Source organism: Balaenoptera physalus (assembly GCF_965194825.1).
Source record: "Balaenoptera physalus genome assembly, chromosome: 1".
Classification (NCBI taxonomy): domain Eukaryota; kingdom Metazoa; phylum Chordata; class Mammalia; order Artiodactyla; family Balaenopteridae; genus Balaenoptera; species Balaenoptera physalus.
In genome coordinates, this window is record NC_138882.1 from 93,563,014 (window position 1) to 93,809,756 (window position 246,743).

Sequence of the window (246,743 nt, forward strand, 5' to 3'; positions counted from 1 at the left end):
ACAGAAACCAAGTCTGATTGACTAAAACAAAAAATAAGTGCATTGGAAAGATGTCAGCTAGCTCCAGAAGAAATGGAAAAGCAGGAGGAACAGGCTCTGGAAATGGGCAGTAAGCAGAGAAAGCTGAGCAATGAGGTACTCAGATAAGGTCCCATGAAAGGAGCAGCCCAGTGGGGGGGTGCCACTGGACACCAGGCACTGACCCACTGGAACCACCACTCTAGGGCATAGGACGCTGTTGCCCAATGAGATGAATTCCAAACCATGGTGGCTTCTTTGTGTCCCTCACTCCAGATGCAAAGTCTCAGGTGATCATCCAGTGGGCTAATCTTAAACTTTTTGTGCTCGTGTCCAGCTTCTGGAGAACAAGGATACTTGCTGGATACTTTCTAGTATCAGTTCTTCAGAGTCTCTACTGTATTAGGAAAATTCCCCAAATATAGAAAGGGAACCAGCTGTTGGACAGCCCCCAAAATGGCAAATGTCCACTATGGTTGTTAAATGTTTGCCATGATGAGTAAACCAATTAGAACTTAATTGACGGGGGAAAAATTTATTTTGAAACATAGGATCCATAGAAGAAAAAATGAACATGCTTGATGATTAAAAAAAAAAAAAATTGATCAGAAAGGATGATTTCTAATGTCACTCCCAGGCTTCGGTGCCCCCTGCAGGCAAGATAGAGGAATAAGAACTGAACTGATTTTTCTCAAGCTCTCTGTTTCATCAAATACAGTTGTCCCTCAGTATCCAAGGGAGATTGGTTCCAGGACCCTCTGTGGATACCAAAATCTGCAGAGGCTCTTGTCCCTTATATAAAATGGTGTTGTATTTGCGTATAACCTACGCACATCTTCCCTTCCATATACTTTAAATCACCTCTAGATTACTTATAATAGCTAACACAATGTAAATGCTATGTAAATAGCTGTAAATACAGTACGGATATTATGTAAGTAGTTACCAGTACAAGGCAAATACAAATTTTGCTTTTTGGAACTTTCTGGAATTTAAAACTATATATATTTTTGACCCGTGGTTGGTTGAACACACAGATGCAGAACCTGTGGCTGTGGAATTTGCCTTGCACTGACTGTATATGCCATAAAACCCTGGACTTATAGAATTAATCACTGGTCAGGAGTAATTAGCCATAGCTAATTTTAGGTTCTGCTGCATATAAGAGAAAACAAAAGGAATAATAGCATAAACATGATATGGAGTTTTCTTTTACATAAAAGAAATCTGGAGGTGGGCAGTCCCAGGCTGGTATGGTAGTTTCATAGTGTTCATGAATGCAGGCCTCTTTTATTTTTGCTCTTCCATCCTTAGTAGTTCAGGCTTTTATCCACAGGGACACTTCCTCAAGGCTGCTGGAGCTCCAGCCATCATGTCTGCATTCCAGACAGGAAGTAGGAGGAATAGTGAAGGGACAAATGGCAAAAGGGCACATACAAACTGCCCTCTTAAGACTTCCTGAAAGTTGTACTTAACAATGTCTGCTTACATCTTATTGACCACCTCTAATTTCAGGACAGCCTGGGAAGTATATGATCTTTTAGCTGGGCACTTTGCCACCCAAATATTGAATGGGAAGCTAGCAGTCTTTTCCTCCCCAAGGAACTCTCAAGGTGATCAGAGGTAGGCAGAGGTCTCATTTGGTGCCCATCAGCTCTCTGCAGTTAGGTTTGTGGGTATCACTTAGGATCAAGGAAGCCTCAGTGGGGAAGACCAGCACAGATGCCTTAGGAGCTACCTTTCTGAAATGCTTGGAAGGTGGTTATGGGTCCTTTGAGAAACTTCCTAGAGAATAACAAAAATAGTGAACATTTGTTGAGTGTTTACCTTCTGCCAGGTGCTGTGCAAAGTGTTTTATCTCCACTCTCTCACCTCATTCTTACAGCTACTCCATGAGGTAGGCACAAATGTGCCCAGACTACACTTGAGGAAACCAAGGATTAGTGGCGATAAGCATTTTGTCTGATCAGAGTTAGCAAGTGGGAAAGCAGGGGCAAAACCTAAAGGGTCTGTCTGACTCTGAGACTGATACACATACACACACAGCAGCTGCGCCGTCCCATACGGCGGTCGCCGGCCACACGTACATTTAGAGTAAAATTAATTAAATGGAATTAAATTAAAAATGAAGTTCCTCAGCCCCACTAGCCACATTTCAAGGGCTCAGTAGCCACAAGTGGCTGGTAGCTACCATATTGGATAGCGAATATAGAGAGCATTTTCAACATCACAGACAGTTCTATTGGACCCCCTCGTGCTACCTGGATGGGTCATTCCTGGATTCCAGCTCTCATCATAAATGACGTGATGAGATATTCTCTTCTTTTCTCTGGCCCCCTTTCCTGTTTCTGTAGCCCCATCTTGTTACACATACAGCCCAGCCATGCAAAGAGATGAAAGAAATTCTGAAAAAGAAAATACCCATGAAAGTTGGAAAAGCGGTGGCATGTGTGTTATTTGTGCTGCTACCGTACTTAACTTTGGGGCAGGGGAGCCACTGTGGAGGGCAGAGCCGGCCTGGGGTGGAGGGTGCCCCCTGCAGTTCACAGTCAGCTCAGCTCACAGGGTGGCCACGAGACTGGCCTGAATTCCTGAACGCTAAGTTGCAGCCCCCTTATCTCTCCCCTCCTTTCTTTAGCTCTTCCTCCCTCCTTTTCCCATTTTGGCACATGCCAAATGTGCTTTCATTTAAACCTGCTCTGTTAAAACTTTGCAAAGCTCCCAGCTGTTGCGAAGTCAGATTTTTAAGAACACATTTGCATCTTTTCTCAGTTGCTGCCTTAATTACATATCATAAAGGTACTTAGTTATAGAAGAATAGCTGATGAGTCTGCACTATCATAAAAAGGTCTTTTGCCAAAAGCCGTTTCCTTTGTCAGGAGAGAACTTGCTCAAAGACAGTGAGAAGCCATGATTCATTCTTATGCCGCAGTGTTACTCTAAAAGATTCGGTTCACTGCCGCACAAACTTTAAGCAGTGACAGAGTTCTCAGCCGTGTTCTGCAACCAACACCTGTGCCTGGACTGGAAAAGTGTGATAAGAGAAGACCGGCGTCGTTTGTGACTGGTTTATCAGGGTCAGGAAGCTTTGTGAGCTGACTGCCTATTTTTGCAAATAAAGCATTATTGGGACATAGTCATGCTCATTGGTTTACCCATTGTTTACGGTGGCATCCACGCTACAACAGCAGAGCTGAGTAGTTGCCATGGACTCCACCTGTAAAACCTAAAATACCCTCTGCCCTTTCACCAGCCCCTGGCTTAGAAGGCAGGAGTTGGGGTAGATCAGAGGTCTCAGTCCTATCCTGTTTGGGTGTCTCTATTGGAGGGTTTGCATGGACCCTGCCCTCCCACCTGGTCCGGGGCACCATCACCTCACCCCTGCATGACTGCCCTGGCCTACTTCCTCCCTACCTGTGTCTCCCTGTCCCCTGCAGTCTATTCTCGATTCTCCAGGGACTGGTCTAGTCACTGCAACCAGAGCGCCCCTTTGAAACATAAGCCCTTTCTTGTCACTGCCTTGCTCAAAGCCCTCCAAGGGCTTCCATTTCATAGAGTAAAGTCCGAAGTCCTTAGGGTGACCTGCAGGCCCCTCCATCATCTCCCCACCACCCACCTTGCCCCACCTGGCTTCCCCTGCCCCAGCCAAAGCAGCCTCCTTACTTAGCCTTGAATTACCAGGCCCTGTCTCCACTCACAGGTAGAGGGGGCCAGCTGGCCCCCAAAATGCCTGTCCACAGAATGCCCTGTTGCCGGGAAGTAGCAACCCCGTCAGACCCCTGGCATTCAGGGGTAGCCTCCTGACTGGTTCTCACCGATGGAACATAGCAGGAAGCGGTGCTTGTCACTTCCGCTGGGGGTGTGGTCTTAAGAGCCGTCCGTGCCTTCTCCACTCCCCATCTGCCCCTTAATGGGGAGGTCTTCGAGGCCCTTGGAAACAGGAAAGCCGCAGGATAAAAGGCATTTGAGTCTCTGGACCCAAATGGAGACTGCCCGTCACCAGCAGCTTAACAGTAGACTGGAACGTGAGCAGGAAATAAACATTCATTGTTGCCATCCTTTTATTATGGAGTTTTAGGATTTGTTTGTCATGACAGCATTACCTGGATTAAGACGGGGCCTTTGCACTTGCTGTTCCCTCTGCCTGGAAGGCTCTTCCCCAAATAGCTGTATGGCTTTTCACTTCCTTTAGGTCTCTGTTCAAATGCCATCTTATCCTAGAGACTTTCCCAGCTGACCCTAAATAAAAGAGAGCAAATCACCTGCTACCCCAGCACTATCCACCCCGTACTGTTTTATTTTGCTTCATAGCACACACCATCACCTGACATAGTCTCTATTTACTAGCTCATTGCTCAGTGCCCGAGTTGTGTGCCGTCTTTCTCACTCCACTAGAATGTAAGCACCCACATGTCCCCGGGGCTGAGCACGGTCCCTGCTACAGCGTAGAGGTTCAATAAATGTCTGATGAATGAATGAATGAATGAATGGACCAACAATCTCAAGGATTAGTGGGGAAAACAATAAGATTTAGAGTAGATGGTCGGGTGGGGAGAAGAAAGGATGTGGGATGATTCCTTTTGCAATTTTTTACATTAAGTATTATCTGATGCCAAAGGCAGTGCAGACACCTGGCGTTTGGAGCACCTGCTCTCATGAGTGTGTGGGCACAGGTGGCAGCATACCGTGAGGGCTGCTCTGTCACAGGGAGCCCAGGGTGCTCAGGGGATGGGCATCCAAATTAGCCTGTGGGGTCAAGGGACGCTGGCCAAAGGAGACAACACATAGAAGGAAATGGCTGTGAGAAGAAGCCAGAAGAGGAGATTCTGGCACATGGGAAAGCAGGAGACGAGCCCTGAACACTCTGATGCGGCGTGAATTTGGGGCAGGTGGGGAGTGAGAGTAGGGGTGGGCAGCAAGGCCTGTGGGGCCGGATCCTGAACAGACTTGCTTGCTATGCTAAGAAGCTTGAACTATATCCTGAAAGAGATGGGAACCAGGCAAGAGAGGGCATAATCAGAGGCGCATTGTATGAGGCTCTTTCTGGCAGCAGCCTGTAAACGGGATTGGCAAGGGCGTGAGATTAGAGGCTAGGTGAGGCAACTCTATGGAGACGCCCTGGGGTGGTCCAGGATCCCCGCCCCTCTCTGCTGGAAGACAAACAGCACGGCCTAGCTCTGGGCAATGGGAGCCTGGGAATCTGTTTCAACTTTCTCCCTCCCTGTGCCAGGTGACGGGGTGGGTACCATCTGGGTCTAGTTTCATAAAACCATGGGCTCCAGGAAAAGGCAGTGACTTCAAGCAGTGGCATCTCTGAACCCTTACTGCATTCTACCTTCCCTCGCTATCCAGCAGGGACCCTGCAGGGATGGTGGACCCTGATGTATCACTGTCACAAACCAGTGCCTATGAAAACGCCGAGAGCCTTGGGGTCCAGCTGAATGGAGGATGTTTGGGAGGCCCCGGGCACTCAGGTCTGCCATGTCATAACCTAAGTGTTTAGGGTCTTGGCACCTGAGGGGTCTCCAGAGAGGAGATATTTAGATGACGCAACTGCATTTCAGATGAATGGGGTTGGCATTCTCCAGTTAGGAGAGGCCAAGGAAGATAGGGGGATGTCAGCAGGGGGCAGCTGCAACCGCTCAAAGGTCAGCAGTAGCCCTTCGAGACTCTTGGTTTGCTCCCAGGCACTTGGTGGCTTCCACACATCAGCATCCACACAGCACTAGAGCTCTGGATACGTTCATTTCCATCATCTCCTGAGCTCACCCTCCCCTGGAGCACTTGCTGAGGATCCCAGGAACGGGAGGAGGGTGGATGGGGTCTCCCAGGGTTGTAGCTGAGCAGTGGGTGAACTGCAGGGGTCCCGGCTTCCAGCAATGACTCATGAAATCTGGGAGACGGTCAGGTCAGCCCTTGTTTCTCACATGGTTTGTGCTGTGAGCGAGCCTTCTGTGTTCAAGGCGCTTGGGGAAGTTGCCAGGCTGAAGTGAGGAGTACAGGCGCTGGATGTGTCAGTGAGGTCGGAAACAGAGGAAGCCATGTGGAACGTGTGACGAGTGCCTGAAACAGGGCATTATTGCCCAGGACTGGCTTTTACAGCTCTCTGTGACTCTTGTTGTTCATGGGTGGCATGGGAGTTTGAGTTAGATGTTTAGAAGGGCCCACGGCCATGCGGATGAGTAAAGTGGGCAGGTGATGACCAGTCTCCATCCAAAGGAGGAGCCACCCTTCACCTCCAGCCACTTGTTGCCATGGGGCTCTGGAGGCCAGTGTCATCAGATCTTCTGACTCTTTAAGAGAAGGACAAGGTCCAGATTGTTACGGGCTATCTCCTCTATCCGTCACTTTTTCTAGGTTAGGCTGTGGTAACGAGTAGCCCTCAGAGTATCACTGGCTTGTAACAGTAAAGGTTCATTTCTGTTCCCGCTACATATCAGCAGCAATGGTTCTGCTCTGCGGTTCCTCTCTTTCCAGGATCCGCACTGAAGAGCAGACCCCATCCTGGGTGTGCTCCCAGGTGGCAGAGGGAACTTCTGCTCACATCCCATCCACCAAAGCAAGCACCTGAGCAATTGAGGAGAAGGGTGATTTCCCACCCTCTCACCCCCCCCACAGGGAGACATAGCTCTTCACGTGGCCACTGGTGGGAGGGCAGAGGGTAATTGGGGCAAGAGTATGATCCGCCACGCTTCCTCTTTTTAAACGTTGGCAACTGCACCAAAAGCATCATAAAACGTGGGCAGAGCCAAACAAACACAGGGAACCACAGGCTACTAATTTATAACTTCTAATTTATGGGGTCACAGATGGAGTGAACAGTGTCGCTCTCTTGCTAAAACACAGACACTGGCTCAGAATCCCCTTAATAGTCCTCTCAAAAAGAAAAAAAAAAAAAATGGTTACAACACCTTAACATTATGGGTGAATCTGTACTGGCTCCTAGTAATCACTACTTCCTTTTTTAGGTACTAATAAATTCCCTTTAAACAATTCTTTCATAAATACTACCCAGGATCCAGGTTGCTTGCCATTTGTGGTTTTCAGAGTTCACCTTCTGTTTTTTTTTTTTTTAATTTATTTTTTTCTTATTAGTCATCCATTTTATACACATCAGTGTATACATGTCAATCCCAATCGCCCAATTCATCACACCACAATCTCCACCCCCCACCACTTCCCCCTCTTGGTGTCCATACGTTTTTTTCTCTACTTCTGTGTCTCAATTTCTGCTCTGCAAACCGGTTCATCTGTACCATTTTCTAGGTTCCATATATATGCATTAATATACAATATTTGTTTTTCTCTTTCTGACTTACTTCACTCTGTATGACAGTCTCTAGATGCATCCACATCTCTACAAATGACCCAAGTTCGTTCCTTTTTATGGCTGAGTAATATTCCATTGTATATATGTACCACATCTTCTTTATCCATTCGTCTGTTGATGGGCATTTAGGTTGCTTCCATGACCTGGCTATTGTAAATAGTGCTGCAATGAACATTGAGGTGCATGTGTCTTTTTGAATTACGGTTTTCTCTGGGTATATGCCCAGTAGTGGGATTGCTGGGTCATATGGTAATTCTATTTTTAGGTTTTTAAGGAACCTCCAAACAGTTCTCCATGGTGGCTGTATCAATTTACATTCCCACCAACAGGGCAAGAGGGTTCCCTTTTCTCCACACCCTCTCCAGCATTTGTTGTTTGTAGATTTTCTGATGATGCCCATTCTAATTGGTGTGAGGTGATACCTCATTGTAGTTTGGATTTGCATTTCTCTAATAATTAGTGATGTTGAGCAGCTTTTCATGTGCTTCTTGGCCATCTGTATGTCTTCTTTGGAGAAATGTCTTTTTAGGTCTTCTGCCCATTTTTGGATTGGGTTGTTTGTTTTTTTAATATTTAGCTGTATGAGCTGTTTATATATTTTGGAGATTAATCCTTTGTTGAAAATCCTCAACAAAATACTAGCAAACAGAATCCAACAACACATTAAAAGGATCATACACCATGATCAAGTGAGATTTATCCCAGAGATGCAAGGATTCTTCAATATACAGAAATCAATCAATGTGATACACCATGTTAACAAATTGAAGAATAAAAACCATATGATCATCTCAATAGATGCAGAAAAAGCTTTTGACAAAATTCAACACCCATTTATGATAAAAACTCTCCAGAAAGTGGGCATAAAGGGAGCCTACTTCAATATAATAAAGGCCATATATGACAAACCCAGAGCAAACATCATTCTCAATGGTGAAAAACTGAAAGCATTTCCTCTAAGATCAGGAACAAGACAAGGATGTCTACTCTCACCACTATTATTCAACATAGTTCTGGAAGTCCTAACCACAGCAATTAGAGAAGAAAAAGAAATAAAAGGAATACAAATTGGAAAAGAAGAAGTAAAACTGTCACTGTTTGCAGATGACATGATACTATACATAGAGAATCCTAAAGATGCCACCAGAAAACTACTAGAGCTAATCAATGAATCTGGTAAAGTTGCAGGATACAAAATTAATGCACAGAAATCTCTTGCATTCCTATACACTAATGATGAAAAATCTGAAAGAGAAATTAGGGAAACACTCCCATATACCACTGCAACAAAAAGAATAAAATACCTAGGAATAAACCTGTAGAGACAAAAGACCTGTATGCAGAAAACTATAAGACACTGATGAAAGAAATTAAAGATGATACCAACAGATGGAGAGATATACCATGTTCCTGGATTGGAAGAATCAATATTGTGAAAATGACTATACTACCCAAAGCAATCTACAGATTCAATACAATCCCTATCAAATTACCAATGGCATTTTTTACAGAACTAGAACAAAAAATCTTAAAATTTGTATGGAGACACAAAAGACCCTGAATAGCCAAAGCAGTCTTGAGGGAAAAAAACGGAGCTGGAGGAATCAGACTCCCTGACTTCAGACTATGCTACAAAGCTACAATAATCAAGACAATATGGTACTGGCACAAAAACAGAAATATAGATCAATGGAACAGGGTAGAAAGCCCAGAGATAAACCCACACACCTATGGTCAACTAATCTATGACAAAGGAGGCAAGGATATACAATGGAGAAAAGACAGTCTCTTCAATAAGTGGTGCTGGGAAAACTGGACAGCTACATGTAAAAGAATGAAATTAAACACTTGCTAACACCATACACAAAAATGAACGCAAAATAGATTAGAGACCTAAATGTAAAACCAGGCACTATAAAACTCTTAGAGGAAAACATAGGCAGAACACTCTTTGATATAAATCATAGCAAGATCTTTTTTGATCCACCTCCTAGAGTAATGGAAATAAAAACAAAAATAAACAAATGGGACTTAATGAAACTTAAAAGCTTTTGCATAGCAAAGGAAACCATAAACAAGACGAAAAGACAACCCTCAGAATGGGAGAAAATATTTGCAAATGAATCATTGGACAAAGGATTAATCTCCAAGATATATAAACAGCTCATGCAGCTCAATATTAAAAAAGCAAACAACCCAATCCAAAAATGAGCAGAAGCCCTAAATAGACATTTCTCCAAAGAAGACATACAGATGGCCAAGAAGCACATGAAAAGCTGCTCAACATCACTAATTATTAGAGAAATGCAAATCCAAACTACAATGAGATATCACCTCACACCAGTTAGAATGGACATCATCAGAAAACCTACAAACAACAAATGCTGGAGAGGGTGTGGAGAAAAGGGAACCCTCTTGCACTCTTGGTGGGAATGTAAATTGATACAGCCACTATGGAGAACTGTTTGGAGGTTCCTTAAAAACCTAAAAATAGAATTACCATATGACCCAGCAATCCCACTACTGGGCATATACCCAGAGAAAACCATAATTCAAAAAGACACATGCACCCCAATGTTCATTGCAGCACTATTTACAATAGCCAGGTCATGGAAGCAACCTCAATGCCCATCAATAGACGAATGGATAAGGAAGATGTGGTACATATATGCAATGGAATATTACTCAGCCATAAAAAGGAACGAACTTGGGTCATTTGTAGAGATGTGGATGCATCTAGAGACTGTCATACAGAGTGAAGTAAGTCAGAAAGAGAAAAACAAATATTGTATATTAATGCATATATATGGAACCTAGAAAATGGTACAGATGAACCGGTTTGCAGAGCAGAAATTGAGACACAGAAGTAGAGAAAAAAACATATGGACACCAAGGGCGGAAAGTGGCAGGAGGTGGGGGTGGTGGTGTGATGAATTGGGCGATTGGGATTGACATGTATACACTGATGTGTATAAAATGGATAACTAATAAGAAAAATGATAATAATAAGTGAGTTTAGTATGGTTGCAGAACACAAGATCAATATACAAAACAAATTGAACGTATTTCTGTATACTAACAATAAGCATGGAAAATAAAATTTTAAATGGAATTTTTCAACAGCACCAAAAATATAAAATACTTAGGAATAAATTTAACCAAACATGTACATGACGTGTACACTAAAAACTTCAAAAACAAAAAACAAAAAACCCTGCTCTTAGCAGCAGTGGGAGCAAAACTGCCAAAAGCCAGGCTCTGGGTCCCCCAACTGTACCCACAACCTACCTCAAAGAAAACCAGTACTGTGTGATCCCAGGATCAGGGAACCACCTTGGGGATGGGGGCGTAGCTCCTGGTGTTACTACCTGTGAATCCTCCCAGCTCCCCAAAGCCTAGCTTCAACAAGGCCAAGGCAGCTCAGCACCACCCTGGAGATCAAGGCCCCGAGCCTCTGAGCTCTTTCAAGTCCATGGTAGAGCCAGCAGCCTTCAGCTCTAGCACTGAGGACCTCTTGCCTATGCTGCACCTGACGGAGAAAGACATCATCCTGAGCAGCACCACGGCAGTTCCACTACCAGATGTGTGTCCACTGGGGTCTGTGGCCCTCACCAAGGAGAGCTCAATCAGGAGGCCGCCTGGCACCACACTCCTCAGCCCTCAGACTCTGAGCACATCCAGCAGTCCCTCCCCAGGAGCCCCTGTCCGAATCCCCAAGCACCAGCAGGTGCTGCCCCCGCACTTGCACACTGCAGACTTCTACCAGCGCCTGTGGACAGAGACGCTCTCCTTCATCTTCTTCTATCTGGAGGGCACTTAGGTGCAGTACCAGGCAGCCAAAGCCCTAAAAAAACAGTCGTGGCAATTCCATACCAGATACATGATATGTTTCCAGAGGCACGAGGAGCCCGAGGCCATCACCGTCCAGTTGGGGCAGGGCCCCTAAATCTATTTTAATTAGGAGAAGTGGGGATCATGGAAGAAGGAGGACTTCACCTTTGAGTGCGCCGGCCCCTCACTCCACCCCACCCCTCTCCCTGGCATACTGATCCTTCTGCCCAGGTGAGGGCCCTGCCCTGGACGATTGATGGGGCTCCCCACCCCACTTTACAAAGCAGTGGGCGGGCCCCGAAGTTTTCCCATCCTGCTGGCCCAGGAGCAAGGGCTGTCCCCCACCTCCCCAGTAAGGGACATTTTTTGGTAAACCTATTTTCATTTTGGAAAATATTTATGAATAAAAAAATTTATATAAAAAAAAGGAAAGATATACCCTGTTTGCGAATTGGAAGACTCAGTACTGTTAAGCTGTCAATTCTCCATAAATTGATTCAATATGATCCCAAATAAAATCTAAGCAGATTATTTTTTAGCAATTGTCATGCTAAACCTAAAATTGATATGGAATTGCAAAGAACCTATATTAGCCAAAATAATTTTGAAAAAGAAATTCAAAATTGGAGGACTTGAACTATCTGAGTTCAAGTGTTGTTTTAAAGCTACTGTAACCAAGATATATTGTCTGTAGTTGCTTTCTCACTATAATGGCTAAGTTGAATAGCTGTGACAGGGACCATATGGCCCACAAATCCTAAAATATTTACTATCTAGCCTTTTACAGAGTTTTCTGACCCCTGTGATAGATGATGTTTATATATAAGACATACTCTTAGGTACAATTCCTGGCCCAAAAGGTATTATTCTACCACTTTCTCTGCTGCTCATTATAGCGTATTAGAATGCAGGTTAGTCAACATAATTTTAGAAATAATCTTTAATCCCAACTAATATATTTAAGAATATAAATTGTTCATAAATTATGATACCTTATAATTAATAATATATTGTTTGCAATATCCCTTACAGCTGCTCACAAAGCCATGGTTGAAAACTGCTCCTAGCAGGATGAATATAATTGCACATTAAATTTGTATGTAAATATGTAAATGAGGCATAGTACCACTAGACCCATTTTAAATACTTTTTTTAAAAATTAATTAATTAATTTATTTATTTTCGGCTGTGTTGGGTCTTTGTTTCTGTGTGAGGGCTTTCTCTAGTTGTGGCAAGCGGGGGCCACTCTTCACCGCGGTGCGCGGGCCTCTCACTATCGCGGCCTCTCTTGTTGCAGAGCACAGGCTCCAGACGCACAGGCTCAGTAGTTGTGGCTCACAGGCCTAGTTGCTCCGCGGCATGTGGGATCTTCCCAGACCAGGGCTCGAACCCGTGTCCCCTGCATTAGCAGGCAGATTCTCAACCACTGCACCACCAGGGAATCCCCTAGGCCCATTTTATAAATGAGTGGCAAATGCATGTTAGAGCCTGTTGTAGGTGGTTAGGAAAAGCAGACCAATGAGACAGTGGGATGAATAGGTACAAACTGGTGATGGATTGGGTATAGGTAGTGAAGACAAGTATTGAAAAAAGTAATTCTGAGGGTTATTGGAGTCTGAGTTTTTAAATGTAGTTGCTTTTGACCTCATGGGAAGATTGTGAAGAAATATTTATTTAGCTGTCGAGAGCAGAAAGGCTATGAGTTCAATTTGCAACTGCTTAAAACAATGCGTTTCAGATTAATGAACTTGCCAGGTCATCCTGCTGGAATGTAGACTGATTCAGTAGTTTTGGGACAAGTCTCAAGTTTCTGCAGTTCCAAGAAGTTTCCAGGTGATTCTGATATGGCTGATTCAAGGAGCATGCTTTGAGTAGCTAACAGAAATTCAAGTGTAGGTTTCTTCTGGAAGATAAGGGGAAGGTTGTAACAGGGAGTGATTTTTATGCATGGAAGGAAAGAGTCTATTGGTCTCCTCTAGAGGCAAGATTGTAAAGGGCCTGCAATCTTGAGGAGATCCTTAATGCAGAGAAGAGGAGGGTCCAGGGCAATCAAGGAGAAAGAATAAAGAGAAAAGTCAGGAAAAAGAGAAAGACAAACCAGGTGAATTTAGTGGCATTAAGGAATCCTATGGAATACTGAGTTTCAAGGAGGAGGTCAGTGGAATTCCAATATGTAATTCATTCATCACATTATCTTCCCTGGTCCCTTTTCAGGTCCTCTCTTGGCTGTAGTAGATATTGATGGATTGTCTGTCCAAAGCTTACCCACTCCTTTTGCTAAAAGGGCCTCTCCTTATCAGTGTGAGGTCCATAAGAGTTGCCATGTTTTTATATAACCCCATGCCCCCTCCCTACAGTTGATTGGTCCAGGCATGAACACCTGATCCCAGTTGGGCCAATCATAGCTCTTCCCTAGGATAACTTGAAATAGGACTTGATCATGACAAGAGTTGTTCCGTACAGAATAGTTTCTATAGTGGTGAAGGTGTTAGGTACAGAATCTGCTAGTTGTTGCCAGCCATGTTAGAACCAGCACAGAGGAAAATTAAAGACATGTGACGGAAGAGAGCCCTGGCAGTGTTCCAGCTGTTCCAGCTATTCCCAAGCCCAACTATATGCCCTTTTATTCCCCGTAATTTGGTTATTCAACACTCCCTTCTATGACCCTGAAAATTCCCTTCTTGCCTAAGTGAGTTTGAGTCACTTTCAGCAGAATTCTGACTAATACCCAGCAAACCTTTTCCCAACACGTTTCCTCATATACATCACTTCCCAGGGCCTCTGCACCCTGTTGACTGAAGCCTTCCCCAGGTGCTTCCACAGGGTGACACTAGGCCAGAGCCAGCTGCTTGACAAGGACCAGAAACTCCAGCTTTGGTCTTGGTGGATGTGCATGTGTCACTGAACACCAGTGTACCAAATCCACGTGTTCATGGCAACAGCCGAAAAGAGCCCACGAAAGTATAATCTTCAGCACACTGGGCCTGTTCCGGCAGATTGTTAAGACCCTGGGCCAGAGCTTAATGTGCATGAGTATTTGCAAGGCACAATTTCCTTTTTACTCATTTCGACTAAATTAAATTCATTTTGGAATTCTCAAAGTCATTACTTGTTGATTTCTCCTGTCACCCTTACTCCACATTCTGGTTGCATTTCCTCCCAAACTGAAAGTCACCCCCTTCTCTAGTTTCCTGGGTGCCTCAGATCCCTGGAGAGGTTCTATCCCTTGGCAGTTTGTTATGGTTCATAGAATAAGTTAACTCCTTCACTGTTGGGAAATTAAAAAAACAAAAAATAAAACCTGCTGTTCTACAAAAAAGCAAAGAACTTCCCACTCCCTTCCCCACCTCCACTACACACACACACACACACACACACACACACACACACACACCAGGCCTGTCTGAGGGCAAGAAGCCTACCTCCTACCACCCCTTCTGCAGGCAGAAATGCTGGCATTCGTGAGCTGTCACTCTGAGGAAGACAGCAGCTGTGTTATTCTCTGATTTATAGAACAGATTTGCATTTCCTTGCCTTTGAAGATTGCCTATAATCTGCCACATAAATATTTGAAAGACAGGATGGTGGAAACAGACCTAAGCAGCTTAATCGAACACTTGGCAGGTAGAGGACTTGGGCTGGTGTTCATTTCAAATGTCCCCATTGCCCCGGGGCCTCTTGTTGTGTGTATACAAAATTGAAATTCAATGTTTAAACCCAATCCTACAGTCAAAAATCCCACTTGGAGGAAAAGCCAGAAGAACGCCCGTTGGAAAATAGGTTTCATTTCATGTCTGGTCTCTCGGGCCAAAAGCCTGTTTGGCTTCCTTAAACTCTGCTCCAAGAAACAGGGGGCAAGGAGTAGAAGCATCTCAGCCACTCCGGAAGCCCCACCTGTGCAAATGGGGTGATCTGAACTCCACCCTGCCCTGCAGCAGCCCCGAGGCCACGGAGAGCCAGCTTCACCAGGGAGTAGGAACACAATTTCCCAAGAGTAATTCGGGGTTTGGCTGTCTTAGGGAGCCAGAAGACCCTGGTCCCAGGGAGCCAGAAGACCCTGGTCCTAGGGAGCCAGAAGACCCTGTTCGAGGAGCAAGGAAGCTTCAGATTTTCCATGCCTCTTCCCCCATGCAGCATTTCCCAAAATGTGGTACAGAGTGCAGTTTCTGGAGTTATTATAGGTTCCTATTAGATGGCCATAGTCAGAAGCTCTAAGTCCTGCAGTAATAACAATCATAATTTGTATAACCTAATTGTTTGAGCAGAATATATGCATTCTTATTTTCACAGGAGTCCTATTAATATACTATAGAATAAGTAGAAAATAGCAAATTATTCCCTAATCTGATTCAATAAATATGTGTTGATTCTCCTACTTGGCCTAGGAGAGGGACTGTCAAAGGTGGTCTTCATCCTCAAGACAGACCACCGATGCCACTCGTGGCTGGGCCCCTTATCTGATGTCATACAAAGTTGGTGGAGGGCTGAAGGAGGAGGTGCACCAAGATAGAAGGACTTTTGTAAAATTCTGAATGGGAGAGGGCAGATGATCCAGTAAACAGAGACGCAGACTGAAAGTCAGGAGACGTGGTTAACCCCATCCTGCCGTGAGTTCTGTGGTCCACGTCCTGAGTTCAACCACTTCCCCTCTCTAGACCTCTGTTGGCTCATCTGCAGAATGAGGCAGTTGATCTTAGGGACACTCCCCCCACAACTCCCTTTGCTGTTAATATTCTACAACAGACTGGGTTAGAGTCAAGATTCAGGTACGTCTGAATGATGGAGTGACATCTTCCCACCTGGATTTCCGGAGCTCCAGAGAAAGAACCCCAGCTGGGGTTGCCTGCAGACTTGGGACAAGGAGAGGAAGGAGGCAGGGAAATTGGTGACAAAAGTCAAATGTGAAGCTCCTAAGAGATGGTTTAACCTCAAGGAGAACAGAGCCTGGCAGATTCAGCGGCACAGGTCCAAGTCAGGAGGAATCAGTGGTCCTGGGGCCAGTGTGGTAGTCTCTATGGCAACCAGCCACCCTGGAGGCAAGAGGACAGCTGGGGTGTCTCGCCCTCCTCCCAGCCCCCCGGATGCCGAGCGACCCTGTTCTAGGGCCCGGTAGTATTGTCGCACTGGGGGCAGGGAGGTGTTTTCCTTCTTGTACTCCCAAACTGACTGCCAAGAGCCAAAGGTCCAGGAAGGCAAAGCGATTTGCAGACATCCCCAGGGACTTCCAGAAAAGCTGTGGCTCTGAGACACACCAGGCAGGTGGGTGTCCTGGGGCAGTGAACAGGGACAGGGTACTGATGTGAATGTGGCCTCATCTGGACACTCCACGAGCCTACCCTAGTTTACTTAAAATGGATCTGGGGGGCTTCCCTGGTGGCGCAGTGGTTGGGAATCTGCCTGCCAATGCAGGGGACACAGGTTTGAGCCCTGGTCTGGGAAGATCCCACATGCCGCGGAGCAACTGGGCCCGTGAGCCACAATTACTGAGCCTGCGCGTCTGGAGCCTGTGCTCCGCAACAAGAGAGGCCGCGATAGTGAGAGGCCCGCGCACCGCGATGAAGAGTGGCCCCCGCTTGCCACAACTAGAGAAAGCCCTCGCGCAGAAACGAAGACCCAACACAGCCAAAAATAAATAAATAAATAAAATTTAAAAAAAAGAAAAAAAAGAAAAAATGGATCTGGGGAGGTAGCTGCCTGGAAGACGGAGGCAAAAAGACCAGCCTCCAGAGGAAGCCCCGTGAGCACGCCTGCCATCACAGCTGACAGAGGAAGGGGGAGGAGGACCCACCGCTCTGGCCTGGCCGGGCTGTGACGGGCATGACTGGCTTGAACCTGGCAGAAGCAGGTGAAAATCCCCAGAGAGGTTTTCACTGTTGGCAAGAGGAGGAAAGAAGAGGAATGACCAGTCTCTGAAATGGAATGAGATTTGGGGACCACATCTATCGGTCCATCCTCATGCCCACCTAGAAGCTGGGCTACAGAAAGGTGGGAGAGATTCCTACACCAACAGCCCAGAATCTCAGGCCCTGCCCCTTCATCCCGCAGAGCTGTCACACCTAGCAGCGGCCTTGCCCTGCTTCCACGCGAGGGAGGAGCAGCTGGGCCCGCCCTGGCACGATGGGGGAGCCTGTGAGCCCATGGGGGACACAGAAAGACACACACAGAAAGCAGTTCCATGGTTACCTTGCACCTGTCTGTTCATACCCCCAGGTAGCTGTGGCCGAGGAAATCTCTGCTACACAAATTAGGCAGAAGTCTTTGACCCGATGTGTGGGTCCTTTGTCAGAATCATGGTGGCTTTCCCTCTCTTCACAGGCTGATCCCACAGCTTGCCTATTGTCCTGTGGCCTCAGCAGCTGTGCCTCTGACCTGGGTGGGGCTGCAAGTCTGGGCAGGAGAGGCTCTGGGAAGCCGGAGTTGTTGCCAGTCATCTGTTTCCAGCCTGGGGTGGGACCTGGGCTGGGCTCCAGGAGCAACATTTGATCAGTCATTAGGCACAGACTCTGCTCCAGCCACACCATCACCTCATTCCTGCCTCAGGGCCTTTGCACTTGCTGTCCCTCTACCTAGAGTACTTTTCCTCCTGATCTTCACCTGACGTGTGCTCCCTGTTCCATCAGATGTTACCTTCTCAGAGAGGCCTTCCCTGACCACCCAGGCTAGTGTAGCCCCTGTTCTCTCTCTGCTATACTGCCCTGTTTATTTCCTTTTTGACACTCCCAACAATCTGTAATTCTCCTGTTAACCTGTTGACACGTTCACTGTCCCGTTCCCCACCGGAATGTTGGCTCTTTGTGGGGAGGGGTCTTTTGTTTCTTATTCACAACTGTCCACAGCTTCCAGCACGATGCCTGGTGCGTGGTAGGCGCTTAACAAGTACCTTGTTGGACGAATAAATAAATGAATGAACGCCACAGCAGCCATGATAAACTTACCCCCACGCTTCTCCCTTCTTCACAGAAACTCAGTGTTGTTTGGCAGCCTGTCCTACTCATTACCATGAGTTATGAGCCATCATGGTGTCCCTTTCCCTGTGCTAGTAAGTGGCTACAGAAAGAACAAGTAATAGAATTCTGGCCAGAACCATGAGCAGAAGTCTACTAGGTGAGGGTCGGAGGTTCTAAAAGAGGTTTTCCCATCGTAAAAAGAGCAGCAGATACTGCCATTTGATCTGGATACCACGCCTGAGTGCAGCTGTAGACCCTGGGTCCTCTATGGCGTTATTGAAGAACAGTACTTCCTGTTCTGGGCATAATACATGTTCCCATTTTTAAGCCATTGTAAGCGGCATCTTTTGTTCCTTGCTGTCAAAGGCTTTTGAACCATAGAGACTATGGCATATTCTGGTCCTTAGTCCTAGCGGCTGCCCCTGGCCGGTAGACTGGAGCCTCGGCTTTTATCCCCTGGGTGTAGTGTTAAGTGAACATGAATTAATGAACTAGTTCCTTCCTTACCTCATCTGTACAGCCAACAAACTTCACTGAAAACATCTGTGCTAGAAAGAGAGATGGATGAGGCAAGGTCCCGGCCCTGAAGGAGCCCAGAGCCCATGGGAGGAAAGCTTGTGAATAGACTGGCAATCCGGAGGGCGCCTGCTACAACAGGGGTCTGAGAGGTGCCACGTGGAGTCGAGAGCAGGGGAAACAAGTGTCTGAAAGCAGGAGGTGGAAGGGTGACTACAAAAGAGGTTGTGTGTGAGCTGAGTCTTGAACAAAAAACAGGAGTTGACCGGATGGACAAGCTGGCAGAGGGAACAATGATACCCCCCGTTCTAGAAAAGTAAAAGAGTAAGCAGGACCACTTTTTAAACACCTACAATGAGCCAGGCACTGTGCTAAGTGATTTAACATACATTTCCCCTCTCATCCTAAGGATAAGCATTTCAAGGCAAATACTGTTAACCCATTTTACAGTATGGAAACTGAGGCTCCAACTAGTTGTGACTTACCCAAGGTCATGCAGCCAGAAAGTGGCAGGGTCAGGCTTTGAACATGGACTGTCTGGCTCCAGATCCCATATTTTTTCTACTAGCCCAGCACTCTTCCTACAGAAGTGGACCCAGCAAACACACATTTGTAGTCTGACCCGGTGACCCACATGTGGACGAGACACGGCTCCATGAGCAGCAGAGAGAAGCGAGTGAGAGGCCATTGGCAGAAGGTGTGCTCTGGGTGGGGTAGAGGTGAGGCAGGTGGGTGGTTGACGGAGACGGTGGGCAGAAAAGAGAATGTAGGTGACCTGGAAATGCCTATCTCTCTTACACTGGGTTTATTTTAAGTTGCATGGCTACAGTCAGGGTTGCCATCTCCTAACCATTTCCTTTTACATCACCCTTACAGCTAAATATTATCCTAAAAATGTACCAGCCCACACATTTTTGTTAACCAGCCTGCTACAAATATTATACAGATGGCAAAATAAATAAAACTCATCAGTAGTTATGACTAGCCTCCCTGAAATGGTAAGTGGCCTCCGGCTCACAGAGACTAAGCTTTGAGAAGACTGCCTTAAATAATGAACAGGAAGATGAAACAAACTCCCCGTCTCCAGGCACTGCGTGGCCCTGCAAGTTAGCACCCCAGATCCTGCAGACACTCTGGTTTGCAAACTCTCTTTTTCACGAAACAAGGGGTATGGCAGACACCCATCATCATAATAAAATAATGGCACCAGCTAATTTCCCAGCAGGGAAGGATATAATATTACAAGCCCGCGGAAGCCAACCAAGTGGTGATGAGGTAGTTCTGTTTTACATTACATTAAATGTTACTATTTCTGAAGGGAGTATCTGTGGAGCACTGGTGTAACCCATAGCAACCAGCTAATAAATTGTAACTTCCACTGCCTCAGCTTATTGTAGGGGTGGAGAACAGCAGGAAAAAAAAAAAAAAAAGACCAAAATTTAAAAGAAAAAAGCAAATGCTGGCAGAAACGCCACATTTTCCCCCTCTCACTACCTCCCCTACACAGACACACACACACGCCACCCCGCACCCCACCGCAAATACAGGCTGCATCAGCAAACTCTGGCAAAATTACTTAAGGTGAAGCGGGACAATGAGCGGTTAAGGGTTTAGAATTCTTGACCTTCATGTTTATATATATGGTGCCTCTTTTAACGCTCAGAAGATGTACTTTAAATGTTTCTGACTCTGGGCCCCCCCCTCTACGAGGATAACCCTGTGCGTCATTTCACAGCCTCTACGGAGGGTGACAGTCCTCAGCGTCAAGGCTGCACCTCGAACTGAGCCGCTAAGCTCACCTCTTCTCTGTCTGTCTGCAAATAGCTCATGCCTAATTGCCCGCGTACTTCAAACTCACAGCTGGCTGCTGGGCCTCCTGCTTTGCTACCATGTGCCTACTCTCCAACCCCAAGTCCCATAGATTCCTCCCACCCGTTAACTCCTGTTCCCAGAGCCGTTCAGTCTTTCACCCACCCAATCAGGCTCTCTGAAACTTAGGCGCTGGATTCCTATTTACACGGGGCACTCTGCGGCCTTCAGATAGTCTGTTCACATGTGGGCTGATTAACTGTGTACCCGCCCCCATCTGTCTATGTGAACAACGGTGAACTTAAGGAAATTGCTTCCTATTCTGAAATGCCCGTCACTCAGCCTACTGGGAGGAAGTGACCGACGCTCATGCCACCTGAATAAGTGTCCCTGGGCATCTCCTTTCTGCCTGGCCATCTCCGCTCTGCATGCAGAAGAGGGGTGTGAGGGAGTACACCAAGGCTCAGACCAGAGGGAATTCCCTTGTCTACTTCCCCTAGGGGACCAGCACAGGGTACAGAGACACGTGGGGCTTGGAATCAGGCCGTCAGGATCAAGAACCACCTCAGGTACTTACTAGCTGAGTGTCACTGGACAAACCTATTTTGCTTCTGGGGGCTTAATTTCCTCATCTGCAAGGGAGGCTACTCTATCAGTTAGCACACATTTGGCGGCAGTAACTGAAAACCCAACTGACAAGACTTTAAAAAGGAGGAAAGATATTTTCTCACTTGGCCATGGTTAGGGCAGGCTGGAGGCTCTGCTTCTACTTCCCTGTGATTCTCTCCTGGTGGGTCCCTTTTCTCCCCACATTCTCCTCGCCAGAGCGTGTCTCTCTACTGCAGTTTGTGTGTTCGTCTCCTCACCTAGACCTGACCCCCTCACTCATCTCTGAAAGCCCCCTGCCTCTAGCTCAGTGCCTGAATGTGGTCGGGATGGAGAGATGGGTGGGTGAATGAATGAGTGAGTGATTAGAAACAGTCCCCCTTCTTATAGAAGGAAAAGGAAATTGGGGGAAAATGAAAAGCTGTAATAAGTGTGAAAATGCTCTGTAAACTGTGAGATGCTACAAAAACTTTAGGAAATGTTATAAGTATTCATTATTACAATCATGAAGCTTCCTGCTATAGGAGCAGCCTCTTGGATGTTAGTATGGGCTCTAAGGCACACCATACTATCGGCGAGGTTTTTAATGGGACAACGGAGGGAAGAGTTTTTTTTTTTTTTCAGGAAAAGTAGATTACTTTTGGCCCCTAAAGAAAAAAAAAAAAAAAAAGACTTTAACACCCACAGTGTAATTATTAATTACAAAGGTCAAACGTTGTCTTTACAATGAAGAGATCTGATAGACATTCCCTTAGCCGAATTTTTAAACTTGGCATCACAGACAATGAGGGTAACTGACGTTATGGCCTCCTGATGTGGGCAGTGGGATGCACACAGCTTCGCCTGTGTAGTATTCTTGCCTCAAACACTCAGCCTGAATATAATCATGAGGAAACAATCAGCAAAACCCAGATCATGGGACGTTCCACAGGATAACCAGCTGAACTCTTTGATAATATCAGTGTCATTAAAAAAAAGTCAAAAGGCAGGGCTCTTTCAGATGAATGGAAACTAAGAAGATATAAGAACCAAACTGCAATGAGTGAACTTAATTGGATCCTAGATTATAAAAGTGCTATAAAATATATTTTTTAGATAGTTGGACTATATATTGGATAATACTATTGCAATAATGTCAAACGTCTTCAGTGTGATAACAATATTTTAGGAGAGTGTCATTATTCTTAGTAGTTACGTAGTGAAGTGTCTTGATATCCATAACTTACTTTGAAATAGTTTACAAAAAAAATACGGACACAAATACACTCATGTAAACACACACACCACACACAACAAACAGTCAGGCACACATACACACAGAAAAAGCAAAAGTGGCAAAATGCTAACTAGTGGATCTAGGGGAAGGGTACAAAAGTATTCACTGCACTATTCTTTCAAATTTTTTGTAGCTTTGAATTTTTCACTTTAAAACACTGGGCAGAAAGACATTAGCAGAGAGCATGAAAATTCTATTTACTTACTTAGACACTATTCTAGATAGACATTTACGTTTTGTCCATTTTGATTCTCTCAATTTTTATTATTATGCATTTGTCTTTGGAATCCTTTTACCTAGGCTAAATTAGAAAAATGAGGGTAATGTATCAGAGCACATATATTTGTAAGGATACATCATTCTTTCGAAAACATCATCTGGGCTCCTGCTGTGTATTCCTTCTGTGCCTCTTATCTCTCTCTCTCTCTCTCTCTTTCTATCCTCTCATGTCTTCCCATCAGCGACCTCAAGTGCCCTATGCATTTAAACGACCTTGGTCCCTGCCCTCCAGCCCTGTGTACCCTACACAAGACTTCCTTTGAGCAGAAGCAAGGGAAAAAGCACCAGTCACAGCCCCAATGCCTACCTTGTATAAACACACACCTGAGACTTGGACAAAAAAGGTCAGCGGGGCTAAAATTTAGCCTTGGTTTATCCAGTCCACAGTACAGGTGGTATTTGGGGAAGGATCGTGGTAGAGGGAGGGGCTCTGAATTGAAAGGCTTGGTCTGGCCCTGGCTGATAAAATGTAGATCAGGCCAAGCCCAGGATGCTAGACCATCTGGCAGAATTTCTAGGAAGGGCTGGTCCCTGCTGTGTCTTGTCTCCGAAGCCGGAAGAGGCCAGGCTGTCCTACTGGCCATTGGCAAGTGGCCCTTTGTCCTCTGGGATATCCAGTCTTGGCTGTGCTCGTTTACCAGATCCACACACCTCTATGGTATTTGGCTGTCTTGTGACTTCATTCCTCAACTTTCCTCTGGTACACTCCTGCTCCCCAAGCAGGCCCCGACTTTTCCACAGGCAGGACCAGCGAGGTCCTGATGGTGACACAGAGGTCCTCTGGCACCCCACCTCACGGGGTGCTGCCCCTAGTTTTAGGACCGTCTGGCTTGATTTACCCATTAGGCATAGAGGACAAAGAACCTTAGGTCCACAGTACTTTTAGGGGCCCACAAAAATGTTTTAATTTCTTTTAACATCAAAGGGGAAAAAATAAGCTGTTAGGGTCAAAGATTATATTCTTTATTCCAACATAGTCATAAAACGTAATTTGTAATATTTTTATAGAAGAAGACCTGCTCCCTACACCCCCCCCCCCCAAGGAAAGCACGCCCTGGAAGGTCATGACACAGCCCTGGGGGCTAGTTGCCTCTACTCCCCTCCCTCCCCCAAACCCAGGGCGCCCAGAAAGACAAAGTCCCAGACGCCTCAGCACCTCTGTCCACCTCTGTCCACGTTCCTTCGCTCTGCTGCTGTGCCTTCCCCACCTCCTCTCCCCACTGCAGCTCTAGGACTCATGTTTTCATGAATCTGCAGCCAAATGAGACAAATAAGAACAATGTGATGATTTCTTCACAAAGTTAAAATTATACCAAGTACAGGACAGTCCTTTTTTCTGAAGTTGTGTATTTTTTTTTAAATTTTTATTGGAGTATAGTTGATTTACAATGTTGTTAGTTTCAGGTGTACAGCAAAGTGAATCTGTTATACTTACACATATATTCACTCTTTTTTTAGATTCTTTTCCCATATAGGTCATTACAGAGTATTGAGTAGAGTGTCCTGTGCTATACAGTAGGTCCTTATTAGTTATCTATTTTATATATAGTGGTGTGTATATGTTAGTCCCAACCTCCCAATTTCTCCCTCCCCCTCCTTTCCCCTGGTAACCATAAGTTTGTTTTCTATATCTGTAATGAAGTTATGTACTTCTGATTTCTCTTTCTTTCTTTCTTTTTTTTTAAATTTCAGGTGCTAAAAGGCCTTTCATCTATAAAATTATGATAATGGCAGATGATATTTTATATGATCATTATCTCACAAAATGTAAACGTCAGGGCTTCCCTGGTGGCGCAGTGGTTGGGGGTCTGCCTGCCAGTGCAGGGGACACAGGTTCGAGCCCTGGTCTGGGAGGATCCCACATGTCGCGAAGCGGCTGGGCCCGTGAGCCACAATTGCTGAGCCTGTGCGTCTGGAGCCTGTGCTCCGCAGCAGGAGAGGCCGCGGTGGTGAGAGGCCCGCGCACCGCGATGAGGAGTGGCCCCCACTTGCCGCGGCTGGAGAGAGCCCTCGCACAGAAACGAAGACCCAGCACAGCCATAAATGAATAAATGAATAAATAATTTAAAAAAAAAATGTAAACGTCGGTGACCCAGTAGTGGCCCTGCCCTCCTCAACGAGGCCGTGAACATTGTGCTGGTCTCTGACCAGCACTGGCTGAGATTACCTGAGCTTATTTTCAGGACTTACCTCTCATTGCTCATCCTCCAGGATGCCCTCCCTGGCCCTGGGCCCTAGGCTCCGTAGGTCCCTCCACTGTTTCCACCACGGCATTCACTTCCTCTCATCCTGTTAGCGTTTTCTCGACCGTAGCCACGACTAGGCATCTTCTGGAAGGCAGGCCTGCACCTTACTTCTGTGTGTCTCCTCCGCCTGGCACGGTGCCTGGCACACAGTAACTGCCCAATCAGTCTTTGTTGAATGAATGAAGAAATAGGCTAATTCCCAGAAAATTAAGTTAATGGATAGAATTTCTCCAGTTTTTTGTTTTTTGCTCTCTACATTTTTATTAAATCTTTGGCACCTGCTATTGCTTGTCCACTGGCCAGTGCTAGCAGATGACAGAGAGAATTAGCAAGTAGCAAGTGAATATTAATGGACCCGGACATAGCCGCCGGTGCTTAGTTTGACAGCTTGTTTTTTCTATGGACAGGTGTTTGGGCTTATGGTTGTGGTTTTATATTGGGTGTTAGTGTCCGTAAATTTAATTAAATTTAACATTTCTAAGCAACTTAAGCATACAGTAGCTAAATATCTAATTTTGTGCTAAATCATAGGCTGTATTTTGGACTTAAATATATCAATATTTTATGGTGTTCTGCAAAGGGTACCATGACTGATGGGAGCTCCACTGTATAAAACATTAGAGACTAGAAGATAGAGAACCACTGTCCTGGTGCAAATGTGGGCTCTGCGGGCAGATTTTAAACAGAATGAGGGGTGGGGGGGTCTTCCCTCGTGGCGCAGTGGTTAAGAATCCACCTGCCAATTCAGGGGACACAGGTTCAATCCCCGGTCCGGGAAGATCCCACATGCCACGGAGCAACTAAGCCCGTGCGCCACAACTACTGAGCCTGCGCTCTAGAGCCCGCGACCCACAACTACTGAGCCCACGTGCCTCAACTACTGAAGCCTGCGCACCTAGAGCCCGTGCTCCGCAACAAGAGAAACCACCTCACTGAGAAGCCCGCGCACCGCAATGAAGAGTAGCCCCCGCTCGCCGCAACTGGAGAAAGCCCGCGCGCAGCAACGAAGACCCAACGCAGCCAAAAATAATAAATAAATAAACAGAATGCGGATTCTTTTCTGTTATAGGGAGCCTAAAAGAAGGGGGGGGGGAGCGGAATCCAGGAAGAAGGTTTGGAGAGGTTTGTACAAGGCCGGGGCAAATGATCTGTCCCTGTTCCTCCCTCCCATGGCTTGGGTCTGAGAATGTAATTCTCTCTTGTTTGTTCTTGCTGAGGCTTTAGGTGCATCTATATTAATGTCTGTGTGTGTTGAGGGTGTGGCAAATAATTAAAACAGTTATTATTTGGTAAAAAAGAACAGGCTTCGGTCCGTCTACTAAAGATGGATCTCCCCACATTCAGCTCTGATCCTGTTACCTATCTATTGAGAATATCCCCAGGGGCCGCCATTTGCAACCTAAGCATACCCTCATTTCTTGGCCCGGTATTTAAGGTGTCTCAAATCCTGACCCAGTGTAACTTTTCAACATTATTTCCACCCCTCCTCTACACACTTTCCATACACCAGCTGAACCGGATGTTCTACTTGGCTTTCCAGACCAGTCCATTTTGTGGATTCTGCCTTTCCTAGTACAGATTCCTAGTTTCTAGACCTGGAAAGCCCTTCACTCTGTCTCTAAAAATCCTACCTACTTTTCAAGACCCGGCTTCTATTCTACTTCCTTCATGGAGACTAGCCCACTTTCCCCCACTGGATGCTATCACTATCTTCTTTGACCTCCTGTATCTCTTTCAAGGCACTTAACATATTCTGCATTCTAGAAGAGTAATTTTATATTTTATTATTCCCATCCCCCAATACAAACACACATAGATTTGTTATAAGTAATTTATGGTAAGGGAGTTTTTTTCATCTGTGTCTAATACCATGCCTGGCACGTTGTTCTCATTTTATCTGTGTTGCATCGAATTGAATTGGTGTCCTCAATAAAGCCAAGCTAAATTCTGCATCTATTTTGCTGATATTCTGGGTATCAAATTTCTTCCAGTTGCAAAACACAGATGAACCAACACAAAAGGGCAACATCAATAAGGAAAATAGCTGATAATATCTCACATACTAAGATGGCAGGAGGTAGGGAGGCTCCTGGGTTGAATTCAGTGCCTCAGTGATGTCATGAAAGACCTTCCTTCTTCCATGTGGGCCCCCCTTAGACCTGGCCGTAGTGTGGCTGTTTCAGACTCAGGTTCTATACACAGATAACACAGCGGAGCTAAGAGAAGAAATATCCTTTCTATGATTATCTTTTTATCATAAGGGAAAATCTTTTCTAAGAGACTGCCAACAGATCTCCCCTCACATGTTATTGATCAGAATTGCAACACATGTCCAGGCCTACAACAATTGCTGGCAGAGGGACCAGAATTATCTTGATCAGCTCACACTAATCAAGATTCACAACCTTGGTCAGGGAAAAGACCCAGACTCCCCTAAGCACATGGCCACCATGTATCTGAACAAAACTGGGTTCTGTGTCAAGGAGGAAGTAAGAAATGGCTTTGTCTAGGCTCAGTAGTGCCTACCAAAGTCACTCTACATTACAGGCTATACAAAGCCTGGATCTACCAGTGTCCTAAGTCCTGGAGAGTAATGGGTAGGATGGGAACGCTCATCTCTCACAGGGAGATCATACAATGGCTACCATTCATTTCTACCCCTTCCTCCTTGACCTTCCAACACCCCTTCCCTTATCCTCAAGTTCAGCCAATGACCTTGCCAAGAAAACGTCAGCAGTGAAATTTCGTATACTTCTACCGACATCTGCTCACTAGTTTACATCAGTTTCCACGTATTGTGCCTTTCCTCCCACATTATGTATGGTCCATTCTTGTTCCCAGCTAAGGCCAGTGCCTCCACTTATACCCTGCGTCTTATTTCCACTCAACTCAAGGACGTCATCCGGCGAATCTGCTTTCTGTCTCCTGCATCACTTGATTTTCCTCTCTCTACTAAATCATTCCCATCCATAAACAACATGCTCCCAACCTTAAGACACCTTCCTTGATTGCACATCCTTCTACCACTATGGATGCATTTTCTTATTTTTCTTTTATATCAGAATCCCTCAAAGGGGATTTCTATGGCCATGGTTCCATTTCCTCTCCTCCCATTCACTCTTCAATTCCTTGTAAGCAGGCTTCCACTCAACACTCCACTAAAACTCTTCCTCTCAAGCTAACTAAAACGTTCATGGACTAAATCCATTGGTCAATTCTCAGTCTTCATCTTATTGAATCCATTAGCAGTATTTAACATAACTGATTCCTTCTTTCTACCAGTAACACAGTCTGCTACTTGGTACCAGGACACCACACATGCCTGGTTCTTCTCCTTTTGCACCGACTGGTCCTTCTCGGTCACATTTGCAATCCCTCTTCCTTTCTGGATGTTGCGGTGTCTCGGGCCTCAGTCCTTGGACTCCTCTTCTGTACCTATACTCACACCGTTGGTGCTTTCAGTCTCATGGCTTTAACTATCATTGATATGCTGATGACTCCCAAGATGTGTTTGCAGCCTGGACATCCCCTGGATTCTAGACTCATACATCCAACTGCCTACTTGACATCCCAGTTTGAATGTCCATAAGACATTTCAAATTTCACGTGATTGTACCAGTTATCTATTGCTCATCAGAAACCCTAAAGCTTAGTGGCATTTTGGGCTGGACCAGCTGGATCACTCATGAGACTGAAATGCTCTGGAGGCTTTACTGGGACCAGATGGTTGAAGATGCCCTCATTTACATGTCGGACCATTAGCTGGAGCTCTTGGTTGTCCTGCATATTCCTCTCCAGCAGGACAGTCTGTGTTTCTCACATGGCTGAGGCAGCCTTCTAAGAGGGCAAGTCCCAGGGTACAAGCCCCAATGCATGACTCATTGGGGGCTATTGAGGCAACAGTCTCTCACAATATCCAAAACAGAACTCATAGCATTTACTCTAAATGGCAATTTCATTCAGGCCAAAAATCTCACAGACATTCTAGAACTCCTCTCTTGTTTTCACACTGCTCATGGAATCCGTCATCAAATTCTGTCAGTTCCTCCTTAAAAAACATATGCTGAATCCAACCCACTTCTCACCACCTCCTTTCTTCTGCCTGATCGAGGCCACCACCGTCTCTCACCTGAACTACTACTGCACTGGCCTTTAACTAGTTTCCCTGCTGCCACTCTGACCCCTATGGTCTATTTTCAACCCATCAGCTTGAGCACTCCTGTTAAAACCTTAACTGGATTATATCACTCCTCTCCTTAAAACTCTTCCAAGTTTTTACAGTGATCAACAAGTCCCTACGTGATTGCACTCCCTGTTACCACCCTACCCTCCTGCACATGCGAACCATTACCTCTCTGGCCTCATTTCCAACTATTCTCCCACCCCTACTCAGCTGCAGCCACACCAGCCTCCTAGATGCTTCTTAGCCCCACCTGGTGCACACCTGCCTCAGGGCCTTTGCACTTGCTGTCCCCCCCTGACCAGGAGGTTTTTCCCTCAGACATCTGCAGGCTAGGCTCTTTCACCTCCTTCAGCTCTTTATTCAAATGTCACTTTCCAGGGAGTGTTGGCCACTGTATTGAAAATTGCAAATCCCCCCTCCTCCAGCACTCCTATCCCCTCCCAGATTTTATTCTTTCCACAGCCCTTTTCATCATCTAACATCCTACCTATTTTACTTATTTACTTGTTTCTTGTCTGTCTCCCCCTCCTAGAATATTAACTCCATGAGATCGGGATTTGCTTTTTGTCTGTTTTTTCTCCCAGCACCTGGAACACAGACTGACATTTAGTAGGTGTTAATCATATTCGTTAAATGACTGAATTCTTTAAACATTTACTACGTGCTACAGATTTTACCCACCGTATTACCCCTGAGCTCCCTGTGCTAACCCTGTGAACGAAGCACTCCAATACCTCCTCACATGAACCAGGTGCTATTATCTCCATTTTGCAGATGAGGAAACTGAGGCTGGTAGGGTAAATAAATTATCTAAGGTCACGTAGCCAGTGAAGGAAGAAGCTCTTCCCCGAAAGCTGAACTGTATTGCGGTGTCCTCTCACAGCCCAGAGGTGGGGTTGGCAGCTCTGGGGCCCTCCGGGCAACATCTTTGTGTGGTGAGCCTTCCGACTGCCTTGCTGGACTTCCATTGCTGTTCCAAATCTGCAGTGTGAAAGAAAAAAGAAGGAGGAGGAGAAGGAAGAGGAGGAAGAAGAGAAGAAGAAAGCATTGGGAGAGAAAGGGATGGAGGAGGTGGCGGAAGGAGTGGAGTCCGGAGCCATCCAGCTGCTTCCTGCCTCGACAGTAGGACACGGGACCACCTGGGAAGCACCCACGGGAGGAGAACTCGTGTGTGCTCCCCACCACACACCCCAGCTCCTGGTGCTTCTTTCAAGCCCTGGCAGTGAGGTCTGTCCTGGTTTTCCCTGATGGTCACGACCGAATCCCTAGGTTGAAAACAAGCCTTTTTAATAAGCAGCAGTTGCTGAGCTTTGAGAACAGCCCTAACCCACCCCATCTCCGTTCCCAGGAGGCTTTGCTCTCACCCTCCCCACCCCCTCACCCTGCACCCCTAGCTGGCCTCAGGCAAGATTAGGCCTCTCTCAGATCTGGGGTGGAGCTTGGAGAGGGTTGTCAGCTCTCACCACTGCACAGACCAAAATGGCTCTGCGGTGGGTGAGGATGAAAGGGAACCTCTGGCTGGCTGACATCTGGCGGCCAGGAGTGGGCTGTGGGCTGGGAGAGCCCAGCTGAATTCCACAGGGCAGCCATTGTTGCGATGGTCTTGTGACTGATACACACACGCACATAGTTAAAAAAAAAAAAAAATTCTTTTTTTTTTTTAAACAGTCTAGGACCAAGACAGACAGCTGTGGTTGGTAGAGTCTGGAGAAAACTAGCAACTACTGTGTTTGGGTTATCATATGACAGCTCACAAAGAAAGGGGCTTTGTTCTATGATTGGTTTCTCTAGTCAATTAAATGTGTAATATCTGCCATGAGGTCCCTGCTGTTTAAGTAGAGATACTTCAGATATGTTTCTTAGATACATGTGTGGTTACTTAATTTAAGGTTCTTTCTTCTTTCTTTCTTCTTTCTTTCTTTCTTCTCCCTCTGTCTCTTTCTCTCTTTCTCTCTCTCTCTCTCTGTCTCCCTCTTTCTCTCTCTTCCTTCTTTCTTTTCTTTCCCTCTGCTCCTTCCTTCATTCCTCTCCCTTCCTAATTTTTCTTCTTTGGTTCAGTCTTTCTTTTCCACGTTCTTTTCTTCCCTTTCTGCTTCTCCCTACCACTTTTTCCATAAATAGAAAATTATAAGTGAGGAAAAGAGTGGAAAGAGGACCAGGGGGCGGGGGGGGGGGCGGGTGTCAGAGAAATGTTATAGAAATCACAAGTGATTATGAAAGAAGCTTGTTAATATCCATGTATGGTCATTTGTGCTGTGAACTTAAGGCACACTGTGGGCTCCTAAACACTGTCAGCTTTACCCAAAGCCACCCAGTAGAAATGCTGTCTCTGATTAAGTCCCAAGGGCCATGAGGTCTGGGCTGGGGTGGAACTTGGGGATCCCAGGGAGATGGGCAGGGGTGGTGGAGGGCATATGTCCCTTGCCTGGGGACTTTGTGGAGGGAACTAAAAAGGAAGGCTCTTGGGCACAAGTAGGAACAAAAAATTGGACCTCCTACTTGTTTGCATGGACCACCCATCCAGAGCAGCTGGGCAGAGAAGCAGATGCCATGCATAGAGTCACCCAGAGTAAAACTCATGAGATGCCCCAACCCCTGGCTGCTGTGGCTTCCTGGAGCTCAGGGGCTGGGGGTCCACTCTGTGGGCTTGAGGATACAGTCCAGGGTATTCACGTAACCACTCCTCCATCTAGCCACTAGAGCTTTAGTTGAGCGCCGGCTAGGTGCCAGGCTCAATGCAGGGAGTGGAAGACACAGTTCTATCAGACAGTCTCTGACCTCAAGAAACTCGTTAGACAAAATACACAAGTAAACACATAACCTTAATCAGTGGAAAAGCGCTAGCCTAGAGGTCTACACAGAGCTCTCCTAGATGATGAACTCAATGCTGGGAGGAGGCAAGCAAGGAGAGGGGAGAAAGTCTGCTTCATAGAGAAGCTGATGCTTCAACTGTTCCTACTAGAAGGGTGAGCGTTTGCCAAGTTGATGGTAGTGGAAGGAGAAAGGGCATAAATGGCAGATGACGGCATATATAAAGGTGCGTCCAGGAAACCATAGGTAACTGGGTGAGACCAGATCATATCATAGTGGGAAGAATCAAGGGCATAGAGAAGTTGGAGATGACCCCAGGGCAGGCGTGGGGATGGGGGTATTGGAGGAGGGGCCTGTAACCCATTCTAAGGGGTTTGAATCTTCTGTAAGCAATTGGAAGCTCCAGAAGGGTTCCACCTGCACTTTAGAAAGATGTGTACTTTAGAAGGATGCATGGGCTGGGAGAAACCATGAGAGTGAGAAACCATGACAAGAGTCTAGAAAGAGGTGACAAAGCCTGAGCAAGGGCAGAAGCCATGAAAACAGAAAGGAGCACACAGCTTTGAAAGATGTTAAGGAAGGAGGTAGAATCGCCAGTCCCTGTTACCACTTGGACCTGGAAAGTGAGAAGTCTAGAATTTGTCCCAAGGTTCTGACTTGTCCAGTGAAAAGTGGTATCATTAACTGAGATAGGAAATTGAGGAGAAAAAAAAATAGTTTAGAGGGAAAAATGACGAGCTAAGTTTTGAGCATGTTTAGTCTAAGGTCTGATGACATCCAGGTAGAACATTTCAAAAGGTGGTTTGCTCCATAGGGATAAAGCTCAGAAAAAAGGACTGGGCTGAAAATTACAATTAGGAAGTTGTCTACTGAGAGAGAAGTAGAGACCATGTGGGGACTGGGGGAGAACGGGGTCATAGAGAGAGTACACGGGGGCGGTGAGCTATTCTGACCTTTTTCCCATACCCCATGTCCAATCCATCAGGAAGAGCTGTCAGCTCTCCCTTCAAAGTATATCCCGAATTCACTTCTCACCACCTGCATCACCACCACCCTAGTCTAAGCCTCCATCATCTCTCACCTGGACCTTGCAATGATCTACTAATTGGTCTTCTTGCTTCTACTTTTGCTTCCCTGTAGCCTATTTCCTATACAACAGCCAGATTGGCCTTTTAAAAAAGTAAAGTAAGTCATGTCACTTTAATGCTGTAAGCCATCCAATGGTTTGCCTTGACACATGGAATAAAACCCAAATTCCCATCCCCACATGATCTGCCTTTGCCTTCTTTCCTGAACTCACTTTCCACCATTCTCTCTCTCTCCCGCTCACTCTGCTTCTGCCACACTGACTTTCTCTCCCTCAAATGTGTCTCAGGGCCTTTGCACATGTTTTCCTCTCAGCTTGGAATACTCTTCCTCTAGATCTTTCTACAGCTTCCAGTTCTCTGACAAAATTTTCCAGTTTGAATTTCAGTACGCATAGTTATTCTATTGGCTGTGTTAGATAACTCCAATATCTTAAGGATGTGTGGGCCTGTTTTAGTTTTCTGCAGTTTCCACTGGTTCTCACTCATACTGTCTTATTTCCTGGTTATATATGATTATATGCTGGAAATTTCATTTTAGAATAATAATAGGATCTCCCTCCTGAAAGGATTTTCATTTGCTTCTAGAAGGTACCTGGTGCTGCTCCCAGTCTGCAACTCCTTTAATGGAGTCCTTTCTAGGCTCAAGGTCTCCTGTCACATCCAGATGACTTGAAGCCAAGTCAACAAATATTTATTTACTAAGCACATTCTTTGTGCCAGGCATTTTGCTAGGCATTGGCATACACTAGAGGACAAGGCAGACCAGATTCTGGCCCACGGGGAGCTTACATTCTCAGGAAAAGACAGACAATGAACAGAAAAATCAACACAGTGTAAATTCTACAAGGATAGGAAGCATGCCTGCTTTCTCCAGCACTTCAGGGCATAGAACAGTGTTTTATGTTAACTAAATATTTGCTACATTTAAAAAAAAATCCTGTCCCAATGTTATTTTTCAGTATTATTCAATCACTGGTGTTTCAACTGTATTGTTGGTTGACTGCTCTTTTCCTCTTAAATATGTATTATTTTAAGCATATAAAGGGTTAAATAGACTTGTGTGTCAGCCTGGAAATATAATCACCATTTATTATCTTACTCTTATGGGGAAATATGTTCTGAGTTCCAAATAATTAACTTCAAAGTGAACTTTTGGAAACTGTCAGCCGGTCCCACATACATTTGGGTGAGATTGGCCAATGTCTTTGCACTCTTTTATAGAAACAGGCAACATGCCAGCCAGATCAGGCCAGACAGCCTGGGTGATCAGTGGGGTAACAGATGTCTCAGAAAGAGCACCTCCACATCCAAAAGGCTCTGTTCTACTCTAAGCTCATGGCTGTTTAATCCTTAGAATCTTAGGTCTATGGTGACACACCTTCCCCTGTAGGAGGACGAAGGCTCTATGATCAAACTAACGTTCTTTTTTTACAAGAGAGGCCAAGCCAAATTCTTAAGAGTCCTCCACCTGGGCAACAGCATGGTTGAAAGTGGCAGCCAGCCCTGGCAGCCAGCCCAGCTGCCCTGGGACACTGAGAGAGTGAGACAGAGATTGGGGTCAGCCAATCTAACTCAGAGGAATCACTCCAACGTGACAAGCGCCACAGCGTTCAGCCTGAGCTCAAAATCCTTGCCTACCCAGAGGCTCTGGGTTATTTCCATTCTTTAGCAAAGGGAGGGAGTGCAGAGAGAGAAGAGCACAGGTGGTGAGCCAGAGTTGGGTGTAAGAAGCCCATCTAAGGCTGTTGTTGGGTTTAAACAAACAAACAAAAAAATCAGGACTTGCTGAGATTTTGGAAAGGAGGAATGAAGAGCAATGAAACGCTCAAGGCTTGGGGTGGGAAGGATGGGGAGCCTCTTGACATGGTCAGGACGAGGTTTAGAATGGAATAGTGGTGGAAATGATGGGTTCTTCTAATTCTTTTGATCTAGGTGACATGCTATTGTAGTTGAGGGTCCTCCCAATCAAAATCAGAAATGGACTTGGATAGAGGAGATGGACCTTGAATTTCCATTTATGATGGAAAGATCCATCATAAAATTTTGAGCTGGAAGAGCCCTTAGAACTCATTTAGTCCAGTCTCACACTGATGCTTGGAAACTGAATCTTCTGGGATGGGGCTTGGGAATCTGTATTTTAATGCTTCTGGAGTAATTCATGCACAGCAGTTTGGGACCTTCTGACTCATCTGACCAACCCCATTTTACAGAAGACAAAACTTGGGTCCAGAGAGGTCAAAAGACAGCATAAGCAGCAGAGTCTGGACTGAAAGCTCGAATTTCTGGCTCCCGGTTCCCGGATCCTTGGACTGTGTGAAGTTTATAATCAGTGAAGAGAATAGCTAATGAGTACTGAGAACTAAGTACCAGGCATTTTGCTAAGTTCTTTCTACATATCAGCTCGTTTAATCCTCACAAGCTCCTTGCGACGGCAGGTGCTATTGCGATCCCTTTTTGCAAACCAGAAACCTAGGGTGAAGGAGGTGAAGTAACTTGACCAGAGTTGAGTGTCAGTAAGTGTAGATCATACAAACCCAGGCATTCTTCTCCAGGTCCACTGTTCTCTGTCAGCCGGAGAATAAGCGAGCACAGCTGTGGGGTTTTGTGGAGGAAGGGGAATGTTCTCTGAATGAATCTTACTTTTCATCCCGGATGAACCAGCCTTCAGAGTTCCATGGGCGGGTGGGTACAAGTCCAGACCCTTCTTTAATGCTAGATGGCACCCCTTGGGTTCTGAGCACCCACCTGTGGGGAAAGCTTAAGCGGCCTACCCCTTCACCACCCCATCTCAAGAGAGAAGAGTCAACTCTATAGTTTTTAAAGACAGATGGTATCCTGAGTAAGCTATTCCTAGTCTTCAGCTCTGGGGATCCTCGCCCATGCAGGAGGGTAATCACCAAGAGGGAAGCTTCTACCAGGAAGATTGTTTAGTGGCACTTTGAGCTCTTACTTGGCTGTTTAGTGAAGGCATTGCTATTTCCACCCAGCATTTCAAGATGCATTAGGAGCAATTAACATCAGTGCTTGTGAGCACGTAGGGTCAGGCTATATTTAGGCGAAATGCCTTGCCCTCAACTTTCTTTCAGCTGACAAAAGAGAACTAGGTTAATGCCCCCTTCCTTTTTTTCCTTTTTTTAAAAAATAGAACTTTCTGTCAGTTGTGGTTTTGTATTAGTCTTTCGATTGCAGCCACAACAGTTCTGGAGACGTCAAAACAGATAGAACCACTTGGCCATATTTATCCACAAAGAAATTCTGTGCTGTTGCTCCCAAGAGTGTTAATTTTTAAACACTAGCTTCCAACAAATAAAATTAGGAAGAATTCAGTGAACGTCTGGATTTCCTGCTTTTCCTGAAAAGTAGGAAAATCAGGCAACACTGGACCTTTGTTCCCGAGTGCAGCGCTTTGCTGGAGCTGTGCTTCTGTAGGCTTCTTCGTTTGACTCCCTGGGGGAGAAGATTGAGTTTTCCAAAACACTCAAACTATCCACCCGATTCCAGACCAGTCCAGGAGAGGCTTCAACATTCCAACGTAAGATGTTTTGAAGCACGTTGCTAATGTTCAGCCTGGGCACCTGACAGATTTGCTGACTGGGGACTTCTGTCCCCTCTTCTCCTTGGATGCTTCTCGCTCCCTTGTGACTTGAGTCTCTCTCGGCCTGTGGATGATCTCCTGAAAGGGCCACTGTTCAGCACTTACTTCATGTACTTGGTCCTCTGTCCGAAGGGCAGAGGCATTCTTTTAATTGTACTTTACTCTCCCCGCCTGACAGTTAGCACAGCTCTTTGAATATCAATGTGGAAATAGGAAAGATACTAGGCTGGGAACCAGCCATAACGTATCTGGGGTGGTGATGGAAGTCCAGGGTTGACAGATCATCCAGAGGGATGCCAGGGGTCTAGGTGGTAGGAGGTGGGGTGGGTTGAGAAGGAAAGAACTGAGAAGGGATAATTGAGTACAAGGTTCAAAGACAGAGGAAGTGGCCTGGGCAGAGGACTGGGGTTTGAATGCTTGGGAAGCGTGGTCTTGGAGAAGGGGTTGGGCAGCCTGGTGGGGCTGAGAGCTCCATTGCAGGCTGAGGTGGATCTTCTGGAAGAATCCTCGACTCTCCTCTTTCTTGCCCCTTCCATATCCAGTTCTCCAGAAAATTCCATTGAATCTACTTTCAAAATGCTTCCAGATGCCACCCATTTCTCACAACCTGTATCTCTGCCACCCTAGCCTGAGCCACCATCCTCTCTCACCTTTTCAGTGTCCCTTCTCCACTCCTATCTCCCAACACTGTAGTTCCTCCCCAGACTGCCCCCAAGCCTGCAAAGTCCTACAGGATTTTGCCTTTGCAACTTCCCTGATCATATTTCTCCTTCTCCTTCCCTCCTATGCCGTTTCAGGCACACTAACACACCTTCTATTATCAGAGTATGTTAAGGGGCTTTGTGCTTGCTGTTCCTTAAGCTAAGCTTGGAATGCTCTTCCTCTAGAAATATCCAGGGCTCACTCACTCCTTCTAATTTGATCTCAGCTCAGATGTCACTGCCTTTGTGAGACCTTCCCTGACCGCCTACTTAGAGCAGAATCTTCCTCCTTACCCCATACACATACATGCATATTCCCTTATCCCAGTTTTCCTCAGAATACGTCACATTATGCCATATATTTCTTTGTCTCATTGTCTGTGTTTCCCATGAGAATGTAAGCACCACGAGCGAGAGCAGAGAGTTTTCTTGGCACATAATAGACGCTCAATAAATAAAGGAAGGGGTCTAGCAGATAAGGAGAAGTGAGAGATGCCGGAGTCAGGGTTGTCTTGGGGGAAAGGGGTAATATTTAACACAAGAAGAGATTTTCAATACAATACTTGGAAGATGTGATAAGTATTTAATTTAATTCAATTCGGTTGAAGTATTAATACTGTAATTATTGTATGCAGATCACAGTGTCAAGAGCTGTTTGGGGTAAATGATAATTAAAGGGCAGATCCTGCCCACAAGAAATTTATAGCCAAGAGAGAGGGGTGAGGGCAAATAAGACCCCTTAGTTATTTTTGCATCCCCATGGCATGACCTTCATTACCCTGCAACCTGGTGAGGGGAGGGGGTAATTAACATTTTTTTTTTTTTTTGGTATCAGTGGATTATCAGACTATTTCTTCACTAAATACTGTCACCATCACACTGTCCAATGGGGTGAAAAATACCTTACAAAGCCATAGTACCTTTCTGACTTCTGAACTCCACTCTACCCTTACCCCCCATCCCAATTACATTTTGGACATCTTCATTTGCATGCCTCTTGAGCATCTCAAGCTCAGTACATCCAACCTGATCCTATGTATTGTGATCTCAGCTGCTGAGGTTGCACTGGTTTTTCTGTTCCATTCCTCACCCTCAACCTGGCATTCCACAGAGCCTAGCTCCTGACCTGCTCATTCCTCTCCCTCCCTGTTGCTACTTCTGTGGCCCTGGTCACCATCATCTCTCGTCTGGAGATGTCGAGCCTCCTGTAGAACTCCTCTCCCATCCATCCTCCACACCTAGGCCAGAGTGGTCTTTCTAGAATGTACATCTGATAACAATACCGCCTTACTCAAAATCTGCAGGGGCTTTGCTATGGCTCTGGGCTAAAGTCCACACCCCTTAACACGTCATATGAAGCCCTTCAGGTTCTGACACCTGATTTCTTCTCTGCTCGTTTCTTGCCACTTCTTTCTTACAGACTAGTTTGGGCCCAAGAGAGACTTCTGATCCCCTACCTGGGCCACTCTCTCTCTCCCCTCCGGGCCTTCAAGGATACTGATTCCAGGGCCTGTGAGTCCTCGCCTTCCTCTTCTCTCTCCCCCTGGTGCCTCCTTCTGCTCTTTTGGATTCTACCTAGTTTTCATTTCGTCTGAGAAGCCTTCCTGGCACCTGGCCTGATCTGATCAAACCCCCCCTCCTCCTCATGCCCTGAGCCCCCAACACAGGGTCGGAGGACTTGCATGTGCTTCCTCAACACTGTTCTTTTCCTGCCATACCTGTTTTATGGTTTCCTTACGAGACTGCAAGCTCCAGGAGGGCAGGACTGTCCTATTCTACCTTGGTTACCTCGGGTCTGTGCTTACTCAGTACGTGCATGTGTTGGACAAGTATTGAATGAATGAAAATGCACTTGCTTGGATACGAGTGTTCCTCATAAAATAATTATAGCTTACATTTACTGAGTGCTTAAGATGTAGCAGGCACCATCCTAAGTGTTTTACAAGTGTGCCATGGACATCTCATATATCCCTATTAAGCATAGGCCATGTCCTCGTATAACAGGTGGGTAAACTGAGGCACAGGGCTATTACGTAACTCGACCAAGGTCCTTAGCAGGGAAGTGGAGGAGCCGGGGTTAGCAGCCAGACTGTTTCCAGAGTCCAATTCAGTCTCAACGTCTAGGAAATTCTGTCTTAGAGTGAAGTGCAATGTGGGGTTCTTACTATATGAACAGATTCAAGGCTCCTGCAGAGGGCTTTGTTTTTGTTTCCCAGAGAGGGGACGCGCCCCCGGTCCGCCCTCTTCCAGGCTCAGGGGTCCTTTGCTGGGCTTTGGGAAGGGCCTGTGCATCCAGCCGGCTGCCGGGTAGTCTGCTTGTGAGCCCCCTGATTAACTTTCGGAGCTGCCCGGCCCCCACGCCAGCTGCGCCCAGGTCCTCGAGCGGGCTTGCTACCCGCAGGTGCGGGTGGGGCTCCACCAGCCGCACCCTGGGCCCCCGCCCGGCCCCCAGCGCGTCCGCCCGGCCCCGGGGGTGGGGGGGAAGGGGCGGGCCCGGGGGCGGTGCCTCTAGCCGAGGCCACCGCCCTCGCCCCGCGCTCGGCTGGCCTGGGTGCAACGGGCCGGGTGGAGGGGGCGGGGACTGGGGAGGGGCCGGAGCGCGGCTGCTGGTGCCGTTGCGGGAGCAGAGGGAGGAGGCGGCGCGTCCCTAGAGGCGTGCGCCGGGACAGACGGACCGACTGACCGACGCGCGGAGGGAGAGGGCCGGCGGCGAGGTCGGTATCCGGCGAGCGCGCGGGCGGCGCGGGGAGGGGCGGCAGCGAGGGGAGCCGGAGCCCGGGGGGAGGGCGGCGGGAGGGGCGGCGGTGGGCCCGGCGGCGGCTCCGCTCGGGGGGTCGGCCTGAGACCCCTCCCCTGGCAGCGAAAGCGGAGCCCCGGGCTCCCTTCTCCCTCCTTCTCTTTTCTTCCCAATCAGCGAAAAATAAACACCCGGGAAGGTAAAACAATAGCGGGGCCACCTGGGACGCGGCGCGCGCCAGGCTCCCACGTTTGGGGCGAGGGCCGGGGGTGGAACGGGGAGTGGCGGCCCCACCTCGGAGCCTCTTCCCGATTTGCCCCCGCGGAGGGTGGGGCTACCCGCGGCGCCGGGGCTCGGTGGGAGGCGGAAGGAATTCCCAAGAGTGAAGCATTTGGTGAAAGTATTGCAGGAACAATCGGGCTTCCCACAATTGCTCGGCTCTGTGCGGGGAAACTGAGGTGGAGGCTAAGGTGGCGACTTGGCCAAGGTCAGACTGCAAAGGTTGACCGTCCTGGTCCAGGACCAGGTGCCCGGACCAGCTTGGCGCTCAGCCCCTCTCGCTTTTGCGGCGGCCGTGCTTGCCTTTGATAAATCTCTGTTGTGTTTGTTTTAGAAAGCTGCTGGCATTGTGGGACCGCTTCAGGGCTGCCGAACGAACGCCAACTTGCTTCGTGCGTTGCGGGCAGGTCTGGGGCAGGTGGCAGGCCCGTGACCCATCATCATGCATGGAGACAGACTTTTTGATGAAGAAACCCAGAGCAGTCGAGGCCGGCTAGGGCGATTTGGCTGTCAAAGGTTTTGACAAAACCTGCCCTGTTCCCTTTGGGGAATCCGAATGAGGGAAGATTACAGACACCTTCACTGAGAAGCCAAGGACATTTCTGTATAATCAGTGGATGAAAGGATTTTCTCAGACTCTTTTTTTCCTTTTCCTTGAGGATTAATCCACCGCAATCTACAATTACAGCGGAAACCACAAGGCACAGGATGTGGCAGGAGCCTCCAGCGCCGTCCGAATTGTTCTGGACCCTTCCTTTAGCCTAGGGGAGTTTAACACTTGCCACCCGCCGCCCCTCCCCCACTCCCTCCTGCTGAGCTCTTTAACCTGTTCTCATTCCCAGAGTTAAGTTCTGTTTCCAAAACTGTCTTCTGGAGCTATAAGTGGATTGCCAGAAATGAGAGATTAAGTGCTGGGAGAAGAGGAAGCGCCCTGTGTTGTGTCTCCTCTCGGCTGCCGACATGAAGTGCTTCTTCCCAGTGCTGAGCTGTCTGGCTGTGCTGGGTAAGTGGCTGCTGCTTATCAGCACGATCGATGTGAAAGTTTAACCTGCTCTTGGCTCCTGTAATTCCTTGTGGTTCTTTCCCATCAACACTCGGTTTTGGGGGACCCCGGGAGGCAGCGGCGTGTGTCACAGGTTGGAATAGAGCCCCATTTCTGACCCAGGAGGAAAGGTGGCACATCGTTTGTTGTCTTTAAGAAGGAACATTTGCTGTCCTTAGTGTCTGTCCCGGGCCTCGCCGTGGGGTCCCCCATCTATGTCGACGCTTTAGGGACTCCATGTGGATCGTGGATTGGTTTCTTGTGTTTTATAAACGTGGTGCTTCAGCATCTAAATGTCTGTGTCAGTCCACGTCAATTCCTAATCCGAAGTGGCAACGTTATTCCCACTCTCAGGAAAGTTGGTTTGGTGATAACAATGGTGTTGTTTTTGTTTTTTGTTTTTTTTGAGGGGGAAGTAAGCATGGGTGGAATAGGGGTTGAAGGGATACTTTGCCCTACCTAAGTGATCAGTGGACTAAAAATGTTTGAGGGTCTAGTCATATGTCCCCTCACCAAAGAAGCTCAGATCGTAGTTCTGGGGGGAAGAGAGACTGGAGGACTGGTGCCTGGTAGGGGGCTGTGCTAGGATCGGGTTTTGTGACCCCACAGAAGGTTAGGATGGTTAGATTGGGATGGAGAAACTGTGGCCTGAGAGGTGAACCCTTGGCACCTCTCTTAAGATTCCCTCCCATTGAAGAGGCCTCCCCTTTGCCCGACATTCTCCGATTCAACAGTGCTTTCCATGCCATCGAATGCTGTCTTACTCTTAAGTGTGGTATCTCAGGACACATCTTGGGTCTAGGATAAGCTCCCTGGCCAGGTTCTGATGCATCCTCTCCCTCCATTGCCTTAGACCTGGCACGTGAGCACACCCCGCTGCCCTCTGGGTTCAGCTCAGTCCCCTGCATTCAGAAGAGGTCATCACTGCTGCTTGTGGTGTTTGCATCTCCACATCTAGGTGTCTTGCATTTATGGGACTTACTTGTGACCTACCGGCAGTGGAGATTGCTTTCATGTGTTGTCTACACCCTTGCAAGTGTTCACAGAAGAGTGGAAAGAGAGTGCACTTTGGAGGTGGAGAACTTGAGTTCAGATCTCAGCCTGACCATGACTGACGTCTGAATCACAGTAAAATGGGGTGTACCGCCAAGGGCTATCTTGACAGTTAAAGGCTATAAGGTGTTCTAAAGGTCTTGACTGCTTTGAAAAATGTCGGGAGCACGTAAGTATGTTCCATCAGTGGTTCTCAAACTTGGAAGCATGTTAGAATCACTGGGGGAGCTTTAAAAAATCCCGATGTCCAGGCAGCGACCCCAGGCCAATTAAACCAGATTCTCTGGGAAGGTGACCCAGGCATGAGTCTTTTAGCTCTCCTAGACAATTCCAGTGTGGAGCTGAGTTAGAGAACCGGTGTGTGAGTTCGTCACTGCCAGCTCTGTCCTCCCGTTCTCAACACTCACGGGGACACCCAGTCTGGCAGCAAGTTTAGTCAGTCGTCTGCTCAGGTGTGGGTCAGGATACGGTGTCTCTGTGTCTCCTGTATGCTCAGGCAGAGTCAAGAAGACAGGTAGCTCTCCATTCGCCAATCCTAAATATTGTATTGGTGTTTGTCATTCACTTAGTGTCTGGGTTTAAATCAGTAATTAGTGATTCATGTGCATACAAGAGGACAAACAGGGGAAGCCCTCCGGGAGGCTTGGGCATGGGTTCGATGGTGCGGCTAAGGCGGGAAAGAGGGCTGAGTGGAAGGGTGGGGCCCAGGGCAGGAGAAGGAACCACCGATGGGCAAACAAGGCAATGGGACGTTTGTGCCTTTTGTTTCTCCTGGCTGCTCCAGAAATGTAAGGCTGCTGGCTGGTTCCCCTTCTGTTCACCCTCTGGGCCACTCTGGAGTGGAGCCCTGGCACCGGGCACTAGTATCTTTCCTCCACTCCCAGCCTCAAGTATAAACAGGTGCCATGGAGGAAAATGAGTGTCAAGGTGGTGTCAAAGGGGAACGGTGGCAGAAGACCACACCTGGGTGAGAGTGGGGAGGTTTAGAACTGTGGACATGCCTGGTTTTTTGATTTCCCCACTGGTGAAATCTCACCTTTTCTTATCACTCGATGACTGGCAGCATGGCAGGGAGGGGGCCTCGCTACTACTTTGTTAACCTTGGAGACTAGAAGGTCTTTGTGGAGGGAGCAAAACCCAGGTTGGGCTCTTATTTCTTGCTTGCAATCTGGTGTGATCTGATTCATGTGTCACCATTCTGGCTGTGTAATGAAAATTAATGTGTAATATGAATTGAAAATAGCAGAGACTCTCAAGGTTTTGTGTCCAGGTGGGTCACACACTTGGAATAAAATTTTGTATGTAAAAAGTAGGACCAGTTTAAGTGCTCTGCAAAGTGAGACTGATACAGGTGCTGCCAGCCTCCAGAAGTGGCAATTTGAGAAAACCCTGTGACAGTATGTGAGGGGTATACAGGGTAAATCTGAGATGCTTGTGACTCCCTCGACATCATCAGACCCGTGCGTTCCGCCCCCTTCCTTTACCGATGTCTAGGATTTGGATCAGGTTCCTCCTTTTCTGCCTGCTTGGGTACCGATTCCTGCCCTCTTGACCACCGATTCCTGCCCTCTTGACCACTGTGTCTTGTTTCATCCTGTTGCAGCTCTGGGTGCCCCACCCAACTAGGGAACCATCGGCTGCCATGGCCACCCTTATTCCAGTTCTAAAGCCATCTTAAGCATGGGTTTGGTTGAGCCAAGAGGATAGTAGAGTCTCCGCTACTGAGAATGGACGGAGCCAGAGGGGCAGAAGATGAGAGAGAACAGGGGCTGGTGTGGACGTGGCTTGAGTGTGGAAGAGGGAATGAGGAGAGAAGAGGGTGGTTGTATCTGTGCCTAGGCCCGGGGCAGGGAGCAGCCTGTGTGAGCGACAGGGACATGGAAAGGTGACAGCACTGTGGGGGAGACAATAGGATTTGTGTCTGCAAGAGCAGGAAGGGAATAATCAGGAAAGTTGAATATAAACTTTAAGCACATAAAGCAAATTTCGATTTTGCGTAACCATGAAGAGTTAGGCCTTCCAGACCAGTGCTGATGTTGCAAACAAGCTGAAATAGCTTTGAAAGTGTTAGCAATGAAAAATGTAAGTGATTGGGACATCCCTGGATCAACACAGAGAACTTGTAGATGTCAGATGGTCATCTGTGTTCTTCTCCAGTGGGAGAGAGATTCATTCGTAGAGTTTGAAAAGCCTCTTGTTTGAATAGGTTGGGACTGAGGAAGCGATCACGACCTTCCCAGTTAGTTAGGGAAGGCTTCTTAGGGGTGAGGCCAGAGGGTGCTTCCAAAAGAGATTGAAAGGGACTTTGATGTTCTGGGGGGAGTGAGCTCAGAGGCAGGACTGGGTGATCAAAGGCAGAGGAGAAGGAGGAGGAAGTGGAGAGCAGCGAGGTGGCTTGGGGCAGTCGGGGAAGGGTTCTGAAGGAAGAGGATGGGAATCGTGATTTACAGATGAACAAACACCACTGTCCCAACAGTTGTCCCAGAGGCAGTGCCCTTCCCTTTTCTGGGGACCATTTGACAAGGGTGCCAGAGAAGGGAATTCTTGTCAGGACTAGGCTAGCTAAGATGCCTTTCAACTGTGTGAATCATTGAGCCACCCCTGGGCACCCAGGGCTGTGTTAAGATGTCCCAATCCCCTCCATTTGTCATTGAAGCAAGAGAACGGTAGTCCTACCACCTCTCCTAACTCTAGCCCTTACTGTGAAGCAAGTCCTATCTCATTAAATCCTCAAACAATCTTGCCAGCTAGATACCTTATATTATCATTCTTTCGTAGATGGGGATATTGAGGTCCAGGGAGGTTAAGGAACTTGCCTGAGGTAGATGACTGTACCAGTTTGAAATGGTGCTCCACAGGGGTGGGGACCAGGTCCTTTCTGTCTTGTTCGAAGTGCAGGCCTCTATTCCCAAAGTCATCTCATGGTCCAAGATGGCTGTGCTAGCCCCAACCATTAGGAAGGAGGAAAAGGGTTGGTGAAGGGCATGCCCTGGTGAACACATTACTTCTGCTTATATCCCCATTGGTTAGAACTTGATCACATGACCATACTTTGCTGCAACGGAGGCTGGGAAATGTCATCCTTAATTCTAAGTATCCAGCCAAAACTGGGGTTCTATTATTGTAGGGGAAGGAGAGGACGGATTTTTGGGGGATCAGCTCTTGGTCTCTGGCACAGTTACAAAGCTAGGAAGTGGCAGAACAGGGTTTTGAAATCAGGACCGTTTGGTTCAAATCCTGTGTTCTTGCATCTAACAAGTTGCCCCTCTGAGTATGAGGCCCCGCCCCGGGCCTCCAGGAAGCCTTGTTGGGAAGGCATGAGCTGGATGAACCAACACTTGTTACATGGGAAGCAACACAAATCAGCATATAATTGAATGCTCAATATTGTGGTTTTAACAGTGGTACTGTAGTGTTTATAGAATGCTTATGTGCCAGTCACTGCCAAACACTTTATATAGCATGATCTTCTGTATAAAGTGCTTAGGGACCGTCTCTGTCCAGTTCATTACTGTAGCCCCAGAACTCAGCCTTGTGCCTGGCACAAAGTAGGTATTCAGTTAAATTTTTGATGAATGAATGGTTTCACAAGGTAGGTGTTGTTTCTATATTGACTCCCTCGATCAAGATTAGGAAATTCAAGGCTCAGGGAGTTCAAATCATTGTGCTCAAAGGGAAAGAGCTAGAAATCGGCAGAGCCTGGATTTGAATCCAGGTTGTCTGGCTATAGAGCTCGTGCTTTTACTCCACTGACCAGGGGTTCTTAACCTTTTTTGTGCCATGGATCCCTTTGGCAGCCTGGTGAAGCCTATGGACCCCTTCTTAGGATAACATTCTCAAATGCATAAATAAAAACATAGGATAACAGAGAAAATCAATTATATTGAAATGCTGCCATCAAAATATTTAAAAAAATTTATGATACAGCAATGTGCTCCTTTAATAACACATTAAACAACAAGATCTACCAGCAGATCTAACAGTTATGTAATTTTGCTGTAGTGAAGGGTGAAAATGATATTTTGAGGTATCTGCATCCACTGTGATGTGATATGAAAGTATGTGTGATTTGTATTGTGACAGTCACAGGTCCTGGAAACATTACCATGATGCTTGCCTACATTCACAATTAAGGAACAGTTAACTTAGAGGTTCGTGAAAATAAAGATGTAATTTTTTTTCCCGTTCAAGTTCACATACCTCCTGAAATCTGTCCATGGACTCCCGGGAAGTTCAAGGTAAAGTTCAATGTAGTCACTGGTTGTTGTTTCCCATAGGTCACTGGGAAAGACCTATGCGTGAGGAGTTGGGCTGGGCTTTCAGAAATGGGCAGTCTTTGGACGGAGAGGGCATTCTCTTCCCATTAAGAGTCCTACGAATGCAGAAGAGTCGGCAGTCATATTGGTGGCATAGTGGTGGCATAGGGATTGGAGAAATGACTGTCAGTAGTTTTAGGGACCAGTTCATGCAGGATGATGCCGGACACAGAGAATTAGTTCAGATTGTAATGAGTTTGGGATTTGGGCTTAGACTGGGTCTGTGGAGCTCAGGCAGACCACTTCCACTGAGCCCTAGCCTGGGAACTGGAGGAAGTGGCTCCACTTACTGGTCTCCCATGGTCCCTGGCCTTGTGCATCCTGAATTATGGCTCCTTGATTATTATTTGTAGGTTCCTTTGGGAGTTCCTCATTCACCGTGATTGGACACCTGTTTCTTTGCTGCTTCGATGTGAGCACAGCTATTCCTTGTAAACGGTTGGATTTTAATTTAAGGAAATTTAGGACACCTGTGTGTGAATGGCCCTGCTTTTCAAAGAAATGAATGGTTGCATCAAAACCAAGCTTTATATTTGTAGAAAATCACATGTTGCCAAATTCCCTCATCGAGACCCCTTTATTAAGTGACTAATTGTGGGCCACAGTGGCGGGCACTTAACAAAGACCATGGCATATGGGCCTCCCTTAACTGGAATCCCATCCCAGCTAAGTGGGATTTTGTTTTTATTTTTATTTATTTATTTATTTTTATTTTTTTAAAATTTTTTTCTGCCTTTATTTTTTTATTTTTTATTTTTAAATTTATTTATTTATGGCTGTGTTGGGTCTTCATCTCTGCGCAAGGGCTTTCTCTAGTTGTGGCAAGTGGGGGCCACTCTTCATCGCGGTGCGCAGGCCTTTCACTGTCGTGGCCTCTCTTGTTGTGGAGCACAGGCTCCAGATGCGCAGGCTCAGTAGTTGTGGCGCACGGGCCCAGTTGCTCCGCGGCATGTGGGATCTTCCCAGACCAGGGCTCGAACCCGTGTCTCCTGCATTAGCAGGCAGATTCTCAACCACTGCACCACCAGGGAAGCCCTTGTTTTTATTTTTGAGCTCCACTTTCAGGAACGTGAAAATCACAAGATTTAGTAGCAGGGATTGATTCTAGAAATTTGCTTCCAGGCCACCATCAGCCCAGTCTCTACATCTTCCGCATCTGTAATTATAGTAGCAGGAGAGAATGATGAGCCTGGGGGCACTGCAAGATTCTGAATCAAAGATTAAATTATATTAACTCTACTCAGGCTGGGAAGTGGTCAGATGTATCTTAAAAATAGGCTTATAATAGGCCTATTTGTAATAGGCTTTATGATCATGAGAGTTGAAACAAAGGTTCTGCCTAACCCTCTATTAACCCTCTAAGATATTCACCCGAATACCCTATTTCCCTTCACCCAGGTGATCCAGGCTTTGCTGGCACACAACCATGTTCCTCCCCTCTAGGAGATGATCATCTAAAGCCTGGGGTAAAAAAAGTGGTAAATCACTTTGCAAGTGGACAAGGAGACAGTGATATACCACGTGCTCTCCAAGGACAGTTGTCTTGTTGGGGAAGGAGAGGCGAGACAAGTTTGGTCTTGCTTTCAGCTTAGCAGGAGGAGTGAAGGGAATGCGCTGTCCAGGAGAGGGATGCGACTGGAGTAGCTCTCGAATGGTCAGTCTGGAAGGGCTTTCTGGATGGGCGGGAATTTTAGGCATTTTTTTAAGTAATAGGAGAGTGAGGTCCTGGCAGAATTGTGGGGTGGAGGACACCAGGGCACCAGGGGCTGCTTTGAGAAGACTTCTAGAGGGGTGGAGAAGCCCGGGTGTCAGTGGGCCTGGGCCCTAGAGGTGCTGGTGGGAAGAGCTGGAACAGTCGGTTGGTGTGAGGTCTAGGTATTTGGATCAGAGACAGATGGCAGATACCAGAGAGCTGTAGGTGGGTGTCCTAGAGGACCAGCGGGAGAAGTGGCAGGGAGGGCAGGGGGCATTACTGGAGGTGGGGGGTCCAGAGTGGAAGTGAAGGGGACCTGTTTCTGTACCGAAGGAAGAGCTTTTGTGTATCCATCAAAACATCATCAGAGCAAAGACATTCTAACAAAACTGTGAACTCAAAGAGACTGGTGTCCAGTCTTCTCGTGGGACCTCTTCCCATCAACTTACAGGTCCCCAGACCTTCCCTTTATTAAAACAGAGGGAAGAAATCTGATACCAGCTATGTGTTCTTTCCCATTATGATTCTTTTTTTTTTTATAAATTTATTTATTTTATTTATTTATTTTTGGCTGCGTTGGGTTTTTGTTGTGGCATGCGGGCTTTTCGTTGTGGTGGCTTCTCTTGTTGCAGAGCCTGGGCTCTAGGTGCGCGGGCTCAGTAGTTGTGGCTCGCGGGCTCTAGAGCGCAGGCTCAGTAGTTGTGGCGCATGGGCTTAGTTGCTCTGCGGCATGTGGGATCTTCCTGGACCAGGGCTCGAACCCGCATCCCCTGCGTTGGCAGGCGGACTCTTAACCACTGCGCCACCAGGGAAGTCCCCCATTATGATTCTTTGATGTAGTGGAGTATGTTCAGAATTGCCTTAAGTTGGTGTTATTTTCATGTATTTGTTTCTGCTTTTGCTTGTAACACCCATTTTCCGCTACTCTGGGGTACGGTCTGCTCCTCCTTTTCCATGGCAACCTCTGCAAACACTTTCTCTGCTCTCAGCTGGGCACTGGCTTCTGCTTGTGTTATGCTGGTAACGGAGCCATGTCATGAGATGGGCTGACTACCTCCTTCTCAGGGACCCCCTTTATTAACTCCCCTTCCCCCAAGAGCCACCTAAATTTGAAATCTTCTGTCTCCCAGCCAGGCAGCATTTATTAAGTAGTATTAATCTGTTTGTTCTACGTGATAATCAGTGTGACCCCTCACATTTGATACAGTAGTCCAGTTTTAAAGCAAAATTAGTTTGGTGCTCTGGGTTGCCGGTGACCAAAGGAGACATAGCCTGGACGCATTAGGTACCTTAGCCCTGTGTCTGCAGCTTAGGGAAAGTGGTATCATGGTGAGGTGATTTTGAAACCTGTAAGGTGGCCAGCTTCCTCACCCCAAGTGTTAACTTTGAGAGCCCTAAGGAGCTTACGTAACTTACCTAGGGGTTTTTGCCCATTAACTGGTTGCATGGGCAACCTTAATTTGACTTTGCTAGGAAGGGCTTTTAGGAGGAGGAGGAGGAACCGGAGACCTGTGTGTGAGTAACCATCCTGGCTTCAGGGCAAACCACACCTTCCCTGTCCTGGCCAGTTACCACCTCCCCACCCCACATACCCACCCTTTCTAAAGACTTACAGAGAATGAAATTTCACAACCTCTTAGATGTTAACACCCCCATCAGGAAGGAAATCTCGATTTTCACTGAAGATTTGTCATAATTTAAAACAACAAATAAAGTGCTTCAGGGTAAAATGTTACATAAAAGAAAGGTACTGAGCTGTTAGTTGCAGTTTCACAAGACGGCTTATATTTGCTTGCTTTATTTCTTTGACTTCTAATTTTTGGACAGAGTGACGTGAATATAGTTCTGTTGTAAAAATCCAAACAGTACGGAGAGAAAGTAAAAAGTGAAAGTTTCCCTCTCTGCCCTGTGCCCCTTGTTGAGTCTGAAATATATTCTCTACAGTTTGATACACTATGTTCTCTCAGGCTTTTTTTCTATAATTTCTCTTCGTATACTCACACAAATATAGATTTTTGGGACATAAATGGACTCATACAGAACATATTGTTCAACAACTTGATTTTAAAGGGGTGATGTATTCCACTATTTTTTCAGTCTTAATGTTATGGCCATATCAGAACTGATTTGGCTCTTTTATAGCTAGAAGCAGCTGTAATTGGTGAAATCGTTGGGGAGTAGTGAGCCTTATTCAATAGCTCTATAACAGAATAATTTTGTCTTGCTGTATCAAGAGCAAGAGTCATAATAAAAACACTACCCTTAAGTTTTAATGTACTGAAGAGAAATAATTGACTTGTTCATTCTGAATATTTTCTCTAGAAACACATAAATTTAACAAATTAAGCACACACATACTTTATTGACTGTCTTAGTTATAATCTTGAATTAAAATAAAGCCCATTCAAAACTTGTTAAGAGGACAGTTGTAAATACTGGATTTTGTATCCAATTCAATCAACTGTTCTTATTTGTTCACAGACTAGGGAAAAAATGAGAAGTTTTCCTGCGTTTTCCACTCCCAAATGATTCTTCCATTTAGAGTGAACTGGACTGGAATAACCTTTAAGGTTGCTGGCCACCGGACCTTCAAGGCCTTAACCCAAAGGAAGAGAACTGTTTTTCTTTAACCCTGCAGGAGCAACTATTGCTGTAAAAAGATGATCATTTCCAAGTGTTGGGTTACTTCTCAGGTTCACTGGTGTGACTTTCTTTAACACCCTGGGGGCAAAAGCAGGTTTCTTGGATGGTTCACCTTTAGACCTGATTTTTAAAAGAGTCGCTCTTTTGGAGGGATGGTCGTCGGATTCACATATCACAGCCAACCCTTCTTAAACGTCAGGGTTTGACCTGGCTACCACCCACCCAGAGACCACTGTTGTGTTAGAATCTCCTTCCAGTACTTTCCTGGAAAGACTTTCATCTGTTCCGTCGACAAATATTTGAGTGCCTGTTACAAGCGATCGTTGTTCTGTTATCTCAAATACCAAGAACTAAAAGCTAAAATCATGATGAACATTTGAAGTAGTCACCTGATAGGTATTTTTAATCTTCAATAAATAGAAAGATTAATGAAAGACACTCTGATGTAAGGGAACTCTTTTCCTAAGGTAAGTCTTCTATCTTACTATTTCTTAAATCTTTTCTTCCTGTTTTGTTCTCCACTCTTCATTAGCAGCCGTGAATTACACATGCCCTGGGCAGGCCTGCTGAAGGGCCTATAGGAGTAAGAGAAGGGTACCAATGATGGCGGGAGCTTGGGGGTGGGGAGAGTTGTAAGGGCAAATATCCTGAGCCCTGGCTATGTGGCACGTGCTTATTAACTGCTGGGGATGTTGTATTGGAATTGGGAGTTGCATACTGAGCTCTGAACTTCTAGGAAGTCAGAACAAAGGAGACCTAGAATAGTCACATACTTTGCCATCAGATAGGAGACAGCCTCCATAGCCAGCTTTCTGCTGAGGACCCTGGTGTTAGGGGTACGGTGGTGTTAAGGCTGATCACCCGTACGTGGTACTTGGCCTCCCTTAACTCCTGTCCGGAGCCCAAGGCTCGCACCACGGTTGTTTTCCGGAAGCTGCTGGGTTAGCTCAGCCGGGTGGCACGGGACACACTGACGGACTCTTCCAGGTCTGCACCTTCCCAGGGGCCTTCCCTCGACCTGGGGTGAACCCTAAGAAGCCCTGATCTGCGCTTCTCTCCCTTGTCCCTGGTATTTCCCCCACTCTCGCCCACGTCCCCTAAGTCTGCAGGTCCCAGGCAGGTTGTAAGCTGTGCCTGGCGGCGACGGCTTGAGCCCCGGAGCAGGCAGTACTGCTCCCCGGAGCCTGTGCGCAGGGCCGGCCTTCTCCCCACGAGCAGCTCTTCTCAGAGGCCTTTCTGGTTTTCCTCCTCAGTGGTTTTGTTCCGCGGTGGTTTTGTGTTGGTTTGGAGATGGGCGGTCCGTTGGGGGGTTCTGCTTCGCAGATGGACACGTCTGTCGGTTTGTTAGAGGAGGGACTGTGCGGATAGGTGTGTTCTCGGCTCACCCCCAAGCTGGACAACCCTGCGTGACCCTGTTCAGAGATGATTTGCTAGAGCAGTTTCTTAAGGTCTTCTGACGTTTCAGTACAGTAAGGTAGCCTGCTGGAGAGTTCTGCAATCTGTCTACTGGTATTGCATTACAAAAAAGCAAGATTGCGTTCGGAGCGCCGGCCCAGGTCTTTCTCCTTCCCTGTGTCAGGACGGGGCATGACTCTTAGCTGGGTGTCCCCTCACCTCTCGGCTGGGGGGAGCGGCATCCGTCGTGGCCCCCTTTCTCTCTCACACTCCGAGTCCGGATCCTTCCACTTCACCCCTCACCCCCAAGGGTGGATTTCTAAGAAGGCTGAAAGTAGATGGAAACGGATGTGGCTCTAGACTTGAATTTATTTTAGAAGACTCTTTGCAGATCTCATTATGCATAATCCCCTTATTTTAAAGGGGTTATTATTCTGGAGGGGAGGAAAAGACTGATGGCCTGGGTGGGGAGAGAGTGGAAGGAGGCCTGGAAAACTCTCCCAGCAGACGAGAAAGAGACTCTGGGTACGTTGTCTTTGTTTTAATTAAAACGTTACACAACACAAGTATTGCCTTCCCACTCTTACCCCACCACAGAAGAGCTGTAATTTCCCATATTTGGAATCTAGGGAGAGCCAGGCCACACTTGAGGACAAGGCCAGATTCAATCTACACTTTGGGGGAAAGTAAGTAACTGTGAGAGCCGGAAGGGCTGAGGTATTTATGGCGAATCTATGGTTAATGTATGTGCTTCCTTGTCATAATTTATTCAGCAGCCCCTGATGTCCTGGGGCTGGTGCTATGCCCATCCGTAATCTGACTCTTGTTTTCTTCTGCATATTTTCCCTTTTTCAAATGTATAGGCATTCAGCTTTAATCAAGTAGGCTTTTCCTCTGTCATCTGTAACGGGGAAGGACTGAAGTCAGGTGGAGGATTTTAAGGAACTAATCGCTTAAGACGTTCAGAGCATAATCTCCCCTAGCCCCTGATCATCCTGCCTGCATCCCAGAGATTGGCAAGGTTCCGCAGAGGAGGCAGGACAGGGACTTTGGCGTCCTTCGGAGAGACCGGGTGTCCTCCTTGCTGGCGACAGAGTTTTGTTTGCCTTTGGCATGGGGACAGGGCCTGCTGATCATTCGCTATGTCAAGAGAGTTCAAGACGTTCCATGAATGTGACCAGTGTTTTACCAAATCTCTGTGCTGGTACAGCGAGCAGTGACAGGCCAGACACGCATGAAGATACTGTCCAGGCTCATTGATGTCTGAGCAGTGTGTCAAGGGCTGGCTCTCACGGAGATGCCGCAAAGTAGATAGGAGGCCTGCTGGATAGTGGTGTTCACCGATGTTTTTCATGGACTTACGTCAGGTCAATCAAAAGATCAGGGGTGCGGGGCCTAAAGCGTTCACGTGCTTTGCTTGGAATTTGAATGTGACGTCATGTAGGTGTCACTTATTAGGCTGTATTGGATTACAGCTGCTCTCCAAATTGTCATTTCCTTATTTTTTTTCCCACCCGCTCTCTAATGTTAGCTCTGGTTCTCGCTGCCAGAAGTGTCCTGCAAAAGAATTTGGTGAATATTACTCGCTGCCAGAAGTGTCCTGCAAAAGAATTTGGTGAATATCACTCTAAGTGCAGCCTCTGATACTTTCTCTTAATAGGATAGTAAAATCCCTAACAACGTAGACTAACGAGGAAGATTAGTTTGAATTAGAAAAATGTCCGAGTTACCAAATATTTCTCCAGAACTTCACTGTTAGTACTTTTGAGTAAATACTGTAACTCAGACTAGGCTAATAGAGCACCTAATAAAGATCCTTGGGGCATCCTGCTTTAGGAGAGAAATAAGAATGATTTGCACTTAACGTACCAATTGTTTATGTAAACGGCGTTTCTGAAATACTAGACTGTGCTTAAAAACAGTTTGTTCTATTAAGTATTTTAAATAATCCCCACGAAACTCCATGTACTTATGCTGCTGGCAGTTTCTGTGTGGTTATACGGACCTGTTTTTCGAGGACCTGATTCAGCCTTATCAGCAATGTTAGAAATTCCAAGTTGGTGAAGTCCCTGACACTTATGTCCCCAAATTAGTTAGATCACTTTGCCAAATGCTTCCACAGCACCTGCACTTGTCTACTGTAACATGAATTAATAAGTTTAACGAATATCCAGTGCATTCTGCTATGTGTTTGGCTGTGTGTTACATAGAGGAGACACAGCCATCCTTGTGGTTTATAGGCGTGCAAAGAAGTCAGGCAGTAAACACATAAATACACATATAATTAATTATAATAGTGCAGCTAAACTGTGTATTCCTTTCTTTAAAAACTGAGATGACTTTTTAGTCAATGGTTTAATGCACTAGACTGTAAGTTCCATCAGGACAGGGATTATGGCTGTGTAGTTGGTCATGGTGTCCCAAGCCAGTTGCCTGGCACAGAGTAAATATTAGGTTGAACTGTGTGACATTGCCGTGTTTGTAGGTCAAAAGCGGTCGAATATCAGCAGTGTCACACAGTTCAACCTAATATTGCTCTGTCACTGTGTATCGAATGTTGCATACGTGTCATAATCGATGAGTTCTGAGAGTGGCTATATTCAACACAGTTTTCTTTAGCCAGTGAAATCCCAGCTACAGTATTTGAAAAGGAACTCCAAAACTTCCAACAGGTAAAAACTCATGGACCTGTGATGTAGACGTAGGGCATCTGTGAGACTTCAGAGCCTTGTGTTCAGTATATTTTCTATACAGTTCTTTGTGTATTTTCCACTCAAGGGTGGAGGCATGTGCCTTTGGGGTCTGGACTGCTGTCCGTAGCCCAGAGAATCTGGGAGAGTGTGCTGGAAAACTGAGCTGGGAGGCAAGGATAGGAACAGGGTGGCCTGAAGAGGAAAGAGGGTGCAGAGACCTGTGAGCCCAGCTGAAGGAGCCATCCCTGACCCTGAGTGAAGGGAGGACTTGTTTTCAGAGCCCAGACCTCCTGTGCTAAGGTATTCATGGTCCACAGACTTGTGGTGCCCATGATGTGCTCAGAGACCTGCTAGGCACTGGCAGGCCTCATTGGGAACCTCCTTTGTGCCTGGCCGGCTGTGGGCTGGATGTAGACCCCTGGCCCAGTGGAGGCAAGGGTTGAAATGAGGAGAAGGCCCAGCTGGGCCCTGCTGGGAGAGGCCCAGCCCTCTGGCCTGGTGCCCGCTCCCTGGATGTGGAACTGGGAATCAGGCCCAGCCTAGGGTTTGGACCAGAGCTTCCCAACCTCCTCTGCTAAGTACTTTTTTGCATCTGTTTGGATTTCATGGCCCTCTTTCCATTTTCTATGCACAAATGTCCAATTGTGCCACTCTATTATAATGCTCACTGTTTTCTCACACCCACAGGATAATTCCTAGTTTGGCTGAATTCCACCGGTATTTGTTGAGCATCCATATGTGCCAGTGCAGGATGGGTGTGGCAAGGGAGGGAAAACGCAAGGGTGCATGACGCTGGGCCCTGCCTGTGGCAGACACTGTTGGTTACCTACACAACAGCCATTTGTTTTCTCTTCTTGTTGGCAGAGCCCTGATTTCCTTTGAATGTCATGCCCCCCTCCCCGCCTCCCTGCCAACTACTCAAGGAAAGGTAACTCTGCTTTAAGCTCCATGGTAAAAGCTGATTGATCCAAGTCAGTCATGGATGCCCGTAGTCTAGATATGGGCGTGTGACATCGTTTTGGCCAATGAGATATGAGAAGTCCTCTGGGGAGGGTGGGGAGTGGATTCTGGGAAAGACGTTTTCTCTCTTAAAAGGAAACACAGAAGGGACAGCTCCATGCACTAGATTCTTGGAAATGAGGCAGCCATTTTGTCACCATGAGGAAAGCAAATCTGTTGAGTCCATCAGAGGGGAAAAGATGGGAAGAACCAGCGTCCTTGATGTTAGAGCCACTGAAGAATGAGCAGGCCGACCTTGCACTTTCTGTCATCACTGTTTCAGCCAAAGGAATTGTAAGCAGTTAGGGTAAGGAGTCCCTAGAGAAAAAGAACCAGCCATGGCTTTCTTGACATAAGAGAAGCCATTTTTGGCCTAAGTTATTTTGGAATCTGAGCCTGGCCACAGTGCTTGCCCTTGAACAGACCTCAGTAGTTAATAATCTTAAGGGAACAAAAGAATGCAAGAACTGTTATCAGGCAAGAGATAGTAAGTATATAGCAAAGATAATAGATCAGTTATAAAGACTCCCAGTTCTCTTTCAATAGTAAAGATTAGCCTGAAGCGCTCAACCACCAGATCAGCTGGAACCTTAGGGATGATGATGTTGACCTTTTCTGACCCTCGTGACTTCAGTCAACTAAAGCTTAGACTCTCAGCCACCCAAGCCCCTCCATGAATATGCATGTACCCTGAGCTTAAAACTATCCTAATCTTGCTGTTCGGGGTGACACTGCTTTGGGAAAGACCCCCAGTGTTCTCCTTACTTGCTTCAAGTAATAAATCCTTCCTTCTCCTGATCTTTGGCTTGGTTGTGTCTTTCTTGGCTCAACACCCACCGAGAGGCAAACGCAGTTCTTCGGGTGAGAGAATTGATGTTTTCCACTACGTACAGTTGAAGGCAACCTATATTAGACACTCCCTCCAAGGAGCAGGAAATAGGATTTATTCTTGTAAAACAGTGCAACGTAGATTCTCATCAGAAGGCACACTAGGCAGAGACAGCGCTTAGCCCTGTGGTAAACCAGAAGAGAAAGAGGTTAAGTATGTTAGTGGGAAGGACTCAGCCGAGGAGGTCGTATTTGGAATGGATCATGAGGTAGGATTAGGATTTGCACGGGAAGAGCGGGTGGCATGAACAGACGTGTGGAGATGGGAGTGGACATGGCTGTGGCAGAGAACAGGGCAATTATGTCCTGCCTAGTTCCATAGGCAGACTCTAGAGCACTGCAGATTGCAGGCTTAGAAGGTGACCCTTGATTTATACAGTGGGGAGGATTGTGGGCCCTTGAGCAGGGGAGAAACTAAGAAAGTGGACCTCGGAAGGGAGGATTAGGCAGCCGTGTACCAGGTCGATGGGAAGGGAAGAAAATACAAGCCGAGTGACCAGTTTAAGCTCCTGGAATAATTCAGTGGTTGGTGGTGAGATCTGAGTTGAAAGTAGTAGGAAATGGGGGAACATATCAAAGGAAAATTGTAAAGGAAAGTAACTGTTAAAAGAAGGGAGGATTGAATGAAGAGATGATTGAATCTTGCATCTAGAAGATGACTGTAGGAGTTTGAGTGTGATGACTTGATATAAAATGGAAATTTGGAAGAGGGGACCGAATTTAGGAAGAATGCTGTCTGTTTTTGCCACTGGGGTTTTGAGGTAATGATGGAAGCGCTAAGTGATGAGACCTTGAATTCATTTGAAAATAGGGGCTTGACCTTGGGAATGAGAGGTCTTAGGACTTAGACGATGTGGCAGAGACATCAGCTCGCCAGATGTGCAGGCACTCCTCCAAATTTTTGCAGATTTTTTGACGCTGTGTGACTAATGTGAGCCAGTGAACTGGGTGAGGAAGCGACAGGTGTCATCTCCTGGCCGAGGCAGCTAAGAGCCTGTATTCCTTTATTTTGTCCTCCCCTGCCATAGCATCCTTGGGGCCCAGGGCCAGGGGCCGGGGGGCGTGGCCACAAAGGGAGGAGTGCCATCCTTCCAGGATCAGACTTGGATTGCTCCACCTTTAGCTGGGGATCCTTGTGGAAGCCAGGTCTGGAGCTGTAACAGGGTGGCACTGCTGACTGCTGTTTGTGATGCAGGTGATAGATAAGTGGTCTTCAGGTGACACTTTTCCACCTACTTCTGACTTGATTTGCTCAGAGATCTGTGTTGAAGGAGCTAGAGCTTGCTGGCTGAGGTTTATCCTCTCTCTGGGGCTCTGAGTATTTTTGGAGGGTGAGTTTACTTCCACCCCGAAGGCCCTTTAGCTTAGGGAGATCCTTGTCCCTGAGCCATGTCAGCGAGATGGCTGCTGTCTCCCATCGGTCACCAGAATGTCAGTGGCTTGCAGAGGGGAACGTTTTGGTGACTGGTATCCACAGGTGACCAGCTTCAGCATCTCAATCATCCAGCTAAAGGTGGAGCTTCAGGAAAAAGTTCCAGACCTCTAGACTAGACGAAGAATGAGGTACGAAGCCCATCTTTTTCACCTTTCCTAGCCTGAAAAGATTCCAAATGTGCCTTTTCTTAAAGGCTCAGGAGCGCGGATCTCGGCCCTTGGAGCACGGGAGTGCTTTGTTCAGTGCCGAGTGCATTTGGCCTGGCTGACTCAAGTTGTTTTCCGAAGGGCAGGGGCCCCGACGCAGTGCTGGGAGGCATTTGGCATCTGGTTTTCGTCAGGCAGCGAGTAAAAGTGCAGATGCTGAATCTGATCTTGCTTTAAACAAAGCAGAGTTAGACACAAAGGAAGGGCCTTTGTGCGGCGCCTCTCCTGCTCCGATGTAATCTCTGCTGTGTCCTGTTTCTCCTCTAACTGAGAACTTTGACTCTGCAAATAAATACTCAGAGGAAAAGCCTTCAGACCTGGGGACAGCCGGCATGGACCACCGGGGCTCTTCTTTATGATTTGAAAATTTAAAGACAGGGAGAGACTGTTTCTCTTTTTCCTGTTTCTCATGGAGAGTTGGTGTTTTTATTTTTCCTCCGCTTTCAGCAAAATAGGGCTGTCGTATATATTTGTCGATGCTGTCCTGTTCATGGGCTGTTTTTACCCACCGCTCTCCCTGCTCCCTCTGACAGGCCCAGAAGGGCCAAGTCTAGTCCCAGGAGGCGCTGTCTGTCAGCCTGGCCTTTCCTTTGTCCATCCATCCATCCGTCCACCCGACCACCATTCGATAAGCGTTGGTTATTCAGCCAGCGGTGCGATTTGGAGCAAGTTACTTAACTCTTCTAAGCGCCCATTTCCTTATCCGAAAATAGCAGGAGCCACTCATTTGGGTTATCGTGAGACTTGAATGGAACCGTCGGGGAGAGTCTTAATGTAGGAGATGCTCCGTAAGTGGTAGTTATCATCGTTGTTCAGGACCAGGGTGCCACCCTAGTCAGCTGACGGCCTCAGGTTGCCTTAGATACGTGGTCATTTGGAGGTTGGATTTAGGCCACAGTACATACTGCTGAGTCATCAAGGCACCACCTTTGGACCACATTGTCACCTCCCTCGGGATATCTTGCTGTTCTTGTTGCAGTCTTGGCGAGGCCATTGTGGCTGAAATCTCTGAGCCTTTGACCAAATGGCCCCTGGGCGTTGCCCAGCTTTGGTGTTCTCTCACGCTGGCAGCATCGGGTGGCTCTGAGGGGTCCTCCCCCCATGGTCTGGCGGTGCTGCCTGCGTCTCCCCTGCCCTGCAGCAGTCACCTCTTTTGCCACCTGCCACACCTCCGCCTCTGATGTCCCCCCATGTGTCAACCATTGTTCCCTCTTCTCCATCTCCTCCAGCACCTGTTCCTGTCAACACTGCTGTCTCTTGCCTGTTCTTCAAGGTTTCCTTCGTTTTGCGTTCTCTCCCGGTATTTTAGGGAGCGGTGTTGACATCCTCTGTGTACCGTACTGGGCTTTACTCCAGAGAACCTGCACTGGCCCTGTGAGTGTCAAGCAAAAAGGATGTAATTAGAGTGTCCTGGAGAAAGGGAGTGGTTTATCACCGGGTGGCGGGGAGGGTTTGCGGAGATAGCAGCCTTACCTGACTTGGTGTCACCTGAAACACAGGCATCTAACAGGCAAGAAGGCTCTACCAGGCTTTCCCGAAGGACCCGCAGTCTTGTTCCCAGTTTCCTTTGTTGCCCAGCTTAGCTGTCTGCAGCTAATGCCCTCTCTGCATTTCACCCCTGACAGCTCACTTGATTCTGCCTCTGGCAACTTTAGTTTCCTGTGGGTTCTCGTCTATGGCCACTTTCTGCCTCATTCCACCTCCATTCAGAGAACTGAGGAAATTCTCACTTTCATTATTTTTTTCATTTATTTCTTTTTTAAATTTTATTTAATTAGTGGCTGTGTTGGGTCTTCGCTGCTGCGCGCGGGCTTTCTCTAGTTGCAGCAAGCAGGGGCTACTCTTCGTTGCGGTGCGCGGGCTTCTCATTGCGGTGTCTTCTCGTTGCGGAGCACGGGCTCTAGGCACGCATGGGCTCAGTAGTTGTGGCGCGAGGGCTCAGTAGTTGTGCCTCACGGACTCTAGAGCACGGGCTCAGTAGTTGTGGCGCACGGGCTTAGTTGCTCTGCGGCATGTGGGATCTTCCCGGATCAGGGCTCGAACCCATGTCCCCTGCATTGGCAGGTGGGTTCTTAACCACTGTGCCGCCAGGGAAGCCCCTCGCCTTCGTTATTTATGAGCGCAAGCTAACCCTGTCTTGGCTGGAAAATGTTTTGTGCCAAGAGGAACTTTCAGAGTAAAATAAGACATAGTAAAGAACTGGCACCATGAATTTCCAAGCCTTTTAAAGTTCCTAGAAGTCCTTTGGATCCATTCCCTCTTTTTGACCCACCTCCCCCCGCACCAAGTCCCCCGCTTCCTCCTAAAGATACTGACGATGGCATTTAACCAGAAACCAGGGAAAGGAATGCTCTGTCCTGGCGCCTGCGGGAAGTGGCTGGAGCTTGTGTTCTGTGTCGCAGAGCCCAAGGGTTCAAACGGGTGGGGACGAACCCGCAGTGTGTCATAAAGGAGACTTTGTCCTGCCCCAGCTCAGCTCTGTGTTTAAGCTGACGACTTTATAGGGAGATGATGCAGTTGTGGGAAAGCACTTCTGTGACCCCTCGTTAAAGTAGAGGAAATGAGAGACCTGGAGGCCACAGCCAGGCTGGCCTTGGGCAAGATGGTCAAGCGCTGGGCTGTCCCACCCACCTCTGTGCTGTCCCCAGCCTCAGCCCCTTCCCCAGCAGCCGCCCCCGTGAGCTCCCCCCACCCGCCCCGCCCCACGCAGGCCGTGGCCTTTGTCCTTCACGCTCCGCGGCGTTTCAGCTCCTCGCTGGGCCCTCCGGCTCATCCCTGACACCGGCCGGTTGAAGGCTTACGGGTCCGTAGAGTCGCTGACTTACACCGGGGAGGGCGGGTGGGCAGAAGCTGACACTTACGGACCCCCACGTGGTGCCAGGTCTGTGCATTCACTCACATCCTCCGACTTCATTCTTGTCGTTTAGAGCCAGGGGACCGTGAGGCAGCCCCGGTACAGATGGCTGTACAGATGGCACAGTTGAGGCACAGCAAGGTTATGCGATTTCTCCAAGTCACAGCCAGCACGGGCCACTTCTTTGAACTCTAGTTAAGGAAAAGGAACCTAGTATTGTTTTGATTTGCTTTATTGTGGTATAATTTACATACAACAAAATTCACCGATTTTAAGTGTATAATTCGTTGAGTGTTGTTGACAAGTGTAAACAGTCATGGAAACCACCATCACAAACAAATGTAGAATGCTCCCATCACCCCCAAAAGCTCCCGCCCCACATCTCCAGGTCCAACAATCACTGATCTGATTTCTGTAACTGCAGTTCTGCCCTGTCCAGCATGTGGTCCACATGGAATCCTACAGGATGAAGTCTTTTGAATCTGGTTTCTCTCACTCATCAAAATGCTTTTGAGATTCATTCATGTGGTTGTATGTGTCTGGCTCATTCCTTTTTATTGCTGAGTAGTATTCCATTGTACGGATGTATCACCGTTTGTTTCTCCACTCCCCAGCTGATGGACATTTGGTCTGTTTCTAGTTTGGGGCTATTATGGATAAAGCTGCTCTTCTGTGTGTAAGTCTTTGTGTGGACATAGGTTTTCATTTCTCTTGTGTAAACACCGGGAGTGGGCCATATGGTGAGTGTGTTTAACTTTATAAGAAACTTCCAGATCGTTTCCCATAGCGATGCACATCTCACATTCCCACCAGCAGAGAATGAAAGGGACCTGGTACATTTGACTTCTAATCTCGGACCTTTCCGGTCATACTGTAGTGTCACTCGCTGCTGAGGTTTTAGTGGCTGATAGTTACGTTAACGAGTCCCGAGCCGGCCCTTCTAAGAGTGGGTGTCTGGAGAGGTTTCAGTGTTTGGAGCCAGTTGATATTGGAAAGGGTTTATGGAGCTGCCCTCCCACCAGTCAGGGCAGCCTTCTCCTCTGACGGCCATGTACTCCGTGGACATCCTCCTTTGCTGGCTTTCCCACTGGCCGTCACCTCGGTTCACAATTCAGAGTCACCCGTGGATTTGTGATGCTATAACCGGGGCCCTCTTGCAGGGTGGACACTGGAACATTCTACACATGTGTTGTTCACTTCCCCAGCCATCATGGCCCCGTGGGATAGCTTCAGGCCAGAGCTGGAGTTGGAGACGCCCTCTCCCCGCGACGGCAGGGGCGGGAGCCACTGGGAGCTGTGGGCAGGCTCCGCGCTGGAGGGCGTTTTGCTGGGGCCTGGGCAGCTGTTTGGCGGCGGCAGTTTCACGGGCATCTCAGGGCTGGAGCTGGCTCAGGATGCTCCCGAACAGGCACCCAGCGACCGCAGTGGCCTGGATCGTTTTCCTGTTTTGTGCCGAGGTTTTGACAGAGCCCGTCAATGGTAGCGGTGGATGCACTTTGCCCTGGTGCGGCCTCGGGGGGAAATGGAGAGGAGGAGTTTGAGGACCTGTGGTTGGGTGTACTTTTTTCTTTACTTGTGTCAGCATTTCCTGAGTGGTGTTCTTGGTAGGGGTCAGGATGGAAGGAAGCACAGGCCATCCTTTCTAAAGGAGTGATATCCGGAGTGCGAGCGCGCAGCTGTTTGTCCTGCAGCACGTGGACCGTGGAGGGGCCTCGCCACGTTGGGGCCACAGGTCTGGGGAGGTCAGAGCCCACTGGCAAAGCCGCCTGTGGGGGCAGAACGAGCCCTGCCCTCGCAGTGGGACGCCCTGGCTGCTGCCCTTTCCTTGACTCCTACTGGCTTGATGACCTTGGGTGAGTCACTGACTCCCTGGCCCTTAGCTCCTCACCGAGGAGTAGGAACAACATCCCCGTTGCCCAGGGATTTGGATGCCAACCGCCCTGCCCACAGGGAGTCCTCCTGAGTGCGTGCAGTCCCTTCCTGCAGCCGTAACCTGGCCTCAGCTCCCCTCCCTTCCTCTCCCCCGCATCTGATTGCTGCCTAGCACCCCCCCGCGAGGACCAGGCATGGATGGGTGCCCCTGGGGCAGGCCGGCACCCGGTGACATCTGCTGAGAATGGTCAGCCTCTGAGCACCCGGCCTGGAAACTTCCTGCTTGCTCCCTTAGACTGGCAGGAATAGATGCACAAAAGAGCACAGAGCTGCTGACGAGCGGTCCAGAGTCGAGGACACAAAGGACTGCAGGGGAGTGGGTCAAGGCCCCTGAAGGTCCTGCCACAAGTGCCCATCCAAATGAGATCTCAGTGGCCCAGGGGTGTGAACAGAACAATTGCCGGGATTCCAGCGCAAGGAGGATGCTTTAGAAGAGGGAGGCGTGGGACTTCCCTGGCGGTCCAGTGCTTAAGTTTCCGTGCTTCCACGGCAGGGGGCATGGCTTCCATCCCTGGTTGGGGAACTAAGATCCCTCATGGTGCCATGGGAGGGACGAGAGCGCTGATCTGGGAATCTGGAGACCTGGCCTCTCTAAGTCCCTTTGTCAGGAACTGGTCGTGTGACCTTGGACAGGTTGACCTCAGCTCTGGAGTGCATTGCCTCTGCAGAGGAGCTGGCGCCACAATCCCGGCCCCTTTCACTGTTCACACTGTGCTTTCCGGACCTGTGGGCTTTGTTACTGGCTGGTAAACGCCTGTGGTTAATGAATAATTGCTTCAGGGGCAGAGGTGGGCGAGTGACGACTATGAGTGAAGATGTGTGGGACACACGTGTGTGAGATGATTTTAGGCAACAACATTCCGAGGAACTTGGAAACGACTTGCTGAGTGGTTTTTGCTGCAGGCTCGATGGCAGGCGGCCCTGGTGGCCCCCGGCTCACACCTGCCACCCTGAGCTCCCAAGGCCCGCTGGAGCCGTCATTGATGACGCTGCGGCCGAGCCTCTGCCCTGCACCTGGCGCTGCCACGCCCTGCCTTTCAGTACGCTGCAGACATCCTGCGTCCCAGTTCTACACCACTGGCTATAATTCTGGTTGAGGCTTTCCCTTTTCCACATTTTCTTAATCCAGTTGAGCTAATCTGCCTTTTCCTACCTATGTGACAGGAATTTTTAGCTCCCTCTCGGGTCAAATTTTGCTGTGTCTAGAATTCCACTCTGTGTTTCTTTGGGGATTATCTTTTATATCCCAGGCATCCTGACCAACTCCATTGCTTGGACCCCTGCCCTGTAAGCGTGGGGACTCAGGTCCTACCTGCTTGGAGGCACCCAGAATTCTAATATGATTCATGATGGTTACAGTTTCACTCAAAAGCATACAGTATGACCTCTTATCCTTACTGAAGTCATTCCAGACTTAAAAGCCTAAGGACCTTTTTTTTTTTTTTCACTAAAAAGTTTTTTTTTTTTTTTTTTAATGAGGTAACAGGTAATTCTTGCACATATTAAACAACAAACTTGGGAGTATGAAAACAAATGTTCTGTAATTCAAAGTAAAATTTCATGGAACAAATACTTGAGTGATTTTGAATGGTGATCATCCTATCAATCGTACGTTTAAAATCTGATAACATTTAATTAGGTGCTACAGTATTGTAAAGGGTCATCAGAAACACCAATTTGAGAAATAATGTTCCTAACTCTTCTGACTTAAATCACAACACAATTTGAAAGCCCCCTCTCCCAGCTTCCTTTTGTCCTCTTCTACCTGTGGCTCCAGGCTCTGCCCTTTCTGAAGGTTGCCTTCCTTCCACTGTTACATGGGCTCCTCTTTGTTGCATTTTGTTTGCTCCAAATGCTGCTGCTGCTTTTCCTTATTTTAATTTTTTATTGTGGAAAATTTCAAATATAGACCAAAGTGGAGAAAATAGGATAATGAACCCCCATGCACCTATCACCCAGTTCTAACAATGATCAGCTCATGGCCAGTCTTGTTTTATGTGTACCCTTGCTCACTTCCATATCCTTTCTGTATTATTTTCCAGAAAATCCAAGGAAAACTTGTTCTATTCCCATGTGTTGTTGAGAACTCTTGCCCACTAAGCTGCATTTATTAGTAATGTACTTTCTCATTTAAAAATAATTTTCAGAATAACAAGGAGATAACATTTCATCCCCATCAGATTGGTGACAGTGTAATAGTTGAACAATACCAGGAGATGATGAAGATACAAAAAGAATACTTAGACACTGACCTTGGGAATATAAAATTGGTGCACCAGTGTTGCAGAGTCATTTGGGCAATGTCTCCTGTGACCAAAGATACCCCTAGACAGACATTTACAAGAATATTTATTGCAGTGAAATGTTGGAAACGTCTGAAAAATTCATCAACAGGAAAATGAATTTAAAATTTGTGATACATATGGTGAATATTCCTACAATGAAATGCGATCTGCAGCAATCAGAATGAATTCACTAGAGTGACATATGTCAACAAGGATTACTCTCAAAAGTGTTTTGTCAAGTAAGAAAGATGCAAAAGAGTACATACAGTGTGATGCCATTTTACAAAGTTTTAAATCATGCAAAAATTATTAATATGTTTTTGGATACATACATATTATAGTAAAAGCATAAAAATGCATGAGAGTGATAAATACCAAGTTCAGAATGTTATTTCTGGGGTGAGTAGGGGTAATTGAATTGGGAAGGGAGTGAAATAGAGACTTGATCAGTGTCTAATGCTTTCTTTCTTTCTTTCTTTCTTTTGCAATTAATTAATTAATTAATTTGGCTGCATCGGGTCTTAGTAGTGGCATGCGAGATCTCTCGTTGTGGCATGCAGGCTCCTCCTTGCGGCGTGCGGGCTTCTCTCTAGTTGAGGCATGCGGGCTCCAGAGTGCGCAGGCTCAGTAGTTGCGGTGTGTGGGTTCTCTAGTTGTGGCGCAGGCTCAGTAGTTTTGGCATGAGGGCTTAGTTGCCCTATGACATGTGGGATCTTAGTTGCCCGACCAGAGATCGAACCCACGTCCCCTACATTGGAAGGCAGATTCTTAACCACTGGACCACCAGGGAAGTCCCATAATGCTTTCTTTCTTGAAAAAAAATCTAAAGCAAATGTGGCAAAAATGAGGATATGACTGTCTTGGATGTATACAGGTATTTATTATTCTCTATACTTTTCTATATATTTTAAATACTTTCTCATTCAAGAAGTAAATTTAAGAAATGTGTAATTGTTCTTCATCTTCTGACGAGCTTGAGATGGTCACTGTGTCACATGATGTTGTCAGCATCTAAACCAAAGCTCAAAAACTTGTCCAGTCCTGAGAAAATGCTTATTTTCTTTGTCATCTAATGACATTAGATCACAGTTTCTCCCTAAATTTAATGGATTCCTAGAAGTCCATGACTCCACGTATTTTCCAGACGCTCATATTGATAGTTAGCAAAAGCCAAGTAATGAAGCCCTAAGGATTTGACTTAACAAGCTTATAGAAGAAGCAATTGCATTGTATTTTCTTTTTCCTGTTGGAGAAGGTGAGGACAATGTGAAGAGGGGAGACTGAGGAGGGCATCCTGTCTTGCCTGTATGGGGACTGGTCCTAGATGCAGCTTCTTCCCTTTCATCTGCAGTTGGTTAACACCTGTTTGCACTGGAATAGGGTGGATGGACCTTGGAAGAGGGAGGGTTTAGATAATGAGAACTGGTTGACCTGATGTGTCGCAGGATTAAGGGCCCATCTATAGTGAGACAAACCCCTCAAGACCTAGTCCCTGCCCCCCATCTTCACCTCTGCTCACTGCCCACCTCCATTCATGCTCCCCTTCCAGCCAGAGCCCACACCAGCCCTGTGAGTGAACTCATCCTTTGTTCTCTGGCCTCTGGCTTTGCCCGTGCCCTGTCTTCTCACGTGGCATGAGTGCCTATACCTGCTCCTGGGCTGCCTGCCTGACTCCTGCTTCCAAGACTCAGATCAAGGTGCCCTCCGTGTGACGCCCTCCCTGACTCCCCGGGCTGACCCCGCCTCCCCCAGTACCTGTACAGCTGGCTGCTTGTGTGGGGCTGGTGCTTAATTCCACCTGTCGTGCAGGTGGAGTGGTTCAGAGTACAGACTCCATGTGTGCCCTGGGCAGAGTACTTAACCTCTCGGCGCCACAGTCATCTGCAAATGAGGATAAGGGTGGCAGCTACCTCCTGTTGTTGTCGTCAGGGTTAAATGTTGTCATGTGTATGAGGTGTTTAGAGCAGGGCCTGGCAGGATACTTCTGCGAGAGTTAGCTGGTGCTGCTGTCGCCATTCTTCCGTTTTCTTCCCTTCCTCTTTCTTTTCACTCTTCCTCCTCTTCTCCCTTCCCTCCTTCCTCTTCCTTTTTCCTTCTTGTTTAGCTCTTCAACACCGGAAGATGGAAGACATTGGAAGCAAAACCTATAGGCGGGAATGAGTCACGGCGGGCTTGGGGGGAAAAGGCAAATTGTGGAAGGACAGGTAAGAGTCAGATTAGATAGATGGGGGAGCGAGGCCAGAACTTGGGAGCCTTGAATACCAAGAGGAGGAGTTGGACATGAAGGGATAGGCAAAGTGGAGCCCCTGGGCCATTGTTCCTGAGGCGGGAAACTGCCGTGGGGGACATAAGTGGCAGTAAGTTACTGGGTAGACTGGCTGGGGCAGAGGGAGAGAGTGGCAGTAAGGAGCCAAGTATTAAAATATGCGAAAGACCTTTAAGATTGAAGAGAAGACAGCTGGACAGGGCTGCTGATGGTGGCAGAGGAACAGGAGAGGCTCTGGTGAGGAAGAAGCAGGCTTGGGTGAAGGGGTAGAGTTAGGCTGCAGGAAGCCACAAAAAGAGGGAAGATAGCAGAGATAACATTTTTTGGTTGTTGTTTAAATTTTATTTTTAGTTTTAATACACGTGGAATGGCTTAGGATTTGGCGTCAAATTGGTGTATTTATTGAGCATACCTGCTGCGGATGCCAGCTAGAGACACCGTGAGCTCATACACTTACAGGCAGGACAAGAGCAGGGAAACATTGTGCCCAAGCATCGTCGTCAGAGTTCTGTGGCTGGGTTAGGTGTTGTAGCATTCTGTCCTCGACCTTTCTGCATGTTTCTAGTCCGTTTTGATGAAGGTAGAGGTCATACTCCTCCAAATCATTTAAAGTTGTGTACATCACTTTAAAACAAGAAAGGACAGCAAGTATGTGGCTTGATGAGGAAGAAAGAGATGGGCTGATGGTCTGGGTCCTGTTAGGACGGACAGGGATAAGTGTCCTTATCCTGAATAAGTTCTGAATCCAGTTGCACAAGTGTGGGAGGGGCAGGTGGTGGAAGGATGGAAGGTTTTAGCTGGCAGGCGTCAACCGAGTGATGTGGCCACCAAACAAATCTGTCTTATCTGCACTAAAGGAGATGCGGTGTCTAGAGCCGAGGGGTAGTGGTCTGCTCGCTCCGTGCTGACCAGACCACGCGTGGGGAAGAGCACAGAGTTCTGGGCAACACGCTTGGCGGGACAGAGGCAAACTGGAGCCCGTTTGTAAGAAACAGGGAGAGGAACTAAATCCATGTCATGCACAGCCACGAAGGATCTCCAGCTGTTCAGCCTGGAGACGAGAAGCTTCAGAGCTTCTAGATGGCGAGCTCCTTGAGGTTCAAGATCGTTCTGTGCGTCTCTTTGTAGCCTCAGTGTCTGCTTCAGTGTCCAGTGCCTAGAATGTGCTCGGTTATCGCCCATTGAATGGATAAATTGAGAGACTGGGTTTGTCCAGGACCCTGGAGCCCGATATCAGTTCACGGTAAAGAACTTTCCAATAGAGCTTCCCCGCCTGGGCTGCCGTCAGCGACGATGTGCCTCTGCGGGGAGAATGTCCACAGTCAAGTTTAGGTGGGTGGTTAGACCAGTGGGCCCCAGGAATCTATCATTGTTTACATGAGTCAGGACTTTTTGGTGGAGGGGAGGAAGGGGGAGTGGGTGAAGATGTGTAATCATTGAGGGTGGCCAGGAGCAAGTAGACTTGTAAATGAATCTGGTGGCAAATTTACTTACAAGTACACACCCCCGTCCCCAAAACAGTGCTTTTTACAATTTCTAGATAAAATGCCCTAATTTGAAATAGCATCGAGTAGAACTCAAGTTAATAGTGTGAACGGCAGTACCGTCTGCTTGGCTTCATGGCCCAGTAGATCTGCAGAGCCATTTGTCACAGTTTGTTTTAAAGCCAGGAAGAAAAATACTCCTGGATGCCATCCAGAACTTCTCGTGGAGATGCTGTCTTTGGAATGTGGAAGGGGTGGGTGGTGAGAAAGCTGCCCACTTGGGCAGAAGGAGGGCCATGTGCTGGGAGGCAAGAGACGGGGGTTCCAGTTTCCCTCGCTGGCTTGCTCATGACCTTGGGGGAGTCGCACAACCTCTCAAGCTTCGGCACCTGGTGTGGAGCGGCCCGGCAGACCGCGGCTTCTCCATGTCAAGGCTGGGCCAGGTGACTGTTCATTCTTTCATTCATTCAGCTAGTATTTTTGAGCTCCTATTAAGTGCCAGGCACCATTCTTTTTTTTTTTTTTTTTTAATTTATTTAGTTTATTTATTTTTGGCTGCATTGGGTCTTCGTTGCTGCGCGCGGGCTTTCTCTAGTTGCGGCGAGCAGGGGCTACTCTTGGCTGCAGTGCACGGGCTTCTCATTGCGGTGCCTTCTCTTGTTGCGGAGCACGGGCTCTAGGCGCGTGGGCTCAGTAGTTGTGGCTCGTGGGCTCTAGAGCGCAGGCTCAGAAGTTGTGGCGCACAGGCTTAGTTGCTCCGCGGCATGTAGGATCTTCCCGGACTAGGGATCGAACCCGAGTCCCCTGCATTGGCAGGCGGATTCTTAACCACTGCGCCACCAGGGAAGCCCCAGGCACCATTCTTGAAGCTGGGGATTCGGCAGTATTAGTGCTTTTTCTAGTCTAAGACCTAGGATGCTAAGCACATCACCATCCATTTCACTAATGTTACTGGAGAGCGCAGCATTTCCTTCAGGCGTAAGCACCGTATGTGGGAAAACTGTTCTGAGCTGGGGGAAGTTGTCACCAGCCTTCCAGCTGACGTGCTTGAAACCTAAAGGGTAAGTAGGGCTGACTCAGAAGTGCATGAAGATCAAGCCATGAAGCCTTGGATAGCTGAACAGGTGCTTCTAGAGGCACCTTCCAGCCTGGAACGAATCGTAAACCTGGGGTGGGGCGTTCTTCCCAGGAAAGATGGCTGTGGAGTGGGGCTCTCAGCGGGATGAGGGGTCCTGCTTTGTTCAGGGAGAGGCTGAGGGAGGCCTCAGAGTGGGGTGAGGGGTGATGTCAGCCCCTGTGAGGAGGGTAGGTACACGGAAAGGGGGTTCCCAGAGAGCAGCCAACTGAGTCATCCCACGAGCACTCACTGGGCACCTACCGTCCGAAGTGCGAAGGGCGCACAGAGATGAGTTGAGGTGAGGCTCTGACTTAAGGTGCCCTGAGTCTGCAAGGCAGGCGAGTGTGGAGGTAAATGTTAGTGCCGGGGGCTTCCCTGGTGGCGCAGTGGTTAAGAATCTGCCTGCCAATGCAGGGGACACGGGTTCGAGCCCTGGTCTGGGAAGATCCCACATGCCGCGGAGCAACTAAGCCCGTGCGCCACAACTACTGAGCCTGCGCTCTGGAGCCCGCGAGCCACAACTACTGAGCCTGCGTGCGACAACTACTGAAGCCCGCGCGCCTACAGCCCGTGCTCCACAACAAGAGAAGCCACCGCAATAAGAAGCCCGCGCACTACAGCGAAGAGTAACCCCCGCTCGCCGCAACTAGAGAAAGCCCGCGCGCAGCAACGAGGACCCAATGCAGCCAAAAATAAATAAATACAATAAATAAATTAAAAAAAAAAAATGTTGGTGCCGGGCAGGCACACCACACGGGGAGAGAGTGACTGACAGCCTAAGGGGGCGAGGAAGGCTTCCCAGCAGGGATGACAAATGAGCTGGGCCTCAAAGTGTGACTAGTTGGTTGGGTGTGGGGTAGAGAAAAGGCCACTGCAGGGGGGGAGCCTTGAAATCTTCCCGAGTTTACCTTCACGTTGTGAGTGGAGGGCAGAGGTTCTGTACCCAGATGTTGTTCGTTTGATTCTTTGTTCGCTGGAGGATCTACTACTTCAGCGCCCCCGCAAGGGAATGGTCATCCCCGTGTTTGAGGATGAGAATTCTTGGCGCTTAAGCTGCCTCAAGTCTTTTCTGAAACATCGTGGGTGTAAAACAAACAAACAAAATAGTCTTTCCTGTTGTGTGTGTGGGGAGTTGGAAAGGATGAGGGGCAGCGAGGTGGCTGACACAGCCCCCGGGTTCAGAGGCCTAGGAAAGTGGACGGAGATGTGAGTGCAGGAAGGCAAGAAAGGATTGGGGCCGAGTTCCTATGAATACACAGAGTTTAGGGACACTTGCATGAGGGGGGGTGAAATTAACCAAGGAGAGGAGGAGACCATGGACTCCTCTATTCCAGGAAGACAACTGAGTAAGGTAGACATCAGTGGGGCAGTTTTGGAGGAATAGGCATTATGGGCAGACACAATGAATTTGTTTAAACAAATTTCTGGAACTGGCGACTCGAGGGCTTTGTCAAGCTCAGTGCCTTAAAACCAATAAGAAGTGGGAACCTAAGGTGAGTTTGAGATGGGGCTTTGGGATTCTGCTGTTCAGAGGCAGGTTATTAATGCTTTGTAAGCAATCATCCCAAATCTGTGTCTTAAAAATTATTTTATTGTCTTTCAGGAATTCTCTGTAGCTCAGGATTCCGGGAAGGGTTTGGCTGGTGTCTGTGTCTCAGTGTCTTTCATGGTGGGGCCAGGCCACTGGCGAGCTGGAACAGCAGGGCCACCATCTAATTGTCTTCACGGGGTCCCTCCTGGGCGCTGACTTGGGTTCCTCAGCGTGGGGCGCTCAGAGCAGTCCGGCTGCTTACGTGGCTCTCAGCGCTCCAATTGAAGTCACAGAGGGTCACTACTCTCACAGTCATGAGCCCACCCAGCTTCAAGGGGAAGAAACACAGATCCCTTTTCTTGATGGGAACAGTGTCAAAGTCACGTAAGGCAGAGCTGGCGGGATGGGAGATCGTGTTACAGGCAACTTTGGGAAATAACACCTGGGCTCAGGTGGGGAGCCCGTATGAACAGGTGAACTCCCTAATAGTATGATTACAGCAGAGGAGAGTGGAGGGCACCCCCTGTGGTTTGGTGGGCAACCTGAGTCTCTGGGCAGGAGGCAGGAGGGGACATAACCAATTATTGAGGAGACGTGGGCGGGGACGGAGGAGGAGAGCCAGGTGTTCCGGGCGCAGAGCTGGGCTTGCTGTGGGAGCTCCGAGGCAGATGTGAACAGCGAGGAGGACCGGAGAGTGGTGGGTTTGGCCAGGACGGATGGCTCTTGTTTATCAAGTTGTTTTCTTCACTAGCTTGAGCCCCCTGCATCCCCCTCCCCTAGCCCCATTTTCCCCTTAGATTTTGAAATGACATTTCATTAGGAGAAGTTTTAAACTATCTTTGTCTTTTTTATTGTTTTCCTATTTTATTTTAGCATGGCATGTATTTTATTCATTTATTGTTGAATAGGTAATGCAATTAAAAATGATAGCTTAGGAGGTAGACTGTGCAGATTGTCTGCTTCTCACCCCATCCCCCCAGAGATCACCGGTGCTCGGTTTCACATGTTTCCTTCAAAAAGTATTCTCTCTCTGTGTTGCTGCTGTGATGCTGGCTGTGGGCTCCTTGCTCTCTGGCCTCCATTTCAGCCTCCACAGCATAGGGTGGGGTGGGGTGGGATGGGATGGGGGTGGAGGCACTTCCCTAGCTGGCACCCCCACTGCAGACCAGAATCTACCCACCTTCGCAAGAAGGCAGGGCCTGCGGGCTCAGGGCTGACTTCAGCCCTGGATTCTGTTCAAGCTTTTCTGAACCTGTAATTTTAAATGTTGCTTCTTAATTCAGGTCAGATTCCTTTCATGGTGGTTCTTCATTTCTACTTTGTATGGTTTCTAAGTGTTCTTTTACTCCCAAGATGGTGATTCTGATATTTGGTTTCATTCTATCATGTACATGTAAAATTTCCTGAAAGAGGAAAATATATATAATTAGGGGAGTCCTGGGGCTCTGAATTTTGGTATCACAAAATCACACAATCTGAAAAGGGACTTTAAGGCTTGTCTAGGTGTTTTCCCTTTTGTGTTTTTTTGTTCGGGTTTAAAATGTTTTTTAAAAAAGTTTTTTTTTTTTTTGCATATAGGGAATTCAGCACTAGACAGGAAACTAAAATATTGTCTAAAGCCCCTCCCCCCCGCCAAAAAAAAAAACAAACAAAAACCCAAACCAACTCTGCTATACTTCCTGGGATGGATGGTGACCTGCTGAGACCTCCCAGTTCCCTGGAGCAGGCGGTGGAAGTACCTGGCCCAGCTCTGGACAGGAATGCTTGAACCCGGGATATTCTAGATGATTCGAGAGTGGGGATGTTTGGTGCTATGTCCAGGCCTGGGGCTGACTTCTCCTTAGCTGGCTTTCAGGGGGACAGATTGCAGCTGAACTCTGCCCAGGACCCTGATGCAGCTCCTAGAAACCCGAGGCTGTGTCTGCAGTGCACAGCATCGATCCGTAGCGTTCGAGTCTATTTTTTCTCTCTGCATGTCCACAAAATTCATTACTTTACAATGAGCCTGTCAGGGATAGCTGCAGTGAAGAAATGCTCCACTCCAGTCCCAGGGCCTCATACTTTCGGAATTTTGCCTTGGCAAGTGAATCAAGTACTCTAAACACGCTAATGTCACGGTCCCTACCCGTGGGGAGTTAGAACTTTTTCAAAGCCCCTTTCTATCTGTTGCCTCACCTGTTCCTCACTGCAGCCCTTTATTTTTCTGGATTTGGCTGGAGGTTCTGTAAAAAGCATTTAAACAGCAGCTCCTTTGCCCCCAGAGAGTGCCCCCCATGCACCGGGGCCTGTTTTCTTGGCACTGCAGGTCTGGTGAGTTAATCCTGTCGGACAAGGGCAGCTCTGAGTTAATGAGTACAATCTCTCTTTCCCTCCTTGGAGCATGGATTTTTTTAAAGTCTTTCGTAACTTGGGAGAGACAGAAATATATGGCTGAAAGAGGATTGCGGGGCAGGATTAAAAACTAATCCTTCAGCGTCCACGTGCCCGTTTGCTGCCTTCCGGGTTTGCTCTCCTTCCCACCTCCGAGGGCTTCTCACTCAGCGTGTTGTGTGGTTAGTTATTCCACAGCGGTCTTGGAAGTGGTTTCGGAGATGCTGTTTCGATCCTGGAGGATGTGTCACCACACGACGACAGCCTGCTGTGCTGAGGGATGCGGACAGGCCCTGCCCAGCCCCACGCCGGCTCCGCATCTCATCTGGCCAACACAAAAGGCAACTGATAATTCCAGTTCTCAGCACTGGGTGGGCTGGAGACCTTTGGGGATGGTCATCGTTGTCTGGTATTTTCAAGGTGCAGCTCTAGCCAAGTGATAACCTTCACAGCTATATCATCAGAGCCCTCATCCCTGGGATCATTTTCTGTTTTGAACGTCTTGGTTGTCTTTCCTCTCTTTCCTCAATCAAGCCTTCCTTGGTTAGGTCACGTGAGTCTGGAGTCCTTGATTGCTTTCCAGGGATGGGCTCTGCCCTTGTTGACTTCTGCTATGTCTTGACCTTTGTGGTGACGGTACCCATTTGGGAGCTGCGGGGTAGCTGCAACTGATGGAGACTTGGAGGACTGAATGCCAAGTATTTGGGAGCAGCTTGGAAATTAACAGTCTTCTGGCAACTTTCTCAAATGGATCGATGGTTTATTATGGCCTCTGAGGCCCCTCTTGTCTGAATGCTTGCTATCCATCAGTTGTGTGACTGTTCTCTGCTCCCTCTGTCCTGCCAGGGGCTAGCTGGAGGAGATGATTTCTGGCTGCATGTGATGCAGTGGTCTAGAGAGCTGGATGGGCCCAGGGGATAAATTCTCAGTCCAATGATGACATCATCCACTTCCCCCTAAGCCTACCCCTCCTCTGTTTCCATTCTGCACGCCTCCCCCCCAGTTGCCTAAGATTTGGGGGTTGTTCTCAACAGCTCCCTAGACACCCCCGCCGTGCGCTCTTGACTCCTGATGTCATTTCCTTAGCATCTCTCCTGCCAGACCACACCCCCTCCACCCCCTGTGCTCTGCTCCAGTTGGGGCCTCAGCAGCTCTCATCTGGATCACTGCCGGAGCCTTCTGCTGGGGCCCCTTTCTCAACATTCCTGCCAGAACTATCTTCCCGAGACCTGATTCAGAAGATAGATAGGTAGATAAATAGGTGATAGGTAGATTTTCCCTTACTTACACCCCTCAGTGGCTCCCCATTGCCTGTGGTCCATGGGCCGAAGCTTCTTCCGCGTGGCATCCAAGCCACACCCTGATCTGCCCCTTTCTGCTGCTTCCTCTTGGTCTCCCTTTACCCCTCAGTTTCCCCCTCACCTGTCAATGGCAAACTGCTACAGCACTCTGGCCCCTCTGGCTCTCTCCTGTAGCTCTGCGCACACTCGGGCTGCTCTGTGCTGAGATCCTGCGATATGTCCTCCTGCCCTCACCCAGCAGGCATGCCCACTCCTCTCAATTAAAACCTGGCTCAAGGACGCTCCTTCTCTGAAGCCTTTCCTGACTTCCCCTGGTTAGAGGGGACCCTCGCCCCATGTCCTCCAAGTGTCCTTGACCGCGCCACGAGCACGTTGCAGCCTCCATTTACACATCTGTCTCCCCCTCCTAGACTGCGGGGATTTGGGTCTGCACAACGCCTGGCAAAGAAGAGCACCATCAATATTTGTAGAGTGGATGAGAAAGGAGCTTGGAGTCAGAGATTGTGGGCTGTGGTGCTGGCTCTGCATCTACTAGGACACTGCATTTCCCTGAGCCTCAGTTTGCTCATCTCATCTGTGAAATGGGGACAGTACACTTTTCTTACGAGATGGCTGTGAAGTTAAAATGAGAAGATACCTGGGAAAAGGCTAGTGTGGTGCAGATTTGGCGAGTGTCTGGAGCCGAGCAGGGACTCGGTCCTTATTGCCCACTTCAGCTGACACCTTGGGAGGAAGTCTCAATTTCGGGGTGATGAGTCTCATCACTACCTTGTGCTTCTGTCTCCTCTTCAGAGAGGGCTTCTCATCTTGCCCCTATTTCGGTGGGGGGTGCCTTACAGCAGGAGGGCTGGGTTTGCCACCAGGGGGCAAAGGCGTGTGAACCCTCCTCACTTTGTGGAGGCCTCAGCGAACGTTCAGAACCCAAATCCTGTTTGTCCAAGTTTCTCCAGGGCCTTGGATGGTGCGCCCGCTTGGCTGTCAGTAGCGATTGAGAAACGGCCCTGTGTGGGCTGTCGTGTCCTGGGCCCTGTGTAAATCAGTGGCAGCCTGCCTGTTAATGCCTGAACTTCTGCTTTCTCAGGATTTCTCCAACCATCTGTCACTCAGGTGCCTTCTTTGTTGGATCCTGGAAGGATGATTTTCATCGAGGCTCATGGTATCTGTTAATGCCGTGCAGAGGCATCCAGTTGGAAGAAGCAGGGGAGATGTGTTAGAGAGATCAACCTGGAATTGAAATTTTAATACCTTGGAAAAAAAAGAGTTTTAGGGAAGTGACTAAACAGCCTTAAAAGAACGGAGATGAGGTCAAACCTGTTCAACCAGGTCCTTGAACAGTAGGTAGCTCAAATAGAAGGCAACTGACTAAACATGTGACACGTCACACACTTGCTGGGCCACTTGGCCAGTCTGGCCCCAGCTCGTTTTGGCATCAGTTCCTCTCTCAGCCCCTTCCCTATTTCACATCAACCCCCTCCGCCACTTCCACAGCCTCTGACTCATCTGCACCAGAGTGTTCACCCCTCTTGACTCCTTTCTGGGGGGCGGTGAGGAGGAAGGTGGTCTGAGAAATGACTTAGGACCATTTGTCCTCGTTGCAGGAGCAATCCACGCAGAGTGCAGAATGGTTGGAAAACACTAAGTGCAAAGAAAACAGTCACTTGTTACCTTACTGCCTTTTAGCATTCTCTTGTGTGTTCGCTCAGAACTTTCCCCACCCATGTATGTGGGTGTGTGTGTGAGGGGGGGTCTTTACAAAAATACTTTCAAACCCTTTTAGAGCCTTTTCCTCCTTTAACTTAGTCGTGCGCTTTCGGCAGTGTTGGTGTTCATCAGTGTTTTTCTCTGTGATTTGTCATGGCTGCCTAGTATTTCACCGCACGGGGAAGTGCTGTAATTTATGTAACCGAGTCTCCCGGTGGACCTCTCCTTGCTCTGGGAATGCCCCAGGGGTGTGTTGCTCGTTCTTCTACCTCCCTCTGGAAGGTTCCTGTACTCTCTGCCAGCACAACCCTCCACATTCCAGTACTGTGTCCAGACTCCTCCTCCTCAGTTCTCTGCTCGGGGCTGCTGCAGAATTAATCTCTGCCACTGTGGTTCTGTCTTCCGTGCCTGTGCCCCCCAGTAAGAACAGGCAGGGCCCACTGCCTATCACCTGTTCACAGTCATGCTCGAAGCATGTTCCTCTAATTGAATTGGGAAAAAAAGATGCAACCCCAGGGCTGCCCACAGAGGAGGGCAGAGAGCAAGAGACTGAACCACCAACAAGGAAAGTCAAAGCTGAGAGAGGAAGAAGGGCCACGGATTGTTATTCTGAGTAACACGTGCCTGGGAAAATCCCCAGAAGCCGTGTCAGTGCACTTGACTCTTAAGTTTTAGTTGAGTGTAGATGTTGGTACTTTATTACTGGCCGCCCACACTCAAAGCAAAGTGGGCCCCTCCTCGAGTGGTCCCTGCTGCCCTGAGTGGTTGTATGCCAGGTCATGGAGTACAGATGCCCAGCTGGTCAAGTCTGGCTGGACCTGGGTGGGTTGAAGTGTGCATCCTAATTGGCCCCCAAGTCTACAGCTTGGGAGGGCTGGTTAAGAGTTGCTCAACCCTTGAGCTTGCTGTCTGGGTAATCTGCGCCAAGAGGCAGAGCAGGGAGCTGCAGGTGAGTGCAGCGGCAACAGTAGGCACGTGTAGGCTGCGTTGCTGGAGCCCAGAAACTGAGGCCAAGGGCAGGAAGCACATCCCTGAAGAGTGGAGTGGAGCTGTCTGGGGGGAGGGGGCCTAGGTCGTGCAGGTTTTCCAGTTCTGGGCCTTCCAAGGCTTAGCTGTGCTGTGATCGTACTCTCGGGTTGCTCTGAACCTCCACTCTGACTTGTACCCCCTTCTCCACCCTCCTCCCCAGCACACACTTGAGCTAGTTGAATGGGCTCAGCTTCCTGTGATTATCTGGTCACCATCCAACAGGACAGCCCGCGTGTGTTGGAGATGGCTGTGGTCTAGGAGAACGGTCATCTCTGCTGCCCGCCCAGCTGCTGCCCTTACTGTCCTATGCAGCCAGCCCCCAGCGCCCAGAGCCACCTGTCCTTTCCCACAGGAAGCTGGCCGGGAGCCTCTGGAACCAAACGCGAGTGTTCAGGGCTTTTCCTCACCTCGGGGAAGTGAGCACTTGGAGCCAGTGCCCTGCTGGAGTCATCGAACTCATTCACCCATCCATCAGTAATGTTTACTGAAGTCTCTCATGAGCCCAGTGCTGAGCTCTGCCCAGGGCCGCACAGAGAGAGACACAGTTGCTCATTGTCTAGTGACTCCAGCCCCGAGAGTCGCAGCACGGCCGGGGGACCAGAGGAGAAGGCTCTGGGCAGGGGCCTTGGATGGAGTTGAGAAGAGCATTTGTGTTTTGCACAAGGAGGCTTACTGGGTCGGAGCTGGAGGGGCTGCACCTGGAGTGGGAAGCTGCTCTGAGGCCCCCTGCAGACTACCCGTTCAGACCTGGGCACCCCTTGGCAGCAAGGCAACCTCCACTTTCTAGCTCTGTGTCTCCGAGGCTTGGGTGCTGAGAGGCAGAAGGCGGGGGGGGGGGGGTGGGGGGCGTGTGTCAAGGACCCCTTCACGTCAGGTCTTGTTCCTGATGTCACTGGGGAAGCCCCGGAAGGTCTTCTGCTTCTTTCTGCTGCCCCGGCGAGCCGGCATCCTTATGCTGCCCAAAGAAGCCCTTTGAGATTGTTCAGGAAGGACCTGGGCTCACTGGTCCTCTTCCTGATGGGACTGGCCAGCTTCCAAGAGGAAGAACAGGACGGCTGAGTGTGAGGGCAGCCGCGGAGGAGTTTTTCTGCCCCGTGTGCCGGGAGGGCGGGCAGACAGTAAAGAGACTGTTGTAAAGCCCAGCAGACACCTCTTGATCTGACTCAGAATCTGGATCAACCGAGTCATCCTAGGTCCAGAAATGCAGCCTAAACGAGCAGCGGTGGCAGCAGTCCTGAAATGTCTGCTTGTGAGAAGGACCAAGGCATCTGCTAGTTCTCAGTGATGGTCCTTTTACTAGAACTCACTGTAAGCTTGTGGTTCCTAGGCGCCTGGACTTGGCAGGGACTGCTGTGCCATGAGGCCGCCTTCTTACTGAAAAGAATCAGCCTGACACTCAGCCCACTTCTGTTATCTTTGAGACCGGATGGAAGGAAACAGTGGTCAGTAGATCTAGGGTCCCTACAGGGAGAGCATTTACAGGCAAGTAGTGTGATTCTATCTTTCAATTTTTTTCCCCTCTGGAAAACAGAAGGCAAATACTGGTACTTATATTCAACTATGATCATTTTCCATTGGATTTGCTGCCTTGAGTCCTGGTGGAGCTGGGAGAAGGGTCTGTCTCATAGCCATGGGCATGGTTGGCAGAGCTGCAGGACTCCCCCCTTGGCTGCCTGTCCTTCCAGATGTTGCTTCCATGCCATTCGTAGGTTGGGAGTGAAGGGGAATACGGGTGAGGAATATTATGGGGTGGGTAGGACTCTGGAGTGTTATCCCTGCCTTTTCAGGGAAAGGAGTGGAGGGTAGTGGCAAGAGGTGAGTGACAGGAGAGGAGGGGCTGAGGTGGAAGAGCAGGGAGGTGTGGTCTTTGGGTTGGTCCTCGTGCCAAGCACGTCATGGGATGAAAAGAACCATGGACATCCTGGAAGTGCCCAGGTCTTCCCTATGGTTTAAATAGTGAAGGAGAGGAGAGCTGGAGGATTTCATAAGTTCAGGTGAGAAAAGGACAAGAAATTGAAGGCATGTGAAAAAAGAAGGGCTTGTTTGTTATAGCCCCCACCCCCCCAAAAAAGAAAAAAGTAAACCTAAATAGCCACCAATATGGGAATAAATAAAATGTGGTGTAGTCCTGTTGTGGAATACTATACAGCTGTATAAAAGGAAAGACCCAGAATTATATTCAATCTCAAAAATGTTGAGGAGGAAAACTAAGGAACATTTCTGTATGAAAGGATGATGTTTACGTTAAAAAAAATGCTGATCAATAGTGTATATTTTCAATGGCTTTATATATATATTTTTTATATATGTAAATATATATATATCTATCTATATATATATATATGTATTTTTTTTTTCCTTTTTTAAGTCAGGAGTGATCCATCCTTAAGTCTTAGCTGTACCAATCTCTGGGGAAAGGAGGGGGAAGCAGGATTAGAGCTAGTAGTCAGAAGAGATTAAAAGCTTGTAATATTTTAACTAAAAATTTTAAAAATTTTTGTCTAAATCAAGTAAGTATTAGAATGTTAAAAAAACTTTTGAAGTCATAGTTTAGCAGTCCTCTAAGGTGGCAGCTTTAACATTTAGTAATGAGTGAATTAGACAACAGCTCAGAAGCAGGGACCCAGCCCAGGGTCTTGGTAGCTAAATGTCCTGGGACGGTGAGGCACCTGGTGACTCAGCAGACATCATGGAGATCAAAGTCAGTTTGGGACGAAGTGATTCATTCGTTTGCAGCCCTCTTTGCTGGTGCTGGAGCTGGCAGTCACACCTTAGAAGTAGCATCAATAATTTAACATTTATTCATCATTGTCTCTAGAACATCTCTTTTAGGTACCACTGGAGATTTAAACTAAAAAAAGAATGAAGGATTAAATGAGTGATATTTTTGTCCTTGAACTTAAAACCAGGTCAGGCCCTCATCTTGTCTCACCTGACTGTTAATTTTGGTCTCCCTGCGTCCGGTCTTGCCCTCTACTCTGTCCTCCACCTGCCACTCGAGTGATGATTCAGAAACACAAATCTCATCTGTCTCCTCCTTGCCTCTTCTCAGCTGCCCCGGTCCCAGAGGAGGGGTGTGACTTTATTTGCATGCCTTTCAGTGCCCTTTCCCACCTGGCACTGATGTGCCCTCCAGTCACGTGACAAAAGAGACCTTGGCAAACTTCTTGCTAATCCTGGGACATAGTACAATGTTTTCACAGGGCATGTACCTCACCTTGCTTCCTTCAAGACCCGGTTCAGATGTTACTACCTCTGTGAAGCCTGTTTGGCCTTACTTTCTCCTTTTGAGAGGTCTTAACCTTGCACTTGGCACCTCACTGCCATCACATCCTGTTGTATAGTATTAATTAGTTATGAGTATTTCTGTGGGGATTGTCAACTTAGGATAAAACTACGTCTTATTCATCTCTCCTTCATGGTTTCTGTGCTGGTCCCCTTCATATAATAGGTATTCAAAAAATGTTGGCTGAAAGTATAACACATGTTCTAGTTACCTTTGTTGTGTAACAAATTGTTTCACAACTCAGTGACTTAAAATAACCATTTTATTAGGCTCACAGAATCTGTGGGTTGGAAATTTGGGCAGGCATGGCAGGGGTGGCTTCTCTCTGCTCTACAGTGTTGGGGGCCTCGGCTGAGAGGATCCCAAGGCTGGGAGGCGGGTCACAGCTCAGGCCTGGAATCATGAAGGCTGGTTCCTGCCCTTGGCTGGCTACTGATTTCAAGCTCTACTGGGGCTGTGGACTGGAGTGCCCTCTCCATGTCTTGGACTCCCTCACAGCATGGCAGCCTCAGGACTTCTTCCACGGTGGCATCAAGCTGCAGAGTGGAAGCCGCATTGCTTTTTATGGCCGAGCCTTGAAAGTCACACCATGTCACGAACCTGCCCAGATTCAAAGGGAAGGGTATAAACTCCATCTCTTGGCCACAATGCAGAAGAGCATGTGGGACAGGAGATATTGTTACTGCCATGTTTGGAAAATACAAACTGCCATGGTTGGTGTGTGGGAGAGATTAGTTCCACAGCTAGAGCTAATATCACTTACAACTACTGCTACAACTACAGTTGCTGGCTTAATGCATATTGAGCACTTACGGTGGGCCAGGTCCTAAGGGTTTTAACTCATTTAATCCTTCAACAATACTGTGAAGATTACATAACATTACAGATAAGGATGCTGAGTCACAGAGAGGTTAAGTAACCAGCCAGGGTCTCCAGCTACTGCCTGTGCTGTGAGAGGCCAGAGAGGGAGAAGATTCTAGAATTAGCTCCATCCTTCAGATCTCCTGCTGTGTTGTGCCACTGCACATGTCACGTGGGTGTTGATGGCTATTTCAGGGGATGTTTTTGATGGAAGTAAGGACCTGGTTGCAGGTCTTTGTGCTCGTGGTCTGGGGAAGCTGAGCCATGAGCTGCCCTGACTCTGTGGCTCCCCCGTGTGTGTGGACCTTGGTCAGGCTGCCCCTGGAAGGCAGTGACATTGACCTAACGGGGCCTTCCTTGTTAAGGTGTTTTCCATAGTGTGTGTGTCTCCAGCCTGGCTTCGTTGACATATTTTTTTTTTTTATAAATTTATTTATTTTATTTATTTATTTTTGGCTGTGTTAGGTCTTTGTTGCTGCACGCAGGTGTGGGCTTTCTCTAGTTGTGGCGAGCGGGAGCTACTCTTGGTTGCAGTGCATGGGCTTCTCATTGCGGTGGTTTCTCTTGTTGCGGAGCATGGGCTCTAGGCGCGTGGGCTTCAGTAGTTACGGGGCACGGGCTCAGTAGTTGTGGTGCACGGGCTTAGTTGCTCCGCAGCATGTGGGATCTTCCCAGACCAGGGCTCGAACCCTGGTTCGAGCAGGCAGGTTCTTAACCATTGGCAGGCAGGTTCTTAACCACTCCGCCACCAGGGAAGCCCCTCGTTGACATATTAATACACATAACTTACTGTCCCTGATTGGGGCCCAGCAACTGCTGGCTCTTGTTGGTAAGGGCCAAGCTCTGTGTCTGTCTGTCCCCTGACCCGGAAAGGGATCAAGTGAGGATTCGTTTTAGCTCACGCCCCTTCTTGTCCTCCCTTGGCTGAAGGCTGAAACGTGAGAATCCCCAGCTTTGTCACTGGAGTGGCCTTCCTGACTGCTCTCTCGGGAGCCTTTCCGTTCTGTGAGGCCCTTGGGTGGCCTGGTTTCCACCCCATGGCTGGTCTGTTTGGCATTTTTAACATGAGACCTTGCACATTCCCCATCATAGTCTTCAGGACCAAGTTGGCAAGGAAACGCAGTGGGTGGTTTATCATCACTTATCGCTGATATTCACCAGGCACATTCAGGATGAGCCACAGACTAAGAAAACGATTAGCCATGTTCTTTGTCACGGAGAAAGTGCCTTAACCTGAAAAACCATTTCCTGCTCTGGTAAATGTGGCTATAATGAAATCAACCTCATTTAGTTGTTGTGAGGATTAAATGAGATGATGCATGCAGAATATGCCTGACACACTAAAGTGCTAATCATCCTCATTTACCTTCATTTTAAACATATACTTGCTTATTTTTAAAAATGGTAAAATAGAGGAAAGGAAAAGAGAGAGGGAAAAATCATTCACCATTCAGATTCAGCCCAGTATCATTAATGTTTTGTTTGGTTATTTTCCTAGGTACAGTATTTTTTTTTTTTTTTAACATAAATTTACTGTGTGGGCAGTTTTGCATTTTTAACTGAAATTCAAACATTAATCTTCTCTTTAATGCTTTTGTACTTGCAAAGATTTTTTCCTGTTTCTGGATTAGTATCTCACGTTGGTAGAAACAAGATGAAATTTTTAAATTTTCATTTGGTGACCTTCACAGTATTATTTGATCTCTAGGATTACCTGTGAGATTGATATATAGTGCATTTACATTATTCCCATTTTACAGATTAAGAAATATACTAGTGTGGCCGAGGCACATGCAGAATTTGTAACAACTGTGTGCTGTTTGAGCTCTGAGGATCATAGAGGTCACAACTGGAACAGGAGATGTGGAATGGTGAGCTAGATCCTTCTGACACTTTGACATGCTCACTTATGCATCTTGAACTCAGAAATTGGATCCTGTGCTTAGAGATGTGTGTCCCTGAGCCCAGGCATGTTCCAAAAATGCCCGGGAAGCTGACTTTCACAGGTGCAGCCAACCCCTCCCTGCTCACTAACTCCTGAATCATATTGCTCCTAGCCAGGTTGTCTAGGACTCAGCACAAAGGGAAAAGCGGGAGCAAACTTGGACAAGCAATAGCTTGAAAAGCTAGTTAAGTGATATCACGTGTTTATGGACTAGAGACTGCCAAAACTAGTCTAAAAGGATGTAGCCTTTCCCACTGACCATTTATTGTCTAAAGCAATGATTCTTAATCTTCTTTTCTGGGTCTTGAATCTCTTTATCTTTTGAAGTTTATAGACTCTTTTTCTAGCAGAACATACACGAGTGCATGTAATATAATTTTTCATTCACTCTTAAGACCCACAGGTGTCTATATTAGACACATATTGGTACAAAACAAATCACTCCAACACTTAAGACTAAAAGAACAGTAAATTCTTCTCAATTTTATTGTAAGTGTAAAACTGCTCTTATAAAAAAAATTGTCCTAAAATAAAAATCTTGATTGGAGAAACTGTGTTCTGCTAAACCAGTAGTTACTGCAATTGTGAGTATAATTCTTAAAGCAAAACAAAACAAAAAAACCCAAAACCAAATCAAAAAACCGACAGTAAACATTTATTATCTCTCACAGTCTCTGTGGATCAGGAATTCAGGAGCATCTTAACTGTGAAGCTCTGACGCTGGGGCTCCCAGGGGGGCGCAGTCAAGATGTCATTTGGGGCTGCAGTCATCTGAAGGCTTGGCCAGGGCTGGAGGAAGTCGTTCCAAGGAGGCTTAGTTATATGCTGGTTGTTGGCACTAGGCTTCACGTGGACCTGGTCACAGGGCTGCTTTGATGTCCTCATGACATGGCATTTGGCTTTCCTCAGGGTATGTGATCCCAGAGAGCGAGGAGGAAACCCCAGTGTCTTTTTATGACCTAGCTTTGGAAGTCACACTCCATCATTTCTGCATTTCCTTTTGGTCACACAGGTCAGCTGTTTTCAGTGCAGAGGGCAAGGTATGGGGGAGTAGCTTCCAGGCCCTCTCCAGGTGTGCCACCCTTCCAGCACATTGACCTGCAAGTTCTAATCCTGTCGTTTAGGGTTTTTATCTGGGGCTGGGGGGGCGGGGTGTTATTACATAGGCATGATTGATTAAATCATTGGCCATTGGTGATTAAACTCAACTTCCAACCCCTTTCTCCTCCCTGGACTTCAGGGGGGTGGGGCTGAACATTCCAACCCTCTCTTGAAAATATCTAAGGGCCTACCTTGAATTACCTCATTAGCAACAACTTCTGTACGGTCAGAGGCTCCTTGTGAATAACAAAAGACTCTATAACTAAGGAAATTCCAAGAGTTTTAGGAGCTCTGGGCCAGGAACTAGGGGACAAAGGCCAAATATATAGTCTTTCTTGTTACCTGGGCTTGGCTGCTTGCTGCTTGAAAGGCAATACAGGAGACACGTGTTGGCTGGAAAGGAAAGGTTGCTCTATTCAGGAGGCTGGCAAAACCCAACTCCGAAGATTCTGCTTGACCATGAAAGGGAGAATCATTTGCGGAGGGCGTCAGAGTCTTCGTTATCTTCCACTGTTTGCAGACTTCCTTTTGATTGGTTGGTGGTGAAGTAACAGGGCAGAGCTCCAGGAATCTTGTGCTCAGCCTGAAGTTACCATCCTCCGCCTGGGTGGGGACCTTAGTACCTGCAGAACTCAAACGTACTGTTTATGTTTTTTTTCCTTGAGGAGGAACCAGGACCCTGCCCCATGGCTGCTCCTTCTCAGTTTCTGCATTCCTTAATCACTTGCCATTCTGTTACCCAGTATTTTCTTTCTCGTCCTTTTCTTTCTTTGTTTTTTTAAGAGTTTCTTTTTAATTATTTTTATTGAGATATAATTGACATTTAACGTTATATTAGTGTCAAGTGTGCAACATAATGATTCGGTATTGTATATGTTGTGAAATTGTTACTGAACCAAACTCAGGTCTACTTGCTTGACGCACACAGCAAAGCCAATCTACCGACACTGGGTTGTGGTGAAGGAAGGTACAGCGTTTATTGCAGGCGCCTAATGCTCAAAAGACCCAAACTCCCCAGTGGCTTTCAGGGAAGAGTTTTTAAAGGCAACATCAGGGGTGAGGGTTGCTGGCTGTGTGATCAGCTCATGGACTTTCTTCTGATTGGTTGGTGATGAGGTAACAGGGTGATGTTTTGGGAACCTTCATCATCAGCCTTCTGGTTCCAACCAGCCTGGGGTCTAGTGCTTGTGGTCAGCATGTTGTCACCAACCCTCTACCTGCACGGGGGTCTTAGTTCCTGCAGAACAACTCAAAGATATGCGTCAGATTGTTACGTGTATCCCTTGAGGAGAAAGTAGGAGTCCAGTGTCTCTGTCTTATCTCTGAACTGTTGTTTAAGCTATCATTACTTTTCTTGCTTGACTGCTTTTCCTTTGTTTCTGCATTCTCTCACTTCTCTAATTAGTAACTGTTTGAGTCTGCTCTTTGGAACTTGGGGAAGGCCTTAGGAGACTAAAGCCTCTTTCTGTAATCAAGAAACAGGGGACACAGAGGGGCTTGTGTACCTAGGAAAGCCCTGCAGGATCCTGCTCAGTTTCAGAAGGATTACCACCAGAAGTCTGGCTAACATCCATCGCCACACATAGTTACAGTTTATTTTTCTTATAATGAGAACTTTAAAGATTTATTCTCCTAGCAACTGTCAAATATACAATACAGTATTGTTAACTATATTCCCCATGCTATATATTATATCCCCAGGAATTGTTTATTTTATAACTGAAAGTTTGTACCTTTTGACCACCTTCACCCATTTCCCACGTTTCCACCCCCTGCCTTAGCATAATGCCCCCAAGGTCTATCCATGTTGTCGAAAATGGCAGGATTTCCTCCTTTTTTATGATTGAATAATATTCCATTGTATATATACACCATATTTTCTTTATTCAGTCATCAATCGATGGACACTTAGTTACTTCCATGTCTTGGCTATTATAAATAATGCTACAGTGAACATGGATGTGCATGTATGTTTTTGAGTTAGTATTTTTGTTTCCTTTGGGTAAATACCCAGAAGTGGAATTGCTGGGTCATATGGTAGTACTATTTTTAATTTTTTTGAGGAACCTCAGTATTTTTTTCCATAGTGGCTGCATCAATTTATATTCCCACCAATGGAGCACAGAGATTCCCTTTTCTCCACATCCTCACCAACACTTGTTTTTTCTTGTCTTTTTGATAGTAACCATTCTAATAGATGTGAGCTGATGCCTCATTGTGATTTTTAGTGACATTTCTCTGATGATTAGTGATGTTGAGCATCTTTTCGCGTGTCTATTGGCCATTCGTGTGTCTTCTTTGGAAAAAAAACATCTGTTCAGATCTTCTGCCCACTTTTTAATCAGATTGTTTCTTTGCTATTGAGTTGTATGAGTTCTTTATAAGGACTTTATTTTCTTTAGAGCAGTTTTGGTTTTACAGTAAGATTGAGAGGAAGATACAGAGATTTTCCGTATACCTTTAGTCCCCACACATGCATAACTTGCCCCATTATCAACATCACTCATCAGAGTGGTATGTTTTTTAACCAAGAACGAACCTGTATTAAAACATCATAATCACCCAAAGTCCGTAGTTTACCTCAGGGTTCACTCTTGGTGTTATACATTCTGTGGGTTTGGACAAATGTAAAATAAATGACATATATCCATCATTGTATTGATAGTATCATACAGAGTATTTTCACTGCCCTAAAAATACTTTGTGCTCTCCCTATTCATATCCCTGCCCTCCACAACCACTGATCTTTATGGAGACTGATTTTCCATAGTTTTGCTTTTTCCAGAATGTCATTTACTTGGAATCATACAGTGTGTAGCATTTTCTGATCGGCTTCTTTCACTTAATAATAATATGTATTTTCAAGTTCCTCCGTGTCTTTTCATGGCTTGATAGCCCATTTCTTTTTGCTGCTGAATAATATTCCATTGTCTGTATGTATCACAGTTTATTTATCCATTCACCTACTGAAGGACATCTCATTTGCTTCCAAGTTTTGACAGATATGAAGAGAGCTGCTGTAAATATCCATGTGTAGGTGTTTGTGTAGACAGAGGTTTTCAGTTCCTTTGTGTAAATACCAAGGAGTGCAATTGCTGAATTGTGTGGTAGGAATATGGTTACTTTTACAAGATACCACAAGACTGCCCTCCAGAGCATCAGTACCATTTTGCATTTCTGTCGCAGGAAGGGAGACCCCTTCCAGGGCCCGAGAGTGGGCTCTTGTCTAACACTCGGAAATGAATTGTCCGAGGAGACACACGTGCTGACAAAGCAGGAGACTTTATTGGGAAGGGGCGCCCGGGCGGAGGGCAGGAGGGTAAGGGAACCCAGGAGGACTGTTCTGCCACGTGGCTCACAGTCTCAGGTTTTATGGTGATGGGGTTTGTTTCCGGGTTGTCTCTGGCCAATCATTCTGACTCAGGGTCCTTCCTGGTGTCATGCACGTCGCTCAGCCAAGATGGATTCCAGCGAGGAGGATTCTGGGAGGTTGGTAGGACATGTGGACTGGCGTCTTCTCTCTCCTTTTGACCTTTCCCGAATTCTTCCAGTTGTTGGTGGCTTGTTAGTTCTGTGTTCCTTACCAGATCTCCTGTTGTACAATAACTCATGCAAATTGTTACTGTCTTTGCCTGGCCAGGGCGGGCGGTTCCAGTCAGTGCTTCCCCTAACGTGTCCACCAGCAGTGAATGAGCATTCCTGTTGCTCTGCATCCTCACCAGCATTTGGTGTTGTCAGCATTCCAAATTTTGGTCATTCTACTAGGTGTGTAGTAGTATCTCATTTTTGCTTTAATTTGCATTTCCCTGATGACGTATGATGTGGAGCATTCTTTCATATGCTTACTTGCCATCTGTATATCTTCTTTGGTGAGGTGTCTGTTAAGGTCTTTGGCCCATCTTTTAATCAGGTTGGTTTTTTCTTTCTTTATGTTTTAGGAGTTCATTTTATGTTTTACAGTACAGTTCATTATCAGATGTGTCTTTTACAAATATTTTTCTCCCAGTCTGTGGCTTGTCTTCTAATTCTCTTGATATTGGCTTTCACAGAGCAGAAGTTTTAAATTTTAATGAAGCCCAACTTATCATTTATTTCTTTCATGGATAATGCCTTTGGTATTGTGGCTGAAAGGACATCACCATACCCAAGGTCATCTGGGTTTTCTCCTAGGTTATCTTTTAGGAGTTTTATAGTTTTGCATTTTACAATTAGCTCTGTGATCTATTTTGAGTTAATTTTTGTGAAGAGTGTAAGGTCTGTGTCTAGATTCATTTTTTTTTGTATGTGAGTGTCTAGTGGTTTGAACACCATTTGTTGAAGAGACTATCTTTACTCCATTGTTTTTCCTTTGACCTGTGTCAGAGATCAGTTGACTATATTTATGATGCTAATGTAAATGGTATTGTGCTTTTACTTTTAGATTCTATTTATTCATTATTGGTATATAGGAAAGCAGTTGACTTGTATATTAACCTCTTGTATCCTGCAATCTTGCTGTAATCGCTTAGTTCAGGAGTTTTTTTGTCAATAAAAACTTCTTTATTTTTACATAGGCAATCATGTCACCTGCAAACAAAGACAGTTTTATGTCTTCCTTCCCAATATGTATACCTTTAAAGTCTTTTTCTTGCCTTATTGAAAAGGAATGGTGAGAAGGGACATCTTTGCATTGTTCCTGATCTTAGTGGGAAAGCTTTGAGTTTCTCACCATTAAGTGTGATGTTAGCTATAGGTTTTTTGTAGGTAGTCTTTATCAAGTTGAGAAAGTTCCATTCTATTCCTAGTTTACTGTGAGTTTTCATAATGAATGGGTGTTGAATTTTGTCAAATACTTTTTCTGCATCTGTTGATATGACCATGTGGTTTTTCTTTTTTACTTTGATGTGATATGTTATAATACGTTGATTGATTTTCGAATGTTGAACGTTGAATGACATATATCCATCATTGTATTGATAGTATCATACAGACTATTTTCACTGCCCTGGCAGTGAAATGTACCTGGGATGAATCTCATTTGGTTCTGGTATATAATTCTTTTTATATGTTTTGGATTCGATTTGCTAATATTTTGTTGAGAATTTTTGCACCTATGTTCATGAGAAATATTGGCCTGTAGTTTTCTTATAATGCCTTTGTTGGTTTTGGTATCAGGGTAATGCTGGCCTGATAGAATGAGTTAGGAGGGGGTATTCCCTCTGTTTCCATCCTATGAAAGAGATTGTAGAGAATTGGTATAATTTCTTCCTTAAATGTTTGGTAGAATTCGCCAGTGACCCCATCTGGGCCTGGTGCTTTCTGTTTTAGAGGGTTATTAATTATTGATTCAGTGTCTTTAATAGGTATAGACCTATTTAGATCATCTTTGCTTCTTGTGTGAGTTTTTGTGGATTGTATATTTCAAGGAATTGGTCCATTTCATCTAGGTTTTCAAATTTGTGATCATACAGTTGTTGATAGGATTCCTTTATTATTCTTTTAATTTCCATAGACTCTTATAATTTCCTCTCTTTCATTTTGGATATTAATAACTTGTATCCTCTTTTTTTCTTTGTTAACCTGGCTAGAGGCTTATTGGTTTTATTGATATTTTCAAAAAACCAGCTTTTGGTTTCATTAACTTTCTCTGTTGATTTTCTATTTTTAATTTCATTGATTTCTACCCTAATTCTTATTTCTTCTGCTTATTTTGGATTTACTTTACTCCTCCTTTCCTAATTTCCTAAGGTAGAAACTTAGATTATTGACTTAAGATTTTTCTTCTTTTCTAATTCAATGCTATAAATTTTCCTCTAAGCACTGCTTTCCCTGCATATCATAGCTTTTGATAAGTCATATTTTAATTTTCATTTATTGATAGTTTAAAAGTATGTTTTTAAAATTTCTCTTGAGATTTTTTTTCTGTGACCCATGTGTTATTTAGAGGTGTGGTGTTTAATCTCCACATATTTTGGTATTTTCCAGTTATCTTTCTATTATTGATTTCTAGCTTAATTCCATTTTGGCCTGCCAGCAGATATTATATGATTTCTATTTTCTAAAATTTGTTAAGGGGTATTTTATGGCCCAGAATGTGGTCTGTGTTGGTGAATGAATGTTCCATGTGAGCATGAGAAGAATGTGTATTCTACTGTCGTTGGATGAAATAGTCTGTAGATGTCTATTGTATCCAGTTGATTGAAGGTGTTGTTGAGTTCAACTATGTCCTTATGGATTTACTGCTTGCTGATTCTGTCCATTTCTGAGAGAGAGGTGTTGACATCATCAACTATGCTAGTGGATTCATCTTTTTTTTCCTTGCAGTTCTATCAGTTTTTGCCTCGTGTAGTTTGATGCTCTGTTGTTATGTGCATACGCAGTAAGACCTGTTATGTCTTCTTGGAGAATTGACTCCTTTAATCATTATGTAATGTCCTTCTTCATTCCTGATAATTTTCCTTACTTTGAGGTCTGTCTAAAATTAATATAGCTACTCCAGCTCTTTTGATAAGTGTTAACATGGTATATTTTTCTCCATTCATTTACTTTTAATCTGTTTGTCTTTATGTTTAAAGTGGGTTTCTTGTAGACAAGATATAGTTGGGTGGTGTTTTTAATCCACTCTGACAATCTCTGTCTTTTAATTGGTACATTTAGACCATTGACATTCAAAGTGATTATTGATATAGTTGGATTAATATCTACCATATTCATTACTATTTTTTGTTGCCCTTGTTTTTTGTTCCTATTTTTGTCTCCCACTCTTTTTATGTCTTTTGTGTCTAGTCCTTTTTATACAGTTATATATAATACTTGGATCATTTTAATTTATAGAAGTGATACTTACTTATTGCAAAACAAAGAGTACAGAAATGTCTAAAGTAAAAAATGTTATTTTTGATCCCTGCCCAGAGGAACCTTCTATTGTAGGCTGAGAGGGAAGATGGAAGGGACAGTGGGGTCAGGAGATACCTTGGCCAGGGTCGGGGACCTGGGTCTTTTTGAAGGTAGCAGCATCTAGGAAAATGAGATCCGGACAGCAGGGGCAGTGCCAGGAGAAGGAAATGGGGAAGGTGGGGTATGGAATGGGAATTAAACTGCTGAGAAGAAAAAGTTAATTTCTATTTCTATGTTAAGGTCCACTTCCTAAGAGCAGCATTATTTTCAAGGGTCAGAGGCCCTTTGTGGGGTCGGAAGGGAATTCAGAAGATATTTAACAAGCAGGTGCAGCTGAATGTGTATGGGTAAAGTACAATCTAGTATCTATTTATTTATTTATTTGTCAGGACTGTTTATAACCGGCTTCCGACTCGAATAAGTTGTTTTGATCCTGATGCCCTGGCTCATTCAGGCCACTTAGCACTGTTTACCTTTCAGGGGAATAATGTGTATGATCCCCCGATCCAGTGCTTTTGTAAAGTCTGTAAATAGAATGCACTCTAGGTGAGCTCAGTATTGCATCATCATAGCCAGTATCTGATGGGCCTCAGCTGCTTTCTTCTGCCCATTCACTAGAGGAAAATAAAAACTTTCTTAACCCAAATCAACAAAGGGAGGAGCTCAAAGCTACTGAGAGTCTTAAATCAGGATCTGGTCTTTAATTTGGGCACCTGGCTGGCACTCTGTAGATAAAGACATCTCGACACTGCTCTGCGTTAGAGTTTTTAAAACTCCTAATGCCCAGGCTTCTGCACACCAGACCAGTTACACGGGGTGGGGCCCAGGCCCTGTTATTTTTTAAAGCTCTCCAGGTGATTCCAGTGTGGGTCTAAGGTTGAGAAGTAGTGCCCTAACAAAGATGTTGGCTCGTCCTGACCTGCTTCCAGCCTTCTTTGCAGCGGGTGGGGCGTGGTTGTGGCTGTTTTGTCCTATAACATTGAAATGCACGGAGACCTAAATGTTATGAATGTAGTTACATTGTTTTCAAAGTTCTGCATATCTGGAGTGCTGCAAACATTTGGTTCAAGTGTCATTATATATATATACATATTATTTTTAATTGTTATAGAAAGAGGACACATAGTAAAAATGTTACACACTAAATTTTAACATACTGAAAATAACTAATGAGCTGTCTTCTCCATGACCTTCAATATAATTGTGAATGCTGTCAACCAGAATGTATCAAGTAAATTTACGTACGTACCACTTCCATCTGTTGATTTGCCACCTCTCCCCACCCGCCTTTTCACTTTCCTTGCTTCTGTTGCTTAAGCCAAGGTGGGGTTCCATGTAAGATTTTGTTTGGGAGAAAAGACTGTGCACGAATAAAAGTTTATAAGCCACAGGCCTTTCCTTGTAGCGTCTGTTTTAGATTAGATCAGCTTGCTTTGAGGCTCAAGCATCCCCCGGGCTGGGCTTAGAGCTGCATCCCGCTAGGATTTGAGCTGTCTCGGCTGTTCCCCAGCTGGATCCGTTTCAGATAAGTTTATGATGGGGCAGCTGTGATTGCCTTTTGGAGGGAGAGTGGGAGAAGCTTTCATGGGAGTGGGAGTGGGCTGCAGCTGTGGGTGGAGGTGGGTGACCCCACAAATGGTGTCATCATCAAGAGGCCATTGGCGTGTCCTTGAGGGATCACTGGCCAAAATCCTGTCCTCTCTGGATCCAGAGCCACAGAATATTCCAGCCAGGAGGGGCCCTAGCTAGCACCTCTTTCTTAAGGACTAATTATGAGCTAGGCCCCATGCTAGGAGCTTTATATATGTTATCTAATTCAGTCTTTTGATAACTCTACGAGGCACACATGATTATCCCTATCTTACAGATGAGAAAACTGAAGCTTGGAGAGGTTAAGTAACTTATCCAAGATCACAGCTAATCTAATAAGTGACAAAGCCAGCATTGGCACACGTGCTAGTCCAGTCCAAAGCCTTCTTAGAAATCATTTTGTGGATGAAGAGATCAAGGTCCAAGAGAGGAAAAGCAGCTTGTCCAAGATGGCACAGCCAGCTCCAGTTCCGGGCAAAGCTGTGACTAGCCCTCCCCTGCTCTTTCAGCCACAGTGCTGTGCCCCCCTGCTGTCAAGGGGAAGGCCACAGGGGTGTGCCCCCCTCCCACCTTCTCAGTGGCTCAGGCAGAATCAGTTGTGCTGGCATGGAATGAGTAAGCAAACTCACTATATTTCCCGCCCCTGAGTCTGCGAGGGGAGACCATGTTAAGAGCATGGAGAAGGCAGGCAGAGGCCAGGCGGAGACGCATATCCCAGCCAGAAGGTGGGGCGGCCGGTGGTGAATCAGAGCTCAGTCTCCAGAGCAGCCTGACTTCCTTGCTACGGGGAGTCGGGGTGGGGGGGCGCCATCAGTTGCCCCCATCGGCGGTGTGTGGGCATCTGGGCGTCAGGGATGTGCGTCAACCCTTCCCATTCCTGTTCATGTGTACTCAGAACAGCGGCCTGCAGGAGCTCAGCTTTGCCTCCGCATATGGAGGGAAGAGGGTGTAACGAATGCTCTACATGGTGTCACGGGAGTAGCTACCTCTTGCAAATAAGGGTGCAGCACCAAAGAAAGGGCCCCAGGACTCCCTCCTACCAGCCCTCTAATCAAGAAAGGAGCGTTTATTTAGTTTCAGCCAGATTGCAAGGCAGTTGCTTTTATTTGTTTTCCTCTGAATTTGTGCCAAGGATTCAACTTTTCCTGCTCATTTTATTAAAAACTTCATAAAGGGCATTAATAAATAGATATAAAACTGCCGCATAAATGACAGAGGGACTAAATGAAATTCCCAAGGGTCAGCCATTGAATAAGTAACAGAACCATGTCCTTGCGTGGTCAAATTCCCATATATGCAAATTAGGGACAGTGCTTTACCACAGTGTTTTAATTAATATTTATAAATCAAAGAGCGCCTCAGAAAGGGCCAGTAAGCTACTTATATTATCACCATGTCGCACGAATAACAAACCCTTTGAACATTGCTACCTGCTTTGCATTTTGGTCTGAGAAGTCAGTGAACCTGTTGTGTGTGTCTCCCCCACAGGGGTAGTGTCAGCGCAGCGGCAAGTCGCCGTCCAGGAAGGACCCTTGTACCGCACAGAGGGCTCCCACATCACCATCTGGTGCAACGTCAGTGGCTACCAGGGGCCTTCTGAGCAGAATTTCCAGTGGTCCATTTACCTGCCCTCCGCCCCTGAGCGCGAGGTCCAGATTGTCAGCACCATGGACTCTTCCTTCCCTTACGCCATCTATACCCAGCGTGTCCGCAGCGGGAAGATCTACGTGGAGAGGGTCCAGGGGAACTCGGCTTTATTGCACATCACCGATCTCCAGGCCCGGGATGCTGGGGAGTATGAATGCCACACGCCCAACACCGACGAGCGATACTTCGGGAGTTACAGCGCCAAGATGAACCTCGTGGGTAAGGAGATAACTGTGTTCACGTGGCTGGTGTCCTGCCTGAGTGTCATAGTCAATGTGAGCTGCTATCATAAATTATCATAGACTGGACTGGGTGCTTAAACAACAAGCATTTATTTCCCAGTTCTGGAGGCTGGAAGTCCCAGATCAGGGTGCCAGCATGGTTAGTACTGGTGAGAGCCCTCTTCAGGGTTGCAGAATACTGACTTCTTGTTGTCTCCTTACATGGCAGAAAGGGAACGAGAAAGCTGTCTGGGGTCCATTTATAAGGGCACTAATCCCAGGGACTTCCCTGGCGGTCCAGTGGTTAAGACTCTACGGTTCCACTGCAGCGGGCACGGGTTCAGTCCCTGCTCTGGGAACTAGGACCCTGCATGCAGTGTGGTGCGGCCAAAAAAAAAGGTGGGGGGCACTAATCCCATTCATGAGGGCTTCATCCTCATGACCTAATCACCTCCCCAAAGCCTCATCTCCAGATACCATCACACTGGGGATTAGGTTTCAACACAGGGATTTGGGGGGGAACATAAACATTCAATCCGTAACACTGAGTCACTTCTCTTATAGCGCAGTTTTATTTGACTTTAAAAGGAGAATCCAAAGCTCCCCAAATATTTTAGAGGTCAACAGGTAGCATAAGTGAACCAGATTTGTGCGTTCACTTGTAAATAGTAGAAGGCTGAAGCTGAAACTTAAAGAAGATCTAATGCAGATGTTAAGAATTCCAGAGACGGTTAACTGACCCTCTAGTTGGTGAAAGGGGATATAAAAACATAAGGCAAGGACATTTGTGGTTGATAAGCTGAAGAACTGATGAGGAACACTAAGCAGGTAACACCAGGTGGAAGAGAGGCCAAACCTCTAGGAAATGATGGGCCTTTGTTTTTTTTTTTTAATTTAATTTAATTTATTTTTTATACAGCAGGTTCTTATTAGTTACCTATTTTATACATATTAGTGTATACGTGTCAATCCCCATCTCCCAATTCATCACACCACCACCACCACCTCTCCCGCCACTTTCCCCCCTTGGTGTCCATACGTTTGTTCTCTACATCTGTGTCTCTATTTCTGCCCTGCAAACCTGTTCATCTGTACCATTTTTCTAGGTTCCACATATATGCGTTAATATACGATATTTGTTTTTCTCTTTCTGACTTCACTCTGTATGACAGTCTCTAGATCCATCCACGTCTCTTACAAATGACCCAGTTTCGTTTCTTTTTATGGCTGAGTAATATTCCATTGTATATATGTACTACATCTTCTTTATTCATTCGTCTGTCGGTGGCCATTTAGGTTGCTTCCATGACCTGGCTATTGTAAATAGTGCTGCAATGAACATTGGGGTGCATATGTCTTTTTGAATTATGGTTTTCTCTGGGTATATGCCCAGTAGTGGGATTGCTGGGTCATATGGTAATTCTATTTTTAGTTTTTAAGGAACCTCCATACTGTTCTCCACAGTGGCTGTATCAATTTACATTCCCAGCAACAGTGCAAGAGGGTTCCCTTTTCTCCACACCCTCTCCAGCATTTGTTGTTTGTAGATTTTCTGATGATGTCCATTCTAACTGGTGTGAGGTGATATACCTCATTGTAGTTTTGATTTTCATTTCTCTAATAATTAGTGATGTTGAGCAGCTTTTCATGTGCTTCTTGGCCATCTGTATGTCTTCTTTGGAGAAATGTCTATTTAGGTCTTCTGCCCATTTTTGGATTGGGTTGTTTGTTTTTTAATATTGAGCTGCATGAGCTGTTTATATATTTTGGAGATTAATCCTTTGTCCGATGATTCATTTGCAAATATTTTCTCCCATTCTGAAGGTTGTCTTTTCATCTTGTTTGTAGTTTCCTTTGCTTTGCCAAAACTTCTAAGTTTCATTAGGTCCCATTTGTTTATTTTTGGTTTTATTTCCATTACTCTAGGAGGTGGATCAAAAAAGATCTTGCTGTGATTTATGTCAAACAGTGTTCTTCCTATGTTTTCCTCTAAGAGTTTTATAGTGTCTGGCCTTACATTTAGGTCTCTAATCCATTTTGAGTTTATTTTTGTGTATGGTGTTAGGGATTGTTCTAATTTCATTCTTTTACATGTAGCTGTCCAGTTTTCCCAGCACCACTTATTGAAGAGACTGTCTTTTCTCCATTGTATCCTTGCCTCCTTTGTCATAGATTAGTTGACCATAGGCGTGTGGGTTTATCTCTGGGCTTTCTATCCTGTTCCATTGATCTATATTTCTGTTTTTGTGCCAGTACCATATGGACTTGATTACTGTAGGTTTGTAGTATAGTCTGAAGTCAGGGAGTCTGATTCCTCCAGCTCCGTTTTTTTCCCTCAAGACTGCTTTGGCTATCCGGGGTCTTTTGTGTCTCCATACAGATTTTAAGATTTTTTGTTCTAGTTCTGTGAAAAATGCCACTGGTAATTTGATAGGGATTGCATTGGATCTGTAGATTGCTTTGGGTAGTATAGTCATTTTCACAATATTGATTCTTCCAATCCAAGAACATGGTATATCTCTCCATCTGTTTGTGTCATCTTTGATTTCTTTCATCAGTGTCTTATAGTTTTCTGAGTACAGGTCTTTTACCTCCTTAGGTAGGTTTATTCCTAGGTATTTTATTCTTTTTGTTGCAATGGTGAATGGGATTGTTTCCTTAATTTCTCTTTCTGATCTTTATTTGTTAGTGTATAGGAATGCAAGAGATTTCTGTGCATTAATTTTGTATCCTGCAACGTTACCAGATTCATTGATGAGCTCTAGTAGTTTTCTGGTGGCATCTTTAGGATTCTCTATGTATAGTATCATGTCATCTGCAAACAGTGACAGTTTTACTTCTTCTTTTCCAATTTGTATTCCTTTTATTTCTTTTTCTTCTCTAATTGCTGTGGCTAGGACTTCGAGAACTATGTTGAATAATAGTGGCGAGAGTAGACATCCTTGTCTTGTTCCTGATCTTAGAGGAAATGCTTTCAGTTTTTCACCATTGAGAATGATGTTTGCTGTGGGTTTGTCATATATGGCCTTTATTATGTTGAGGTAGGTTCCCTCTACACCCACTTTCTGGAGAGTTTTTATCATAAATGGGTGTTGAATTTTGTCAAAAGGTTTTCTGGATCTATTGAGATGATCATATGGCTTTTATTCTTCAATTTGTTAATATGGTATATCACATTGATTGATTTGCATATATTGAAGAATACTTGCATCCCTGGGATAAATCCCACTTGATCATGGTGTATGATCCTTTTAATGTGTTGTTGGATTCTGTTTGCTAGTATTTTGTTGAGGATTTTTGCATCTGTATTCATCAGTGATATTGGTCCGTAATCTTCTTTTTTTGTAGTATCTTTGTTTGGTTTTGGTATCAGGGTGATGGTGGCCTCATAGAATGAGTTTGGGAGTTTTCCTTCCTCTGCAATTTTTTGGAAGAGTTTGAGAAGGATGGGTGTTAGCTCTTCTCTAAACGTTTGGTAGAATTCACCTGTGAAGCCATCTGGTCCTGGACTTTTGTTTGTTGGAAGATTTTTAATCACAGTTTCAATTTCATTATTTGTGATTAGTCTGTTCATATTTTCTATTTCTTCCTGATTCAGTCTTGGCAGTTTGTGCATTTCTAAGAATCTGTCCATTTCTTCCAGGTTGTCCATTTTATTGGCATAGAGTTGCTTGTAGTAGTCTCTTAGGATGCTTTGTATTTCTGCAGTGTCTGTTGTAACTTCTCCTTCTTCATTTCTGATTTTATTGATTTGAGTCCTCTCCCTCTTTTTCTTGTTGAGTCTCGGTAAAGGTTTACCAATTTTGTTTCTCTTCTCAAAGAACCAGTTTTTAGTTTTATTGATCTTTGCTATTGTTTTCTTTGTTTCTATTTCATTTATTTCTGCTCTGATCTTTATGATTTCTTTCCTTCTGCTAACTTTGGGTTTTGTTTGTTCTTCTTTCTCTAGTTCCTTTAGGTGTAAGGTTAGATTGTTTATTTGCGATTTTTCTTGTTTCTTGAGGTAGGTTTGGTATTGCAATAAACTTCCCTCTTGGTACTGCTTTTGCTGCATTCCCATAGGTTTTGGATCATCGTGTTTTCATTGTCATTTGTCTGTAGGTATTTTTTGATTTCCTCTTTGATTTCTTCAGTGATCTCTTGGTTATTTAGTAACGTATTGTTTAGCCTCCATGTGTTTGTGTTTTTTACGTTTTCTTCCCTGTAATTGATTTCTAACCTCATATCATTGTGGTTGGAAAAGATTCTTGATATGACTTCAATTTTCTTAAATTTACCGAGGCTTGATTTGTGACCCAAGATGTGATCTATCCTGGACAATATTCCGTGTGCATTTGAGAAGAAAGTGTAATCTGCTGTTTTTGGATGGAATGTCCTATAAATATCAATTAAATCTATCTGGTCTATTGTGTCATTTACAGCTTGTGTGTCCTTATTAATTTTCTGTTTGGATGATCTGTCCATTGGTGTAAGTGAGGTGTTAAAGTCCCCCACTATTATTGTGTTACTGTTGATTTCCTCTTTTATAGTTGTTAGCAGTTGCCTTATGTATTGAGGTACTCCTATGTGGGGTGCATATATATTTATAATTGTTATATCTTCTTCTTGGATTGCTCCCTTGATATTATGTAGTGTCCTTCCTTGTCTCTTGTAACATTCTTTATTTTAAAGTCTATTTTATCTGATATGAGTATTGCTACTCCAGCTTTCTTTTGATTTCCATTTGCATGGAATATCTTTTTCCATCCCCTCACTTTCAGTCTGCATGTGTCCCTAGGTCTGAAGTGGGTCTCGTGTAGACAGCATATATATGGGTCTTTTTTTTTTATCCATTCAGCAAGCCTGTGTCTTTTGGTTGGAGCATTTAATCCATTCATGTTTAAGGCAATTATCGATATATATGTTCCTATTACCATTTTCTTAATTGGTATGGGTTTGTTTTTGTACGTCCTTTTCTTCCCTTTTCTTCTCTAAGTGTGTTTCCCACTTAGAGAAGTTCCTATAGCATTTGTTGTAGAGCTGGTTTGGTGGTGCTGAATTCTCTTAGCTTTTGCTTGTCTGTAAAGCTTTTGATTTCTCCATCAAATCTGAATGAGATCCTTGCCTGATAGAGTCATCTTGGTTGTAGGTTCTTCCCTTTCATCACTTTAAATATATCATGCCACTGCCTTCTGGCTTGTAGAGTTTCTGCTGAGAAATCAGCTGTTAACCTTATGGGAGTTCCCTTGTATGTTATTTGTTGTTTTTCCCTTGTTGCTTTCAATAATTTTTCTTTGTCTTTAATTTTTGCCAATTTGATTACTATGTGTCTCGGCGTGTTTCTCCTTGGGTTTATCCTGCCTGGGACTTGCTGCACTTCCTGGACTTGGGTGGCTATTTCCTTTCCCATGTTAGAGAAGTTTTCGACTGTAGTCTCTTCAAATATTTTCTCAGGTCCTTTTTCTCTCTCTTCTCCTTCTGGGACACCTATAATACGAATGTTGTTGTGTTTAATGTTGTCCCAGAGGTCTCTTAGGCTGTCTTCATTTCTTTTCATTCTTTTTTCTTTATTCTGTTCTGCAGCAGTGAATGCCACCATTCTGTCTTCCAGGTCACTTATCCGTTCTTCTGCCTCAGTTATTCTGCTACTGATTCCTTCTAGTGTATTTTTCATTTCAGTTATTGTATTGTTCATCTCTGTTTGTTTGTTTTTTAATTCTTCTAGGTCTTTGTTAAGCATTTCTTGTGTCTTCTCAATCTTTGCCTCCATTCTTTTTCCGAGGTCCTGGATCATCTTTACTATCATTATTCTGAATTCTTTTTCTGGAAGGTTGCCTAGCTCCACTTCATTTAGTTGTTTTTCTGGGGTTTTATCTTGTTCCTTCATGTGGTACAAAGTCCTCTGCCTTTTCATTTTGTCTGTCTTTCTGTGAATGTGGTTTTCCTTCCACAGGCTGCAAAATTGTAGTTTTACTTGCTTCTGCTGTCTGCCCTCTGGTGGATGAGGCTATCTAAGAGGTTTGTGCAAGCTTCCTGATGGGCGGGACTGGTGGTGGGTAGAGCTGGGTGTTGCTCTCAATGATGGGCCTTTGGACGTGGCTCTGAGCTGCCTGGGGCGCTGCTGAGTCAGGAAGCTAATGCAGCTGCAGGACCGTGCTCAGACCTGAAGTGGGTCTGTGTGTCCTTTGGCTCCAGAGTAAGGAATTTTGCACCAGCTGTCTCCCTTGGCCCCTGGATGATGGAGGGAGCTGGAGGAGGAGGGAGAGGGATTTCATTGTGGACGGCTCTGGGCCACAGTGTTTGCCAATGTGAAGGGTCAGAAATATCAAGTCTGTTCTGTTTTTCTGTCCACGTCATAATTTCCAGGCTTAATTGTGATAATAAAAACTAGAAATTAAGATTTCGACCCTTCACATCAGAGAGGGGGTGGTGTTTAGTCTCCACAGCAAACTGCTGACCAGGTGACCACAGGAGAAATCTCATCGCTTGCCTGACTCATCCCCATACCATGGCTTCCTTCCAGCCCACGAACATGGCACATGTTGACACATGAATCATATGAAAATTAAACCTACTAAAAAATTGAGGATGCTGCTGCTTCTCTCTACCACAACCTTTTTTTTAAAAAAAAAATAAATAAATTTATTTATTTATTTTTGGCTGCTTTGGGTCTTCGTTGCTGCGCGTGGGCTTTCTCTAGTTGTGGCGAGTGGGGGCTACTCTTTGTTGTGGTGCTCAGGCTTCTCATTGCGGTGGCTTCTCTTGTTGCGGAGCACGGGCTCTAGGAGCATGGGCTTCAGTAATTGTGGCACGCGGGCTCAGTAGTTGTGGCTCACGGGCTGTAGAGCACAGGCTCAGTAGTTGTGGTGCACGGGCTTAGTTGCTCTTTGGCATGTGGGGTCTTCCTGGACCAGGGCTCGAACCCATGTCCCCTGCATTGGCAGGTAGATTCTTAACCACTGCACCACCAGGGAAGTCCTTTTTTTTTTTTAAAAAAAAAGGAAGAAATAACCTTCCTAGAGCACTGCATTGCTGACATGGGGGTGGGGTGGCTAGAAGGGAGAAAATGAGCAAGTTGTATAGAAAATGTGAAACTTGAAGTTCCAGGGACTCTTTTTGTTTGAAGTTCAGTCAGAAGCCAAGTTAAAATGTCTGGAAGCAATACTACTGTGAACAACAAAATCTTATTTGACCTGACACAGAATTCCTTTTACATGTTATTTTCAGGGAGTTCATTTATTATGTAAACTGAAATATGACCCACTTTCTTTTAAGTCTACAAACATTATTTTACTTATGTATTTTTTTTATTGAAGTATAGTTGATTTAGAATGTTTCAGGTGTATAGCAGAGTGATTCAGTTATACACACGTATATTCTTTTTCAGATTGCTTCCCATTATAGGTTATTACAAGATATTGAATATAGTTCTCTGTGCTATACAGTAAGTCCTTGTTGTTTTCTATTTTATATATAGTAGTGTATATCTGTTAATCTCAAATTCTGAACTTATCCCTCTGCCCCCAACCCACTTTTTATCTGAGTTTTATTGAAATATCAAACAGGTAAGTGTAAGCGCCAAAAAATTGCAGTCCAAATCCAAACAGAAAATTCGTTCGGTTTCTGTGCCATCTGGGGTCCTCCTCCATGGCCACACAGGGACTGTCGAAGGCTGGTGGGTGGGGGCTCAGCCCCACAAGTGTAAGATCTGTGGCCTTGTGACCGTGTCCCGTGGCTGTTCCTGTGTTGCAGTGATCCCGGACTCCCTGCAGTCCACTGCTGTGCGCCACACTCTGCACAAAGTGGAGCAGGACCCCCTAGAGCTCACGTGTGAGGTGGCCACGGAGACGTTGCAGCACAGCCACCTGTCCGTGGCCTGGCTACGGCAGCGGGGCGGCGAGAAGCCAGTGGAGGTCATTGCCCTGAGCCGGGATTTTGTGCTGCAGTCGAGCAGCGACTACGCGCAGAGGCAGAGCCTGGGGGAGGTGCGCCTGGACAAGCTGGGGAGCAGCACCTTCCGCCTCACCGTCTTCCACTTGCAGCCCTCCGACCAGGGCGAGTTCTACTGCGAGGCCACCGAGTGGATCCAGGACCCAGACGGCTCGTGGTACCCGATGACCCGAAAGCGTTCAGAGGGGACTGTGGTCAACGTCCAGCCCACCGGTCAGTCTCTCGTCCCCAGTCTCTGTCTGGCAGGGAGGGTGGTCAGACAGGCTGTGCAGACTCTTCTGGCGACTCTGCCAGTACTCGGGGTACAGAGGGCCCAGGTATCCCAAGCCCTGACCTTCTCAGACTGCACTCCCCCGGCCCCTGAGTCCAGCAGGGCTCTAGACCAGAGCCAAAAGCTATTGCTTGACTGCCTCAGCTGGGCTGGGGGCAGGTGTTCCATGGGCCTTCTGTCCCCTGGTTTTGGTTGGAAGGTGGTGGTGTGCCGTCATGGAGCTGCAGCAAGTGCCCAAGGGTCTTTCCTTGTGTTGCTGCCCACCTTCAGTGAGGGGCTGCCATTGTCCTGGTGAGCGGAGGTGTGGTTTGTGGGAGATGAGCTGGGGCATCTGAGGTACAGGTGGGGGGCCCCCTTCAGGACCTGTATTTTGACACCCCGCCACCCCACCCCATCCCATTTGCTCCAGTCAGATGGTGGTGGTCTTGGTCTTTGCATAGCTTTCCTGCCACCTGTTCTTCTGCCATCCTAGGGGTGTGCTTCAGACTTAGCTAATAGCACAGATTCCCAGGCTCAGGCAGTACAGATTCCTGAATCAGGCTTCTGGGGTGGGACCTGGGAAGCTGGATTTTCAGTACACTTCCACTGTCTATGCTTTGTCAAGCGCAGATCTAGAAGTAAAAGGGCAGAAGCGATTCTCTGGACATCTAATGGGTGTGAGGGCTTTTACGAGAAGGGTTGGGCTCCTGCGCTGGGAGCACTTTATCTGCTCTGTAGGACCCAGAGCATTTAGCAGCTTCTGGAACTTCCGGTACTAAATCTACAGAAGGCACTTTATTTCATATTTATCCCTTCCCTTCCTGGATGGTTTTAAGAGCAGCTTCAAAAGTCTGGGCCAAATTTTAAGTCTTAGCACTTTCAAATTAGGTTGCATCAGTTAATCTTCTTTATTTTAATCTTACCAATTTGGAATGAGGGTTTTTTTGAATTTGCCCAGCAAATGTATCCAGACGAAGCCAGGAAAGGGAAAACTAGGTGAAAAAAAAGTCGATGACTTCACTCTGTGTTTGTGCTGCTCTGGTTCAGTGGTTGTAGCCCCAATGTTGCCCTTCTCTTAGTTGATTTCAGTCAACATTTAGTAAGTCTCTGCAACGCTGCAGATGTGGCGATAGGCCTCGGGGATTCAGAGATGAATAACGCTTGGCCCCTGCACTCAGGGACCTACAGGTGTGAAAGCCAGTGGCTGAGTGAAGGATGCCCTGGGAACATGGTGAATGTACAGCGTTCTTGCAACATTGTTTTCCCTGGGTGGGGTGGTTGAGGAAAATGCAGGAAAACCAACACATTTGGTGACTTGAACTGAGTCTTGAAGCTTGAGCAGACATCAGGAGGAGAAGCATAAAGGTACAGAATCGTTTGACCTGTTTGGCAAGCACAGAGAAGTCAAGGGTGAGCAGATGTTGAGTTCCGGATAGGAGTGGTGAGAGGAGATAGGAAAGGTGGCCTGAAGCCCACATGCTAGAATGTGAGCTTGGCCTTGACTCTGTGGTCCCAGCATTTCAAGTTGTTCTCCTTGGAATCTTAGGAGTCCTGTAGAGGTGCCTGAGCGGTCGCTTGTGGGTGTGGGCATGTGTGGGTGTTCGTGTGCATGGGAGCATGCCATGGGGTGCTTGAGGAGGGCGTATGAGGGCCGTGGTGTTCCCCCCTTGCCTGAACCAAATGTTTTCTGTATTGGGCAGCAAAAGACTTTGTATGAGGAAAGGAAGGTCTCCCCCCTACCGCCCCACCTGAGCATAGCTTGAAAACCACTGCTGCCAACATTTGGAGGAGGGAATAGAGATTTTTAAGCAGAGAGTGACACGATCAGACCTGAGTTTTAGAAGGGAACAGCCATGGAGGCCACCTAGTGTTGACTAAACAGGTTGGGTCTGGAGTAGGGAGACCAGGTAGGGAAGGGCTGATAAGGCCAGGGCTAGGTCAGTGGCCGTGACCTAGGAGGCGGGCAGTGGGTGCTCGAGGCAACAGAATGGAGAGTATTGTGGAAGGAGGAATCCGAGGCTGGGGCTCGGGGGGTACCTGGAACTGTGATAAGGAGGGATGAGGCAATGTGCCAAGTCTTGCTTGAGAGCCTCTGCTTCGCCTTCAGTGGCAGCACTGGGTGTCTTTGCATTTGTTCTTGTAAAATTTGGTCAAGGAGTCCATCCCGCAAGCGGACCTCCGTAGAGATGCTCAGCATGTGAAGCACCCAGCATGCCCTCAGACGTGGCACTCAGAGGCTGAGCTTGGGAGCGATGAGGGCCCAGGAGAGCTGTGGCAGTAAGAGGTGGTCAGGGGAGCAGGTTCGAGAGACAGAGTGGCCAGGCCAGCGGGAGAAGCAGCAGGAGGGATGGTGTCATGGACCCAAGGGAGGAGAGCTGGTCCAGAGGCTAAGACGTACTTGAGAAACGCCTTTAGTTGTGATGGGCGGGGGTTGTCACTGGGGACATTTGCTGGGTCAGCGAAGTGTGGGAGAAGGCCCAAAGCCAAATTTCAGTGAGCTGAGGAGTGAGGGGGTATTGGAAAAAGCATAAATCGATTTACAGAGGTTTAATTGACTGGGTGTAACAAGGGCAAATGGCTGTGCAGAAAAGAGGATGGTTTGCCCTGAATCTCATCTTCAACCTGGGAATGTGAAGGCCTCACCAAGCCATGGGGGGATTCCTGTGAGATCAGAAGACTCTTTGGCTGCCAGAAGAAGACAGCCACTGTTGCAGCCAGCCTAACTCTGAGGAAGTGGGAAGTCTGAGGTCTGGGACACCTGTTTGCGTGTCTTCAGTGGCATTTATGTGGAAGGGGTGCTTTTTTTTTTTTTTCTAAAATCTCTGATGTTGAGGTATAAATTACTGTAATCTGGTTGACCAGAAAGCCAGTATCTGGCAGATGACATGGGCTCCGTCCCACGTGGGTGTATGCATCTAGGCAGAGGCTGGCAGAGTGAAACCCAGGTCTCTCAGGTTGTTCTTTTGGGAAGGGAAGCTGAGGCAGCAGCTGTCACTTTAGAAGTGAGCCCTTGGAGTCGTTGAGGGTAATTCGCTTTGTCAGGAAGCTTGGGTAATAAAGGAAGAAGCCGATTCGCTGGAGAAAATGGGTACTGGGGGCAAGACACTGGCTCATGTGGGAGGAGAGGAGATGGAGAGCCTGAGGAACAGGTGGGTACAAAGCCAAACTTGAGCTGGAGAATAGGAATGTGGAAGCAGCACTCTTGTGATTGCTGTGTTTTTTAGGGAAATAGGATTCTCATCTGCTTGAAGAGTGCATGGGATAGGGGGATAAGAATGGGGCAAGGGCCTTAAAGATAAGATACCACTTAAAGATAGTGCTAACGGCTCGGAAATGCCAGTGTGGGGAAGACAGTCGAGATTGGAGCTAATGGATATACAAGGAATTCAAACATCCCTGTAAATGCGATTCTCCAGTCAATGTTTTCTTTAGAGGAACAGAGCTAGAACTGGGAGGGGAAGGACTTGGGCAGTACTTACAACTGCAGCCTCTCCCACCCAAGGCTCTGTGACTCTGTTTACCAGGACCCTTCACTCCTTTGTCTTCTGCCACCGGTGCCTGTGAGATAAGATCATTGTCTCAAGGCATTGACAGTCACCGTGCACTGTTACATGGTGTGTGGGACAGTTAGTGGCGATGAGCCCTTCTTTGATCACCACCTGCCCTCCGCCCCACCCCCCATGCCTGGTTCAACTCCCAGCTCTTTGAAGGGTGCTTGGGTTCACTGACCATTTCAGAGGTCATCTGGCTGTCCTTGGAAGTAGGTACTTTCCCACTCCATCTTTCTAGAGATTTGATCTGACAGGTGATAGATTAATGAAAAGACATTAGTTTTCACTTTTCCTATGCAATTTTGTTAGGGATTGTGTTACCTGTGTCTTATTTCCAGTATTCACTTGGGGGTGGAAGACATCTTTCTCTCTCTCTCTCCAGGCAGATAGATAGATAGATAGATAGATAGATAGATAGATAGATAGAATGTTTATTTGGATTGGGGTCAGCACCTGGGGCACTGGGTAATTTGTCTTACAAGTCTCAGCAGGGTCATGTCTATAATATCTACTGAAAATATTTGTAATCCGGATGCTTTAATGGAGTTCTGGGCATATAGATCAAGGATGGACCTTTGTAATCTGCTGTGCAAGTGAAATTAGGAGTGATATTGCTTGCCTACCTCAGAGTCTAACCTAGGGCATTATACGCTGCAGAGAGAGTCCTGTCGACTTGATTGGGATAACAAGCCCTTTAGACTCTCTGGGTCTGGCTACCTTTGAGTTCTGTGATATTCGAGAGTTTTTCTCTCAAGACAAGCGTGGAGGTGCCTTCCCAGTAGTCAGCTTGGTGAGAAGGTGTGGGTGGGTGGGAATTTGCTGATGCGGTTTGGAGAGCCGGGGCCCTCGGTCACCCAGCATGCATCCGTTTTGTTATTTGTTTTCTCAGACAAAGAGTTCACCGTTCGGCTGGAGACGGAGAAGCGGCTGTACACGGTAGGTGAACCGGTGGAGTTCAGGTGCATCCTGGAGGGGCAGAACACTCCCGACCGTTACTTTGCCGTCTCCTGGGCCTTCAACAGCTCGCTCATTGCCAGCATGGGGCCGAATGCTGTGCCGGTCCTCAACAGTGAGTTCACCCATCGGGAGGCCAGGGGCCAACTCAAGGTGGCCAAGGAGAGCGACAGTGTCTTCGTGCTGAAGATTTACCACCTCCGCCAGGAGGACAGTGGGAAATACAACTGTCGTGTGACAGAGAGAGAGAAGACAGTCACCGGGGAATTCATCGACAAGGAGAGCAAGCGTCCCAGGAACATTCCTATCATCGTCCTCCCCATCAGTAAGTGGAGGGATGTGCTGCTTCCTTCTCCTCCCGCTGGTCTGGTTCAGTAGCTAGCACCGTCTGAGAGAAGTCGGGGCAGAGGAGAAGAGCTATGGGGAGGGAAGGGCAGGGCGGGGCAGGTTCAGTCAGAGCTGGCAGAGAAAACCTGTTACCCCCTCTCCTTTCTCCAGCTCACCTGCCCACATTTAGCAAACCCTCCCCCCCTCGCCCTGGTAGGCAGAGCGTCAGGTGTATGTTTGCAGGCTGGAGGGGGGCATGGCAGATCCTAGCGCTAGCAGCTCTGTGTAAACGCCTGCAGTGCCAGCTCAGCCTGGAGGCCAACCAGGAATCCAGGACAGCTGTTTGCTCCTGTGTGGGAATTAAGTCCCAGAAGAAGTGGGTGGATGCCTGTCTTGAAATCTCACTTAAGAGGGTTGGTCTTTTATGGGAGGATTTTAAATGCTAAAGTGCATTATTAAGAAAGATTTGCTCTCTGGGTTTTGGAGGTATAGGGATTGGCATTACCCTAATTGTCTATCCCCTATCGGAATTGGGTTTTTAAAAGTCAGTGGATGGGACCTCTCACATCTTCCTGGAGCACAGGCTTTTAAAGCTTAGCTTATTTCCAAGGCTGCTTAGGTGGGCTCCCTGCCTCCTGGTAGCTGGCATTGTCTGGGTGGGTATCAGTCAGGACTGGGGACTCGGGAGGCTACCTGTGTTTGCTTATGTTGGGTTTAATTCTCCATAGTATCAGGATGTTCTCGTTAATATCTCATTTCTCTCATAGTTTTGTTTTTAGTAAAATGAGAAAGCTTAGAATGCCCTGATTTTAAGCAAGATGGTGAAGTTTTTTAAACTAACCTTTAACCTATTTCTCCACTGCTCAAGCTGTTCTTTCTCTTAGCCCTGTAATGATTCCCTTTACATTTTTATTTACACTTTTACATATTTAATGTAGCTTCAAGTGTGAAGAAAGGAAACAGACAACAGGGGTCTTGCCACTCTTTTTTTCTTTTCTCGCCAACAGGATGACTTTCCTTTGTGCTTTTTTTTTTTTTTTTTTTTAAATCTCTCTCTCACACACATCTCATTATCTTGAAATTCTTTTCTTTCTTAGACTGTTTCCCCCTGCAATGCCTAGCATGGTGCTTTGCGTAGGGTAGGTGCTTGCTGAATATTTGTAGAATGGAATTTGTTAAACTGGATGCCCACCCTCTTTAGTATTTTCCTGTCGGACTGCGCCTGCCTTAACCACGGTCTCTCTACTTTTAAATCTGCAACTAATTCCTCATTGTTCTGTAAGGATCCAGGGAAGGACAGCCACACTGTGTACCTCCCTATTTTTTTGTACTAAGAGATTTCCTCCATCCCCTTCCAAGAACTTGTTTGATGATCTGTGGCCTGCTATATTGCTTTTCCAGCAGATAACTGGGTAGTTAAAGTCCCCCAGCACCACCAGATCCTGCCCCAAGGCCACTTGGGTAAGTCTACCAAAGAACAACAGTGATCACATCGGTAATGGTGATAATAAAAACTCGGATTTTTAATGGCGCTTTTCCTCTCAAGAGCCCAAAGTGCTTCTGCGTATATCATCTCCTTCTCCGCTCCCACCCCTCCAATCCTTGGAGAGGCCAGGATTCTATTCATCCTGTGAATGAAGAGGCCAGAGCACCATACAGGGACGTGGCCGAGCCGGTTCTGATAGTGGTCGAGCTTGCATCGCATTAGAAGTATTTGCTTCTAACTCCAGATTCACTGCTCTGCGCTTAGCCTGTGCTCCGTCATCAACCTCCTGATTTGAAATTTCATTTGTAACCGTGCACTCAGATTCTCATTAGTTCTGTCCTAGTTTTCATTTAATCCAGAGAGTTTTAAATTGTTGGCTGCCTTTTCTCAGGCCTGAGAACACTTGTATATAGTCTTAACGGGCAGTCAGCACTGTGTCTGCATTTGCCTTTGCCTGGGCTGCGGAATCGTTTTGCTTCTCGTAGTTTAACATCTAACTGCGTGGTTTTTCCAGGCTCGCTCAAGTAACAGAGCACCAAACAGCAGCCCTTGTAACAAACAAGCCAGGGCTTATAGAAGATAGAGCCCACTGGGGTGACAGTAGGGGGTGGGAGTGATGTCCTGCAAGTCATTCTTCTGCCTAAGGCAAGCAAAGGGATTTTTTTTCCATTGATGCCGAAGTTGCCCTTCTTTAATTCCTCACTGATAACGCTGGAAGTGAGTCATTAATGAGTCTTCAATCTGAAGAGGAATATTGTTATTATTAATGATGATGATGAAAAATAATTACCCCATCTAATACTCTCAGTGTCGTGACCCTAAGAAGTAGGACTCTTAGTATCTCCATTTTGCACATAAGAAATGGAAGCTTGGGTAGGTTAAGTAAGAGCCCCAAGATTGCAGAGTTAGGAAGCAGTAGACCTGGGCCTGAGCGTGGTCTGCCTGCCTCCAAATCCTTGCTTTCAGCCACTACTGCTACAGACGTAGCTACTCGGGAGCCCCGTCATCTCCATGACTCATCTAGGTATGGCTCCTGGGAAAATTCCTCTTCCCCACCCTGTCTGTCTGGACCTTTTTTCATGTGAAACAAGCCAATCCAGAATGGGTGGCAGACATGTTCACTATAGCAAGAGCTCCATGCCTGGGCTCAATGCTCATCTTTGCATGTTTCTGCCTGTGAGGGAAACACACGGGAGAAAAGATTGATTCAAATGCATGGTCATGGGTATGCTTTTTCCCTCAGTAATTGGGTGTGCCTCTTAATCTGGGATTTGATTTACTGATTGATTTAAAATTGATGTATGTGTTTCATGTGGATGGTGCCCAGAAAACTGGAGCCGAATTAGTCTGGTACTTTCTGTTTTTTAATACTTAAGGGCTTTTGGAGCTCTATAGATAATTATACAAAATAATCTATGCATAATTAAGATAGATTAAAGTATCCACACTCTTTATAAAAACAAAGAGTTAATGGGAATAGTAAAATTAATTATGATCATGGTAACCAGTTTTTGAAAACCTATGTATTAGGTGATTTATAGACATTGTCTCATTTACTTTTTAATCTTTAAAGAACTGCACAATGTAGCACTCTCCGTATCTCATAGAAGAAGGCATGTAGAGCTTAAATAATTCCATTGAGGGAGTTCACATAGCTAAGTGAGTAGCAAAGGAGCGAAGGAGAGAGGAATCCTTATCCCAGAGTTTGATTGGCAGAAAGTCAAGGTCAAGAGCAGCGGAACCCCAGGGCTGAAGGTGGACAGCCGCAGGAAGGCGAGCCACCGGCTTTGGTCTGTTCCTGTGTGTTAATCAAAGTATGAAAGCTTGCTCCCCGCACACGCTGTGAAATGAGGCCATCTGTGCTCCATTACTGCCCACACCCAAGCAAGCACGTGTTGTCCTCCAAATACTTCCTGTCACTTTTTTTTTTCTACCTCCTGATATTGCCCTGAAGGACTCAAATGGCATGTATGGATGTTCAGCTTTTATTTGACTGCCGTAGCCCTAAATTATGGGACGATTCAGTGAAGTAGAATTTTCGAGGTATTCAACTTACTGAAAATCCGAGTCAAAAATTCTTGAACCCTGCTGAACACATTACAGTCATCCTTCAGATTCCGAGGGGGATTGGTTCCAGGACCGCCCCAAATCTGCGGATGCTCAAGTCCCTTTTATAAAATGTCATTGGATTTGCATATAACCTACGCACATCATCTCTAGATTACTTATACCTAATACAATGTACATGCTATGTAAAGAGTTGCCAGTGCACAGCAAATTCCAGTTCTGCTTTTTGGAACCTCCTGGAATTTTTTTTTTTTTTGGCATATTTTCTATCCATGATTGGTTGAATCCATGGATGTGGAACCAGGGGATATGGAGGGCCTGGTGAATTGCTTTGTGCCTTAAGGGTAATGTCTTTCTGTTCTGATTCAGTCTCAGGTCTTAGACGCTCATGATCCCACACGTTATCTTTGTATCCAGTAAAGGGCCTCCTAGGTTATCAGATCTAAAATCACAGGGAGCGAAACCCAGAACCAGCCAGGGCTTGCAGCAGCAGCAAGTGTCAGAGTGCTTGCATCCTCCAAGGTCCCCTTGTACCTGCATAGAGTGACATTTGTACCCCTCCTCCTTTGATGTCAGTGGGGAGGGCTCAGTGGAGCCCAGAAAGCCCCAGCGTGGCACTCTCTCCCTCTGCACAGAGAGCAGCATCTCGGTGGAGGTGGCCAGCAACGCCAGCGTCGTCCTGGAGGGTGAGAATCTACACCTCTCCTGCAGCATCCGCACAGCGGGTAGAGCCCTAGGCCGCTTCTCCGTCATCTGGCAGCTGGTGGACAGGCAGAACCGCCGCAGCAACATCATGTGGCTGGACCGGGACGGCACCGTGCAGCCTGGCGCGTCCTACTGGGAGCGCAGCAGCTTTGGGGGCGTCCAGATGGAGCAGGTGCAGCCCAACTCGTTCAGCCTGGGCATCTTCAACAGCAGGAGGGAGGATGAGGGCCAGTACGAATGCCACGTGACCGAGTGGGTGCGGGCAGTGGATGGCGAGTGGCAGGTCGTGGGGGAACGCCGGGCCAGCACCGTCGTGTCCATCACGGCTCTCGGTAAGTAAGCTCGGCAGTCTTTTCGTGGGCCCTTTGGGGTGATGCTTCCTTGTCAAGACTCTTGTAGGAGATAGATGGCACCTTCCAAAGGGTTTGATTGAAGAAAGTATTTATGGAAGTGTGGATGGGGTTCAAGGAACCAACAGTTGTTCTCCATGGTGGGCCCTGGGGATGGGCAACAGCTGGGCACTGTTACTACTCCTTGGTCTGGGTGGTAGGAGTGAAGTTGTAAGGATTCTGGCCAGGCGAGTGGTGGCCCCAGGTGGAGGAACAAAGGCCACTGCCAAAATTAACCTGGAAGAGCGGGAGCAAATCCTCTCCCTCCTGCACCCCAGGCCCTCCTGTACCAGGGGCTCAGCCCTCCTAAAAATTCAGAGCAGGGCAGAGAAGGGTAGAAAATAACCTTTTGCCATTTATTTAGCCCTTACTACCCTTCCTGGCTGAGTGTAAGCACTTAAGCTTAATTGTCCCTTGGAATCCTCACCTAGCCTACAGATAGACACTGTCATTTTACAAGGAGACTAGTGAGACAAGTTGGCTAATTTGCCCAGGACTATTGCTTTTAAGTGACAGACACACAATCTGAACCCAGGAAACCAGCAATCTGTCTTAAATTTTTTTTTCAAAGCCTGTGTTTTTACCTTTTCCTCTATAAGGCTCTTCTTAAAGAAAGCCATTTCCTGATTAGCATGAAATGAAAAGATACCTTGAAATTTGCTAAAACCAAAGAATATTAGATTTGCTTCTCACAGGGTAAAGAGGCTTCTATCAACATTTATCTGCCTAATAGAATCAGTATATTAAAAGACCAATCTGCTACTTTGCTGGGGAGGTAACCTGTCATGTTAGGTGTTTCTGTTTGTTAAGAGACTGTGACATCATTCGTCCTCAGTGACTTTGCATCCCACCCCTGGGACCATGCTGCCACCTTCCTCATAGGTAAGGCTGGTGGTGCTTTGGACCGTCTTACCCCAGTAAAGATGGCAACACCAAGTGGTTTTGCCCCCAACAAAGTCCTTTTTCACCACCTTCCCCAGATTAGAATTATTTTTACTTTAAATAAGCTTAATCCCAAAGGTTGACATGCTTTCTGCACTCATCATCCCATTCAGATTTCTGTCTCTGGAAACCTCATCCAGTGGTTGAGTTTCCAGGTCAGCTCACTCCCCGTGTCTCTGCTCAGTACCCTGTGTGGACACGTGGAAATGGAACCTGTGAGGAAAGTCCTGGGCGTCCAGCAGAGGGAGTCTTTCCCATCCTGTGAGGCTAGGAATGTCTGAGGGGTGGTTAGGGTTAGAAGTAATTTTACAGCATCAGGTTGTCCTCTGAGTTTTTTCATATTCACCGTATGTCTGTGGTTCCCATAGCCAGAGCTTACCAAGGGGCTCTGGCTAGGCTCTGCCGAAAGATTCATTTGGTGCCTTGTTTTTTACCTGTGAAGTTTAAAGTACTTTCCTTTATGTCTGTTTGTTTTTTAAACAAACTACATATTTAACAAAATATAGTATATACTGTGTGTCAGGTACTATTCCAAGTATTTTATAAATACTAACTCATTTAATCTTCACAAGGACCCATTTTACAGATGGGGAAATAGATGCAGAGAGAAGTTAAGTAACTTGCTCAAGGTCACATAGCTAGAAAGTGCCAAAGTTGGGCATCTGGCTCCAGGGTCTGTGCCTTTAACCACTGTCTTATGCTTCCTGGGAGTAAAGCAACCTAATAAGCCCCCCGGAATCAGTGACACACAGATTTATAGTGTGACTGCCATTTACTGGCAGCTTGATAGAGGACAATTTTATCTACCCTCTCTGGGCCTCAGTTTCCTCATCTGTAAGAAAGGGATGATGGATTCAGTGAAGTGTGATGAAAGCCAAGCAGTTGGCACCGTGCCTGGCCCATAGTGCTCAGGAAATATGGCTGCTGTCAGTTTTATGATCATAACGAATGTGTTAACAGTCAGTCGTATTTCAAGGCTGAAGGGACTCTGATCACTTCTACTGAGAAGTCAGTATTGGGGATTAGTGATGCTGGAATATGGAGAGACTCAGCCTAGCGCACCTGCAGGGCCCCAGCTCACCCCAGGTCCTCCTTGGTGAAGGTCAGTCCCTCCTGCTGTGGGTCCCTCGCTGCCTCTTTGCCCTGGATTCCGTGGGGAGGTGGGAGAGGGACCGGAGAGCAAGCCGGCGCTGCCCAGCCCGGGCAGCACAGGCACCTGCTCCACCTGCCTCCCCTGCTCCGGCACTGATGCACTGGTAGGCCAGGCACAGGGGCCGTCTGGGCTGGGGCAGGGTGCATCCACCTGAGTGTGATGAAGGAAATCGGCTCTTTTCTCCTGTTCAGCGTGGAATCCCAAGATATCTAGGGATGGCCCCGCCTACATGCACTCAGTCCCTGTGAGTGGGACTGATCCAGCACAAATCCACGTGAGGGTTTCATCGGGAAGAGTTTGCTAGTGCTGCTTAAGGAGGGTTGCCGCCGGCCTCTTTCTGTGGGGTCCTGTGAACTGCTGGGTTTGTGTGTCAACACGCTAACAAAAGTAATACTGGCCTGGGCATCCAAAGAGCCCCATGTGTGAGCCTTTGCTCTGTCATGCTAGCTTTTGCCAGGAGCCCTGTCACCGCGTCGCATGGCCCTGAGAAAGCCAAGTGTCTCCTCTGGCCTGAGTTTCTCTGCTCTCTCTCCAGAAACGGGCTTTGCAGTCACTGCCATCTCCCGCACGCCGGGGGTGACCTACAGTGACTCCTTTGACCTGCAGTGCATCATCAAACCCCATTACCCTGCCCGGGTCCCCGTGTCAGTGACGTGGCGGTTCCAGCCGGTGGGCACCGCCGAGTTCCATGACCTGGTGACCTTTACCCGGGATGGAGGAGTCCAGTGGGGGGACAGGTCCTCCAGCTTCCGGACCCGAACGGCCATTGAAAAGGCTGAGTCCAGTAACAACGTCCGGCTGAGCATCAGCCGAGCCAGCGACACGGAGGCGGGCAAGTACCAGTGTGTGGCAGAGCTGTGGCGGAGGAACTACAACAACACCTGGACGCGGCTGGCCGAGAGGACCTCCAACCTGCTGGAGATCAGGGTGCTGCAGCCAGGTGAGGGGCCCGGGGTCCCCCACGCCTGCTCCGGCTGAGGAGACCTGCAGGGAGGCGGGAAGTGTCGTGCGCTGAGCCCTCGGCCCGGCTGCTCTTATTTCCCAGCTTTCTAGTTTGAGAAATTTCAGGTGTGTAGGAGGTCGCAAGACTCGTATTCCCTTTTGGCGATGACCAGTTGTTAACATCTTACCGCGTTTGTTTCTCCCTGTGTGTGTAAATTTTTGTTGTTTTTGAACCATTTGAGGGTAAGTTGCCAACGTCAGGATACTTCCTTCTAAATACTTCAGTGTGTATCTCTGAAGATCAGGACTTTGTCCCACCCGACCACAACAGTGTAATCAGACTCTGGGAATTTGACGTGATTATAGGACAGTACTAGCATTTCCCCAGTTGTCCTGAAAATGCCCCTTACGGTGTTTTTTCCTTCTAGGATCCAGTCAGGGGTCACACATTGTATTTAGTCGTCATGTCTCTTTATTTTTCTTTAATTTTTATCATTTGTTAAATTTTTATTTATTTATTTACTTTTAATAATTTGGCAGTTTCTTTTCTTTTTTAAAAATTATTTATTTATTTATTTGGTTGCACTGGGTCTTAGTTATGGCTCTCGGGCTCCTTAGTTGCAGCTCTCCGGTTCCTTAGTTGCAGCATGCGAACTCTTAGTTGCGGCATGCATGTGGGATCTAGTTCCCTGACCAGGGATCGAACCCGGGCCCCCTGCATTGGGAGCCTGGAGTCTTATCCACTGCGCCACCAGGGAAGTCCCTGTCGTGTCTCTTTAGACTCCTTTAATCTAGAATAGTTCCCCAGCCGCGTGCGCATGCGTGCGCGTGTGTGTGAAGACATTGATATTTGTGAAGCGTGCAGGCCAACTAGACTGTTTTGCAGAAAGCTCCATCTCTTAATGTCATCTCCTATAATCCTTGCAACAGTGATGTGAACAAGGTACCACTGTCCCCCCCCGTTTGCAGACAAGGAACCTCAGAGGCAAAAGGGAAAATAACAGGTACTTACTGAGTATTTGCTTTGTGCTAGGTGCTTAGGGTCGGTTATTTTATGAGAATTGCACAACAGCCTCAGGAAAGATTAAGTGATCAGCCCAGGGTTGCCTAGCTGGCGAATGGAGCCAAGGTTTGAATCCTTGTCCTTCCTTCCTCGACACTTTCCCTGACCCAGACCCTGTCCCCCTGCCCTGGATTTGAGCGCACGAGAGCAGGCAGGCGGAGTCTCTCTCGCAGCAGGTGACAAGGATGCACTCATTTGGGGAGCCTTAGTCAGGGGGCGTTCTGCAAACACTCGCCTTCATCAGGCCCTTCCCCTAACGCGGGGCAGAGGGTAAGTTAGTGCTGCTCTTATGGTTTCCTCCGTGTCTGTACCTGTCTCCGGTTAGGGTGGAAGCAGGTGGAGGGTGGACCCCGGCCCTGGCTCCTGCTTCCCTCCATAGCCTGGCCCCAAGCAGGAGAGCACAGGCATGCGTGCAACGAAGGGTGGGGGCTGGATGGGAGGTGACTTTGCAAAGACTTTTTTCTGACTTTCTGCCCCACCCACTTTGCAAAGATGGTTTGAACACCTTGCAGAAAGGATTTTTCTGCCTGCTCACAGCCATGATGTGTGCCCAACCCGGTCTGCTCCACCACTGCAGATGGTCACGGTGCTTGTTATTTTCAGCAACGCGAGGTTACGAAATGGCAGTGTCTGGGCTTATCCTTCGCCTCTTCTAACCCCATAACGGAGTCTGTATCGAACCAGTTTGGAACAAGTGAACTGTATAAATGATGGGACAGTTCCTTGACCAATTAGAGCCTAAACTTGGACAATGAGATGCCGGGGAAGAGGCTGCTCTGCTGAAGTGGATTTTCAGGTTAATGGAAGGCTAAGCAGAGACCCCATTTTATGTGAACCCTTGTTGTGGAAAGTGCCGAGGGACCCGCTTGCCTGCCTCGCTGAGTAATTGCACCCTTTGTGGTCTCCTCTGGCCTCAGGGTCGGGCTGTGAGCCTCCTTGGTGCCCGTCACGTGGTTCCAGCTGCAGAAGGTAGAGGAAGTGCTGACCCCAGGACCTTGCCTAGCCCTGCCTTTTTGAATAAATCCCTAATAGTTGCTTGTTTGTCTCACGACTTAGAATCTAAGGCTGGAGTGACTCAGGGAAGAAAATGGAGTTAGGTCATTGAAGGTTCTAGTTATTTGGATTCAGATCAATTCATGGTGCTACTAAAGGGGAAAAGGGGCAAAGACGTATTAAATACGTCTTGGGTGCCAGGCTTTGTGCTTAGTACCTCTGTTTTCTTTTTAAATTCATCCAGCAATGAAATAATATAGATGCTTTTATGCCCATTTCGCTAATGAGGAAAGCCAGGCTCCCAGTGTTTAGGAGCTTTGATGGAGGCAGACCAGCTTGTCAAATGGAAAACAGATTGGTCGTTCTGATGTCCATATATCTCTTATTTTCCATTACATCATTTTATTGCCCCCTGGAGAATAGTCAGGGGACCCAGGATCTGCTGTGACCCAGACACTGTCTTCGTGTCTCCTGTGGCTTACACTGAGTCAGTTTGTTTGTGATTTCACTGTAAAGCAAGAGCAGTGGCTGGCGTGGGAAACTTGGGAGCCAGCAGCAGCGTGCTTGGCCTCTGCTCAGAGGTGCGTGGTAATGCACTTGGCTGGCCCTCTGGGGGCCGCAGAGAGCAAGGAGGGTGCTGAGGCTGGGTGGGCGTGGCCCCTGGGAAGGGCTGTGGCACCAGGGAGAGTGCATCCCCCTTAAGTGTTACAATCTCTCCTTATTAAATATTTATGCATTGAGCACTTAATATTTTCCAAAGGGCTTCATGTTCATTTTTACTCTTTTCCCCGCACACCCTGGTTGGTACTGGTGCTTTTATTTGGGGGAAGTAGAAGTGGAAAAATACCAGAGGGCTGACCGCGTGCTGGACACTTGGTGTAGATGACCTCAGTCACCTTTGCTGCAGCCCTGGGAAGAGCTACTGCTTTCCCATTTTATAAATGGAGTAACTGAGCCTCAGAGAGGTTGGGACTTGCCGGAGTCAAGAAATAGAGAGTGGGAAATGGGGATGGGAACCCAGGTATGAACTTTATTAAAAAGCAGTTGGGGTGGATGAGAGGGAGACTTCGGCCTTTCTTAAGGCCATATAATAAAAAATTATTCTTTCTAGGACTTCCCTGGCGGTCCAGTGGTTTAAGCCTCCACGCTTCCATTGCAGGGGGCACGGGTCTCATCCCTGGTTGGGGAACTAAGATCCTGCATGCTGCACGGCGCAGCCAAAAAAAGGGGGGGGAAAAAAGTATCCTTTGGGCATTCAGTTAATAGTATCATTTACAGAAGCGGTTTCTCTTTGTAGAGTGCTGTGTGGAGGCGGCTCAGCACCGGTAGCGGCAGAAGTAACAACAGTAACGATAGCAGCTAATCTCTGCTGAGCTTTTGTAGCATGCCCATTACCACCTTGAATGCTTTATATACAATAACATTCTTCGTTCTTAATTCATGCAATGCCGTGAGGGGGTGCTAGCTTCACCCATTTTGTAGGTGAGGACACTGACACGGAGGATAGATAAATTCTCCAGTGATTCATGATAAGTGGCAGCGGCAAGATGCAAAACCAGACAGGCAGTCTGGCTCCAGAGTCCAGGCTCTTCATTTTATTTTATTATGGTAGGTTTTTTTTTTTCCCCTCAGGAATTCTCTTTGGTACCATATACTTTGATTTAATCCCCGCTCTGTCTGGTTTACCATCCCTGAGCCCCTTTAGCAAATACTTAAATTTGTTCTTTTTAAGTTGGGGTCACAAGGTCCCTGCAGAGGTTCCTCAAGACACGGTTTGCTAATGGTATAGGAGTTTAAGTTGTGCCTCTTCGAATGCCTCTATTTGTTCTAACTTCTGCCACCAGGTGGCTCTAAGGCTTGGGGGCACCAGAGCTCAACCCAGTGCTGGCTTCTTTATGCTCTCCTTCCATACCTTGCCTCTCAAAACATGGATTCTTATCCCTGCTCTGGTGTTCTCCACAGGAATATCATCGCCCTCCCCCTGCCCCCAACCCTTTTAGAAGATGATTTTGTCCACTATTCTTATTCCAACAGCATGAGGCAGAAACCCAGGGACCGTTGGCTCGCTCATGCCAGTCCATTTATCAGCCCTCCACAGCTGATGTCACTGGCTCCCAAGAAGGCTCTGTGTGGTCTGTGCCCCAGACCAGTCCTTTTGCCAGAGCCACCTGCTGACCTGACCACATCACGGGTATTTGTTTCTTTAAAATCTCTGGCTGGATGGCCTGATGAACGTGTTGTGGATCTCCTATTGACCATTCTAGACTTCCTGTTCCAAATGCACATCCCTAAGGTAATCTTCAAGGAACGCCATCCCTCCTGTTTTGTTGTTGATCGGGCTTAGCCTTACTGCCATCGATGGCAGAGTGTGACCCCTCAAGGGGCATTTAGGCAAGCCTTTAAGCCAGGTCAACATATTCGATTCTTAGCTCCTAATCAATTCTTTTCTCTTTTAATTTTGAAGCATTGCTTTGCTTCTTTCTGATTTTCTTTAGCACCCAAAACACCCTCCAATTACATCTCCCTAAATACAGAGGAATAAGGGAAATGTCAGCACTCATATTCCAGATATTTACAACCATATCTTGGTTTGGCTATTAAATATTGCACGTTAAAATTGACGAAGCAGGGACTTCCTTGGTGGCGCAGTGGTTAAGAATCCGCCTGCCAATGCAGGACGCACGGGTTCAAGCCCTGGTCCGGGGAGATCCCACATGCTGCAGAGCAACTAAGCCCATGAGCCACAATTACTGAGCCCGCGCGCCTAGAGCCCGTGCTCCACAACAAGAGAAGCCACCGGAATGAGAAGCCTGCACACCACAACGAAGAGTAGCCCCCGCTCGCTGCAGCTAGAGAAAGCCCGTGTGCAGCAATGAAGACCCAACGCAGCCAAAAATAAATAAATAAATCTATTAAAAAAAAAAAAATTGACGAAGCAATAAACACACTTCCAGGAGGACAGCCACCGATGTAGAAAGCTGACTTGTCACTGGGTGTATTCTGCTGGGATTTTACTGATGGGCAGTCAGGATGAATATTCAGTACCCTCTGGATGCTGCCAAATCCGTTCCAATTTCTTATTGCTGACCTGGCAGATTGGCAGAGCTGAGGGCTTTTTCTTTGACTTCTGGGAGTCCAGGGCTTGTGACAGTGGCTCTCCTTGTCACAGTCTAGTAGGTGACAGGCTGCCCCATCCTTCAGAGGGATTGGCCCCTCCTTTCTTTCAGGAGAACCTGGGGTTCTCCTTCCGTCCCCTGTGCATGTGGCTTCTGCCCGCTGGCTGTTCACAGATAGAGTGAGCATGAGAGCAGGGGCCCTAGAGGAGTGCCCACCCCGCCCCCCCGCGCCTCAGGCCTCGTTGTCATGGTAACACCGGGCGCAACTATTTGGAGTCAGTGAGCAAGGGTCACTGCTGTGTCTGCAGACGGGTAAGGCAGACAGGGCAGTAACCCTCCTTCTATGAGGACAGGTGGGACATGCGCGCGCGCGCACACACACACACACACACACTTCCCCCACAGCTCTTCCTTCATTCTCTCCCAGTCTGTTGGCTGACTTGCGTCCCTCAGTTTGAAAAATCTCTGCTGTGCAGCCACTGGCCCCCTCTCCTCCTAACATGACTGATTACTGTCACGGATCTATAATAAAGAACAGAGTCTTCCTTTTCTCCCTCTGCTCCCTCACTGCCTGTATGCTACCCTCTGGCTGCTGCTTGCACCACTGCACAGAAACTGCTGTCTCTAGAGTTACCTGTGGCCCCCTCGCTGCCACACCTGTGGCTTCTCGAACTTAGCGCATCAGAATCACCTGGAGGGCACGTGAGCCCGCAGGTCTCTGGGCCTCACCTGTGGAGTTTGTGAGGCAGCGTCTCCACCCCAGGTGGTGCTGATGCTGCCCGGCCACAGGTGATCCGAGGCCTCAGAAGGAAACTCTCCGGAGGCAGAAAGAAAGGGCCCTTCCCTCCAGCAGGGAACAGCCCCGCTCTGGAAGTCGTGAGGTGCCTGAGAAGGCGGCTGCTGGGTGCGCTGGCGTCTGGGCTCGCAGGCGGGGTGCTGAAAGGTGGGGCCTGGCCCGCAGCCTCACACCCTTCTTCCTGCCTCTTCCTCCTGCTGACTCACTGTTGGCGATTAACCAAGTCCTCAGCATCTTGTCTTTCACCTTTGTGTGTATTGCCTAAGTCCATTTCACTCACACAGCCAAGTCCAAGGTTTCTCGGGCTTTCAGGTGCATCTGAGTCACCTGGGGGTCTTGTTAAACGGCAGAGTCTGGTTCAGGAGGTCTGGGGTGGTGGGGCCCAAGAGCCTGCATTTCTGACAAGCTTCCAGGCGACACGGATGCTGCCACTCCGTGGACGATACTTTCAGTAGCAAGTTTGCCACTTAGGTCTGGCAGTTCTCGATCTAATATGGAGCTTTGAACGTGGGACTGAGCCCGGAAACCGAAAAGAAAGGGGAATAGTGAAAATGTACTGCGTGTTTATTATAGACCAGGTTCTGTGCTAAACTCTTACTGTAGGATATTGCTTTTAATCTGCACAGCACTCCTCTCAGGTAAATGCTGTGATTGTTCTCATCTAGCAGATGAAAATACCTACGGTTCTTAAGGGGGCTGGGCTCTCCTAACCCCATGGAGGAAGGTGGTGCCAGCAGGCTGCGCACCGCCCAGGGCAGCGCTGGGCAGGATGTGTGAGTGCTTCTTAATTAGTCGTGCAGGCTGCTGTCTCCCCAGGGCTTCAGGAAAGGTCCTCCCTGTCCTTGAGAAGCGGGAGGAAATTCAGAGTGTAGAAGAGGAGCTGACCCCTTGCCTGCCTGTCAGACATGCACCAAATTTCAAAAATGCCTCTCTTTCAAGCTTTTCAGCACTTCACAATATTTTGACGTGGGAAGGAGGGAAAAAAATGGAAATGCTTTGAAACAATTCTCTTCCTTGGATTCTTGTTCTCAGACTGACCATGTGACTGAGCTGAAGTTTAGTCATAGGCATCCAGTTTAATATATGCGGTTACTATAGCAATGGAGGTTTCCTTAGTAACAGTTGCAAAAATAATCTGGCCCCAATTAATAATGCATTTTAAAGCTCTTTCTACTCTACACTGAACAACCCAGTTTTTTGGGCCCAGAACCAGATAATTCAGGTGGTGTCATTTGCTCTGATAGAGATATCATTTGCATGCGGTGAATCGGGTTGGAAAGGAATGAAAAGGGAGCTGGTTGTTTCAAGTATTAGAGGCAGCGGATATGAAAAGTCGACTGGCAAGCTAATGTGAATCTAGTTTCCAGAGCTTGGTTGCTTGCTGGTAAAGCCTGCCCTGGATTCCAGTGCCCTGGAGGACTTCGTGCGTTTGAAGAAGGGAGAAGGCAGGAGACTGGGCTTGTTCCCAAAAAAAGAAGAAACCAGAAGGGTAGGGTCGTGGGCCAGGGGATTTCTCTCAGACGGGTGCCGGCTGTATTCTTGATGGCTTGAGAAGGTCTGTAGGTACGTGAATCCAGCTTCCTTTGTGAAGAGTGTCCCCTGATTTAGCACCGGGAAACAGCCTCAGAATTGCTTTTGTAGTCATGGTATTGGGTGTCGGATTCTGCCGTACTTAGCTCGCTGAATCCTCTCGGCCACTCAGAACCTTTGTCTGTGGGTTACCCCAGTGCCCAGGTGACAGTCTGGGGCTTTCAGAAGTTTCAATTGCCTTGGTGCATGGAACTCAGACCTTGATCCTGTCTTTCCACACTAAGCTCTAAGTGAGCCAGCTAGCCAGCCCTGGCAGAGGAGGCCCAGGCACGACCATTGGGCTCAGTCCTGTGTCTAGATCAAGAGAGATGACCAGCAGAGGTGCTGGAGAAAGGCCCAGGCCAGCCTGTTCTGGCATCCCCTCTGGGCAGGGTCACTGGAGGAAGCCCAGCTTGCTCTCCCTGTCAGGGTCTGTGCCTTGTCCTGGGTTCCTTTCTCAGCTGACGAGTGATTTAGTCCTCGACAAGTGAAGTGTAAAGAGAAAGGTGAGGGTGGGATGATGCTTTTACTATTAGCTCCGTAAGAGGAACTTGGAATTGTGACTTTTTTCCTTTTTCCTCTTTTTCAGTAGGGGGAAGATGGTGGGTAGGGGAAGCAGAGCCAAGTATAATAATGATGGAATGGGTGAGATCTCAAATTACCTTCATAAGATATATTTCATTAGACCGTGGCTTCTTGCCACCTTAAAGGAGAGCACGGTCATTAATTAGCAGGTAGGGTGGCCCTCTGGAGTCTGCCCTCCCTTCTGGTTTTGGAGCAGGACCGTGAGGGGAAGGGGAGGCCGGAGTTGGCTCTGTTCTGTCCCGTTGTTTGTCATTTTCTTCTCTGCCGTCTCTCTTCCCATCCTCCAGGAAGAGCACCCCAGCATCCTCCAGCCACCTGCTACCGTATTCCTGCAGCTCACTCTCGTTCGCTCACCCGCTCGCCCGCTCGCCCGCTCGCCCGCTCACCCGCTCACCCGCTCACCCGCTCGCCCGCTCGCCCGCTCACCCGCTCGCCCGCTCACCCACTCACCCGCTCGCCCGCTCACCCGCTCACCCGCATATCCCAGCAAACACTGATGGAGTGGGTGCCCTCCAAAGCCCGAATCTGGGGGTGCGGTGATGAGAACATCTCCAGGCAGGACCGTCTTATTCTTCAGAGCGCCCCCAGCACTTAGCCTCGTGAGGGGCACGGAGTGGGCACACTCTAAATATTTGCAGATCAAACGGAGAAAGCTTGATCTCTGCTCTTGGGGAGCTCGTGGACAGCATGGGAGGGACGTAAGGAAAAACAAGCTGAAGATGCGTGAGGCTGCCGATGGGAGCACGGAAGAGGGGCATCTGACCCAGTGGGATGGGGGTGAGGGAGAGGAGGACTAGAGGCGGGTGAGCAGGGAGAAGGGCCGGAGGGGAGATGGTAGGAGACAGGCAGGGAGGGCAGCTGAGCAGAGACCGAGCTCAGGGCGGAGCAGCATGGGGAGGTGTGCTGTGGGTGTGACGGGGGAGGCTTGGAGGTGAGTGAGGACAGCGGGGCGAGGGCCAGCTCCTGGAGGGACTTTGTACTGCGAAAGGAATTTTTTTTCTCGTCTGTAAGCAGTTGGGAGCCATTAAACTTCTTAAGCAGGGAATTGATACGGGCTGGGTGTGTTTTTGCCGGATCCCCCTGGCGGCCATATGATGGCAGGGAGAGCTGGCAGGAGACCAGGAGAGACGGTGAGGACCTGAGCCAGGGAGAGGCAAGGAGGAGGCAAGCGGAGGGTTCTTTGGGGTGAGATTGGCTCTGTTCTGCTGTCCTCAGGCCGAGCCACGCTTTGGGGGAAGCCCACCAGTGTTCGGTACTCTAGGAGCCGTGCTGGACGAAAGCAGGCGGGGAGCCTGGAGGCGCGCCTTGGGCCACATTTCCAGGGGTGTGTGGTGATTCTGCTGAAGCACCCCCTTTTCCTTTGCAGTGACAAAGTTGCAGGTGAGCAAATCAAAGAGGACCCTCACCCTGGTGGAAAACAGGCCCATCCAGCTGAACTGCTCAGTCAAGTCCCAGACCAGCCAGAACTCCCACTTCGCCGTGCTCTGGTACGTCCACAAGCCCTCGGACGCCGACGGCAAGCTCATCCTCAAAACCACCCACAACTCCGCCTTTGAGTACGGCACCTACGCCGAGGAGGAGGGCCTGAGAGCCAGGCTGCAGTTTGAGAGGCACGTGTCCGGGGGTCTGTTCAGCCTCACTGTCCAGAGAGCCGAGGTCAGCGACAGCGGCAGCTACTACTGCCATGTGGAAGAGTGGCTGCTGAGCCCCAACTACGCCTGGTACAAGCTGGCAGAGGAGGTTTCGGGGCGCACGGAAGTCACTGTGAAGCAGCCAGGTAAGGACAGACGGTGCAGCCAGCCTGGGCCCGTAGGCTGAGTGCAGAGACTGCCTGGGGGTGGCAGGGCTCTGCGGGGTCCATGGTGGATGTGCGTGCGGTACAGGGCATCATCCTAGGTCACTGCAGGCCCACCCACTTCACCTAGTGGGTCCTGGTGCTGATGGCGAACGCAGAGAAGCATCCTCTGTCAGCATCTGCTGTTGTACACAGCATCTTCACCCGGGAGAGGCCCGAGGGGCAGCTGGGGGTCGCAAGGTGCGGCAAGGCAGGATCCCCGGCAGCGCCTGGATCTCATTCTGGGTTTGCAGTTTGCACCTTGGATCTCGGCCTGGTGCCAGCTGCATACCCAGGATTCCTGCCTGGAAGGCATTTTCTAGCTTCCCCTTCTTCCTTACCACGCACAGCTCACGGATGAGCCCTTCCTGTCTCTGAACGGAACCACCCCTTGGCCCCCTCTCAGACCCTGTGGGTGCAGCCTTTATTCCGTTTATATCCTGCTCCCTGGCAGATGGCGTCTGACTTCTGCCGGAGCACTTCCTAGGAGGGAGAGCTGACTGCCTCCACAGCCCTCAGTTCCACTTTTGGGCAGCCCTGGTTGTTGAAAAGTTCCTCCTCCCTGTAATTTCCCTCTCAGGTTTTAGGTCTGCCCGAGAACAACCCAAGATTAGTCTGAGTCATATCCTTTCCAACATGTGAAGGGAACCCTTTCTCCTTGTTGAAAAACTCTAGTTGTTTGAACTTCTCACATAGTGTGGCCCTAAGCTCCCTCTCCATCCCTCATTCCTGCGTGCCCTATAGTTAGTTGTTATCCCTACCTCTGATGCCCGATGGGCTGTGGGATGCTGTGTTGCCACCCTGAGTCCCATCTCCATGCCTTTGCTTATGCTACCCTCTCCTCCTGGAATGCACCCCTCCTGCAGCTTCTCCCCTGTCTTCACCCCATTCCTAAGACTTTACTCAGCACCACCTCCAGGAAGCCTTGCCTGATTTCTCCTATATCACCAGGGGTTCCGTATAAAACACATAACGTAATAATTATTTTCATTTCTTCTCCACTATACCGTAAGCATTTTGAGGACAGCTGCTGTGTCTTTGTATCTCCAGCCGCTGACGTGACACCCTTAATAAATACTGGTTGAATAAGGAATGAATGGTTGCTTTCCTTACACCCCAGGGCCTTTGTACTTGCTGTTCTCGTAACCTGGAACGTGTTGACCATAGATGTCCATCTATCTTGTTCTTCCTCACAGAGGCATTCCTAGCTCATTTTAACTAAAATGACACCCTAGTCACTCTGTATCCCCTTTCCCCAGCCCCTTCATAGCACATGTCACCACCTGGCATACCTATTCATATATGAGTAATTATGAACTACCTGTTCAGATTTCATACTCATGGAAATTCATTTATCATTGGTTATTATGTCCACTGTAGTGAACACTGTCACTTGTTCACTCTTAATATACTCAAATTCACTAGATGGGTAGCCCCATGACTGAGCACAGATCTTGTTCTCTTTACCATGCTATCCTCACGGCTTGTCTCCCAGGAGGCCTCAATAAAAGTTTATTCCGGGACTTCCCTGGTGGTCTAGTGATTAAGACTCCGTGCTTCCACTGTAGGGGGTGTGGGTTCGATCCCCGGTCGGGGTACTAAGATCCCGCCTGGCGCGGCATGGCCAAAAAAAAAAAAGTTCTGTGAGCAAATGGAACCAGATGTAGAAGTCCAGGTGTGGCCTGGCCCTTGCTGAACGCCATGGGGCTCGTCCCCTCCTTTCCTCAGGATATTACATTTCTCACGCTGCCCCAATCCGGGGATTCTCAATCCAGGGATTCAGGTCTGCCCACGGTGACATTTCATGCAGACCCTTCTGGTGCCTAAAATAGGAAGCTCTGGTCTAAGTGATTCCTGTTGGTATTTCCAGTGACCTATGTCCTGCCTTCAGGCCAGTCCCTGGGGCTTTTGAGAACTGAAGGTTGCCATTAGGCCCACAGATGTTCTTTCAGGTTTCTGTTCTTCCTGTCTTTTCTCAGTTCTGACCGCTTTCCCCATTGGGAGGTCATGGTCACCCCTCCCCCACCGCATTTCCTCTTAGTCATCATTCTGCCTTTCCCTTTTCTCATTTGTGCTGAAACTAAGAGGTTCTTGGTAGGTCCTAAATTTATCAAGGGAATTTCCCCATTGGAGATGACAGACTCACAGCAAGCTAACTGGGGCAGTGCACTAGGGCTGTAAGGCTTCTTGTCAAAACACAGTGAAATCTCTGCTTATGGGGAACATTAACACTATAAACAGAAAACTCACAGGGCACAGATTAAAACAACACATTCCCCCTTTTCCGTTGAGATTTTTAATTTGTGTGTTTTTCTCCCCCTCGCCCCGCTTCGTCTAGTCCCCACCCCCCCCCCCTTTTTTTTTAGAAATTCACGTTCTTTTATTTATTTATTTATTTATTTATGACTGTGTTGAGTCTTCGTTTCTGTGCGAGGGCTTTCTCTAGTTGCGGCGAGCGGGGGCCACTCTTCATCGCGGTGCGCGGGCCTCTCACCATCGCGGCCTCTCTTGTTGCGGAGCACAGGCTCCAGACGCGCAGGCTCAGTAATTGTGGCTCACGGGCCCAGTTGCTCCGTGGCATGTGGGATCTTCCCAGACCAGGGCTCGAACCCGTGTCCCCTGCATTGGCAGGCAGACTCTCAACCACTGCGCCACCAGGGAAGCCCTCCCCTTTTTTCTTAATAAGAAAGCATACATTTATAGAGCTTTTGGAAAATACTAAAAAAGCACAAAGGAGAAAATCTTTCAACGCAGAGACAAGCAGAGTTAATATCTTCCCAAGTATGTATTTTCGGAGACTGGTTATTTGAAATACATTCTCTGTTGTTTTTTAATTTTTTGACCTTTCATTACAAAGGTGAAATAAATGTGCATTATAAAACATTCTGACAGTATTAAAGTGGAAAAGTGAAAAGTGAAAGTACCTCCCCCTCCTCAGATATCACTCAGGAGGTGTCCTTCCCAGGGGCTTCTGTGCATTTACAGTTTCATAGCTTTTTAACCCCTCTGGTCCAAAGAGGCTTTTGGGCCCTTTATGAAATTGTATGTGATCAGAGTGTACCGCGTTTAATGACACTTTTTCTGTGGAGGAGAATCTGATTGGCTGAGGTTTCAAACAACCATCAGTATCCGTCTTTTCTTTACTGATGTCAGTTCAGTTCTGTTTCCACCTTGAGAGGGAACCCGTGTGGGGTTTTTTTTGGTAAAGAAAGTAAGAACCGCAATTCTTAGGGCCAGCTAGTGAACGTATTAACGTGGCTTTCCCCTGCAGTTCTTTTGAGGCAGACAGCCCAGCACATTCTAGCCATCATGTAGTCAGTTTTAAAAATTTGCTCTCCCAGCAGGGTTCTCACCATGCCCTTTGCTGTCCCTTCCCAGCCACCCCCTCCCCTTGGCCATGCTCTTTGTGGTCTGCTGTCCCTTGGACGTGGAGTCATCTACCGTGCACGCTCGTCCTCTCCTAAGCATCTGAACCGATGAGAGTTATAAATTAGGGGGCAGCTGTTACCGTAACATTGAACTCCATGAAACTCAGGCACTCAGACCCGTGATCAAGAACTCAGAACGTTCAGGGTGTGGGCCTGAGCAGTGCTTCTGCTGATTGAGCGGGCTGCTGTCCTCCTGCGTTTGGAAGGCACCTGCTCACGTCCGCCGGGAAGGGGTGCATGCAAGTGGCTCGTTGTTTTCTTGTTGGCAACATCTCTTTCCTCGCCTTTGCAGACAGCCGCCTGAAGCTCAGCCAGGCGCAGGGCAACCTGTCGGTTCTGGAGACGCGGCAGGTGCAGCTGGAGTGTGTGGTCCTGAACCGCACGAGCGCGGCCTCTCAGCTGCTGGTGGAGTGGTTCGTGTGGAAGCCCAACCACCCGGAGCGGGAGACCTTGGCCCGCCTGAGTCGCGACGCCACCTTCCACTACGGAGAGCAGGCGGCCAAGAACAACCTGAAGGGCCGGCTGCACTTGGAGAGCCCTTCCCCGGGCGTGTACCGGCTCTTCATCCAGAACGTGGCGGTGCAGGACAGTGGAACCTACAGCTGCCGCGTCGAGGAGTGGCTGCCCAGCCCTGGCGGCACGTGGTACAGACGGGCAGAGGACACCGCTGGCCAGACGGCTGTTCGAGTCATGCGACCAGGTGAGGGTTAATGCCCCCAGGCCTCCGCTCTCTTTGGTGGTTCCACTCTAAGTGTGATATTTTATGCACTGCATAAAATTAGTTAATTTTAAAGTGAACTAATTGTTAATTAAATTAACGCAATTAATTAGTTACTTGCAGTTAAATATTTGAGCATTTACATTGTACATTTGCATTCACAGTTGTCTGAGATTTTTTTTCCCCTAGTGAATGGAAAATTGCACATCTGGCTTTGGCCTAAGGTGATTCTGTTTCTTAACTAGAATAGCATTTGTCAATTATTTATTCCAGAGCCTAGAATATTTTCTTTTTAAAGAATACATTCAGATTCAGACAAGTGGCAAAAATCTTGCAACAGTAGCCATGTGGTTCAGAAAATTCAGCTTGTGGATTTTCAATGGAAAAGAATTGATTCATATGATTTAAATGGAAAATGAAGTAGCTGCAGCCTTTATACTCTCACTTCCTAATAATTGTATTGGTACTAATGACTGTTCTCTGTGGCCTTCTGCTTTTCTTTATTGTTGCTTCTTAAGTACCCAAATGCATATAATTACTGGGTAGAATTATTGTTCCACATTCAAACACATAATTAAAGCAGAGATTTGCAGGGTTCCTGTGTCCTGCGAAACATCACATCATCATTCATTCATATCAGAGCAGAAAGTCAGTGATCCCCTGAAGGACATGGAGCGGAAATGCACTGTGACCTCCATGCAGGGGAATGCTTTGTCTTGTGTTCTGAGCATCCAGGGTTCTGTTTGTGGTCGTGGGCACTGTTGGAAGCGTTCATAATGTTTTCACATCTAAGTAGAGCAGCTCTTTTTGTTGGTGGAATCCTGGAGCTTCACGGTTATGCCCGCCCCACACATCATGGAACACACTTCGGGGAGTGCATACAGCCTTTGTTACAGGAGAGGGACATTATCTCTCTCCTCCGTGTCTTGCCTAAGCTGGAGGGGAAATTGCCTCTACTCTGAGTCACTCATATTTCCCATGAGCTTTCTTCCCCCGTCCCCCTTGCTTAGAAGCTGCTGCGTGTCTTTTCCCAAAGGTAAATGGTAAGTACGGCAGCGGAACACTCTCCCCCTCCACCTCCCACCCATTTCAGAGATCCGCACACTGAGGCCCCAGGCAGCGTGGGAGGAGGCAGCCAGCTGCGTCCCAGCCCCAGTGAGGCTGTTTATGTTCAGTCTTCAAAACAACCCCAAGTGGTCGGTTTTACTGTCGAGGGAACTGAAGCCTGAAGAGAGATGTTGCACAGCCAGTACTTTGAGCAGACTGGGTGGTCGCCCAAATTTCTCTCCCGGCACACTGTGTGCTCACAATGTGACCCCTAAATCTGCAGCCCTGAGTCTGCCTTGTGTTCAGTCAGTTGAGTAGCCTGCCTCCCTCCCTCCCTCCCTCCTTCCTTCCTTCCTTTCTTCCCTGATTATATAAGGTGATCATGCTAATAACAAAGCATTTGGAAAACAGAAAAATATAGGTTTGAAAAGAAAATTTATCTGTGGGGACTTCCCTGGTGGTCCAGTGGTTAATACTCCGCGCTTCCAATGCAGGGGGCACAGGTTCAATCCCTGGTTGAGGAACTGAGATCCCGCATGCCCTACAACCAAAAAAAACAAAAAGTTATGTGTAATCTCACTACCTACATATCTTCATATTCCCTCTGTCTCTCTCCCTCTCCCTCTCTCTCTCTCAACGAAGTCAGGATCTTACTGTGTTATGTGATTTTTTTTTCCCCACTCAGCATTCTTTTGTGAGCCTTTCCCCATGTCATTGAAAGCATTTCATGACCACCATTTTTACTGGTTGCATAACATTCGTTATGTAGATGTACCTCAAAGCTTTTTTTCTGAGCTATAAGTTGAACATAGAGAAGACTTGAAATAAAAGAGCTCTAAAAGTTGGGTTAAGAATCGCCTTGCATTGCTTAGGGGCGACTGTAGTACGAAATATACAAACTGAAGGACTACCCTGGGTGATATTGTAGCTGAGTAGATTAGTAGTTGTGTTTGGCTCACTGGGGAAGAGAGAGAACCACATTCCTCACCCACAGCCCAGAGTCACTGGTCAAGGTCACAGCATGGGAGCATCAGCATGACCTCGGGGAGGGGCAGGGACGAAATTTTTTCTTGTAGCTTACACATGGAAAAGGAAGGAAAGAGTGTCAAAGGCTGACCAGGGAGATACTTTGGCCTCTTCTAGAAGGGGACAAACATGGGAAACCAATAACTTGAGTCATTAACAGAGACAAGGCACTTGAAGGGGCCCCCAAAAATTGTGAGCTTTAGATGAGAAGACAGCAAAGAGAGAGTAGATGGGAAGAGGCCCTTCTGGGGAACTGAATGTCCCACGGTCCCTGACCACCTTGCCATGATGGGTCCATTGCCTCACTGCACAGCGTCTCTCTCTGTTGGCATGTCAGCCTTGCTCCCTGGAGGGATAAGGCGCTGAGTGAGGGAGTTTGAGTCGCCTGTGAACTGATTTCCTGTCCTGCCGCTTTCCGCCCTCCAGCATCTCTCCCCAGCCCCGGTGATAGCTGAGCTGATGGCACCGTGCCTGCCACCTATAGCTGGTTCCTAAGCTTTTGTGTCCAGCGGTGCACACAAGGTTCCAGGTGTGCTGAGGGGGGTGGGGAGGGGCTTGTCAGAGCCCCACGGAAGCAGTGGTAACCAGCTTTGTGTTCACTGGCACGCTGATTCAGCCAGTTCATTGAAAGCCCAGGACAGTACTTGGGAAATGCTCCTATTTGGTTGTCATCCAAGTAGAATCCGATTTGGTCTCTCTACTTTCGTTGATGCCACATTGGCATCTTTCATGAGCATTTCATAAACAGAGCCAAAGGGAGGCCTTTTAGGAGGTAGGGAGTGAATTACTTGTTTAGAACCTACCCCAGTGAGCCAAAACCTGCAAAAGAAAGAAACAGATACAGCTGTCTGCTGGTGTCTGTGAGATGTGATTTACCTGCTCAGGTGTCTCTCCGTGGCTAGTCGGCATCTCCCACCTCTGTCAGGACACTGTCTGTGTTATCCTCCTGGGGGTCCATACTCAGGGTGAGGGGCCCTTTCAGGTTTATTGTCTGTTGTTTAGCTTCAATCCTTTGAGAATTATTACCTCCTTGGGTTAGTTCCCTGTGGTGTAGGCAATAATCTACATGCACCCGGTTTAAATTCAAAAGCTGCTGATGGGGTGAATTCATTTCCAAGGGCTGCCATAACAGATTAGCACAAGCATTGTAGCTTCAAACAACAGAAATCTATTCGCTCTCAGTTCTGGAGGCTAGAAGTGTGAAATCAAGGTGTCATCAGGGCCCTGCTCCCCCGAAGGTTCTAGGGAGGGGTCCTTCCTTGCCTGTTCCAGCTTCTCACGGCCCCGTGTTCCCTGGCTTGTGGCTGCATCACTCCAGTCTCTGCCTCTGCCTTCCGTGTCCTTCTCTCTGTGTGTGTCTCTGTGTCCTCTCCTCTTCCTATATTTAGGCCTGCCCCAAATCAGTACATGAGTGCATCTTCACTAATTACATCTGCAAAGACCCTGTTTCCAGTTAAGGAAATTCGGAGGGTCCAGGTAGACTTGAATTTGGGGGGACACTATTCAACCACTACAAGGGGTTACAGTGAAAATAAGTGTCCCTCCCTCCCTGGATCCCTATAAACATCCGTGTTACCAGCTCCTTGTGCATTCGTCCACAGATATTCCGTGCAAATATAAACAGATTCTTTTTTTTTTATTATTTTATTTTTTTTGGCTGCGTTGGGTCTTCGTTGCTGCACACGGGCCTTCTCTAGTTGTGGCGAGCGGGGGCTACTCTTCGTTGCGGTGCGCGGGCTTCTCATTGCGGTGGCTTCTCTTGTTGTGGAGCACGGGCTCTAGGCGCACGGGCTTCAGTAGATGCGGTGGTGGGCTCAGTAGTTGTGGCTCACGGGCTCTAGAGCGCAGGCTCAGTAGTTGTGGCACACGGGCTTAGTTGCTCCCGCGGCATGTTGGATCGTCCCGGACCAGGGCTCGAACCCGTGTCCCCTGTATTGGCAGGCGGATTCTTAACCACTGCGCCACCAGGGAAGCCCCTAAACAGATTCTTATGTTAGTATAAAACTTATTTTCTATTTTCTTCCACTCGATGATGCATAGAGTGCACCGTGTGCTGTACTCTAACAGTTTTTCTTGAATCTCCTTCCACCTCTCTGCACACAGCGCCCCCTTGTTCCTTTCAATAGATACATAGAATCCTCTTGTATGTTACTAGAACATATTTAGTGGTGGACATTTAGCTTGTTTTGAACAGAAATTAAAACAGCCTTGTCTCCCCCCAGATGCCGCCCTGCAGGTGGACACGGTGGTCCCCAATGCCACGGTGTCCGAGAAGGCAGCTTTCCAGCTGGACTGTAGCATCGTGTCTCGCTCCAGCCAGGACTCCCGCTTCGCTGTGGCCTGGTACTCCCTGAGGACTAAAGCTGGAGGAAAAAGGGGCAGCCCTGGCCTGGAAGATGGGGAGGAGGAGGAGGAGGAGGAGGAGGAGGAGGAGGGGGAAGAAGAGGAGGAAGAGGACCCCACCGAGCGGACAGCCCTGCTGAGCGTGGGCCCAGACGCTGTCTTTGGCCCAGAGGGCAGCCCCTGGGAGGGCAGGCTTCGCTTCCAGAGGCTCTCCCCGCTACTCTACCGGCTCACAGTGCTGCAGGCCAGCCCCCAGGACACGGGCAACTACTCCTGCCGTGTGGAGGAGTGGCTGCCCAGCCCTCAGAAGGAATGGTACCGGCTGACGGAGGAGGAGTCGGCCCCCATCGGCATCCGGGTTCTGGACACAAGTGAGTTTTTCCAGTTTTCAGGGGGAGGATGTCACTCCAGTTGATTCCAGCTGTCCGGAAGATAAAATCAGAGCTTGATGGTGGACTGCTAAGCCGTTTTCTTGCCTGTTGTGGGCATTTAGGATTTGACAAACCAGTTCATATAACTGACCCTTGATTGCCCTTGGGAAAAATAGAGAGAGGAATTAAAGTGATAATTGAAGTGATAATCTTTATAATAAGCTTGATGCTCCACCAGATTCAATTTTAGGTGGATTTCATTTATACAAGTGTATTGTTAGATGTTACCTTGTTACTCGTTAGAATGTCCAGCTTAGTCTCTTTTTAGCAAATCAGCAACAGGAGAGGAAGAAAAAATAAAATGAAGTCTGAGTACCTCACTGCCATTCTCCCTTTTTCTCAAGTTCCTGAGTCATTTTTATTTTGGAGGGTAACTTGGAGGATTAGGTGGATTTTGCATGATTAGTTGGGAAGACCAGCCTAGAAGGGCAATGATGTTATAGAGCATCTGGAAAGAGCTTAGCAGCAGCTCTGTTAGCCAGCAGCTATTGCTACAGAATGATCCAGAACCCAGTGTTTTTATCATACCGAGGGACTCATGAACAGAGACTGGAGGAAATACTTGCTGACCTGAATTATTAGTTCTAACGAGGAGCTCTTTGGGTTGACCTTCTGTCAAAATGTGGAATTTATCAGACTGAAAATGGTGTTTGTTATAGTAGAATTAGCCTATGATACAGAAATTAAAAATTGGCTAGAAATTTCAACTTCTCATCACAACATTTTATCAGATCATTTTGAGTTTTGTCAGCTTTTTCTTTTCTTTGATAACCTCCTGTTTATTAAATAGAACCTTAGGAAGTTGAGGTTTCGTTGGTCAAAAGTGTTTGATATCACCAATCTCACAGACCTTGGAAATCTAATAAGTGTAAGTGTGCGTTAAATTTTCTTAGTAATACTGATGAGCAACAGCTATGCAGTAGAAAGGAAAGCCGAAAAAAACCCACAAAAAACCCTAAATCGTACTTAGACCCCCTAATGATCTGCTGAATAACCCACTGTCCAAAAGTACAAGCGAGGGTGTTTAGACCACATTTTTTCTGCCCACTGTGGCTGTTCAAACTTAGTAAACTTCACAGAACATAGAGATCATCCAGCAGCCTTATTTTACAGAGAAAATGCAGCCTCCCAGAGCCCAGGCTCCTGTCACAGAGCAGCAGTCCTTGATGAGGTCAGGGGTGTGAGGTTTCATTCTCCTCTGTATCCAGGAATAACTAACACTGTGTTCTGTGCAGCCACAGATACACTGCAGACATTTGTAAGTGGTCCATAATGACTGTTTAATTGATAACATTAATCAAATGAGCATCATTTCTGGTAAAACTGCTCTCAGAAGCTGGTGGGTAGAGAATGTGTTCTGTTCCAAAGGACATTGGCAGCAGAAGTAAGTGCAAAGGGACATGTAAAATACAACCAGGAAGGAGGTTCAGGCTGACGTGGAGTCAGCGTCTTCACCACTCCAGATACAGCTGAGTTCACAATCAATAAATTACACTTTTTTTGTGTGGCTTTCCAAGCAATACAACTGACTCATAGTGGGAAATGGAGGCATGGCTTTGTTTGAACTTCCAGCTGTGTTGGAAGAGATGGCGGTTGTGAAAACAAGAATACCAGGGTAGTCTGCCCTCCAGTGGTGGCAGGAGGGGAAAGACAGGGTGGATGCAGGAGTGCTGCCAGGTTGCATCCATGCAGTTGGGTGGGGTCTTCAGGAGTGAGTGAGAGTCCAGGTTCTCAGCCCTCATTGTCCTGTCACCCTCTCGGTCCTTTTCAGGTTCCACCCTGCAGTCCATCATCTGCTCCAACGACGCGCTCTTCTACTTCGTCTTCTTCTACCCTTTCCCCATCTTCGGCATCCTTATCATCACCATCCTGCTGGTGCGCTTCAAGAGCCGGAACTCCAGCAAGAACTCCGACGGGAAGAATGGGGTGCCCCTGTTGTGGATCAAGGAACCACACCTCAACTACTCCCCCACTTGCCTGGAGCCCCCTGTGCTCAGTATCCACCCAGGAGCCATAGACTAAGGGGACCCCTGGCGGTCATAAGCCACAGAGGAGCTGAGGCTCTCCCCACTGCCTCTTGCTCTGCGATCAGACAGCGGACAGCACCCGACCTCTGGGGTGCTCTCACAGAACACGGTCGGACTTGAGAAGTGTTCGGAGTCGCCGCTCAGCCAGAGGCAGACTGCCTCTAGGTGGCAGTCTTGGTTGGTTAGCTATTTTCGAGCAGATGGCGCCATCCTGCCGAATTAGGTTGCTTGTTTCTGTTTTCGGTAATGTGGTGAGTAGCTCCCGGTGCCACGTCTACTCACTGATTTATATAGTATTCTCAGATATAGATGTTACAGGGGTTCTTATTCTTTGTAAGGGACGCTTTTTCAATCCCTTTGGTTTACGCTTTTTGGATTCCATAATGTTGTGGACAAATTACTCTTAAATACAACTGATGGCAGCAGGAAGGACGAACTTTATAGCGCAAAGGAATCTCTTCCAAGACTTTTTTTCATTTTTGCACACTTGAAAATGCCACCCATGGATCAAAATATACCCAAACATTTTTTACTTCCTTAACGAGACTTGAAAATTATGTGTAGTGTGGGCCCAATTTGTATCTTATATTTTCCCTCAGCTGGAGTTGTTGGAACCACTTTGTAGTCAAGATGAAAGCATTGAATTTTGCTTCAAAGAACTGTATGTACAAGATAAATCCTGCATAACTCCACTAGGAGTAGATAGCGCCCAGCCTAGCCTATCTGTTGGGGAGGCAATAGGCTTCATCCCAACCTTGCCAAAACATGAGCAAACTCTGTTGGAGAACAAGTCAGAAGCTCCAGACGGCACACACTTTGCAAGTTAAAGTGGGCAGAGGGCTGCTTGTAGCAGCTGCTGACTTTCAGATTGATCAGTCACTGATTAGTGAAAGAAGGAAACAAGGCTGGTTGTTGGCTTGGTCTGTTCTGCAAGGGCAGTCTCTGACTGATAACTGCGAGCAGGTGGGCTTCTATTTTCAGGTGCTTTGCCAAACTCTTAAGGGAAGATGGCCAGTGAGCCTGCAGAGGGCCCAGCAGCCCCCACATACACCGTCAGGAGGCACTGGGGCTGGCTGACAACTAAGGTTCGTGAACATTGGGACAGTCAGCCAGCAGTGAGGGGCGGGTTTCCAGAGGCAGGCATTGTAGAACAGGGAGGAATAACTACCTCCCTGGAGATATGAAGACTAGGTTTTCCTTCTTCCTTCCAATTAGATTTTTCTCAAGGATACTGATGTCTTTCCTCTTCGCCGTTTGACCTGCATCTCACTGCCATAAGAATATCTGCCCAGGTGAGGCCCAGACGCAGCCCTTTGTAATCTTTATGGATTACCTCATCTCGGCAGAAAGTGATCACATGCCTTTGTCTGTGGATTTTTTATCTTTCCCTTTCTTAGATCTTGTTTATGGCTTTAGGTGATTTGGTTGTTCACTGTCATGGCAGCTTTTTATTTGAATGCCCCTTAAAGCCTGGCGAAGGCCAATGTCATCTGTTATTTTACACTTGCTGGGCAAGATGCTGGGCTCTGGAGCATCATCGGTTGCAAGTGTTTCCTTTTGCCCGCTCCATGAAGATGTTTTTCTGCCCTGGCTTTCTCATATTTTGCTGGCCAAAAGGTCCATCTCCCTTCCTTATGAACTTGCAGCTTGAATCCCAAGGGAGTTCCCACTTTGGAAAAAGCCTCCAGGGATTCTGGAACTAAGTCTAACCAGAGAGATTAGTGTGAAACCCTGTTCTGAGACAGAACAGACTCCAGGGGAGGGCTGTAGGATTCCAGGCCATGTGGGTGCCGATCCTTGTTGGCGTCTGCAGGTGCGCAGGGGGCCTGGGTGCTCGGCAGGTGCTTTGATGTGTCACAGCCAAGGGGGAAGCAAGGCAACTGCCCAGCCGTTTTCTGAGGGGCTTACATAGGCTGCCTTCTCTCCCTCCCAGATACACCAGTCCTCTCCTGTGAGACTGTGTAGGCACCGCCACCTGAATCCCACTGATGCCTCACGTACTCGTCCGCATTTCTTGTGCTGCATCAATGCTGTAGCGGTACACAACAGGTGCAGTGTTGAGGAAATAAGGCGGTCTTTGGCCCCATTTCTTCATTTCAGGGTGTGGGCTTTCAGTGGGAAATTGCTGGCCCTTAATTCATAGACAGAGCCAACTCGAGAAGATGATGTACATTCCCTCTGTCTGAAAGGAAAGATGCCGGAGGGCTGGCTGGAACTGGGACGCATAATGAAGATCTGAGTTTGAATTGGTTCACAGAAGAAAGAAAAGCCAGTGCTGCACATAAGTAAGTGAAGCACTTGCAGGAGATTTGAAAGGAAAAAAAAGAAACCGAAGCCAGTATTTTAATAACTTTTTTTTTTTTTTCTGTGCATTTTCTATTGGGCCAGGGGATACTGTCAAAGGGTGAGCTTTTCAGCTTTCTATGAAAATCCCCAGGACCTTCTTTCTTTGGCCATTTCTATGGAAATGTGGCGTCAGATGAGTGATAATGGTGGCCTCCAGTGGCTGGGAAACCTCACTGCAAGTTGCCTACAGGAGAGACACGCAGAGGAAAACTGCTGACTGCTCTCTTATCTACATCTACGATGTTGCATTAATGAAAAACGACACTGTGCTAGGCCCGTTCCAGGACATGGATATGACCACACCCTCTTTCCCCAGGGTGTTTCTGTAGCAAGTTTTCATATTCTTTTCAAACAATGGTTTCTCTGCGTTAGCTTTTGAAGAAAAAAAAAAAGAGGTAGGGTAGGCAAACTGCCCATGCATGATGTAGAGAGCTGTTGATTTGTTTTTGTTTGTTTTTTTAAAGGAAAACTATTTGTAAGATGTTGCACTAAAATGTTTTATATACACTTCAGAGACCTGTAGTAAATTATGTTGAAAATATGGCTGTTTACATTGACTAGAGCCCACTGTCCTTCTTTCTCCTCACTAGTCAGCCACTCTGTCTACGGAGCTGTGCCCTGGAGGCCTGGAGTCCTGCCCCGGACTTTGGCTTGCTAAACTCAGGGTTTGTGAATTGCGGCTTCTATTATCACGCCCCACCCCCAGCGCAAGTGGCACCTTTGTACAAGTGATAAAAACCACCCCTTTCTCGAGACACTTTACTCTCGGCTGCTGAAAATGTATGTATATCACACATACATACATACACACACATCTACCCTGACTGTCAAGGCCAGCGTCGTGCACCGCTCAACACACAGGCCTGGAGGCCTGACAGGCCAGTTCAGAATCTAGCTTTCTTTTGGGTGGGAGTGGGGTGGAGGTGGGGAGACAGGATGCAGTGAGAGGAGACTGATAGAGGAGGAGAGCAGGAACCTGGGACAGCGTTCTCCTTGGTCTTGGCAGCAAGACCACACCATCTTCCTCAAACTCTGTAGTACTGTCCTGACAGTGAAATGCTCAGCAAGCCTTTTCCAGGACGGAGGAAAGCGCAGGAGCTGTGCATTGCTGTGCAGTGGGCCCACAGAGCACACCCATCTCTGTTCCCTGCGCAACGCAAATGCTGGGAGGTTTTGGGGGGAGTTCACCACATCTGCAAATTGAGAAGAATGACAGAATGATTAAAGCTATAGCAGCGACACGTGATTAGTCAGAACCCATCTGTAATTCTTTAAAATTCACAGAATGTGCAAAAGGAACTAGATGGAGGTAAAAAGCAGAAGGAGGTGCTTCCTTTTCTTCTTCTTCTTTTTAAAACTCAAGCCTTTCAAAGGCTTTAATATGTGCTTTCCTCTGCTCCCCAGCCCCATTTGCTGCATCCTTATCAACTTCTTGCAGCTGCTGGCTTGGTCGGGAGTTGAAATGTGACTGTTTATCTCTTGGGTACCCAGAATGGTTCCATGTTAAGTCTTATGTATTATTTTTGCCTAATTTTTTCCAAATGCTCTCTTTTTGCCAGGGAGCATTTTAAAAAGGGAAACAGAGTATTATGGAATAAAGATTACCCCCCCCCCCGCCACACACACACACAAACCCTTGGTGCAAATCCGCCCAGGGTTTATATAAATGAAGTGAATATACACTTCCACATGGGGCAAGGACGATTTTCACATATGCACGATTAGAATCAGTGTTTTGCTCTGTCTTTCTAGGATTCCCAAGCTTCTTGGGTGTAGTTCCAAGCTTGGCAAGAACTAGAGCCAGAGAACTAGAGTGACATGCTGGGAAGAGCGGCAGCCCATCCACGCCACATAAGCAGACTGAACGGGCCCTCCTCTTTTCCCTTCTAGTCCGTGATTCTTTACAGTGACGAGCAGATAAAACTGGACCTCTCAGGCTTCCCTGGTGGCGCAGTGGTTAAGAATCTGCCTGCCAATGCAGGGGACACGGGTTCGAGCCCTGGTCTGGGAAGATCCCACATGCCACGGAGCAACTAGGCCGTGAGCCACAACTACTGAGCCTGCGCGTCTGGAGCCTGTGCTCCGCAACAAGAGAGGCCGCGATAGTGAGAGGCCCCCGCACCGTGATGAAGAGTGGCCCCTGCTCGCCGAAACTGGAGAAAGCCCTCACACAGAAACGAAGACCCAACACAGCCAAAAATTAATTAATTAATTAATTTAAAAAAACCAAACTGGACCTCTCAACACTAGTCACAGGATGTAAAATACATCCAGCCCTCCTTTTGGTGGCCAGTCCTCAGTATATGGATAGGGCCTTTTGGGCCATCTGCCTAATGCGTTGCAGGTCCAGCCTTTCTGAGCCACTTTTGACTAATGAAGTCTGCTAGACCAGGCATATAAGGGCTTCTAAAAATGTTTGCTGGAAGCACAGCATCTCTCTTGATGAAAGAGCTGGCAATGGTTCGTTGGCCAGAGAAGCAGCCAATCAAGGAAGACCTACTGAGCCATTCCTTACCTGGTACCTGGAGACCATGACCTGGGGAATACTTCCCAGCCCCAGGTGACTGGGCAGTCCTCTCCTCAGCCCTGCTCTTGAGGGGGTTGACAGCTTTTGCTGGCCAGTCCAAACAGCAGTATGGCTGCCCATCCTGTATGAAAGGGTAAGAGTGGTACTTTGGACTTACCCTTGGTTGGACTCCCAGTTCTGCACCTTACTCTGTGTCCATGGGCAAGTCATTTACCTTCTCAGAGCCTCAGTTTCCTAATCTGTAAAAACAAGGGAAGCAATAAGATTAAACTAATGCAGGTAATGCACTTAACACAGGGCTTGGCTCATAGTAAGTACTCAGCAGATGTTTGCTGTTATATCACTTCCCAGCTCAATAACTTAGGGGCTCCCCAGTGTTTAAAGATCTGATCCCATCTTACCTTTCCAAGTTAGCCCGAGTTTTTACTAGCCCAGAGCAGAGGAGAAACTTGATCTTCTCACATTGTGTGCTACACACTGTACCTGCCTTACGTTCCCAATATCTTCAGATGATAGGGAATGTCTAAGCTCATGGTACAGAACATCAGTCCCAGAAATTTCACGGATATAGACACCTTTTACAATTTCATGGCTAATGTAAGAAATAATTTATGAAGGGCAATTCAAGTGTCTTGAGTGGTTTGGGGGTCCCCACCTGAGGATGATGGTAATGACACCAACAATAAAGCACACTTCCACCGCTTCACAACTGGCAAACATGTTGGTGTTTGTTAGGACATCAGGGAGTCCCGTTCAGGTGTCCAGTTCATGGGAGGAGTTTCCTGCTCACATGGTAACGAAGAGTTCCCTGAACTGCAATGGCTGCGCAGAGATCATTCTGGTGCCACTGTCTGAAAGAAAGGGGGCTGACCGGGAGGCTGATGCCAGTAGCTGGTTCTGGGAATACAGTGGTAACTGAGTCTGGGATCAGATGGATTTGAGGGGAGAGGACTGGCCAATAAGATGGGGAGTTCCAAGCGCCCGCTGCAGCACGAGGGAGAGAGGTTTGGGGAGGCCAAACGGCGAGGGAGTGAACAGCCCTGACTCCCCAGCCTGAGGGCCAGTCCACAGTAGAGATGGAGGAAGAGTGAAAGAAAGAGGAAACGGAGAAGGGAGAAACCCAAGGCTGGAAATCCCAGCTCCCAGCGAGGGAGTGTTGTGGTGAGGTCCGTCTTAACGAAAAGGTGGCTGCGCTTGAATGAGGAGAAGCAGGCACTTGTGTGTGTGTTGCGGGGTGGGGGGGGATTGGGGCCGCACCAGGGCACCCCACACAGTCTAGCAGTCGTCTAGAATGTTGCCCGTTTCCTTTTGTCTTAACATTTGAGGAAGCTGTCTTGTCCAGGGTCGTAGTAGCGAAGTGACTGGCAGGAAAAGCGAGGCTGCGCGACTGCGGCTGCTGGAAAGCGCTGAAGGAATAAAGCGCTTCAGAACCTCCCCGTCCCGGCACAGAGCTCTGCTGTCACCTCCAGCCGAGTGGGGCGCAGTTTTCGGGGAGCGACGGTCCGATACCCCCGGCTATGGGGGCGCCTGCATCACGTCCCAAATGCCAAGGAAAAGTGCGGGAGGTGCGGGAGGAACGAGGATAAACCTGGTTGTGAAAACGCAAGCCACTTTTGGGGGAGAGCTCCACCTAGCAGGGCGGGGGCGCTGCAGAAGGGCAGGAAGGACCCGGGGCCCAGACCGCGTTCTCGGGAGGGGGGAGGAGTCGCGCGCCAAGACGTCATCCGGGGCCTGGCGGGACGCGCGGGGTGGGGCGCACCGCGGGGCGGGCTCCCTCTCCCTCCGGCAGGCCGAGGCGACGCCCGGCTGAGTCCCTGTCGCGGAAGCTGGCCCGTCCGCTATGGCCGCGGGGAGCGCCCCGGGGTGGGCCGTGGGGGCCCTCGGAGTGGTCTGCCTGTTGCTCCGGTTGGGTGAGTGGAGGCCTCCCCCGGGAGCCCGCGGGGACCAGCAGCGCGGGGTGTCAGTGGCCCCAGGGCTCCGGGGCCGGGTGGACGGGCGCGGCCCGAGGCGGCTGCAAGGTGGGGTGGTGGGGATGGCGTGGGGCACGCAGCCCGCGCGCGGGATCTGGTCATGTCACCCACAGGTCTCCCTAGGGTGGTCAGCAGGAAACGTGGACCGCAGGCTCTGAAGCCTGTTTGGGAAAAAGAGGGGCGGGACTCCGTCTCGTTCACCTCCCCTGCGCTCTTTCCTCCCTCTGGGGATCCTTCTTAACCTCCATGATCCCCGATTCCCGCTCGTGTTCCTCCGGAAGGGGTGCCCTTTCGGTGCGACTCAAGTGACTAAGTTACTACTTCCAGCCCGAGGTGCCGTAGCGCAGAACTTGAGGGGAACTTTTTTCACTGCTTCCGCCGCCCGGGAGGGAGCTTGACTCGGGCGGGCCTCCCTGGCCAAGGACCGCGCTGTCTGCGCGCGCGCCGGCCTCCACGCTGGAGTGGACGCGCTGCGGTCAAAGCCAAGTCCGCCCGCGCCCGCGCCCACGCGGAGGGCGGCAGTTCAGAGCTGCCCTGAGGCAGGAAGGCGAGGGCCTCGATTCAGAATTCCTAGGGAGTGACGGCTGGTCCCCTTTCCCCTCCCTTCTGGACATGAAAGGACTAACATGTGAGTGTCTAGGACTGTGTTCATCCCTTTCACGCTTCGTCAGATAAATCGTCACGGCAGCGCCATGAAATAGCTATCTTTGTCTCCATTTTTTACCTCCTCACCCTTATCAACCTCCCCCCCCACAGGCCCCTAGTTAAGTCATAACCAAACCCCTGAAGCATAGTAACAACCCCCTTAACTAGTACTTGTTTCCTTGGAATTTCCTGCCACCGGCCCCTTAGCCCCCACCCCTGATGAACCTCCCCTCTCCACTCTGCGTTCAGCGTTTATTGAGTGCCTTTGGGGTGCATGCATCTATGGCTTACAGCCTGCGGAATGGGGGGTTGAGATACGCTCAAAAGTACCTACAGTGTAAGGCACAGAAGTAAATGTCGTAAGAGAGGTAGAAGTAAAGTGCTGTGGGCGTGCAGAGGGAAGACGGCAACATCTTTTGTGAAATCAAGTATCTTTTGTGAAGCAGAAACTTCATGGAAGGGAGGGTATTTGAACCTGGCCTCCATGGACAGGTGGTATGTGAACATGCCATGATGTGGGAAAAGATTCCAAGAGCAGGAGACCAGGAAAGAAAGGGGAGCAGGGTGTAGAGGGTGACCTTGGGCAGTAGGGAGTCATCAGTGTCCCTGGAGAGTTGCAGTGCCCACGGGAGCTTGAGGCCCCCTGGGGGAGCCCTGAATGTCCCCTTTGGGAGTTGGGATTCTCTTCTGCAGGCAAAGGAGACCTCTTTCTGGACCTGACAGGATCAGAGCCATCCACTTAGGAAGAATAATCTGGCAGCAGTAAAGAGAAATGATTGTAGTTGAGAGGAATCGGAGGTGGGGGACCAGGGCAGGTACCATCACAGACCCCAAAGAGCTGTGAGGGTTTCATATGCTGGTGGCTGTGGGCAGGAGAGAGAGGCATATACAGAGGTTGAAGGGATGAGGTAACTCCTCCAGAGGCACGGGTCTCTCCCTGGTCCCAGAATGTGCCTTTGGTCACTACTGCCTGCTCTATGCTCTCTCTTCAACTGAAAACCCAGTTTACCCATCAAGCCACACCTCCTCTAGGAAGGTTCTTTGAACTAGCTGGTTTCTCCCACCTAATTCATTTATTTATTCAGAGGTCATTTCGTTCCGCAAGCATGAATATCGCCTTCTCTGAATAGGCTTTGCGCTAAGGGAAACTGTGTAGGTCTGCAGTGAGTCCTTTGGGGGCCAAGCCCACCTCACTAGGGAAAGCTGCCTAACAGTGATGAACAGTATCTGCTCCCAGAGAGATGCCTGGCCTCTGACCTGGCCCCACCCCTCACAGTTAAAACTTCTGTAAGTTACCTTACTTCTGTGTGCCTCCATACCTTTGCCTTTAAAGAGAGCGCCACTCACATGAGAGAAAGGATAATAATAATATCTGCTTAATAGAATGATTGTGAGCATCAGTCATTCAACACGTACTTATGGACTATCAACTTTGTGTCAGCACTGGGAAGCTTACATTATAGTGGGGGAGAGACAGTAAGGAAATAAAGCAGTAAATATGTAGTTGTTGGGTGGTGGTGAACATTTACTAATATAGAGATTACTAGTGCAGAGGCAAGGGAAATGGCAGTGGTTAATAGTTCCTTTTAATTTTTTAAAATTCTGGAACATTTAAAATCTTTAGAATAGTTGCAAAAATAGTAAAGTGAACACTTACACACCTTTCTTCTTGAATCACCACTTATTAACATTTTATCACATTTGGTTTACATCTCTCTGTACACCCACACCCACCCAGTTAACTTTTTTGTTGTTGTTGTTAAATCATTTGAGAATTGCAGTTCTTATGACAATTTAACCCTGAATATTTCAACATAGGTCTTCTTTTTTTTTTTTAATATTTGTTTATTTACTTTGGCTGTGCCAGGTCTTAGTGGCGGCACGCATGCGGGATCTAGTTCCCCAACCAGGGATTGAACCTGGGCCCCCTGCATTGGGAGCGCATAGTCTTACCCACTGGACCACCAGGGAAGTTCCAACATAGGTCTTCTAAGAATAATATGTCTGCAGTTAAGCCCTGGCACCATTATCACAGTCAGGAAATACAGCATAATACAATACTGTTTTCAGATAGGGTCCAGAAGCCAATCTTGTATCACACACCAGATTTGGTAGTCATTCCTCTTTAATCCCCTTAAATCTAAAAATCTAAACTGTTGCCAGCTTCTTTTTTTCTTTTTCTCTTTTCTACTTTATGATATTGCCCTTTTTGGAGGGGTCTGGACTAGTTTTTTTTTTAATAAAAATGTCCCTCGATGTTGAAGTACATGCTTAGATTCTGGTGTAAACATTCCTGGGCAGGAATTCTCACAGGTGTGCACCTCATCAGGCTGCAGATGCAGTCCATTTGTCTCATTATTGGAGACGTTAATGTTGATGATTTGGTTAAGGTGAGGTCCACCAGATTTCTCCATTGTAGAGGAGAAAATACAAGCGTGTGAATACAGATTTTGCATGCTCGGTTCCAAACCACTGGAAATATCGCAATAAAGCAAGTCATACAAGTTTTTTGATTTCCTAGTATATTTAAAAGTGATGTTTATACTATACTGTAGCCTATTAAGTGTGCCATAGCATTATGTCTAAAAAAATGTACATACCTTAATTAAAAGATACTTTATTGCTAAAAAATGCTAACTACCATCTGACGGTGCAGAGTTGTCACAAAACTTTAATTTGTAAAAAACACAATATCTACAAAGCACAATAAAGCAAAGCACAATAAAATGGGTATGTCTGTAGTACCTGATTCTTTAAGTAACACTTTGAAATTGTGTGAATATGCTGTTTTCCAACAATCTTTCACCCAATGTTTTACAACCCAGTGGCGATTCTTCCCACTAAAATGTTTGTAGATAGCAATTTTTTATCCCTATTTTCTTTATACTTTATTGACATTCTTCAGTAACAAAGAACTTCTGCACCTCCCTTTTTTATTTTTAAAATTAATTTTTTTTTGGTTTTGTTTTTTTAATTTTTATTTATTTATTTATTTATTTATGGCTGTGTTGGGTCTTCGTTTCTGTGCTAGGGCTTTCTCCAGTTGCGGCAAGTGGGGGGCCACTCTTCATCGCGGTGCATGGGCCTCTCACTATCGCGGCCTCTCCCGTTGCGGAGCACAGGCTCCAGACGCGCAGGCTCAGTAATTGTGGCTCACGGGCCTAGTTGCTCCGCGGCATGTGGGAATCTTACCAGACCAGGGCTCGAACCCGCGTCCGCTGCATTGGCCGGCAGACTCTCAACCACTGCGCCACCAGGGAAGCCCTGCACCTCCCTTTTTAATTTTTTTTTTTTTTTTTTAGTACTAGTAAGGACTCGTGTATTATTTAAGATGGCATTCTTGTCATTTTTCATTTTGATGCTCAGGGATTCTGTATTTGGCAAGTGGGAACCCTTCCAAGTTTCAGTGTCCTTTTGCCATGTTTCCCTCAGTTTTGAGCACTTCCTTACTTTCTGGTGTAGAAGGGTGTTCTGGACTCATTTTGTACTTTTCCTGACTCAGCCTTGGAATCATTAGATTCCTTTTTCCTTTTAGTGGGGGATGGTATTTAGAAATTAAGACCTGGGTGCTAGGTGTGCTCAAGACTCTTGGAGCCATAGCTTCTAGGCCCTGTCAGTTTTCAGTGCTAGGAAATAGTTTTCACAAAGTCAGGCATTTATCTGGTTACTGCAAAGGCTAATCCAACAATTCAGTTCTTCCTTTTCCTCCATTCCATATTAGTACCTCCCTTCCCCAGGGTGAGAATTCTATTCTTAGTAGCATTAGTATAGTTTCCTAATCTACATTAAACACAAACTAATTCCATAATTGCTATGCCAATACTACTCCCAAGCACAACCTTTATTAAATACAGTTCAAGATTTCTTAGCAGTTCTTTTTATTCTTTCGTATATCCCACTAAATATGTATAGAACACTGTATTTTCAAGTTATTTGAATTTTTCTTCTGTGTGGTTATGTTATCAAAGTGATACATAGTTGCATTAATTTGTTTCTGTCTCTTCAGTTTTAGGGTTTCCCCCACCTTGATTTAATTTTTAAATATGTAAACTATTAACATGGTTCAAATCAAAACCATATACAGCTGGCCTTCCATATTTGCAGATTCAACCAGCTGCAGATTAAAAATATTCAGGAAAAAAAAAATTCCAGAAAGTCCCAGAAAGCAAAACTTGAATTTGCCACATTCTGACAACTATTTAAATAGCATTTACATTGTATTAGGTATTATAAGTAATCTGGAGATGATTTAAAGTACATGAGAGGATGTGCATAGGTTATATGCAAGTACTATGCCATTTTATATGAAGGATTTGATCATCCTCAGATCTTGGTATCCACTGGGATCCGGGAACCAATTCCCTGTGGATACTGAGGGATGACCGTAAAAAAATATGCTCAGAAATTCTATTCCCCCCCCCCTTCCTCTCCCCCCATAACATATAATTTGTTTCAGTTTTATCTTTGTTTCTTTTTGCAGTTATAAACAGATACATATGTTTATTTCTAACTCCCTTTTTTAAACAACAGTTAACATACTCTGTGTACTCTTTTGTACCTTGTTTTTGTCAGTTAACCATATGTCTGGAAAATCATTCCATATCAGTTCATAGAGATCATCCTCATTGTTTTACAGCTGCATAGTGCTCCATGGGATGGAGGTATGATATCTCATTGTCACTCTCTGGTGACTAGTATTTTATATAGTGTGGTCAGGGGAGAGTCTCTTTAAAAGGGAAACAGTTGAGTGTAGACTTAAAAGGAAATGATGGAGCAGACCAGGTTACCATCTGGGAGAGTAGTATTCCAGACAGGACAGCAGCAAAAACCCTGAGATAGGCTTCAGCCATTTAAAGAACTTCGAGGAGACCACTGTGCTGCAGAGTAAATAGGAAATGAAGTTGTACAAGTAGTCAGGGCTGGACCCTAGAAATAAAGTTTTGTGGGCCCTTTTTTTTTTTTTAATAAATTTATTTATTTATTTTTTGCTGCGTTGGCTCTTCGTTGCTGCGCGTGGGCTTTCTCTAGTTGCGGAGAGCGGGGGCTACTCTTCGTTGTGGTGCACGGGCTTCTCATTGCAGTGGCTTCTCTTGTTTCGGAGCACAGGCTCTAGGCACGTGGGCTCAGTAGTTGTGTCTCGTGGGCGCTAGAGTGCCGCAGGCTCAGTAGTTGCGGCGCACCGGCTTAGTTGCTTTGCGGCACGTGGGATCTTTCCGGACCAGGGCTCGAACCCATGTCCCCTGCATTGGCAAGCAGATTCTTAACCACTGCGCCACCAGGGAAGTCCCTGTGGCCCTTTTAAAGACTAACTTTTTTTTATTCCCAGTGAAATAGGAAGTCTCAGAGTTATGAACAGGAGTGAAATTGTGTTGAGTGTTTAAATGAATTATTCTGGATGCTGGGTGGAGGATAGTCCTTGCTGATGAAAAAAGAGAAGCAGGGAGACCAGTTAGGAGGCTGCGGGAACAATGACTGGGTGGGGGTGGGTAAGAAATGACTGGGGTTGGGGTGAGGAATTGGAGATAGCAGGGTGTGTTTTGAAGGTAGGGCTGGCAGGATTCGGCACTGGATTGCATCAGTGGGGTCACATGTGGGTGGACAGGACCTAGGTAGTGCTGGGCAAGTAGCAAGCTCAAAAATAGGAACTGTTGTATTAGTTAGCTCTCATTAGCAGAGCCTGCCTTATTCTGCTGTGGTTGACCTTTTATGGATCCTTTATCTTGCCAGTTGTCTCTCCAGCTAGATTTTAGACCCTTGTACGCAGGAACCGAGTCATACACTACTTCATATAAAGTTTCTTTCATTGATTTATTTTAATATTTTTAACAACACAAATTCTTAAATCTGGACATTAGATGATAAAGTATTGGTCAAACATTTCTCCATTTTAAATTATTATCTCACATTATTATGTGAGACTTGTTCATATGCTTTGCTTAATTAAGATTCAGAGAGCCTGTGAGGTTTTATTTATGAAAGGTAATCCAAATCAAAATAGTGTTGTGTTTTCCTCTCAAAAAAACTAGATCCAGTATTATAATGGGGTGTATATAATAGTTGCCATGAATTAAGCACATGCTCTGTGCCAAGTGCTGTGCTTAGAGTTTTAGATTTTTGGTTTCAGTTAATTGTCACACCAGTTTTATAAGGTAGAGACTGTTAAGGAGGAGAACAAAGTTGAGGTAGGTTAAGTACCTTGTCCAAGTTCACACAACAAATAAGTGGTAGAACCTGCTAGCACTTAGGTCTATTTGACTCAAAGTCTATGTATTCCCAACCCAAGAATAGGTAAGCAACTTTTTGATGATTGGTGCAGCCATAGTTAATCTCTTTTATGTAACATATATATTGTCCAATATAATTTTGCTAAAACATGTGAAATTATATAAGACAGCAAATTACCAATCACATAGATTGTATTCAATATCGTAATCTACAGTAGAGGGGTGGGGGAACCTTCTTTGGGCCATAGAATTCAGAATGGGGGTTTATTTATGTATTCATTTATTAACATTTTGCCATAATTATACTTTATACACCCATACTTCACTCCTGAATGCTTTGGCATAAGCCCAATAACATAATATTTATAAAAATTAACAGTAATCTCATAATATCACTTAACTTCTACTCTTATTCAAATTCCTCCAATTGTCACAAGAATGTCTTTTTTTAAATACCAGGATCTAATGAAATTTCACATTTTTGCATTTGTTGTTGTTTTTGTTTATTTTTTTATTTTTATTTATTTATTTTTTTAATTCTTTATTTTATTTATTTATTTTTGGCTGTGTTGGGTCTTCGTTTCTGTGCGAGGGCTTTCTCCAGTTGCGGCAAGCGGGGGCCACTCTTCATCGCGGTGCGCGAGCCTCTCGCTGTCGCGGCCTCTCTTGTTGCGGAGCACAGGCTCCAGACGCGCAGGCTCAGTAGTTGTGGCTCACGGGCTTAGTTGCTCCGCGGCATGTGGGATCTTCCCAGACCAGGGCTCGAACCCGTGTCCCCTGCATTGACAGGCAGATTCTCAACCACTGCGCCATCAGGGAAGCCCCCGTTTTTGTTTATTTTTGACAGGTATCTTTTAGGAATTTTGAAAAAGACTTACAACTACTTTTAAAGAACTAGATCTAGGAATTTGTTTTATTGCCATCTTTTTACTGTAATTAAAAAAAATTGAATTGTACACTTTATTGTTGTCATTTGTTTTTTCCCTTTTTAAATTGACTTACAATATTATCGATACATTCGTTTCAGGTGTAAACATAGTGATTCAATATTTTTTTACATTACAATATGGTCACAATAAGTCTAGTTACCACCTGTCACCACAGAAAGTTATTACAATATTATTGACTATATTCCCTGTGCTATACATTACATCTCCATGACTTATTTATTTTATAACTGGAAGTTTGTACCTCTTACTCTCCCTCACCTATTTCACTCGCCCCCTCTATCCATCTTCCCTCTGGTAACCACCAGTTTATTCTCTATATCTATGAGTCTATTTCTGTTTTGAATGTTTGTTTGTTTTGTTTTTTAGATTCCACATATAAGTGAAATCGTATGGTACTGGTCTTTCTCTGTCTCACTGGTTTTACTTAGCACAATACCTTCTATATCTATCCATGTTGTCATAAAAGGCAAGATTTCATTTTTTATGGATGAGTAATATTCCACTGTATATAAATACCACATTATCTTTATTCATTCATCTATCAATAGACACATAGGTTGCGTCCATATCTTGGCTATTGTAAATAATGCTGCAGTGAATATTGGTGTGCATATGTTTTTTTTCCAGTTAGTGTTTTTGATTTCTTCAGGTACGCAGAAGTGAAATTGCTGGATCATATGGCAGTGAAATTGCTGGATCATATGGCAGTTTCTATTAATTTTTTGAGGAACTGCCATACTGTTTTCCATAGTGGCTGCAACAGTTTATGTTCCCACCAACAATGCATGAGGGTTCCCTTTTCTCTGTCCTCTCCAACACTTGTTATCTGTTGTCTTTTTTGATGATAGCCATTCTGACAAGTGTGAGGTAACATCTCACTGTGGTTTTGATTTGCATTTCCCTGATGATTAGTGATGCTGAGCATCTTTTCATGTGCCTGTTGGCCATCTCTGTGGCTTCTTTGAACAATGTGTTTTCAGGTCCCCTTCCTATTTTCTAATCAGGTTTTGTTGTTGTTGTTGTTGTTTTTACTATGGAGTTGTATGAGTTCTTTGTATATTTTGGATATTAACCCCTTATCAGATATATCATTTGCAAATAGCTTCTCCCATTTGGCAGGCTGCTGTTTCATTTCGTTGATAGTTTCCTTCCCTGTGCAGAAGCTTTTTAGTTTGATATAGTCCCATTTGTTTATTTTTGCTTTTGTTTCCCTTACCTGAGGAGGCAGATCCAAAAAAGTATTACTAAGATGGATGTAAAAAAAGCATACCACCTATGTTGATTTCTAGTCTTATAGCACTGTGGTTGGAAAAGATGCATCATATGATTTTAGTCTTCTTAAATTTATTGAGACTTGTTTTGTGGCCCAGCATGTTATCTGTCCTAGAGAATGTTCTATGTGTACTTGAAAAGAATGTGTATTCTACTGCTTTTGGGTGTAATGTTCTATATATATCTCTTAGGGTCATCTGGTCTCATGTATCGTTTAAGGCCAATGTTTCCTAATTGATTTCCTGTCTGGATGATCTGACCATTGATGTAAGTGGGACATTAAAGTCCCCTAATATTATTGTGTTACTGTCAATTTTTCCCATTATGTTTGTTAATATTTGCATTATGTATTTAAGTGTTCCTATGTTGGGTGCATATATATTTACAATTGTTTTATTGTCTTGTTGGATTGGTCCCTTTATCATTATGTAATCTCTTTCTTTGTCTCTTGTTACAGTCTTTGTTTTATTTTTTTAAATTAACTAATTTAGTTTTGGCTGTGTTGGGTCTTCGTTGCTGCGCGCGGGCTTTCTCTAGTTGCGGTGAGTGGGGGCTACTCTTCGTTGTGGTGTGTGGGCTTCTCATTGTTGTGGCTTCTCTTGTTGCGGAGCATGGGCTCTAGGCACGCAGGCTTCAGTAGTTGTGGCTCACGGGCTCTAGAGCGCAGGCTCAGTAGTTGTGGCGCACAGGCTTAGTTGCTCCGCGGCATGTGGGATCTTCCTGGGCCAGGGCTCGAACCTGTGTCCCTTACATTGGCAGGCAGATTCTTAACTACTGTGCCACCAGGGAAGCCCCACAGTCTTTATTTTAAAGTCTGTTTTGTCTGATGTAAGTATTGCTTCCCCAGCTTTCTTTTTATTTCTATTTGCATGAATACCTTTTTCCGTCCACTCACTTTTAGTCTATGTCTTTAGATCTGAAGTGATTCTCTTATAGGCAGCATATAGATGGGTCTTGTTTTTTTTTTTTTTTTTTTTTAATCCACTTAGCCACTCTATGTCTTTTGGTTGGAACATTTAGTCCATTCATTGAAAGTAATTATTAATAGGTGTGTACTTATTGCCATTTTGTTAATTGTTTTCTGGTTGTTTTTATGATTCTTTTTTGTTCCTTTTTTCTCCTTTTGCTCTCTTTTCTTGTGATTTGATGACTGTCTTTAGTGTTATGTTTGGATTCTTTTCTCTTCTTTGTGTATGTATCTATCATAGGTTTTTGGTTCCCATGATGTTCATATATAACTATATAATGAGTCAATTTTATGAGATTATTTTAAGTTGATGATCTCTTAAGTTTGAACACATTATAACAACCCTGCGTTTTTGCTCCCCACCCCACCCTCACAGTTAATGTTTTTGATGTCATGTTTTATATCTTTTTGTTTTGTGTATTCCCTAACTTTTTATTAAAGATATAGATGATTTTATCGCTTTTGTCTTTTAACCTTCCTACTAGCTTTTTATGGGGTTGACCTTTACTGTATGTTTGCCTTTACCAATGAGATTTTTCCTTTTTTAGTTTTCATATTTCTAGTTGTGGTCTTTTCTGCTTAGAGAAGTCCCTTTAACATTCCTTGTAAAGCTGGTTTAGTGACACTGAACTCTTTTAGCTTTTGCTTGTCTCCTTCATATCTGAATGATAGCCTTTCTGGGTAGAATATTCTTGGTTGTAAGTTTTTTTCCTTTCATCACTTTAAGTACATCATGATACTCCCTTCTGGCCTGCAAAGATTCTGCTGAAATGTCAGCTGAAAGTCTTATGTGAGTTCCTTTGTGTGTACTGGTTGCTTTTCCCTTACTGCTTTTAAGATTCTCTTTTTATCTTTAATTTTTGCTGTTTTAATTGCAATGTGTCTTGGTGTGACCTCTTTGGGTTCATCTTGTTTGGGACTTTCTGTACTTCCTAAACTTGGATGTCTGTTTCCTTTCTCAGGTTAGAGAAGTTTTTAGCTGTTATCACTTCAAACAAGTCTTCTGTCCCTTTCTCTCTCTCTTCTCCTTCTGGGACCCCTATAATGTAAATGTTAGTATGCCTATTGTTGTCTCAGAGGTCTCTTAAACTATCCTTACTCTTTAAAGTTCTTTTTTTTTCTGTTCAGCGTGGGTGAATTTCACTACTCTTGTCTTCCAGTTCACTGATGCATTCCTCTGTGTCATCTAATCTACTGTTGATTCCTTCTAGTGTATTTTTTAAATTTCAGTTGTTGTATTCTTCAGCTGTTTGAGCCTTCTTCATATTTTCTAACTCTTTGTTGAACTTCTCACAGTGTTCGTTCATTCTTCTCTTGAGTTCACTGAGCATCTTTATGATCATTACCTGAAGTCTTTATTGGTTAGATTGCTTATCTCCACTCACTTATTCTTTGGGGGTTTGTCTTGTTCCTTTGTTTGTTATATATTTCTGTCTCCTCATTTTGTCTAATTCTCTGTGTTTATTTCTATGTAGCGGGTAGGTTGGTTACGCTTCCTGGTCTTGGAGAAGTGGCCTTATGTAAGAGATGTCCTGTGGGGCCCAGCAGGACTCTCCCCTTCCCCTTTGGTGACTAGAGTTATATGCTCTAGGGTGCCGCCTATATGGGCTGCATGCACCCTTCTGCTGTGGCAGAGCCAACTACTGTGGGCAGCTGACTCCACTGACTTCCCTGACTCCATTGGCTGCCAGGCCCCGCCTGGTGTGGAAGCTGCTGGCCTGCTGGGGGGTGGGGCTGGGTCCCAGCACGTCTCACTCTAATGTTTTTTAATTCATATAGGCTTTGATGGTAGGCATTGCTTTCTCTGTTTAAAAGCAGAAAGCTTGCCAGCATGCATCAGCCCTTGTTTGCACGAGTTTTCTGTCTTTTGGTTTCTTCTCATGTTGTTTTGTCTTGAGTACAGAAGGCTTTTTGAAGTTTTTACTTAAGGGCACACAGCACCTTAGATTCTGCAGTCACAGATAAAAGCTTCCATCTCAGGATTGAAGGTGAAACCTGGATACAGCCTTTTCCATTTGCTCAGACAAGTTTTAATATGAGGTGTGACTAAAATAGTGATACCGTCCCCCCAAAAGTGTGGAAAACATTTTAGCAGTTCCTCTTTGGAGATAAGTTTCAGTGCCCATCTACCAGACTCAAAGGAAAATGTCTTTTAGCTACTTTATGGGCATGGGATTCTCTCCTTTGGCCTCTTTGTTTTCTTGTTTTCAGTCCCTTTCCCTTGCGCGCATCGGCCTTCTCCTTCTCCATGCTGCTCGTGCCTGTGCTGATGAGCTCTTAGCCCAAGGACTCTGGGGCTCAAAATGAAACCAGTGAAAGTGAGGGGACCTCTTGCCCAGAATCACTGTAAGAAATCATGTCTGCTCCCTGCCCCCATTTGAAAGTTATTAGTTCAGAGTTCTATCCTTTGTGACCTTGATCTATTCTGTTTAGCAAGTATCCATCTCAGGGAACCAAATTATTTTGATAGGCTTGTTCTGAGGAAATGAACCCGTTTTGGTTCCTAGTGACTTTCACTTTTCATAATGTTCCCCTGAATGTCTGTTAAGAACAGTGTCTGAATTTCCATCAGCCTCTCTGGTCTGTAGTTTCTGAATGTTTTTCCCACGTAACAGTTAAAAACTAGAAGAAAAAAAAATGAAGTTTACTGTACACATTCAGAAAATAATAAGAAATTCATATTAATAAGAAACTAATAAGGCTGTGTCATCATAAATTAGTTGTAATAGAGTTTCTCAACTATGAACTGAGTAACTAGAAAATAATAGGGATTATAAAGAAATTTTTAATGAAATGGTCAATAGCATATTGAAATACCTTTAATCAGACTTTGGACAATAGATTTAAAAAGACTTGCAGAGTATTAAATAGCTCTAGTAAGAACCTTATTCTCCAAAGCATGCTGTAGGTCTCAGATATATCCTATCTAAGACAAGAACAGTCAAAGGCAAATGTGGCTTTTGAGCGTGATGTGATGTGGGTATCTTGAAAGAGCCGGCCAGAGTAGTGCTGTTAAATAGAAATATAATATGAAACAGGTAAAATTAATTTTAATAATATATTTTATTTAACCTAATATACCCACAGTAGTTTCATTTCAACATGCAGTTGATATAGAAAATGTTAATGAGAGATTTTACATTCCCCTTTTCATACTTGATCTTCAAAGTCTGGTGTGTATCTTATACTAACAACACATCTCAATTTGGACTAACCATGTGGCATGGGCTCACGAGCCGCATTGGCTAGTAGCTACTGAATCGGACTGCACAGATGGAGAGGGAAATGTCTTGTGAAAGGAGGATTTTTAAGTGCAAGAATAAGGGATTAAAAAGGCAAGTATTTTAGCATGACAGGAAACAGGGAAGTTCAAAAGGAAGTTGATTTAAAGAACAAACATCTTAATTCTGGATGCACTCATCCAGGAGACAAGGAATAGCTTGACAACTGAGAGCATACGTGAGACGAGTTCTGTGGAGTTTCTGGGATTGGGGGACCACGGGGTTTATTGTCTGTTGGGAGCCAGGGGGCTGCAGTTTCAGTCTGAAATAGATGAAGACAGGGCAGCCATGGTGGCATATCTGAGACCAGCAGATTTCTGCCTTTAGCACTCATGGAAGCAGAAATCACTGACTGGGACCGGATGCAGGTGGAATTGACAAGGAAGGACCAGGCATCTCACACTGTGGCTGACAGTGCAGGCTTTGGAGCTGGCCCCCTGTGTCTGGACACCAGCTCTGCCCCTGGACCAGCTGAGTGACCACGGTCAGCTTCGGAACCTCTTTGAGCCCCAGTTTCCTCAGCTGTAACTTAGTGGTTCTCACTCTTCGAATGCTCTTCCCCATATGCTCAAGCTCACTCCCTCGTTTTTTCTGGGCCCTGCTCACATTGCCAGCTGTGACCACCTCACATATAATGGCAACCTCCCTTCTCATCATTAATCCTCCTCCCCAATACACTGCTTTATTTTTCTCAATAGCACTTAACATCACCTGTGATACTTACTTTTCCATTTAATGTGTTCCTCCCTGCCCCCCGTCCCCACCGTCACCAATAATGTAAACTCCAAGAGGGCAGGATTCTGTCTGATTTGTTTAGTGTTGTATCCTAACTGCTCAGTACAGTGCCTGCGACATAGCACATACTCAACAAATATTTGGTGAGTGAATAAATGAATAATAAGACCTACCTCACAGAGTTAAGTTGAGGAATAAATGAGCCTATCCATCTATCTATCTATCCATCCATCTAGCTATCTCTTGGAACAAGTGCCTGGCACATAGTGAGCCTTCAGGAAGTGTGCTGCTGCCGTCGCTGTTGTTGAATATTATTATTGAGGCTGAGTTGGCCTCGGGCTCATTTGGATTGGATTTATTAAGAGCTAGGTTAAAGAAACGAGCTACACTAAACTTCCTTGAGTGAAAAGACTGTGCTCTTCTTTCGATGATCCTTGTACCTGGTGAGCATATTTCGTATGCCAAAACTGGGACATGGGGGCTGACAAACAGAATGTTTGTAGACTTAATGGGACAGATTGTGTGACACCAGCACTGACGTAGACACGTGAGGAGAGTGGCTGCTCTCCGTACTGTGAGCGTGTGTGTTTGTGTCTCCAGAGACTTAGTTTCCCAGGCTGCCACCGCTCCAGTACCCCAAGTGGGTGTCAACTGAAAGTGTGCTGTGATGCTGAAGTGAGAGGAACAAGGTCATGGTCACAAGCCCCTGTCTGCAGGAGAAATCCAGCTGCTCACTTGGGTACAAAAATGCCCAAGGCCCTCCTATCTCCCAGCTTGAATGAATCTTTAACCGAATTGTCGTTATGGTGTCATACACACGGGGGAAATACCAAGATTTATGTATTTGGGTACTGAAACTCAGGGGATTTTTTTTTTTTCTTTTCATCAAATGAATTTTTGCCTTAACTGCTAAAATCTGCAGCCATGTGGAACCTTGAAGAAATTTTAGCAAGAGAATGAACTATTTTAAAATCACATTGTTCGTTTCTAAGAAAAAACTCCAGAAAAACCTTTCCTCCAAATCCCAGAAGAGTGGTTAGCTCGTCTCTCAGCAATGGCATCAGTGAAAAAATTGCATCTCCTCAAACCTCAGACAGGGTGTTAACATTGATGAAGGGCTGATATCCTGAGTGGGTGTAAGCTTATCTGGTGCAGTGCCCTGAAGCCCACAGCATGTGGTAGGTGAAACCTAGCTAAACCTGAAGGGGACGGGGAGTGAGGAGCCAGCAGACCCTCCAGTCTTGCTTTGGTTCTGGAGGCAGGCAGTTGGGGAGGAAAGAGTTCTCTTCTGACTGCATACGAAGGGTCCCAGGCCATTTATTCTGCAGCTTCAGTTAAACGTCTCCACCTCTCCTTGCTGAGTCATGGTTCTTCAACCGGGTTCCACAGCGATTTGAGGTATTGCAAAGCTCAGGGTTTGGGGTGACTATCAAATATTGTAATTCTGTCAGGAAGCCCTGCCTTTTAGACTACATTTAAGTTGTATTTAAATCAGTTTAGTTAATTCACTCAGCAGATATTTATGGAATGTCCTTCACGTGCCGGGCAGTGGGGATGCAGCGAAGATGGACAACAGCCCTGTCTTTGTCCTCATGGGGCTGGCCTGACTAGGGGATACCCCTCGGCTCAGATTGGAGTTAATTGCCATCTAATTCCATAAAGTTTGATTTTTGTGTTCACATAAAATTTGAACGTCCAGCATTTCTTGGAAACTTAGAAGATCTGGCAATTTCCACATGTCCACGTGGGTAGGAGCTGAGGAGCCTCTCCCTAGGCGAGCCAGCCTCACTAGAGCCGCAGTCTCCACTGCTCCCTTTTGGGTCACACCTGGCCCGTCCGTGGCGCCTCTGTTGGCTGAATGGCTGGTCTCTATCTCAGGGCTTCATTTGCTAGCTCTCACAGGCTTCTCAGCTGCTCCTGTGATTTTGTGTCCTTATTTACTTCTTTGTTTGCTCCTTGTTTTCTCCCCACACACCCCGCTCCAGCTTTTCTTCCTTCCTGCATTCGAGTCTCTTTTGTCCCCTTACCCTCTCTTACTTTTTCACATGTCACATATTACTTGCCATCACACATGAGAAGTGCAAACTCTTAGACCTTACTTTCAACTTAGTTTCTCTTGGTCCTTAATTATGAAACCCTGTCTCATTTCCCATTGAACATCTAAAATTATTTTTAAAAAAACAACAGCATTATGAAACTTAGGTTTAAATTTGGGTTCCCATGTAACACTTTGGAGATTTGGGTTCATCGCTATCTTGCTCAATCAAATCTTCTCAATTTCCTCATGTATATGAGGATGGGTGTGGGGCAGGCCAGGGTCCTCTGAGGACCTGTCCAGCCCTGACATTCAGTGATTTGGTGACCACTGAGCTTATGCTTCACTTCTAGGTTTCAGAGGTGTGCTTCACTCCCGACTAGAATGGTTTGACTTTCTCATTCCCAACATCTGCTATTCCCATACGTTCTAGAAATTGCATTCTGACATACCCTGTATCACGTCACTGTCTTTAATAGCCATATACCACATAGCTAGCCAAGTAAGAAGCAATGGTTAAAAGTCAGACTGTCTGGGTTCAAAAGCAGTTTCACTACTTAATTAGCTAGTCAGTTAACGTTTGTGTGTCTCAGTTTCCTCATCTGCAAAATAGGGTTAAAAATAACAGCTGCTTTATATGTTGTTTTGTTTTTTTTAGTTTTTTTTTCTGTCTATCTATCTATTTATTTATTTATTTATTTATTTTTTGGCTGCATTGTGTCTTTGTTGCTGCACGCAGACTTTCTCTAGTTGCAGCCAGTGGGGGCTACTCTTCGTTGTGGTGCATGGGCTTCTCATTGTGGTGGCTTCTCTTGTTGCGGAGCATGGGCTCTAGGAGCACAGTCTTCAGTAGTTGTGGCACGCGGGCTCAGTAGTTGTGGCTCACGGACTCTAGAGCACGGGCTCAGTAGTTGTGGTGCACGGGCTTAGTTGCTCCACAGCGTGTGGGATCTTCCTGGACCAGGGCTCGAATCTGTGTCCCCTGCATTGGCAGGCAGATTCTTAACCACTGTGCCACCAGGGAAGTCCTGATATGGTTTTTGAGAGGATTTGCTGAATACATATTTGTAGAGTTCTTCCAACTGCCTAGTAGATAGTAAGTGCTATATAAGTGTTTGATTAAATAAACTAAAAATAGCAGTCAATCTAAATCCCAGGACCTGGGACTTCCCTGGTGGTCCAGTGGATAAGAATTCACCTTCCAATGCAGGGGACGCGGGTTTGATCTCCGGTCGGGGAACTAAGATCCCACATGCCGCGGGGCAACTAAGCCTGCGTGCTCTAGAGACCGCACGCCACAACTAGAAAGCCCACGTGCCGCAACTACTGAGCTCACGCACTCTGGAGCCCGCATGCCACAACTAGAGAGCCTGTGGGCTGCAACTACTGAGCCTGCATGCTCTAGAGCCCACACGCCATAACAAAGAGCCTGCGCGCTGCAATGAAAGATCCTGCGTGCTGTAACTAAGACTCAGCGCAGCCAAATAAATAAATAAATATTAAAAACAAAAATCCCAGGACCCAAGTGAAAATGCGCAGAGGAATTTGTGGCTGGGAGTTGGAGGAGGTCCCATTTCATTAACCCAATAGTTACGGTTACCATATTTTCTAAATCAAAAATCAGGTCACTTTGTCTGCAAAATATTTGAGTTCCACTTCGGACTTCAAGCCCTGTGAGAAGAACTATCAAAACTGGGTATAATGATGATGTTTTGTAAGACTACAAGAGTCTTTGAAATTGGAAATGAACACAGTACATATAGATATTAGGTACCCTCATATCTTTCAAAAGAAAAGATCATTCAGTATTCTTCAAAGCAAATAAACCTCTAACAGTTACAAAAATTCTGTCTAGCACAGAATATCTGTTTAAGCAATCAATGATACATTTTCCCCCTACCTCTATCTCTCTCTACTTTGAAACAGCAAAAACTCACTCTATGCCCAATTCTCACACAGCCAGGGTCACCTACAGTGAATGCATTGATGGTGGCCGCCTGAATCATTGAAAGCAAAAGAGGGAAAACCCTGTTGAAAGCCTACTTCATTTCAGCCATTGTGTGAAGACTCTCAGTCTTATTCAAACCTCAAAACAATCTTTTGTGGTAGGCATTATGATTTGTTTTTTAGGCTGAGGAAACCTAGTGTGGCGAGAACTTTTGAAGGTTCACCCTGGGCGCATCTGCCTTGAAAGTCGGGGCCCTTTTCATTCTGCCCTCTGGCATGGTAAGGTAGCATCCCTGTGGTCCCTTTTCTGACCATTCACTGTTATCAGCAAAGTAACCAACTCACTGCTGACTCCTTTCCTTAGCTGCTGTTTTTTTGCTCGTTCTTTCATTCGTTCAGGGTGTGTGACCTTGAGAAAAAACTCACTCTCCTTTCTCCTATTCTTTTTCATTGGAAACAGTCATATTGGTAACTTACCTTAGGATCAGTCTTGAAGGGGCAACAGAAAAGGCTTTACTGTAGGAAGGAACTGGTAGACATAGCATCTAAAAATGTGGCGAATCCCAAATCTGTATCTTCCCCTGGGAACCCCCAGACCCGTGGACCCTGCAGCCTCCTGGACAAGCTCCACGCAGATGTCTTACAGGCCGCTATGCTTAGCATCCGTCAGTCAGCTGACGTCTGGGTGAGGAGGGGGAGGAGAGATGGCCAAGCAGACAGAGGAAGAAGCGCCTCTGAGGGGGCAGGTCCTGAATCAGGAAGGTGCTTGGCGTGTCTGAGGAAATAAAAGCAGTTCCAGAAGGCTCAAAGGAAGAGAGCAAGGGGGGAACTGGTGGGGAATGAGGCTGGAGAGGCCGGCAGGGACCAGACCACAGGGTCTGTGAGTGAGGGGCTGGGCTGTGTCAGGTCTGTTCTGGTCCCTCAGCTACCGTAAACTTGCTGAGTGACCTTGAGCAAATGATATGTCTCCCGGGGCCTGTTTCCTCATCTGAGAAATGGAGTTAGCAACACCACTGCACAGGGATGTGGAGAGGATTAAAAAGGGACACAAGTACGTGAACACGTAACTGGCAGAGGGTAAGCATTCAGTAACATCTTCTTCCATTTTTCTTGGTGCCCTGTCCTTTCACCTGTGAAATGGTGGTAATTTGACTGACTAATTGTTGGAGTTTTCTTCCAGCTCAAAATGACTATGAATTTTTCTGAACTGGTCTCCCCCTTTTTCCACAGTTAGCTCCATTCCAGACTTTTCTTCTTCCTGTTCTCAAGCCCAGGAAACATCACCTTCCCCTGGGAAAGACAGAAGCCAGCTTTATGCAGCCAGGGAGGGGCAGTTCAACTGAGACCTCTTCTCTTCCTCCACCACCCTACTTACTCTCATCCGTTCATTCATGTATTCATTTACAAGACATTTCGAGCCGCCACTATTGTATGTGGATAGACTCTCACCCCTCAAATCTTATTCCTTTTCATGCCTTTCCATGGGCTCTGGTTGATTGGGAGAAATAGTGCATGGTCAGGAAAGCCACAGAAGGATGCTGGTATATTGCAGGCAGCCTCCCTTGATTAAGGGAGGTGGGTTCTAAAAATCCTTGCACATAGACAAATGGGGCGTATTTGCTTCTTATTTGAAATTACTGGACACAATTGCCTGCAATTGGTCTATTTAATATTTTTGATTTTTCCTGTGCTCTGTCAATTACCCTGATTGCTTCTAGGCAAAAACTTCAATCAATCAAGTTTTAATTTCTCTTTAATGTCTTTCCCCTAACAGCTGCTCTTCTCTCTTAACAAGAAAGTCAAGTCTGGAGCAAGATGCGTTGAAGCCCGTTTTGGGGTATCAAGAATATCCCAATCTAGTAGTAATAGTAAATGTTTAACAACTGGATTGGTGTGGAGGAGGTGGGAGGTTCTGATTTGAAGCATGAGTCAGTTTCTCTGCTATAAACACTCCCATCGTGGTGCACTCCAAGCTCTCCAGGCTTCACTGAACGGAGTCCAGCAGAGAGGCTAACAGTTGGTTCCAACACGCCACCGCACCCAGGCCTTGAGACCTTAATCTTCATCACACTCCCTGACTTCCTTCCTGGTCATTCTGATTTCAGTTAATGGCACCTCAGTCAGCCAAAAAAGAGGCCTGGCAGTCACCATTAACTCCTCTCATCCAATCACTAAATCCTGTTCATTTCCCTCTCAAATGTAGAGTCTGTCCACTTATCCATCCCCACCGCCAACACCCTGGTCTGGTCTCCCGGTCCAGCCTTCTTTCACTGCTACCGCACTGACTGCTCTTCTGGGTTTTCTCTGCCCTCCATCCTTACCTTGTCGATCAGTGTCCACCCTGCAGACAAGGTCAACCTACTGAAACTTAAATTATGTCATGCCGGTCTTCTGTTTAAAACCTGTCCATGACCTTCGCTTGCCATTAGGATAAATTCCAAACGCGTAGCATATCTTACCGGACATGGCCCGGCCCCTCACTCACAGACCCTGTGGTCTGGCCCCTACGTGCCTCTCCAGCTTCATTCCCCACCCGTTCCCCCCTTGCTCTCTTCCTTCGAGCCTTTTGGGACTGCTTTTATTTCCTCAGACACGCCAAGCGCCTTCCTGATTCAAGGCCTGCCTCTTCAGAGGGGCTGCTTGGCCATCTCTCCTCCCCCTCCTCACCCAGCTGTCAGCTTGCAGACTCCTCTTATCTTCCGGTGGTTTGCTGTCCTGTGTCAGTTTCAGCGTGATTTCCTAGGAAAGGCCTTTGCCTGGGTGGCTCTCCTTGCCTGCTCTGTGTCTCCTCCCTTGAGGGCCTGGAGTGACACCTGTCTTGTTTGCCGCCATATTCCCAGCATTGCCCACAGTACCTGGCACGTAGTTGGTGCTCCATAAATGTTGAATCCATTTCTTGTATTTATGTGGGCCCCAGTTCCCTATTAAAGAATAAACTCTTACAGGGTCAAGCATGTTCTCCTTCCTGTACTTTTTATCAGCAGTTTATCAGCTTAGTACAAAAAGTAGCTGACGAATAATTTTTACCACTAAATTTAATCATTTTCCCCCCACAAGGTATCTTGGAAGATAATTTTCTGCTTTTGATCAAGTCATGTTATTTTCCCTAACCAATTTCTTTTTTTTCCTCCTAGATTTCATTAGCTGTGATTCCCAAGTAATATATGGAGCTGTGAACAAGAATGTAACTTTATACGCATCAAGTTTTAAACCCTTTAAGGAGATCGTGTGGAAAAGAGGAAAGGATAAAGTTGTAGAATGGGATGACCAATCTGAAGTCAGAGCTTTTCTATCTTTTAAAGATAGAGTTCATTTAGACACTGTGTCAGGTAACCTCACAATCTTCAAGTTAACACAGTCAGACGAAGATGAGTACGGAATTGAATCCCCAAGTGTTAGAAATAACAGCAAGTTCACCCTCAGAGTGATCGGTGAGTATCCCATAAATCGGTTTGTTCAAATGGCAGATTTCTAACTATTTTAAGAGACTAATACTAATCATTGGTTTATGAGAAATAAAAATTAGTCATCACCTGTTGTCAGGGTTTTCCTCTCTTTCCGGTACACAGGAGCCACTTTCAGCTCCCTTGTCATCCTCTTGGTGAGGAGAGGATGTGACTGAGGTCAGGAGAACAGCACAAGTTGGGCAGAGCTGCTGGCAGCAGCATCCCTTGTCTTGCTGGGAATGTTCTGGAAAGGGATGTAGTGGCATCAATGAGCTCAGAACTCTGAACCATGGATAGTTGGTGCTCTATAAATTAGAGTTCCTGCTTCCCCTTGCAGCTCACACAGGAGATGGGATTTTTTTTTTTCCTCCTCTATCACTTTAAACTGGAACTGGGGATAGGATACAGGTTCCTCTGTGCTTCTCGCTGATGTTTCCAGGTTATTCTCCTTCCCTCATCTCTAAAGCACTTTCCTTGTTGCAGTCATCCAGAGGCTGATGGGTACACTTTAATGTTTCTTTTTTTCCCCAGTTTTATTGAGAAATAATTGACATCCATCACTGTACAAGTTGAAGGCGTACAGCATGGTGGTTTGATTTACAGGCACTGTGAAATGATTACCACAGTAGGTTCAGCTAACATCCGTCTTCTCATATAGATACCATAAAAAGAAAAGAAAGAAAAAAAGAAAAAAAAGGAAAAAAATGTTCTTCCTGTGATGAGAACTCGTAGTATCTTCTCTCTTAACAACTTACCTACCTACCATACAGCAGTGTTAGCTGTAGTCATCATGTGGCACATTGTATCCCTAGTATTTATATGTTTTATAACTGGAAGTTTATACCTTTTGACCACTTTCCTCCAAATCCCCTTCCTCCCACCCTCCACCTCTGGTAACCACAAGTCTGATCTCCTTTTCTATGAGCTTGGTTTTTTTCTTTTTAGATTCCACTAACTCTAAAAAGATTTCTAGAGATTTCTCTCTTTTTAGAGATCCTACAGTATTTGCATTCTCAGTCTGATTTATTTCACTTAGCATAATGCCTTCAGGGTCTATCTACGTTGTCACAAATGGTAGGATTTTCTCACTTTTTTTTTATGTCTGAATAATAGTCCATTTATATATACCACATCTTCTTTACCCTTTCATCTGTTGATGGACACTTACAATGTTTCCATGTCTTGGCTATTGTAAATAGTGCTGCTAAGAACATCACCCCAATATTTCCTGGTTATTTTAGTGCCTGGTTCCTTTTCACTGTTTCTGGTGTTCCTGCTGTCATAATTCTTGGTGCTTGTAGTATTTAAATAAAAGTTCTTTCTAATATCCTGACTTCTTAGTCCTTGCTCTCCTCTCCTGTAATGATCTTCTCCTTCACTCTGTCTTACCTCTCCCCACAGATATAATCTAGAACTTGTCTTTACCAGTGATTCCATTCCCTCCATCGTCTCAGTATCTCAGTTCCACTTCCTCGACTGGAAGCTCAGTTCCTCTGCTCTGCCAACTCTGACAGTCCTTCCCCCACGGATGCCCTCCCTGCCCTCCTTCTGCAGCCCCAGTGCTGTGCTCACTCCCTGGGCTCACTCTGTTGCAGACACACATAGCTTCTTTGCTCCTTTTCTGATTGGTCATGCTCAATGACTGAACTTTGAATGGACGAGCCCAGGCCAGCCAGGTTCAATCCAACGTTCTGTGCTCACGCCTTGTAGCTGCAGAAAAGCACATCACCTTGCAGAGTCCCACACTTAAAAATTCTGATTATTTACTGCAACTAAACCCAATATGTTCCTAGTGTCTTCACTCACCCACTCCCAGCAGTTACCTTTCCTCTCCTCAAACCTTGAACACCTCCTTCTCCAGACCCACTCCTCAGCTGAAGGCTTTGCTTCTTGTTTCACTGAGGAAAACAAGCAACCAGAAGAGAACTTCTACAAGCTCTCACCACCAGCCTATCTGCTTACCTGTGCCTGACCCTATATACCCTGTTCTCTACCATTCCTGTTTGGCATTTCTTATTTTCAGCTTGCTGAGTTCTCATCTGGAGCCAAACCCTCTACTTGTGCCCTGGATCCCACCTCCTCTCATTATACTCAGGGATGTCACTTCTATAATTCTACCCACTCTCTCCTTACAGTAATTTCCTCCACGAGCTAATGGCTCATTCCCATCAGCATACAAATAAGCGATTATCTGTACCATCATTGCAAGCCCTCTTCTGGCCCCTCTCCTCCTCCACCTACCACCCACTTTCTGCCTTCAGTTTATAGAGAATCTACTCGAAGAGCTGTCTATATACCCCCTTTCTCCTATTCACTTTTAACCTACTCCAAACAGGCTTTCATCCCCACTGCTGTACCCAAACTCCTCATGACTTCCTCATGAATAAATCCAGTGACTCATTCTCCATCCACATCTTTCTCTCAGAAGTTTTTGAAACAGCTAATCACTCCCTTCTCTGTGAAACATCTCCTTCACCTAGCATCTAGGCACCACCCGACTCCGGTTTCCTTTTAACTCACTAACAGTTCCTTCTCAGTTTCCTTTGCTGGTTCGTTCCCTCATCCTCTTGCATCCCCCAACCTCTTTTTTTTTTAATTTATTTTTGGCCACGTTAGGTCTTCGTTGCTGCACGCGGGCTTCCCTCTAGTTGCGGTGAGCGGGGGCTACTCTTCCTTGCGGTGCGCGGGCTTCTCATTGCAGTGGCTTCTCTTGTTGCAGAGCATGGGCTCTAGGCGCACGGGCTTCAGTAGTTGTGGCTCGCGGGCTCTAGGGAGCACGGGCTTCAGTAGTTGTGGCACACGGGCTCAGTAGTTGTGGCGTGCGGGCTCTAGAGCTCATGCTCCATAGTTGTGACGCACGGGCTTAGTTGTTCTGCGGCATGTGGGATCTTCCCAGACCGGGGGTTGAACCCGTGTCCCCTGCATTGGCAGGCGGACTCCTAACCACTGCGCCACAGGGAAGTCCCTCCGCCAAGCTCTTAACATTGGCGACTTCAAGGCTTAAGCCTTGGACCTCTTCCCTTCTCTGCCTGCATTCACACGCAGGTGGGTGGGCTTATCACATGTCAGGGCTTTAAATAGCATTCAGTGCTGATAATGCATAGATTTAGAGCTCTAACCCAGACCTCCACTGAGCTCCTTAGGTGTTTATCTGACTGCCTACTCTGTCTCCACTCAGATATCTAAGTGGCCTCTCAAATCTCACATGTCCAGAAGTGAGCTCATGACCTTTCCCTCAAAACCTGTTCCTCCCCAAATCTTCCCCCTCTTGGTTAATGGCAGCTCCATCCTTGCAGTTGCTCAAGCTGAAACCTTGGTATCATCCTTGACACCTCTCTTTCTCTTGAACACCATATTCACTCCACCAGAAAATTTTGTTGGTTCTGCCTTCAAAATATAACCAGAATCTGACCACCTTTCATCACGTCCTCTGGTCTGATCCAGGACTGCTTCATTCTCACCTGGAGGATTGCAATAGCCTGCTAATTGGTCTCCCAGCTTCCACCCTTGCCCCTCTACAGTTTAATTTTAAACACAGAAGCCAGAGTGGTCTTTTTTTAAAATTTTATTTAATTAATTAATTTATTTTTTAAAAAATTTATTTATTTATATGTATTTTTTGGCTGCGTTGGGTCTTCGTTGCTGCGCACAGGCTTTCTCTAGTTGCAGCGAGCGGGGGCCCCTCTTCATTGCGGTGCGTGAGCTTCTCATTGCAGTGGCTTCTCTTGTTGAGGAGCACTGGCTCTAGGTGCGCGGGCTTCAGTAGTTGTGGCACGCGGCCTCAGTAGTTGTGGCTCACAGGCTCTAGAGCGCAGGCTCAGTAGTTGTGGCGCACGGGCTTAGTTGCTCCATGGCATGTGGGATCTTCCCAGACCAGGGATCGAACCCATGTCCCCTGCATTGGCAGGCAGATTCTTAACCACTGCGCCATCAGGGAAGTCCCCAGAGTGGTCTTCTTAAAACAGAAGTCAGATCACATCACTCCTCTGCTTAGAACTTTCTAGTGGCCCCATCTGACTCTGAGTTACAGCTAAAATCTTTACAGTGGCCTACAAGGCTATGTGAGATCCGGCTCCTGTGACCTCCCCTTGCTTTTCTCAGATGTCCTAGTAATGCTTTTGCCTCATAGCTGCCTTTTCTGTGCCGCCACCCAGCACAACTCAACCTGTACCCATCTGTCCCCTCTGCTGCGTCACAGTTGCACTTGTTTTATCCAAGATGTGGGTATAGTTCTAGGCCTACTTCCTCTATGTTAAAGGGTGTTTTAGGAAGATCCAACTGGTGGCAAACTGTGTAAGATGGTTTCCAGGGGATGGAGAAGAGGCAGAGTGCAATATAGCAGTTCAAGTCTGAGCTGTTTGAGGTGGTCTCAGTAGAACAGGGTGTAGCTGGATGAATAGCTGTCCCTCACCGGTTCAACTACCCAGTATCGGAGACAGTGGGAGGAAGAGAGAATTTCTCTGTTGTTCACCACTGTACCCCTAGAGCCCAGCAAAGGATTTGAATAGGTAATGGGCACTCAGCAGATATGGAAGCAATTGATCTGGATGATTGGGAGGTGGGATGTGCAATTTACAGTAATGGGGGGGTCTCAGACTGGGTGACTGGTTTGTCCAGGAGATGATGAACTCCTTTTAGATAAGTGAAGCTTGTTAAGGTGTGCAGGCATCCTGTTAGAAGGATCAATCAATGCCTTTGAAGAAGCAAAATCCTTAAAACCTGCAAGCTGGAGATTTGGCAGTTGTAGGGCAAGCAAACAAAAAGATTGATTCAGAATTTAAATTAGAATAGAATGCATTTTACGAGCCCCTTTATAGAGTTTGTAAAACTGAATTCGAAACATTTAAGTTTTTCTTTTTAAAACTTGATGAAATGTTTAAAAGTAATAATTTAAAAATAATTTAATTTTAAAAATTCCATGGTGACTCAACAAAGGTGCTTGATTTTGGTAGTTAGACTAACTGGATAGTCCTTAGGAAGCTCAGCAAAGGCCTGCAGAGGAGCAAGGTGCAGGGGAGGTGAGTTTCAATCAGGAGGCAATGAGTGATATTGGCCGTTAATGTGTTGACTTCAAGTTCTGGTTTGGGAATCGGGGTTTTAGCCTGTGGGAATGGAGAGCCACTGTATCTGATACTGGAGCAGAGAAGTGCCTTGATGAAATATATTTCTGGAAGGTTAATCAGATGGGAGGTATTTACGGTGGATTAGAAAAAGGAGACGCCAGGTTGGAAGCTACTGTGATCATCCAGGTAGACAGAGGTGTTAGTAGTAGATGTTTGGAAAGGAAAGAATCAGGAGACACTTCCAAGAAAGAGTTAATAAGATTTAGATTTTGGTTATAAAAATACATACCTGAGGGCTTCCCTGGTGGCGCAGTGGTTGAGAGTCTGCCTGCCGGTGCAGGGGACACGGGTTCGAGCCCTGGTCTGGGAGGATCCCACATGCCGCGGAGCGACTAGGCCCGTGAGCCACAACTACTGAGCCTGCGCGTCTGGAGCCTGTGCTCCGCAGCAAGAGAGGCCGTGATAGTGAGAGGCCCACGCACCGTGATGAAGAGTGGCCCCCACTTGCCACAACTAGAGAAAGCCCTCGCACAGAAACGAAGACCCAACACAGCCATAAATAAATAAATAAATAAAAATTAAAAAAAAAAATGAGACAAATAATTCCTGGAAAAAAAAAAATACATACCTGAATGTCAAAACGATTAGTCATACTTTTTTTTTTTTTTTTTTTTTTTTTTTAGAAATGAGGAAGTCATACTTCCGTGAGGGTATGTTAAGACTAAAATAATAAGACTCAGTAATCTTCCGGAGACACCAGACCCTTTCAGAAAGGATATTTTAGACAGGGGGATTTCCTGGCACCTCTAGGTTCAGAGCACCTATGTCCTTCTGTGTAAGTGAACATCTGGCTTTCCTCCTTCCCTCAAAGTCCCCTTAAAAATTTCCACCATCAGCGTTTAACAGTCCTTGCCCATCCTCTGATAACCTTTATTGCATGGAGGCTGGTAATGTTCAGGTAAATAGAATTAACTGCTCTATCCTTAAAAGGTCTGGACTGGCATATGACTTTTTATTAAAGTTTATGGAAATATACAAATGTCATCAGATATGTATAAGAAATTCTCATTTCTTACAGAGTAGTGAGCTGAACTCATTAATTATAAGTTGACTAAGTTGTCTTAGGGATGAAGTAGGCACATCTCTTGCCAGTTGCTTAAGGCACAGATGTAACTAATATTTGTTAGATTATAGCTGTGGTAAGTCCCATCGTGGGCAGCGAGACTTTGGCTGAACTAGGTCCCGTCATGGGCAGCGGGACATTGACTGAACTAGATCAATAAACTAGAATCTGTAACAGACCAGGTGAACTTTTCATCTTCCAAACTGAAACTCTGTACCCATTAAACACGAACTCCCCATTCCCCCCTCCCCCAGTTCCCTGGCAACCACCATTCTATTTTCTGTCTCTAAGAATCTGGCTACTGTAAGAACCTCTTATCAGTGGAATCGTGTAAGATTTATTCTTTTGTGACTGGCTTATTTCACTTAGCATAACATCTTCAAGGTTCATCCATGTTGTAGCATGTGTCTGAATTTCCTTTCTTTTAAGGCTGAGTACAAATGTGATTTTGAATGATCATGGTTAGGATTATCTGTGGTTTTCCAGTAGACCATGGGATTCTGAAGTGATTATTAGAAGAGGCTCCAAGTTGCTACTTGAGCCCTGGGCTCAGCAGTCATTTCTGCTCAGAACCTGTTCTTGGCCAAATCATGAAGCATGGCTTCTGGGCCTTCCAAGTGCCCCCTCCCCTTCCTTATCCCTTTTCCCTTGAAACCAAGCTTTGTTGGTGCCTGCCTCTGCCACAACTCACCACTCGTCACCCTGCTTACTGATAGCAGGTAGTCTGCAGTGAATACACACTTGTGTGTGTGTATGTATGTGTGTCTTAGAGTTCTTTTAACTAAAAAACACAACTTCAAGGCAGCATGTAATGAATTGTGTGAGCTAGATTAAACCTAAAACTTGAGGAAACGCCAAGCAGAAAGGGAAGTCGCATGTGACTCAGGTCTAACAAGACAGGATGGGTGTGTTATTTAACTGAGCCAGAAAGAATTCAGGAGGAGAAGAGGGAGGCAAGATGAGATGAACATATTTATTTTTTAGATTATTAAGTGGAGCTTGTGTTCCTTTGTCTTAGAAAATATTTTAAATGACAGCATAGTATCGCATCATCTTGATGAACTTTAATTCGCTTTTTAGTAGATGTTTGCAAGGTATTGAAATTTTATTATCCAAATGCTACCATGACCAATTTTTGTATCTTCCATATATTTTTACTTGTTTCTCAAATCCCTTATGATTAGTTTTTGGTGGAAAGGAGAGATGCAAGAAGGTATATGAATTAATAAATAAACCACTGACTAATGGGGTGAGCCGATTGGCTTTGAGGTTAAATTTAGAGGGTGATAGTGGCGTGTCATGACTTTTGTCTTATCCATCCTTGCAACTCCAGCTGCCTTAGCCAGCAGGAGGTGCTTCCAGAATAAACGTGGGGGTGAGGCCTCTAGACCGACAGCGCTGTGACAAGTGCCATGCCCTCCTCTACCTCAGGGTGGGGCCCGCCCACAGTACAGCTCCTCAGGACCTTTTGCAAAATCCTTTGGGTCAGGTGTGCTTTGGAATTCAGCCTTCTTCAGATTTTAGAAAGGCAATAGATATAAACTGTTTCCTCTGTGTGTGTTAAGAAGCACTTCACGTAGTTATGGAGAGCCGCTTACTCAAGCATGTAAATATTTTTACTAAAACATGGCAATAAATATTTGTGAAAAATCTTTTGGCTTTCAGAACTCTGGATTTCAGAATTGAGGATAAGGGATTTGGGGCCTGTATCTATGCTGAATTTGAGCAGATAGATCTGACTCAGAAGAAGAGAGAATTCTCTCCCCTTGGTGCTCAAGGGGGTGGACTGCTCGTCTTTTCAAGCTCATAAGGAAATTAGGAGCTCACTCTTTTTTTTTTTTTTTTTAATTTTTGGCTGTGTTGGGTCTTCGTTGCTGCACACGGGCTTTCTCTAGTTGTAGCAAGCGGGGGCTAGTCTTCATTGTGGTGCACGGGCTTCTCATTGCAGTGGCTTCGCGTATTGCAGAGCACAGGCTCTAGGTGTGTGGGCTTCAGTAGTTGTGGTGTGCAGGCTCAGTAGTTGTGGCACACAGGCTCAGTTGCTCCGTGGCATGTGGGATCTTCCCGGACCAGGGATTGAACCCATGTCCCCTGCATTGGCAGGTAGATTCTTAACCACTGTGCCACCAGGAAAGTCCCTGGAAGCTCTTTCTGAATTTGCAGATGAGGAGTCTAAATATTACTCTTTTCTGTACTAAACATTACTTTTTTTTTCCCCAGAGTCTCTTCCATCACCAACACTATCTTGCGCATTGACTGACGGGAACATTACACTCCAGTGCATGATCCTGGAAGCTTACGACACCCATGTAGAACTCATACAGTACTCCTGGGACTGTCCTTCGACAATACAGTGTCAGAGTGGCTCAAAACCATCTGAAGCGTATGTTACGAAGGAAGGTGATCTTTCACAGGAAATTCAGTGTATCATTAGCAATCCATTATTCAGAAGGACAACGTCAATCATTTTGTCAACCTGTGTCCCGAGTGGTAAGTGACTGCATGTGTCATGGTAGAGATCCTATATACACGCGGGGTTCATGGACCTACATACAAGTAGTGGCTCATGAATTGCATACCACAGATGCAGTAACTAACATACACTTCATAAATGTGAAACTTAAATTGAGTTACAGTTTTCACAGATACTTTATTACAGATATAAAGCTAATATTTTTTAGTACTTTCTGTGTCAAGTACCATTCTAATACATATGTTAATTAATTCCATCCCCACGCAATCTAGTAATTATCCTTATTTCATGAGGAGAAACCAAGACATAGTTGGGAGTTTAAGTTGCTTGTCCAAGGTCAACAGCCAGTAAGTGGTAGAGCCTGGTTTTGAAATCAGGCCATCTGGCTTCAGAGCCCATGCTCTTAATTATTCACAATACTGCTTCCTAATATTCTTCATTACCATTGTGTTCTTCAAGGTTGCACACATGCAACAGGAAGGTGCCTTCAGGGACTTCCCTGGTGGTCCAGTGGTTAAGACACCAAGCTCCCAATGCAGGGGCCCCGGGTTCGATCCCTGGTCAGGGAACTAGATCCCATATACATGCTACAACTAAGAGCCCGCATGCCGCAACTAAGAGCCCTCATGCCGCAACTAAAAGATCCCACAGGCGGCAACGAAGATCCTGTGTGCTGCAACTAAGACCTGGCACAGCCTAATTAATTAATTAATTAATTAATTATTTTCAAAAAAGTGCATTCAATACGTTTGTCTAGGCTAATGCTTGGTTAATAGCATGACAGTCTGTCTCGGCTATGGTCTTTTTATGTTGCTTAAGTATCATGTATATTTGTAATTTACAATTCTTCTTATCTGTTTGATACATTATACCCCCAGTTTATAAACAGACAGATCAGTAATTTGAAAGTGGTTCACTAAAGCATAAGAGATGAAAACAGTAAATACTGTATTTCAGGATAATATCACAATTGTGAGGTATGAACAGGATTCTGGGGCAGATAAAAAATGTGAGTATCCTTGGGCTGGGGTAGGGTGATTCTGCGAATAAATATTTTTCTTTTTTTTTTTTAATATTTATTTAGGTCACTTAAGTAATGGAAATAGAATCGAAATTTAAGGCTTCCGATTTCTGGAGTTTTTTTCCATGACACCATCCTGACTCTTTATATTATATATCTCAAAATAAATCAAATTAAAAAAATGTTTTTGGACTGATTCACAGGAATCGGCTAGTGAGAACCATACCATGTTAAATGAAAGTACAGACTGTGGAAGATTTTATAGGACTGAAGATCAGGTTTCTTCAATAAATAAATTATAAGGGGAGGAAAAAGAGAGGTGATGGGGGGACTTAAAGTTTAAAGAAATTTAAGAAACATATCAATTAATTGCAATGTATGGACCTTATTAGGTCCTGATTCAAACAGAAAAGAGTAAAAAACAGGAGCGATTTAAACAGAGATCCCATGTTTGATGATGTTGAACACAATATTTTAAGTCTGACGATGCCATGGTTATGTTTTACAAAGAATCCTTATCTTTCGGAAATACATACTGAAACGCTTATAGCTTATAAATTGTGCTCTCTGGAGTCAAACAGGGGCTCGCATCTCTAATTGCTCCATAGCAAGTGGGAGGGGAGAAGGAGAGGGATGGAACCTGGTCCTCCCCTTTAAAGATCAAGTGTGGCATGCATCACTTCCATTCACACCCCCTTGACCAGTCTGAGTTCATGGCCACACCTTAGCTGAGGGGGGCTGAGAAGTGCCATCTTTTGCTGGCCATGTGCCCAGTTAAAACACAGGGGTTCTCTTCCCAGAGTGAAAAGGAGAGATTGGTTATTGGGGAGCAACAGATACTTCTATCACAATGTACTACAAAATGAATATAACTCATACAATTTAAAAACATATACAAAATCTAAAAAACTTAAAGAATGACATAAGTAGTAAAAATAAATAGAGGTTCTAATTTTTTTTTTTTGCACCTCACTGGTCGTCTTATGTTCTCCCTGGGGGTTATGTGCCTAATTAGGAAACTCTTGGTCTAAGCAGGAGAAGATGGTGTCTTGGACTAGTAGAGTTGGGAGAAGCAGTTCCAATGAGGCTACATTTTGAAAATAGAAACAAGAGGATTTTCTAATGGTTTGAGTGGGAAAGAAGGGGGGTGCCTAATAAGAAATACTCAGATGACCCCTAGATTTCTGGCCCAAGCAACGGAATGAATCGTGTTGCTGTTAGACTGGAAAGCAGGGGAACAGCAGGTGTGTGGAAGAAATAGAGTTTGGTGTGGGACATGTTGTTTGAGATTCCCATTAGATTTCAAATGGAGACGTCAAATACGGTGCTTTGATTTATGAGTCTAGGTCTCTCGTGCGTGGTTAGGGCTGGAGATAGAGATTTGGGCATAATCAGAGTAAAGTAGGCATTTAAAGCCTTGGGACTAGAAGAGATCATGTGGAGGAAGCAGTCGTCAGAGAGGGGCGCTGAGACTGAGTCCTGAGGACTCCAGCGTGTAGGGGCTGCTAAGGGCAGAGGACCCAGCAAAGGAGACTGAAAAGGACCGCTAGGGAGGAAGGCAGAAAACCCCAGGAACCTGGTACCTCCAGAGCCGAGTGACGAGAGAGCAACCAACCGTCAATGCGCTGGCCAGGTCAAGGAGGAAGAACGTAACCAAGAACTTGTATCATTGTTGTTTCATCTCCCCTAAATATCTGCTATCCCAAAGCGATGGATGACAGCATCTGGCATCATCCCATGGGAGAAAGGATTTTGGAAGGGACTGTATCAAGTAGCATTAGATTCAGCCGTTTAAAAAAATTTTTTTGAAGTATCAGTGGCTTAAAAATGTAGATTACTTCTTTCATGCTAAAAAAAAACCCAACGAAACACTGGGGAGGGAGGGATAAATTATGAGTTTGGGATTAAAAGATACACACTACTATATATAAAATAGATAAACAAGGATCTACTGTATAGTACAGGGAACTATATTCAATATCTTGTAATAACCTATAATGGAAAAGAATCTGTAAAAGAATATGTGTGTGTGTGTGTGTGTGTGTGTGTGTGTGTGTGTGTATACACACACACACACATGGTTGGCCAAAAAGTTTGTTTGGGTTTTTCTATAACATCTTACAGAAAAGGTGAAGTATATCAGGTATATCGCTGTGCTGTATACCTGAAACTAACACAACATTGTAAATCAACTATACTTCAACTTTTTAAAAAAAGGATAAATGATTAACTTTTCTCAACTAAAAAGAAATAATAATAATAATTGGAGGTAGGCAGCCCTGGGCTCCTTGCTACTTTATGCAGTTGTGTGGTCCAGCTCCTGCACCTTCCCTGCTATCTCAGGCAGCGGGACCCAGGGAGGGGAAAATGGTGCGTCTTACCCCTTTCAGGGAGACTTTTGAGAAATACCACACAACCCTTCCTGCATCTCGCGGCCCAGAACTTGCCACATGGTTAAACCTTGCTACAGGAAAGGCTGAGAAACTAATCTTTTAGTGGAGTGGTGGTGTGCGCAGCTGAAAGTCTGAATTCTTTTATTAAAGAGGGGAGAATGGGTATGGGGAGCAACTAGCAGTTCCTGGCCAGGGGCCTCTCAAATCAAACCAGTGGATTATTGCCTATTTGCTCTAACTCACCTGTGTTCCTACTAAGAGGAAAGGGTGTGTGTTCATACTCTCATTCATTCGTTCGTTTTCTCTCTCCCCTTCCCTCTCTTCCCCTTCCCTCTCCTCCCCTCCCCTCCTCTCTCCTCCTCTCCCCTCTCTCTTATCCATGTTGTACTGGCTGTTAGTGACCCCACCCTCTCCCTTAGCAATGTGTGGTGATCATTTTGCCATATCCTCAGTATTCTGCCCTTAGATTTTTAGTAGGTGGATAGAGTCCACCTCATGAACACATCATGCTTTTCTATCGTGGACACTTCGGTTGTTTTAGCTTTTTGATATTGTAAGACTGCGGTAAATATCTTTGTGCCTTTTTTGGAGGGAGGAGAGGGGCACATAACTGATAGTTTCTGTAGGTTAATATCTTAGAAATGGAATTGCAGGATCAAAGGACGTTAGTAGAGATTCCAATAGCATCAATTCAGTAGGTTCATGGCAACAGCTAATAGCTGTTCTTAAGTGTATTGACTCAATTAATGCTCACAATTACCCTAGGAGGCATATTTATCAGTTCCATTTAGAGTGATCCCCAAGAGGAAACTGAGACACTGAGAGGTTAGAGCACTAATCCAACGTTGTCGCAATGATTCGGTGAGCCTGTAGGCACATCATTTAGCACAGTGTCAACGGCTGTATGATGAACATTTCTCAGGCTTGCTATGCATGGCTGCCACATTGCCCTGCCAAGCACACGATACCAAGCTGTGCTCCCACTGGCCAGACGGGATGGCTGAATAGTGGACTATTTGCTGCTTTTAATAAACAGCACTGGGCCTGATATGTATCAACCTTGTGCATATACGTTTATTTAGAAATACAGTCGATTCTCTTTATTCACGGTAGTTATGTTTTATTGTCACTGTAAACACAGAATTAGTGCATATTGAACCATTGCTCCCAGGGGAGATACAGGTTTAGGTTCCTGCAAGCCTCCGGTCACAACATTTTTGGCAAGGAATCAATACAGAACCTTGCTTTACGTGTGTTTCTGTTTAAAGACACCTCACTTAATATATGTGGTTGATGCATGAACAGTGAATTCACAGCACCATAACTGATGCCTAAATGAAGCTTATCTAACACATGTGTTTTCTCTGTAAGGCACACACAGCCTTCTTATGGTTGGGAACACGAGACAGCATTTCAGCACTGTGCTTGGGGGCCGTTTTAGACAGTGAAATAGCCAACAAAAAAGTACAAAAATGTGAAACGCATGACACTAAATAGACTACAAATAGGGCACATGTCTACAGTACAAGGGCTAAAACACAAGGACAGAGCATTGCCTTGAACCTCAGCTTGGGAATGTGTACATCAGGCAACACAGTTTTCACCATTCTGTGGCCCATGTCAGCGCATGACCGTGAAAGCGCTGCAGGTATTGGTTTGGGGAATACAACTAAATTTTAGCAAGTAGATAATTTGCAAATACGGAATCTACAAATAAAGAGGATCAACTGTATGTCTGTTTTGGTCAGTTCCAGCTAATTGTATTTCTTTCTTTCTTTTTCTTTTTTTCAGACAATACAAGGCACAGGTTTGTGCTTTTAGCCATACTGCCAGTACTAATATGTGGTTTGCTGTTTATAAAATGTACGTATACTTTCTTTTTTTAAAAAAATAAGTTTTCAAACTGGAATTGGTTTTTCAAAGGCCAGAAAATGATTAATTTGAAGATGAAAACAAAGTTTGAAATTTTAGCTGTTTCGAAAGAAACAGAACCTTTTTTGTTGTACTTGGTGTCTGGGGTTGCTGAGCATGTCGGGTTTCCCAAGATTCTGCATTATCTTGAGGTGGAATGAATCCTTGGGCCATAGAGGGCTGTACAGGAGTGGGAACACAGCCGAATATACTTAGGACTGTTCCACAGCCTCATATCTGTGGCCCACCTCAACATATAGTTATACTTCTGGTCTCAAGCCAGATTTTGCAAAAAACCTCTTACTCTTGGCTGCCATGGTCGTAATTTTCATGACTTATAGCCCAGAAGGAGGTCCCAGGTAGGAAGGAGCATTTGTTGAGTCGGGTGACATGGAGTGGGTAAAACGACCTGGTATTACCCATGTTGCCTTCCTGAGCCTTCCTCAGTCTCCAGAAAGCAACCCATATGCCCTGGAGAACTGGTAACCTCATCCCAGCCTGTTCTTTCCTGGTGCCAAGAAACCCCTCCTCAAGTCCCAGAGGATGTTGACCAGGCTGTAAATTTCAGAGTAGAGGTTCTTGAAGCCCCATCAGTTTCCATATCAGCCTTCACCAAAAGGAAATTTACGAGACTGATTTGTCACTCTCACAGGGAATGTTGAAGAGGAAGCTTTCTGCAAGGTGATGGCATCTGGGGTCCATGTCATTTCACAGTCATGTCTTGAATCAAGTTCACAGACTAGATTTAAGTTTCCCTAGACCTGCACTGTTCAATACAGTGGGAACTAGCCACGTACAGTGATCTAAATATAAATTCTAATTAATGAAGATTAAATAAAATTTAAAATTTAGTTCCTCAGTCATACTAGCCACATTTCAAGTGCTCAGTAGCCACAGATGGCTAGTGGCTACCATGTGAGACCAGATAGAGAACAATTCCATCATTGCAGAAAGTTCTGTTGGTCAGTGCTGACCTAGACTATTTTGGGGTATTGGCACTAGAATATGATTTCCCAAAGGTACCATTTCTATATTACAGGTTTCAAATACCACGAAGATCCCTAAGTAATAGATTATCAGTCAACTGAATCTCCTCCAAACAAGTTATAAAAAAATCAGCTGAAGAAAGTTTTAAGCCATTGTTACCAATAAGTAAAACATTTGGGGAACTCAGGTGTTCTTTTTAAAAAGTTATTTTTAATCCCCAAATAGAAGTATTATAGTTAATCATCTCCTTAACAGATTGGTCCCCAGAAACCAAAATAATTTTCCACTCATGTGTTTTTCTTGGGAGGGAAGGGGCGGGGGGGTCTACCACCAGAACTCCTGAACCGAAGAAAAGTAGCACTGAGTACTTTTCTGGCTGATTTAACTTATTTAAAACAACTGGCTGATTTAACTTATTAAAAAAAAAAAAAAAAAAGTTTATTCAGTGGAGGGAAGCTTACATCAGTGATCAGTACTGGTAGCACCATATAACCTGAAAAAAAAAAATTGTTCTAAAAAATAATTACTTCAGCAAGCATCTCAACCCTAAAGCCATTAATTGGGAAAGTGAGGCATTCGGCATGGAGCCTTCAGAAGGGGAGAGAGTTGAATGTAAACAGCTCCGTCGGCTAGTTGTAGTTGACACTCTTACAAGCTCAGTCAAGCCTGTGGACTTGGCTTCTGGACCATTAGCATGGCTCCAGGCTAGCTGATGCCTTCGATGGGGAGGAACCTGATGCGTACATGTGGGACCGTATCTGAACGTCCAAACCGGTGCTGTCCAAAATGGTAGCCACGAGCCACCTGTGGCTGTTGAACCCTTGAAACAGGAGAGTCCAAATTGAGATGTGCCATCAGTATAAAATAGACACCGGATTTGTAAGACTTCTTATTTAAAAAAGGAATGTAAAGTATCTCATTAATAATGTTTTTATTGATTGCACGTTAAAATAGTATCTTTGGTATGTTGGTCTAGTCAATAAAATATATCGTGAAAATTAATTTCATCCATTTCTTTTTTTTTTTAAATATAATTGCTCTACTACTATTTTTATTTTATTTTATTTTATTTTACTTTATTTTATTTTATTAATGTTTTGGCTATGCTGCGTGGCATGCGGGATCTTAGTTCCCCAACCAGGGACTGAACCTGCGCCGCCTGCAGTGGAAGCACAGAGTCTTAACCACTGGACCGCCAGGGAAGTCCCCATCCATTTCTTTTTACTGTGTAATGTGGCTACTAAGCATTTTAAATTACTTACGTGGCTCACATGATATCCCTGTCAGGCAGCGCTGGTCCAGAACATTCCAGCCTTCCCTCCATCTTTAGCTTTATGCACAAGCTGCTATAGAAAAAAACATGCGTCAACAGTTTTTGTTTTTCTATCATCTGATGACCAGTTTTTGAACAACTCTTTGGCCCAACTCTATGGCCAATTTGATGTAAGCATTTAGGAGAGTAGGAAATACCAGCTCGACAGGGCTCTGCTTTAGAGTTTTCCCAGTTCAGGCCTCTAGCCAGCAACTCCAGATTCCAGCTTTTCTTTTCAGCTCTTTAATTGAGATGAAAATGTCTTCATTTGTAGGTTTTCTGGGACGCCCATAGCAGATAAACACAGAGAACTAGGTAAGTATCCTGTAGACTGCTCAGTGGGTACATTGTATATCGTGTACTAGAAGCGGAACAGCCTGATGTAGAGGGCCTATTCCTTGGGGAGCCAGATTCTACTTATCTGTCAGTTAGTTGCCTTGAACAGTAATAAGTAACATCAGCAGATATACTCACCACAGTTCATTAAGCACCAACTGGCCACTTTCCATGTAACATCTCATTGAACCCTCTCAGTGAGCTTTTTGCAAGGGGGTATCTTTACAGCTTGTTTAGAGACAGCGAATGTGAGACTCGGAGAAGTCAAGTCACATGGCTCATAAATGTAGAGCTGGGATTCAAATCTAGGTCTTCAGACTCCAAGAGTTATCCTGTTACCCACCACAATCTACTCCCTCCTTCTCCCATCCCAGGAAAATTGAGCCAAGGATAGGGTTCACTTCAAGAGCCAGGGTCAGAGCTGGGCCCGTATCATGAACAAAAGATAGTATCCAAACACAACGAACGGTGGCGGTGGGTGAAGTAAGTTGCCGTAAGGAGGCTCCAGAAGGTCCTGTCCTGGCAGAGCCCCCGTGGTCAGGAGGCAGGGACGCATGAGCCGGGCTTTGAGGGATGAAGGGAAGAGTAAAGGCCCAGAGCTGTAAAAGGCAGGGTAGGGGGTGGCAAGTCATCCCTTTTGGGGGCAGCATATGTTGGTGGGATAGAGGTTGAGCCAGGCCAAGATACTGAGAGAGAGTTGCCAAGAGGTTGGGTGATTTTTTTGGGGAAACCACTGAGGATTGATTGATTGATTTTATTTATTTTTGGCTGTGTTGGGTCTCCGTTGCTGCGTGTGGGCTTTCTCTGGCTGCGTCAAGCGGGGGCTACTCTTCGTTGCGGTGCACGGGCTTCTCATTGCGGTGGCTTCTCTTGTTGCAGAGCACGGGCTCTAGAGCGCAGGCTCATGGGCTTAGTTGCTCCGCGGCATGTGGGATCTTCCCCAACCAGGGATCGAACCCGTGTCCCCTGCATTGGCAGGTGGATGGATTCTTAACCACTGTGCCACCAGGGAAGTCCCCACTGAGGATTTTTGAGCAGAGCTATGCTTTGGGAAGATCGCTCTGCTGGTAAAGCATAGGGTGAATTAATAGACAAGAGGCTAGAGATGGGGACACTGGTTGGTGGATAAATAAAATAATCCAGCCAAAGCAGAGGAGAGGCTGAATCGGGGTGGTCATGGCAGAAATGAAGGAGGGCTAGGTTTCAGAGAAAGTATGGATATCGTATGAACAAAGTCTCTGCGGAGGGTGTAGTCTGGTGCCAGACTCCCCGGGGTTAAATGGCAGCTCTGTCTCTCACAGGCCTCGGACAAGTCAATTAAACTCTCTGCACCTCAGTTTTCTTCTGTGGAAAATGGGCATAACAATAGTATAGAAACAACAATGATAGTGTAGGTAATAATAGCATAGAAATAATATGTACAAACAAGTTAGTGTAAGCAAAATGCTTTGAAGAGTGACTGGCTCATAATGGTGCCCAATAAATGTTAGCTATTATGGTTATGATTCTTCTTCAAGAAAGGAGCCAAGGGACTTCCCTGGTGGCGCAGTGGTTAAGAATCCACCTGCCACTGCAGGGGACACAGCTTTGAGCCCTGGTCCCGGAAGATCCCACATGCCGTGGAGTGAGTAAGCCCGCGAACCACAACTACTGAAGCCCGCACGCCTAGAGCCCTGCTCTACAACAAGAGAAGCCACCGCAATGAGAAGCCCACGCACCGCAACGAAGAGTAGACCCCGCTGCTGCAACTAGAGAAAGCCCGTGTGCAGCAACAAAGACCCAATGCAGCCAAAAATATTAATTAATTAATTAATTAATTAGTTTTTTAATAAAAGAAAGAAAGGAGCCAAAAGGGACAGGAATTCTGACCCTTGGCAGCATGCCAGGCACAGCGGAGGACTCAGGCGGGGCCCTTGTTTGGGAAGGTGAATTTGTGCTCTGACAGGCTGAGCTTGGGGTGCAGGCACATCACGTGGATAGGGGTGTCCAGCATATAACTGGAGAAGTGGCTTTAGGAGCTGGGGTTACAGGTTGGGGAGCATCTTCGTCAGAACAGTAATGGATTCCCTGAGCATCTGAGGTCACCAAGAAAGAGAAGCTGAAGGCCTTCGAGTGGTGGGCGAGGCAGAGGAGCCAGGAGGAGACCCAAGCGGCACCCTGTTGGGGGTCCGAGGGGGAGGCCACGTGTTAGAGCTGCAAGGAGGCAAAGGGGGAGGCGGTGGTCAAGACCTTTGGCTTGGTTGAACGAGTTGCGGACTTTCATGAAAGCCCCTGGGTGAGTGGTTGGAGTGGAGGGATCGCAGCACAGCAGTGAGGGCCTGGGGGCAGTCAGACCAATGGATGGGCCTGGGAGGCTTCCTTTCTCCCCAGCTGCCGGCCAGGACGGTGACCAGGTCACCCGGGAAGTCAGCTGCAGCAGAAGGCCTGGGGCAAGGGGTTCTAGGGGACAGCTCAGCCAGCTTCAGGGTGCAGGGTGGGCAGGGGTAGTGAGTCTGCGAGGAGTTGATGGTCCAGGAGGCCCCATGGAGAGGGGGTGGAGAGGAGTCAAGTAGCCATGGATGAGGTGAGGGGCAGGTGTGCTAGCAGTGTGGGGAGAGGTGGAAGACCCGGGGGTTATGGTCAGAGGTGGGGCGTTTCAGATTTGAAGTAACGTGTGTGAGGGCAGGTGACGGTGAGGTCGGAGGAGTGCCTCTGTTGAGATCCACATGGTAGCAGTGGAGGCATGGCCATCACAGACAGTGACGGGGAATGCTGGTCACGGGAGCGCTGTCATCCAGGGCCACTGAGAAAGGTGACGGCGTATCCCAGAACTCATTCCTTTACCTTGCTCCTTTATTCCATTCAACAAATAACTTACGGAGATTACTAGATGTCAGGCACCGTGTTAGCCCATGGCTTGAGATCCATGTACCCAGTGAGGCTAGACATTGTGTGGGATTCAGAGAAAGCATATATTAAGGCTCCTACCCTGAGAAGCTTATTGTCACAGTGGGGAGAATGGATGAGTGTGTAAGAAACAGAAAGACTTAGGCAAGAAGCACATGGTGATGGGCCGGAATGGATGGTCAGGGCTGGGCAACCAACAAGGGGGAGGTGAAGAGGCCAGAATAATCATGAAGACTCTGAAGGGAGTACGATGTGAGCTAGATCTTCAAAGCAAGAGCAGAGTGGAAAAGGCATTCCAGCTGGGAGAATCAGCAGAGGCGTGGAGGGGAACGAAACCTGTCGTGGTTATTTGATAAAGACGTCAACCTGCTTAGCATCAAGTTGAAGAAATGGCAAAAGAATATTTGCAAGAAAAGTTTTGGAAGTCAAGGGCATTAAAATCAAGTGATATGGGAGTAGGGGGTCATTGTAGGTTCTGGAGCAGGAGAGTTTTGCATGAAAAACATTGCTTTGGAATGATGAGCTAGGAAGGTAAAACTGACTTCTTAAGGTAACATCCCGGGGAGAAACCTAGGTAGGATGGGGTTGGGTTTGGGAGAGGAGCTTACTTTTCTTGGAGTATTTTTGTTTGCTATTCAAATTTTGTACTTTGTGTGTTTCCTACCCTATTTAATAATACTTTTTAGATTTAAAGAGCCCATTGTGGCTACAGGGAGGCGTTCCCTAGACTCAGTTATTGAAGGGTTACACATATGATGGAGGGGCAGGGCTTGGGGGAGGAGCTGGGGAGGGGCAAGCACCACCAGGAAGAAATGTGCACTTGTCACATCTCCGTGAGACCAGTGTTAGGACGAGCTAAACCCAATTAAAAATATCTGAGGGCAACCAAGTACATATCAGATATCTGAGGGAAGATGGATGTGATATTACACTTCTCACCAAGACAGTTCAATTTAGACAGTTTCTGGGAGTGCTGGTATTCTTCACTCTTGGTAAATGTCTGGAAAACAGGCCACAGAGCCAACCAAATTAAAAAGGGAGCAGAGTCCCCCATTTCTCTGGGAAGAAAGACTTGCAGGTGCTACCTCAGCCTGAAGGAGAACTGGAGATGCAGGCCTGATTCTCTGGCAGTGGTTGCACCTGGCTGTGGGAGAGGGTGAGGAAGTCCCTGTGGAAGAGCGTGTGCCTGCCAGGGCTAGATGGAGAGCTGCTGCCCACTTTATCCCCCTCAGAAATCCACAGCACCCATTTTCATGTTCTACAGGGTTCTTCGTAAGGAAAACTCCTATTTCCTTTACCTAACCCCTGTGACCCCAGCACTAAATTTTTGTGAATTCCTGTTACCAAAGGAATGCAGATATTTTGGGAGCTGTGGTCTGATCTGGCCTATGGAAATATAGACCGTGGGGAAGACAGAAAAAGCCATGAAATGGAATCTCAGTTCAAAGGGACTTGCTCAGGCAAGGCTGTAGCTGGGTGTTTGGGCTGATTTCCTCTGAGTTACCCAGGGGTGCTCTGTCATCACCACAGAGATGACTAATCAGAAAGAGAAGCTGAAAGAAGAAAACCACACCCGGGGATTCACGTGGCAAAGAAGGAGATGACTGTTAGAAGGGGTGACAGTTTACATATGGGTCTTACGGGCTCAGCTCTGTTGTTTGGAGATTTCAGTTATACTCAAAGACTGAGTTGGTTTGAGAAGATGGGACTGTGAATTAGTGCTGTGCACTGAGGGTAGCACTTCTGGTGGATCCCCAGCTACCATCTCATGAGGGCCAAAGACCAATCTCCCTCCATCTCTGCTCCCTAGAACCCTTGCTTTTGATGGGTTTATTACAAAAGGGCTACCCGCATTAGAATAGGAGGGTAATTTAGACTCATAGACTGCAGCACAGATTGACTGCATTTTATACTAATATGAGACATTTCTTTTATAGCACCTGTTGTTTGGTAACAGAAGATGAAGTCAAACGCATGCTAATTAAGTTATTTCAGTCACTTTGAGAAGGCATCTGATTTACCATTTGAGTATTACCTCATCCTTGAGGAAACTTTGGAAGTCTAACCTGAATGGACCCTTTATAAGAAGCAATGTTTCAGGACTTCCCTGGTGGCGCAGTGGTTAAGAATCCGTCTGCCAATGCAGGGCACATGGGTTCGATCCCTGTTCCGCGAAGATCCCACATGCCACGGAGCAGCTAAGCCCGTGCGCCACAACTACTGAGCCGGCGCTCTAGAGCCTGCGAGCCACAACTACTGAGCCTGCGTGCCACAACTACTGAAGCCTGCACGCCTGGAGCCCATGCTCTGCAACAAGAGAAGCCACTGCAATGAGAAGCCCGCACATTGCAACGAAGAGTAGTCCCCACTCGCCACAACTAGAGAAAGCCCGTGCACAGCAACGAAGACCCAACACAGCCAAAAATAAAACAAATAAATAAATAAATTTATAACAACAAAAAACAATGTTTCATGGAAGAAACAAGGACTAACAAACAACAGACATTAGTTTCTACTCTGTCACCAACACTGAGTATCACCAGATACTATTTTGTCCCGCAATTGTTTATTATAAATTGTATTTTTGGAGAAGTGTAAATCTTTGTAAATAATGTAAGTATATATATATATATATATATATGTGACTAAGTGGCTCTTTTTTTCTTAGGGTTGTAAAACAAAATAGTCAGGACTCATGAGGTGAAGGTTTTTTGCTAAAATCTATAATCCACTCCTCTTTTGTTTTAGAGGAAAAACAGTTCTTTGCAGGATCAGTAGCATAGTAGTTTATCATGTTAGCTGTCACATTGGCAGGTAAACAGCAGAGAACTCTTAAACCAACGATACTCCAATAAAAATTAATTTTAAAAAAAGAAAATTAAAATTGTATATTTAGAGAATTTGTTTCAGAAGCATAAGTTTATCATTCATTAAAAAATACATTTCTGTTGTACAATGTGCGTTATCTGTAAATTATGAGAATATAAATAACAATTTCATGTTCTTCCCAAATGTTTAACTTTTAAGTAACCAATATATGTACTATCGTATATGTTTGAAATAACTTCTTCAATCTTACTTGCACTGTCTCCTCTCAATAGAAAATACTAACCTGAAAAAATTCTTCATGTATTTTTTTCCTCTTTCCTAACTGTAATCAGTCTTAAGTGAGAAGTGAATTATTCTTGGAATTCATACTTTAAAGTGGCAAAAATGGGAAAAGTTATAAAATACTTTGGGTGTTAAAATCTGTATCCTGATCAGCACCCAAAACAAACAAACGAACGAAAAAACAAAGTATAAAGTATATACACTTTATATACTTTATATATATAAAGTATATACACAGGGGTCCCCAACCCCCGGGCCTCGGGCCGGTAGCGGTCCTCGGCCTCTTAGGAATGGGGCCGCCCAGCAGGAGGTGAGCGGCGAGGGAGCGAAGCTTCACCTGCCGCTCCCCATCGCTCTCATTACCGCCTGAATCGTACACCCTCCCCCAACCCCCCGCCCTCACCACCGGTCCGTAGAAAAATTGTCTTCCAGGAAGCCAGTCCCCGGCGCCAAAAAGGTTGGGGACCGCTGCTCTACACATGCAGGACGGCAGCTTCTCCTGGATAAAGAGGTGAATTGCCCCAGCTCTCGCCTGGGTAGCCATCATGGAAACCCGAGATCCCCGGGGTCAGGAGGCACCGTGCAAAGGCCTTGGCTCCTGAGCCCGCACTCTCACTGCAGTTCCTGTCGTGTGAGCGTCTTCAGCCTGAAAGAGGAGACGTTTCTTCCCTCCAAGGTGGGTGTTTGCAAAGGGGCCCTGGGACACAGTGGCATCCAGCTCCCCACAGCGTCAGCAAGAGGGAGACCGAGGCCTGGGAGCCGTGCGCGCCCCTGAGAAGAGCCCCCCTTGGCCTCCAGGTGGCTTAGCTGTCTAACGAAATGTGTCTTCCGTACTTTGGTCCCTGTACGCTCTCTCTGGCCCTTTCTGACCCCATCAATCAACGGTAAAATTCCTAGTATCCTCTTCAACGAATGTTCACGTCCCCTCTCTGTTGTCACGAACCCTGGCTCTCCCCCAGGTTGCTGCTTCCCGCAGTCCTCTCAAGGGGAAGCTCTCCTCTCCTGTGCGCCTTGTATGCTGGGCCCAAAGCGAGGCGGGCATCCTCCCGGCTCGTTTCAGCTTCCAGACCATTGCTCCTTCCCCAGCTTTGATGCTCACTCCAGCAGATCACCACCACCTGATAGCCCTTTTCCGAGTTATCCTCTATTCCTCGTGGTGTAAAGATTTTTAGCACCAGGTGGAAATCACTCTCCCTTAACACTGCTCCTTTCAGAATCTGAGTGTTTTCAAAACCTGCGAATCATGGTCTCCCCCAGGGCTCTTCCTTCCCCAGCACCGCCCTGGCCCTGCTCCTGACCTTTTTATCAGGAAAACCCGCAGTCCCTCACCATCTCAGCTACAAGCATGCCCTCCCTGCTTGTTATCTTCCTCGCCACACCCTTGAGGGCCCCGAATCCAAAACTCCTGCCACCCCACCAGGACCTGCAAGCCAGCCATCCTGCCTCCTCCCTGGCCCTCAGCTGCTCGAAGTCCTCGTTCTCCTCACTGTTTGGGGTCTTCAGCGCCCATCAGTGTAATCACTCCTCTACCCTCACTCTTTACCCCCTCACTTGGCCCAACCCCAGCTGTGGTTGTAGTCGCCTCTACTAGTTCCCTCCCTGCATCCAAACTGCTGAACATCCTGGAGAAAAACACACCACCCGGCCGACAAGTTTGATTTCAATGACCGCAGACCTCAAAGGGACTCACAGTGTTTCTCAGGTGTCCTCGTTGCATTGCCCTGGTCCGTTCACTGCCTCCTCATCGCTCTTCTTAGACCTGCAAGGCTACAACTCTCAACTGCTCACCTTGCTTCCCATATGACTGAAAACAAACCAAAGCATTGAGGAGAACCCTTCTCCCACCTCCCACCTTCCCACCACACATCTCACCCAGCTGCATCGGCACCCATGTGCTTTGCCTTCTGTTACCGTGGATGAAATCTCCTTGCTCCTAAAACCAATCTCTCCACTTGTCTTAGTGTGCTCGGGTTGCCATAACAAAATACCGTAGACTGGTTGGCTTAAAACACAGAAATTTATTTGTCCCAGTTCTAGAGGCTGGGAAGTCCCACATCAGGTGCCGGCCACTGTGGTTCCTGGTGAGAGCTCTTCTTGTCTGGCTGTGTCCTCACACGGCAGGGAGAAGAGCTCTGGTGTCTCTTCCTCTTAGAAGGGCACCAATCTACTGGATTGGGGACCTCCCCTTATGACCTCATTTAATGTTTATCACCTCCTCGCAGGCCTTATCTCCAAATACAGTCACAGTGGGGGTTAGGGTTTCAACATGAATTTTGGGGGACGAATCATTCACACTGCATATGCACAGGACACCATCTCCCCTCATCTGCGTAGGGACATCATTCTTGTCTTTATCCACCTGTCTCCGCATCATCAACTTTTACCTTTCAAAGACATCATACAAACATACTGTCATTTCTCATATCTTCAGAAAACCAAAGTACTCTTTGCTACACTTCCCCATCCAGCTCTTGTCTCATTTTTCTGCTCTCTTTTATGAAAAGTTCCTCAAAAGAATGATCTGTACTTCATTTTTCTGACTCCTCTCTCCCCATTCTTTCTTTCTTTTTTTTTTTAAGATGTTTATTATTTATTGACTTTATTTATTTTTATTTTTGGCTGCGTCGGGTCCTAGTTGCGGCACGCAGGATCTTCGTTGAGGCATGTGGGATCTTCCGTTGGGGCTCACAGGCTTCTCTCTAGTTGTGGTGTGCAGGTTTTCTCTTCTCTAGTTGTGGCACGCGGGCTCGAGGGCGCGTGGGCTCTGTAGTGTGCGGCACACAGCCTCTCTAGCTGAGGTGCATGAGGTCAGTAGTTGAGGTGGGGGGGCTTAGTTGCCCCACGGCATGTGGGATCTTAGTTCCCCGACCAGGGATCGAACCCCGTGTCCCCTGCGTCGGAAGGTGGATTCTTTACCACTGGACCACTGGGGAAGTCCCCCCGATTCTTTCTTGAACACACTTCAATCAGCCTTTCACCCCCACTACTTGCCAAGCTTACCAATGACCCCCTCATTGTAAGATCCGATGGTCAGTTCCCAGGCCTCGTCTTACTCTGTCTGTAAGCATCATCTGAAGCAGTGGAAGGCCGCCCACACATTTGTTTAGTGCTTTCTAGGTGCTAGTTTCCATGGGGTATTCGAAGGAAGCTCGTAGCATGACAGGGCAAGCAGACCTGTGAGCACTTGTGAGGAGTACACCACATCCTAAAATGCAAGTGTATGCAAAGAATGAAGGAAGTATAACCATATGACCCAGCAATTCCACCCCTTGGTATATACCCAAGAAAAATACACACATATGTCCACAGAAAAACTTGTACACGGATGTTCATAGATCATTATTGACAACAGCCAAATAATGGAAATAATCCAAATATACCTCCACTGATGAACAGATCAATAAAATGTGGTCTATCCACACAATGGAATAATATTCAGTATAAAAAGTAATGAAGGTCTTTAGTGATGCAGACTATACTGTTTGGTGATATATGGTAAAGAAAAGGTCATTCGTGCTCTAAATGACGGGGGTGGGCAGGGAATACTGACTGTGAAGGGGCGTGAGGGCTTCAGGCGAGTTGACGTTGTTATTTCTCGACCCACATAGTGTTTACAAGAGAATATACTCTATGGTGTGTTCGTATAATATTAAAAAACATTTTTCATGCCACGGAGCAACTTAGCCCATGCACCACAACTACTGAGCCTGCACGCTAGAGCCCGTGAGCCACAACTACTGAGCCCACATGCCACAACTACTGAAGCCCGTGCACCTAGAGCCTGTGCTCCACAACAAGAGAAGCCACCGCAGTGAGAAGCCCACGCACCACAACGAAGAGTAGCCCCCGCTCGCCACAACCAGAGAAAGCCCGCGCGCAGCAACGAAGACCCAACGCAGCCAAAAATAAATAAATAAATAAATTAATTAATTAATTAATTAAAGAAAAAAGAAGAGAAAATCAGAGGTGATTCTCAAGTTGGACATTGTGTCCAGGCTCCCATGAGGTGCCATTAAAAAAACAAAAACAAAAACTGAAAAAATATTGGGAGAGTTATCATTTAGCTTAATGTTCTACTTTTAGGATTTCAAACCTAATTACATTTGCATTTGGATAACAGAAACCTACCTATATCTGTGTAGAATGAGTTTCGCACTGAATTTATAACTAGCTAGCATTTAATTATTTAAGGCAACGATAGAAGATAGGTCATATTTGAACACCTATCTTTTACCAGTAAATATTCTTAGATCCTGTTCTTCAGCAGTTTCTGGGTCAGAGTTTATTGTAATTTGTAACTGTTTCCACCAAGACGGTAATTTGTTCAACCTTCAGTGTCACTTGCCCTTCAGATGGTTTTCCTGTTATCGGAGGAGGGCTTATGTGCAGATTTGGACTCGGTTATATAAGCTCTCTTGGTCTCATGTATAAAACAGGGCTAACAGCATCTACCACATGGGATTGTTGGAGATGACAGATACAAATCGTTAAGTACAAGGCCTAGCTTATAAACAGTAGCTACTACTCTTGCCCATTCTCTTCTGTGAATAAGGTTGGAGGTTTTCCTGAGTTTGGTGCTAACTGGCCGAAAGTTAGAGAACAGACCAATCTTTTAGGATGTCAGCCAATCTCTACTGGTATTCTAAACCTGGAATAGATCTTGAATGCAAAGTTCCTATTTTACTAATCCAGATTTTTTTCTCTCTCCCTTGAAAATATTGTGGGGTTCCCCCCCATTATATAAATAATATATGCTCTTATTTTAAAAAGTATAAGATAAAAAATTTTAATAAATAAATAAATAAAATAAAAATAAAAAACATTTTTTAAAACTAAAAAAAAAAGGTAATGAAGGTCTGACTCATGCTACTACATGGATGAACCTTGAGAACATGCTAAGTGAAAGAAGCCAGTCAAAAAAGACCACATATTATGCAATTTTATTTATACAAAATTTCCAGAATAGGGCTGGGAGGGGGATGTTGGGTGGGGGGAGGGAGTGACTGCTCATGAGTACAAGGTTTCTTTTGGGGGATGATGAAAATGTTCTAGAATTGGTTGCAGTGATTGCACAACTCTGAGTACACTAAAACTATTGAATTGTACACTTTAAATGGGTGGATTCTATAGTATACGGACCGTCCTAATAAAACTGTTATTACTAAAAAAGAAACTAAGGAATTGGGACTTCCCTGGTGGTCCAGTGGTTAAGACTGTGTGTTTCCACTGCAGGGGGCACAGGTTCAATCCCTGGTGGGGGAACTAAGATCCCGCAAGCTGCGTGGCGTGGCCAAAAGGGAAAAAAAAAAAAGAATTATAGGAGGAGGCTGGCATCCCACCCTGAAGTAGGCCTTCCCCATCAGCTTCTCAGCCCAGGCTCAGCTCTCAGCTCTTTGGAGGCTGAAAGGCTATGTATGCAACTTCCTTCCCCTCAGGACTCTGACTTCATTTCGCCTCTCTACCCGGGGCTGAAAGTTACCAGGTCAAAAAGCAACTTTCTGTTTGGAAGTCTGAGCAAAGAACTAGCTTCAGACGCTAGCTAGTGAGTCTATGAAAGCCCTTTAAACCAGAGTTTAATGTAGAATCTTGAGACAGTTTGTCCCATTGTGCTTCTCCCTCCTCCCCTCTTAGCCAGGCTCTGCCCAGTGTACACGTCCCCCGGTCATCTGCCTTCTTCTGCCCGCCCATTTCTACACTGCCCCATGCTCCTGCCCCGCTCCTCCTTCTGGGTGTGTCCTCGTGCAAAGCCACTGGAACCTCCTTTCCACCGTCAACCTCCTTTCCACCTCCTTTCTACCCTGCAGCCTCAACCCTCAGCCTTGTGTTTTAATCACACCCATCTCTGCATCCCCTGGCCCTTCTCCCCAAAAACTCTGTCTCCACTGGCAGCCCTCTCCAAGGGACAAGCAGGTACTATCACTCTCCTTGTTTCACAAATGAGAAAACTGACATGTACTTGTTCGAGGTCAGGCAGTTACAAGTGGCAGAACCAGGATTCAAACCCAGACAGTGTGGCCCCAGTGGCCTCTCGACCACCAAGCCACACTGTGATAATATAGATGTGTGTGGTCTATTTTTCCACATATAGTTGGGAGTCCTCAGAAATGCTTTTCCAAGTTTTGTTCTGTTTACTCAAAGGAAGAGTGTATCTTTAGGTATTCTCTAGAGAGAGGGCTTGCCCTCTCCACTTGTGTTGACCATGGATCAAAGGCACCAAATATTATGCTGAATTCTACCTTCTAGACTCCAAGCTGGAGGGGTTTTCAGAGGTCTCATTAGACAGATGAGAAGACTGGGGCTTAGAGAGGGAAGGGAACTGGACCAAACACTCACAGCTAGTCCAGTGAAAGGCCCAGAAGCAGGAGCCCTAAAATCTTGGCCTTGTCTCCAATGCCTTCCTCTGACACCAGGGTGCCTCCCAACATCCACCCTCAGTTTTTTGTTTCTTTTTAATTTTTATTTTCAGAACATTAAATTTACTCATAAAAACATTCTAAAAATGTATAATTTTTCCTTTTTTTACAAAGTATAATAAAACATAAAACCCCCCCAAACAGAATACTTGACATTTACAATTCAAAATCAAATTAGCAGAATATTAAATACTTACAAAACTATATCTTTTAAAAATATTTATAAAGTTACATGCAATTTTGTAGAATTGACATAAAAGAATAGCTCAAAAATGGGACAATTTTCCTTCATTCCTAAAAAGAAAATCTGTCCAATAGAAGCTGTGAAGATTCTTTTTTTTTTTATATATAAATTTATTTTACTATTTATTTATTTATTTTTGGCTGCGTTGGGTCTTTGTTGCTGTGCGTGGGCTTTCTCTAGTTGCGGTGAGCTGGGGGCTACTCTTCAGTGTGGTGCGCGGGCTTCTCAGTGAGGTGGTTTCTCTTGTTGAAGAGCACGGGCTCTAGGCACATGGGCTTCAGTAGTTGTGGCATGCAGGCTCATTAGTTGTGGCTCGTGGGCTCTAGAGCGCAGGCTCAGTAGTTGTGGCGCACGGGCTTAGTTGCTCCGCCGCATGTGGGATCTTCCCAAACCAGGGCTCGAACCTGTGTCCCCTGCATTGGCAGGCGGATTCTTAACCACTGCGCCACCAGGGAAGTACCTGTGAAGATTCTTGAGTACACGAGGTCTTCAGTTTCAGTACCAAAGTCTGTCTTTGTGTATCTAAGACCTTTACGTATGTGAGGGGCTTCTTACAACCCCAAGATGGACTGGCTGCCTCCCCTCCCTCCAAAAACAGTGTCGTAACATTGACCTTTGGCCTCAGCCAGCATGATGTATAATTTGCGATGTTGAGTAAAGATACTCACTTTGATTCAGAACCTCAGGACTTTTCAGTAATTGAGCCTCTTCGGTTTTAACCCCCGACCAAGTGTCAGATTTGTACACCAGCCCGAGGAAGCACAGCGCTGGCTATTGGGACCACGTAGTGGGAGGCCTGGCTCAGCTCAGCCCCCCTTGAGGGGTTGTGGTGCGAGCCGTCTTGGGTGGTACCCATTCCTCTGGGTCGGAACGGCAGAAGTGAGAGCAAAGTGAGCAAGTGTGTGGGTTGCACGGGCTGCCTGTGTTAATGTCTGATGCCTGGGGAATAAGAAAGCCCTTCCTCTTTTGCCAGCCTCTTCCTCTTCTTGATCTCTTTTTCTTCCTCAAGATTTCTTTCTCAAGATCCTTTCCTGCAGAGAGAAAGCTAGTGATCAAATAGGCCTATGTGTCTTGATTTGGGAATCATTGAAAAGTGCCCCAATCAAGACCAGCTCGCTCACCAGCCTCCTGAAATCACCTCACCTCCTCCTCCTTTATCTTTTTAATATTTATCCTTTTTAAACGTGTTTTTTATTGAGGTTATATCAGTTTATAACATTACATAAGTTTCATGAGTACGTTGTATTTCTACTTCTGTAAACACTACAACATGCTCAGCACCAAAAATTTCATTTCCATCCGTCACTATACAGTTGATCCCCGTTACCTATTTTGCCCTCCCCCCTCCCCTCAACCCTGTCACTTCTGGTAACCATTACTCTAGTCTCTGCATCTTCGTGTTTAGTTTGGTTTGGTTTGTTCATTTATTTTGTTTTTTGTTTGTTTTGTTTTTTATATTCCACATAGGAGTGAAATTATAGGTTATTTTCTTTTATTTCACTTAACATAATAACCTCAAGGTCCATCCACGCTATTGCAAGTGGCAAGATTTCAGCTTTTTCTATTTATATATATATTATATATATATATATATATATATATATATATATATATATATATATATAATATATATATATGCATGTATTTTCTTAATAGGTCATATTTTTCCAGAACATTAAAATAGCTAAAAAAATGAAAAATTGAGAAATAGGTATATTAAAACTCAACATTATTTTACATTTAAACATTTTATTTATACCAAAAAACCAGAATTTATTAGACTGTTACTTTCCTATTAGACTGTAACTTTATTAATGAAAGAAATTCATTAATAAAGTTTCAAAGTCTGCTTCTTTGCTTACCTTATTTTCAGTTCAGAACATTGCCATATTTGAGAATTTCTCTTGACCAAGTGACAATCTTAAATAATTTTCAATTAACTTTAGCTCACTGCAATTTCTTTCGGATCATGTCTTTATTTAAAACTTTGAGATTTTGTTCATCACAGATTTTTTGGCATTAATTTTGATTTTTTTAAACTGCTGCATTAAATATCATTTATCTTGATTACTGAGTTTTCTTGGTGCCCCCTTAAATTTTGCACCCAAAGTGAGTGCCTCACTGACCTCACCCTAGTTGCAGCCCAGACGAGAATCTTCTGAAAGCACAAATATCAGGGAAGAAAGGAAACCAATTCATCCATTCAACAGTGAAGTCACTCAATCACCCATCCCATCCATCCAGCAATCCATCCATCCATTTTTTCATTCAACACATTTATTGAGTGCCTATTATGCGCCAGGCACTGTTCTGGGCACTTGGGATATAACAATAAAACAGATGAAAACCTGTCTTCATGGGCCTGCATTCTAGTGGGTGGAAATAGACACTAAACAAGATAAATAAGGAAAGTACAGTACTAAGGGCTATAGAGAAGAATAAAGTGAGGAAGGGGTAGGGAACACCAAAAGTGGGGAGGAAGAGCCTTGCTGGTAGAGCTTTGAGAATATGAAAAATGGATCCCTGGGGATCAACATTCCCAGCAGAGTTGGAGGTCAGGGAATGCCGATTGTGGCCACAGAGCAGTAAAGAGGCCCATTTGCCCACAGGTGTGTTTTGTTTGGCACTCACAGTGTTAAACATTTGTTTTGGATTTGGATACTTTTAGATGGGCATGGCTTTATCCACAGACCCTACTCTTCCCTATCGTCTTGCACTCATTTGTGCGCCAAGCCACAAAGATAATTATGTGCTCTAACTATATCCTGGAAGCAATAGAGAGCCACAGGACAAATGGACAGGGCAAAGGACATCCAGCCCAACCTGTGTGGGTGAAAGATCAAGGTCAAGCACCCTCCACCCCCAGGTCCTTCACCACATCAAACCACAGTCCGCAGCGCCAAAGTGGGGGGTGGTCCCCAGGAAGGACTGGGGTTGAAGTTTTCCACCAACAAAGAGAAATGAGAACTCAGAGTCAGAAATAAGTTGAGTTATAGAAACAAGAGGACATGACATTTCTTTCAGATCTTAGCTTGTGGACTAAGAGTCACGTCCACAAGAATGATACCTACCTGGCCTCTCCTGTGTTCCAGACAACTTGGCACTCTAACCTCTATTTAATTCTCACCGTAACTGCTCAAGCTCGATGTGATTTTCCCACTCTTGTTCTCCATGTCTCAGATGACAAAGCTGATGACTCGCCCAAGGATGTGCAGTGAATTCCTGGTGAAAGTGCATCCAGATCCCATACATCTGCCTCCAAAGGGTAGGTTCCTTGTTGTAAACCTTGCTGCTTGTTGTAGGGATGGAGTCCCTCACCCCATGCCATTGTTACAAATGTGATCGAGGGTGTACACATATGAAAAAATCCAGATGATCCTGTCGTTGTGACGAATACTTTTAAGAACATTCCTCTCATGTGAGCCTCAAAAGAACTCTGTGAATTAGACAGTGTCACCCCATTTTGCAGACAAGGGAACAGGTGTAGTGATGTAAGATGACATTCCTACAGTTAATGCAGGAGGTTAGGGGATTTGAAGCTGGGCCAGAGTCCTTAACCAGCCCTGCATCACCTGTTCTGAGACAGGATTTATAAGCATGAGGTCTGCCCTCCTCAGCCAGGCTACTTGCCCCAGACTTTTCGCCATGTTAGTCAAAATGCTACATGATGTATTGAAAGAGAAGGCTGTAATCCTCCATGCTTCCTCACCCTCACATCCACTTGCAACCTTAGATATTTCGATCATAGAATAATCGACAAAGTCACATGATCCGAGAGCTGGATGTGATCCAACAGGGGTTACCAATTCACAGCACATAAGGGTTTTCAATGAAGTTCTACCTCTTGTAACTGACCGGCCAGGATCCATGACCCTGTGCATTCTCTCCGTGAAACGTACTGACTGGTGCTCCCTCGCGGGGAGTGGGGGGCATTGAATGTGCCACCAGAGGGTGCCCACACCTTCCGGGATGCCGTATACAGTGGCATCTACCTGTTGACATGAATGTCACCCACACTGAGATGTATTTATTCCCAAGCCTGTTTAATGCCAGTTGTACCGTATCAAAATGTCACATAAACTGAGGAAATGTGAATGTAAGAGAAAAAGAATTATTGTTTCTGTAAGAACCAAGTTGACAGTTTCGGAAAGACAGTAAAGGAGAGATCCTAAAATAAGATTATTGTTGAATTGGGTGTAGGCAAGACAACTGAATAAGTTGGGGGGGAAGCATAATATCTGAAAGATTCCTGTACAAACTTGTTTTCCAAGTGTCTAAGTCCTCACTCCACTCTACAGAAACTAAAATTAGAAATTGCAGACAAAGCATTAAGAGTGTGATTTTTGTACAAAAGGCAGAGTGGGGCAGAACCCATCCCCCCAAACAGACTTATTCTCAGTGAAAAGATCTTGGCTGTCTGTCAAACTATTGGTGAAGGAATGTACATTTGGATGCTTTAGGTTAACAAAAATGTTTAAGACACGTATATATAATTTAGAATTTTCTTCTTACATCTACTTACACAGATATTTTTACATTAATACATAAATATATATATTATACATATATATATTAATACATATATACGTATTAATTTCAATGCAGTCTTTTTTTCTTTTCCTTTTTCTTCAGATTGGGTCCTCACTCCCTTTCTCCCTTCCCTCTCCTGCCACAGGACAGTCCTTCCCTCAAAAACCATGATGACCATTGGGTCGGGATGCTGCCATGTTCTTCTCCATGCTCATGTGTGTTGGCTCATGTGCACAATGGGGGCCGGGGGTGGGGAGGGTGGCATTATTTCTTCTTTAAAATGGAATGATTCAAAATTTTATAACCAATTTCCTGCACTTTGCTTTTTCTCATCAATTATTCATGGCAATCCCTGTGAGGCACCTGATATAACTCCAATTTATTCTTTTTAATGGCTGTAGAATATTCCCTGGCATGTCATAATATATTCAACAATACCCCTTTTGAAGGACATTTTCTCTGTTTCTAGGTTTTGTTTGTTTTCCACCATAAACAATTCATTCTACATATTTGTGCACATAGCCATACATTCGGGTATTTTTATTTCTATAGGGTAGATTTTCAGGAGTGGAACTGCTAGGTCAAAAGGTTTATGTATTTTATTTTTAATAATAATTTTTTAAAATTTTATTTTATTTATTTATTTTTGGCTGCGTTGGGTCTTCGTTGCTGCGCACAGGCTTCCTCTAGTTATGGTGAGCGGGGGCCACTCTTTGTTGCGGTGCACAGGCTTCTCACTGTGGTGGCTTCTCTTGTTGCGGAGCTCGGGCTCTAGACGTGTGGGCTTCAGTAGTTGTGGCACACGGACTCAGTAGTTGGGGCTCGCTGACTCTAGAGCGCAGGCTCAGTAGTTGTGGCGCAGGGGCTTAGTTGCTCCGTGGCATGTGGGAACTTCCCGGACCAGGGCTCGAACCTGTGTCCCCTGTACTGGCAGGTGGATTCCCAACCACTGCGCTACCAGGGAAGTCCCAAAAGGTTTATGTATTTTTAATTTTAATTTTAACAGATGTTGCCAGATTGCTTTCCAAAAGGCTATGGAATCCAAGAGCAATGATTCAAGTAAACTTTTCCCCTGCATCCCCGCCAGCAACTGGTATTATCAGTCTTTTGAAATTTTGATCATTCTGATAGAAGTAAAGAAGCAGCTTATTGCTATTTACATTTATATTTCCCTGATTACTAGAGTCTGAAACCTTTGCATATGTTTTTTGATCATATGGACTTGCTCTTCTGTGAATTGCCTATTTGCGTCCTTTGCAAATTTTCATTCTTTGTTCTTAAAAAAAATAATTCATTGCTCCAATTAATTTTTGCAGCTAGTCCATCAGTTTCCATTCCCTGTCCTGTTGGACAAGACTGAAAAATGTTATAAATGTTGATATGTTGCTATTATAAACCTTTAAAAACGGACAGAGGACATGAAAGCTGCAAAAGGTTATGAAAAAAAAATGGTATAGAAGAGGTTAGAACCAAAGGCAAAAGGAAGGATGAAATAAGATATCAGGATGCTTGAGAAGATAGAAATGATTAGCCCTGTGGTGCTCAAATTGGTATGTGGTAGAAAAAACCACAGTAAAGTCGAGTGCTCAGGAGAGATACACACATTCACACACACACACACACACAGAGTCATTCACTGAACATTTGCTATGGGCCAGTCACTGTGCTAAGTGCGTTGCCTGCTGCATCTCACCCCTCACTAGGAGGTAGGTAGTACTATTATTCCCATTACACCAAGAGAAAAACAGGGTTTGTAGAAGTGTAGCAACATGGTTAAGTTTGCATTGCTAATAAGTGGTAGAACCGGGATTTGAACCCAGGTCTGCCTGACCCCAAGACCTTAGCTGATAGATGACGGGACCTGAGAATTATCCAGGAGCAAATGGTGTGGACAAAGCCAGCACCTAGGAGCTTGGGCCTACACTGGGGTCCCGAGCTTGCCAGGAAGGGGTCACAAGTGGGGCAAAGTCAAAAAGCTGAAGCCTGGTGGGGTAGTTTCCTGAGGAACTGGTGTGGTTAGAGGGGCACTGGGGAGAGGTTTCAGTGCTTTGAAACTGACTGAGGCCCTGCTCTGGGGCAGGCAGGGCTGACGAGTGCCACAGAACACTGCCCGGGGTGTAAGCACCAACCGGATGAAGTGACTCACCCACCCCCGTGTCACGCCATGCTCTCGGCAGCAGTAATTACTGGCAAAGGGAACGTCATCGTCATAGCAAGTTGAAGGATGTGCATATTTAAGGAACTGTTATTGACTCAATCCCTTGTTACCACTGAATTCACAAGTGCTTTGACTGTGTGCCCTTCCCTGGCTTCAGCCTCTGGGTGACAAGAACCCCTTAGCCCTTAGGGCAAAAGACTGAAAGGTCAGAGGAGCCACCTTGGCATGATGCAAAGCACAGTGATGCGGGGAAAGATTCTCAGCAGTGGGCGTGGGGGGCGTGGCCGTCCAGCAAATCAGGGAAGGTACCGAGCCTGGTCCCACCCGAAAGATAAGGATAACGATACTCTCCCCCACCTCACAGCGGGTGAGTGAAATCACTGTAAAACATCAAGGCACTATGTAAATAGTAACTTTTATGAGGAGCGGGAGTGTCAATACCAGAGAAGCCTTGACTAACTGTAGGAAGCGGTTGAGAGATCCCCTTGCCCCAGGTGGACGTAAGGCTGGCTCCATTCCAGCCACAACCAAGGGCGAGAGGGCCCTTGTTCCAGCCCCTCCTCACACCACCAGGAATATGAGTATGTTAAATACAACTATATAACACTGGGGCTTCCCAGAGCAACCCCCAAGCTAAATCCTCTCCCAGTGGACTTGTGCCCCACAGCATCTGTCCCAGAGGTGTCTCTGGGAATCTGTGAAAAGACTCTTTGGGGTTGGATCCAGCAGACAGACATTCAGATCTCAGTTCTATTTATGAGCTGAAGCCCTCCCTGACCATCGGTGTCTTCTTCTGTACAGTAGTAGAGTAGCACTAGATATTCACCTTGTTGTGAATACATGAATGTATGAAAGAGTAGGGCAAAACACATTTGAGGCTCAATAAACACTTGCTGAATTTGAATCCGATTTAATTCCATTCTCCACTGTCATTTTTTTCCCTCCCCAGTGGGAGGAGGGGGAGGGGGAGTGGGAGGAGGACAGATTATTTGTAGGAATTCTACCAGGTCCTATGCTAGGTGCTCTCTCTATAGAAACTCACCTAACCTCTCGGCCACCCTGTGAGGTGTGCATCGTTCACAAACGAGGCATCTGGGGCTCAGAGAGGGTCATCTGTCCACCCAAGCCCTGACTTTTGAACCTGGGCCTGACACCCAAACCTGTGCCATTTAGATAACACAGCACCCACAATCTATTCAAATCTACAATCATTTTTCTCACTGACAATGAGAAAACCTCAGGGTTCAAAACAAAGGCTGAGAAGTTTCAAACCCCATCTCTAGCTGTTCGATGGCTCTGCGGTCACTGATTAAATCTTCTCTTGGATGACTCTTGATCACCACTGTGCTTGTTCTTATCTCACTCACCTGCACCCCAGGCCTAGGCTGGAAAAGCATAAAACCACAGAGTATAAGAGGCCATCCCAGGCTTCCCTGGTGGCGCAGTGGTTGAGAATCTGCCTGCCAATGCAGGGGACACGGGGTCGAGCCCTGGTCTGGGAGATCCCACGTGCCGCGGAGCAGCTGGGCCCGTGAGCCACAGCTGCTGAGCCTGCGCGTCTGGAGCCTGTGCTCCGCAACAAGAGAGGCCGCGATAGTGAGAAGCCCGCGCATCGCAATGAAGAGTGGCCCCCGCTTGCCACAACTAGAGAAAGCCCTTGCACAGAAACGAAGACCCAACACAGCCATAAAAATAAATAAATAAATAAATAAATAAATAAATAAATAAGAAAAGAGGCCATCCCATCCAGTCCTGCCCTCTAGAGGGAGGAAACTGAATTCCAGAACAAGAGCCCAAAGTCACCCAGGAGGAGGCAGGAGCTCCTGAGGGCCAGCCCCGTGGCCTTCCCGGAGCCCCGCCTCCCGGGGGCACACGGGGCTTCTTCTCCCTCCCCTCCCTGTGCCCGTTTCTCTGAAGCAGGGGTCAGAGACTCAACACTCAGGATAGGGGTGCACCACTGCATTTTCCTTTGAACAGGACAGCCAGGCCACTGGACCGCCACTTTCTTCTTCCAGATCTAGGACATCTGATTGCTGAGGAATTAATGTTTCCATAGACAGTGGAAATAAAAAACGCTTTTGCTAAGAAGTCTGGGGGGTAAAGGCAAGGCACAGCCTGGAGAAGTAGGACAGTGCATTGAGCTCGAGGCTCATCACGTCGGTCCTTCTCTGCCCAGCCCCAGTTCCTCCCCGACTTGTGCATTCTGTGCTTCTTGTTCCCCAACCAGCCCTTCCCCCTTGGGTCCTAGGTCCTGCTCTCTCATTCTTCTCACGTTGATTTCTCATATTCTGAACAGGAATAAGGTCTGTTCTTCTTCAAGGCTGTGCTGCATCATGATGTAAGAATTTGCTCAGGAATCTCACACATTCAGTCTAAAAAACCATTCTTGCACTGACTAGCTGTGTGACCTTTGGAAGCTCAGTCTCTGGACCTGTTTCTTCATCTGTCAGTGGAGAGAATAATATTTCTTTGGCAGAGCTCGTGTCAGTATCAACTAAATAGTGTCCCTTACAGGGTTTTGCACATTCTAAGAGCATGGCAGACGGTCACTTTTCTTCTTCCAGCAGGTTGATTATCCCGGGTCTTACATGCCCACTAAATGCAGCCATAGTGCCCCAGGAGCCCACCTGGAGGGGGCCCAGAGATCTGCTCTGCTCCTGCATATGACAAAGGGACCCAGCTGCAGCCTGATTCTATTTCACCACCTCTGTCTGGAGCCAGGCCAGGCATGCCTCCAAAGCCATAATTTTCAGGGCGCAATTATCCATCTCAGCCCGAAGAGGCCCACAGAGGCCCCAGAGCAAAGAATGATAGAGTGGAAAAGAAATGTGCCTTGGAAACTTGGGTCCAACTTTCTGCTGCATCACTAGCTAGTTCTGTGAATTTGAGCAAGTCATTTTGGTTCTCTCTGGTTCAACTGTAGAAAGTCATTAGTAATTCTTCCCTTCCCTCTCCCCCTGGCTACCACTTTCCTTCAACAAACATGAATTAGGCATCTAGGCACCAGGGATATAAAAATGAATAGAAACAGATAAAATACCTCCATGATGGCATCATTGAACTCATCGTCCAATGAGGCACGAGTACCGTAAATAAATACGTGCAGAATTCCATCCCTGAGGAATGCGTGCTGTGCCAGAGAAGGTCATGGTACCTGCGTGAGTCTAATGGTGGGATTGACCTAGTTGGGGAGGTCAGGGGATGCTTTCTGATGAGGTCGTGGCTGAATGGAGATCTGAAGGATAGGAGGCAGCCACGGGCCAAGAGGGGATGGAAGAGATTTCCAGGCAGAGGACAGGGTCAGTGTAAAGACCCAGCAGTAGTGGGGAACTAAGGTGTGTGGGAGGAACTGGGAGAAGGTGGGGGGAATGCCGGGTGGAGGGTGGGGTGGGGGAGTGGCCGGTGGACAGAAGGGCCTTTTGGACCTTGCTGAGGATTTTGTCTTCAGTCTCCAAAGAGCAATGGGAAGCCCTGGGATGGTTTTAAAAGGAGTTTTTGGAAGAGTGACTAAGTCCCTTAACACCTTATCTTCCCATTCGTTTATCAGATGAAGCTGTCAGTCATTTAGAAGGGGTTGAACATTTGGGACACAGAAGAGGATGTTTTGATGGAGGACATTTTGCTAGACAAAGGGCATAGGGAAAATCTGGAAGGTGAGGTGACGTCTCAGAGTTCAGGCCTCGACACTGTGTTACAGCAGGGTCCCCAGGCCCCTTGTCGGGACCTCAGGGCACTGGGCACATGGCATCAGAAGAGAGTCAAGACAGGTATCCTGAGGAAGAGAGGGGAAGAGTCCGGTGTCTTTAACACCAGAGATACTTAGCCTGCTTCATAATTGGGATAAGGGCTAGCCATTCTTGAATACATTATGGGTAGAGAAAGAGGAAAACCTAGTGATTGTTTGGGGTCTTTGCTGAGCCAGACACACCCCCTAAACCAATGGGAGGAGCCATTATCTGACAAGGTAAAATGCGTGTGTCCATAACTGAAATTCAGTTCAACCCTCTGGCTCATAAAGATATTTTATATCTGTTTAACCTAACTTTCTACCATCTCATGGAATCAAATCCAGGTCTGCCTGCTTGCCTGACCGCAGCAGTTAATTGCATGGGGAAGATACTTGCTGTTTGATCCTGGGCAAGTTGCTTAAGGGTGGTGAAGCCCAGTTTCTGCATGTGTGAGTTGAGAACAGTGATATTAATGCACTGGGTTAGATGAGAGAATGTACGTGCCATGCTTAGTATAGTGTCTGGTCCTGTGGCAACAGTTATTATTATGGCAGTTATTCCGTATATGTGATATAACTATAACGCTTCCATAGAGACAAGGAAGGCAATGTAATCAACAGCAGGGCAGGCAATAAGAGGTAATAGGGAGGAGTGAGGACTGTGGCAAACTGGAGAATACTTCTAAGGGGGCGGCAGCTCCTCAGCTTCAACCACTGGCTTCAACACTTAGAACCAGTGTTGTCTGACTTTTCCAGAAATGCTAGGAATCCTAATTTATGATTGTGGTATTTAATTCCAATTAAAAAAAAAAACAACCCACAAACAATAGCAACATCCCAAGCTAACAACCTTATGAGACACACTAAACAGGTCCTGGAGCAAAGTTAGACTGAAGGAAGCATAAACAAAGCTTCACAAAGGCCAACCGTTCCCAGGAGTCAGATGTGCCCCACAGATAAGACTCTAAAAGCACAGGAAAGGCCATGAAGGCAGGCCTAGGAAGCACTCCTAGCACGTCCTGTGAAATGGCAGCATTGTGAGTGCATGCAGACACCAACCTCCCTCAGGGAGGGTTTTGAGGAGGACAACACTCATTTGGTTTCACGTACTGGGACAATTACTCAAAGATGACACCAGCCTTTTACACTCCCATCCCCAGAAGTGAGCTCCTGGAAGCCTGAGGGTGTTTCTAGAAAGACTCTTAGGAGCTGCAATACCACTAATTTCCACTGGGGGTCTCTCTCACACCAGTGATGGCGTTGCCGTCCTCAGGTCTGCGGGATGCAAGGTCCTCCAGATCTCTGTGGGAGGATTGCTGTGGCTCCCTGATCTTCACAGTTATGTGACTACCTGTTTAATCTTTACAGAAGCCAAACATGGATTTGAAAGGACCGCTTTCCTGCCAGCCAGTCAGCCAGTAGCCTTTCCTGTGCGCAGAAAGCCCTTGGAGATATTCTGCACACAAGGATTTCATGAGAATCTTAGGAGTGCCTGTACAGGTCAGCCTGGTTGCTTTCCATACCCGGTGTCTCTCTCTGATGCTGCACCAAGGGACCTGCTTGCTGCCTCCTTCCCTGATGGGGCTGAACAAGAGGTAGACTCCAGGCTTCAGGGATTGCCCTTTCCAGAGCAGCTTTGCCTGGTCCAAAATCCCTATTAGCTGTGTGACCTTGGGTAAACCTTAACCTTTTGGTCCTCAGTTTCCTCATCTGTAAAATGGGACAAATACTAATCTCCAAAAATGTTTCCAGTATGAAATAGGAAGGTGTGTGCAGCACTAAAAGCTGGAATACCAGTGAGTCATTTATATTAGTACTTTGAAGCAGGGCTTGGCGAATGTTTTCTGTAAAAGGCCAGGTAGTAATTATTTCAGGCTTTGCTGGTCTCTGTGGCAAGTGTTCAATTCTGCTATTGCAGCCTGAAAGCAGCCACAGACAGTACATAGCATGGCTGTGTTCCCACACAACTTCATTTTACAAAAACAGGCAGTGGGCTGGATTTGGCCCACGGGCTGTACCTTGCCCACCTTTACAGTCTGTTTTTGTAAGGCCTGTGAGCTAAGAAAGGTTTTTACATTTCTAAAGGGTTGTAGGAAACAAACAAAAAATAGATGACAGAAACCAGACTGTAGATGGCTCAGAAAGACTAAAGTGTTTGCCATCTGGCTCTTTATAGAAGGTGGCCAACCCCTGCCCTTGAGTGTCTCAGGCTTGTCTTAGCCCAGGAGACAGCAGCTCTGTCCACGGGGGTGATGGGACCTGGTGATACGTCACAATAAGACAGACAGGATCATCCAGGGCCTGGGACTCCGAGTCACTCCCACAGGGGAAGCTCTGGGGCTGGAGGAAGGAGGGGAAACGAGGCCTCCTAGTTCTCTTTTCCGATGTCTATTTTAGATGGGTTTTATGCAAGAGGCTCAGAAAAGATTCCTTCAGAAAATGATCAAGTCCAAGGTGCTTTCATTTCCTGAATTGTTTCTAGTGTGCGAGGCTGTACTGTCATCTGGAACTGCCGAGCTCTTATGAACAGGAGCTCTGAGTCATGGGAGAGCCTGGGATTTCCACCCACTTGGGGAGGCAGGGGCTCTGACACAGAGACCAGATGAGGCGCTCCGTCAGGCCTGAGACCTGCCCCTGGAGCCATGATGTTGCTTCTTCGTTTTAGATTCAGTCACTCACCTGAGCAGAGCCAGGAGGTACCAGGCCCAGAGACAGTCCCCAAAGAAAAGAGAGCGAAAACCTGAGGGAGGAAAGCTGGTTGTGCCCGTGAAACCATGGCCCACAGCAGCAGGGCCTTCTCTGGAGGAGGCCTGGGAGCCCGGATCCTTGGGAGTGCTTATGTTTGCGTGTGTACCAGGCAGAGGAGAGCAGGGTGAATGTCACAGCTGTTGGTGGTTCCGTTTTCACTCCTCTCTCCCCTCCTCAGCGCTCCCCACCACTGGTCCCAAGACAAGATGCTGGTGGCTAAACAGGGGCTTCTTGTCACCACTGAGTTCCCCATCCACCATCAGAGACTGGAGGTTCCCCCCAGTATCCTTGTGGCTCCAAGGAGCTCAGGACAGACCTGGTGCCACTCAGACCCCAGAGGTTCTCCCAGAGAATGGTCCTGGAGAAGACTTCATTTATTGCTTTTTGTGACTAAAAGTGATATATAGCTACTGCAGAAAACTTGGAAAATACAGACATGTGTAAAGAAGAAAATGTACAGAATGATTTTAGATGGAAAACCAACCTGATTAATTCAGGAAACAAGTATTTAACGGAGCACCTACTATATGCCAGGCACTGTTCTCAGTGCTGGGGATACTGCATGAACAAAACAAAGTGCTTTTCCTCCTGGAGCTTCTATTCTAGTAGAGGAGACACTCAGCAGAGTACAGGAAGACACTAGAGGCTGACGGAATGGGGCACCATTTTGGGTAGGTGGTCAGGAAAAGAGGAAGCAGCTAGGCGGGCATCTGGGGAAGAGCGTTTCAGGCCGAAGGAACGGAATGTGGCAGGAGCCTGCCTGGTGCTTTTAGGGCATGTAGGAGGCAGTGTGGCTGGAGCTGATGAGCAAGGGGGAAGCTGGGCGAGGACATGTGGGGACTCCTAGGCTGTGGTGAGGACCTCAGATAGACAGTAGGTGAGTGAAATGGAAATCTAACGCAGGGTCTTGAACAAAAGAGCTACCTGACCGGCATTATGCTTTGAAATAATCATTCTGGACACTGGATGGAAAATAGACAAGGGCTGGGCCTGGGGGTTGGCAAGGGCGGAAACTGGGAAGCCAGAGCTGTGATTGCAATAGTGTAGGGAGGGGAAAGTTTTCCTTCTCCCTCTTAGGGTCCCTGGCTGGGTCTGAAAATTAAACTGACAAAGACAGATCAATGAGAGAAAAGCATATACATTTTATTTATTTTTTTACATGTACATGGAAGTCTTCACAGGAGAATGAAGACCCGAAGAAGTGACCAGAGCAGGAAGCTTCTATACCTTTTAGACAAAGAAACAATACATTTGTGAAGAATTGACAAGACAAGGGAGTAAATGTGAAGAGGTAACAGGGTTTGTTTATACTGCCTTCTGGGCCCTAAATTTCCTGTGATAAGGAAATTTAAATTTCTGATGATAAGGACGCCTTTCTTCCTCCTGATACAAAGAGGGTCCTTTTGCATGGGAGATTCATCTCCTGCTTTAAGAGGACAAAGTAGGGTCAGGGTGTTTTTTACACCGGCTATTTCATAAGTCCCTTTAATTCAAAATGACCAATAGGTCAAGGTGGCATATTTTGGGGTAACATTTTCTCCTCTTTAATGGTAACACAAAGTAGTACAAGGGGAGGGGGCTGCCCTGAGTGAAGGGGAGAGGTGGATGGGAGCCTGAAGCCCCTCTCTATGGAACCCCAGGGTGCCTAGGAGCACAGTTTGCAAACCACTGGACTGGAGAGTCTCTGGGCTCCTGTGCTCTTGTGCAGGCTGGGTCTCTACCATCCAGGCTTCTGAAAATGTGACCTTGAAAACCAGCCCTGTGCAGGGGTTATAAAGATGAGTAAACAAAGTATCTGCCCCAAGAAACTCACCAGCTGGGATGGGAGCTAGGAAGTCACACAAATGACCTAAGTACACTGTAAAGGGTCTGTGGCCCCCACCCCTTGCCTTTCTTCCTTGTGCCCCTGGGCCAGTGGTTCCCAAACTGGGCTGGTCTTGAGGTCACCTGGGGAACTTTATACAGACTCCCAGAGGGCTCCTCCAGGGATTCTAATTCACTTGGCCTGGGTGGCGCCTGGGAGTCTGTATGTTAAAAGCTCCCTGGGGCGGGGAGGGGAGGGGAACAGATTTGCTGCTGGGTTGGGGAAGCTTGGGAACCCCCTGCCCCAGACTCCTTGGCCGGCTACCCATACTTGGGTTAACTCTTTATTTTCTTATCTCAGAACATCTCTCCTGGGCTGAGCTATTGATCTGTGAAACCACTTACTGGCCTGAAATATCCCCAGAATACAACCAACACTGAAGAAAATATTCTTATAGAGCATCACAAATCTCACTGAGGGGAAAACTTACAGGTGGGGTATGGCATGCTGAACGGGTGGGACCCTAAAATTCACTCCAGAACCTGAAGAAAATCAGACATTCCCAAACAGAAAGAGAAAGAAAGGGGAGGGTGGGGGAGGGAAGGGGAGAGTGAATCACGTGTGAATGAATGGTCATTCTCTCTCAGTTACCGGGAAGAAAAAGTATATCAGCAAAATCAGACCAAGAGCCATCAACGAAACAGATTTCTCTGAGTCAGACTTCTTCCCCGAAAGCTGTGAACTTTATCCTCCAGCAGCCATTAATCTAATATTAAGCCCCTTAACCTTCCTAATCGTTCTCTTTCAGCATCGGCTGGTTTCATATTAACCTTTCAATCTTTCCTATAATGCAGTCACCTCCAACTCCAGCCAGACCTGGTCCAGGTGTTCCTGTCGGCCCCATCCTTTTCCTCTCCTGGCTGTGTGTCCCCCTTTCCACCAGCCTCTATGCCCTTTCTTTCTTTCTTTTCTTTCTTCTTTTCTTTCTTTCCTTTCTTTTTCCTCTTTCTCTTTCTTTCTCTCTTTCCCTTCCTTCCTCCCTTTCTTTCTTTCTCTCTCCCTCTCTCTCTCTCTTCCTCCCTCCCTCCCTTCCCTCCTTCCTTTCCTGTGAAGCAGCCATCTGGCGTGGTGTCTGACTCCTGGATCTGGGCTGACAGAGCATAAGGAACATATTTTGCAAACGGGCTGTGATGGTTCCTCTATTATTTCAGACGAGGCTGTCCGTGGGAGACCACAGCTACCGGCCAGTCAGGGCTGATCAGCCTCAGGCTATTTCTGTGACTCTGGTATTTGAGCTTTGTTTTTCCTCTCTCCTGGGAAGAACTCATTGAGATTATTTCTTTGGAAAAGACCAAGCACGTCACCCAGCTGCTCAAGGAACATTTGGAAGCTGGCTGTCTCGGGTTCCCCCTTGTGCCCCATGAGGGGTGAGGGCCACTGGGCTCTAAAGCTGGACTCTGGTTCTGTCTCCAGAGCAGCCAACTCAGAAGGAGCCCTCTGTGGCCGCCACACAGCCTGAGTTTGAATTCTGGCCCCTCCTTCGAGCAGTGAGTGAGTTTTGGACAGGGCCCTTGACTCCTTGGGTAACGGTAATAAATGTGAGCAGTGAGGGCTGGGGGAAGGTCTTTTGTCCCACGGGTGATGCCACTGGGGCACTTCCTCTTCTCGTTTACAGTCAGGGCAGAGCTAGAAGGAAACTCAATATCACTATCCAAATCCTCATCCCATGGGGAACAGAGGCCTTGCCTCAAGCTGGGGCTGCAGCAGGGCTGAGGCTGGTGAGAGGCCTTCACCACACCTACTCTGGGAAGGGCAGGGACAAGCTTCCCAACAGGCATTGGGCAGACAAGGCTGGGGCAAAGGGGTGTCCCCGACTGAGGCCCTTCTCCCAGCCGCCATGGACCAAAGCCAGCTCATCCACGGCCCCCCTGCCAGGGGCATCCAGGTTTGGTGTTTGTTTGGGGCCTTTGCCTGGTGAGGACACCCTGCCAGCACCTCCTCAGGCCTCAGGGCGCCCCACCCCCCCACCCTGCCAAATGAAAGCAGCTCTGAGGGTGGGAAAAGGCAGGCCCCTTGCACATCCAGGTCCTCTCTCGCAGCTCGGCACGTGCCCACACAGAGCCCACCCCCTGTCCCCACGGCAGACCCGCTTCTCTGGGGTGTCAGGCTTCCCAGGCACAGGGCCCCTTTCCATAAGCGGACCAGCCCTGGGCTGAGTGCTGGGGGGAGCCGCACTCTCGCTGCTGGGCCCAGCGTGCCTTCCCCGGGCAGCTCTGGCCTGCATGCCCGGGGCTTCCTGCAGACAGTCTCTGGGAAGTGGCGTCCAGCTCCAAGGTTGATTCTCCCCTGGAGGCACCCTGACTTCTGCGCCTTTCTCACCTGAATGGGATACTTCTACCAGTTTACTCACACCTCGGGGGACTGGAGGGCAGGTTCCAGAAAAAGGAGGTTGGGACCCCCAAACCAACGTTGCCTCCTTCACCCTGTGGCCCAGCACAGCTCGGCTTGCTTACAACCACACATAGCAAGGGGGGGCTTCACCGGCCCTGCGCTCCCAGGCTCTATGAGACGTTGCCCGTTGGACAAAGGGAAGGCCCCAAGTCTACACCTCATGTTTGTAAGCTTAACCTTGCCCTAAAGAGCACTCTGGAAGGGCTCCAGCCTCTCCCAGGCACGAGGAGCTGCCCTTAGGTTGGGCGGTCTCACATAGCCCTTCACGTGAAAATGCAGAAGAGGGTCTCTGGGCCATGTTAACTGAAGGGGGTCATGGGCCTCGGGGGTAAACGTTTCCCTGGGTTTACCCCAGGTGACAGGCAAATGAGACTAAAGAAAAACTTGAAACAGGAAACTGATTTAATACCCACAAAAATAAAACACTTCTAAATAACAAAGCACTGCTTTTTCATTCTTTATCAGCTCAGGGTATTTCAGGGAACTGAAGCTTTAGAGTTCTTCCCTCTTTCGGTTGTCAAATGTTCAAAATGATATCCAGAGCTATACAATTTGCCTGTCGCTCCAGGCGTTTGAGCCTTAAGAAGTAAGATTGAGTAGGTTTAATTGGACAGGCTTGGAGGTTGAGTCTGTCATCTCTGGGAGTCAGGGAGTAGCATTTACCAAGGACCTGTGATCAGCAGAGCCCGGCCTGGGATCTGTGGGGCGATGCACCCAACTGGCCCAGGTGTGCTCTCATGGGGCCGCAGTACTATTGGGAAGAGAAAGTATAGGAGCTTGATAAGAAGGGGAAAAAAAAATAGCATAATGAGAAACCAAGCAAGTGATTCCACTCAAATACGTTAAATGCAAACTCACTAGAATTGGGAGGTTTCGATTGGAGAAGGGATTGGCCAGGCGTGGTTAACCCCGGAGTGGGGAAGCGAGCTCTAAGCTGGACTTGGAGGTGGAAGAGAGAAGGTAGGGGAAGGTTTTCCTCTTTGGGTGCAGTGGTTAGCGGGGGTGGGAGGAGGGAAGGGTGTGGATAAGAGGAGTCACATACACACACAGTTTTGGGAGGAAAAGGAGCAGAGGGGCCACGTTGGCCTAGAGAAATCTGTCACTAGTCTAACAGGTCACACCCGGGATTCTGCGACACCTCCTCCCTCCTCCACCCCCCCCCGCCCCCCGCTGCGTGCAGTGCTCAGCTTCTCTGCAGGCAGGCCTGTGCCCGGGGTGGTACAGTCATTTCCATAGCAACCAATTGTTCTGTCACAGAGACACGATTCTGACTCCAGGTGGGTTCTGAACAGAGGGAACATATGAAACCACTAAGCGACAGAGATCTAGTTTTCCAGTAAGTGCCCCTGCTCATAATAAAGAAGAGAAAATGTACAAACCACAAGATAAATGGAACAGGGAAGAGCAAATGCTAAATTTTCCGGGAGGCATCAGCTGTTTGCTGCAAACGATAATAACTACCTAATGGGTTCAACAAAAACGATGTTGGGTGGGGAATGCGGGGGGGAGAGGGAGCCAGAACAGCCTCTATCAAGCTGCAGATTAAGGGTGGCAGCAGGGCTGGGGATTCACAATGCCAAATCTGGGAGGTGGAGAGGAACGCCTTTGGTGTGTTGTCTCAATCTTGCACACATTCCTAGTACTTTTGCTGGGAAAGCGGAACTGTGGCGGTCGTGAATCCAGCAGGATCTAACAGGATCCCAGGATCCCTGACTGCCTACACGTGTTCTTCCGAGGAGGCTTCATCAATGCTAGCAGCCCAAGGACAAACCTCACTAATTAGAAATCACTGGGAGAAAATGAAGTCTGAATTACAAGGTCCTTTAGGAGCAAAGCAAGCGTATTATTACTCTGAAGTCATGACTGAGACGGTGCCTTTGTCATGGAATCAGAGAGTCTGGTCCAGTCTGATCTGCAACTCACACCGCATGACCCTGGGCAAGTCACTTCCCTGTCTGTGTTCTCATCTTGTAGACTTAAGGCCCTACAGATGCAGCACCTATGCTAGTCCGTGCTTCCAAGTCCTGTCTGGTGCAGGGACCTCCTGGCAGGGACTGAACTGTGAATGTAAGATTGATCTGCTGCATTGAGTGCTTTCATAGAGCAGAACCAAGACCATTTATTCATTTGCCATTCATTTCCACCTTCAGTTAACACCGATTGAGCACCTTCTACGTGGCGATCACAGGGCCAGGCATCAGGAATCAAGGTAAGAGGTGGCGATGCCTTTGGGTGTCGTCCCAGCTGAGTGGGGGAGACAGGTAGGTGCACGCTCAGGCCCAGGGGCAGGGCTGGCCTCTGCGTGTGGATGGGGCCCAAGGGGGCCCCGGGAAGGGCGTCTGTGGGTGCGGCTGCAGTGCTCTCCATGCCCCACGTGTGGCTGGAAAGAGAGGCGGGAGGCTGTGTGGAGGGGGGGAAGCAAGCTGCGTGGAGGGGTGGTGCTGACCCCAAAGGACCAGGGACCTGGGGACCTGGGGCGGGGGGAGAGGTGGGAGCAGGCATATCACGTGGGCGTCGGTGCTCAGACCTCATCGTTCTTCTGACAGAGCTGGAGATAAATGGGCCGCTCAGAGAGGAAAGACAGTAAGTTAAGGGGAAAGAAAACAGGCAGAATCCCAGGGGGGAAGAAAATGAGATCTGGGGTTTGTGCCGGTGGATGTGTCCCTAGAGGAGACGCGAGGCGTTGTTGGTGGCCAGTGTGGTTAGGCCATCATCACGGAGTCCCTGGGGAGGGGCTAGGCGTGAGCACCCAGACTTGGGAAAAGACCAAGGGAACAGGCAAGGCTGCCGGAAAGCCTGGACCACTCCCGCCGAGCCCCCTGGACCCAGTGGGCAGGGTGCTTCCCACCACCCCGTGCCCCCGCCCAGGACTGGCAGATGGTTGAAGGCATGGATTTTGTGCAGGGCAATGGCAGTCTCCTCTGAGACCCCCAGAAAGCTGGGGAGAGGATTATGGACTCTGGTGCAAAGGTGAATCTTGGCTAAAGAGCCAGAGATAGCAACCACCTGTCTGAGTTTTCCGTGCTTCTCTACTTAAAAGAATCACAGGGACTTCCATAGCCTCTCCTAAAAATTCACCAGGAATCATTCAGTACCTGTTATTATTTGTTATGCTAAGCCTTCTCAGGGCTCCACAAGGCCAGTGTCCACACCCCTGAGGAGTTTAGAGCCCACCTGGGAGTTTACAAATGCATGTGCAAGTTTAAATGAGCTGAGCTATGGTCCCTGTGAGGGCTGAGCATGGATCACAGGCTGAGAGGGTCAGAGGGCAAGAGAGAAGGAGGGAGAAATCTCTTGGAACTGTGTGCTCAGGAACTGTTCATGGGGAAAGTGGCATTTGCAAGGGTCTTGAAGGGTAAAGAGTTGGAGAGAAAGAGGTCAGAACAAAGCTGTGTTTGGAAGGCAGCGGAGACACAAAGCTTCCAGAAGCATCCGGTCAGTGACTGCCATTACTTGTCTCAGAGGAGGTGTTGACGAAAATAATCAATAAACAATCAATAATAAGAATAGAAAAGAGTTTTATTTGAGCCAAACTGAGGACTAGCCCGGAAGCCAGTTTTCCAGATTATTCTGAGAAACTGCTCCAGAGAAGCAGGGTTTTCAGCACAGTTTTATATCTGGACAGGAAAAAGAACATTCAACAAGTCAGGGCTACATTTCTTCAAGGTTTCAAAAAAAAACAGACCAACACGTACACGTACAGCACATACAGTGTGGCCTTGGCACCTGGGAAGGGAGTCTTATCATCAAATGAAGGGGGGCATTTAATCTTTAACATGGACGTTCGTTACTTCTGGTCAGTGTGCCCTTTTCTTTAACAATTAAAGCAGATGTACAAAATATGTTTGATAGGTCACAAAGAGGCTATTGTAGTTAACATCAAATTCAAGTTAACTCATGTGTAAGTCAGAATGACTTCTCTATAGCTCAATATGTGAAAATTTCTTTTATCAAAAGTCTGGGCGCCAGCATGGAAAGGACCCTCTTTTCTGGCATTGGAAATATCCGTCAATGTCAACCTAGACCCAGGTTTGATTCCTGGGTCTGCCATTTAGTAGCTGGCTGGGCCTGGCCACCCACCTCCTAAATTTCCTCATCTGTAAAGCGGGAATGGCCATAATGATTATTTCAAAGGGCTGTTGGGGGGATGCAATTGAATGTGGCAACAGGTAAAGCACCCAGCATTTAGCAGGTTTCCAGGAACACTGGTCCCTTCCTTTCCTGGCCCATTGAGGGCTACATTTGAGACTGAAGGGAACAAACATTCCAGAAGTCCTCTGAGTGCCCTTGCAGAGGTAAATACACAGAGTGATCAGTGGGGAAAAATATGTTCTCTTCCAGCCTGTGGGGTGAGTTGACCATGCACACTTGTCTCCGGATGTTTGACTTCCTGAGGCTTCCCTGAACAATGCCATCTCTGTCTTGGCACTGCTGACGAGCAGTCCCATGAGAGCCAGGTCCTTGTCACATGTCCTTTTCCTGGAGTGAGTCACTAGGGAATTGGGCCGCAGTCATAACCTTCACCGGCTAAGGGAGGTGAAAGTGGGTTGGAATGAACACAAACACAGAACAACTTGGTGCTTAATGTTCCCTTCCATCAACATGTTGCCCTGGGCCTCAACCTGGCAACTCAAAAGTCGGGTCGCCTAATGAATGAGATAAACTGAGTGACCCCCTTGTAATCCACGAACAAAGGGCCTTTCAATAGTCTGTGGTCCTAAGTCTTATCTATTGCACTAAAATCTAAGCAGTTACAAACTGGAGTGAGAACGGGTTCTCCTAGTAAGACTTCTCAGCCCCAACAGAAAATCAGAAAAGCCATTAAAAAAAATTTTTTTAATTGAAGTATAGCTGATTTACAATGTTGTATTAGTTTCTCCTGTAGAGCAAAGTAACTCAGTTTTATATATATATATATATATATATATATATATATATATCCTTTTTCAAATTCTTTTCCATTATGGTTTATTACAGGGTATTGAATATAGTTCCCTGTGCTACACAGTAGGACTTTGTTGTTTATTTTATATATAGTAAGTTGTAAGGAAAAGCCATTTTGATACTTTCCCAAGGAAAAAAGGTGACAATGAACAGAGAAGGGGAAAATCTAAATAGCAGATGTAAAGACATATAGAATTTAAACTTTGAAAATTGACTGCATGTCTTCCTTCTTTGGTTGTATAAGCATAAAATAATTTTATGATGGCTAGCATAAAAATAAACACACAAATCTATGTGTAACCTCTACAACCTCGTATTTCCCAAAACTTGAGATTTCCTTGGGAATCCATGGTGTCTTTAACCTGGACAACTCATGCAGTGGAGCAGAAAAATAGTAGCCAGGGAACTGCGACAGTCTAAGTGCCAACCTACGCTCTGGCCATGTGATCCTGAGCAAGCCACCTTGCTGCTCTGGGACTGAGGTTCCTCAACTGAGAAATGAAAGCTTTGTCTAGATAATTTAAAGTTTCCTGTCAATGCTTTGTCCCCCCAGAAAGCTTTGATGTTCATGGCTATTCATACTTTGATCCTTCTGAAAAAAAAAAAAGGTAGCAATGCCAGGCATCCTTACCGGCCCCACTCCATTCCCTCACATGGCCCCTCAAACACAAGCCCAGAAGGGGCTCCCCTTTTGTGGAAGGTTTGTACCGACATTTGTAAATTCAGGTGGAGCCAAAACGTTGGCTCCCCGAGTGGTGTAAATAGTCACCCTGGCTTTCTGGCTTCCAGCAGGCTCACAGGTCATTGTGTGAGGTGTTCACATTCACACCCAGTCCCCACGTGCCCCTCTTCCACGGAGCACTAGTCCTACTCTGCAAATCCATTCTACAAACATTTATTCTGAGTCACCGACATGGCAGGCTCTAGTGCCAGATGCCAGCAAGCATGGCTCCAGCCCCGTGGAAGCTTACGCCCTAGTAGGGAATGCAGAAATACTTTCAGGCCAAGCCTAATAGAAGCATAAACTCCTATGACAATGCTTGGGAGGGTAGGAGTAGCTCAAGCTTGGGTAAGGCTCCATGGAAGAGGAAGGCTTTGACCTGAGCTTTGCGAGATAGGTAAGATTTAGACAGGCTGAGGAGGGAAGAGATGCCAACAGAGCAGAGCCCAGGCAGAGGGGCAGAAGGGCACAGTCATATCCCAGGAAGGGTGAGCAGCCCTTTCTTGCTGGAGCTTCAGATGCGTGCGGGAAATTCAGACAAAGGCCTATTCATAGAAAGTCTTCAGAATTCTAAGGAATTTGGACTTTGGGGAAGGAACTGGGAAACTGTTCTGGGACATTCTTGAGCAGGGATGTGTCATGGTTGAACTTGTGCTTTAGGAAGAGTGATCTGTCGGCTGCAGGGCTTGAAGGAGAGCAAGAGTGGAGGCAGAAAGAACAAAGTGATTATTACAATCACCCAGATTGGTGGTCAGGGAGGCCTGAACTCCAGTGGGGAGACTGGGGCCGGAAAGGAGGGAAACTTTGGGAAGGAGCTGTAGAGGCAACAGAGTGTAGCTCCGTGCCTGATGGGATGTGGGAGTTGTAGTCTCGCCGAGGACCACAGAGAGAACGTTCCAGAGGGAATCTAGCCACCTGCCCGGTCTGGGCTCACGGCAGCTTATCCTGGGGGCTGTCATGCAGAAGTGCCCTGAAGTCAAGAAGTGAACAGGCTTAGAGAAACTGACCTACTGTGGTAGAGTCTGTGGGTTCCCCCTCAATATCTGTTCTTCCTTTCCTAAAAATAGAGCCCCTAATTTTTAGTTAGACACATGCCTCCTACCCCCACTTTGAACAAAGACCCTTTCCACCTTTCCTGCAGCTCGCTGTGGTCACATGACTACATTTGACCTGTAATCAGAAGCGTCAGACTTTTGGTTTCCTGCTGGCCAGAAGGCGATATGACTTAGGAGGATTCGGGTCTTGTTGTTACAATCAGATTTGAATCCTGCCCTTCCTGAACTTACATACTGGATGCCTTAACTGGCCAGGAACTCACTTACAGAAAATCTTCTGCACTTCTGCTGGTGTCCATTGTTTGTGTCTTTAATGCTTTTACATTCACCTTACCACCTTATTTCTACGCTCTAGGGGATCCCTTGTCTTATGTACTAACTGCAGGGGACATGTACAAACGAATAGCCAAAAGTGAGTCTGATGTCAAAATGTAGCTGCTGGGGAGGATGGAGGAACCAATCCCCACCTCCCAACCCTGTGAAGGACACCTAGAGGTGAAACTGATTTTAGTAGGGAGATGGCAGGATCAGTTCCAAGCCTGCTGAGTTGTGATTCTAATCAATAACTGATAAAAAAAAAAAAAAAAATAACTGATGATATTTAACATGTATTGAGCACTTACTTTGTGCCGGGCAACGTTCTAAGCGTTTAGAACTGCATCACCTCACAACTACCATTTGAGGGGCTGCTAATATTACCCCCACTCAAGATAGAGAAACTGGGAGCTAAAGAGGTGAAGCCATTTGCTTCATTGCCCTACAGTTCACGAGTAGAAGAGCTGTCACTTGAATCCAGGTGTTTCTGATGCCAGGGCCATTAACTATTAAGTAATTGTTCTTAGGGAGTTTTTTAAAAAATGTCTTTCCCACAGCCTCCCTCTTATCAGAATATATCTCTTTTCTCTGATACTGATTTCATACTAGGTGGTTTATCTGAGAAAACCCCCTGCTAACGGGCTGATATGGTCCATCTCCCAGGTGACAATATTTGAAGCTTGACAGGGGTTTTGCAGTGGTGTGCTGACAGATGCACCGGAGGGGGTGGGAGAGCTCTAATTTGTAGCATTTGCCAATTTCCCACCACCTATTGCAGCTTTTAAAATTCCTGAATATTTAATCATGGACTCTGGTGCAGACCGCTCCAGCGCACCCCTGGGGCCCAGAGGATTGTACCGTAGCTAAAAGAGTGCCCATGCTAGCTGGGAATTCTTGGAATCCACAGCCGGACTGATGGAGTGCAGGCACTGAGGGGGCTTCCAGTGCTCTTCCAGGTGTACCTTTGAGGGGTCCCTGGCTGCTTCTCGCTAGAGGTCTGGCCCTGGGCACTCTGGGAGGCCTTGCTGTGGCTGGTGGGCTTAGCAGCCCCTGGCTCACCCGTCAGCTTTCCTCTGGAGGCTTCAGCTCACCTCCTGAAAACAGGCCCTGTGGCCAGCAGATGGCAGCACTCTGGCATTCAACACTCGGTGCCCAAGCAAAATGAGGGGCCTTTGTTCTGAACCAGAGGCGGTGTCACCAAGAGAAAGGCCCAAAGGGGCAAGCTAATCGCTTGTCCTTAACTGACCTTCGCCTAAAGAGCCAGTGGACAGGCTCCCGCAGCTTGATGTAATGAGAGTCACCTTAGCAAACGACAGAGACAGCCAAGTCTCAGCACCATCGCCTGCCCATCCTAGGGGCTTAGGCTCCGCCTGGGCTGGCATCATGGAAACAGGCACTGGGGTCCTTTCAGGAAGGGAGCTAAGTGCCAAGAAGGTGTTTCCAGTTCTACGGGGGAAACTCTTTATTCCTACCTGTCACTGCCCACAGGCCACACTGTGCTGTGATTTAACTACTAGATCATTGACTCTACAGGATGGTCAACTCCTACTTAGGTGACCAGCTGTCCCAGTTTGCCTGGGACTGTCCTGGGTTTAGTACTGAAAGTCTCATGTCCTGGGAGCTCCCAGTACCAGCAAATATGACGGTCAGCCACCAGAACTCCCAGGCCCAGTCCATGCAGAGTGCCGAGCTGGCACACAGTAGGCACTTTATATTGTGGTTACCACTGCAGATGGTGGTCCTGATAGAGAGGGGCAAAGCGGAAGTTGAGTGGGATCACAGGGGCCGACCAAATCCAACAGACAGAATTTGATTTCATTTCATTTAAAAAACCTACTCCCTTTGCTTTTTATCAAAGGAAAGGTCTGGAATGTGTGAGGGGGAAACTCCAGAACAGTCCCTTTCGTCTCCCTTCTCCCTTTCCATCTTTGACCTCCCTCCTGGTTTCCTTCTTCCCGCCCCACCTCGCTGCAGCACAGCTTGCATCTTGTACCTGGTCCAGGTCCCTTCCAGAGTCCACAGCAGAGAACTCCATGTTCCAGGGGAGGGTGGGGCCGTTTCTGGGGAAGCGGGCAGGGGTGGGGAAGCGGGCAGGCCGGAGGAGGGGTGAGGCAGGCAGAGGCTCTTCCGCCCTAGAAATGGAGGAACGGATGAAAGCTGCCCAAAGGAGCCCGAGGTTCCCTGGAGCCCTCGGCTGGTCCCCTCAACTCCGGGCAGGGCCATGGGCATTCCTCTCTCCTCCTATGGCTCAAGCCTCATTGTAATGTGGCTGATCTGCTTTGTCTCGTTGAATCCTCTAGATGGTTCACTTCTACTCCAAGTGGCTAGCTCAGGAGAGTCAGGGTCTGCAAACACCAACCTGCACTACCGCTTGAATCAGGGCAAGAAAGCTTTGCTGAAACTGACATAAGACATTTTCAAATTCTTCTTCCCTGTTCTGGACATCGGGGTAAAGGGCAAACCTTTAACCATCGGGATAAAGTGGCCCCCAAGTTCTGCACAGATTGTTCCCTATCAATTCTCCAACCTTATCTCGTGCCGCTTTCCCCAGCGCTCACAGTGGCAATCACCCTGGCCGTCCGCCAGTCCCTAAAAATGCCACGCTCTGTCCTGCCCCAGCAGGTGGAATCTGGCTTCGAAGGGGTGGTCCTAGAAGCCACTGTGAGAGGGTGAAATTGAAGCTTTGATGGGAAGGATGAGAAGGGAGCACATCGTCAAACTGGGGAGCAGGGAGAGCAGTGAGGACGCTTTCAACGTGGCAGGTATCAGCTCTTCTGGCCCCTCGGTGCTGAGAAATACAGACTTCTCATGGGTTTTTTGTTTCAAAATTTCTGAATACCCCACCACTCCTCATGTCAAAATCTATCATTCTCGGTGGGTTCATATTTATTTTCCACTGGTGACAAATTAATGCAGGCATAGCCCTGTTCTAGATAAAAATTGGCCATGCAGGTGAAATCCTGCTGACTTCTGTCTCCCAGCCAATATTTGGATTTGCTGGAGCCTGAATTAACCCCGGGGTCTCAATAGGGACTCTTAGGACTTGGTGATTGTTATTAATAGGCATAATCTTTCACCTTAAAGAACAAAGGGCAGAACTTTGAGTTATTTTCAGCCACAAGATAATGGTAAATGACTATGGGGTTTGCTGAAGAAATGCTGGGTTTGCGACAGGCCGTTTGCCAGGTAAACCAAATCCTAGAGAGCGAGCACAGCAGCTCTGGTTATTAAGGCACGGACATCTCTAAACCGCCAAAGTTTTGAGGGGGTTGGTGAGAGCCCTTACTGGTGTCAAAGAAGCTCCTCTCCTTCACCTCCAGGGCTAGAGGAATCTTAACTCTTCCACAGGGGCCATAGCAGCTGAACCCAACGTAAGGTACATGAAGAATACCTGGAAGGGATGCAGGCACAGAGGAGATGCTCGTGCCAGCTCCTCACTGAGGCTATATTGAGCCATGAAATGATTTCCATGGAAACTGGTGTGCCTTGTCCATCTATGAACCAGTCACCTTTGGGGTCCTGGGGACTGAAACCTTGGGTTTAAATGGCCTTTATCCTTTTCAAAGAGGCAATGTCTACAACTTCTTCTAGCTCCAGACACTTTCCCCTTATCCTCCTCGAAGGGGGAAGCTGAGCTTCTGGGAAGAGGTCCAGGGTCTGGGGTCTCAAGGCAGCTTCAGGGACATTGCGTCATGGCTGCTCTTTGCCTCCGTCTATTATCTAAAAATGTAGACTTTCCAGGTTGCCCAGGGCGAGCAGTCAAAAGCTGGGAAGTGAAGGTATGGCTGCAGGGAGGGGAAAATGGAGGGAAAGTCTCCTCCATCCTGTGTTGGTTCCCACCATCCCCTCGGGCAGTCTTAATCCTGCCTTCCTGTCTGTGCCTGAAGAGTCCCCAGGCAGCCTGAGCTCCACCAGCACCCCAGCCAGCCTGCCCTTTTCATCTCCCCTGCCACTGGCTTTTCTGTAAGAAGAAGCCTCACCCTGAGCAGAACACTGGAGTTCTGTCCCAGAGTCTGGGAGGCAGCCGGCGGGTGTGGAGGGGGGAGGGCAGTCAGAGTTGGAAGGGAGGAGGAAAAAGGAAAAGGGACTCTTCGATTCCTCCCTTACGAACCCTGGCTCCCACCTGTTGCCAGAGAGCTGAGATGACAGGGTGGTTAAATGACATCTTGCTCGCCACATTTGGTGACCCTTTGTAACCCCCCCCGACTTGGCTTCTCTGCTTCGAGACCACTACCACCTACAGTGCATTTACGGAGCGCCAGTGGATACCAGGCACTGTGCTAGGTGCAGGGGCTGGGAGTTTATGCTCTGCTGGGATCCACCGTCAAGGAAACAGCTAACAGCTATTGTGGGCGTGCTACAGTGGATGATGCAAATATAAAATCTCCCTTCTGAGAACTGGAAACACGGCATCTTCAAACAATGGTTACCTTCCTCCTTAGAGGAGCTCCAGCTGCCTCTTCCCATGATGCCACCCAGGCACGTGGGGTGGGGAAGGGGGGGTGTTGAGACTGTGCCTTCTCTGTTGACTGATGGTGTTCCCATCATATCATCTTGCCTGTCCACTTGGGTCCCCACAGGTGAAGGTCAGCAGGCTGGACAGCTTGCCCTGCAGGACCTCTTTCTTTAAGGAAACACAGTCTGGGACCCACACAAAGAGGCAGTGTCTACAACTACAGTGTCTACAAAGGCCGCTAGGTGGGTGGGTGAGGGCTCAGTACCCACTGGTGAGCCCCTGGGATGACCGCTCCTGTAGTGGCCGTGTTGGAGTCAAGTCCACTTACCAATGGTCTTAATGTGGATGAGGAACTGAACAGATAATTAATATTAGGTGTAAAAATATAATCAGACATAAAATTTGTGAATTAGCTCATTCTTCCCTACGCTGGGTACGTAAACCAGCGTTTGTAGTGGAGCTTTGTACTATTTTCCAATCGCAGAGATAATTTAACCATGACGGGGCATCCAGAACCTGATTTTCTCCCCTCTGCTTTTAGGGAAGTAACTATGTGCGACGGTCCACAGGATAGCACATGGAGTTCCATAAACTTGAATCACCTGGCACATGATGTGATTTATAGGAGTAGATTAAGGAACAGGGAAGAGAATTCAGAGACCTGTTGAAACTGACAGGTGATTTCAATAAAGGCGATGGTGTTTACAAGGAGCCAGCTCTTGATTATACAGAATATGAAATTATTATAATACATCCTGATAAAAATAATGAGCAGGAGAGGCAAAAGCCTGGCTCTGGAGGACTTATTTGGGTTGCAGATATCTTTCCCATTGGCAGTTTGGCCACCATCCCTCAGCCCATCTGTGTGCTGGTCTCAAGGAGCCAGAGCACGAGCATGAACAGGATGGACACCACTTCTCGTGGAGACATCTGGATGGCCTAGCTTGGGCGAGGGGACCCAGCGAGTGAGGCCCCCTGGGGGATTGCGTCAGCCATAGGCTTGAGGGTAGGAGGAGAGGGTCATCGTCTTGTAGGGCAAGGAGGAGGCTCAGCAGAAAGGAAGCACACGACTGATGCCACTGTCACCTTCCCAAACCTGTTTCCAGAAGCTCCCACTCCCCCATTGCAGAGGGGTGCTGAGAGACATGACAGTCCCAGCTGCTGAAACACCATCAGCTTGATGCAGGGCTGTTTTGTTTTGGTCTTTTATGATGGTTAGAGGTTTAATGAGCCCCTGGACACTATTGTACAGTTCCTCTTTGTGCACGTTGTTCTGGGGAGAAAACATGTCCTCCAATCGTCAAGGGCCCATGACTCTGCATAATACAACATAAGCAGAACCTTCTGCTAATAACCACTCCCGGGAGACCTCTCCTTAGGAACTGACTCAACCCAACTTTCCACCAATGTGGCCCAGGGCAGGAGGAGCCCCCGTAAATATGCTCAGGCCTGTTTGATCCAACACAGCCCATGGGAGAAAGGCCCGCCAGCCACCTGCCCCCTTTCTCCCGACCCTTCCCTTTCTTCTTTTTCTTCCCTTTTCCTTCTCTGGTTTTGCCTCCTCTCTTCCCTTCCCACCTCCCACCGACCCCATGCTCACTCTGACATCACTTCCCTGATCACCTCTCCTGCGATATTGATTTGATGTATTAATCATTACAACAGCAGCTAAGAATTCCACTGTGCTTCATTAATCCAGAGGAAAATACCATGTTAGCTGATGAGTGCTCTAGGGTACACTCATACATTCTTCCCGGGGTCCAAGATAGTGGAAATTTCTCACTTTCCATTTGTCACAAAACAGGAAGCCGTTATGGAAAGCCACAGTGAGCCCGGGTGGGGGATTGGCAAGGGGAGGGTGGGAACGTGGTGGGCTGCAGTCCGTGAAGACATTAGTCACCCATCACGGACTCCGGCAGACCTTGGGCTATTCAAGGACTCTCGTTGTAGAGGCTGAGTTGTAAAATCCTATTAGGGTGGCCAAGACGAGAACAGTGTGACTTTAACAAGGTTAAAGTTTGGCTTTTTTACAGCTTTTATTATGATAAGGTTCTTAGTCACATGAGGGGGAAAGAACGAGAGTGGATCTGTCCAAACTTAGCTGGTTAGACCTCAGGTATGGTCAGGCATGGCTTTCTGACAGGTGCCCCAGGTTGTCCTTTGTCATGCTGCGGGTCCCGCTTTCCAGCTACAAGTTCTTCCCTGCATGTCGGAAAGCCTGTTTATCCAACTCTAGCTGCTGGGTCTGATAGGAGAAATGGGTCCAGGCAGCGATTTTCAGACAGGTAGAGTCCTTGAGACAAGCGGACTTACTAGAGAGAAACAAGTGCCCCATTCCCTAGCCAAAGGTGTCACCTGAACTTGCATTGTCATCAAGCCGTCACCCATAATAGCAGCAGGGGAGACGATTCCATTCCCAAAGCACGGTCAGGTTTGGATGCCTTTAATATCCTCCGGCCTAGAACACTCTGTTGTCCATCTGGATCTCTCCAACCTTCAAACGGCCCCTCCTTTGGGAGACCTTCTCAAACTCCATCCTCCCTTTCTGACCCTAGGAAGAAACCTCATTCCAGAGAGCTTAGGCCATAATTCTCAGCAGCGCCCATCCCAGTGTAATGTGTTCATTGTAAATACACCTTTGGTCCCACTAGACTGGGATCCCTCCATTCAGGGCCCACCTGTGCCTTGTTTAATTTGAGTACCCAGCCTGGTACACAGTAGGTGCCCGTAAATGTTGAATGAAGGTATGATTTAGCAGGAGGCCCTGCCCTTTTATTGGGAAAACAGCCTAAATGCTATGTCTTCCACATACAGATCATCTTTGCTCACGAAGAATAGTAAAAAGTATAATTTCTTTAAAAAAAATTATTTTTAAATTGAAGTATAGTTGATTTATAATGCTGTGTCAGTTCCTGGCATACAGCAAAGTGATTCAGTTAATATATACATATAACTCTTTGATTCTTTTCCATTATAGTTTTTTCAAGATATTGAATATAGTTCCCTGTGCTATACAGTAGGACCATGTTGTTTTATCTATTTTGTATATAGTAGTGTGTATCTGCTAATCCCAAACTCCTAATATATCGCTCCCCCCTCCCTTTCCCCTTTGGTAACCATAAATTTGTTTTCTATGTCTGTGAGTCTGTTTTGTAAATAAGTTCATTTGTATAATTTTTTTTAGATTCCACATATAAGTGATATCATATGATATTTAGGACCAGAGGGTGACCTCTCCAGGGTGGCCGGTGCTAAGGATGGCGAAGAATCACCCACACCTCAGCTCACACACAACCTCGCACCCAACCTCAGCTCTGTAGTCTGCAGCACATGAGCTTGTAATATGGTGGCCAGGAGCAGGTGGCATTGGGGGCTCAGTGTGACATCTGGGAACTGCCCTTCCGTGGTTGCTCCACTTGGCTTTCCTACCCAACATGTTAGAGCACAGCCTGAGCCACCTGGTGGGGGCCTTGGCCTCCTTGGGGGGTGGGAGGGGTTGTGGATGGTCTCCTGTGTTTGCTTTGGAGCCTGGACGAAGGTGGCCGTTAGGAAGGGTCCAAGGACACATGGCTCCCCTGTGGAGAGGAATCGGGCTGATATTACTACTAAATGCACACTCTGGATCCTAAGTCCTCCTGCAGGGGCAGGAGATATCCCTGGAAACGCCCCTCCTGGCCTCCGGAGTGCCCTCAGCTGCCCTGGAGAGGCAGGTCCCCTTTGCCTCAGGCCACTCCCTGCTCGTGAATGAGGCTTGTGACACATCTGTGGGCCAGGCAGCCTGCAGTTAAGGGAGCCTAAACCAAATGCCAGGCAGACGCAAATAGCACGCTTTGCTTTCCTATGAATAGCCTCCCCAGCTGTTCCGCGGGAGGCCGAGCCATGTTCTCATCCAAAGTACATTTGTTCTTATTTACGAGCCGCATCAGGCACCATTGGCTGCCTACCTTTGGCCCCTCAAGGCCAGCTTCGTGTTCTTTGTTCCCTCAAGTCTCACCAAAGTGAAATATTAACCGGTGGTGGGACAAAAGGGCCTGGGAGCCTCTGAAGGCAGGGCTGATGAAGAAGGATACCTGGAGGGAGGGTTGTTCACTGACCTGGAATTTTCCATTCCTCTGACGCTCACATGACCAGGGCAGTGTTTTCTGCAAGCCACACAGCGAAGATGGGTGCCAGGGTGGCAGGTACTTAGGAACTGGACAGTGGGTGACCACAGCTGTTTGTAGCATCCTGGTCACTGGTGATACTAATCTCAGCCATGCAGGGGGTGATGGGAAGTATCAGACCCGAGAGCCAAGAGACCCGGGGCCAGGCCGTGGCTCTGCCTTCGGGATAGCCTGGGGAGCCCTGGGGGAGACACTAGTCATCTCAGGGCTTCTGTTCCCTTGGCTGTAAAAGGAGGGACTGGATGAAGGTATGAAGGTCCTCTCTGGGAACTTCCCTGGTGGTCTAGTGGTTAAGTCTCCATGCTCCCGGTGCAGGGGGCCTGGGTTCGATCCCACGTCAGTGAATTAGATCCCGTATTCCACAATTAAGACCCGGTGCAGCCAAATAATAAATAAATAAATAAATAAATAAATAAATAAATAAATAAATTTAAAAAAGAAGCAAACCCCAAAAAACCCAAAGGTCCTTTCCTGCTTGGACATTTTCCGCCCTGGATGCTGAGACCAGTGAATTCCATTTGTAGCTATTTGTAATAACGTATTTCTTTCTCTTCTCTGAGAAGTTATTAGGGCCCGCCCTCTGCTACCTTTGCTTCTCTCTCCTTTCCCTTCTCTCCATCGGCCTCACTGCTGCTTGGCCTTATTCCCTTTATCTCACTTCCCTTATCTTTTTATCTTAGGGCTGAGGACAACTCCTTCGAAGCTGGAACACAACTTAATCAGGTGTCTTTGAGTCAAGTGGACCCTCACTTGCCACTTTCTAGCTCTACTTCCTGGCTACGTGACCTTGGCCAAATGATCTCTCTGGGTGTCAGTTTCTCATCTATCAAAAGGGAGCCATATTAGGGTTTTTGGAAGAATTACAATATCTCATACATGAAGGTTCCTTAAATATAAACCCTTATATGATCATAACTGAAAAGTTGGCACACACAAACAACTAATCCTTTAGCCTCTGTTTCTGCTAATAGGAATACTCTCCTCCAATTACTGGGCTTTGGACTGGATGGCACCTTGACCTTTCTTCTCATTTGTTCCCTGCAATAAGTATCTCTGGAAAACTTCCTTACAGCTCCCCTGGGCCTGACAGTTGCGGGCAGAAGGTCTGTAGGTCCAGGGCCAAGCAAGGGCTCAGTCCTCTGAGGAGGCGGAGGTACTATCTTTGGGAATTGTGCGAAGATTTCCTCATCCAGGCACTTTTCTTGGGGGAATTAAGTCAAGTCATGGTTGATTAGCCAGGATTCCCTGAACGTGGGTGTGGGCTTCATTGGTGGGGGGTCACGTGGATCAGGTTACACTTTCTTTGGATTTGCTATTGACCTCCTTACTGTCCAGAATCTGGCCTCGTGCAGATTCACGTTCCCTGGGCACTCAAGGTTGTCATGGGGCTCTTTTAGAGAGACATGAACTTGAAACGTGTAGGGAAGGTGGGCACTTCCAGATAGCCCATATAATGCTTTGGGAATATAGTTAAAAATTGCTTCCTCTGGAAGATGCAGTTCTGTGGGCATGTAGAGGAATGTAAACTGGGTTTCAGTACCCACTCACCCCCTTGGCCAAGAGCCTTTGTGCAGAGCCGAACCTGTCCAACCTTAAGTGCAATCCTGGCACTCACCCATTAGAGTTCAAGTTCCACGAATGTATGGTCCCTGTCTCTTTCATCAGCAAAGCCTGAATACTTAGCAAAAGGCCTGGCACGATGTAGATGCTCACTAAGTATTGATGAATATTGAATGAATGAAGGAAAGGTGACTTCTAGCTAGGGACGCTTGGTGTATTTGGGGCCCAAGAGCCCTGATGCCAACAGAGTTGGGTAGTTAAGTGCATTTGCTTTGGAATCAGACAAAACTGAGTTTGGATTTTGCCCTACCTCTTAATAGATGCATGATCGTAATTTCTTTGAGTCTCAGTTTCTCCATTTTTAGGGGCATAATAGCACCCGCCCCAGTAGTGTGGTGGTAAGGATTCACCGAGACGACATATGTAAAGCACCTATATCAGTGTTTGAGAAAAGGTTGTGTTGTAATTGATGCCACCCGGAGAACACCGAGGACGGCATTCCCCAGACCCTCCCAAATCTGAACGGCTTTAGGGCTGCCAGAGCCTGGAGCCTTTCCAGTCATTCTCAGTGGGAATCTCAGATATGGATTGAGGTGGCTTGTGGTCACAATGATTGCTTGCTCCTGGCATCCACCCCTACACATTTACTGGGACCTCAAAACCCATTAGGCTCGCAAGCAATCAGTACTTCAATTTTCCAGGAAAGGCATGACTTATGTTGGTTAGATTACAAATATCTTCTGCAATTTATGGCTTCCCATTACTGTACCCCTAGTTGCTCTTTCACTTGGTCTTGGAGATCAGCCATCATCATTTAGCTGATCTCATGCTATCAGCAAAGGCAAGGAAAACAATAGCCTCTCTACAGGACTCTGCCCTCCGACCAGCTCAGGGACCACAGAGCATGCAGGCTGGAGTGGAAAAGTAACCTCCCCAGCTTCTGAGGATGTTCAGCTGAGAAATATGATACATGCACATACTCACTGGTGTCATGTCTGTGTTTTTAAAGCTCACAGCACCATCTGAGAGAGTGCATCAATACATTTCATCTTTCAGCAGTGCTGCAAGTGGGAATTTGTAAAAGGCTCTGCAGAGGAGCTGGAGAAAAGTTGGTGAAGAAACTCAGACTAGAGGGAAAAAGTGGGAGAGAATTCTTCTATCAGTGGGTGCATGTGTCTATGGGGACCTGAAGAGCGCCTTGAATTTATCAAACCTAAAATTTGCTATTTACAAACATCACTATTGGCCCACCCACACCAATTGATCAGGGGCTGAAGTGACTTTTCAGGGGGTTGGTGTGAGGGGGTCAGGGGCAGTAAAGGGTGGAGTTCATGGAATAATGGAACGAATGCAGGACTGCGGGTCAAAAAACTTAGGTTTAAACCTCTGTTTTGTCCCTGATTGATTATGCGTTTGATTGATCTGACATCATCTGCCAGTGCCTCTGTTTCTCTGTCGTATGAGAGCAGCACAGAGATGTGTGTGTGGCAATCATCATCAGAGCTTGTGGCTTTGAGTGTGAGCCCAACACGCGGTGGGTGGGAAGCCATGAGGGATGGGACCGTCTGAGCCCTGCAGTCATCCGGGGCAGCCAGCCCATATTCTTGTTCTACAGCCTCTTTGCGGGGTCCAGGGGACACTTTTGAGAGAAGGAAACAGAAAAGAGAGCTGTAGGGGATTTGGGACCTTTTTCCATGGGGGTGCTGTGTTGGTGATTCAGCCAATGAGCATGTCCTTCCCTGCCCAGATGACAGGATCTCACAGGTGTTAAAGAGCTTCTTCCATTGTAAAGCAAGGCAGCTGTGAGTGGAGGGGAGAGAGGAGGGAGACGAGCAGACTGCAGAGAACACACAGCCCAAGGGTGGATGTTGGGGTGAGACGGTGTTGAGGAGAGAGAGAGAGATCAGAGAGAAGCAGCGGTGAGAGCAGTATGCAGGGCGCTCAGACTGCTAGAGAGGGAGGGGAAGGCAAAACTGGAAAGGCAGGAGAACCAGGGAAGCAGAGTGAGCCTTAAGGATCAACAGTTACTCAGCCCAGATGATAACTGATGTCAAGCTGCTGCAGAGGGACTCTGAGTGTCCCCTGCAACACAGGTACTGGAAGGCAGACCCTCCCCCCGGGGCCTCTGGCAATAGGAGTAGGCATAAAATTTTGGGGGGGTAGCAAAAAAAAAAAAAAAAAAAGAAGCTTCAGTAATCAAAATAAATGATAGCCCATAGCAATTTTTTAAATAGACTTTATTTTTTAGAGCAATTTTAGGTTCACAGCACAACTGAACAGAAGGTACAGAGATTTCCCATATATGCCCTGACCCTACCCATGCATAGCTTCCCCCATAATCAACATCCCCCGCCAGAGTGGTACACTTGTTACAACTGATGAACCTACACTCATACATCATCATCACCCAAAGTCTATAATTTACATTAGGGTTTGCTCTTGGTGTTGTATATTCTAGGGGTTTTGACTAATACATAACGACATGTATCCACCACTATAGTATCACACAGAGTCGTTTCCTGACCCTAGAAACCCTCTGCGCTCCACCTATTCATCCCTCCCTTCTCCCTAATGCCTGGCGACCTCTATCTTTTTACCATCTTCATAGTTTTGACTTTGCCAGATGTCGTATAGTTGGAATCATACAGTACATAGCATTTTCAAATTGGCCTCTTTCACTTAATAATATGCATTTAATGTTCCGCCATGTCTTTTCATGCTTTGATAACTTAGTTCTTTTTAGGGCTGAATAATATTGCATTGTCTGGTTGTACCACAGTTTATTTATCCATCACTTACTGAAGGTCATCTTGGTTGCTTCCAAGTTTTGTCAGTTATGAATAAAGCGGCTATAAACGTTTGTGTACAGGGTTTTGTGTGACATACGTTTTCAACTCCTTTTGGTAAATGCTAAGGAGAGCAACTTCAGGATTAATGCAATATTTAAAAGAAATAAAAATCCATGAAAAATAAGTACAAATGATCAAAAATTTAAATAAAGACACAATCTGACCTTGCACTTGTGTGACTTGGCCTCCTCACCTTCCTCTAATCCTGGCTTCGTGGGTTTTACCCCAGCAACTGAGCAGCTTTTTGAGGGAAACTTTCCTACTCAATCCACATGTCTGAGAGACTCTACCCATAGTAACTCCAGAATGATTTAGTCTTTATTGGAGTGGAGTAATACTATTAGCGGTCCTAAGTAATTCTCGGATACTTTTCTCATTAGAGAAGATTAAACACACACCACATGCACACACATTTTATGCCTGGTGAGGGCAGTCTGCGACCCTCAGGCGTATGTGCGCTGGGAAAAGGAGGTGTAAATATCTAGGGGGCAGGAGCGCTGCATGATTTTATGCACTGAAATATTGACTTGGGCCTAATTGTTTGCAAATGGTTGTTTTTGTATATGTTCAGCTTCGTACTTCCTCACCAACCGGATATTGAAGGTTAGGGGCACTCCCTCATTTGTGCGTTCAGTACATATTTGTCAAGCTCCTATGTGACGGGCATTGCTTGGTGCAGGGGACTCAGAGTTACACAGGCCTGACCTAGAAGTGCTTGCAGCCGGATGGGGGGACATGTAAGGGACAGTGAGGGGGGATGAGGGCAATAAAGAATTATTATTATTAACTGGAGTCACAGTTGTATTAAAAAAAGAGATTTGAATAGTAATCCTACAGGATGCAAAATTGCTAGATTTCTAGAACATGGTGGTGGCAGTGAAATCCATCCTTCATGATTTCCTGCCCTTCAACCCAGAACCTGAAGAGCAGGGAAATGGCAGAAACCTCTAGAACTTAAAGGGGTAAAATCTGTCTCTAACGGATATGCTTAGCCATCTGCAGTTGTAAACCAAAATGATGTATTTGACTGAAGGGTTTAGGAATACTCAAACACTAATCAAAGTGATCGTGGTGTAACCTAAGGAAGATAGGCCTGTATGGGATTGCAAATCAGAAAGCAGGAACCTAATGGCTTATATGTCACGTTACTGTATCAACTGTGATGTGACACTGCTTGCAAGGGGGGGTCTACAGGGAACCCACATCAAAATTACCTGGAGATTGTGTAAAGGTAGGTATGGGTGGTTAAAATGCGTATTCCAGGGTCTCATATCCCAGAACCATGAATCAGAATCACTGGCAATGAGGTCAGGGAATCTGTACTTTTAAGACATACCCCAGGTTCCAGAACAACGATTTTTTAGAGTCTGTTTGCTAACAATCCACTTAGAGACACCTCCTTAAGGCAAAAGCAACTTTGGAAAGATTTCAGAAGAAGAAATAAATGATGTAGGGAAACTAGGGCTTGTTTATAAAGGAAAATTAAATATGTATAGGATTGGACTCTATGAAGTAATGACTATGGTTTATAAATATTTGAAAGGAACAGATTCAAGTGGTGGGATCTAGATGTTTATTCAGGTACCAGACGGCGTAAGTAGGAATAATGGAATGACATCGGCAAAAAGAACTTGGGCTGGACATCAAGGAAAACATCCGACAGTGTTAAAAAAACCGTCATAGAATCACTTCACGTGGTTAAGTCAACCAAAATATCAGTCCATTCGGTGGAAAAAAACAGTTGGGCAGCATTTGAAAAAACAACCAATTGAGAGCTTAAATCTTCTCTCTCTCTTTTTTTAAATGGTTGTTTTGATGTCTGAACCTTTGTTATTCCTAAGTCACAGGAATCAAGATGATTCTTAATAAGTGAAAATATGGCTCGTGAAAAATGTTTGGGACAGGAAGCGCCTACTGGTTCTGGCTGAGAGCTAGAACAAGGAGAAGCAGAAAGTTAGCATAAAACTGCCTCCAGCGAGCGTCTTTATGTTACCTTAGACCCCCTGCTGGAAATGGTACGAGCATCAAAAAAGCTGACTATGTGTCAGGCCCTGTCTCATTTAATCTGCACAGCTCCGTCAGATAGGTGTTATTATTCCCATTTCGTGGCTGAGGAAAGTCAGGCTTAAAGAATATGAATAACTAGGAAATGAAAGTCTGGAATCTGAACTCTCATCTATATGACTCCAAAGTCCATGCTTTTTCTCTGCCAGCAGGTATTGGGTACAAAGCTCCGTAGTCCTCCTTGGTCTTTCTTTCTTTCTGTCTGTCTTTTTTTTTTTTTTAACTTTTAATTTTATATTGGAGTATAGTTGATTAACAATGTTGTATTAGTTTCAGGTGTACAACAAAGTGATTCAGTTATACATATACATGTCTCTATTCTTTTTCAAATTCTTTTCCCAGTTTGGTTGTTACAGAGTATTGAGCAGAGTTCCCTGTGCTATACAGTAGGTCCTTGTTGGTTATCCCTTTTAAATATAGTGGTATGTACATGTCAATCCCCAACTCCCTAACTATGCCTCCCCTGCACACTTCCCCCCCACCCCCCGGTAACCATAAGTTAGTTCTCTAAGTCTGTGAGTCTGTTTCTGCTTTGTAAATAAGCTTACAAACTCTGTAGTCCTCCTTGGTATTTCTTTCTGTACTTAAAGGTGACAAAGTGTGCTAAAGAGTAATGGCACCTACAGATGATCTAACTCTCTCCAAGTGACCTTGTTACTAGGAAGCTCTGTGAGAAATTACTGTATTTGTCTCATTTCAGATCCAGACACTGTCCACAAAAACTTGATGATTTTGAATGCTAGTAAAATCAGAGTTGATGGGGCAGCTAGTGGAAGGGAATGCTCTTTGGGCAAACATCAAGTCAAGATCTCAGAATCAGAAGCAATAATGACAGAAATGTGTCCTTCCCTCTACCCACCCCCCCGCCCTTTCCTCATCATCCTCATTTTCCACTTCTTCCTCCATCACCAACCTCATCCCCATCAGTACCAGCACCAGGACCACTACCACCACCATCACCTGTTTATGAAGAGAAATTTAATATTATCTATTCAATGTTTGTGAATGATACTTCTCACCACTCCCAACCCAAGGAACCCAAATCAATGTTCTGTGCTAGATACTTCTCCCTTTCATACCAGCCACACTTTGGAAGCATGAAGTAGACCCATTACGCCCACAGGAAAACAAAAACAGAATTACAATTCCTTACTGCAACCATTGCAAAAGAACAAGCCGGGTGCCAAATTGCTACGGCTTCAGAATCTCTTTAAACAGATATAAAGAGAGCTCAGCTTTCTTCATGCACCCTTGGGGCAGCTACAGAATCACTGGGTTAAAGAAAGCAGCGTCTGGTAAGCCCCAGACATTATGGTGCCGATCTGTCTCTTCACATCTGGCCCTGAGTGGGAGCTCAGAGATGTGGTCTAAGAGGGTGCCTCAGAACCTGTCTCACTCATAGACACATGACAAATAAAGTTCTGCAGCGAAGGCTCTAGCCCCACTGGGAAATCTCTGACTCGAGAACCTGCTGACATAAACAAGGGGAAAGGCTTGGTAGCAAGTCAGAAGGCTTGTTTTTGGAAGCTGCAACCTGACTTGGGCAACCATGGTTCTCCACAGCTCCCTAATTGGGGAGGCCTAGGATGCCCTCGGGGGGCCCCTGGGGTTTGTAACCAGCTCTGCTTAGGTCAGAGCTCTGTGCAAATAAGCCCCCTTGGGCCTGCAGACATGTAAACAGCTCTGCACTGACATTCAGACATAAACTCAGCATTCACGTGACCAGATCTCGGATCCAGGAGTGCAGAAGAGGGGCTGGGCCACCACCTGTGCCGGAGGAGTGGGACCCAGAGATGGGCTGCGGAACGTTGGCTGATTTATTAGTGAGCCAAGGATGAATGATGTGAAAGAGGGGGTCCAGTGAGAAGATGGAACCAGCTCGGACATGGCTTGGAAAGGGAATGTGTAGTCCACTAGGGTTGCTCTGGTAAAGACAAGTTTTGCTGACAAAGTAGGAGAGTGAAAAAGAAAGAGATTGGAGAGGGAGACAGAAGAAAAGAGGGAAAGGGTAAGTTTCAGTGAAAAGCCAAGTGAGACAGTCAAGTGCCTTTCCAGGAACTTACTGTCATAAGGGGCAAGGGGGAAATGTTCTTGTTTGTCTGCCAGGTCAAAATTACAGTACAAAATTAAGTAGATTTGGGGTGCAATCCAAAAGCACTGGGGTGTTTTGATCGATTAAAAAAAAAAGAGGTTGAAGGTAAAATCTGACTGGGAAAGCACATACTGAAAAAACCTGGCCGTCACTGAGGCCACGTCTCCACGTCTTGATACTTTCGGCAACTGGTAAGTCAGTGAAGGGAGAAGTAGTTTAAATATGATTGATAGGAATTTCTCTCTCCTATGGAATGCATCGGCTTTGTGTCTTGACTTCCCATTCTGGGCATGGCTGGCATGTCACTTGCCCCTAAGTATTCCCCCCAGTCTCTGATGCCTTCAGTCTTGCAAGAAATAACACTAAGTCCTGTTTTCCCCACATCGTGGTTACCCTCAAAGGGAGGGATTCTTCCTTCCTGAGTGGGACCTCCAACTAGGACTCCTTGTGTTGCTAAAATAGACACTGACTTCTGAGTGTCACCCTCTAAAACATCTCTTTTTCCAGCTCTGCAGCCTTCCTGCCCATCATTTTATTTTCTGTTCTCACTAGTCAAGCTCCTAAGCAGAAAGGAGCAAGAGGCCTTCTTGGTTTCATTAGAAAACAGGGAGGGGTGTGTGTGAGGCCAGAATGGGACATGAGAGAAGCATGTAAAGAATCTATAGTTCTTTAATTTCCTGCCAGCCACCCAAAAGGATTATGTTATTTTCTGATTTTAACATTTTACAATTATCTGTCATTTAGTGCAAAAGAGGCATATCAGTGAGGTTGACAGTAAAGTGAGTTTCAAAAATTCCAAATCCATTTTTCACTGACCTCACATGAGACTGTAGCTGTGTTCCCACAGGAAAAGGAAATCCTCCAATAATCGGAGATGAAACCTCTTCAGGTGAAGAGGTTAAGAAGAGGCCAGTTCTGTGGCGAACAGGATAATGTGTTATTCTAGCGGGATTATGCCTGCCTGGAATCCAGTGATGTGGGACAGGATGATACAGAGAAAAGAGTACAGGATTTGGAGTTAAGCACGTTTGGGGCTCAGCTCTGCCTCCTATGTAACGTTACCTGTAACATTAATTTAAATTTAAATTAAATCTCTGAGCTTCAGTGTCCATACCCTTGAAAAGGTGATCATCATACTTATTTTGTAGGGTTATTATGAGGCTGAAATGAGAAAATGTTATAAAGTACTTGGTATATAGTAGGTACTCATAAATTAAACTTATGCTTACCTAACAGCTCTCTTCCCTTTAGAGATTAGAACTAACTCGTATTGAGGGCCTACTGTGTGCTGCTCACTGGCTACAGACCCTCTGCATTGCCATAACAGCTACTATTTACTGAATACATAAAAGTGACAGGTGCCTTGTGACTCCGCTGATGATACTTAACAACAGCTCTGCACAGCAAGTGTCCATCTCCCCATTCTACAGATGAAGAAACGGGGGCCCAGATTTTCATACAACACCCTCACGGAACTTGAGCCACTCCAGGATGTCCTTCTGTTTGTCTCCCAGCTACTCTTCTGGGTCGTGGGGGTTACTTGCATATCTTGGATTTAGGATTGCCAAATTGAGCAAAAAATACAGGATGCCTAGTTAAATTTGAATTTCAGAGAAACAGCAAATACAATTTTGGTATAAGTATGTCCCATGCAATATTTGGGACATATTTAAACTGAAAACAGAATTTGTTGTCCTCTGGCAGCCCTACTTGAATTCCACGTACTGCGTTCTGCTTGTCCTATCAGGACCGACCACGTCTGGAAACACTGGGCCGTGCTAGCCCACTTCTGAGCAATGGTGCCTCTCCTACGATCTACGCTCCCGGCACGTTCTCCAGCTTCAAAGCATCAAGCATCCACCAGGGTGGATTTAAAGTGACCGTATGTGCATTTTCCTTAGAAATGAGACTTTCTGCATTTATTTCTGCTGAAACCTGTAAATATTTTATTTGCTGCTGCTACTCTGTTAGAACCCCCAATTTCACCATGCTCGGATTGGCAAATAGTTGAAGTGTTTGATTTTAAAACAGTTCCAGTTCTGTTTTAATTAGGTATTTAACTTAATTGACTGCTAGTCAATGGTTTCAGGATATTTATTTTTGGCTTGGTGAGAATGGCAAAGGGACCAGTTTTGTGTATAATAGCTCGCTGGTTGTCCTTGTTTTTGGTGATGCCTTTGCTCTTACTATTCCTCCTTAATGCCATGAATATTGGCTCCTCAGAAAGTTAAATATCAGGCCTGACTAGAAGCTGCTCTGATAAGTCCCCTTCTATATTGAAAATGACCATAGGAACTTCTCTGGTGGCGCAGTGGTTAAGAATCCGCCTGCCAATGCAGGGGACACGGCTTCGAGCTCTGGTCCGGGAAGATCCCATATGCTGTGGAGCAACTAAGCCCGTGTGCCACAACTACTGAGCCTGCGCTCTAGAGCCCGCGAGCCACAACTACTGAAGCCCATGTGCCTAGAGCCCATGCTCTGCAATGAGAAGCCACTGCAATGAGAAGCCTGTGCACCACAACGAAGAGCAGCCCCCGCTTGCCGCAACTAGAGAAAGCCCGCACGCAGCAACGAAGGCCCAATGCAGCCAAAAATAGATAAATAAATGTATTAAAAAGGAAAGAAAGAAAGAAAGAAAATGCCCATAGAAACACTGAAGGTAGGAGAGCAGAGGGTAAGGCAGGGCAGGGGATTCAGGAAAACTGAAGCCCATTATAGAACAATCAAACTAGAACTTGACAATCTGGGAGCAGGTTCCCGAACTACCTTGGGCATGTGGGAGGCTGGGGAGGAGGGTCGGACTGACTCTCTGGCTGTGTCAGGGGAAGGTATATGAAATGTTTTAGCTCAGGATACTTCATCATGGGACCCTCAAATGCTCCCATTTGCTTTCTTCCCTGGAAAAAAAAAAAAAAAAGAAAGAAAAGAAAAAAATGTGTAAAGAAAAAAGTTGCCTGCCATTCCAGTTCTACAAGGATCAAGCCATTAGCTACGGTAGTCAACACCGACAATGCCAGTGCACCCTGAGAGGAATTTAGGGTGGAGAAAAACAGGAACCATTCTGTGCTTTGGATATACTGGCCCTTAGATAGTTAAGATGTGTATCTAAGGAAAAATTTCAAACGACCCCAGATTTTTGCATCTTCCCATCCATAGAAAAGCGCTAAAATCATTAACTTGAGATGTCTGTTCTTTGTGATGAGTGGTAATCTTTCGATGCATGACTACATGTTTTCCTCAGCAAAAAAGTTTATGTATATCCTGGCTCCTGCCTTACCTCTCGGGAGCATTTCCTCAGAGCTGCCTGAGGGGCTGTCTCCCAGGCTATCGTCCTCCGTAAGTTCTCTGAATAAAACTTAACTCACAGTTCTTAAGCTGTGCATTTTCTTTCAGTTGACATCCCAACTCCCACCAAGCATTGTCCTTAAGTTGAGCAGATCCTTTGCATTCACAAAGCTTATATCCCCAGATCTTAGTAAATTCTCAAACTTGCAAAGATATCCATGACATATCATTTCTATCAGGTCTCCTGTTCCCTTTACATTTTCTTACACCTCAAGGCTACACCTTTTCATCTTTCACACAATTTTCCAGACAGATATTTGTAGAGATTAACAAATTGCTTATTCTTAGGTTTTTTTTTAAGAAGATACTGGCTAAGTCTTTTTTTCTTTTTTTTATAAATTCTTTTTTTAATTTATTTATTTTTGGCTGTGTTGGGTCTTCGTTTCTGTGTGAGGGCTTTCTCCAGTTGCGGCGAGCAGGGGCCACTCTTCATCGCGGTGCGCGGGCCTCTCACTGTCGCGGCCTCTCTTGTTGCAGAGCACAGGCTCCAGACACGCAGGCTCAGTAGTTGTGGCTCACGGGCCTAGTTGCTCCGCGGCATGTGGGATCTTCCCAGACCAGGACTCGAACCCGTGTCCCCTGCATTGGCAGGCAGACTCCCAACCACTGCGCCACCAGGGAAGCCCTATTCTTAGGTTTTATACAGAGCTTATGGTGAACTTGTTCATGGCACAGACCTGAGTCACTGCCAACTTGATTTTCTACTCCTTCATTTGTTCATAGCTCCTATTTTGAGGAAGGAATGATAATTTTAAAAAATCTCTTTGTCTCCATCACTGGCACCAGCAGTTGTAACTCTTGTGGCATCCATTTTCCAGAGAGAAACATCAGTTTTTGTTATCACAAGAGGCTCTATGTGAACAACAGCAGATAAAGGATGATAAACCCGTGATGTGATGCAGGTACCAAGCAGGTGGCTCAGCTCACTCACTCACTGAAAGACCAGTGCCCATAAACTCACTTCCAAATAGTATCTATGATTCAGATTTGTGCCTCAGCAAAATTAGAAATTACTATCTGTTATGGGTCTTTAGACAAACCAGCTCGTATGAAATACAGGAATGCCAAAGGTCAGGCACTCAGAATCACTTTGTGTAGTTTTGTATCCCTGACTTGACTAGAACTGGCCATTTACCAAGTGACCTCTTTTTCATAGTCCAATGTTACATAGTAAAAAGGTAGAAGAGTTGAGCTTATGCTCAGGTAATATATTAATCCTGATACCATTTGCCAAACACCTACTATATGCCAGGTGTTTTCCATTAGACTCTGCATAGTGGCTAAATTTCCTGGGTTTGAATCCTGACTCTGCAACTTACCAGTTGGATGATCTTGGAAAAGTTACTTTATCTCTCTGTGGCTCAATGTCCTCATCTATAAAATAAGGATATGAGCAGTGTCTGCCTCATAGGGCTGTTATGAGGGTTAAAGGAGCTTGTATGTGTCAAGTGCTTAAAAGAGAGGCTGGCACATGGGAAGCACTAAGGGTCTGGAATATGTATTCTCTGGCTGCTGAGGGATCAGGAGGAGAAAGGGAGCCTGCCTTTCCCTGAGAGGGGCCTGGAAGGGAAGGAGTGTATCAACCAAAGAAAAACACACAACCTAAAAGTTGCAAGTTAAGTTTTATCTGGGGCCCTTACTGAGGACTATAGCCCAGGAGGCAGCCTCTCAGATAGCTCTGAGGTACTGAGCTCAGAGGTAAGGGAGGAGACAGGATATATAGGAATTTTTGCTGAAAAAAAAAAAACAAAAAAAAAGAAAACCATGTGGTGGAACATCAAAAGATTACTGCTAATCCCAGAAAACAGACATCCCAAGGTAATGATTTTAGTGCTTTTCTTTGTATGGGAAGATGCAAGAGTCTGAGCTCATTGAAATTATTCCTTAGATATGCATCGTAACTAGCTGGGGCCAGTATCCAGAGCACAGAATATTTCCTGCTTTTCTTCACCCTGAATTCCCCTCAGGGTACACTGTGGTGGGTGGGTGGGTGGGTAGGGTAATTGCAGAGGCTGACGACTTGATGGTGGGCAACAATTTGTTGTTTACTGGAATGGCAGGCAACTTTCCCTTTCCACAAGTGTGACACACAGAGGCAGAGAACCACACAGAGTGATGCCATCATTGACATCATGAATTTTTCACTGCAGAGCTAAGAGTCCAACTTAGCCCTGATCTTAGAGCCTCTTGAGATCTGAAGGTCCAGGAGTCCGCTCTGAGGATGCATCAGGAAGCCCATCCCTCCAGGCTTGGTTTCTTCAGGGTCTGATGCTCCCCTTCTACCCTGTAGCGTGGGGTCCTGTTACTGAATGAAACTTGGGTCCTCTCCACAGTGTGGAGCCAATTTACTGACCCCAGGTTGTAGTGAAGGAAAGTACAGTGTTTATTGCAGTTGCCAAGCAAGGAGAACAGGCAGCTCATGCTCAAAAGACCCAAACTCCCCAGTGGCTTTCAAGGAAAGGCTTTCAAAGGCAACATTTGGGGTGAGGGTTGCAGGGGGCATGACTTTCTTCTGATTGCTTGGTAGTGAGGTAACAGGTTGATATTTCAGGAATCTTAATCACCAATCTTCTGGTTCCAACCAGTCTGATGTCTCCATGCTTGTGGTCAGCATGTAGTCACCATCCTCTGCCTGGGTGTGTGGGGTGTTAGCTCCTGAAGAACAACTCAAAGACCTGAGTCAGATTGTTAGGTATATCCCTTGAGGACGCTGAACTATTTTCTTGAATGCTTTCCCTTTGTTTCTGCATTCCCTCACTTCCCTAATTAGTAACTGCTTGAATCTACTCTTTGGAACTCAGGGAAGGTCTAGGAGACTAAAGCCTTTTTCTACAGATAAGAAACAGGGGACACGGAGGGGCTTTTGTATCTGGGAAGGCCCTGCAGGGTCCTGCTCAGTTTTAATCTCCCCCTTTTCTTTGATACTTCTCAATCAGGAGGGGAACGGGGGGCAGGACAAGAAAGAGAATAAAGTTTTGGATAGAGAGGTTAATCATAAATTTAGTAGGGGCACTCGGTTTCAGACCCAGTGTTCCAACATCTCAATGCACAGGTCTCATCTACAAAAGACCTGAGAATGGAACCCCCCATCTGCCTTTTTTGGGGAGGGGCATCAGGGGAGCTGAGCTGTAGGGGTGGGATGCTGTCCTTCATTTCTGGGGGCTGGAATGGGGACTGCTGTGGGTTGAGCTGAGATCTTTTAAGTCCAAAAGGCTAGAATTGGGTGGTTTGCCGAATCAAAGGAGCCAGAAGCAGATAAAAGATCCTGGGTACAAAATCAGGAATTTGAGAGCGAGGAGATGAGAGCAAACACCAAGTGGGCTGAGATTCAAGAGAAGGGTGCCCTTCTCGGCTGGTGTGGTTCACGGATGGGTCAGCTGAGCTCTCGGCAAAGAGCCTAAAGCCAGGGATCTCCTGAGGCCAGTCCCTCAGCTCCCGCACTGCACTCTTCCATCCACGGGGCCCAGCCTGGGAAGAAAGAGATGTTGCTACCTGGGCTTTCCATCCTGACTGTAACTGCTTGGATCCTCAAGTCACATTTCTATCTCCCAAGGCTCTCACACCTGAAGGAGTGGGGATTTTAAACACCGCCCTCCCTCCCCGGGCTATAGCCACCATCACCTTTGTCAGCCATGTTCCAGATGTAGCAATGATGGTTTCTTTTTCTTTCTATTTATTTATTTATTTAGGCTGCTCCGGGTCTCAGTTGCGACACGTGAGATCTTTGTTGCAGCAGGTGGGAGTTCCCACGCATGTGGGATCTAGTTCCCCGACCAGGGATCGAACCCAGGTCCCTTGCATTGGGAGCACAGAGTCTTACCCACTGGACCACCAGGGAAGTCCTAATGATGGTTTCTTTTTAGTTTCTTTTTAGGCTGAAAGCCTCTGTAACTAATCAATTCCTCTTGGGTGATGGACAAATCACCCCATGAAACCCTGCGATGGGCTGGGGTCAGGAGGAAGAGTAGGACCAATGGAGGGTGGGATCCATTGGCTACCTTTTCTTCACAGCTCCCAGACTGATTGCAAGTGCCTGGGCTAGACTCCTGGCTGCCTGAGTTAAGATGGGCGGATCTGAACAAGGTGCCTGACTGCTCTTTAATTTTATTTATTTATTTATTTATTTATGGCTGTGTTGGGTCTTCGCCTCTGTGCGAGGGCTCTCCCCAGCCGTGGCAAGCGGGGGCCACTCTTCATTGTGGTGCGCGGGCCTCTCACCATCGCGGCCTCTCCCGTTGTGGAGCACAAGCTCCAGACGCGCAGGCTCAGCAGTCGTGGCTCACGGGCCCAGCCGCTCCATGGCATGTGGGATCTTCCCAGACCAGGGCCCGAACCCGTGTCCCCTGCATTGACAGGCAGACTCCCAACCACTGCGCCACCAGGGAAGCCCCTGACTGCTCTTAACAATTTGTTTTGTTTCGTTTTTACAATGGAGGATGGCCCTAAAATTAAAAAAATAGCATTGGCCTGATTCAATAGTTGAATCAGTGACAAAATATGGGCATAAAATTGGTCTTCTGAGTTTTCCAAGAGGTAGGCCTATTTTGGAGTGTACTTGCCCTTTTTCTGATGGGTCTCACCCGTGTACTTCTGTGCTGCAGTGGGAATTTGCCACTTCCTGCTGTGTTCCTGGGCTCTGCAAGCCTTAAAAGAAGCTCAGAGATGGAGGTACCTGCCGGTGATGCCTCAGGGCCATCTGTACCCCCATGAGCTGCAGACTCTGGTCATGGAACTGTTCTTTTTGTTGTTGTTGTTGTTGTTTGTTGTTGTTGTTGTTTTGGCTGCACTGCGTGGCATGCGGGATCATAGTTCCCTGACCAGGGATCGAACGGGCACCCCCTGCAGTGGAAGCGTGGAGTCTTAACCACTGGACTGCCAGTGAAGTCCTGGAACTGTTCTTTATTCTCTCAGGAGCACATAGGGTGACTTCCAAGGCTGTTTGGGCGTCAGGCTGTTCCTGGGAAGGGATGAGGTGACAGAGGGTTGGGATTCCACTGGTCCTGCCCCGGCTGCACCCTGAATGCCATCTGTTCAAGTGCCCAAGCAGCGCTGACGGGAGCTCAGCAGGTGACATGCAGCTGTGAGGCATTTATAGTGGAAAGAGAGTCGCAGATGGCCCAGCGGCCCATCCTGCTGAGTTGTTCTCTTCACACAATTTTCACAAGGGTGAGGGTAAGAGTAGCTTGTGCTATAAATAAGCTAAGTCCCCCAGCAGCCGCTGTCCAAGTTACTGGCTTTGTCTGTGAGTGTTAACATACTGGCTGAGAAGAATGAGGAATGGCAGGGTCTCCCTGGAGAGAAGGTCTGAGGCTCTTTTCTTCCGGCCCTGGGGTCTGGAGGCCCTCTCCCCTGCTCCCTTGGCTTGTGGAGGCACATCTGGTACAGCTACTGACCTTACCCATTCACATATTATCATTCAAATTATTAATGTTAATATTGTTATTAATCATCTCGCAACTCAAAGGTCGATCGTAAAAGTCTACTGAGTCCAGGCAGCCCTGCATAGGTGAGGGTTTAGAAATGTTTCTGCACGCTAGATGTCTCACATCAGGGCCCGTCCCAATCTGCCATCACGTGACCCTGAGATGCTCCCTTTTCTTTGACTTGTCCCTAGATACTGGCAACTTTAGGCGGGGTCATTGGGCCACACTTCCGGGCAGTGCATGAAGAAGCAGCAGATAGGGGGAGAGGCTGGTATTAGGAGAGACCTTTAACTACAGGCCCTGTGGAAGAGAACTCAACAGTATCCAACAAAATTCCATATGCATTGACCCTTTGGCCCAGCAATAGTAAGTACTTCTAGGATGCTATCCCAAAGATATGTTGGCAAAAAATTTAAATATGATACTCAAGGCCACTCACTGAGTCACCATTAAGAGAGTAAAGGACTGGAAATGAATCAAATGTCTGTTGGTAGAGAAATGGTTGAATAAACTATGGTATATCCACTAAATGGAACATTATGCAGCTGTGAAAAGGAATGAAGATGATTCTACGTACTGCTGTGCAGTTATCTCCAGGATACAATGTTAACTCAAGTTAGAAAAAGCAATGTACAGCATTTTCTCTTTTATCTAAGAAAGGGAGGATATGAATATTTACACATATTTGCTTATTTTTTAATGGAAACATAAATCATTAAATAAATTAAAAGATTACTAATGGAAGAGAGAGTGGACAGGGAAGAGGGAACTGAATCAGGGGTGGATTGATTGAAAAGGTAATAAAACTTAAGCCTCAGGACCCCTTGTGTGTAAACACCTTTTTCAAGGCCCTAAGAGAAGTCCAAGCAACTTCTTACTCCTTTTCTTAAAGAGGCATAAAAATTTACATACAATTCCTTCTTTAGACAGCTTCTATTGTGCCTCAGTTGCAGGTGATACCCAAAAGTGCTTGTTGAATGTATGCACAAATATGCTGATGGTAAATCAGCCGCATCATAGTACCACTTTTGATCCTA

General features: G+C 46.6%; 2 protein-coding genes across 12 annotated transcripts; both read left to right on the forward strand.

Moving 5' to 3' along the window:
• The first annotated feature begins 39,798 nt into the window (after positions 1–39,798).
• On the forward strand, positions 39,799–140,586 carry IGSF3 (immunoglobulin superfamily member 3). Of its 10 annotated transcripts, none has more exons than XM_082457968.1 (14): positions 39,799–39,950; positions 40,587–41,255; positions 84,393–84,503; positions 95,633–96,010; positions 103,744–104,154; positions 108,632–109,021; positions 110,425–110,484; positions 113,212–113,613; positions 116,301–116,705; positions 126,196–126,606; positions 130,384–130,791; positions 135,105–135,596; positions 137,428–137,652; positions 139,831–140,586. In XM_082457968.1, the coding sequence occupies exons 3-14, from the start codon at positions 84,494–84,496 to the stop codon at positions 139,920–139,922; spliced, it is 3,684 nt and encodes a 1,227-aa protein (XP_082314094.1). In that variant the 5' UTR covers positions 39,799–39,950; positions 40,587–41,255; positions 84,393–84,493; the 3' UTR covers positions 139,923–140,586. The 10 variants fall into 10 exon arrangements, with proteins under 10 accessions (XP_082314094.1, XP_082314092.1, XP_082314090.1 ...); XM_082457966.1 differs by lacking the exon at positions 84,393–84,503 and having other exon boundaries at positions 139,831–139,968; positions 140,072–140,586; XM_082457964.1 differs by lacking the exon at positions 84,393–84,503.
• A 3,721-nt stretch (positions 140,587–144,307) lies between these two features.
• On the forward strand, positions 144,308–188,489 carry CD58 (CD58 molecule). Of its 2 annotated transcripts, XM_082460184.1 has the most exons (6): positions 144,308–144,466; positions 165,717–166,013; positions 174,435–174,704; positions 179,893–179,964; positions 182,586–182,626; positions 187,471–188,489. In XM_082460184.1, the coding sequence occupies exons 1-5, from the start codon at positions 144,397–144,399 to the stop codon at positions 182,603–182,605; spliced, it is 729 nt and encodes a 242-aa protein (XP_082316310.1). In that variant the 5' UTR covers positions 144,308–144,396; the 3' UTR covers positions 182,606–182,626; positions 187,471–188,489. The 2 variants fall into 2 exon arrangements, with proteins under 2 accessions (XP_082316310.1, XP_082316311.1); XM_082460185.1 differs by lacking the exon at positions 182,586–182,626.
• The last annotated feature ends 58,254 nt before the right edge of the window (positions 188,490–246,743 follow it).

Bases quoted from the DNA above. Each gene is read 5' to 3' on its own strand.
- CD58 (XM_082460184.1), top strand. From the start codon at position 144,397: ATGGCCGCGGGGAGCGCCCCGGGGTGGGCCGTGGGGGCCCTCGGAGTG. The intron at 144,467-165,716 runs GTGAGTGGAGGC...TTTTCCTCCTAG, and splicing joins CTGCCTGTTGCTCCGGTTGG to ATTTCATTAGCTGTGATTCC. The intron at 179,965-182,585 runs GTACGTATACTT...CTTCATTTGTAG, and splicing joins TGGTTTGCTGTTTATAAAAT to GTTTTCTGGGACGCCCATAG.
- IGSF3 (XM_082457964.1), top strand. From the start codon at position 41,213: ATGAAGTGCTTCTTCCCAGTGCTGAGCTGTCTGGCTGTGCTGG. The intron at 116,706-126,195 runs GTGAGGGGCCCG...TTTCCTTTGCAG, and splicing joins GATCAGGGTGCTGCAGCCAG to TGACAAAGTTGCAGGTGAGC. The intron at 130,792-135,104 runs GTGAGGGTTAAT...GTCTCCCCCCAG, and splicing joins TGTTCGAGTCATGCGACCAG to ATGCCGCCCTGCAGGTGGAC.